At 45.2% G+C, this 286,827-nt stretch overlaps 2 protein-coding genes across 2 annotated transcripts; both read left to right on the plus strand.

The window, feature by feature from the left end:
- The first annotated feature begins 7,939 nt into the window (after positions 1–7,939).
- CARMIL1 (capping protein regulator and myosin 1 linker 1) lies at positions 7,940–198,518 on the plus strand. Its single transcript, XM_086469109.1, has 37 exons — positions 7,940–7,979; positions 11,928–12,025; positions 87,494–87,544; positions 91,926–91,985; positions 94,221–94,342; positions 95,999–96,096; positions 96,452–96,522; positions 96,652–96,725; positions 99,900–99,975; positions 102,542–102,630; positions 107,221–107,315; positions 111,478–111,564; positions 115,254–115,357; positions 117,302–117,379; positions 117,496–117,572; positions 118,517–118,621; positions 123,310–123,379; positions 127,731–127,812; positions 129,164–129,263; positions 129,351–129,405; positions 134,931–135,103; positions 137,436–137,504; positions 141,228–141,321; positions 143,525–143,623; positions 146,072–146,200; positions 146,456–146,587; positions 151,558–151,733; positions 153,706–153,793; positions 156,714–156,863; positions 175,041–175,107; positions 175,426–175,622; positions 179,691–179,797; positions 181,989–182,403; positions 182,491–182,500; positions 190,502–190,669; positions 193,335–193,469; positions 198,304–198,518. The coding sequence occupies exons 1-37, from the start codon at positions 7,940–7,942 to the stop codon at positions 198,438–198,440; spliced, it is 3,978 nt and encodes a 1,325-aa protein (XP_086325235.1). The 3' UTR covers positions 198,441–198,518.
- Positions 198,519–205,700: 7,182 nt separating this feature from the next.
- SCGN (secretagogin, EF-hand calcium binding protein) lies at positions 205,701–234,212 on the plus strand. Its single transcript, XM_086469367.1, has 11 exons — positions 205,701–205,773; positions 206,372–206,442; positions 217,557–217,649; positions 218,218–218,307; positions 219,238–219,294; positions 220,213–220,290; positions 229,987–230,042; positions 231,552–231,597; positions 231,716–231,775; positions 232,283–232,351; positions 234,084–234,212. The coding sequence occupies exons 1-11, from the start codon at positions 205,701–205,703 to the stop codon at positions 234,210–234,212; spliced, it is 822 nt and encodes a 273-aa protein (XP_086325493.1).
- The last annotated feature ends 52,615 nt before the right edge of the window (positions 234,213–286,827 follow it).

Here is a 286,827-nt window from a genome sequence, read left to right on the forward strand (position 1 = left end):
AGGAACACATGCATGTACGCTGATGAAAGGAGATTGTGTGTGTTGGTGACAATCCTATTGCACAGGATTTTTTTTTTTTTTTTTCATATTTGAAAAGTGATTATTCGAACCTGAAAAGCAGCGCTTTTAAAAATAATTTGCTCTGAATCATTGGTGACATATGTGCATCCAGAAAACCTGGTGTGACCTCAACTTCGCTGTGTTAGTCAGCCCTTATGTTAACATCCTGTTATGGCCAGCCCCGGAAACAGCAATCTCCTTTTGCCACTGAATTCCTGTTACACTGCAATATCGCATCTGATGCTGTTTTATACCAGGGACATGCAGCTAGGATGCTCTTGCTGTTTGCTTATGTTGCATTCTCCGCTGGCTAATTCCTCTAAATGTTATTCGTAAAACTTTCATAAGTTCTTCAGGGATGACCGATGTTCCTTAATTTATTTTGCAAAACATCTAGGATAACTCCAGATGCTATGGAAATGGCAAGGAGAACCTCTAGAAGGATCTCATCCTCACATGGCGCTCTCCTGAAGGCAGAGGCGACTGTGGATTTTGCAAGGTGGGTGCAGAAAAGTGAGTCCCCCAAAATGGTACTGAACCAAGCCGAACAGTACTCCAATCTACAAGAAAAAGACCAACACGTGGTTGATCTTGAACAGCATTTAGCCAAAGCTCTGCAAATGTTCAATCAACCTAAATGGCCGCAGGTTCTCTGACTGTATTACACAGGAGAAAGCTTATGCAGAGGGAGCAGAAGCACCATACAACGTACTACTGCCACAGATCCTATCAGAGTCCACAACTTCTGTGTGAAAGGAGGAGACTCCTGCAGTTGTACGTTCTAGCCATCCCAATCTGTTCCTAAAGGCGTCTGAAATTCAAAAGGCTGGTAGCTGAATAGAGCGAGAGAGCTATTCAATATTTAAAATTCACCTAAAATTAATTTACAATTGCTGCCTGTCTTCTCTCTGTTCACTTCTTCATCTTTTTCTGCTCCAAAGATAACTTTTCCTCCACACTTCTCATCCTTCTCTTCCCCGTCTTTCAGGCAATACTTCCAGCTCACCACCACGTTGTGAGCCGAAGGGTGATACGTCTCACCGTTTAAGCTAGCATACTCTCTTAAAGGTTTTTGTTGACACATCACATGGTCGATGACCTCTCCAGAATGTGCTGCTCCTGAGAAACCTTTTTGAGATCTAAAGAACATATTTTTTGCAGCAGAGGCTGCCAGGTTGAATGAAAGATACTGGTATTGATGGAAGGGCTGTTAGTAGTTTCTGGCGAGGAAGGAGTAAGAATAGCAGGGGCTGAGAGAAAAGCTCAAACTTTTAAAAAGGAGAGAGAGAATCATGTTCAGTTTGAAATTTAGGTCAGAACTACTCCAGATTCATTTTTGTACAGGTTCATTTCATCCGCTTTACAGGCTACAAAGAAAATTGGGTTTTCGGTCATTTCAGACAGTACAAATAACATCCATGGAGCACGTTTCACTACCTCGATTCCAGGGGACAGCCAGTCTCACGGGGCTGACAGAAACCCCATCAAGGCATGTTGTTTGATTAAGTTGGAGTCAATGGCAAGAGAAAGGCTTGCTGAGACACCAGACATGATGAAAGCCTCTAGTGGAGGAGAAATGGGATTTCACAGACCCGAAAAGTTGTGCATCTTGACTCAGTGACAGGTGAGCTGAGGAGCTGCAACACTCACATACCTGTTTTAAACGCTTTCAAACACTACGTTTCCATTCAGTACCTTGCTAACTGCAGTCCATGCGTCGCTAGTAACGCCTGGTAGAGAACAGAGAAACCCAGGGTGCCAGTTTAGGCTGCGTGTTTAGGAATCGTCTGCTTTGGCTCCATAGTTCCACATCTGGAGTCATGAAAATTGTAACAGCGTCTAACTAAATGTGATGGGATATGCAGAGGATTATGCTTCCACGTGAGAGCTAAGTAGCAGAAGCAGATGAGCTCTTAAGAAAGAATGATGCTGGTTTTATGCAAATATGCCTGTTAAAAACAAATGAGGGAAGAGGAATATGGAAATAGATGATATAATAATACAGTAGAGTAACCAGAATTATTCTGAATAGATTTCTCTTATTAACGTTTTCATGAGGCATCAGCTGCTCTTTGTAATTCTCTTCTTAGCACTACCATCAAAGTATGCCTTATCAAAATATACATCCTTGCTGCTGCATTTATATTCACCCTATTTAAAATCAAGACAAAATAAGGACTTTTTGTGTGCAGGGTACTAAAATAATCATAAGAGCGTACAGCAACCTGGAGTAAAGGGCTTGAAAAGACTCAGTCACAGATAACAACAGACTACTTACAAGTGAGACATTTCCTTCGCCTAGCTAGAGATTGATGGAGGACACACATTTTTTCCTGTAAATTTTGTCTCAACTGGTGAAATCCAAAGCAGGCATCCAACCATTCAGCAATATAAGACATATTTATTATCATGCAATTAGCTAGCTACTTGTCTTCTGCTCTTTTTCTAAGCAATGTTTCATGTTAAAACAACATCTCTAAGTGCAGGAACACCTACAGGTTTCTGAACAGATCAATGCGAGAGGCCCAAATACTGCATTTAATGGTGTCACCACACATACGAACGCAAAGGTATTTATTGGGTAAAAATTATAACAAACAAACCAAAAACTGGAGAGAGTCCCAGATTGGAAGTGTTACAAATTACTTTTAGACTGAGGGGAAATAGAGCTGCCATGGATGGGTAGACTTCATGAACTTCCGAGCTCAGGCGTAGTCCGAAGTGTGTGTCTTAGTTGTGCTTCATGTACTTCCACGGAGTGGCAGGTTAGCTGCCTCGTGGTCTTTAAAATACCCCTAATAATCGCAGTGATCGAAGAGTAACACTTAAACCACACTACTCTTGGAGACTCCTGCCTGGCTGGTGTTGTGGCGTATGAGACAATACGGCCCCATTCGATCTGCGTTCGACCAGGGCAGCAAACAGCATCTGCGGGGTTGCAAAGGCGTAGCTGGGGAAGAAGTCACCCCTTCGAATTTGTTCTTAGAAATGCAACGAGCAAGGCCGAGTGGTTTATATCTAGAGCTGTTTTCTGTCCTGTCTTTCACGAGATGTTCTGCGCTATTGCTGCACGCTGCGAGGCAGCTTTGCAGATCAGATTGGATCATCTGGTTCATCTGGGTCACCTGGATTGGATCGTCAGGTTCCTCCCACCACGATGCTGCTCTGCAGCACGATGACCTCGGGGTGCGACTTGACTGTCGGTCTGGCATCTTGTTGGCATCCAAGATCTTTCCCCTGGCTTCAGCAGGAGCGGGATCGCGCTGTTGATCACATCATAACATTGATGACATCATACTTTACTTCTCAGGAATAAAGACTGAGCTTCTTCAGTGCTAAAGCCACAATCCAAGTGGCAGAGAAGTTGGCAGGAAGGACACGCAGCAGCTGAGACTACAAATACCCTACCTTATGATAGTGTGCACGGCTTGGCACCAGCTCCCATTGACACCTGCCTTATCTGCAGGAGAAGACGGGACTTAGGCTGAGAAGGAGGAGAAGGGCAACAGACGGGCTGGAAAACAGGAATATGTTGTACCGTATGTCAACACAGGGTGTGAAGCGACGTGGTAACATAGACCTTGGAGAGGTGGAGTCAGAAGTTCCTCAAAAGTTACTTCATGCAATTAATGGTTAACCTGATGCAGGAAGGCTGCAGTTTTGAGGATATTCCCCCACCCACATCCCTTTCTGTGTCACTTATCTCCCTGATCAATGCCTTCTGAAGATCCTAGTTCCACCCCTGCTCTGCTACTGTCAGTTGAGCATGAGCTGTGGATGCTGCAATGCTCCCTGCAGCCATCTCGCTCACGCACCATCCAGCCCACTACTCTCATCAGCATTTCTGTCATGCCAGAAACTACAACAACTTGAGCAGTCTTTAGAGGAAAAATATCTCTAACAAAACCACATAGATCCCCATCCCTGTGGCAGGCAAATCGGTTACCCTTCGAATGACTTTTAAAATTGCTTCATCGATCTTCTGCTCTGGCAGAAGACAACGTAGCCTCTTTCCATTCTCCACGTGCCTGCTGCACGTGCGATACGCAACGCTGCGCTGCGCCTGGGGGGTGACCCTAGCCAGGACATCCAAGCTGTGATCATTCACTCCAACGGAGTTAACGTGAGATTAGGAGGCCCTCCTGACAGACACAGAGCAAGGACCGCTGCTCAGCAGCAGCTCAGGACATGAGCTGCACCTGAGAGTTACGGGAATGCCATTGAGATTAGGTGGGAAACCCAGCTGAGTCTGCCCCAGTTACCCCAGTTTGACTTGCGCACCTCTCCTCTCCCCTCAGCTGTGCCGATGCGCCTCTGTCAGTGGGTGAGGAGGGTTAAAAGACGACGAAAATTTAGTTACTGAAATGACAAAAATCCTCTTCCTGACCGCCCCCACTGATTCAGGTTACAACACAGCATCGTGATTTCTCACACTGGCACCACATGGAAAGTGGTAAACAGCCGCCAGCGGTTACGGATGACTTGCTGCAGGGGGGCTGAACTTCTTCGGGTGTCCTTGCTGTTGGGGAAGATGCCTGTGACAACTGCATCCCTGCTGAACTGACTAGAGGAGAGTAAGGGTCACCAGGAAAGGACGAATTTCACATCTTACAGAGCCAGCCAAGTGTCCCTGGTGCGGCTTTGCCTGTGAACTGCAGAGAAGTCTCCGTTCGGAAGGCTCTGGGAGTTGATCGTTTGGTTCCTGGGGAGGCGATCCAGTCCTCTCTGTGCTGGGAGGTGGACCCTTGGGATTGGAAACACCCTTCTTTTCTCAGGCCACACTGATGTTGTGGTGTATCTAGGCACTACTGTTGTTGGAGGAGCAGGAAGCAGCAGCCTGCCTGGGTAATAACGTTCTGCCTCCTGTCCAGGGAATAAGGAATGGGAAATGGTGCATTTTGCTGCTGGAACCTGGCCTTGGGAGCAGTAATCCACCTCAGTTTAGTCTGTACCCCCCCCTACCTTGAACCACGTCTAGTCTTCCAGGCACCAAAGCAGGAATTATGCAGTAGCCTTGGCAGTGCTACTTCATTAGCCTGTAGTGCTGGTAATTAAAAAAAAACTTAGCCAAAAAAAAAAAAAGCCCTTCCTGCTGCCATCATTCATCCTTCTTTTGTTTTTTTTTTTTTCCCTTTACACATCCTGGGCTCGCCATGCTGGCCAGCTCATGTGGTAGGAAGCCAGGAGAGAAGAGGTGCTAGCAGTACCCCAGCAGAACACTGCGGGCAGGCAGGCCTGGAAGGAACACATCATTTTTGCAGCTGATGCATGCTGAGAGGCCTGCGGTTGTCTGGCAGTGGCTTAGTGCAGCATGAGAAACTGTCATCCTTCATGTATAAGCGGTCATAGATCTAAAAATGTACATTTTTTACAGAGCAGGTGAATAGTGACGGAGGAGACGATGTCTTTCCGGAAGTTTTAGCTGGACACAGGGCTACACAATATGGAAGTAACCGCATGAAATTACACGGCCTTTCTTAGGCAGACTTAACAATCTGATTTTTCCCTCCTGGGTATTAGAAAAAAATGTGAACTTCTCAATTCTTTTTTGGTTCCTGCCAAAAGATGCCCGTTTTCCTCGGTGGAAGTAAGCTCGCGTGTACACGGCAAGCAAGAAACGCAGTTTTCTGCTGAGCTGTGAGGAAGAGATTGGCAGAAAGGAAAGGCAAAGGTCAGCAGGTATTTGGCATACATCAGAAAAGGATGCAGGTACAGCGAGGGAGAGAGCAGAGGAGCGACAATGGAACAGGAATACAGTGCATTCTGTACATATATATATATATATATATACATTCATATCCAGATCAGATTTGATTGACATTGCTATACCTTAAAAGCACGCAGCTTCTTTACTATATTCTTTTACTAACATATTCACTTTTTATTTTCTTTAAAGGATGTCCTTATTCTTCACATGTAAGAATTCACATTATTCTTCACACGTAACAAACTGGGAAGAAAGCAAATCGTAGCCATTTCTGGAGTAATCGTTATCTGTGTCGGTAAAATCATCACTGATGTTTATTTAGGGATCTGGTTGGTGCCGTGGGGAATCATCATAAAATCGTTCGTCAAGTCACACCAATTTCAAACCACTCGTCATGTTTCTTCTGAAGACCAGGGCATGCAGAAGCCTCCGAGACCCGGAGTGCAGCCGTGTGGTATTGCACCAGCGAAATAACTCTTCTTGGATTTACGCTGTTGCTCTCACCGAGCGCATTTTGTAATTAGACGTAAATGACTTTGATCTCCCAGACCCGCCACTCACTTGTAGAGTGCTTGAAATACGAGGTTTGTGCAGTAATCCACCCCTTTAGGATGGAGGGCGGCCAATCACAGCGCTGCTGCAGTGGAAATGATCCTTTCACTGAAACTAGGCATCGCTACCAGAAGCGAGCCGAAGATTTCCAGAGCTGCCGAGCCTCTTCCTTCACTCTCATCCAAAAAGCGTCTTTCTGTCCTTATTTTTATAGGCGTGATTAGGCAGCTCGTGTGCCGTGTTTCTGTAACGTGGCTGTTGGGCACGACAAAAATTCTCAACGGCGAAGCGCAACATGCAGAGCGCTGCAATTCGTGGATTTTTCTTTGGAAAGGAGGCACGTTCGGTTCCCTTCCGCCGAGCACAAGCTCGGGAGAGTTGCCTCTCCCCGCACCAGGAGTTCGCTCAGCGATCTCTAGCGAGGGCGTTATCTCAGAACAGGCGCTGAAGCGGCCGCCGTCCCTATGGAGATAAGGTGGGGGAGTGAGGGAGAGGCAGACGAGTTCTGGATCAAAGGTTACCCTCATCCAGGCCCTGAAGTGATCCAGCCTGGGCAACCCCTTTCCCAGGCGGCGGGGACCGACTGGGCGATGACAACCACCCCCTTACACCCCATGCACCTTTTTTTTTTTTTTTAACGTAATGACACGAAGCCAGAGGAGAATTCCCGCGCTGCACAGCCTGGAGGCGCATCTTGCGGGAGGCAGAGGGCCTGCTGAGGGCGGCCCCTGCTGCCACCACGGACCCCGGTGGCGTTCGGGGCCTGCGGCGGCGGGAGGGCTGGAGGGGGGGGTGGTGCCGGGCGGGTTGAGCCGCGCCACTCGCGGCCGCCGGCAGATGGCCCCCGCCGCCGCCCTCCCGGGCCCGCCGCAGCGCCGGGGGCTGATCGGGCGAAGGAGGGGGCTGGCCTCGCCGCGCTGAATTTCCCAGCCCGCTGCCTTCTTCCTCCTCCTCCTCCTCCTCCTCCCCCCTCTCCGCGGCGGGGCGGGCGCGATGGCTTCCTGAGGGCGATGCTGCCGGCCACCACCGCCACCTCCTCTCCCTCCTCCTCCTCCTCCTCCTCCTCCGCCGCGGGGTGCTGGGTGGGCGCGGGCGGGCGGCTCCCGGCGGCTCTCGCGAGGTGAGGAGGCCGGGCCGGGGTGAGGGCGCCAGCCCTCCCGGGGCGGGGGCAGCCGCCACCGCCACCGCCTCCTCCTCCTCCTCCTCCTTCTCCTCCTCCTCCCGCCCGCCCTTGAGCCGCCGGTGCCGGGCGGGGGGGAGCCGGGCGGCGCGGAGGGGGCCGAGCGTGTGAGCGGGAAGGAGGGAGCCGGCGCGGTGACCGCCGTGAGAGCCCGGCCCGCCGCGCCTGACGGCTGCCTGCGGGCCGTTCCTCCCCTGGAGATGCCCCTCTTGGCCGCACCGGCAGCCGGGGGCGTCATGTAGCGGGGAGGGAGCGGGCTCCGCGGAGCGGGAGAAGCCCCTTCCCTCCGTCCGCCCTCGCCGCACACCCGCACCACAGAGAAGCGCGCCGCCGGCCCTCCTCCCCCCCCGCCCCGCTGGGTGCATGCCCGCCTCGCCCGGCGGAGGGACGGCGCGCCGCTGAAGCAGCGCCACCGGGCAGCGCTACCGGGCAGCGCCACCATGGCCGAGGAGAGCTCCGACGTCCCTAAAGAGTTGATCGGTAAGGGACGGGGCATGACGGCGGGGATTGAGCGGGTGGTCCTGGGGGAAGGTGTTGCGGCTGGGAGGGGGGGGGGGGGCAAGTTTGGAGGCAGCCTTGCGCAACCCCTCGGGGGGGAGGGATGTGGAGGGGACCCGGGGGGACCGCGGCGATGGGGGTGTCTGTGGAGCCGGGGGGGGGGGGGGTGTCGGGGAGGGGGGGCTCTGAGGAGCCGGCTGGGGGGGGGGGGGGGCGGCGAGGCCGCGCCACCGGCGCTTGGCCCCGTTGCTGCGTGCGGGGAATGGGCGGGCGGGGGCTGCGGGCCCGCGGCGGGGAGCGGGGAGGTGGCCGCGGGCAAGGGCTGGACCCGTGTGTCACCGTCCCCCGGCACCGCGGGAGGCTCCCCCCCACGCAGTCCCCCGGCCCCGCGGCGGGCGGTGAAGGGCGGCCCCGGCGCCCGCTGTGCCCGTCCTCCGGAGGGGTCCCCCGGCGGGCAGGGCCGGGGGGCTTCGGGGGCCGGTGGGGAAGGGCAGAGGCGCGGCGGGACACCCGCACCCGCCGCCCGGCCGGGGCAGCTCCCCCGGGCACCTCAGCGGGGCGGCACGGGCTGAGGCTCCGGTCGTTATTTTTTTTTATTTTTCCCCTGGGCTTTGCGTAGTTTAAGACTCATTTTCCTGTGTGCGTACGAGGGAGGGAGGGTGTTTGTGATTCAAGTTTTATGGCCACATGCACGCAGCCCCCCCATGTTGCGTGCTGTGGGCTTAGGAAATCGTAGGTGCTGGTAAGGACCCTGAAAATGCTGTCATTGCTCTTGGGGAGCTTTCCATGGATGGATCGTTGGTAACCAGCCTTTTTTGGGGGTATCGTGTCTGATACTCTAGGCCTGGTCCTCAGCCAAACTTCCTTTGGTTTTAATTGCAGTTTTGCCTGTTGAAGAGAGATCGAAGGATCTCGCTAACGTTGGGCTAAAGTGTTACCTTACTGACAGATGGAAATGGGCATTTGTCAGGCAACAAGGTACAAGTTGCATTGAATACAGTCCTTCAGACCTTATCCAGTTCGTTTACGCTGTTACATTCCCTTCAGTTTCATCAGTCAGCGCCATTGGTGGCAACTGGTTTTAGCATTTATTCTTAAAAATCTGGATGGATGGTTGCAGCTGTCACAGGGTTTTTTTCTGTATAGACAAAATAGCTCTGTTTTGCAGTCCTTTAGTGTGCAAACCATGGTTTGCTTTAGGCTATAGCTTACTACTGAGAAGTGATGAGCTGTGAACCGTGCTAGGAGTAATTATGGTCAAAACCACAAACTTTTTTTAAGTGGCCAGGCATGTTTGAGGTGCTAATACATGGTACTTCTTGCTCACTGTGGATCTGCACTATACTGTAGGTCAGGTGCGGTGTGTATCATGGGGAAGAGCAAAGTGAGCATCTTCACACATGCCTTCCTCTGGTGGCTTTGGACGATTTTAAGAATTACCTTCCAGTGCCCTGCAGCTACCCAGCTGGCTTGGTCAAGGGCTCTTCTGGGGTGTGTGGATCTGTTTGTGTAGATTGGTTTGATTTCTAGTCATATTTTGGTGTCTGCATGTTAAAATTTAACCTTTAAAATGGAATTTTTGTAGTAACCCTGTGTTTTGAGAAGAGGATGAAAGGATTTGCCTTAACACTTAGTGATTACAGCGTGGAGATTAAGATGGGGGTAGAACTGTTTGAGCTGCAGTTTTTGTTGTTACTCACTTCCCGTGTGACCTTTGTCGGGTCTTATAGGTCATAGTCTTCAAAAAACCCTCTCTTACTGTTGGTTTACCTGGAGCCGCTCCTCCAAGGTGCGGGTGTCTGAAGTCTCCAGCATCAGAAATGGATGAGCACTTTAAAATACGAGCCTTAACGTTATGTTTCCATCTCTTGAGTCTGAAAAACTACTTTGCAAGTCCACTTCACACCCGATATGTAAGGAAGTGTCCTCAGTCACATGGGGAAGATCTATGAAACCTATATCTTAACTCTTTGAAGAAGTGTTTCTAGCCCTTTCTGGCAGATAGAGCCTTGGAGGGGGCTGACATCCCAAGGCTTTGCAGAGTCTCGGGTCCCAGGCCCTTTCTCTCCCCGTGGCTTGTTGAAGTAAGAACGCTGGAGTGGAGGGCTTGCAGTCTCGCTCCCACGGCTGCTGTGTGGGACAGCGAAGGGAAGCTGGTTTCCCCATGCCGATGCCTCGGGAGGAAGTTCCCTGCTAGGCACAGGCATTTGGAGCTGTTTGTGGGAGAGAAGAAACTGAAAGGCAGGGGCTGGGGGTGGAGGTAAAGTAGCAGAGACGGCAGCCATAGAAGGAAAGGTCTTTCTCCCAGTTGGTAGGGCTTTGTGAAAAGCGCTGTGTGGTCAGCTCGCTTCTGCGTTCCCAAGCTGGGTCAGAAAGACCAGAATTAGGCATTACCCGTGGGAGAAGCAGCCTAGGGAAAACAGTTCATGTCGGGAGGACGGGGCTGAACTTTCCCCCCGGGCTTTGCTTACCTGGCTGCTCAGGGAACTTGCAGCCTGGCTCCTGACCAAGCCGGCCGCGCTGGCTGTCTGCCATGGGGCTGCCGTGCGTGGCTTGGGACAGGCTTCTTGCCGGGCAAGCTGCTGCTACCGAGCAGCTTTTGGTTTCCTGATAGGAAAAATTAAAATTCCTGGGGACAACATGCCGATTCTGCAGAAAGGAGCTCTTTCTGGTGGAGAGTCGCTCCGACCAGGCGTGTTTCTGACTTGCGCAGCCTCCAGCCCTGCAGGCAGAAGGCTGTGGCCTGGGCAAAACGTCCAGGCTTAATAAACGGTGTGTTGTTTGTGCTAACGCGCTCTGACTGCTGGATGAAAATTGTGCAGCAAAGTGCTGTACAGAGCACTATAATTAAAAGCCTTAGGAAAACCCCATTATCTTCAATTTTAGCCTTTAAACTTCTGCATGCGTGAGGGCAAAGTGTGTGTGTCTGGGGAGGGTGGAGACTTGCCTGTTACAGATGCCAGCTGTAGTGCTGGAAATAGGTTAATGTGTTTAAAAGATTCCTTTCTTAGCCCTTTTCTGTGGGAGCTGGGGAGTGAAACTTATGGTGCCAAATTGGTGCCAAATTGGCTCTTCTACATGAACTCATCTTTTTTTTTATCTACCAATTACATCAGTGTCAGTAGTTGTATATACTTTCTGACGTGGTTCCCTGTGTATATGTTCCCTTCAGGCCAGGGTGCAAATGTTTAGGGGAAAAGCTGGTTTATTTGGTATTTGGCAGAGACCACATATACATGTGTATGCATATACGTATTAAAACGTTATGGCAATGAATGTAACTTTGGTATTGGTGCCAAGCGGTGGCCACATGGTGGTTGGGACTTGGATGGAGACCAGTGTTGCCTCCCATAGCTGCATGGCTGTCAGGTGTTAGCGGCTGGAAGCCCGCTGCGTTTGCTGCACAACTTAAGTGCTCGGAGTGCCAAACGTGCAAACGCTTGCTTTTCCACCCTCTGACCCATTTAGCCTCCCTGATAGTAACAACGACAGGCTAAAATTTTTGCAATGCAAGAAGCCGATTTGCTTGAGCAAGCTTTTCAGGTACAAATAATAGCAAGTGAGGAATTTGCTGTATTTTCCCAGAGTAAAGTTAAACAGTGCTGGGGCTTGTCTTGGGAATGCTTTTGATGTGTAAGTAGTGGCTGGAAAGGAATATCAAATTGTGTTTAGAATCCTGGCATGTGAAAACAATAACCCTATTGTAGTAGACATAAATTATTGTGTAGTAGCCATAAATTATTGTGTAGATGACATACTTAGGGAAGTTGTACTTGGGTTGTGTTTAGTGTCGGTGCATGAGACTCCCGTGAGTGCAAGCGGTTGAACACCACAGCTCTGAGTCTTCCTGAAAACTTGGGACAGTGGTGTCTGTTTCCTTCTCATGTGGACGCTGAAGGTATTTAATGAAGATATTTTCTTTTCTTTCAGAAAGTGTCAGGGATGTTATTGGGAGGAAAATCAAAATTTCAGTCAAGAAGAAAGTAAAGCTGGAAACCAAGGGAGATAAAGTGGATAACAGAATATTGGTAAGTACGACAGAGTGGCTGATTTACATAAGTGAAGGAGAAGCCAGTATCTTTTCAGAAGGCATTAATTCTTCTCTGGGAGGGTTCTTGGAACTTTGTGTGTGCCCTAAGATACAAATGTCGCTTGTTTCCCTGCTTTCTTGCTAGCCTGCACAGCGAGTTGGTGTGCAGGTGTGCATATGTACGCACGTGTTTATCACTGAGTTATTCTTCCGAGTTTAGGGCATTGTGCTGTGGACTGATGCTAAAACAAGCTATTGTTGGAACCTGCTCTGCAATAATTTGCAGCCTTTACTGGTTAGGTTTCCCCTTTACATCCACAGGAATTTTGAGTGGACAAGAAATGCAAAATAATCTTTTGAGAATCTTCTGAAGCTGTTTTGCAGTGAAGAGTAACAGTGAGACTGTTGTGCTTTTTGAACTCAAATGACTATTTGTACTTTTTAGTATACTCTGTTAAATCGTACATCTGCCTTTTAAAAGAAATGCTTAGTGTGTGGGATTCTCTGTTGTCATTCCTAAAACTGTAGTGGAGGAAAGTGTCAAATTAATCTCACTTAAGTATGCTTTCCTGTTTTCTCAAGAATAGTTTTGCTGGCCTAGCTTGATAAGAAGAAAGCTGGGGTAATGAGCTGGTGTGCTTGCATGCTATCCTGAATACTTGGATAAGCAAAAAGTGATGGAACTCTAGTTCTTCGTTCTTTTGATACCTCTCTATCAGGAGAACTAGAGCAACAAGCATGAATAAGTGCAATGTGCTAGAGTATTTTGCAAGACACGTGAGATTTGGTGCTTTGTGTCAGCAAAAATGCTATTGCATATTTGAAAGTTTCATTGCCAAAACTGTTGTTACAGATTTTAGGTACGTTCCCCATGCAGATACTCTGTTTTGTCTTTAAAAACTGTGACTTAGTAATCAGTTCTGAATTATCTTCATAAAGTACATGTTGCTCGTCCCTGGGCAGTAAGACTGTAATGGTCTACTTTTCAACGAGAGCAGCTACTTAAGGAATTTGAAATATTTTCTGCAAAATACCTACCCATGTTATATATAGTTCCTGGGTTTGCAGTTTCTGCTTCTGTGCTGGAAATAGGTTGAGTGTGTGAATGTTGATTGATCGTCTCTGTTTATTTGAAAGCCACGTTTATAGGGAAGGCTGACAGTTTCACTGAAGCGGTAACATTTGATTGACTTTTTGACTTGTACTGAATCATTGCTGTTATCAATAGTGAAATATATTGTGGAAAGACTTGAAATACTGTTCTGACCTGATGGGACCAAAAGAACATCGAGCTTTGAATTGTCAGTGAAGTTTCTGAGGGAGGTACTACTCAGCAGTAAAAGGTCTGAATGTGATGACTCAGATGTTTTTCCTCTCTTTAATCTCCTGAACTCTTAGGTGGGAGACTTTAACCTTTTATGACTGGAGAGGTACTGAAAGGGAGGGAACCTGTTTGAGGGGTCCACAAGTTGGCGAGCACTTCTTGTGTGCCTGCATGTTGTCCTCAGTGCACAGGATGAGTGTTCCAAGGGGATGAGTTGCTGTAGGAGGTGTTGTCTGGTAGAAACGTTGGTCCTTTGATGCAGAAATGCAGGGGATTTATATTGCAAAACAAAGATGATGTTTTCATGGTTAGAGAAATTGACTGCTGGGGTTGGATTTTGTGTTTTCTTCTGCCACAGAAGAAAACTGTCTTGTGTGAAGCTGTACAAATCACTAATGGCTTTTTTTTTCTTTTTCTTTAATGTTTCTCTTAATTGCAGGTGTGTTTCTTTATGTGGGTTGTTTTTTGGCAGAAGTGGTGAGTGTTGTCTGCTGTGGCAGGGGCCAGTGGAGACTGTGGTTCCTTTTGAGGACGCAGAGTTCTCTGAAATGCAGAGTGTGCCCTGAAAAAAATGAAACCAGTGACACCTTAAGTTGGGTGCCTCAAATTAGCGGAGACTTTTTGGCCTCACTGTCTCCACAGTCTTATTTCTTACCTGTGAAGTAGAGGAGATGTACCCTCCTCTCCTCAAAAGAGCAGTGCTGAAAATAAATAACCTCACTCCAGAAATATGCAGGTACTAAATACTAAACACCACAGGAGAGCCACCAACAAAATTAGGAATTTTTGTACTCCAAGCTGGAACTTAACAGTATTCAGTAAATAATGCAGGTGGCTGCATTCTGACCGGGGTGAGTAAAACCGAATACTGAATTGCTGTGCCTTGGGTGAGCGTGTCAAGCTGAATGCTGTATGAAGTGTTGGCAGCAAAGCAATTCAGTAATTAAAGACTATATCCTTAAATGTATGCACCAGAGGGCTCAAATGGGATTGCACGGGCAGCCGTCGTGCCAGCGCTCCTCGACTCCTGAGAGCTTAGTTTTGAAATGTGAATCTTCTGAGCGTGGTCTCTTGAGTGCACATGTGGCAATGAATTGGTTTGAGATTTTGGTTTAAATTTTATTAGTTGTTGTGTGTTTACAAGCAAATTGAGTAGCAGGCATTGGGTCAAACACTTAAGAAGGAGAAAATACCAGTTGCTGTCAGTCTAGCTAACCCCGAAGCCGTGGTAGAAAGTGCTCAAGGTTTTAGAGGAGCTTGATCGCAGAGGTTGGCACTGAGCCCTGGCACCCAAATTTGTGTTTTAATCAAATGATCTCTCGTTCTTCCTTCCTAGGAAAATCCAGCAAAATCAGTAGCACTTTGAGAAAGGGAGGTTATTTAAGAATGACTGCGCTTGGCAGGTAACTATAAAAACACTTGACCTCTGGTCCTGTTGTTCACAGCCTATTCAAGGTGCGGAATACTAGAATATGGATATCACCATCTACTAAAGTCACTCTGCTGTAGGAAATTCTGATAATTAAGATGGAAATTGGACTCTAAGACTAAAGAAAAAAAAAGAGTGTTGCTTGAAATAAGGTCCCAGTGTTAAACTGGTGAAATTGGTGGCTAAAGTCTGTGCTTGCCTTCAGGTACTTTAGGATCTCAGCTTTGGGTGCCAAAGTTTTGCTGAGGCTGGGGCCAAGTACTGGAGCTCTGGAACAGTATGGGGAGCCCTGGCCAAGGCTTCTCCCAGCTCTTTGGGTCACGTACCTGTGCCGTGTCGGGTGCAGGCAGCCAAATTCCGGCAGAGCCCTTGGGCAGGCCACCCTAGCTGGCTCCACGGGGCCCTTGGCCAGAGGCAGAGTGCTACTGCAGGAGCGGCCCCCGCCGTGTTTGGCTTCAATGTGGCTCTCGAAACAGGAGTCTTACTGGGTTAAACTAGATAAAGACGTCACTATTTTGTGATCTGTGGAGGATTGCTTTGGTTTTGTGGGATTGTTTTGTTTAAACCTGGTTTCTTATGAGGCCAAGGCTTAAGGCATCATGCCGAGTGGTTGCTGCGTGCTGACAGCTTCTGACCTTCTCTCTAGTTTCTGCTTAAGCCGATGGGTTTGTAGAGGTCTCGGTTGTGATGATAATAGAGTCGGGTTTGGGGGGACAGAGAGGCAGAAAAAGAAGAGAAACTTTACACCTACTCCCTCCCCTGAGGGCACCCGTCTTTTGGCAGAATGGTGTCCATGAGAGAGATTTCAGTGTTTTGTCTTGTTTTTTTTGCCCCAGAGGCCTCAGTGGTTGTTAGGTTGTCACCTACAGACAAACCCTGGGCTGCTTAGTTTCAGCGTTTGTGGTGCTGCTTTTTTCCCCTCAAACTAGCCAAGGTATCTGTGCAACATTTTGGTGAATATTTCCCATTGCAGTTTCTTCTGATCAGATTTACTGTAATTAGTAGCAATCATTGAGAAGTTGAAATTGTAAGATAAAGGCAATATGTTAAATACATCTGATTGGCTCCTTATGAAATACTGATGTTTTCAGGAATGGTTCATGACAGACCAGAATTCAGGCTTCCTCTTACTTTTTGTTTCTTTACTATTAGTATTTCTTTACTATTAATAAAAGAGGATACTCCTAGGCTAGTTGCCTTTGAGATTAGTTCTCCTTTCCAAAATAGTATTATTTTATTCATTAAGGATGAGGAAATATTGCAAATGACCATGCTCTTTATCAGGCTAGTCTGGTTTTTTTTTTTGGTTTTGTTTGTTTGTTTTTTCCAGGTATGATGCTGTTTTGTTTTTTAATGTTTTCCTAACCTTAGGCCACGGAATAGTGTGATGTGATGTAGTGACCAACAGCACTTTATCAGGAAATCCCACTGAGGAATCTCAGTAATGCTGCTGCCCCAGGTCATTTACGTTCTCTTTGTTGAAATATCACAGTGCTACTTCTGGAACTGGGAGGGTTGCTTTGGTGGGTGGCTCTCCTTAAAATGTGCTGTACATCCAGCATGGATTCACTGGCAGTAATTTGTATGTGCTTGGCACTTTCTTCCGGTCATACGTTTCCATGGGCTTTTCAAACAAAGTTTTTAGTCGACTCCTGTCGAATAGGTTTATATTTGTTCTGTGCCCATGCTCTGAGACTTCACGTTCTGCTTCTAAAGACTCACTTACAAAGACTGAAATTCTGTGTAAAAAGATCTATCTGTATTTGCTTTTAAAGGAGCATTATGTCCATCTTGTGTGTTGTCCTGCACAAGGCTTCTGAATACCGTTTGAACAACCTGGCTGACTACTGAAGCAGCTGAGAAAAGCTCGTATGAGCTGCTCTGCCTGTTCAGCTGTAAGGGTGGCAGTCTCTGGGTGGAGGCAGTAATATTTTGCACTGCCAAAACTATTTTGGGATTAAAAGCCCCGGCGCTTGTTTTCCATTGCTCATCTTTTGTCTTGATCCATCCATGATATTCTGTTGAAATAGAGATGAATTTATGTGTCTAGGTGCAAATGTCTTGCCTTAAGAAATATGCGCTTGTATTAAATCACTAAGAGCATGAAGCTCGCAGGGTTGTCTAAGGTTAGTTTTACATAAAATGTGTGCAATCTTGCACGTTGTATCATGACAGCTGGTGTGTGATAATGATGTTAAATATGGACGTTCTTTTAAAATAATGGTGTTTCCTCTTCCCTGTCCAGAACACTGAGTGTTATGACATACATCTTAAGCGTGTGTTTATGAAGATGAAAGGAAGTAGGTGTTGCTACATCCCTCATGTCAGGAAATCTAAATGAAGTGAGGTAGAGTAATCAAAAAATACTTCTATGTGAAAATGTATTGTAATACATTTACAAGGTGCCTCTTAGAAAGCAATTGAACTGTGGCCAGTAAGATTGCTACAGCAAACTGAAATAATAAGAGTACTGCAGTTAAGAGAACTTATTAATCCAGTCATGCAGTTATATGTAGTCTCAAAATAGGAACTGTTTAAAAAAAAATACTCATTTATATGCAAGTTTTACTGAAATCTATGTACACGTTATACACTGGTCTATAAGGTTACCTTTAACTGGTGGGAAGATTTACGAGCTTAGCATTCTGATGCTGTGGTAGCGCATGCAAATGTTGAAGTCCTCTTTGTTGGGATGTTTCCACTTCTAGGAGAAACTGGCTATCCATGGAGTTAACCAGGCTGAGAGGAATTCTTCCCTCGGCTTTGGGTTGGTGGGCTTGGGAATTACTTTTCTTTCCTCAATTTCCACTTCCAATTTCTGTGTCTTTTTCTCTTCCCCTTCCTTATTTCCCACATTCAAAGCATCAGTTGCAGACAGAACCTTGCGTTTAAATAGGTCTTGACAAGCTTTTTAGCATAATAATAATAATACAAATAAACTCTGAGGCTCCTTTCCCTCAGGTTTGTCTGCATTAAAGGTAAGATTTAATCTCCTTGCTTAATTAAATTGGCCTTTGACCAAATGGAAAGAGTCCTCTTTCTCTGGCTACCCAGGCTAAATGTCGACTTTCTACAGTCCTGGCACTTTTGTGTCCTTTTGAGTGCAGCTCTGCCCAGAGTTGTATGTTTTCCTTGACACATGGCTGAAGCATAGAGGATTTCTGGCACGTTGAGGGTATAGCATATTCTTTGCCCGCTTTGGGAGCGTAGTATAACCATTACAGCAGAAGAGCAGCTCGCTTGCTCTCCTTTTCTGTTGTTTTGGGCAGCTAGTGGAAGTATGGAAAGGTAAGAAAAGGTAACTCCTCTTTCTGTGTCCTGAAAGTACCTGCCTTTGTTCTGTCTCCTGTACTTTGCATGTGCACACCCACCTGCGGGTGTATATATCCTTATCTGGGTTCTGGAAGGAGGAAATGTAAACATTAGCTCACTCTTAGCTTCTGGTTTTCTGTTCACAGCTCTAACAGCTATCAGGAAAAAAGAAGTGGTGGGAGGCAAGAATCCGCTATGGCTCGGAATTGTTCATGGGATCTTTCCTTCTGTCAGTTTTTCATAACCCAATTAAAACCCACTTTTTTTTTAAATTTAAAACCGGCACGCTCTTTCTCCTTCTTTTGCTGAATATATAATATACCAAAGTGGTTTGCTAATGTACTTTTGTTTCTAGAGGGCCTGACTCCCTGCCACCGTTATTTGTGAAGTGGAGCTTTCCTAAGCAAGGATGTGCATTGAAATCTGTGCTTAAAAGTGGCAGAAGAGTGACTATTACATATTATTTCCCGAAAGCTGGAAATAAAAAAAAAAAAAAAAAAAGAAAATGAACATTCGGGTCAGCTTCTTTTCTCAGTCATTCTTCTCCGCTGATGGCTTTATTTTTTTTTTTTTTCCCCAAGAAAGAGAAGGCTTGGAAGGGAACAGAATATGGGGTGTTTATCCGACCGATATAAAGGCAAAAACCTTGTCCATGTTTGTTGTGGGTTTTTTTTCCCTTTTCTTTTTTTCTCTCTCAGCTTGTTTTGTCTGCCTGAAGATAATTATTCTAAGGAAAGACTTCTCATGCAGGGAATGTGGTTCGCTTCACTGTCAGTGGTGTGGAGGAGGACGCACGAAGCTTGAGAAAGGCCGCAAGGGCTGCTAATTGAAAAGTTAGTGCAGCGTACTGTGAAAAATGCTGCTTGTTGCTCAGAGCCCCTCTCTTCAACCAGTGCTGTGGTGGAAAATTGGTGAACGTCAATGATTTGTCTGATTATTAAAATACTTAATTCTGATCACCTACAATTCTGCTTCATTTTTTTTTCTCATGGTGGTGGTAATTTAATTCTGTGTAAAGTAATTACAGGCCCAGGATCTAAAATTATTCTTTTAATATAACTGCTGCTACCTGTGCTTCGTGCTGCTACCAGCGTCCCCAAGCGCATTTCTACCCTTGTTCCTTTCTAATCTCTCCCTGTTTCTGGAACACTCACTCTGTGGCAACTCGTGAGTGATATCTTCTTGTTAATGATAGCTTCCCTAATTTGATCATTTAAGATGACAAACTATTACGATGAAAATTTGACTCTAAGAGCCACAGTCTGATAACTCAACACTCCTGAAACGGACCTAACCAAATGAATTGGCCTGCTGGGTTGTTGGGGTTGCAGAGTAACGTCCAAATAGCTGCGGGACGTGCTTTTAACGTTAGCAAACCGAAACAAGTCTCTGCTGGTTGGTACAATGTTTGGAGAAGAAGTCACATCGCTGGTGGTGAGCGTGGGAGAGGTGGTTGCTTGACCCCATGGGGACCAGGGCAGTGGCTTCTGGGAGAGCGGTGGGTAGGTGGGTTTTTAGCCAAGGGGAAGGCTTCCCCCCTCAGCCGATCAGGATTTGCTCACTGTTCTATTACTGTCACTCGTCGGGGGGCTTTGCAAATGAATCCTGACAGCATTTGTCCCTCTGAACAAACCCAAATTAAAAAGGACCGTGTGTCCTGCAAGGCTAATGCAAAGGTGCCTACAGGATAGAAACGATGAGGAAAGCGAGGAGCAGCTCTTCCTTGGACAGGTTATGTTTCTGGATCTTCTTTGCAAAGTCACCTTTATTATAAAGAGAGGGGAAAAAAAAAAAAAAAGAATTGTGAGCTGGGCTTGTGGGTGCTGGACACTGTGCAGGTTCTTCCCTTGGCTGCCAAGTGGCATTTGTATCCCTGCGTGCAGTGGAAGGCCTGTGTGACAGCGGGACAGGCTTCAGAAGGGGGGGGTGTGGGGATGGAAGCTCTCGAATAGCCAGGGCTCGGGAGGCTGAGGTCTCTGGGAGCGAGCCTTTTCCATTTCGTGCTCCTGAGCGCTTGGAAGGTCCTTCCCGGGGGTGTGTCTTTATGGGATAAGCGCTTCAAGTGCATGGCTCTTTCTCGGAACACATCCTCGGTTCTCTGAACAGCAGTTCCTCCCCTTGGACCTAAAACTTTGACAAACCACTGCTTTTGTAGAGCTTTGTGAAGTTTTGAGGATTTGACTTGCCTGCTTATTGTTGGATGAAAACGAGGAGGTGATCGAGCTGCTGCAGAGCAGTTTCTCCTCAGATCTGATTAGGGGAAGTGAAGGGCTGTTGACCCTGATCTGAATTGGGAGACGGGGCACTGCTGTGTTTGTTTAGGGTTGACCTTTGACTGAAAGGGCTTCTCCCCCTCTGCCTTCAAGGCCATTAGCCAGACCGAAACTATTCACACAAGGCTATAGATAAAGGGAAGCCTTTCAGAGGCTCACCTCTTAACAAACGCTTGAGCCTGGTGCTTAAGAACGATACCGACTTGCAGCCGCGCACATGAGCTTCTACTCCGACGTAGAGCTCGAGGAGCAGCGAAGGTAGGTCAGTACAGATGTTTGGAATCTTAGTGCAGCCAGCTTTAGCTGACATCTGCTGGTGTTTACAGTGTGCTAGTAAATATTTGAAGAAGTGCTGGCTTTGTTAGGTACTGATGCATTGATCAGTAATAATTTCTGCTGTCTTGGTAAGTTTATTCATATCCCAAATCTAAAATATGTATTTTATATTATTATTATTATTATTATTTTTAAAAGTGTAACATGAAAAATGAGATTAGGTCCCTGGAAACTTTCCTGTTTAGTAGATTACTGTCAGGACTCGGGTTTGCTTTTTAGTCTACCCCTTCTCACACTAGTGTCCTCGTTTTCCTTGCAGTGTATTCACAGAATCACACAGAAGGTCAGGGGTTGGAAGGGACCTGGAAGGATCACCCAGTCCAACCCCCCTGCCAGAGCAGGACCACCCAGAGCAGGTCACACAGGAACGCGTCCAGGCGGGGTTTGAATGTCTCCAGAGAAGGAGACCCCACACCCTCTCTGGGCAGCCTGTGCCAGGGCTCTGTCACCCTCACAGGGAAAAAGTTTTTTCCTTACATTCATGTGGAACCTCCTGTGCTCCAGCTTGCACCCGTTGTCCCTTGTCCTGTCATGGGCCATCACTGAGAAGAGCCCGGCTCCATCCTCCTGACACTCACAACTGACTTCCCCCACTTCTGTTTCCTTTCCTTACAGAGATAATACCAACAGCTCCAAAGACCTCCGTATCCCCGCAGATACAGGGATGATGGACAGAACATAATGCTAAAAAATATTGATGGCTGCCATAAACTTGTTCTGTACACAGTTTTGTCTGATCTCGCTAGCTAAGCTCTCTGCTTCCTTGTTCTCCAGTTTCATCAAAATCTATGTTAGATCTATGTTATTTATGTCATGGAAGCAGTTGGGTTCATGCTGGGCGTTATGGAGCTGTTAGGATAATCTGGCTTTAGGTTTGTTCCACCTTTCCCAAAGCAGCTTGCTTTGGTTTAAAAAAAAGGCAAACAAACAACCAGCAACAAAGCCCAGAACAACTGCTAGCATCTCAACAGAGCGCTGTGCAAATTAAGCTTGTCTTGAGGGGAAGCAAGACAACACAATGGACACTATTTACTTGCATCGCTCTCCCCACCTCTCTAGGTAGATGAGCTGGAAAAAGGGAAAAGGTAGAAGCAAAACAATAAAGAACTGTAGTATAATGTGGCAATTTAAATGCAATTAGCTGATGTGGATAGTGCCAGAGCAGTCTAAAAGGTTGTAAAATAGCTCTAAAAGGGTTTGGGCTGTGTATACAGTGCTGTGTTACCCAGTTTTTACAGTTTTCTCTTTGCTTTGGGAAGACATCTTCTAAGAGATTTAACTCTGCCGATGAATTTAGCTCTGTCTTATGTCATCTGTGTTATTTCCCTCACAAATAGTTTCAAAGCCACTTCTCTGCCATTTGCTTGCTTACTACACCACGTAGGCAAACTGCAGGAGAAGCTGAATGCTGATTCTCTTAGGCTTCTCTGTAGGTATATCACCTGAAGCTTGGAAAAGCTGGTTATCTGGAGAAGAGTGCATTCAAGCTTTAGCCAAATGCCAAGAAAAGTCTTCAGGAGTGGCCTAATACATCAGGGAATATGTTCTGTTTCAGTTTAAACCGTTGCTGGGTTTTTTTGCCTGCACTGAATACTGCTGAAAATGGTAAGATGTGCAGGTCTCAACTCTTAGAAGTTGCATGTTCAAATTAGAAAGATTTCAGGTGGTTGCAGGGTTAGTGCCGGCACGGAAAACACATTGCCTTTTGCCCTCTCGTTGTTAAACTGTGATCTTTGTCAGCTGGCAAAGATTTCTTCAACTTAGTAAATGCTTATTGTAATCCTTGGAAATAGATTTTTTTTTTTTTTTTTTTTTCCCTGTAAAATATTTTGAAAACATTTAGCAAAAAATACAAAACCTACCAATGGGTTAGTTTCATGTGGTATTTCCAGTGTGATGCTAGCCTTTAAAAGTATTTCCTGTAATGCTTTTAGATGGATCTGCTGTTGTTTGTATGTGCGTGAAATTGTGTGAAATTAAAATCCTGCAGGTTTTTGTATGGTATTAATTTATTACAGTGTAGCCTTAATGCAATTTTAATAGGTCTTTGTTCAGCCTGAGTGGTTAAGTCCACCCAAAATACATTATTCTTCTATTTTTTTTCCATTTTTTTTGTTTGTTTCATTTTTCTATTTTTATCTTCCATTGTTTATTTTAGAATATTCCTTATGTTGTTTTTTCCTTTTGGAGGGTCTGCTTACTCTCACCATAAAGAAAACACTGCAGACAGTTGTTTGCAACCGGGACTGGCCTTGAGGACAGGTGCAGAGTTGAAGGAACCGCTGGCAAGTCATCTTCGCAGCCTCCCCTTTCACCCCTAACCGCTCCAGCCTCCCGCTGCCCTCTCGGACGGGATCCATATGGTGCTGCTGGAGCCTCTCCCTTCAGCTGGGAGCTTGCGTGGAAGGGGTTGGTGGGCTGAGCTTGACGTGGAGCGCTGGGGACCTCCTTTCCTCTGCCTTCCCAGGCGCTGCCTGCTCAGGAGTCGTGCTAACGCTCCCTGCCTCTGAGTGAATGCGGTGTAGTAGGGGGCTTAGATCCGAAGGAGAGGAGGGAGAGGTGTCACGCTTGCACCTCGAGGTGTGCTTGGCGGTGGAGTGGTTGCAAGTCCACGGCGTGGCCCTTCCTCGGTGGGTAACCGTGGTCGGGTGCCGGCGCCCCGGGGAGCTGGGAGAGGCTGGGCCGCGCTGGCGGAGGAGGAGGTGTCTCTGCTTGGACAATTTCTTCTGTGGTGCTGGACTTCTCTCTTGCAGGTGCGCAAAGTCTGCGTGGCGCTGCTCGACTTCAGAACGGGGTGGGAGGAAGGGGTTCGCCAGCCGTGCTGCCTCTGCCCGAGTGAGGGTAAGGGAGGGGTATCGGAGGGGCTGTTTGCTCTCACCAGCCGCTTCACCGTGCACGTTCTGTGAGGGGCCAGCCTTTTCCCAAGTCATCTTCACCCGCTAATTGTTTTAATTTTATTGATTATACCTATAAAGAACTTCAGCTTGTGCAAAAGGGGACACACAGCCTGACAGAACTGGCAAAAAGAAGAGGAATAACTTGCTCCACCTCCCTGTGTCACTGTTTCTGAAGTGGTAATAGCAGCTTTTCCTGGAATGTAGAGAGGAAGAGCTGGCAGAGACGTGAGACTCGCAGAAGCCTGGCAGGAATTAAGCAAGCCGCCTTAGTTGTTCTTGTGTTTTTGTGTTCTCTTGAAGTGTATTTTCCATGGACCAAGCGAAGGGACTCGTTAGAAACACTGCACCAATCTCATTGGGCTTTATTTCTCGGTAAAGTAAATGTGAGATTCTTTGGGAAAAGGTGTTATTTTCATACATTTATTTATTTGTGCCATTGCAGTTACCTTTGAAGGAAAAGTTGTTGTAGTATCGCAAATTGTGTAGGCTTTGTTTCTATAGGAATACTCTTGTGGTAAGTGCAGCAGATTGACAGAGGATTGCAGAAGTGGTTTAAAGCATGTGAGAGACTTGCTACAATACATGGATGTTGCTCCCCCCTCCCCCCAAAACCTTGAGGTCCAGTTTTCTGAGTTAAGATTTGATATATAAAATATGCTGAGAAAATCCTTGAACATGTAGGGCCACGTACATCTATGGAAGTCCGCCTGAGTTGTTTGGTACAGCGTGGTTCTTATCGCCTAGTATCTTGAAGGACGCTAAGTCAAGTGATCGACTTTACGTTCATGGATATCGGATGACCTCCCTTGGGGAGGAGAGAGGTTTTCATAATTGACCTGTGGATAATCTGATGGCATTGTCTAAGAGAACAAAGAAAAAAACACGTGGTCAGGTGGAATTTGTCTTGCCACATCATTTAAACTTGGATGGTGGAAATACGTTAAACACCAATCTGTTACGTTTTTAGGCTTTCTGAATAACCCATCTGTTCAGTTGTCTTGAACTGTATCTACTTAAGATGTGTCCAAGACCTGATTTTCTTAGCTGTAATCTCTCGTGATCTAAGTACAGAGCACTCCCAGGTGGCTTTTGGACCCCACACTGGTGGGGTGAAGAGCGGACTGGGTTGCCCTGTTCAGAGTTTCTTGCACAGCCTGAGGCTTAGTGGGTCTGCTGGTGCGTGGTGGAGCCAGGCCAGTTGGACTAGGCATTAGGTTAATGCTTAGGGCGTTGTGGATGCATTGACATGAGGAAATTTAGTATCTGGGTTACAGCAGCCTCCAGCAGTAGCACTGAGCTGCTACTGTAAGAAAAAGACTCCTTTTTTTTTAAAAAAAAATTCCTCTGTAATGGAAAATCTGTCCTGAGCTGATTTTAGCATTACGTGGAGGTAAAAATTCGTAGTGGTTTGCAGTTATCACTGTACCACTATGTGGTGAGGTTGCTTTGAAGCATCTACAATGGGGATATTGATGTTTTTCCGTTGCTGTAGGCAGAGTTCATGCGTAAAATGAATGTGGAGCTTTTAAGTGTGTTTAATAATCACCCCTCCCATGAGCGTATACCAATGCATATAACGTTGCACAAAGTGATGCTTTAGACAGGTCTGTGTCCTAGAGCCAGTTTGCCGTGTATTGCCTACTATATTACTCACAGATTATATACATTTCAATTATGTGATACTTTTAAGGTCAGTAGAGAAACTGAAACAAGAGGCAATAAAATCAAATCTGAGCCCAGCACACTGCCTCTTGCATCAAGATGATGTTCAGTTGCTAAATGTGTTTTTCCCCAGTGAGTGCATCTGCAGATTCCGCCATGCCCATTTGTTCCAGCCTGAGCATACTCCTGTGTCGACACTCGCTGCGAAATACCATAGCCTGCTTCACCTTCTGTGCTGCTGAGTTCCTGTAGCTTTATCTACTTGTTTATTTATTATTAAACACATACTTTCTGCTTGACAAGTGCTATAAAATCCCTTTTACTGTGGCTGAACCCAAGCACCTCCACTGAGAGTCTAGAAGGGTTATTAATTTTTTTTTAATGCAAATACTATGCATTTCTACTTTCCACTGGAGTGCTGTTCAGACCAGACTACTTAACAGGCTGGTCGATTCTCTTCGTCCTGTTCTTTAAGCCATGTAGTCATGTGAAAATGAAGTGCTAGATTTTTCCAGATTTCTACTGAGAACAGAAACAAGAATGTCTCATGTGTTTGAAAATGTTTCTAGGGGTCTGATAATAGATGAGGTCTACATAAAAATGAGTGTTCATACCGTGTGGTATGTGTGCTACTATCTGTACTTCTGCATTAATGTAGCTGGTGTGCAGTCCCTGTTAAAAACACACACACGCGCAGCGTAAAACGGAAAGATAGGCTTCTCTGGCATCAGCTACAAGGGTTCAAGCTTTTTGAGGTTTTAATTTTAAAGTAACTCAGTGTAGACATCCAGTGTTAAAGCTTTTTGATTTTTTTTATGCTTTATGATCATTTGAGAACAACAAACAAATCCAGGCTTTGAGTTTCCTTCCTAAGCTCTATCTTGTGTAAGCACTGGCTTATCTTTCAGTTCTTAAGCATGTTCTGACTTGTTTTTATTACATTATATTTTATTTATCCTTTCTCTAGATGAGCATTCCAGTATTTGGGAGCTATAAACATACCTGATACTAATCCAGGACACCAGCTTTTCCTCTAAAGGGAGAACAGCAGAGTTAACCACTAGATCTTGGTTTGATAAGAAGGTATCTTTCCAAATAGAGGCTTTTTGGCCCTGATTCTTAGAAAATAGAGCCATGGTAGATTTTTGGCTCAGTCTTCACCTGTGTGTATTTATTTGTTTGCTTTGAAAACAACTTATTTGGGACTGTAAGGTTGTTTTTCTGTAAGATTCCACTCTTGGATCAAGAGAGGTGGCCTCAGGACTTCTCACGCAGTTGCACATAACACCAGCAGTGACCTGGGACGGCAGGTTTGCTGTCAGGGTAGCTAATAGGGGAAGAGCTGACTCTTCCCCCTAGAAAAGAACAAAGCAGCAGATGGGAGGCTGTCTGAAGAAGATTTCAAAGAAAGGCCAGGGAGAGTGAGATCAAGGCCAGAGGAATTACTCAGACTGTTGAGTGAGCCTCCCTCTTGCTTTCTGTACTTGACAGGCTGCAGCTGTGAACCTTGTCCTCCTCCACACAGCAGAAGGCCTGGAAGGAAAGGCAATATTTTTTTTTTCTCAGAGCAGGGGTCACCTAGTCTTTCTCTAATTGGGTGAACAGAAGCTGAAAAGAAAGCGATGGAGCTCAAGTGGCTTTGGGGAACTTGATCGGTCTGCATGCTAAATGTTTTTATGGCCGTTATTAGTAAAGAAGCCCGTGGAATTGAGCCTGCCCATGCCTCAAACTGGTGGGTTTTATCTGGTCTCAACTGTGATCACGTTAGCCGTTCCACAGCTTCACTCTTACCTGGCCAGGGGGGCAGTTGTACCCCTGTCCCAAGTCCTGTAGCTGGTGAAATAGCTGTAGGGGAGCCGTGAGCACGGCAGGTGGTGGGCAGGTCTCAGAATGCTGTAAACCAAGCTGGGCACCAGAAACCAGTTTCTGCTGCCTGGTAGGCTCTTGGTTCCCCCACCCAGTGTTGAAATGGCAGGGTAATTCCTTCTGGGTCATAGTGTCTGCTCAGAGGAGAGATGCTGGGTTCCAGGATAGGTGTGCAGCTGAGGACCCTGGCCCTTGGTAGACGTGTAGTCGGTACCGGTGTGGCACGAAACGTTCCACTACCTCCTTCTGCTAAGGAACGCGGTTTCAGTGCTGTAGGTGTGATTATCAGGTGGAAGCTCTTCCTTTTCAGTGGCACTGGATGTGCTGAAACGCTTCGTTTCCAAGGCATAGGATCAAACTTTCCCTTTTGTTTTAGTGTCGCAAAGCACGTGGAAGTTGTGGGAGCACTAATTGGAACCAGTGTATCATTTGCAATGAATAAATATTTGGATAAATTTGTATCCTTACCTCCTCTGTCTGGTTGTGTCTTTACAACAGTGCCATGGTGTTTGTTTTCCAGGTGGATTTAACACCATTCCTTAGAAATCTCTGACAGATGTGTAGAGCTCACTGTTCAGAGTTGGTTTATTGGTTATTTGTTTGAATATGTTTTTTTTTTCCCCACATCCAAACTTGTGGATGCTGGAGGCATTTCTGGTGTGCACGTTAATGTTTGTCTCCTGTAAAGACTCCTGGGGTGAAGCCCCGGTATCATTTCTGTGGCTGCTTTTTCAGAGAACTTTGTTTCTCAAACATTTGTGGAAGGAGTGAGCGCTTGTGTGAGAACACTAGCCTACGGCTGTTGGTGCTTGCTGAGGACGGTGTGTTGTTGTTGGCTTAGCCTTGTTCTCCAAAAACCGTGCTTTACTGAGGTTTCTACTGCTTTTCTTCTGTTCTTTCTGTCTTTTGTTGTTTTTAGGGAATGATTCTGAACAAATCTAAACTTGAAAATAAAACCCTTTTTTTGGTTTTGGTTTTTTGGTTTTGGTGTTTCTGATGCCCGACCACAAAACGTTATATGAGAGTACAGGAGGATGGCATTCACTCTGAATTACACTGCGTTTTAGCTGTTGGGTTTGGGGGTGAACAGTTAGAAAGTTGGGACCTGTCACGCCAGCGTGTTTAAAGGCAGTTTCTAGTGACAGAAAGCCAGAAGGAAAAATCTGTTGCCTCAGGTCATATTGACAGTGGTGTCTGCTGTCACACTCATTTCTTTGCATTTAATGGTAATAAAAATGCCTGAACATAAGCTCTAAGCAGTATATTGATAACGGAGTGAATGATGAGTATGATTATTTAATAGTATGAAATACTTAGGTGCAGATGTATACAAACCCCTAGCCAGCAGCATCCAGTATTCAAGTGGGGTTGTCAGTTCACTGTAGCCATCTAATAAATCATCTTACACCCATTCATGCTGAGTGTGTAGCTTGGGTCTTCCTCCACATCCCCAAACCAAGACAAATCAAATCAATGGTGTTTTTTTTTTTTGGTCTCCCCCCCCCCTTCAAAAGGTGATTATTTGCATGGAGTGAGGGGAGTGATTTAATGAGAGGAGGATAAGATCTTGAATCCTGGAGTCATAAATGGTACTGGGAGCTTTCAGCAGCTGTCTGTTTTCATTAGAAGGCAGGCTCTTTTGGAAAGGCTCCACTTTGCAGCTGGGAAAACACATATCATGCAAAAATGTGGTTTGAGTTGGGTTTTACAAACCAACGGTTTCTGTTTGTGGTTCCTTTTTTTTTTTTTTTCCAATACATTTTTCTTCCAACATTATCTCTGTGCTTTGATAATGTGATTCCAGCGTAGTTTAGTGCTTCCCAGTTTGTGCTTTTTTATGAGATCCGTGTAATTTGCTTGCACATTGCAGCAGACTAAGTATATTGCAATGTATTTGTTATTAAAACGACAACCGTCCAGAAAGGAATTGTCTTGGAGCTTCTGACTCCCGGGAATATCACCTGTAACCAAGATTAAAAGCTCTTCCCTAAAGTGGAACTCTATGCAGGCAGATTTATTGTTAGTAAGTAGGGAAAAAACATACTGCAAGGCAACACGAGCATTTAACAGATTTTAATAAATGCACAGTATGCAAGGACGAGAAAAAAATATTTGTAGTATTACAGGTCTGCGGATTTTTCAAATGGCCTTGAAGATGCGCGAGTGCAGCTGTTCTTGTTAAATGAACATGAAAGGATGCTTCTTAGGAAGAACATGAGTCTGGTGGGAGCTGGGTCAGATTCCCAAGTAAAAATCTTGAAGATAGCGACTGGTGACATTAGCATCTAGTTTGTCTCAGTTGGAAAGCTCTACAGATTTGAGGCAGACTTCAGGAAGGTGTGCATTAGGCTTCGGGAACCATCCCTGAGTATTTATCTGGTTTTGACTGATCCAGACCGGGAAAGGGATATCCTCACCAAGAATCTGACTTGAAAGCAATGCTACAGCTTTTAAAGAAGAGCTGTTGCTCTTTTGTAGTTAAGTAGTGGATATGAGCTACTGAAGTCGCTGGAGAAACTGGAGGTTATCTAACTTCTTAGGCCCAGTTTGGTTTTGGGATTGATTCCTGACATACAAGACGTCTAAGACGGACACCACCAACTTAATTTGCGTCATTCAGTAGAAATAAAAGACAGTATTTACATGGCCAGGATGGCCTTTGCCGTGGGGTAAGAATGGAGAAGGGCTGTGTTGAGTGGTCTTCAAGTGTTTAATTTCTTTGCACTTCTCGGTAGTCCGTGCGCGTACTGAATAAACTGACTGGCCTTGGATCTTCATGATCTGGTAAGAAAAGGTTGTTTAGTTAGGACTTGTTGAGTGCTGGACAGGATTAAAGTTTGACTCAGTCTGGAAACTCTTCCCTTGTACAGAGGAATATGTAGTATAATCCTTTCTCTGGAAGTTAATTACGTTCCATTTAAAAGGTCATTAGTGTTTAAAAAAGTGTTTGGAAAGTTGTTTGCTACTAACTTTGAGAAGTCATACGCTGTCAGAATTTTTCTGCTGAGCTGCATGAGTGATTAAACTAAATTCCCTGGGCTCTGTGACAGTTTTATCTTTTCAGTGAAGAAGCCGCTTCGCTTGGTTTGTTCTCCTCTGTAGAGAAGTCCATTGATCCCTTGAAAACTTGGTACAACAGTCCTTATGTTTCCTTCTGTGAAGAACTATTCCCTTTCTGCTTTTCCTTCTCTGCGTGGGCTGTCCCTTCAAGCCAGGTATTGCACTCAGGTTTGTAATTCACAGGACGCTTTATCAAGGGAAAGATGATTGTGGAATCGGTGGTGGTGTGGATAGTTGTGAAGGAGCAACCTAATGTCAAAGCCACGCTTGGCTTTTGTGGCTTTTCTCTTACCTGTGTTAAAACACAAAAGTGCCAATTTCTTTGTAATCCCCCCGCCCTAATGAGAGAGTGACAGCAGCAACAACCTGTGGATGTTTGGAAAGAAGAAACCCACAGCAATAACTTTGAACACTCGCCCTACCCTGGAATTCCCTTTGTTATCTCTTACGCTAGCCATAGGTCAGACACCAAGCTCTTCGTGGTGGGTTTTCACGTTTCACTGAAGGCTGGAGGAGAGCAGGGGAGAAGGTTTTCCAGCTGGAGAGCACCTGCCCGTTCCTGTTGTCCGCCGTGTTATCCCGAGGGAGCTGCTGTGACGAGTAGAGTGACAGCCCGTGAGCGAGCTGAGCAGGCTCAGGTGGCTGCAGGGCAGTTTTACCTGCTGGTGTAGACCGCAGCCAGGTATCAAATCAAGGGCGCGGTGGAACAGCTCTCGTGAGCTGTAGCTAGCGGGCTTCACGGCGCCGAGAAGGAAAAAGCAGATGGAAACGTTCAAACGCATTTCCTCCCTCCCTTCCCCTGTCTCTTGGATCTTTTATTTCAGTCAGGAATGGAAATCTGTGCTCTGGGTTTTGAATGAATGGCTTACACTGCCGCGAGTGTTAAGTACTTAATGAGCCTCATTTCTCAAAGATCTTGCAGTCTGCCTCGGTTAACCCAGCTGCTTTTTTTAGGAGTGCTTGTTTTGGCAGAGGCTTTTCGATATGTATGAAGAATGCACAAATAAACCGTTGTGCAATTTGCAATTAAAAATGAGGTTCTAGGGAACGGGAGGTTTTTGAACGAGGAGATCAGGGGCTGCAGAGCCAAGTAAAACAATTGCTCAGCATCGCTTCGTAGACCCCTGTCTCAGCGAGACCTGTGGGTCTGCATTGCCTGCTGAAGGGAATGGAAATGCGAGTCCGTGCTGGGGGAGTCCTGCAGTGCTTGTCAGGATCAGGCCCTGGCAAAGGGGTGTGGAAGTAACCTGGAAGGGCCAGGAATTGAGTTGGAGTTTTGTTGTTTTCTTTATTTTATTTCTTTTTTCCTTTCCAAAGGGGTAATTGCAGTGTGGCAAAACGTGCAGTGGGTAGTGGTCAGGATTATTGTGGTTAAAATGAGTGAAACTAGCGACTCGGGAAGTGTGTACTTTCAAGGAGTGTTTGGAAGGACACAAATACATAAATCTAGAGCTCATCCACAGCTGTGGAGTTGTTCCAGTTCATAGACATCAGCAGTTCGCCGTAAGAGTCGCTGTGCTGAGGCTCATCCTTATGCTAAACTCGGATTTCTGCGCTGATTAGGTTAGCTTTAAGCAGGAGTAGTTGGGTCTGATGTAAATTTTATTTGGGATGGAAAGGGAGGAGGGCTGTTGCCTGGGTGATTGCATCACATCAGCAGTTCCAGGGACAGCTTGGGGTTGGCTGAAATTCCAATTATAAATGAGGTTTTAAAGATGGACTTGTGTTTTTTCGTCTTCCTTTTGTACAGGGGTCTTGAACAGCTGGCTCCTGCGTGCGCTGCTTTAAAAATCTTTTACCTTTTAGAAGTATGCGGATTGTCGAGGCAGGCATAACTACACAGGTTAAAAATGTCAGCTGTGGGTTACACAAACAATTGCCGGAATTGCTGAGGTTCAAATGTCTGGCATGTTTGCTACAGCTGGTGTTCACCTGCTGTAGCTCCGTGGGAAGTCCTGGGTACCTGCTGTGGTGCGGCGGTCAGCTTGCCACGAGTGCTGCCGTGCCGCTGAGATGTGCTTGGGAGTAAGCAGCGTGGTCTGCATCCAGCTTCTTGGGATGCTCTTTTAACCTTACGTTTCCACCTCACGTAAGAGACCACAGCTCGGTTCTTTGGTAGTTGTCTGGGCAAGATGGAACCTGCTGCACGTTTAGCTGGCTAAAAACAAAGGGTTTGTTATTTGAGCTAGTTAAATGAGGGAGAACAAACGGGTAGGGTGAATCACCCTCTGTGAGCAGAGAGGGACCAAAGGGGGCACCTAGACCTCAGCTTCGGCTAAACACCTCTCTTTTAGATGCTGAAGTTAAACAAAATGATTGTTCACCTTGCTTCTCTGTGCTTTGCTTTCGTGTTGGTGAAGTGGAAGAGTGGCTTGGTGCTGCCTCGCAGAAGAACCGTCCTTTTGCCTGAGTGCTGTATCCCATTGGCATACAGGGTGGGTTTACTGTGACGGGTTTCCACGAATGCACGGTACTCGGTCGTGCTGTTGATGTCTCCATTTGTCTTGCTGTGGCATGCCATAATTGTGGCTTCTGGTCTTCTGCTGAAGGCTGTAATGTGCGTGGGGATGCCTGCTGTGGGCTGCGGCAGTGCATATAGCAGGTAATTTGTGGAGTCTGCTAGACACCCTTGATGCCTCCTTGTGATCTCTAAAGTGTGTCCAGCGCTGCTTTCCTCTCTCTGTTGCTTACAGGCAAACAGGACTGGAACATGTTGGTCACACAGGAGTTAAAAGTGTTCAGGAGTGTAGTATAGTACTAGAATACTACTGTGCAGTGTCCCAGATAAAACTGATGATGACATACTGGTTGAGAGGAAAAGAAGCTGTTGGGAAGTATGTTTGGAGATGTTGTAGAGCAACCCCAAACCACCGTGGCTTTGATCAAGGACAGTTTGCTTGGATTGCAGCCGAGCAGGCTCTCCTTCAGGGTCTTGAGGGAGACCTTTGATACTATCCTGCCCTGGTATACGTGGGAAATGCAGCGGGTGCTTTGGCAGTCCCCTTCCTGTGGCTAGAGTTGGTGCCCCTTCTGTGGTCCAGGCATGGCTGGTGACTACCGAGGGCTGGAGGAGGGAGGTGTGCCTTTCCCTCTGAGACAAGCACCTCTCATCAGGTGTCTCCCAATGCCTTTGCTCGAACCGTGATACCAGAAATTGTCTCTTCACTTCTGAGAACAGATTTTTCCCAGAAAGCTAAAGACCAGAATTACTTTAAATGAAAGCAAATAATTTCGACGAGCTAGGCAAACACTCTTAAGTCAAAGACGAACAGAATAAAGTGTTGTCTAATCCATCACCAAAACCAGTTTAACTAGATAGCAGCAGTCTTGAGGGGACGGTCTCACAGGAGCAGTGAAGTCAGTTCAGGCAATAACGTAAGCTTGTCGTCTTCTCCTCATGCAGCAGTTTCTTGTTCCAGTGCTGTAACGGGCCTCTCAAAATGCAGCCTCTGAACTGGTGACTTGCATCACACTGATTTAATATTATCTTGGCAGTTTTTGAAAGTCCAGCTGCGAGTCTATTTTATTATATTAACCATGGGATCCTACTTTGTATTCACAGAATGTTTGCTTAAACGCAATATCCTGGGAAGGGTAATAATCCATTGTAAATGTGATATAGCCACCGAATGCCGTGTTTCATGGAGCTGCTAGTCCTTCTCCCTTCCCCCAAGAACTCTTAATTATTTTTCTAGGCTCTTTGTGCAGTTATTCTCTGTAAACATGTGGATTTATTTCTGTCTCGATTCCCTCCTTTCCTCCTGCTATTTGTTGCACTGTAATGTCCGGTCCTAAATGTTGGAAAGCTGGGGGAGGGGGGGGCGATGTCTGTCTTCAAGCAGGACAGTGGACTCTCAGTTCTGAAAGCATTTGTAGGTGCTGCTTGAGTGGAGATAGTAATGAAGTGTTTGTGGTTATATGTTTAGTTTGAGATATAAAAAAGAGAGAAGTTTAATGACTAGCTATTAAAAAGTCCCAACCTACACTTGCAAAACCTCAAAATGTCTGGAATCCAGAGCATTTTTTCTTGTATGCAACATTTTTGGCTTCTGTTTCATCAACACCAAAAAAATGGGCCTTGAGCTTTGCTGTCACCCGAGGCGGTTGGCAGATGTGACTGTCACAACCAGAATGTGACAGTCCTCTGGCGAACGGGGCAACTCTGGTTGTTCTGCGGATGGTCAGCGAGTCCAGGGGACCTGGGTGAGGGGATGCCTCTGCCAAGCTAAGCGAGCCAGGCTGTTACGGGTATGCACGGGGCCAGGATGCTTAGGGGATAGGGAAGAAATGGAGAGAATGTGGTGTCCAGGGTTCTGCATGCGGGGTGTGAGAGGCACCTGAACAAAGATGGTTCTTCCTGTGGATGAATGTGATCTGCAAGGATGCCACACACATAGGCCATTTATACAGCTGTTGATTGGCTCTTCCGAGTGCTTCAAATAGGGATCTGTGCCTATGGAAGTGCTAATGAATAGTTTGCAAAAGTTTTTTTTGTATATATGCCCCAGTCACGGGGAAAAAAATAGCACTGTACTAATTGGCTGCTAAGACTTTGGTTGCTTTTTTCTTTCCACCCAAGTGGCAGACATCTTGTTATCTATCTCAGCAATTTTACTTATGTCTCAAATAAGACATCTGAGCAAATGCCGTTCCAGTAGTTCATCTCGCTTCCCAGAGGATTTGGATTAGAATCAGCAGGTATCAACCCCCCCCCCCCCAAATCCTACCAAACCCCCTGAGCCCTGTCACACTTGCAGAAAAAAAGAGCACGGAGCAGTCTTGGCTGCTTCTGCCCTAACAGCTCTGCAGTCCAACGGAGAAGCTGTTGCTTGTTTGCCTGCCTTCCTTTTGGAGAGGGGCTTCCCAAGGGCAGGTTTGTAACGGCCCGTACGCTCCCGCTCTCGAAGGCGCCTGGGGTGAGCTTTAGATGCCATTCTTACTGCGAGAAAAAGGCATTTTTCTTCTTTCTCAGTATTTCTTCTCTGCCTTATATTGTTTTGAACAGCTACAAGCTGGAAGTGGTGCTTGATGCAGTTTAGTAGGAGTTGTAGCCGGTTCCAAAGTGAAATAATGACAAACCATTTTCATTCTCCAAGTATGGAGTGAAAACACCCCTGAGGTAATTAACTCCGTAGGAATGAGCCCTGAGGTCTGTCCCTGAGTGTACCTGCCTCTGCGTGGGGATGCCAGGTACGGTGATTTCTAACGCAGGGTTTGAGCTCCTGTTACATCTCAGCGTGGTCGAGCAAGTGCATGGGCACGGCAGGGAGAGAGACAGGGGCTTTTCTTTTAACCTCTTTGGTTCAGTGAATGACATTGTCCTGGTTTGGGCTAAAGCAGAACTAATTCTGTTTTAGTGCTTTAACTTTTCAGTGAAGTCTCCTCTAACTAACGGCGCTGTCTGAACCAGCAGCCTGTTTCTCCAGACAGTGACTGCTCCCAGCAGTGCCAACCCCTGGTGTTTACAGTCCGTACCAAGGGATGGGATGCAGAGAGGCCCTGGCTTGGACTGGTTCTTACAGCGACCAAGGTCACTGCTGAGTCTTGTGCTGCGTGTTGGGGTGCGGGAGTGAAAAGGGTCACAAGCACGAAAAAGGTTGCCCCTGCAGGGAGGAGCGAACCGGACAGGTGACCCAAACCTGATCCACAGAGTGTTCCATCCCATGGACGTCATGGTCAGTGTAAAGCTGAGGGATCACGAGGGTCTCTCTCTCTTCTTCGATGGCCGACATCTGAGGAGGACTCTGTCTGTCCTTCTGTCGTCGATCCCGACCCGTGCATCCCTGAATCCAGTGCCTGAGTCCAGCTCCTGCATCCCGTCCCTGTCTGCTGCCCAGTCCAGCCTGGGACTGCCCCAGTGCCAGCCCTGCGGTGTGGTGGGGACGTGTCGTCATCAGGGTGGGGGGAGCTGGGTTCAGTGTTGGTTTGGTATCTATTTGTACATATTGTATATATTTCATTATTTCCTTATTCTTATTATTATCTTTTCTTTTATTGTTATTGTTCCATTAAAGCTGCTTTAGTTTTCTTTTCCAAACCGTAAAGTCTCTCTCCCTTGTTCTCTCTCCCTTTCCCTTTTGGGAGGGGAGAGGGGTTAGTAGAGAGCGTCCGTCATTCGTTAGTAGCCGGCCCAGCCTCAAAGCGTGACAGACATGGAAGGTAAAAATGAAATCAGGAAACTTGCCCCTTCTGTCCTTGAGTCCTCCTGCGCGGCTGCTGCCTTCTGCTCCGCAGTGACGCTCTCCGAAGGGGCACGCTGGAGCTGCAGGGCTGCGTTCCCGGGGGAAGAGCTACCAGGGGAGTCGCAGCACACCAGCAGAACTGGAGTGAGCTTAACTGAGCCTGCTTCGTGCTGTCGCACGCCAGGACTGCAAATTGATGTGGGGGCAAGAAGCCAACCTGGCAGGCATGTGGGGAACAGAAGTCTTGGTCACCACAGCGAACGGGAACGACCACATGGGGGGTTGCTAAAAATTCCACCAGAAACGTTCAGTGTCCAGCGGCTGTGTTAGGCCTAAGCAAGCTGGGGTTTACTGGCACGGGAGTGGGATTGAGAACAAGGATTGAGGCTGTTGCACAATGCTAAGTTTAAAAAAAATAAAAAATAAAAAAAGTAGAGAGCGTGTATGCAGTGTTAGTGGGCTTGATGTCTGCTCTAGCGTGTGGCGCTATACAGTGCGACTAAAATTAGTGGCCACCTCTTGTTGGCTTCTGTGATGGAAAATCAAGGTTGTATACAAAGGTGCTGGGTTTGAACGTGAGTTAGAAACGTAGTACGCTTCTCCTATTTTGTTTTAAATCTGGAATATCTCAAGGAGGAAAGCTGGCAGGAAGAGAATGCATCAGTGTCCTCAAAAAGGCAGAGTTAGGAATGTATAATAGACAAATCATTTGATGCCCCATCTTCCGTTAATTTGCCAATATTCACCCCAAGGGAAGATCTTAAAAGTGTTTTCTTGTTTGTCACCTTACCTCTCTGAGTGCTGGCTAAATCCTACTTTTCTAATTTATTGACATACTATTTTCAGGAGATAGATATATCTGTGGACTAGATGACCTTTAAAGGTCTCTTCCCACCCAAACTATTCTATGATTCTATAGATTAGATTTACTGTATACCCTAGTGGGGCAAACAAAGAGGATCACTTTTCTGCAGAAGTGTTTCTTGTAGGAAACAAAGGGCCACTGACTAAGCAGTGATATTAACTAGGTGTGGCAACATGTGTGGATAGGACTTTGATTGCAGTTCCACATGTTTCTTGATGCTTTAATTATTTTTGAATATAAGGGTAGAGTTTTTGGGCTTCTAAAGCGAAGGGCATTCTGGACCTAACTTCTCTAGACCTTTTGAAAATGCATGGCTGCATTTATAAGCCTCTGAATACCTTTGAAAACATGCTCAATAGCTGGTGACTACTGGAAAAGTAGAGAAGAAATTCCATTAATTTGTATTCTTTGTGAGGATCAACAGAGTGAAAGATTTTAGGGGGCAAAGAGCATATTCTGAATAATTTTTTTACTATGGAGTATTATAGGGAAGTATCACAAAAGGATGTTTGTCGTGATGATTTTGTAACCAATACAGTGGAATCAAATCTTGCAAATCAACAGATTTTGTTACCAGTTAGTTGTTTATTGTTTCTTTGACTTCTAAGATATTTTAGAAATCTTGTACATCTTTCTGAAAATATTCATATGATAGTGGTAATCAAAAACCAGGAAAGAAAATGAATGTGTTTGTGATAGAAGGCTAGAGCAGGAGGGGTGAATGAAGCCACTTGGCTTTGGTTTGGTAAAGCTCCCCCTGTTGTCAGTGTAGAAATAGAGGGGCTTCTCCAGACGGTGATTGGGAGAATCCAGATTAAGCTCTTCTGAACCTCTTTGTGGAGACTGTTGATTATGATTTACTTCTGAATTCAGATATTTAGTTACTCAGCTGCACCTAAGCAATATGAGTATCCTCTGCTGCCATGAACCTGAAGAACATGATTTGGAAGGGGTGAGGTTGTTTGGGAGGGAGTGAAAAAGGGAGCGCTACTCTACTGCAACACAAGTTCAGAATTTCAATATACAGCAAGTGTGAGGAATAGGTGTAAAAAAATTTCTTACGGTGTCAAGTGCAGGGGCTTTAAACTTTCCTTGGAATGTTTTGCCTTGACAGTTCATTGGTTTTATTGCTCCAGTTTTGGCAGGAGCCCAGACATGGCACTGTTATGCCTGCATGGATAATGAAGACTCCATTTATTACTGTTGGACTAAAAGAGCTGTCAGTGTAATTTAAACAGGCTGTATTGGTAAGTGCAGTTCTCCATCTCTGAAACTGCTCAGTGGATCTATGGTAACCCGCCCATCAAGCCCTTCTAGAAGGGTGTCTTCTGCGTATCACTGGGTGGTGTTTTCAGAAGGTATCGGTCGTTCTAAATTTGTGCTACCGTATAGGTCCTCCATGGAAGATGTTGCGAGGGGCCACATGTTTTGGGTACTCCTTGCGCTCACAGTTGACGAAACGGTCGCTTGTTGGTATATTGGTGGGTGATCACATCGGAGAGGAATGCCGGGGGTGGGGGAAGGATGTTCATTAACCCGCAGTGGCTGAAGTGTGGGAATTTCAGAATTGAGGAGACATAAGCTGGTCCAATGTCCCCTTTTCATGTTTATTGTATTAAGAATTGAAGTACTAGTCCCCAGCACTGTAGAGTTACGAAATATCTTCCCAGCATATTAAATATCATTTATTCCTCCTCCTCCTTTCTTCTTCTTTTTTATTTTTTAACAGTTTATAATGGAAAAAAATAATAGCTAGATAGGCCCTTGTTTAGTATTCATAGTATGATAGTTTTCTAGGAAATGAGATTAAGCTGTTGAAGCATCCAAAGAGGCACTATGTTGGTTTTTTTTCTCCCTGGGACTTGTGCTTACATGTAATTATGAATTTTTATCCTTACTGCTAAGCATGGCGTGCATCTCTGGCCTCAAACTGTATCACATGCAAGATTAGTTATTATTTCATAGCTGATGAAATCAGCAGAGGCAGATTCTCTCTGGCTGTCGAAAACTGGTGATGCTCCCTGCCCTCTGTAAGCCAAAGAGACTGACCTGATGACCCATCAAGCAGCGTAATGATCAGGCGTTGTGTCTCCCAAAATCTGGAGTTGGCAGCTGGACTGGGTGACTCATGGGAGGCACTGCAGGGTTCCTCTTCTTTCCCAGGCTTTGCCCAGGAAAGCCTCAGGCCGAGTTGCCACAGTGGACGTGGCAGAGAAATGTTATCTTGCTTTGCAGCAGAGATGCTTGTTTTCCTTCAGGCATGGTAGGGACTGTTTACATCTGAGAGAGGCTGGCTGGAATTGAAGGCTTTGCAGCTTGTTGAGGTCGATGCTTCTAGTTACTTTTTCTTTCCACATTTAATTAGTTACAGGTAGGCTTTGAAGCAGTGCATGCTTCTAGAGTAGAAAGATGGGGAAAAAAACCTCCAACATAATAAAAGGGAACACAACACCAAAAAAAATTGGCTTTTAGAAGGTGGAGCAGGTTCTCCGTGATGGCTGGGAGACAGCAGTGGGTTACTGCCTGGTAGGCATGGTTGGAAATAGGAGGATTGATGGCAGTTATCCAGAAGGACAGAGTGTTTGCAGACCGCTCGGTAATCCTCTCATTTGGTTCCAGGGAGGGACAGCAGCGTGGTCGGAAGGGGACCAGATGTGCCAGGTGTAGAAACAGGGGAAACAGAGTTTTGCAGGAGAGCACCTTGTGCAGCTGTTTGATCTGCACAGGAAGAAGAAACATGGTGCTTGTTCAGATTTTTTTACCATTGAGATGTGTATTTTTTTCTGATTGGAGAAAGGTTGGCTAATGCTTTTCCAAAGGAATATGATGCAGCTGCCACTGGTTCCCAAGGCTTTGCCTTTTCTAGTTCACAGAGGTAGCGTTTAACCAGCCAGCTTCCTGGCAGACCTTCAGTTCTGTATCTCTTGCTTTTAACAGCACATTTCTCAAGTTTACTGTGGTGAAATAATAAAGATTTTTAAGGCCTTGTTTACCACAGGTTCGCAAAAAAAGTGTCACGATCCAAGGGCAATTTCTCCTCCTGATGATTAGCTATCAGGCGAAGCTATGCTATCCAGGAACTGTGTGGGTTTTCACTTGATTTCAAGGCCAGCACTGGTGGTGAATACCGGAGGCTTGCGCATGACTGCCATTCCACGGAACGGGAGTGTTTCATGTGACTCTTCTCTTATAAGATCGTGCCTGGCATTTTGTAGGGTTACTGCCTTGTGTTTTGGGGTGGGGGAGGATGTTTTTGCACTATATCGCTGCTCCAGAACTTCTGGTTAAAGATGTTTGTTCAAAAGTTCGCGTGAGCTGTGGTAGTACCCTGTGAGTTCGGGTCGCAGAGACCAGCTGGTGTCAGGAGCCTTGCGGTTGCAGGTATGCAAACATGTAATAGTGAGAGGAAAATAAATCCCCTGAAATCTGCTCTTGTTTTGTTCCACCTCTCCCAGCATCTGGGTGCAGAAATGCTGCCCACGCTGCGGCAGCGGGTGAGCGTCCAGGGAGTGACGTGCCCTGGTGATTAACACCAGGCGGCCAGAACAGGACGTTCGGATCGCGAAGGAACGTGAACTTTATTACTTTTTTGTTGTGGTTTTTTTTTTTTTTTCCTATGCTATTGTTTAAAACTGTTGATTTCTTAGCTGGTGTTATTTTTCTAGGTGAATTCTGTGATTGTAACTTGGCGGCAGAGAAACGAGTGGTTACAACAATTTCATAATGATGAGGAATCAAAACAAATATTTGTTGAGATGGGGAATTTTGCCCCAACAAGGGGGCAAAATGCGTCAGTAAGGTGGACAGTAATAATGCATTCACTGGCAGGTAACTGAGCTGAAAGCAAGTCCCTGTTTGTGCTTTGTTTTCGTATTGCTAAATTGGCTCCTGATTTTCTACCTTTCACTCATTAGCATGTTAAGCCAAGTGAGTATACCCTTTATTTGGCAGATAACTCCCCATTTTCCATCACTTTGAAATAATGCTTTTACAAGAAGCTCATTTCAAGGAAGGATTTCTCCATTCTTAATTAACCTTGTAGTGAAAAACACTACTTATTTGCAACTCCTGTTCCTCAGGAGGCACTACTTTCCTCTTAGAAAGGAATGCCTGTTTGTATGGTTTTCACTTTGTATCTTTGCAGGTGCCTGTTAAATGTTTCTGTTGGAATGCATGTAAAAACCAGCGAGTGAAAATAAACTTGTATGTGTTTTATAGTGACCTCTGGCTTCATGTTTCAAATGTGGCTCACACCAAGCAGTTAATTTTTACATCATTTCATCAGTAACAGGATCGTTTTTACATAACATTAATACAGCAGGACTAATGTGAAGCATCTAGTTCTGAGACATTGCAGTCATTTGGCAATAAATTTGTAAAGTGGAAGTCACGTGTTGAGGAACTTTGTAATTTCAGCTCTAAGTTGTGATTTAATGGCATTATGTAAAGTAGTGTGACCTACCCCTTTGGCGTAGGTAGCTTTGCGTGGTAGGTGATTTCCCTGCCCCCTTTTAGGTAGCAGGGGAATCTCACCAATGCAATGATACGGCTGCTGCTACTTCACTGTCAGATCAGTCAGTGTACCTGCTTGGTAGGCAGGCAGATACTGTTGGGAGGTAAAGAAAACTTGAAAGGAATGTGCTGTCAGGGGAGAGTTCAGGCATCAAGGCCAGGTCAACAGTAGGATCATAGAACATCTCAAGTTGGAAGGGATCCGTAAGAAGCATCGAGTACAACTCCCTGCTCCTCACGCGACTACCTAAATGATGTGACTAAGAGCATCATCCAGATGCTGCTTGAGATCTTGACAGGCCTGGTGCCATGACCACTTCCCTGGGGAGCCTGTTCCAGTGACTGACCACCCTCCCAGTGAAGGACCTTGTCCTGTTGTCCAACCTGAACTTCCCCTGACGCAGCTTCATTCCATTTCCTCGTGTGCTATCGCTGGTCGCCAGAGAGAGGAGATCAGCACCTCCCTCTCTGCTGCCCCCCGTGAGGAGGTTGTAGGCTGTGATGAGAAGAAGGTGGGACTGGATTGGTTGTGCCTTGGGACAGAATAAACCATGGTGAGATGAGGAAGGATGCATGTCTCTCCCAGAGGTGACACTTGTGGCACAGACTAAGGGACTTGTCTGGAGTTACAAAGGAGAAAGTCCGAGACAATTCCATACTTTGAACTCTACTGTCTTAGCCCCTGGTACCTGGGACTCCTGACCCGTATCCATAAAATAAGCAGTGTTTCACCGGTTTTGTTTGGTAAGGTGTTTCTACTCTCTTTTCCTCTGGTGGAATATTATTTTTTGGCAAGTGTGGCAGGCACAGAAACCAGTATCATAACTGCTTGTCAGCACTGGTGGTTGTTGCAGGAAGAGAGTTGTACTGGTAGTTATGGGAGGAAAGAGTATAGTAGCAACCAACGTCTGAAATGGGCTGACTGAAGGCTCTCCTGGCTCCGTGGATCTGACCAGCATGCCTTGCCAGAGCAAGGCACTCTCGAACGCTGACAGCCAGCATTACCCTGTCAGCTTTGGCGCTCTGGTGTTAATGAAGAGAGTCCCCTCTACACCGCTGTGCCCCTGCAGAGGAGGTGGCGGAGGCACCAGGGTCTCAGTTGCTGCTCCCCAACTGCCTCAAGTCACCGGCCTCTCCCTGTGGCAACCGCAGCCACCTGCCTGGGGAGTCTCCTGCCTCCTCTTAGCCCTGTGTTCTCCTGCGCTCCATCCTCAGCCAACACTCACCTTGCAGGAACTCTTTTGGGAAAGGCGTCCCAAGGAGGACAGCACTTTCTCATTATTAACATAATCGACTTGTATTTATTCAGCTGAGAGGCTGGGTTGTGATAAATGCTTGGAAGACTTCAGCAGAAATGCTGTCAACTCAAAAGCAATAGGAAGGGATGATTGCTTATGGGCAACAACTATCTATGGCATAAATTATTTACAGCGTGCTTAAATTGTCGGAGCTGTTGAAAGAGAGTGGGAAGTTAGTTGCGTCCTGTGGCAGGGCTGGCTTGCTCAGCCTTGCAGGGAGAGGGGTGAAGATGAACACAGCAAACACGGTTCGTTTGAACAAAATGAGCGTGGGTACTCACTTCTAATACTTAGGGAATTTCTGCTGTTGCACCCTGGCTCTTCATGGCCATCCCGACTTCTCAGGTGGGTTGGTAGTTTTTGCTGGAAATCTGTCACCTTTCCCTACCTTTTTGAGAACGTAACCTCTCCTGGATTAAATAATGAGACGCTTTCTTTGGAGGCCCATCCAGTAAAGGGTTTGAAGGTTTGATCCAGAGCACGGAAGGCTGTATACTACAGGAGCAGGGGCAGCGTCAAGGGATCCAGGGCTTTGATGGATTACGTGACTGGTAGTATCGCTCGCTGAAACTTTAATCTCCTGTTTTGAAGCTGGAATAAAGCAATGGAACAAAATGCTTACACTAATGACTTATTTTTAATTCTCTTTTTTTTTTTGGCATTGAGAGAGTGCTGTGCAAAAATATATGCAGCACTACAGTTTGGATGTTTTTGAACAGGAGAATACGTACAGCAAGGTTAAATAAAGCTTGCTATTGAAACAAGAGAGCGGTAGTATTACAGCTTTGGGGAAGGATTTGTGCTGTGACGAGCTGTGACAGAAATGGTTTTTGTTCCTTAGCTTAATCTTTGACTTGTGTGACAAAAGCGAACTTACTTCTTAAAATAATGAAGTCGCTTTCGCAGCAGTTACACCTCAGACAAGGCGAAAGGATGTAAAATATTGCTGCAGAAGGCAAGGATGTGAGAGGCAGCATCCCCAAAGTCAGGAAGAGTGGTTGTAGGACATAAGAGCTGTACGTGCTTAATACAAGCTACAACGTACGTTGGGGTAGTCTTCCCAGTTCCCTTCTTACGGTAACGAGGCCAGTGCCTCACTCTTGCTTCCTCTTTATCCACTGAGAGTCTAAAGATTGGCTGGAAGGAATGAGCACAGCCTAGGAGGCTAGCTCCAAGGAGCCTGGGCTAAGAAGGACGAAGGAGAGAAAAATTGAGCCCACGTGCTCCAGCTGGCTCGGGAGTTTCTACTGTCGGAGCTTGCGTCTTGTGCGCGGGGCAGTGCCGAGTCAGCAAACTGCCTGTGAAAGGCCACTCCGCTGCGGAGGTGTTGGGGCTGACCGTGAGCTTCGGCTCTTGCTGTCCCTCTGGAGCAGAAGTGACTGGACAGCACGTGCGGGTCTGCCAGTCTCGCTGCTGCTTCGTCCCTTGCCCCTTCCCTGCCGCCTGGGAGCTGGAGATTGCCTTTAACCCAGTTGAAACGCATTTATTCCCCTTCTGTTTAGCTAAGCTCTCCTGCATCATCCGAACAAACACCCTCCTGCAGCTCAGTGGGAAAGTCTGGCCTCCGAGGTGGCAATTAAGCATTTTACTGGCTTCAGCAAAGTCTTTGAATACCTCTGCGAACAAACCCAAGATAAGCATTCCCATAATAAAGGGAGCTGAAATTCACTTAGGTACCTCCTCCGCTTCTGTTTTCTGAAAGTGTAAAATAAACTTTGTAAAGGTGAGTAATGTAATAAACCCCAAACCCTTATTGCCTGTTATCTCTCCAGCAGTTTCTCTGTAATATTCGACGGTACATGCTGAAGGCCGAGAGCTGCACAGAAAGGAGCTTCTGGTGGTTTGCTGTCAGTGTTCCTCATTGTGAGGTTTACTGGTCACAGTTACTATTCATCATCTACTAACTCATCATTTAAAAACTGTTTGAAATAATTTTGTGCTTGGAGTTTTGTGCTCTGCTGACCTTTTCAGAGTTATTGCTACATTATTAGCCATTACTAGAAAGTCTTTTGAATAGCACATGAATGTTGTTTTCATAATAGAAAGCTTTTCTCAGAGTTTCAATGAATTTATGCCTTACAGAGGACGTGGAATGAGAATAGCAAACTTTGTAGAGCATTAGTGTAGCATATAAGATTTAAAGTTTTAATTGCAGTAAAGAATTAATCTCTGTGAACTGCAATTAAAGAATTTCTTAGAATTCAAATTGGGATTCTCATTAATTTGATAAAATAAAATAGACATGTCAACAATAAGAAAAAAAAGACTGTGATCAAGTGATTTGTCAGATACAAAACAAGATGTTATTCCAAGTGTGTCAACTACTCAGTGACTTTGAAAATCATCCTATAAAACGTTGATTGATATATTAAGGGGTCAACAAGTAATGCTGCATTAAATACTGGGGTTTTTTGGTTGTGGCTTTGTGGTTGCTTTTTGTTTGGTTGGTTTGGGTTTGTTTTGGTCGTTTGGTTTTATTTTGCTTTGTTTTTTTCTGAGATGAACTGAATATGTGCCATTTGCTGAGAAAGTAAAATGATTTTGTTGCTTAAGTTTGTCTGAGTCCATCCATGGCTTTTCTTGACAGGGAAGTTTTCTAGGAAGTGTCAGGCTTGTGCAGTGGTTGAAGTTCATCTGCATTAGGTAATTCCTGTCACTTGGCTGCAAAATGGTATTAATTCCTGCTCTGTGGCTGCCCTGGAGTCCTTTCTTCCTTTTGTAGTTGACTATACTGGTATTTTTTTCTCCAGCTCTTTGGGATTAAGGTCTAAACCTTTCTATTAATTTCCATGGTATGGGAAATTCCTCATAAACATCATTCGAACTTTTTTTTAATTCACTGCAAAGAAAGAATGTTTTGCAAATGGGCAAGATACTTTTTTTCTACAGCAAAGAACAAGACTTTTCTTAAACCCAGCGAGCTGGTCACAGTACCATCCAGCCTTCCTTGGCAAACAGTCTCTGTCACGGCCAGCAGGAGCAGGGAGGGGATCGTGCCCCTGTACTGGGCACTGGTGAGGCCGCCCCTCGAATGGTGGGGGCAGTTTTGGGCCCCTCACTGCAAGAAGGACATTGAGGTGCTGGAGCGTGTCCAGAGAAGGGCAACGGAGCTGGGGAAGGGTCTAGAGAACAGGTCTGTGAGGAGCGGCTGAGGGAACTGGGGGTGTTCAGTCTGGAGAAGAGGAGGCTGAGGGGAGACCTTGTCGCTCCCTACAACTACCTGAGAGGAGGTTGTGGTGAGGTGGGGGTCGGTCTCTTCTGCCAAGTAACAAGTGATGGGATGAGAGGAAATGGCCTCAAGTTGCGCCAGGGGAGGTTTAAAGTGGACATTAGGAAGAATTTCTTCACCAAAAGGGTTGTCAGGCCCTGGAACAGGCTGCCCAGGGCGGTGGTGGAGTCACCATCCCTGGAGGTGTTCAAAAGACATGTAGACGTGGTGCTTAGGGCCATGGTTTAGTGGTGGGCTTGGCAGTGTTAGGTTAATGGTTGGACTCGATGATCTTAAAGGTCTTTTCCAACCTGAACGATTCTATGATTCTAATGCTTAGTAATTAAATTAAATTAATTTAAATCAAATTAATTACCATCAGCACTTAAAAAGACAGAAAAGAATCCACAGTGATTCTGGATGTTCCCCCCTTCTTTGTAAATACAGCCTTCACGATGTAGCTCTGCTGAACGTATTTAATCTGCCAGAGAAGTTTCTCTGCAAAGTTGTCCGAGCCGTGCAGCTTCGAGGTGTCATCTGCAGCAGATCCCAGACTGGCGCTGCCCTCCAGCAGCTCGCCTTCCGCCTGAAGCTGATGTGTCAGCAGTGGTATGCTTGATTTCTGCATTAATTAGGCGTTCTGCTGCTGGGCTTGTGGGCTTAGTTGAATTCATGAATTAATAATTTTGTGATCTCTGTGGAGGAAGGAAGGTGATATGTTGGCTGTCCAGCAGGTTTTTTTTTGATTTTTATTTCTTGCAGGTTTAAGTTACTGACTGGGTGGCGATGAAAGAACTGTTGTCGTAATATAATTGTGATTATTTTCTGAATTAAATTGTTCCTTTTAGCTCTTTCCCCTTTCTATAGTAGTATTTATTTTAGAGAGAGGTTTTTGGCGGTGGTTTTAGTGGAGATTTGATTTACATGTTTTAATTCGGTTGGAAAAACTTCAATACTACTCTCTTCCTGTTGGTTTTTTAAATACTCTTTACAGCAACACCCGGTGTTCGCTTCTTGAAAGCTGCAAGAACAGGGTGAAACAAGGAGGGCTTAGGGCGTTTTCAGCCTGGCAGGCTTCAGGGTGGCAGGGGAGAGATGGAGAGGCGGCAGGGAAGGACTGGCTGTTGGGGCAGCAGGATTCTCGTTGCTGTGGCTTGTGAGTGTTGGACAGGGGAGGCTGGACGTGGCCATGGGCCTTCTACTCTGGGACCCTGTTTTCATGTTGTTTTCAGAAGGGAGAAACGGGTGTGGACGTAGGGTAATAAAGACTAAATCCTACTGCACACCTGAAGACCTGTTTGGTATATGTATGTACAGAATACATAGTACAAAGCCAAGGAAACTAGGGAGCAGCTGTGAAGTGCTGTGATGTACACTCGTTACAGTTTGTTTTGGAAAGTGTACATCTCTTGTGTGTTCCTGTACAGCCACCCCGGGCTCTTAAAGTAAGTTTTTCTTAACTGTTACACATGCCATATCATTTAGATCTTTAATTTTCACAACCAAGTGGCAAGAGTGCTGCAACAAACACACCAAATTTCAGTTAAATTCATGTCACTGTGAAGTTCTTCCATGATTCCTATTCCTAGCAGATTGCCCACTGTAAGAATAAGAGCAAATAACTTTCATTAGAATCCCACCAAGTAAAATCATCCCTTTCAAGTGCATCTAGATGGCAGCTGCATTTGCTGGGGACGGCTGTACATCCAGTAAGGCTGCATGTCGAATCCCGAAGAGTACATGATGATTGATCTTTATTTACTCAAGTTTGGATAAAGTATCTTTTTTCCTGCCACTCAGCTGACCTGGAGTGAACTGCCTGACTTTGTATGGACACATTTTGTGGAGAGACCGTAGTCTTCTAGATTGGACCTTTTCTACAGAGGTCTTACAGGGAGGAGTAAAACCAGGAGGAAACCCATGGGGATGCAGCAGAAGAGAAGGTGATCAAGAAGGAAGCTTCTGAAAGGTGGTGGTGAGTGGCAAGATGTGCATAATCTCCCTGGCTGGACAGGACCTGGGATGGAAATCACCTTGCCTGTCTCCCCCTGTTACAGTTTTGTACACTGAGGGGCAAGCTGTTAGAGCTTAGGAAGTAACCATGCCGGCAGGTTATAAATAATGAGGAAATATGTTACTAAAGACGTTGAGAGTTTATTGAAATAGAAATCATTTGTGAAATCAGCAATTCTTAAACTTGTTTTGCTGCTCTTCGGGTCCCCCTTTGAGGCAGGAGTCCTGCTTTTTCAGGCTCGGCATTCAAAGCAGAAGTCTAAACCACTGCGTTTCTGCCAAGGGTTGCGGCCTTTTCTTGGGAATAGTGTGACATTGGATCGAAGCGGTTTTTTCGTTGACTGACGGTACGTTTTCCCATATGGCCTAGGTTATCTTTTCATTTCTGTTTTTTAAGCGAGAGGTAAGGTTGAGGAATTATTTAGGGAAGCTTGAAAGCCAGGTGAACTGCCTGAATAGAAAATCGGACTGGACCTTTAAGGTATTTCTTTGATTTTCATGCCTGGTGCCTGTTATTGCCAGCAATGGTTAAATGGCCTTTAGTTGACCTCCTTCATTTCTTTGAAGGTTGTTTTTGACTTTTCTATACCGATATAAGAGGAAGTTTCTGAACAAGTTTACATGATTTACATTGTGCTGCATATCCCTCCTTGTTTCTTTTCATTAAACCTCTGACTAAAAGTACGTGACCTCGTGAGGTGCAGATCACTTGCAGACCTTGTAAATCAGTGGCAAGTTGAATGTATGCTAATCTTTCTTAAATAGATGCAGATATCTCTTCTAGGTGTTAACATAGCAGGCCTGGGCGTCTAATGAAGTACATGACTTTTATGACAGACGCTTTATATAATACAGTATAAAAATTCTCTAAGTTATCGGCACTATTTAGTTAGCACCTGCCGAAATCCAGCTATGCAAGTAGTACCTATACTTCAGCGTAGGGTTATGTGTTCGAGGGGCTTCTCGGTCAAGAGCTGAAGAATTTCTTATTTTTAATTGAAAATTATCTGTGTAATTAGAGACTTAGTTGTGCTGGATGAATTGTTTTAGGTTTATTCTTGGTCGCTTTCTAAGTAATGTTCGTTGGGGAAATTTTTTTTTTTTCCTGTGCAGCTATTATCTAAACATTACCAGTCTTAAGTTAATAATTGATATTTTGTCATTGAGCAAACTTTTTCCTGGGCAAGAGAGGAGGTTGGAAAGAAACCATATGTTCTCTGAAGTGACAGAAGCCGTTTGGCTCCTATCTGCTTAATTACTTCTGCATGGACAGGAAAGGTGTGGCGGGTAATCCTGCAGTGGGGTTCCTCCACGGATTACTTGACACTAGGAAACATCAAATGCCGCCTAAAGCCTGCTGAAGTTTGTTTCCCTCTACTCTGGGCCTTTGATGCTGATGAAAAACAGTATATAACCAGAGGTTTTCTTTCTGGCTCTGTATCAGAGGATATCGGTGGTTTTCAGAGCTGTGAATTTGCACAAAGCTGCTTTGTCTCAGCGAAACTGTTTCTGAGGCACAACATAAACCCAGAGAAAAGTGGGCATCCTGGGGTTTCCCCAGATAACTTCTAAAGAGATGAACTCCAGAGGATTTTGCCTGTTAGCGTTACAGTCTGGCAGGGGTCAGACAGCTCGGGGTGACTTGGCAAGCCTGGAAAAGAAACTCTCAGGAAGGGAAAAACTGTCCCAGCCTGGGGTATACTAATGGATGTTTTCTAGTCAAATGCTTTCTTTTGAACGTTTGTGTCTGGGGTGGTTTCACAGAGGCACTGAAGCCGTTCACAAACTTACAGCATCTGTGGCGTTTGTCCTTATCCCGTTTGCTGGATGTCTGCAACATGAGGCCTGATAGAGCCGTGTTGCACCCTGAATGCCTGCGTGTCACGGAGCCGCTTCGGTGGCGTCGAGTGCTTTCTGGTTTGCTGCACGTGCGTAGCCGTTGCCTTTGCACTAGTTTTTCCTGACGTGGTAATACCCCGTTGTGTAAACAGGCTGTGTGAAGAATGGAAGTTGTGCTCTGCTGTCAGAAACCTCGATGGGAGCTGCTGTCTTACGGAGATGCACGCAGCAGGAGTGCTGGTGATGGCTGCAGGGCAGGAGAGGTAAGGGTAGCTCCTAATGGCTTTATCCTGGCTACGACACCTGCTCTGCAGCACTGGGTCTTGCATCCTTCGGTAGAGCAACCATTCACGAGGTACGTGGCCTCATTCACCCAAATCTTAGCCAAGGATGAAGGCTGTTAACAGCTGTTTTATTAACCTCTTCACGTTCAAAACCAGTTGCCTTTGACTCCCAGTGAACTGGCTAAGATCTCTTGCACAGATGCATCTCCTGCGTGTGTCTTTTCCAGTGGCCAGGCCTTTTGAAGTGTTACGTGGATTCTGACAAGAAAAGTCGTAGGCCTTTCTGTTTGCAAGTATGTAAGGTACCAGGTATGGTTACAGTATTGTCCAGTTTCTTAACTGGGGAATTCTTTTCTGTACTGCTAGTTTTTCAGCAAACAGAAGACCTGCAGGATTTATTGAATAATCCTTAACAATGGTTAACGTCTGCAATTGTGTTTTGAGTGTTTCAGATTGAATTCTCAGCTCCGTACATGAAAGTACTTTTCCTACATGATAGGAGAGAATCTTGTCTTATAACCTGCTTGTTCAAAATTTCTCATTGAAACGATTTGTGTGAGAATATGAAGTAAATGACTGTTATAAGAAGAATGCAGAACGGTATCTAGATGAAAGCTGTATTGAGAATTTTCTGAGATAAAATTTTTGATGTTAACTTTGTCTTCAGGAAAAGTTTCATTTAAAGACGTTGGGGAAAAAACCTCTTTTTTGTAAGAAATTTAAATGGTAAATGCTTGTGGGAAGCCACACTGTTGCACCCCAAACATATCACAAAATGATCTAGTAACAGGTGAAGAGCTTTTAAGCTCTATCTGTGTCTTAGCAATGCTGAAGTTTCTAGGAGCATGGAGAAAAGCCATCAGAGGATAAAATGAATGATATCTGCCATGAGTAATAATTTTCATTTTGCTTCATCAAACAAGGCACTAATTAGGTACGTTCTAAAAAAGTCAGGCTTCTCTTATTCTCATGGTACCTTTTTGTTTCTTGTAACACCAACTATGTACTTGAGTTGATTACGGTAGAGCAAGAACAACTATGGTAATGCTAATCATATCTTATTACTTTTAAACCCAGTAGTATTCACGTGACAGAAATCCTGCATTTATTCAGTCTGCTTCCTGAAGATTTAATTCACATAACAATTTGTAATAAGTTTACCCAGTGAAGTATCACAACTTGAAAGATACAATTCCAAAATAAAATTATCCCCTTCCACTCTCCCAGTCTCTTTCTGGTTATTCTGTGCCTGTTTACTGATTCTCTATTACAGAATTTATTAGGAAAGAAATTGTTTCAAACAACCATCTTGCAAAATCTCACTGAATGGAGAAGTGGGCTGCTATAGGTTGTGTAAAGTTAATCACATCTGTACTCTGTGGATTTAGAAAGTCGTAGGGTCAAGACATTCTGGTAATGTAAATGAGATGGAAAAAATAATGTATGAAAACAAAAAGTGAAAGAGCAATTGGTTTATATTAAAAAACATGAGTAGAGAATACTCTTAACTTTATTCCTAGTTCTTAACTGCAGGAAGACTTGGCTGATGTATCCAGAGAAAATTAGTGACTGCGTTGTCCTAAGTAGAAGAAATTTTTCTCTGCTCTCTTGTCTTTCCAGAAAGTAAGCAATATTCTTAAAGTTGTGAAGTCATTGCTTTAGCAGGGCAAATGGAAGATTTAAAGTTTTAAAGTACAATAAAAGATGGAGATTTTGAAATGGGGAGAAGGGTGGGTTGACAGTTTTGAACTGTATCCTTTGACTGGGGGTTACTTTGATGTTTGAAGTTAGCAATAGCGTCTCCAGGATGAGCAGGCTGGTTTTAAAGCGATGAACGTCTGTGGCGAGTGCTAATATTGAAGATTGATTCTGTGCTGGATTTATGCATTTGTTGACGTCCTAATTCTGACAATTCTTAAACAAAACCACTAACTGACTAAAAGCCTTTTCAGCTTTATTTAAACTCTCAAAGACTTTGTGAAGTGGCTTTCTCAGAGAGTGGCTACACAACATGGAAAGGGAAAAACAGTGTGCTAAAGAAAGGAGATGTTTTTAATGCTAACAGAAGAGTCAAATAAAAAAAAAACCCGACAACCAACAAACCCAAACTACACAGCATTATTAAATTGTCCAAACAGAGGCCTGGCTGCCCACAGCCAAGCTTTAAATTCCTTAAGTTACAAAATGTTTCTGACAAGAGTGCTGATGTCCAACACGCTCAGCAGCTCTTCTCTAGTGAGTGATAGATGGCAAAGCCAACGCTATAGGGCTTTCTTTGAGACAGAGCTGAATTAGGCAAAAAAATATTCCCTGCCTCTTCTGCAGGACAAGGCTGCACAGATCCTGCCCTCTTAACGCGCTTCAAACTGTGCTATTTTAATTTCAGCACGCTTGCTGATATTCAGCTGGTTACAAGTGTCTAATTATTGTGATTATATGCATGCAGACATCATCACTTTTTTTTTTTTTTTTTTTTTTTTCCAAATTGAGCTGGCAGTGCAAGAGAAGCTTGGCATTTTATCTACTGTATAATTTGCTTGTTTTTACGCTTAGCGTAACAGCTTGCTGAACGAGTGCCGGAGTGAGAGGTAGATAAACAACAAGGGGAGGGTGGGCACCCAGGCACGTGGGTACCGAGTGGTCATTCCACATGTCTGAAAAGACCTAGGGAACAGCATTGGGAAGGCCAAAAAAGCGAGAGCAAATTCAGAAGTAACTTCTGCTGCTTGCTCACGTTCACCTGTTGACACCCTCGTCTGCAGTTTTTCCTTCCCAGGAGGTAATTTCCCTGCGGGTGAATGGCCTTTGTTGCTTGAAGACGGCCCTGTGGTGGCCGGGTGTGCACTCAGCTGCCCGTGTTCCTGGCCGTGGCTCCTCGGGATGTGCAGGGCTGGACATCCGTCACCGGAGCTCGCGTGCCCCATCGTTCCTGGGGTGGAGGCAGCCGAGGATGGTGGCATTACTCCATGAGCAGGACCTGGCCACTAGCCTGCCACCAGGCGTGTGTGCTTGGCCTGAGTTTCGCCTTTACTTCTTTGGGTAGCTGCACGTGGTTTATGGTTTACGTGGAGTCGTTTATTGGAGGCCACCACCATGTTCATTTTAGCAGCTTCCTTCCGCCACGGACATCAGACTGGTAAGCGCTGGGTGCCAAAGGCTCTGTTTTCAGTTCCCAGTCCCACAGACAGCTTGTGACCTGCCAGCACTGGTAGATGGAACCGTGCTAGAAGCAACTCAGGGCAGACCAGGTGTTCACCCCAGCCAGTGCCCCAAGTAGGTGTGAAGGCTCTCCATGGCCATGGGTGCTGCGGCCGCCCGTGCTCGCTTCTGGGAGCCTCCCCGCTGCTTCTCCGCTGATGGGGCTCCTCGTCCACCTTCCCCCCTGCTTGGCGTACACCACGGGTGATGCAGTGAGGTCTGGGTTGTCTCAAGACTTGGCCAAGTTGTTTCCAGCCTGAATCGTGTTAAGGAAGAATTCTGTGTGGATCTACTTCTGGAGAAGCCGGCTTAGTCGCCTGGCGTGGGGTCTGCAGCAGGCCAGGAGGCAACTTCTGGGACCTGTGCTAAATGCTCTTGTACACCGCTTGGGTGTTTCTGTCCATGACCACAGTCTAAAACAGCCTGCCAAGGGCTGTTACAATCGAGTGATGGTAGAGGACGTTATGGAGACGCTCTTTTCTCCCTTGGCATGTCCCTTGCCAGAGCAGATGGAGCTGTGCTAGGAGCCTTCTTTCTCTCACCAAAGAAAAGTAAAGATTTCAGACCTGTGCAGCAGGACCTTCTGAATTCTGTTTTGCCACTTGACCTTTTTCTGGGTTTTGAGTTGAAAAGTTTGTGATGTTTGTGGTTGTTCATAAAGCAGCGGCTTGGTTTTATTTGTGCTCTGATTTTGTAGCTTTTAGAGTGAACTTTGGTAGCATAGACAAGTTTTTCTTTGCAAGCCTTAGGTCCGTGCTCAGGTGGGTTTGGAGAATAAAATGGGCTCTGATACTACTCTGATATTGACATCAGGATGTGGGATTTACAACACCCACTAGATACTAGGAGACTTGGCAGTAAAATGGTGAAAGGCAGGATCCTTTCACATCCCTTCACAATTCTGCCTGAAATGAGCTCATGGAAATTCTCAGTTACCTCCAAAATGTCACTAGGTTGCAGTAGGAACTATTGGCTTGAGATATTATTGCGGTTTATTCCTACTTTGTTCTTTTGGAAATTCTAGCATTGCAACAGGAAACTAATGTTTTCTTATCTGAAACTGAAAAAACCCACACCAATATTTTGGGAATTAGTCTTAAAATGAGAATTCCGAAATACTGTTTCAGGGTGGGGGCCATTGAAATGTTGAATTTCAATAATGGTGTGGCAATCTTTTTTTTTAAAAAAAATTAATAACTTGAGGTACTAAATAGAACTAAGGCACATGCCAGCTCCTGTGAATAAAGAGATAGAGGGCAAAACAATGACATAGAAATGTCAATGTCATTTTAGTTTAAAATACCTGCATGTCTCTACATGTTTCCATGAAATGCTGAGCTCATGACAAAGTGTTTTGGTGTGGGTTTTTTTTTCTTTTTTTTCTTTTTTTTTTCTTTTTTGGCAGAGTATTCATTTGAAGTATTTTTAACAGTCAGTCTCTTTCTTTCTCCTGCCCCCTCCCCCTTTTATGTTTTTTCATCTGCCATATGCTGCATGTCTTCTTGCAAGATCACTGGGGCTAGATGATACCTAAATATACTTTTTCTCAGTTTTAGCACAATGTGACTCTGATCCTGGTTGGAACTTGAATGTTCTTCAGGATAAAAATGTTAAGGAATAGGATGCCGTTTGTGAAATGGACCCTTTATGAATATGGGAGGTGCTTTGAGCCTTCAGCAGAACCATCGTTTCTCTAAAATGTCCCAATATTTCAGCTCTCTTCTGTCCTGGTCTGAAATCACCCAAGATTTTTCAATATGATCTTTTCTTCTGTTAATTATAGTGGGGTCTAGAAATCCAAAAGCAATTATCCACAGTATTCAGTGTCATGGGTGGGGATTCTTGGGCAAGTCTAGCCCATGCTAGCTTGGCTACGAGAAGCTGTACAGTACAGAAAGGAGGAGGTGGTAGCAGCAAATAGTGGCTTCGTAGTGCCGTAGCTGGGCTGCTTCCTGAGCTGGTTCAGGTTTTTCTCTGTGCGGTGGTTCATGCCATCTGGTCATAACTACATATTGCCCAAGGCACTAGCCCTTTCAAAAGCTTTAAAATAGGCAAAGTAAGGAAAGATGATAAGAAAATACTCTGAAGTAAGGGGACTTGCTTGGGTTTACAGCCAAGGTCCTGAACAGACTGAGGTCTGGTGCGTCTCCAGCATGCTCCGATCTGTTAGGCAATACAGCCCCGTCGTAGCTTGTTCCCTAATCATTCAGCAGTTGAAGGACACGGGGGCAAATAAAGGAAGCAGAAAACTGTGAGTTTCCTGACAGTGGTGTGGGTAGCACTTTGGGGAATGGCAAGCAAGTTTCTTGGGTTTTGGGGTGTGCTGCAAAGCGCGGGCTGTGGAAAGGACAGCTTTCTCTGTGAGACCCCAAATGCAGCCAACAACGGTTTGACGTCTAGACTACAATTATTGCAGCAGGGTGGAGGGAAGTGCAGTATATACGAAGCCTTATGGCTGACTTTGTAGTATTTCTGTGTATGCAGAAGCACTTGTGTCTGGCAATGCTGTGCTGTTTGAGAATGCACAGTAACCTTTCTTTGGCGGGACTGATAAGAGATGGACTAATAAGAAAGAGAAATCTTGCACTTACTAGATGACCATGATTTTCCCCTTTACCATCTTGACTTTTTACTTTCTCTGTTAGTGAACGTGAACTATTTTGGATTTGTAGGTATTAATTTCATTATGTTACAGTTTCCTGGTGGCAGTTCTTTTCTGCAGCGGAGGAATCTAGAAGTGTAGCGGGGTTTTGGTTTAAATATTAGTAATGAATAAATAAATAAATAAAAATTATTCCATTCAAAATTATTTCTTTTAAAGTAGATATTATCTCAATGTAGAATTCTGGGCTTAGTATTTATATAAAGTAAACAATAACTTCCAGCTTGGGAATGTTATTGTTCATGCAACTGCAATTTACTGGAAGAAATAAGATTAGATTTACTGACTCATTTTAAGGCTATTTTGATTCTTTTTTCTAAGTTGAGTAACTGTTCTAGGTTGTTTTTGTTGTTGTTGATTATCTTCTATTACTGCTCGCATCACACTTGGCAGCTAATTCTGTGTCCCTTACATACCATGCTGTTCTGGATCCGTTGCTTGCGGGTGGGTGGTTTTTGCTAGCCATTTTTTCACGGCTCATATTAAATCTTTTTCCCATCGTTACATCTACCTTTCTCCATCTTCCCAACAAGATGTGTTAGTGGGAACACTCTTGTGTAACTGAATTGGGATTTAAAAGTTTGCTTTTTATATGTTTCTGGTATGAATTCTGTTGATTCAGGAGGTAGCCCGTGAGAACTGAATGCACTGGACCTACGTAGCTGGGGCTAGCTACACCTACCGACCTGTAGAGTCCCAGATGTCCAGTAGGATTAACAACCTAAATTCCACTGGGCTTCCTCTGGCTAGTTGTAAGAAAGACAGCCAGACAGCCATAGGAAGGGCCAGTTAGTTGGGAGTAAGAACTCTGGGCATGTAAGTAGAATTTAGGTGTCTGGGTTTTGTCTTGCAAGGAAATCCAGACCTTATAGTGTCATTATTCAAATTCACTTCTACTGATTCTTATTAAACCTCACTTTTTCGCAGTGGGGTCTGTGACTGTTGTGTTTCGGCTGTGTAACGTACTAACTGGACTAGGGCTACATGCCCTTTTTGCTCCGCCACTTTGAGGAGAAGGTGAGGTTCATTGAGTGCTGCTGTTGCAGGCACCCCCACATCATGTAATAGTGCTCCTGTATTATCCAAGTGCTGTCTGTAGGGTTCTTGCCTCTGCTGCAGACATCCGATGTCTGCTTTCCTGGTGGGGAGGACCCTTCCCATTGCTGACAAACATGTCAGAAGTTTAGCCACACTTGGTTCTTGTGCTAGTTAAAATCACTGTAAATTTCAGTAGTTCTTGGCTTCTTCAAGGTTTACTGAATCAATGGGTTTAAATTCATAAATAATGAATTTACTGGACAGTTACAGTCCCCTCAGAATGCAAAGACACCGAGCTCTTTCTGGTGCCCTGTCACACGAGCAGTTGTCTCTCTCCTTGACCATTTACTGGTGAGGCCTTTAGACTTAATGCTGGGGATTTTTGACTCAATGTCCTAGGTGAAATGACCTCATCAATGGTTATAAATACATAAAGGGCGAGTGTCAGGAGGATGGAGCTGGGCTCTTCTCAGTGATGGCCCATGACAGGACAAGGGGCAACGGGTGCCAGCTGGAGCACAGGAGGTTCCACATGAACATCAGGAAAAACCTCTTCACTGTGAGGGTGGCAGAGCCCTGGCACAGGCTGCCCAGAGAGGGCGTGGGGTCTCCTTCTCTGGAGACATTCAAACCCCGCCTGGACGCGTTCCTGTGTGACCTGCTCTGGGTGGTCCTGCCCTGGCAGGGGGGTTGGACTAGGTAATCCTTCCAGGTCCCTTCCAACCCCTGACCTTCTGTGTGATCCTGTGAAACATTGGCTTGTGTAGCAGTCTGGCCTTTGTATAACCTTTGTTTTGTCCCTTATAGCAAGTTTCCTACTCGCCTCAAAATTCTTAATTCCCACCTCCGGTGGCCTAAGCCACACTGGCACATGCTGTAGGTACTCAGCTGTGTTAGAGCTAACATATTTCCTTCATCTAGAAAATGAGGTACGATGTTGGGAAGGAATGTCATCTTGATCTGGTGTGATTTTGGTTTTTTTTTTTAATTTTGGTGCTGGCGAAGCGATGTTGTGTTTTATTCTGTTTTCCGATAGCCTCTTTCTTTAATTATGCCTCCCTTTACAATGTGTTCCAATGCCATATGTCTCTGCTGAGGTGATTTTTATGAGCAGTAGTTGCCTGGATGGCTTGTTTTTGTTTGCCACTTCCTCTGCAATTTTTTTTAATCTAGTTGCTGCGTTTGTTGAGTGTTTTCAGAACATATACCGCCCTATACTTAATAGTTTTATTAAAGTCCTAGCACCTAGCCCTGCAATTTCATTTGCCAGTTCTTTAAGAATCCACAGACGGCAATTAATGAGGTTTTTCTAGTTTTGAGTGGATTAAGCTCTGAGTTTTGCTGCTGTTTTCACGCTCTCTGCCTCGCAGGCATCTGGAATTTCCCAGTCTGTAAAGTAAGAAAGTTAATTCCATTTCGAGACTGTTGAAAGTTGCCTGTACGGCATGTTGATGTGGGATGCCTAAGTGAAATTTTTGTTTCATGGTTTAAAAGTAAGGATGGCGATGCCGTGGAAGAGTCTAAAACTGTGTCTTGGTATCTTTTTTTCACCCCAACAGAGTATTTCTCCTGCTCCTCCTCTGCACTGGTCTGTGTCCTTGTTCATGCTGAGCGGCAGCAGCAGTAATTCCTCTTCCCAGTGCTCTCCCCATCGTTCAGGGATGTACCATCCGACAGGCAGCCCTTCCAGGCACCTCGTTTTTTTTGACCAGGAGGAGGGTTGTCCTTGTGCTGCTGTTGTGCTGAACTCTGTCACTAGAAAAAAAAGCAATTTCTCTGCTGCTTCTAAGGACTAGCAAGGACAAAAGAGGCAGAAGCGCATGGCTTGGTGATGAAACGTGGTGTTTCTCAACAGATGACCCCAAAAGACGCTCTCTGAGTGGGTGTAGTAAAGCTAGGAGTGGGTTAGATGTGAATGGTGGGAAGAGCCAGACTGACTCACTTTGGTAAGTTTAAATGGTTTGTGCGGTTTCCAGTTCACGGCGTGATAAAGTCCGTTCGGGTTCATAAACAGCATTTCCCCAGCTAGTGAGGTGGGTGAACCCGGCTCGTCTCTGATTTCACTGGGGAACTACAGAGCAGGCAAGAACAGATAAGACGATAAAGCCACCACAAAAAAAAAAGTGTATTTGAGGAAGGGTTGTGACCTGTGTGGTGGTTCTTTCACTGATGACTTCTCTTAAACTAAAAACATTTTAAAAAAATTGAAGCTTGGCGGTTGGCAACATAATCTGTTGTTGAGACTGTAAAGACGGAGGCTGAGGGGAGTTCTGGAAGAACTTGACACATCCTGACAGAGGAGCGGTACTGTGCATCTCTCCTTTCCTCCCATCCCTCCTTGCCTTCCATCTGCCCTCCCCAAACCCTAGAGGGCAGATACAAACCCCGTTAAATTCAGGATGCTGTTTACAGAGGGAAGCTGGAGGGCTTCGAGTGAGTATGATTTTTGAAGCTCATGAAGCATCAACTCTAGCAACGGTGTTTTCCTCTCCCTTTTCCCTCCTGAATTCCTCTGGGGGGCTAGGACTGAATCTTAAACTTCACAATTCTAGAATTTAAGAGTTTAAAATGTAGAGTTTTAGAAGCGGCCGAAGTGAGGAGGCAAGGGCTGTCCTTCTGAACAAGAGGCTTTGTGCAGTGGGGATGATGCTATTGCTTAAGCAACCGCCTGCCCCGAGACCCTTCTGTTTGGATTGCTGTCGGAGAGGCTTGTTTGACTCTAATGGTTTTTGTCACTGCCAAGCCAGCTTCTTTTAGCCTTTCACGGAGCAGAAAAGGGGAAAGCCTTGCTCACATTTTGAGGAGCATTTGAAACCTACTGTTGCCTCAAGCTTTAGCTTCCTGTGCTGTGCAGTAGAGTGTCTGATAATGAAAGATGAAAGCTTTCTATTTTTGTCTTGTGAATGTAGCTCCTGTTTCATGGGCCAGATTGGTTGATTTTTGTGTGTTCCTTTTCAGTGCTGCCTTTATCTTGGGGAAGGGGGAAGGAGGGAATAGCGACTTCACTGAGATGCTAAATTTAGAGTGGGTAGAGAAAGTGAGGATGTGTATCCGGGGTCTTTCCAGCTTTTCAGACTCAAGGCACCTGAAGAGGCTGATATGTCACCAAGCATGGTCTTTCCAGCTTTTCAGACTCAAGGCACCTGAAGAGGCTGATGTGTCACCAAGCATGTCAAGTTGAAAGGACGGTGCCTGGACACCAGAAACCCCCTTGCCCTTCACCCCAGTGAATATCACGAGGGGCACATCTGTGCCCCCTATGACACGTAAAGACAACCTTTCTCTCTTTGTCATTTGAAGTATACGCTGCTGTCAGTGGTGTGTTCTGACCTAGACAAGCTTAAAATACACATTTTAAAAAGCTGTGATTGATTCTGGGTATGTTTTAATTCTGTGTGGTTAGTACACTAAAGAGCTTGACACAATAATTTTTATTTACATAAAAATATTGTCAAAGATGAGGGACAGCGGATTTGTGGGTTTTTTTCTAGCAATCAAAGTACAGAGATGATGTTAAATGGAAAGGGGAGAGTGCAAAAAGAGGACATAGAGGAGAGGCCGTGATATTCTGTGCTTGTTTTCTGCCTTAGATTTATTGGGGAAACTTGCTTGTCTGAACTGTAGTTATCCAAGTGCTTTTACTGTATTGAGTATGAAAGTACAGTATGATTTGTATTTTCTTTCTGCAAGACCCATAGCCTACCTTTGGAAGTAATATTTTTTCATTACAGTTGCGCGTATTGGGTCATTCTCCCACCTCACTTTGCTCTCAGGTGTTGCTATTTCCACATTCTTTTTTAGGATGATGGATACATTCATTAAAAACATGTCTGCACAAGTACTGCAGGATGAAATACCGTGTCTATTCACGGTACATTCCTGCTGTAGGAAGTTTTCTGCGGAGACAGAAACCTGCATACTGGTGTGTCCAATCCGAAGTGCTCCAGAGCAGATGCCACCCACGTGCTGCAGGACGATGCAGTGCTGTTTGCCAACCCCAGCCAAGAAGTTCTGTGGCTCAGCCTTCCCTCTCTTTCTCCCTCAGCTGCTCACTGCTATCCCTTTCCAACCTGCCAGCCTAACTCCTCCGCAAGCGTGATCCGCGGGTGAAAATAACTGCCCAGGCTGTTCTGGCAGAGCTCAGGTTAGGTGAATGCTGCTGGATTTCACCCCCTTCTGAACACTGGCCCACCCGGACAGCATTCCACCCCGAGGATGGCTAAGATCCCCTGCAAAATCATGCAGTTTTCATGACAAAATACTTAGCGTTGTTAACATTTATGGTAGGTGCTGCTTCTTGTGATGGTATGCCCAAACTACAGCTTCAGAGTCAGAACACCTAAGATGTTCTGTACCGTGCTGCCCTGTTTATTTATTATTAACTAGCCAGCTTTGTTAGCATATTTACAGTAGGTCCTACTTTTGTTTTGTAATGGCATTATCCAAACTACCGTCTGGTGGAACCAGGCGTCGCGTTTTCCTTTTTTAAGAATCACCTTGGCGCCGCTGACAGAAAGCAGCAGCTTCCAGGTAAATCTGCAGGGTTGCCGGCGTGTGTGAGAGCAGTTCAGCTTGCGTGTGCTTCCATACAGCATCTGCAGCTCCTCCTCAGGCCCTGCGTGCGTAGTGGCTCAGCTGCTTGGGCAGCCTTTCCTGCTGAGAGAGGTGGTGTTCTGTGGAAGAAGCCGTGTCTCGCATGAAAGCGTCTGGGAAGGCTTTATTCAGCTTCCAAAATGTACCTTATTTTCTAGAGAGCCAAGAGCCGCGCTAAGGCACATGCAGTTAACGGAGGTTTCCTTGCTTTGAGTAAGGGAGAAGATCCACAGTGGGGTTTTTTTGACTTTTTCTGTGACAAACTCCCAGACTAGGAAGATGAGAATAGAGTACGAATGATGAACAGTGAGACTTTGTACGAGGGCTAGCTTAATGTTTGTTCTGCAGTATGAGCTCAGGGCTTGGTTTTACCTGGTTAAGAAAACGTGAAGATTCTTACATTTTCCTATTTCATACTTAGAAGATAGCATAAAGGGCACCTTACAGGGTATCCTTTTGGCCCTGCTTGTTAAAGTACTGTATTCAGAAGCCATATAAAAATACATTTTAATCCAAATCAAAATGACAAAAAGGAGTATATGTTGGAGAGCTGCATTTGGAGGATACTTGAAATGAGTTGCTGCTTTGTTCTCCAAGCGCTCTGAGACAGAACGGGCTGCTGCTGTTACACAAGACCTTTGTACACCGATTCCTCACCTCTCCCCAGCAGTTTAGGAAGCTGGTAGACCCTGGTATGATACAGGCTTGAACTGGCATCTTGGTAGGCAAAACAGGTTACGTTGAAGTCGTTGACAGGAGCCAGAGAGGGAGCATCAAGCGCTCACTGTGGCTTGTGTGGAGGATACAAATAAGGAGGCCCCGTGCCCTGCTCTGGAGGGACTGTGTTCGCGAGTAACTGTGTGTGCCCAAGCGTACACACGTGCGTGTTCACGAGATGGTCTCTGTGAAAGGAATTGCAGAAAGCTGACTAGATGTCTGGCTAAACAGTTACTGAATCTGGTTAAGCTCTTGCAGGTGGATCATTCACAAAACCCATCGGTTGTTTTCACAAAGTCTGTTAATAGAATCCCAGAATCATAGAGTGGTTTGGGTTGGACGGGACATTTAAAGGCCATCCAGTCCAACCCCCTGCCAGTGAGCAGGGACACCTTCGGCTGCATCAGGTTGCTCAGAGCGCCGTCCAACCTGACCTTGAATGTCTCCAGGGATGGGGCAGCTACCCCCTCTCTGGGCAGCCTGTGCCAGTGTTTCACCACCTTCATTGTAAAAAATATCTTCCTTAGATCTAGTTTCTTCCTTATATCTAGTCTATATCTACCCTCTTTTAGTTTAAAACCATTACTCATTGTCCTACTGCAGCATGTCCTGTGAAAAAGATTGTCCCCCTCTTTCTCACAGGCCCCCGTTAAGTACTGAGAGGCCACAAGCGAGGTCTTCCTGGAGCCTTCTCTTCTCCAGGCTGAACAACCCCAATGTCTGTCCCGCTTGCTTAGCGTGAGATGCGGAGCTGTTTTGCAGAGCGTTGCAGGCTGGTTTCGTTCAGCTTCCTACCTGCAGCTGTTACTTTCCCATAAGTGCAAATTTTTTTCAAAATTGATGGAACTAAACGTTTTTCCTCTTAAATGAAATAAGTCCACAATTATAAAAAAGAAAATAAAATTCCTGGTGAGCCAGGTTCCTGGTGGCTACGGGCTTGCTGGAGCACGGCCAGTGGGGCTCACTGAGTGAAGATAGGAATTGGAAAGCGGCCGTGTGTAAGTCTAGAAATGGGAAGTGCTGGTCCTTGGCTACACGCAGCCAGAACTGCTTTGTGAGGAGAGTCTGGGCGCCGTAAAACAGGTGGTGACACGTCTCGGTTTGAAAGATGGTTTTGGCTTAAAATCCACAGCCGCGCTGCGTGAGTTACGGAGCAAACTTCAACTGATGCTTGCGTTTGGTTTGGTAGGTGGCTCTTTTAATGTTCCTCGGGATAATTTGTGCTCTTCCCTTTTTCCTGTCTTCCTTCCCTCTGACGGCTCGTGGTGCAGTTAGTTCTCTGCGGTCTTACTGCGTTCTGTCGGCTTTCTTCTCGTTCTCCTGCTTGCTGCTTAAGGCCATAGAGGAGGGGGGTCAGCTCCTCCACCTGTATGCTCCGTCCGTGACTGAAGCTGCCTCTTCAGAGCAGAGCAAGGAAGGGAAACACCGTAATGGTGTCTATAAACTCAAAAGTCAGCAAGTGTGACGTTTCCTTTGTTAAAGGGGGTTTCCTGGAGTGGGTAAGAGTGCTGTCAAGTGGGGTTTAGAAGCAAAAAGGACGGTGTAAAATCGCAGGCGAGTTCTCTTAGCAGTCAATACCTGTTTGTAATGGTTCCACCTTTATGACAAGTTAGATTTCTGGAGAGAGAAATTGCTACAGGAATCAACAGGGAATGACTTGAACTGGAAACACCCACAATCATTAATGAATTTTTCAGTGTTACCTCTTTATTAAAGAAAGCATCCTCTTTTTTTTATTATTTTTCCCCTAAGAGATAATACTAATGAGCAGCAGTACTTCGAATATTGGATAAGGAGTCTGAACGATGAAAAGCCTAAAAACCATATCCAGCAGTAAATTACTGATTTGTTTTTGATTTTGGGGGATTTTTTTTTTTTTAGTGACACCCCTGATGGTGTTTGGTCTTGCAAATCTCCATTGCTGTTTAAAAGTTTTCCCATGGAACTGAGAGAGAAATCATGACAGGTTCTCAAAAATGAATGCATGAAAAAATTGAAGCGTGTATTTAGTGTAAGACCGTTGGAAGCACATCCAGATGGAGAGATGGTGCTGCCTGGAGTAATGGTGCTCTCTTTGTAGGAAGGAGATTTTATTGCTGCCCTGTTGAGGAGTGAGTTTTTCCTGAAAGTTCTCAAGTTTTTGGGATAATTTTGCATTCTGTACTGCACAGAGGCAAAAAGCAAAGGGCTGAAACATTCCGATAATAACATTTTGTAGTTCATAGAGGCACTTTATTTAATATCCTTGCTTAGCAAATGTAATTGTTGCTGATGAGAATTGGGAAGTTAATACCTACATGACCCAAGGCAAACAACTTTGAAACAAGCCCATTCCTGAAGTTTTCGGTTTTAGCAGATGCCTCGTTTCAGAGAAAACTTCAAATACCCATGACTCATGGCCACCAACTAGAAGGGTTTTGTTCTTCCTAAGGGTACAAAGCAATTTCTTTTATGTTTTGGGCAGTGAGTCATGGCTGAAAAGCATGTCAGTAGTGCTTCTAAAGGTAAATTGGATACGGTGATTCTGTGTTCCTGCGCTGTTAGTTATTTGTGGGGATAGACTCCGGTTTGCTGTCGTGGATTTACTCTCACACGATGGCCAAGTGGTTCATAAGGTTTATTCTGCCGGTGCCTTTGACCTCCTCTGGAGTCACTGGTGGCGAAGAACTGTGAGCTTCCACAGTTTGGTTACAGACAGGTAAGACTGCTGCTGGTTATGATTTAATTAGAGATGAAGCATGGGGTTGTGCAGTGAGCGGATAGGGCCCGGCCTGATTCGGCACGCTCTCCTGTTGCGCAGGGATTTGCAAAACACGCGTGTTGCTTCCGCTTGGCTCCTCAGCCGGGTCGCTGGCACAGCCCTACCGTCTCGCGGCGTGTCCAGCCTCTCCCCCAGACCAGCTCAGCATCTGTGCCGTCAGCGTCCCTGTGGTTTCTGACTTCTCGTTGCATTTAAGGTACGGCGAAAGCGCCTTGCCTTCCCTGCGAGCGAACCCGAGAGCGGCGCAGCCTCATGAAATTACGGGTGTTTTAAGAAGAAAAAGACCTTTTTCCCTGGCAGTAAGGAAGGGAGTGTCAGCACCTAATCTAGCTCAGTAGCTATGGATGTGGGAGGGAAATGTTGTTCTCACCTGCACTTCCAGGTGAAGCACTTCTGCCTGGGTGTAGTTGGCAGCAGCAGTCATTGATTCGAGCTGCCTTGCCTGCCTGAAGTTGTTTCTTCCTGCCTTGGAGGGACTTCTGTGCTCTGGGACAAGTATTTTGGCCACACGTGTGCGACTGCCTCTCTGTACCACCCTCAAGACCAGAGGTGAGAGGGGCATTTCAGCTTCCCAAGCTGCCAGGCATGGGGTGTCTCTGGTTTTGGTGGCATCGAGACGCAAAGATGTGGGGATTTGCACAGCTGATTCCCAGTCAGGGGTAGAAGAGCGTAGCAGATAGGTGGTATATCTCTGTAACTTCTCCCTCCAGGGGCAGCTCTTCTTTGCTTAGGGCAGCAGGCATCAAACAAGCAAAAGGATGGAAGTTGCCTGGCCTCTGGAGTGCAGGTATTTCATGGTTCGTGGGGCAGCTGGGCAGATGACTAAGTGGCCTGGTGTCTCCTTCCTCAGAGGCATGGATTCCATACTGCGAAGGGTGTGGACTGCAGCTGACTTCCCCAGTGACTCCGCTTGTCTGCTGACAGTGTGGTAGATGGAAGATAAATTGCTCATCATTGCAGTCTGACAGCTGCCTAGAGAGCAGAGTAGGATTAATTCCTCAAGTTCTGCCTTAACTATTTCATTTGCCTGGGTGGATGTTCAGTGCTGAATTTCTAACTCCTTTGCAGGAACGAATAGTAATGTAATTACCTGTGGTGTTCATTTTGTGTATGCTTAGCATCCTAGATAACACAGCTATTATATTGTTACTTATCTCCCTTAGGAAAAAAAAATCTAGATTGTTAAAATAAGCTGGTAATGCAGACTTTACTCTGTTTGGTAGAGGCTGATGCCTTGGGCTGTGGCTTATCTCATTAGGCAGCCATGAAATCTGTGCAGTTTTCCATCTTTGCTCTTCATCAGGTATATTCCCATTTGTATCACGTACCTACAGTTTGTTCGGGGCGAATAGTGGGTAGGGTGTTTGTGTACGTCTGGTGTGTTTACGCAAGGCTGTGCTCTGGTGATTGTGGACTGTGGAGTTGGGTCTTTTAATGCATGTGGTGATGGACAGCTGCTCTGTCGTGAAGAAAATGCCCCATTCATTCGGCAGGAAGGTTTGCTTACCTTGTATTGTGCCATTCAGTTACCTATTGAGGTGTTACCCTGTGAATGTGCTGTAATAACAGCAGGCTGTTGGAAAAGAAGGTAGCAAAAGAATAGCCTGAAATAAAATACTTTCTGGAGGCGTCTCAAGGGTGGTTAATAGACAACTCCTGAGCTTTTAGCTGTTAAAAGTCTGCTCTGAGCTCCAGCCAGGTTACAAAACATGTTTTTTCTGGCAGTAGAATGGATGAGTGAGCCAAAGGCTTACGAACAGTTAAAAAAATCCTTTCTGACAGAGTTCAGGCCTTTGTTTTGGAAAAGCTGTTGAGAGAGTATGAAGGAGGTAGGGTTTCTCCTGGGTCTGCAGCACAGGAGTTTGATAGTCACTTAGGTAAGTGGGGTTTGCGGTATCTATTTATTAATAAAAACAGCCAGCTTTGCTGTTTTTATTAAAAATGTAAGTGATGCTTTATGAATGTATAAAAAAAAGAGACCCTGGTGAATGTTGTTTATTAAAATGGCTGGGTTTAGGTGGGAATTTATGAAGAGTATTTCTCTGAAGATGAGAGTCAGTTGGGTTTTTTTGAGTGTCCAGTTTGTTTGGATCCTTGAAAGTGAAAATTCTTTTAGAAAATGAAACTTTATTCTTGTGTACGGTTCCGGGACAGATGCTGTATGTTGTCATGTTGCTCTCATTGGAAAGCAAACATAAATATAGCTACATCAGTGTTAAATGCCATGACTAACCTAAGATACTCGATTACATACTGTTTAAGATTTTATGCAGCCAAGCGTGTTATCTTCCACCGAATGAACATTTGCTACAATTTTATTTTAGTAATCTGCAAGGGGTTGCTAAGTGTACATGACAAATGGATTGCTGCCTGCAGTCTTGTGAAGAATATTGTAAGAAAATCTTGATAATGTTTTCTGCTCCTTTAGTACCAAAGAAGTCCTGGGGAAAAATGTCAGCGTCTCTTTTTTGTTTATTTTCTCCCTCCACTGTATGCGTGTATCTCTACGGGGGGGGGGGGGGGAACGCCTGAAAAATATCTGTATTTTGTTTTTCTGTATTTAATTGCTGACTACTTCAGAAGTAAGAGGACTATCAGGTCTTACATTTTAATGTTTTTCCCTTTCTTGTTCCACCAGCTGAATAGCTAATCTGTACTTCTCTTTGTGTTAGATAGAGGGTTTTTTTCTTCTTTTACTCTAAGTAATGGCTTCTTCCGTGGTGCTGTGGAGGTTATTGTGTAGGTGACCTCTGCTTTTTAATTTGCAGCAAACCAAATTTTGTGTGAGCATAGTCAAGCATAAGTTGGGTTTTTTTCCTGATTATGGTTTATTTTTTTAAAAACCCAGCATGGACCTTTTAAAAAACTGCCTTAAGTATGAATGTACTTATCTTGGCTGACGTGATAGCTAAATGGAAGCTGAAAGGGCTCTTCGGAAACCACTCGTGTACCTGTGGATAGCAGGAGTGCCAGAATTACAGCCAGCTTGGCCAAACTGGCATGCTTTATATACGTTAGGGCATCTGAACAAAGCGTGCTACCAGGTTAATTTGCCCAAACTGGGAGCTGATTTTACAGTCAGCTCATTTCTTTGCTTCAGTCTTCTTGAATTTGCTTTTTAATTCTGTGAATTAGCATCAATACACGTGGGAAGACCTTTTCTTTGGATCCCGCACTAAATTATTCTAAACTCTGTAGAAGCCCTGACAGTGAGAGGAGTTGGATGTCTGTCTCCTCATCTATCCTGTTAATGGGCTTTGCACGGTGTATTTTTGCACCTATTTGGAGCAGTGATACTCGTCTTCCAGTTACCGTTCAACCTCTTTGACTGTGCCGATGAGCAGTTACACAACATGTCTGAGTTGCTTCCTTTTTCCCAAGAGCGGGCAAGGACCGACAGGAGAAGTTTTTGCGTCTACGTGCAAGTTAACTCTTGAACTGACTCAGAGCTCAGGCTGTGGATACTCTGAACAGGTCCCTGAGGAGGAGAGGCGGGTTGCTAGCCCCATTTCGGTCTGGTGCTTCTGAACCGAGTGCAAATTCGTGTAGCGTTTTCATCTTTAATCCACTGTAGAAAGTGGTGACTTTTTATTTATTTAAGGTTAGTCAGCTCAAATGGCACGAGTGTAGTGGTTAAACAGATACGTGAAGCCTCGTGTCTGGGCTTGTTACTGTGCTACTTGGTGCCCCAGTGATCTGCCCTACCAGCTTCCAGCATCTGTCTCTCCTTCAGGGACCTCCACCATGCCTGTGCTGCTGCCCTTTGAACACGGAGCAGCTCTGCCGAGTTCATCAGCAAAGGCATCTCCAAGTGAGGTGTCTGTGACTGGTAGGATGTTTGGGGGTGAACTGCCAGCTGGTAATTACTGGAGCAGAGGGCTGCCAGGGCTCGGTCTGTGTATACCTAAATCACAGCGTGACTCAAAGTTACCCGGCTGTGGTGCATCACTGCCTTGTTTAGATGCTTAGTTCCATTGCCCTCCATCTTCTGCTCTTTCCTACAACAGTAATACCCACCTTATGTCTGGTCCTTTCTAAAGTAAAGTTAGGCGAGGGTTCTCTTCTCTCTTTGAGGGTTTATTTTGTTGATGAAAACCAAAAGGGTGGCAGTTAAAATCGTGGAACTTGTCCAGCTCTGAGGGAAAGCCCTTTGTGCCGATACGAGATGGCCAGCGGGCTCTGGCTGAGCCAGCCCTGCCAATTCTAGGAAGTTTCCATTTCTGTTTGCCACCCTTTGGCAGAGGTCACCGCTCCCCCAGCTGGGTCGGTGGCACGGACGTGGCCACACACACGCTTGCGTTGGATGCTGGAGGACCAGTTTGATGTGCCTGCGTGTGTTAGGATGAGGGACCCGAGCAGAGCTGTGTGGCATCGCAAGTGCCATGGCAGCGTGATGGAATGGGGAGGAGAGTGAGCTCAGCCTCGTGGGGGATAAGCCCTGTGGTTACGCTGGATTAGCTGTAGTACGCAGCTGCATCCCAAGACCGCGTTTTGGCACGTGCACGGAGGCTTTGCACTCCTAATTGATTTCCCTCGCTTGCTTTCCTGCTTCGGGTAGGTGTGACCTAGAACATGGAGTGCTGAGGCTGATGCCTCTTGCGCTACAAGCAGTTTTATGTATTATTATAGGGTATAAATTTAGTTCTGGTTTGTTTGGTTTGGTTTTTTTTTTTAATTAGGTCATTTTTCATCTTGGGTTGAGTGGTTTAGATTTCCTGCTGCTTATCCATGGTTTAGTAGATGTAGTTGGATCTTGGAAGAGAGCAGTTCATACACATAAACAAGGAAGAAAGAGGAGGTGGATCCTGCTTCTAGTGCTGGAGGATCATCTTCAAATATTTCTGCGTGACCATGTGGTTAGAAAAAGGGCACCACATATTTATGTGACTGTTCGAAAGCTTGCTGTCTTTTTGTTTCGTGTCCCAAATTGTGTGTAGCTGTTGTGCTCCCCCTCGCATCTACTTTTACTTAATAACCAGGGTAAGACAGAGATGACTGTTCAACTCCAGACTTTTTTCCTGTGTGTGTGTTAGATAGATTTGCTGACTGTACTTTGATAACAAAATTGACAGCTGAAGGTATACCAGAAATGTACCAGTTCTATGGACTGGTGAGATGGCATTGACTTGTCTTTTTTGTTTATATGTTTTGTTTGGGTTTTTTTTAAAGATATTAGCTTTTAAGTCTTACCCTTTCCTTCATACTTTTCAGCGAGACTAATTTGCAGTTCCAAAAGATTTCTCTCCTCTCTAGGAATTGGCAAATTGAACACAAAAGAAGACAGTAGGGTTTTGTTGTTTCTTTAAAGTTGTATTTGTGGTCTCTCTGCATTTGTTTATTACAATGGAAGAGAAAATAATACTTGAATTAATGCTCCATTACAAAAGCGGTACTAAGTTAGGCATATAAATCCCAGGAGTATATGCATTGCAAGGGGTGGTATTTTGAACTAATAATCTGGTATAGACAACACCGTCTTGTTTAAAGGACTTGTGGTTCTGCGGCCATCTACACATGTGCTGCTGAAAAGAGGTATGTTTATAACATCAGCAGGGTGGATTTAGAGAATAAAAACGTGTTTCATGGTGAAAGTGACCTGTAAAGAAACATTTTCGTGCGGATTTATGTTGTCACTGATTTTCATTCATTACACACACGTCCCTGGCTGAGATGTTCTTTTGTCGCGTTCGTTGGTTTTAGAAGCTTCCTGGCATTTCTGTAAGAGTTATTTAGTGTCCCAGATCTGCCAATTATGAGCTTCTCAAGCTGTGGGCACAGGAGCAGAGGGGCGAACCTCCAGGCAGAAACCTGGTGCAAATAGCACTGAAGCAGCTGCAGACAAAAGGGCAGGCTGTGCATTTGAGAACGTAGGAATTGAGTGCACTGGGATTGAAATGTAGGCATATGAAAGGCGACAAATTTAGCCCAGGGTGAGCTTGCCTTTGGGAGAGAGCTGAGTCCCGGGTAAGTAAGTGTCTGGTGTTCACAGTTCTTAAATCAAGACAGCTTGACTTGGCACAGATTAACCCTTTTGTGAACCCCTATCCTGCATCCTTGCAACCCATATGCATTTGGGTTTCTCTGGCCATGTTATGCGTTTGCGCTTGGGGAAAAAACCCAAAAGTGAGTGAAATGTTGACGGTATGGTGCATTTCTCCTGAATTTCCACGCCTGTGGTGGTCCAGACGAAACCACGGCTCTGAAGAGGTTACTGGATATCTGGAGATCATGGCCACATCTCCTCTAGGTAGACATGAACTCAATAGCTGGAGTCAAACGTGGCTTACATGAGTTGCATGTCAGGAAGCGTAGCGTGTCTCAGGCATGTTTGCTTACCAAGCATGAGCAGCATTTGTAGGCAGTAGAGCAGGCCAGGCTTTCCAAAAGCATTCCACTTGCTATGTATAAATGCAATCTTTCTTGTTTCTACATAGAACAAGTCTCTCAGAGCCACAATTAAAGAGGTTGGTCAGCCTCAGCCTAATTTTTCTTCTTCCAAGTTCTTCAGTATCTGCACATTGCCAACAAGTAGCAACTTCAGACAGTATAAATAAAAACCACTGTCCTTACCGATGAAGGTTTGTGTGGGATGTTGTAGTCTTCGGACTGGTAATGCAGCCTTCTGGAAACAGGAACGTGGCAAAGACTTGAAATTGAGCGAAGAGGAAAAATTCAAGTTAGTCCTTGAAACTGGATTAACTTGATATTTGTAATTTCTGAAGTGTTTTTGCTTTGCATTAGAACCTCTTTCCAGTTTGATTGCAGGGAGGTATTAATTTAATGAACGTCATGAAGCTCAACAAGGCCAAGTGCAAGGTCCTACCCCTGGGTTGGGGCAATCCCAAGCACAGACAGAGGGTGGGCGATGAGGGGGTGGAGAGCAGCCCTGGGGAGAAGGACTTGGGGAGCTGGTGGGTGAAAAGCTGGACATGACCCAGCAACGTGCACTCACAGCCCAGAAAGCCAATGGCCTCCTGGGCTGCATCCAGAGCAGGGTGGGCAGCAGGTCGAGGGAGGGGATTCTGCCCCTCTGCTCCGCTCTGGTGAGACCCCCCCTGCAGGGCTGCGTCCAGCTCTGGGGGCACCAGCACAAGACACACATGGACCTGCTCGAGCGGGTCCAGAGGAGGCCACGAAGATGCTCATGGGACTGGAGCAGCTCCCCTGTGAGGACAGGCTGGGAGAGTTGGGGTTGTTCAGCCTGGAGAAGAGAAGGCTCCGGGGAGACCTTACAGTGGCCTTCAGTGCTGACAGGGGGCTGCAGGAGAGGTGGGGAGGGACTCTGGATCAGGGAGGGCAGTGATCGGACAAGGGGTGACGGTTTTGAACGGAAAGAGGGGGAGATTGAGATGAGATATTGGGAAGAAATTCTTCCCTGTGAGGGCGGTGAGGCCCTGGCACAGGCTGCCCAGAGGAGCTGTGGCTGCCCCCTCCCTGGCAGTGCTCAAGGCCAGGCTGGATGGGGCTGGGAGCGACCTGGTCTGGTGGGAGGTGTCCCTGCCCAGGGCAGGGGGTTGGACTAGATGGTCTTTGAGGTCCCTTTTGACCCAAACCAGTCTGTTCTGTGTTCTCCACCCCAGGAATGATACCCAGCTTACGAGAGCCGAGGCTTGGCCCTGTCTGGTTGTGTCTTACCTCACATCTCCATTTGGTGACCTCACTTTTTCAAGGTTGCTAAGCCTCTTCGTTTGTGGTGGCCCCGCCAGGCCGTTGCAGCACGGACCCTGTGCAGGGCTCCTGGCATCCTGCGGTCTGCAGGCTCTGACCCCTTCGGAGGGAGCGTTACTGAGAACCAGCGTTTCCAGACAGCTGTGATTCATTCAACATGTGTTTATAGTGACACAGTCATTACAACCAGGGTCAGATCATAAACTGTGACCCTTGAGGAGGAGGAGAAGGTTGTGTTTTCCTAGCTAATTTACTAGGCTTCAGAAACTTAGTGGAATTAATTGATTTGTGCCATGAATGGCTCAATAGTGTACTTTGAAAGCTCTTATGGATTTCCATGTGGCTCCAGGAAAAGTGAAACTGCCCCCCCGACCACTGTTGCATATTTGAAAGCAAAATTCTTCAGACTTTTTATTAGCAACCACAACAGACGCTCAGCTTCTGAAACTGCTCCGAGGTGTCAGACTGAGGAGCTGAAGTTCCAGGCCCTGTGCCGATATTGTTGGATGAAGTGCTGTGGTCCTTTGTCATGCAGAGTGGGCGTAAGGATGTATTAATATTAGTTTAAAACCCTGGTATTTGGCATCTTTTCTTGAAAGGGTAATACGTACTTGCTTCTGTCATTGCATTTTTAAATGAGGGCCTTAATCACATGTCTGTGTATGGTAATAGTTTCTAGGGTGGGAGTGGTCTCATTAAAAGTGTACTTTGTGATCACGATAGTGTGATTGTTTGAGGTGAAAAGCCAGTTTTTGTTTTTATTTTCTTTTAAATGCATTGGGTAGTGAGCACCCTTGCTTTTTTACCTTCAGCAGAGTAATGTCTGCTGGAGCCTCTTTACTCAGCCTGGAGTACAGCATCCTGTTGTTTCCATCTCCCTTTGACCACTGCTTTAGGAGAAGTACGTACCTGAGGACAGAAGATCTCTTAATTTCTCATCTAATTTTTGATGAAGGGGGAAGTAGTGGTCCTTTCAGAATCAATGGAGCTCTGCAATGCAAATGAATTTGAAAAGTCAGAATTCCACCACAGGCACATTGATGTGGATGCTTTCTTCTCCTTTTCTTCATTTCTGGGTACGCTTGCTGTGCGAGAAGTGCTGGGATTTTGGAAAGGGAAAAAGGAGACACCTGTATCCAGTCTGCAAGAAAAGAAAAAATGGTAGAGTAGACAAATTGAATGGTCATAGGACCCTGACACAGGAGAAATGGAAGATAAAACAAGGCTGGGGGGGTTGTTTCAGCGTTGCAATTGTGGTGGGAGGTTTTGAGTTTTCATGGCTGTGCTTTACTGGCATCATTAATGCTCTCATCTGAATAATGAAGTTAATAATCTGATAATATGAGTGTTTGTGTGTGGGCAGGGTTCAGATCTTCAATGTATCTGATGTTCTGTTGGGTGCAATTTTCTGCAGACGTGCTAACAAGGCCGCGATCATTCATTTATGGTGTGTTTGGGACCGTATCAAAAACTTTATGGTGTTTTTTTTTAAGTTCTAATTTTACTTGTACAAAACTTCTGTGTTGATGTAAGTACCAACGCTCAACGAAAGGAACAGAAAACATATTCAGAACTTTAAGCAACGAAAGATCTTGAGAGGACATGATAAACAAGAAGTGGGTTGGAAAGTCGTGATTACATGCGGTGATCAGCCATGTAGGCAGCACAACTGAATATTATAGTTTCCTTTCTGACTTGTGTGAGAAGACCAGCGAAATTGAGTTTATTTAAGTAGTTGGTGGATGATGTATAGCTCCAGCAATAGTTAATCGACGTTATTGTGAACTTCAGTAGGCTAAGGATGATAGTCACACTAGAAGCAAATTTAGCTAAACTGGTGCGTGTATATTAATACCGTACTTTATAGCTGGCATAAACTTAAAATTGCACTTGCAATTCTTGCTCTTACAAACTAAATTTAGATGGACTGTCCTTTAAGCAAGCTAAAGCTTCACTTGTGAGATCTTGCCATACATAGACTAAGTATTAAAATCCCCCCTGAAGTTAACAGATGACACAGAAAGGCAACAATAGCAACTGGATGGAGTCCACTCCAGAAACTGAACATTTGTAGTAAGTTTTTTGAAGGATAAGCACTTGTACATTGTTGTGAAATGTAGTTACCAACGTTTGGGTTTGGTTTTGCAGTTAAAAACAACCCCATTCACCAACATGAAGAATCAAAGAAACCACCACCACAACAACAAAAAAAAGGAAGTAACATCAATACTTCTTTGAGATGGTTCAAGATGATTTTAGCATGGATTTTGTCTTGCTTACATTGGCTTTGAAGCTGTGATGATAACAAGTTGGGGTTAAAGTTATGCTTAAGCGTGTCTCTGTGGTAGGCTGAAGGCCTTTGGGGTTTTGTGTTTTTTTTTCCTTAGGAACCGCCTGCCTTAAGAACATAATAAAGACACACAAAAAAAGTGTGTGTAAACGCCCTGTGTCAGAGTCAAAAAGATAAAGCATTAAAAAGATAGAGCATGAAAAATGTTGTTTATGATGTGTTGAATTTCAGCTGAAGGCTTCCCAGCTTTATTAAAAGCAGTACATCTCCAGGGGTAGGAGAGCGAGTGGGGTTTCAGCCATGCTATCGAATAGGCAGAGATAATAGGCATGTGGATCCTGTGCTTAAAGGCATCCTGGCTTCTTAAAGTTTTGTCTATATTAATTTTTCTCTCTGTTTTCATCACTAGTGGAGCTGTGTTGATGGCAAGAGCGCGGTGGTGCTGGGGAAGACGGAAACCCGAGAAAGTGCATGCTATAAACTCCATCCATGCTGCAGTCAGGATACCTTCTGACTTGCCTTATTCCAGGAAGCCTTAAATTTCCTTAAAACCAGGATAACGTGCAGTAGCTTGGAGCTCAGTCTAACCTGAACGACCTGCCCATGGAGGGGGGGATTGTGCCACCAGCTCCCAGGGGCTGCTCAGCCTGGCCGGCGCTGCTGCTCCTCACACTGCTCCATGAGCCCCCTGCGCCTCGTGTACCCCAACAAAAAACCGTGGGGAGCAGGTTGGCTTGGTCAGCAGAAGAGCTTAAGCAGTTCCAGACCACGCAGAGGAAAGGCTTGGCTAAGAGGAACCGGAGGCTTGGCTGGCTGGAGAACGGGGCAGAGAATTGCCTGCAAACCTCCCATCTAAACAGAGCAAGGGCTGCTCTCAGGTTTGCTTTGCTTTTCGGCAGACTCCGTAGTGAAAATTAACGAGAGTCTGCGAATTGAACGGCTTGTAAATCATGGTTCTATATAAAATGATAGAGCCCAGAGGGATCTAGTTAGCTTTATGCTTGGTGGCTTGCACTGACAAGCTGAGTCAGTTGTTCAAGTTCACAATAGCGAAGTAACCTTTTAAAAGCTCTCTTCTCTGGGGCTCATGTGCTCTGCAGTGAACAATGATTAAGCGGCATCAAGCGTGTCGCTCAGTGCTTAGAAAACCAAAGTTCACCCACAAAATTGTTCTGAGAAACAGTTTGACTTAGAAGACCTTCGCATCAGAACCTCGTGAAGGCTTTTTTTTGGGGAAGCAAGCTGAGGTTTCTCCAGTTTTTCAGAGGCAAAGGTAGTTCACAAACCACTGGAGTCTTCAGTGTACCTGGGAGCAGACTCTTCGCTGACTCTTGGCTGACAAGTGTAACAGTTGTTCTACTTAACTCCTGAGTTTGAAGAGCAGAATTATTTGTTGATTTTGCATTCAGTGGATTGTAATTTCCTTTTTTTTTTTTTTTAAGCATGGTTTCTGCCATTTTTTGGGAAGTTTAATTTCCATTTGGCTGTTAGAAATTGATGTTCTTCTCAGATAAATTGGGATATTTAGTTACTTAAATGCATTTTTTTAGTTTAATATACAGTACAAGAAGCTGTACAAGTAAAACACAGGCCATATTAGTGTGATACATTTAGATAAGAATCCTCACAAACCCAGAAAGTATTAAAATAGCTTTTATGTCAGACAGGAGCATATTCATTTTTAATAATGGCCAGCGTTAGCTAATTGACATCATGCGACTTTTCATCAGCACAAAGAAGAATAATCCTCCCTCAACGGTTGCGTGGTGGCTTTCGCCCAGTGCACGCAGCTTGTGCTCCTTAGGCAGGTAAGGCAGCGTGACTGCTGGGAGTGGGGTGAAACGGCAAGTCTCCTTCTGCAGGATGTCTGCCGGAATGTGGCAATTCCTGAATTTCCGTCTAAGGGGAAGCCAGCTGCCATCGGCTGTGTCACTGCCCAAAGCCTCCAGGTTTCCTGCCTGCAGCTCTCCCTGTGCTAGAAACAGAGCGGGAGCAAGGGGAAGGACGGCGAGCTGGGCTTTGTCACCTGGTGCAGAACTCGGTGAGAAAGAAACCCATCCAGCCTCACGCACCTGGGTGTCGGGGGAGTGGGGACGTCGGTCACACCTCGGTTATTTGGCTGCCCTGGCTGTAAGAGGGAAGTCCCTGACAGAGAAGCTTTGTGTGTTTTCCCCGGGAGATGCCAGCTACTAATCAGCTGAGCTGGTGGGTGGGTGGTTGGCACTGGGAAAGCCAACAGAGGATGCCTCAGCCATCTTCAGCTCCCGCCACTTAAATAATAAAGCGTGGGAGCTGTGGGAAGGCTCCACGCTGAAAGGGACCTCCCTTTCACTGGGAGGGCGATAGGCACTGGAAGGGAGGTTCCTTCCAGCCCTGTCTTCTTGTGCAGGAGCAGGGGAGGAGTTTGTTCTCCCCGTTTCTAGGAGGTGTTTTAAAGCTCTGAAAGAAAAGGTTTCTTGAGCAGGCGGGAATGCAACACACTGGAAATAAAATAGCTGTAAAAGGGCTTAGGAAACTTAAAACAGTGTAACAGAAAATCCCAGTTCGGGGGTTGGGGGTATAGTGATGGCTTTTAAGGTTTTTAAACAACCAGGTGGCAGGTTCCAGCACTTAAGCACTGTTCGTCTCTTGAAAGATTGACGATAGTCTTAAGATATCAAAATCTAAAAAGAGGAAGGCTTGCAGCGTACCCGAGGTGATTAAGGCTGGAGTGGCTGTCACAGTCACCTCGGTTCCAGAGGGTAGTTGGTATTTTACCCATGACGGAGATGGAAAAAGGGTTCTGTGGGGAAGCAGAAGGTGGAAACAGAACTCGGGATGCACTTCAGGGCTGCTCCTGAAGTGATAGAGAGGAGCAGATCTTGAGTAATCCCCTCTGGACCTAATGGGGAAGGGGGCTTGGTCTTGCACCTGTAGCTGTGGTTTCTTTGGGAAAGCGCTGCCTTGGCTTGGAGGTTTTCCTAACTCTCCACCCATTGATTTGGTTTTGTGTTTTAATTTGTATAAGCCATGGAGAGGACAAAAAAGACTTAATTCTACAGATTTATTAAGCTGACATTTTTCTCTGGCCCTTAGCTCTTGGTTCTGTCCAAGAGCTTGGTTCTGCCAATATTATTGAGGCTGTGGTTTATGGCACTGGGTATTAAGGAAAATTGTTTTACTGTGCTCATTTATTTTGTTTTAACAGTAAGCAGAGCTAAGTGCACTGCACTTTACTAATTGAATCTTCACTTAATTGTTGATAACTAAAAGCAAATACAAATGGTTGTAGAGGAGTTTCTTACAAAACGCTTGCACTATGGATCAAATTGCCTTTCCTCTGTCCCTGAAGTTTTTTGTTTTGTTTCCTGGTCTTTAAAATTCTGCATTATGGTTGCGTGTGACATACTTACAAAGAGAGCAACCCCGTCACCGAGGAACACTGCAAAATGTTTAATCTGGCATTTCTGAGTGATGAAATTAAAGAAGATAAGAATAAAAGCACTGCAACAGCAAAATCTATTTCCAGCTGCTTCTGCATAGAAACAGCATCACACGCAAAATGCTTCCTTCCAGTCTTACCTGCTGCCCGTAAACCCAGAAAGAGGCTCTGTGTCGGAAGAGGGAAGGTGTATGGATGCTTCTTAATATTAACCTGAGGGATAGGTAGTGGGAGGGTTTTTCTAAAGGGTGCCTGTATGCTCTTTTTATGATAGAAGTAATGCGGGAGCATAAAAATGGTTGCACAGCAAATGCTGGAGCCCAGGGTCTTTTGAATTAGAAGTCAACAGAATGTTTTCAACCTATTATTTAACCGAGTATTGGGGGTTAGAACATCATGAAAGGCAGGTACGTGGGGAAGGAATCCTGCCGTGGCACTTGGAACCTGAATCGAGGCAGTGAATCCGTGAAGTGGCTGTGTATGGAGGAGAGCGAAAGTGGAAAAAAATCTGAAATAAAGGTGTATTAGCACTGATGTGCTAGTGACCTATTTATGTGTGACGTAGGTACAGAGAAGGAAAAAACCCTTTGGGGTTATATGAAGCCGAGAAAACTCACTAACATCTAAGTGTTATTCAGCAGGGATTCTTTATCGCGGTGCCGGGCAGCACAGGGGATGGTGCTTCCATCCACGTGCGCCTAAACGTTAGGATTCTTGCCTTATATTTACAGCTTTCATGTTTATTCATTACATTTCTAAGAAAAGGTTGGGTTATTCTAATTATTTCCAGGAATTCATTAACATAAGTTCCTCCCATAGTCCCGCCTCAGTCCGCCCAAGTTACGCCCCCGTCAGGGGTCCTTGGTGGTCGTTGGGGATGAAGGTCCGAGTCTTCCTCAGGGTTGAACTTTTGAACTTGTCCTGTGGCGCCTGCCCTGCACCATCCTGGGGCTTTTCCAAACTGCAGGACCAGCTCTTGCTCGCTGCCCTCCCTATCTCTCCTGCTTAGACTTTTGTGTTCCTTGAGCCCCACAGTCTGACTGGAGGATTCCACCGGGTGTCCTTCGCTTGGCGGATTCTGCTTCATTCTTATCTTTAAAGTATTAGTTAGTCAGCAATGGTTCTTTGCATGAGGGTTGGTACAAATCAGCCTCCCTCCCTGTCTCTAAAGGCTGGTCAACACTTCTTTTCTAAAAGCCAGGTTTCTAAAAGCTAGTTAGCCATTCTTTATTACAGATTTGCCTCATTGATGAGTAATAAATGAATGTATGCGGTTGAGCTTGCATCCCTCCCACTCCCCTCCTCTACCCTGGGTGGGTCCAGTGCCACGGAGAGGACTTTGTATTGGTGAAATGCTGCGGCCGTTTCCTATTTTCGTGACTCAGAGCAGGCTTAAATCACACGGTAGTTGGGTCTTCTGGTCTTTAGTGCTTTACAGCAGCGTGGTTTGTTGTTGTTGGGAATTGCGCGGTGGCGAGAGGAGTTGTGCAGTCTGCAGGGGGTTGCCTCAGGTTGAGTGCTCGGTGTCGGACATCTCTCACAGCGCCGTGAAAGTCTGTGGTGTGACTGACTGGTTGGAACGACAAGGGAGCTCAGTGCACATACGCAATAGATGGTTGCCTCCCCGGCAAGCAGCTCCGTGGCTAATGGAAACGATAGGATGTGATAAAAAATTCTTGAGTGTGAAGTCTCTGGGATCAGAGGAGTCCCAGTCTGCACCACTGGTGACCACATCGCAGGCTACTTCAAGCGATGGGTTGGCAATCGGGGTGCCCGTGGCTCCAGTTGCTGCCGTCGGTGGTGTCTGGCCAAAGGTGAACTTCTGTCTCAGCGTGAAGTCCTCCCTTTGCTGGAATAGCTGGGTCATTGCCCATTGCAGACAGGACCGTAGCAAGTGTTTGTGTTTATTTGTGCTCCAGGAGCTAAAGCAGCACGGTTTGATTCATGCATCCTTTACAAATGGATCACAGGGCTGGGACACTGCCTGCAGGTGATAGTGGTAGTGCTGTTACAGCTGTTGGAGGAGCTAACAAACCAATTTGGTTTAGACAGGAGATTTTAGTTTAATTTGCTGATAAACCTCCAAGCTATGTTGTTTCCTCTCATATTCCAGAATTAGGAGCCATTTACTCCAAGGTTCTCTTTCAAGCTTCATCTTGCCTTTTTGTTTTAGGCAAATCTCTTGACGTGCCCGTGCCTCGTTTTTTGTCAATTTTAAAATGAAGATGCTTTTTTTTCTTAACTGTCTTCTGGGGGGTTACTTGTTTATTGTTGCCTCTGAAGTATAAACTGCTCTGCATATTGGAACAGCTCTCCAACAGCTAAATAAGCATTTCTGTTAAAAGGGTCCTCTCTAACTTAGACCTAAAGGGAAATTTGAATGAAGGACTCCGTTGTGCCATCTTGTGGTGTCCCCTGTCTTGTTTGGTAAATTAATTTGAAAGGTGCTTCTCTTTTCTTTAAACACAGCAGATTTATTACCAGCAAGTCTGGCATCTGACACCACTTTTTTGTAAAAACCCATTCAACTGAAAACAGTTCCCCATACCATCCTTTGCCATCCAGAACATAAGGAAATCGGTGGCCTGTAACAGATCAGGCTTGAGTTTGTAATGCGGTACGGCGGCAGTGAGGACCGGTGAAACCTGCCCAGCGTGCTGGTGGCAGGGCAGAGGGCAGGCAGTTTACTCTGTCTGTGGCTCCAGCGAGGAGGACCTTGTTGAGGAAGTTGTGGTTGACTTCAGCAATGATGACAGAGAAACATGCAGCAGCGAAGTCCTTCGTGGGGATGGCCGAGGTCTTGCCCCTGCCTTGGGCAGGAGGGCGTTGTACTGATGCGAATAGCAGCTTCTCTTACTGCTGAGGATCTGCTCTGGGGTGTGTTTTGTGTAGGTCTTTGGCCGGCTGCACAGGCACCGGTGACTTAGGCGAGCCTGGGAATGTGTTCAACTTGGCTAAGGTCAGCTCAGGGAGGGGGAAATCCTGGTTTTTGTTTGAATGCCAAGAGCTGAATTGCCCTAACTGTTTCCCAGAGGATCTTCCCCAGCTACAAAAGACTGCTTTAGTGTTGATGGATAAGTAAGTAGGCATTTGGAACAGGAGTGAATAAGGTTTGTCAATGGTTTTATCATCGATGACACTTTAAAAGTAGCCGAGATCCAATGACCAGAGTCAGATTCAACCTTGGGACAACTGAGAGGGCTGTGGGTGAAGGTGGTGGTGCTGCAAGCCCTGAGGTCGGGGCTGAACTGGGGCGCTTTGCTGGTGTCAGTGCTCTTCAGAGAAACCCACCATGTGCCAAGTTTAGGCTCAGCTGGCAGCTAAGCACCACACAGCCGCTTGCTCACTCCTCCCCGGTGAGATGGGGAGGAGAATCGGCAGAAAAAGGTAAAAACTCGTGGGTTGAGATAAGGACAGTTTAATAGGACCACACAAGGAGAGAAGAAATAATAATAACAGTAATACCAATAAAAGAACGTATAAAGCGAGTGATGCACGGTGCAATTGCTCACCACCCAGAACCCGATGCTCAGCCCGTTCCCAATCCTCCTCTCCCTCAGCCAGCTCCCCCAGTTTATGTACTGAATGTGGCATTATATGCTATCAAATGTCCCCTTGGCTAGTTGTGGTCAGCTATCCTGGCTGTGTCCCCTTCCCAGCTTCTTCTGAAAATTAACTGTATCCTTGCCGAAGCCAGGACACAAGTGATACCACCATTTCAGAAGCAGGATACGCGTTCGCGTTGTCCCTGAGCTAATTAGCCCTCCGAAAAGACCTCCAGGATGCCAGCGAGCCTCTTTGTGTAGGGAGGCTCAGTGTTTTTAACAGAAGCCAGCTCTAATACCTCTAACCTGGTGCTGAAAGGGGCCTTTTATCTGATCGAACTCAGGATGGAGCGTTTACAACACCAGGAGTGCAACCCGGGAAATGAATGGTCGATCCTGCAGGGACCGGGAGAGGCTGGATGCTCTAACGGGTATTGATTCATCTGTATTTTAACAAAACAAAACCCGATCACCGCTGCTGGTTTACGTCACTTTAGTATGTGTACATTAGCTGTTGAATCAGTAGTAGTAAAGGAAAGCTCATAATAGAAATCATAATGCAACTAATAAGTGTGGAAACTTAAAAAAATAATGATTTGGTATAATAATGGTAATGAATAATGATGAAAATAGGGATGGTATAACTAGGGTTTATTAAAAAAAAAAAAGGCGACTGCCTTCTCCCTTCAAGGATTATCAAAATGTTAGATGTCTAAATAGAAAAACCTGTCACAAATGCTTCTTTCCTCAAGGAAATTATAATGGAAGGAACCAAAGCAGTTTTGAGGCTGACAAAATGGCAAGTGTTGGGGGAAGAGAAACCACGGCAGAAGGGAAGGATCAGAGAGTGTATTTTAAGAAGTAAAACTGCAACAGTTTATAAAAAAAAGTACTAAGCTGCTTTTATTTTTTTTTTTTTCCAGTATCTGTCAATCAGTTTCTAGCAGGAGAAAAACATTTCATAGAATCATAGAATCATTCAGGTTGGAAAAGACCATCGAGACCATCAAGTCCAACCATCAACCCTACTCTACCCAGTACACCGCTAAAAGTGAATTTGAAACCGCTTTAAATATAGATAATGTGGCTTGAGTTGCTGTGGCCGATCTGGCAAAATAGATGCAATTAGCACAGAGCTGCATTACTCTAATGATCCTCCCAAGACTGACTGCCAGGGAGGGTGGCTGGGTTAACCCAGTGCGGCCCTGTTAATTTAACTGGCAGTGCTAAAATGGGCAGTAAGGCTAGGATTTGACAGCAAATCGCAAAATGCATCTGTATGTTTATGTTTTGCTGATGTACGCACCGAGGATCTGTGAAATTCAAACTATTTACAGGAACAAATTATTTTTTCTGGTAAATAGAAGATGACCTTGTAGGCCATGAGTCTTTGGAGAAATAACTCGCAGGGTGTGTTTTTGGTGAACATTTCCAAATTGCTTTCCAAATTTTAACTCGTTTCCTGTACATTGTGAGCAGTGTAGGGAGCGTTACGGAATTTGGAGTGATAAAAACATTAAGGAATCATCAACTCGGGTATCTGCGTGTGAGTAGGGGTCATTTAACATTCAAATGATAATCCTATTTTGTGCTTGAAAACAGGCAGGGTAGGAAGGCAGTCTGTAAACTAAATACAGTTCTCTTTTACTGTCCCTTCCATGGAGCAGCAGCCAGGTTATGTGCCCTGTGTAAGGTTTGCCTGGATGTCCTCGCTGCCTTCACATCAGCCACTTGCAAACCTCTTGGCTTACAGGTGCGTTAAAGCATGAATCCACTCCTGAGTCTCTTTCTGAGTCTCTTTCTTTACCCTGCATGTGTTTTATCTTTTGATGGGATCTTTTAACTTGATTAATGGTTGAATATTACTCGTGACCAAACAAAATGGTTATGGAGGAATGGGGCTGTGACTTGTTGAGCTCATCAAGGGATCATTTTCTTATCAGGAGATAAGGGAGGTTACACGCTGCGCCCAGCTGACGTTCCTGGTGGCTTGTGAGCGAGCGAGCGCTTTGCGCAGAGTTGTCCCTGGCGTAGGGATCTGCTCCTCCACATCTCTGGTTTTCCGAGTGACTTTGACCATGACGCTTCTTCTCCTGTACGCAAGGTTCCCTGGGCGCAAAAGAAGCGTAACGGTGGCAGACTCTTCTCCGTGAGGTGCTTGAGAGCTGCTGGAGAGTAGCTGGTGGCTGCGACTGCTTTTTAGTTTCTTTGTTAGGAAGAAATTAAAGACTCCAGGAAATCTAGAATCTGCCTGTTCATAAAACCCGGCACTCCTGGATACTTCTGAAAGCCCTAGACAATTGTGCCATTAAGCACACATACTCGTTATTCATGTCAGAGGAATGCAGAGAGACCTGGGACTTCCTTCACAAGAATAGCTCGCTGCTTAAAAGGGGACTTGAACTGTGGAAACCTCCGGTGCCTCTGCCTTTGGCGCCAGGGAAGGCATAGAGGGATACCTTGGTTTAAGTAGTCTGTAGTAGATGCTCTGTTGCCCTTGCAAGTGCTAACAACCATGTCGAATCCTACTGACAGTGAGCTGGTATCTTAATAGCCATTGTTGGTTCATGCACTGCACCCTTATCGAGGAGGAGGGGGTCGTGAAAACTGTCTTTCACAGCTTAGCCAAGAAGTCTCCAGCTAATTCGGGGTAGAGGCTACTGTGTTGCTAAACGTGAACAAAAATGGTGATGTTAAAATGCAGGTGTTGCATAAAATTTTGAAAAGGTGGAAAAAAATATATCAGAAAGCTGTAAACTAAAGCTGATCCTGTCAAAGGTCACAATGCATACCCATGGATTTTAGCAGCTAAACATTGTGATAAATGCCAAGCCTCCTCCTCTTGGCCAATTCTGCCATTGTGCAAAAAAATAATCTAGTCATGCTGTTGTCAAGATATGGGACATTAATTTTGCAGTAATAGTTGACCTTGTCTTGAATTGACTTTGTGAAAAAATCAGACTCTTACTTGTTTGTGACAGCCTCAATTGTGAAAACTATAGAAACCTCAGTGTTACTGGATTAGAGGGCTCAGGCTTCTTTGTACCGTCTTATTGCTCGAGAGCAGTTTCTTTACCGGCTGGGTGGGGAGTATCATTTTACAGCACTCCTCTCCTTTGTGTGTAAATCCGCCTTCTTAAGGTAAGTGGGTGCTTCAGCTTCGTTGGTTTTAGCGAGATGGCTTTGGGATCATTAGTACATCTGCCACGAGAGTGTACGCTGACATGTGCTCTGCTGGAACATCCTTTTCCAACATAATTGTGTTGCAGCCTTCTGGTTACCTGGTTTGCATTTAACTTTGTTATTTGGACTCCTCGTGTGTACTATACTCATGTTAAAGGGACCCGGTCAATGCTCATAAAGTAGCTCGAACCCATATATCCGGGCAAATGTTTTGTAACAGGACTGTGACATGATTTTCCTGTAACCAGCTGGCTCACTGTGGTGGCATGCACACACACGCTCATCTTTCTTAACGGTGTAGGCCACTACCTAGAAGGTAGAGATGGAAAGCAGCTCTTCAAAAGCTGCCTGTTCCCCTGGCTCTCTTCTGCACCTGAGATGTGGTGACCAGGAGAAGCTGTTGCCGCTGCTCTACCTACTGCTCTGGAGGCGTTTCGCTGGTGGTGCTGGTGCAGGGAGGGTGCCTGATCACCTCTTCCGAGCCAGGCAGCTTGTTTGTGGGTGCGATGGTGGGCGAGAGGAGCACTCTTCTTACTCACAGCAAAGCTTTTCTGGTGAGCACCCAGGGGTGCGACTGAGGCTGTGATCCTCCCCAGAAGCTCCCAGGAGGGATGTGGACCTACTGTGGGTGGCTGCCCTGAGGAGGTGGGTGAGGGAAGGGAAAGAACGAGGTTTTATTACTGTGAGAGAGCGCTGCTGTGGGGCTGGGGAAGCTGTGGCTGTGCATGGTGAAACCCCTCGGGCTGACCCTTCCCCTTTGCGTGCCAGATTGCAGAGGCGTACTCGTGGTGGCTTAGCTGGGAGGAGAGCAGGAGAGACTTATTTCTCCCCCGTGCATGGGTGCAAGAGGACGAGGTAGGTCTGTCTGACAGGGCCTGGACAATGGAGGCAGTGGTTCCTCTTCCACAGCGGTTTGACTCTACATCCGTGATAACCAGAGCACGGGGTCTGATCACATCAACGCTGGAACAGTCTGCTGATGTCCAACACAAGCACAACGTTCCTGCTCTTAGGTTTTAGCAAGGTGTGGTTCAGCTGAGATACCGAAGCTGAAATCCAATCTCCAAAGCCTTTGAATGGAGCTGTGTTGCCTCCTCAGGCTGGTTCTCCCTGTCCGAGTGAGGAACGTGTTTTGTGTCGACCTGCTCACCTACAGATGGACGCTTCGTGAGCAGAACTGGGTCCAGGAGGTTCTGGCTGTGTGAAAAGCTCTGCGTGTGCTGTAGGGTTTTGATCGAGAGGTTCGAATTAAGTTTGTTTCAGGTTTTTTTTTGTCTGGAAAAAGATGGAGCCAGCCGTAGCTAATTCTGTAGGCAGGTAAATCAAAAAGCAATACTCTAGTTCTGCCAAATGAGTCATCCCTTTTGCAAAGCGTAACATCTGTGAGTGGGATTGCTGCTGGAGATTGGAGTGATACTTGTATGTATCATTATACTTTGATTGGCAATGACTTCCGAAATATTTGTTTTGTTGTGTTTTCTCCCCAGAGTCGCTGGTCTCAGTAATCTAATTGGGTTTTTTTTTCCATTGTCCACTGGAGAAGAAATGCAAGTGGTGTCAATGAGAAATCTTTGCATTGCTACTCTAGAAATACACTGAGTGTGTCCAAAAGAAAATATTTGCTCATGGTCTCTTATATTACTAATAACATCATGTTTACCTTGCATATTGTAATTTAAGTGTATCATATGTTCCTGGCAGGACTTCTTATCCTTGCTTCTTTTTAAAATGTCACTAAGGTTGTGATTAGATGTTCTTGAGAGAGTGATTGAATACATTTCTTCAGTTCTATGCTGTACTAACTAGCTTATAGCTGATCGGATTGAAGCAGTCTCTTCACTGTCCTCCGCTGGATCTGAGCCCAGTTTTGCTTCCTTCAGTGTATGACAGCAAAGGGAATCGACAGTCACTCTACTAGAGGCTTTTTCTCTCTGGTTTCAGGATTTTCCTGAAGAAGAATCATTAATAATATTCCCAATAAATTAAGTATTTCTTACAAATTCTGATTTTTTTTTTTTTTTTTCCAATAGGTGTTGGCATCATGTCGGGCATTTCTTTTAACATCTCGGATTCCCACCAAGGTAAAGCCCTACTGTGTTTCTATAAATATTCTGGGGGTTTAGATACAAATGTAAGTTGCATAAACTAAGTTGCATAAACTTAACATATTTTATACTTGTGCATCTGTTTAAAAAGAAAAACGTTGAGGAATGGCACGTTGCATGGTGTGGAGTTAGAGTGGTGCTTCCATCAGTGTCTGTCTTAAATGGATTTGTCAATTTATATACTGTTTCAGAGGAATTTTAACTTCTAGAAATGGAGGTGGGTGAAGAATTATGTTGGAAACACCAACTTGAAGAACTGTGAGATGGACCTGTTGACCTTTGTAGTGGGACATTTTATGTCCAAACGAGCTGATGTCATTATTCCCTCTAGGGTTGATAGTGTCAAATAGGAATATATTTCATTTGGAGACAGAAATTATGCTGAGGTTTATTAAATTCAGCTGTTTTCTGATGATTTCTGTGGTTCATTTTCAAAAGCATCTTGCCAGCCTGCCTTGCCCATGCCGGTGAATTATTTTTTCTGTTCCTGTGACAATTCGCGATGATTGTTGTAGCAGAGAAAGATAATTTGCATATGAATGAAGATGACTGATGTGGAAGAACATCTCTTGTCCAGCTTGGAATCAGTGAATGGGAATTTGGTGTATGTTCTGGTTTGTGGTGTTTTAGCCATACATATGTGTGTGTGTATGCTTTATAGTAAAAACAGGATCAATAAATGGAACGGTCGATATCAGGGTTTCAGTTATGGTCACTGGTAAGTGTGACAGTCCCTTAGCTGTAATTTGAAGATGCTGACTGACAGGTAGGATGGCTAGTTTGGATTGCTGCCGACATATATTTCCCTCAGTTGATCACCCTGTCCCCGCAGCCCAGATACCTTTGGTTGGGTGTCTGTTGGTTTTTGGATCGCTGCAGTTCGCAGCCTGTTTTTACGACAGGGCTCGGTGGCTGCTTGCGTGGAAACAGAGCCGGTTGCTGAACAGCGCAGACTTGGGTGCAATGGCAGGATGGTGGCCAGGTGGTGATGGTGATCTTGTTAAATAACAGCAAAGCCATTGTAATTCATCAAAAAGCTCTGGAAGGCTAGGGCTCAGTGTGCTGAGAAGTAGCCCTACTTCTAGTTTAGCCTTACAGCCATTTCTCAAAACTCCCTTTATTAAATGGATATACTTAATTGAAAAACTTGATTCTGTTTTCATGGAAATCTGGAATACATATGCTGTACTAACAAAATTGTTATGTTACTGATAACAACTGGAAGGAAGGTGATCAGAATAACCTGCGTCTGCTCATGGTTTGTGTCAAAATGAAACTTCGTATATCTGAACAATGACTGGGATGGTTGAAAATGCATTTCTTTTCTAGCAGGATTAGTGAAACTTTCTGAATTTTCTAAAGTCTGTACTAATTTCAAAAGCTGCTCAGAAGCTTCCAGAGCCCCCGTGTAGCTGGCACGCAGTAACTGCTAGCAAGGCAGCTGAGAACATGCAGCAAAGACACTTCATTCCTCCAGGGACCTCTCACAAAATCGAGTATGCTGAGAGATGGCCAGTTCTGAGTGACTGTTATCGCAACATCTGATTCCAAGCTTCACTTTTCCTTAAACAATACTATTGAGATGTATCTGCTAAGCAAGGATCAAAGTGAAAAGGAGTGAGGGTTGGTTAACTATAATATCAACTCACGTGATTATCCTTGGAGCAAGGATATTACAATGGCCACCTACTGACTTTACACTCAGGTCAAATCAGTTCATTTCCACTAATCTAGGTGGACTGGAGGAAGGGAAGTGCAGCACTTAAAGCCTCCTAATTCTTGCTACAGTCTATACAAAACGTAGTTGCAAGTCAGTAAATGTCGGATGTGTCATCAGGCTCACAGATTAAGTGTATAAAATACTTGTGGGAGTGTAATTCAGGTTGGTGAACGTATTTCTAGTGCGAGCTTTCATTAAGTTTTGATTGAAAAAATTGGAAACTGTGACATTAGCTGTCTTGGTAACTGAAGGGTCCCTAAATGAAAGGCACTCATAGCCTTTTAAAAGGATTTTTAAAAAATATAATCTTAGGTAATAAATGAGATTATGCTTTTTAAAACCTTGTAAAAAATATTTCCTAGTGTGAGGTAGGTGATGTTTATTTTTGCTGCAAAGCAAGGACTGTAAATCCGTGTTTTATGTAGAAAAATGAACCAAAGATGAACCATAGAGATGTTGCCCCATTTCCTGGTGTGTATTTCCTCTAGTCAAGGGGACTTTTGCAGACTGAATTCTTCAGTCTGGATCTGTGTAAACTTCTCTCAGGAGTAGGAAAGTAGTTTTGATCGTGTGTACATATACATATGTTTGCACATACACATTATGTTAGCAGAAGCAGAACCTTCAATCTGGTAGGTAAATAACTTGCAAAATAGGAAGGATTTGAATCACAGGAACTTTTTGCTAAAATTTCATTGTGATTTGGGTAAACAAATGTTAGATAGTCTCGTATGTGTGTTTAATTTGACTAGCACTGGAGAAAAAGAGCCTTTCACTGGAGAAAAAGAGCCTTTCACTTCTCTACGCGCGGTCCAGCTCACTCCAACAAGAAGAGCTGCTATGGATTTATTTTTTTCTTTCTGGCCTGAATCAACTGCCCGGGGCCATGTCCTGTCATCACCAAAGTTTGCCAATCTTAGCTTAGAAATAAGGCACTGAAGAGGCCTGAAGAGAAGTGAACGTCTTGCCCTTGGAAAAACGTCAGGCGCTGGGAAGATCCTTGCGCTGGTCCCGCCTCTCCTGCCTCAGTTCCCTGCGTGACCTTGCTTCATGAAACTGCCTGTTTGCTCTGGCTGCTGCCCCTGCAGCAGAATCAGTGGAACGAAGCGCGTGAGGAACTTCTCAAAAACTTCAGAGTAAAGTTTGGTCTTTGGTGGAAGGTGAACTTTGTGCAGAAGTGGCTGAGGGGTGCTTGTATCTTCTGAGGCTGTCAAATCATGAGGGCAACTGAAGGGAAAAGGAGTCAGGAAATAGGAAATAAAGAACAAATAAACAGTAATAACATCTTCAGTCTCTGTGTCTTGAGTGGATAATGTAGCTAAGTGCTTAAAAAAGGTCTTCTGTTCTATTACCCCCCCCCTAAGTTTCAGTGCATTCTAAATAATAACTCTTTTAATTGGAATTTTTTGGGCAGCTTCATCCCGTGGTAACGCTGTTTGTGACTGCTTGTAGATTTGCCAGTGAGATCTTGGCATTTAGGAGCTCTCCCTACTATCTTGCTGCTTTCTGGAAAACTTTTGGCTGGTTCTTATGGTTGGAAACTGATACCTTCGTTCCCAGCTTCCCGATGTGCTGTTGGAGCTGTTGCAGAGAGGGAGTCTTGAGAGCTGCGCCCGGGTTCTGAGCACCCCAGGAGGTGTTCAGGATTGTCTTTTTAAAAAGATTGCCACAAATACAGAAATAGAGTAACGTGGTGTTTGCCAGTTAGCCTGGGAGCACCCTGGCTGTGAACTTAGGATAAAATAAAGTACAGGAAATGTTATAATGGCTTTAATGATAAATCAAAGGAAATGACCATGCTGATGTCTTGCCCTGTAGTTACGATTCAGTCCAAGGGTTTGTTTCTTTCTGCATATCTCAGCTGTCAAGATGTTTGTCTGCATAGTTGTGAATTCAGATCTTAGCACACTCCCTGTAGCCCTAGATTTCTCCTTGGAGAAGAGGTCTTTCCTGCCAGCTCCTGAGCTTCCTTTTGGGTACAGTATGTTCACCCTGCGTCCCTGCCGAGCCTGACTGCTGTCCAGATAACCCATGTAGGCAAAGCTAATGCATTATTTCCTCTCATACTTCTAGACATGCTAAACCAGTCTTGAGCATTTATATATCTATGCCTGTATCTATCTATATATGGTATTTTTATTTATATATGGTATTTTTATTTATATATGTATAAATAAAAAATTGCATGCGTGTCCCTTCAACTTCTGTGCAGTAAAATTTTTCACATCTATGATCAGTGTAACAACGAAAGAGCAATATGTGATGCTGTAAGTATTGTAATTATTCAGTCACAAGAGTACACATCAGTAGGGTATTGTATAAATGATGCTTTTTATAGTAAAATTTTGTCATAAGTTTAATTATAAGTTTATGTGCTTACGGCTTGCAGTTAAATTTCCAGTGTGGTCTTCCTGTAACCTCTAATAACCATTTGAACCTGTAACAAGCAAATGTAAGCGCCCTTTAAACGAAAAATGGGATCAGATAAGATATTAACAAATACTTAATGTCAATTATAGAAATTGATATAAAGTAACAGTAGCCTTGCTCAAGGTTTCCTTACCCTCGTTGAAATGCGTAAGTGCTCTTTAAAGTAAGATGTTTGCACTAATGCGGCATTTTCTTTTTTGACTACAGTTAGAACTAACTTTCAGCTACTTGGAAATCCAAGGAGTAACTTCCAGTAAACCAGGTCAGGTGAGTGTCTTCTAGATACGTGTTTACTCGTTGCTAAATCTGTTCCAGCCACGGAGGTAATGCTGTGACATGCAGGTGTCCCCATCCAGTGAGCACGCTGTACATTTACATTCTTACATTCATGCTGCTTTAAAGTCTTAACAATAACGATAAGAATTTAAGGACTCCGTTTTAGGAATGTGTTGTGCAGGTGGGATGGCAGTGAGAAAGACAATTTTTTCCTAATTCAATGCGGTACAAGTTTTCATTTGTCTTGTAAGAGAATATTTTCCTCAGAGATGATAGAGCAATGGCAACTGGTGTATAATCATCACCACACAAGCTTGAGTGGCTTCTATGGTGTATACCGTGATGGTGAAGTTAAAAGCTACGGCTTACATTGCAGGCAGAAGTGGTTTGCTGCCAACTCTTCTTGGTGCCACTACTATATACAACACAAGAAATACTTGACAGCCAGTTACGTGCCCAAAAAAGTGAATGTCAAAGAGAAGGTGCTGAAAAGGGTGCCTTTAATATGTTTTTCATTCATCAGATGAACGTGTTGACAAGATTTGACAGTTCAATTGTATCAGAGACTTCATGTGTTTCATGTGTGTTTGGTTTTTAAAGAGCTTTTTAAAAATAGGGGCGTCTGACACTTCATTTGAACTCTGAAAAGCTCTCATTGTGTTTAACATGCCATCTTTTTAACCCGGCTTTTGAAGCTTTCCTTAAAGGAGAAAAAACCCCAAAAGGTCCAGATGTTTACAATTTTAATGGGGAGACATTTAGTAAATTCTTTGTATGTTTTTGCAGCTTTATTTAAGGTACTGAAATGCCATGGTAGCTAATGCATATTATTCCTGGAAGCATAGACAGTCAGTGTTGTAGCAGGGTTTACAAGGGATTTTCAGCAGCCTCGCTTAGCACGCCATTTCCCTAAAATATTTTTTCAGGTTTTGCATGTTTACATTCATTTCTGTTTTAAACATGTAAGGCTTATAGCTGAAGGCAGGCAGAATCCTAGATTATTGCTTGCAGGGCAAATGGTATTGCAGTTTTCCTGCAAACAGCGTATTATGTCTGATACCTGAAGGACGTAGGTTTGTGGTAGGCATCTCGCAGAATGCCATGAAGAGCTTCCCGCGGTAAGAGAAGTCAACAAATGGACAGAGTAATGTAGGGAAATGATGTACTGGTGACGATTAAAAACACTAATAGCTTGCCCACTGCCTCGCTCATCTTCAGAGACAGCCACAGGTTCAGAAAGGAGTTGAACTGGTGGGAAAAGGTTGTGAGGATTCTTGGTGTGCTTTTGGGATAATAAAGCCTCTTCGAGGATTGTCCTGGTGATGACCCTAGACATGAACTGGGAACCAAGAGAGCCCCGGGAACCTGTTTCAATAAAAACCAATCTTCTGTAGCATACTACGTGCTGTCCCCTCTCACTCTGCCTATCTACACTTCTTATTTATTAACGTTAGCCACTTACTGTGTATGCCCAGCTCCTCATCTGAAAGAGTTCGTGACTTGGGCTGTGCTAAATACTCACGTGGAGAAGACAGAAACATTGCATTCCTTCCAGTGGTGCAGCTGAAAGCAGCAGCAGCCCTGATGTGTCAGTCATACCACAATCTGATTTGGTTCTGAACACTGAATATATAACAGAGGTGGGTTGCCAAAGGCTTTTATTTTCCCCCCTCCCAGAAGCACGTAACCCCCAGACAGCGGGACAGCTGTGTTAGCTGAGTTACTGCTTCATCTGCACCCACACAATAGATTACCGTAACGTTTTCTTGAACGGCATAGATCAAAGCATCAGAGCTTTTCCAGAGGATCACAGCCACTAAAGGCTTTCACTTTTTGCTGGAGGAAGCAGGCCCTGCTCGTTCAATAGTTTCCTGTCAGGCTGCACTCGCTTGTCCTGGTGTTCTGGGACGTGTTTCAAAAGAGGACAATGCCGTGAAAAGTTCTTGGTTTTCCAAGTGTCAGCTGAGGTCAAGATCCTTTGAAAATTTTATTCCCATGAGAAGCAGGGCACTGTTAGGAAAAGCAGAGTTTTGAGTATGGGGGTCTCGTACGTTCAGGAACAACTTCCAGAAGCTTTACCTGGAGCGTTGCTGTGTTGTGTCTTGAAGAATAACAGGTTCCTACCAGCACACAAAACATTCAGCTGGCATTCAAAATGCTCTCCTTTTTGACTGGACATGACTTATCTAATACCCAGTTCTTGCCCTCGTGCCCTCTTATCTATAGTTGATTATGGAAACTGAGAAATGCAGCATCTCCATGAAGATGGCGTCCTCGGAGGATGTGAACGAGGTGCTGGCGCACATCGGGACCTGCCTCAGGAAGATATTCCCTGGACTCTCGCCCGTGTAAGTGTCTTTTAGGGCACCTCGAGTGGGAACAGATGGTGAGGAAACAGTGGCCAGCCACCACTTCTTGTCTCCTCACCTGACTTGGGAGAGGAGGGAAAAGGCTGTGAAATGGTGCACATGATGGGGAGCCTTGTTCTTCAAAACAAAGAACTTCAAACTGGGCAGCCTTGTCATACACTTTCCATGGTTTAACTGGCTCCTTGGGTCACAGGTCTCCTTTTCTAGCTTTTTTTGCTCCGCTTCTTTCTGCGTTGCTCTTGCCTGTGGTTTTCTCTCGTGTCTGTGCCTCTGAATTTTATCATCTTGCAGCAATTCTCAGGAGTTTTTCTTCATGTTATTTTCTTTCTTCTCTCTGTCCTTGCCTCATCTTCATCACTCTCTACCAGATCATGCAGCTTTAATATTACTCTCTTCAGCTCCTGGTTTTCAGCAGTGTTAGAGAAAATGAACTGTGCAAAAGAGTTTTCCTGGACATGTTGATTTTTATAAGTGAACTGTTGTAACAGACATTAGATGTGAATGGTCAGGCTAAATTTACGTGTTTTATTTTGGGTGCATGTCTTTATTATTCACCTTTCCTGTAGGTGGAGTAGGAAATCAAGTTCATAAACTCTGGCTGGCAGTTTCTCTTTTTTTCTTACTTCCAGTTTTCCTCTGTGGCAGTGTTATTAACTGCCCTAATGGAGATCAAGCTCTTCCTTCACAAAGCATGCATACAAGTGAATACTTGTGAGCAGATTTGCCGTAAAACCTCAGTAAGGATGGGAGAAATGCAGGGTAAACGAGTAGAGTGCAGAGGGCTGCAAGGCCGTGCGTGTTTGATGGGTGTCTGTGAAGGCCTTGAGCTCTGTACATGGTTTTTGTGGGCTTTCTTGAGAACATTGCTGGAGCATTTTGGGGTAGCTGTATGGAGTGCCTGCTTCCCAGAAAAGAAATCAAATTTCTTGCTCTCCTCTCAGACGGCACAACTTTCCAAAATGAAGACATTGCGTTGTGCAGATGGTATAAGACCAGAAAGGGCAAGAAGGGGAAAAGATGTTTCTCCCATAAATCTCTCTTATTAATTCTCCCTGCTCTGTTTTATGGAATTCTGCAGTTTGAGGCACTCTTGTCATTCAGAAGAAGAAACAATTTCACTTCTTAAAAGGCGGGAAGGGATTGTGTTTCTGTCTAGGAGAAGAACACTACCAAATTACAAAAATTGGAGCTGGGTATCTAGAGTGAGCCTAGAAGCCCCCTGTCACTCCGTGGCTCTTGGCATCACAGTGTTTTTACTGCATAAAAGCAATGTATAAAACAGCAGTGGTTTCAGGGTAACCAATAATACCATGTCCCTCCACTATTTTGGGTACCTTGTGTTAGATGAGGGCCACAAGTCTCCTTAGCTTGTGTGATCCTGTCATAGAAAAGGGCTTAGTTGCTCCAGTAGTCACGGGGTTAATCATTAGAAAGAAAGAAGAGACAAATAAAGGTTACTCCTGCTGGGCTGCATCACGGTGGGTGTGACTTTTGGGTAGAGAAGTGAGTTGTAGTAAAGATGGTAATTCTTCCTATATACTCGTTTAAAATTGTGCTTGAAATAAAGAAGCTTTATGAGTTTAAAAGTACTTTCAAAGTCATGAATGATTTCCCCCACCCGCCTTTTACATCTAGGAGGATTCTGAAAAAAGTGACTATGGAGCCTTCAGAAAGACTGGCAAATCTCCAGGCCCTGTGGGACAGTCAGACAGTGGCGGAACTTGGACCTTGTGGTGAGAATAAATTTAAAGACTGAAATATAAAAAGACTGGAATTGCAGTGTCAGGAGGTTTAATCCTATTCCTGGCAGAAGCCTGTAAAGGTGTAATTAGTTTTAAGGTGTAATTAGTATGGAGCAGACTTCTGATTGGTAGGTGAAGGCACTATATTAAGCTTTCTTGCAACCTGCCGGGCAAAGATAGGATGGTCTCAGTTTCTTTCAGCAGCACAATGGAAACCCTTCTGAGAGAAAAAGAGAGGGACTTTTCAAAGACTGGATCTTTAAGCATTAAAGTCTCCTTTTAAATGTTTGTTTGTTTGTTTTCTTGGTTTCCTAGTATGTTAAATACTCTCTTGGGTTGTTTTTAGGAGGCTTTTCACAGATGTATGCCTGTGTGTGTGATTGGCTTGGATTTCCCTATCGAGAAGAAGTACAGTGGGTAAGTACACGTCTTGATCTGGAGCTCTTGGCAGCTAACTGTACAAATGATGAAAGAACAGGTAAATCATAGTACTTGGAAAAACCCAACAGTTCTGTAAAGATGTATTTGGTTATGTATTTTTAACAGGATGTCGATACAATTTATCTGACACAAGACACCAGAGAGTTGAATTTGCAAGATTTCAGCCACCTTGACCACAGGTAAACAACATGCATGAATAATGCTAATATTTTGCAAACTTCCCTTGTTCCCCCTTGCCGAAGCGGGATGGTTCCGTGGCTGTTACTTGAATCTGTAGACCTCTGAAATGACCATCTGTAGCATTTTTAGTTTTCAGCACAAAGCTGCTGTTTTTGCATGAAAGCCCCGTGGAGAGCACATTTCGTTGAGGAAATACATGTTTTCTTATTGGAAGCACTCCAAAAAGTGAGCAGATAGATGCTTTTCCTGTGATGGCGGATACAAGAGCTCAAATTCAGCAGAGAAAACATGCAACTGCATCTGGTGGGCAAAGCAAAAAAGGAAATTATGCAGTCTTTACTTATGCAGAATCTTTTTCTCATGGTGTACACAGTAAAGGGAATTATTTTTGTCTGCAAGTCAGTAGAAGGTTTAAGTTGTTCAACTGAATCCCAGCCAGTAGTTTCTCCACTTACAATACAAATGATATCAAAAATGTGTACTTCCAGAAAGGAACTAATTGAGGGTAATTTTACTATGAGATGTTGAAACTTAGCTAAGTGTTGGTTTTGGTTTACTGAATTTAGCTGGCTGAGAAAATTTGATTCTCAGAAAGTGGAATCTGAAGATATTTAAGTAGGAGGAAATGGGAGGGAGCCTTAACTAAAATCCATCATTATACAAGGAAAATGACAAATTGAAGAAACTGTAAATAAGATAGAGAAAGCATTTGTTTCTTTGGGAAAGCCCAGTGGAAGAATTAAGAATTTGTCAGAGGTACAATAAAATATTATAACAGGAAGTCTGAACTGGGAGGTAGATAAGTAAGAGTATTTTGCAACAGCATTCTTTGCAGCTTGAAGCTATGTAGTATGTGAACTCACAAAAAACCCCACTCAGATACTTACTCAGCTTCTGTGGTGGGTTTTCACAGTCTGCACTGAATCTCATGGCAGTTACTAAGCTGTACCTGTGTTGACTAATTCAGAGGTAAATCAAAGAAGACTACAGGGGTACAGCTAGTGCATTGACAGATGTAGCCAAAGACCCTTTGGTTGGTTAAGCCTTGCTGAGAGAAGATAAGGGAAGGAATACTATTCAGCACAAGCAAATATGGGACAAAAACCGTAAGAATGCTTTCAACATACTGTGAGGTGGAAGTGCTGAGAAGACCATGGGGCATTCTTGAGAAAATGACTTACAGATACCCAGCTTCAATAGAAATTAAATGTTTGAACAATTTATCGGGAGTGAAAAATATTGCTCATTAGGAAAGGATAGATAAAAGAAGTGTTTTAAGTATTTAGAAGATCTCAGCTGGTTCAAATGAGTTGGCTTTCAGAAAACAGAGTAATGGGTTTGTTGCTTCACAGAAGCTTTTCATGGAAGTATACCTCACAACGTTGACACCACTGAGGAAATACATTTGTGTTGTTAATAAAAGTCTTTATTAAAATGCCTCATGATCGTGTAAGTCCAATGATTCAAAACAATTTTGGAGCCATCTACATGCCGTGGAATCCATCTTGTGATGAGAGTTTCTACGTGTTGAGGACTGAACTGAGAAGGTTTTTGGGTTGAATTTTTAAGAAAACTAAATTTTTTAGGAAGCCGACGCCTTATGTTATTCATTAAAAAAATACAAGTTTGGATCTGAGATCCCAGTCAATTCAAGAATGTATGCGAGCGTTTTGTGATGTATTTAGCACAGTGAGAATTAATTAACAATATACCCACTGGCTTGGTGGTTGTTCCTCCCTCCCCCACCACTTTAGTCACTGCTTTACATGGAGATAAAGCGTGTGTGTAGGAACAAAAATACGGTGGACGGAAATAAATCCGTGCACTTCATGAAGCTGGGAAGGTTCTGCTGCGCCAGTGGAAATGAATTCACCACGAGACTCGATGTGCGCTGCGAACAAGATGGAAAACAGGCTTCGTCCTTGAAGGGCACCACGCGCTAGCGCCTCTGCAGGAGTGTGAAAAGGGTCCATTTGCATGAGCTTCGCTTTTGGTGGGCTCCGGTCTTCTGCTGCAAAATGCTGCACCTTCTTACCGTTACCTTAGTGATGGGCTTGTACTTCCAAATCTAGCAACTGCAGTTCCCAATATAGCTTGCTGAAGGCTTGTCCATATGATGTTGCCTCGTCTCCTGGCTTTCCTACGTGTTTTAACAACCGCCCTGAAGTGTCTGAATGTTCGTAGAGGAGAACTAAAGGAGAGGAAGAAGGAAAAGAAGATGGGAGAAGGGCGCTGCACGTTTAGATCTGTGCCTACCCGCCTGTGTCCTGAATGAAAAGCTGGGAGGGTGGGACTAGCTTATAAAAGCCAACGCTTTTAAATTTCTCCCTGCAAACACTGAGGCTTGGATGTCAGTATTTTGCTGGTCCATAAGTTCCCGTCTATTACACCTGTTTCATTATAAAGACATAGGCTTCTAAGTAGCAGTTAAGTCCCAGTGTAGGTGTCTATATGTATTTAATATGTTGCATCAAAATGGTCCAAGTGCTGTGCTGCTAAATGGTGTGCTTGATGAATGATTCTGCTGCGCTGTAGCGTGCAGACATGGCATTTATCAACGTCTGTTATTGGAGAAAATGAACAGAGGGCGAGGAGATCGCGTTAAGAGGCTTGGAATGAAGAAAATGGGAATAATTTAGAATTTCATTTGTGAAATCCCTTTGACAATTAAGGCGGGTTTGTGCTGAAAGTCGCTTTATCCTTTCGCAGGTCTCCTGCTTCCTGGGGGAATTTAACTATAGAGATGAGACAAGGAGGTGTTCTCTAGAAGCATTCAGTCATGGAATTATATTAAATCACCAGACTGCCAGAAAGCTTTTTAGCGTCATGCTAAATTATAATTAGAGGTGATTAAGAAGCTTAAATATGTCACAGGCTGGAGAAAAAGTAATGCTAAAAGTAGGAATGGCAGCCCAGACAAATGCCTGATTTAAAAATTTATGCTAGAATGGATGTCAGTTGGCCAGTCAAAAATTTGTATTAAAATATGAGAAAGACATACAGCTGCTGCTGCTGCTCATTTTTTTAGAATGCTTTCTGTAATGGGGGTGGTAGGCAATTAGCATTGCAAAAGCACGGGGAATTAGATGTGGAAGAACGCTTAAGAGATTGTTTCAAATGACCGAAGCTGGCAGTTATATCAAATGTGTGTAAAAGTGTTTTTCTTTTTCTAGAGACTTAATACCTATAGTTGCCGCTCTGGAGTATAATCAGTGGTTTACAAAGCTGTCCTCCAAGGATCTGAAATTAGTAAGTAATAAATTGAAACAGTGTACCTGCTTCTACTAGTCTGTGCTGTGTTTTAGAGGATGCTATTACGTTTTTCAAGGTGAACTTTTTAGGCAAGCATAGCTGGGCAATCTGTTGAAATGCGGGGGGTTTCTCCCTTAGTCATATCAGGAAAATTTAAACTGTTAGGTAGTTAATTCATGCCGTAGAAACACTGCTGAGAGTCAGGTCTTGTCAAAATGTCAAGTGAGTAAAGGTTGAAAACTTTGTTGGGCCGTAGCAGTAACCCACAAAACTGCTTCATTGGGCGTTGCCACCTCCCCCAAACAATACTGGGTGACTAAATAGGAAACGAGCTTTAAAGCAGCCAGAAATCTCAGTTGCTTTTTGGAGGTGGAAAGAAAATATCAGGATTCCATTTTTTTTCTTGCATATAAAGCAGGTTTTTCCCATAATTTTTATTGCAACGTGATGATTTTTCCTCCCAGTTGTCTGGAGCTAACCCTGTGTGGTAATAAGTATGTAGTGATGTGTGACGTTGATATTCTTCCACATATATATATTTTTTTATATATATATATATATATATATATAAAAAAAAAATTTCTTTCTGAAAAGCAAAAAGGGGACAAATCAAAACAAGTTGGACTACTGAAGAAAGGGCCAATAAAATCAGTAATTAGGTGACATTTTAAATATATCAATGCAGTTCTATTGATCTGCAAATATTCTCGGTGCATTCCTAAGCTATCCTTTTCCGTGAAAATTGAGTAGGCCCTAGCTCATGTGATTCTTGGCAGAAGAGTAGGCAAAACCTTTTCTTTCTTGCTGGGACATCTTACTCGAAATTATGCATGGAATGAAACTGGGGGTATTTTTAATCCTGTTGTAGTTGGCTGTTAAAATCAGCGTTGTTAAAAGGTACAATGCAATTAATCAGGTTCTGCTTCAGTGGAATGAGATAGTTTGCTTAGCTAGAAGACTGGCTGGTGTAGTTTGCTTAGAACAAGAACTGGCTGTATTATCTATCTGAGATATCGTTACGTGGAAGTTTTTTTGCATTCTTAGCAGCTTTTCTGTGGAAAACAAATAAACTTTGTCAATCTTGAAAATGCATCAATTCCTATAAAAAAAAAATTAAATAAATCTTTCTCTTCCACGCATTCCATTTTCAGTGAAAACCACCAGGAAAATGTAAATTGTTGGACAGTAAATCCGTGCCATAGGAACACTGCTGAGGGTCAGTATGAGGTCAGACATACCCGGAGGCCACTGAACGCATTGTGCTTCACGAGTCCCGCTCTGACATTGTGTTTGATAGACGGGATCCGTAGTGTTTATATAGGACATGCACGAAAGTTTCCACTTGCAGTCGCACTGCTGCAGAAGCATTGTGGTCGTATTCCGATTTCTTAAAATATGGAAGGCAAAGATAGAATTGGGAGGATGGCTGAGTTGACAGTCTTCCGAAAAAATGGTCACCTTTGCTGTTTAAAGGGTTAATAAGATTTTGTGTGTGTGGTAGAGCAGGGTTTTTTTTTTTTTCTTTTTAGGAGATTCAATTAGTTTAAAAGTAAAAAAAAAAACAAACCACAAACAAACAAACAAACCCCAAACCAAACTAGAATATGTCAGACTGTCATTAGAGAGACAGATGTCCCAGGTATGAATGTCACGTTGCTGTTTTTAAAGGCAGATAACAGAACAGTTTCAGCACTTCATGATCATGACTGAAATTCAGCTTTGGATGTCACATGAATGTTGGTTAGTGTGTGCTGTGGGGAAAAAAAAAAAAAAAAAAAAAGGCACATCCAGAAGCAAAATAAAAGATTGTAATAAAAGGTGGTGAGGTAGAGAGTTCACTGGATGGCTTTTGAATCATTAAGGTTTTCTCTCTCTGTTTGAATGAGCACAGCAAACACACTCTGTTGTTGTCCTGCTTCGCTCAGAGTCCTTGCAAATGTCCCTGCAAATTCTAGAAACCATCATCAGATGGGATTTACTTCTGTGTAGTTCGGGAGAATTCACACTGAAATACACTGGCCCTTAAGCACTGGTCCTCAGCAGTCTTTGCAGGACCTGTAGCTAGAGTGCTTTTGCTCTTGAGTTTTTTGGGGTTTGGGCTTGGTTTTTTTTTGTCATCTGTGTTACAATGTCTTTTTTTTCTGTTTAGTTGTCATTCCTGGTCAGGCTTTATCCTCCTTTGCGCTAGTTGCCACTTTATTCTGAAGGATTAGCATGCATATGAACAAGATTTCTTTAAATAAATAAATAGAGTGGTTTTTTCTGAATCACAGGGTTTGAGTTTTTTACTACCATGATGAAAATTCTGCCCCTTATGCTCAGGTGGCCTGATTCACAAATGACTTGCTTTTAGTCTGCCTCTTCCTTCTCTGAGTCTTTTCCAGAAGTCCTCTGTTGCCACCTGACCCTCTCTTGAATGTTTCTGGTATTTTTACTTACTAGTTATGTATGACGAGAAGACGGTCGTGGCCTGGATCCCGTTACAATGTACAGCTTATCACTCAGTAACTGTCTGTTCCATGTTTGTGGTCTTTAACATACTGCTCTGTCTCTTCTGTGGCAGTCCACTGATGTCTGTGAGCAGATCTTGCGAGTGGTGAGTAGGTCCAATCGCCTGGAAGAACTGGTGTTAGAGAATGCCGGGCTTAGAACGTAAGTAATTCCTTTGAGAAGTCGCATTAGTTACCCCTTACTGCCAGGCACGTGATGTGTGTTCACCAGAATAAGCATTAAAAAAAGCTTGTGCTCGATATCTGCCTTGTTCTGAGGAGCCTGGAGTTACAAGGTTTTTATCAGGTTTTCCAGAGGTTTCCTAATGTCCCAGAAATCCCTTTAAACTGACGTTTTTTTAAGATTCTGCCTGGAGAGTTGGGTTGGTTGGAGCAAAATGGATTGGGTCAGAGCATAAACCCTAAATCAGCTCACACTGTTCCTCTCCAAATATGGTTGCCAATAGAAGGACAAACACCTTTTTATCATTTAAAAAACAGTGTTTGAGATTTTGTTACAAAAGCTTATTATTTCATCTTGCATAATAGATTATTGTTTCATTCCCAAGAAAGCTGTGTTTATCTTAACTGTGGATTGCAGTCTGCTCAAATATTCTACCTTTTTAAAGAAGCAAGAAAGTAGATAATTAAGTTTAATGCCTTGCCATAGCCTTAAAAGAAAGGTACCTAGAGGTAAGCCATACCATAATATCCTTGCATCTGTTTTAAATACAGGGAGTTGTAGTTACTAGGTATTTGCTTTTTTCCCCCTTCACAGGAAATAGAAGCAAAATTCAAGTTACAGACTAGCCCAGTTGGAGGTCTTTGTAGCTTGTGGTAGCGTCCAAGACCATGCAGTCAAGATGAACTCTAGCGCTAATGAAGTTTTATGTTAATAAAAAGAGCAGGGGAAAGGTGGGAGAAGCAGAACACTGTACTCATTTACAAATAAAGAAGGGAAAGAAGCACAAGGAAAATACTCGGTGTGCTTTACATTGTTTCCTCTTCCATTGTTTGGGTCTTTTTCTCCTTTTAAAAATGCGTTTTGCATTGAAATACCTTTTACAAGAAAATTGCCTAAATGACACAAGAGAGTTGAGGTCGAGTTTGGAATTGCACCCAAACTTTCTGATCACTGCTGCGCTGCCTTTATTAGCTGTCATTCAAACATAAGCACTTGGTTTAATCACATTTTTCTTGCAGTGTGTGCCAGGAAATCCAGCGATAATCGTTAATATTAAAAGATGCATTGACTGCCTTCGCACGTTGCGTACCTTAACTTACCACGGTTGGATATAGTGGTTTCAGTTTTAACAGGACTTGACAGATAATCGACCTATGACTTTGGTTTTCACGGCTCCATCTACAGGCACGGGGTTTGGCGTTTTGCCTTGGTGTGTATCTGCTCTGATCAGCGTTGTCTGGTTTTGTCAAGGACGTGTTTGTCAGCTTTGCCGTTCCTCAGAGCTGCTTGCGAGGAGGAAACCCTGTGGCTCCTGGGTACCTTCCCTCGCATAGCTCACAGACCGGTCGTTTTTAATGAGCTGTGACAGAATGCCAAACCAGGGGTAAGAAAGAGCTACCAAGAGCAGTGCTTTGAGAAATGACCTGAGCCAGCTCCAAGAGCACAATTCGTCCTGCAGCAGAGTCGGTTTAAGATGATCCCGTTCTTTTCTACCTCCAGCCACTCATTTCTGTGATTTGGTTTGGGCCACGGGCCCGTAAACACTTGTCATCCTCCCAGCTGATGAGACAGCAAACTGCTGTGCAGTAGCAGTCGTAAGGACCCAGGACTAGGGAGAAGTGGGCTTGCTGTTGGGGAAAACGGGGTGTCAAGTGAAACCCCCAGTCTGATAAGATTTGTGCCAGTTTAGATGCTCTGGAAAATTTTATCCCCATTGCTATTTCTTTAACAGAGGTAAGGGTGCAGTCTAGATGACGCTGGATGGCTTTAATGCATACAGCAAGCACTAACGTGTTGGTAACTGTGTTAACTGAGGAAGGTGATATTCAGATTTCAGAGAAAGGAGAATCGTTCAGGACGACCTCAGCAAAGGAGCTTGGAAAGAGAGGTACATCCCTGAGGTGTTTTAGAGGAATGGGGCAATATGTGATAACCAGAATATTCATTTCCATGAAAGCACAAGACAGATCCTTCAGCCTGCAAAGGCCTGTTTGCAGTAGGTGGTGAAAATGATCTCTTTGAGTGCCTGAAAGCTGGCAGGCAGGATGTCCCGACCGCCTTCCTCAGCATCCTGGCCAGCTACGACAGCGGGGGATCGCAGAGGTGCCTGCTGCTGGTACCCAAAGGGCCTTTGACGGTGACGTTGCATCTCATCTTCCCTTGCTGGATGGGCTCTAGGTGTCCTTCGTTCTTCCCGTGCTCATCCTCTTGTTTTCTGTTACAGGGATGTTGTGTGGACAGATATTGAGGAATTGTTTTGTTTGTCTGAGATTTCCAGATCTGTAGTATTCTTACTCTTTTGAAATGTCCTTACTCTGCCATATGTATAGTTAAATTCTTTTTTGGGCTTTACCTCCAAGCCTGAATGTCCTCAGTTCATGGCTGTGCAATGCGTACAGAGCGAATTTGATGCTTTCTAGAAGGTGTCAGGCCTACCTTGCATGCTCTGTTCACGAAGTGTGCAGCCAAGAAAGTAATAAATTTTAGGACTTGAAACAAAGAGTGGACAAAGGAGGGGAAGGGATTTTGCCCAGTGAGCAGCGCCCAGGTTTATGGAAGGGGCTGCACAGGGAGTGGGGAAGTTGTATTAGTTTTTTGCAAAATGAGCCCCACGTGCCCTCTATAGGTAATCCAGTGCTTTCTGGTGGCTGCCCATTTACTGTGCCTTTGCTAAGTAGTTCACCCACACCCCAGTTGTCCAAAACATTCTGGTAATCCTGCCTATAGCGGTGGCAAAAGCTGGAGCAGAGTTTGTAACCAAGCCTGGAGGTGCAGGCAGAATACTATAATGACAAGGATCTGTTTGGGATAAAGGAAGAGGAGGAGACTCCCCTTGAAGAAAGGATTTCTTGTTTGGTTTTTAGCACAAAACCTCCTTTTTCTTGGCTGGACGTAACGAACTTGATTCAGTTGCCTAAGCACAAGCATCTAGGGCCATTTGAAATGCTCCACAGAGTGCTGGCAAACGTAACCGAGGACCTACAGGAGATACGTAGTCTTCTGCAGCAGCAGCTGGTAGCAAAGCAGGATACCCTGAGGCCTGTCAGGTGGCAGAGATTCAAGCCCAGAATTTCTTTTTGTTGAGTGTTTATATTCACATGCTGCTTGTGTTTTAGGAAAAGAATATGCTTTTCCTAAAGGCAGCCCAGCGTTTGCAGTGCTGGGACCTGTTCTAGCCCCAGGAGTCTGTTTAAGGGCATGGGGTTTCAAAGGAGAACTAAACTTCCCTGGAACAGGTCTGTACTCAAGGACACCTTGCAACAACAGATAACCAAAAGCTATTGAGGCTGTTGCTGTCCAGTCTCCCCTCTTTTTCCAGATACTGGAAGAGGATGCTACCTCCACTGCAGTTCTGAGCACACAGACTGATCTGGTTTTGTGGTAGGCAGGATCTGTCCCGAGGACAGAGGGCAGTGTTAATTGTCACTCTTCTAGCAATGTAGCTGGTAGTTCTCCACCTGGCCTACAGGAGATAAGGTAATGTATTTCCAGGCAGGGAGAGAAGGAAGCTCAAGGCCTATTTTTGATTTCTACCTCAGTGACTACCTTAGGTGAAGTAAGAAGATGGAAATTATAGTCTCAGTTCAGCAGAAGCACACAGTAGGGCTAGTCCCTTAATACATGAAAGCTTCTCAGAACGTGTAAGGACAGGTTTGAGGATTGGTCTTAGAGCTGATAACAGCCTTCTGACTTAGTGCAAGGAACGTGTCTCCACCAGAGTCAGACAGTGGGGTTGCGTAGGAAAACCCAAGCTAGCTTTGAACTTGGTGCTGTGGGTGGTGGTAGTCGGGCTGCAGCAAAGCGCTCTCAAACGGGGCAGCGTTCCCTTGCCTCTCACGTGGATTTGGAGCAGCTACCACAGCTACGTACCGTAGTTGGTCAAAGTTAGTTCAAAGCTGTCTGTGCTGCCTGGCCTGGCTGCTGTGAGCATCCTAGAACTGACACACCATCATCTCTCTCGGGATGTGTTAGCCAGTTATGTCCTTTGATGCTTCTCACTGTAAAAAAAAAAAAAAAAAGGCAAGCGAAGACCAGCTCATCAGTGTGCTGCTGTTCTTTGAGAGAGCTATTCCTGCTGTTTTACAAGGTCAGAAGTGCTCCTGGTTTCTTGACCTTCTGGATATGCTGCAAAGCCCATCTGTCCGAGTGACTGTTGGTAGAGAGGTGCTGCAAGGGAGGGGGTTGGTGGGTGAGCGAAGGAGGTAACGGTATGCACGTTGATGTATACATCCCCCTCATGGAGGAGATGGAAGATGTGCTTGAGTTTTCAGTTATTCTGTGTAACTCCTATTTTATATCCTCAGGTCTTTATCAAAAGCAGTTTGAGCTTTGATTCAGTGCCCTTCAGTCTCTTAGGTCACAGAATAAACAAATAATGAAGTAACCTGCTTTGAAAGGTAGCAAATTAGCCAGATAAGCATTGTTTAGAGCTGTGAAGAATCAGTGACTGCTCTGCAGTAGGTTCGGCCACTTCTGGCTAGTAATCCCTTGACCCTTTTAAGCCTCTGAATGTGCCGTCGATAAAGGAGGTAACAGGATTCTTTCTCCCACTCTTTTCTTTTCTTGCAGAGATTTTGCACAGAAACTAGCCAGTGCCCTAGCCCATAATCCCAACTCAGGACTCCACACGATCAACCTTGCTAGCAATCCACTTGAAGACAGAGGTACTGTAACGTTTACATTTTTCTCTTTTCTACAAATGTAATAGGAGGATTACTGCTGCTCCGTTTGGCTTTGCCTGAATAATAGGTTATTGTCCTCTGTGTAATGCTGTTGTAAATATCTGTTGTTCACAAATGACTGAGAATCGCTATTCTTTTTTGATTTGTACGTATCCGTTGGCTTGTTCAGAAATATTTAAATGTCTTCAACCAACCATGGATTTCATTAGATTTCATTACATTTTCACAAGAGGTTTTTTCCTAAAGGAAGCTAAAACACAGTGACTGTTTAGGACTAGAGAGTAAATAGTGGTGTGTGTTTTAAAAGGTGGTGTAATCGGTGGAAAGATGAAGCGTGAGGCAACTTTGCGTGGATTATATATTCCTGATGGTTTTGTGGTTTTATTTCAGCCATATTTCCGTATTTATTTTCAGTATTGAAACCATTCCTTTTTTCAGCTTTGTGCTAGTCCATCGTGTCGCCAGTACTTGGCGATGTTCAGTGATACTGGCTTAACTGGCATCCTTAGGGAGCAAAGTGCTGTTGACTCCACAGGGTGGAAAATCGAGCTGAACGGCTCAGCTTTTCTCAGACGAGGCACCACTAGGCATGATTTCAGTACGTATCGAGACATTCCCCGCCCTTGTTTACTCTCTTTTCACCCCAGAGGCATTTATTTTTAAAATAAGGTTACATTCTTTCAGTCTGGAGTTGACCCTTCAGCGCTGCCCATGTGAGATTCCCATTTGCTTCACTTAATGCATTCCAGGCACACAGTGTTCTGGGATCCGACCGTCTCCTGCTCCTGTTGGGCCAGAGGAAAAACAAGTATTTGATACAGTGAACATTTTCTTGGTTTATTTGGTTTGTTTGCAGGAAATTTTCCAGTCGCTTTGCTGTCATGATTCAAAGTAGAAAACCTGTTCATTTTGATTACAGCCTGACTGACTCAAAGTGTTGATAACAAAGAGTTTTGTAGGCGTTCTCCCCATTCTTGCTGGTTCAGTGAGGACAAAAAGATGGGAAGGGGTTTTTTCATTTCCTCTTTTGTGTATCTTTTCCTTTTGTCTAGAAACAACTATGAAAACATTTTTGGTTTTAACCTATTCAGAGTAGCTTTTTGTTCAAAATTGTTCATGTGAATTGCTTTAACTCTCCTGATTACCTCGTGCCTCCTGATTACTGCTTGCCCTCCTTAAGACTCCACATCACGTGAAAGCCAGTGTTTTGCTAAAGAACATTGTTATTACCATGTGCCGTAAGCCTGATGGCGTTGCACAAAAATTTCTGCTGTAAGTTGGAAAAAAGGCTGTTAGATTGTTGACACTGCTTTTGGAGAAGCGTGTTTAGATGGTGTTATATGAAAGGCTTTTTGAAGAGGAACTCATTTTTGTCTTGAAAGCAAAGTAGGTGACCAAACATTTGGTGGATGTTCTACAGTGCAGGGTTTTGTTTTAAAAACATAGCAGTGCGGGTACTTTCTTTGCAACAAACCTACAGGTTCAAACCATTCTGCAGTATCCACGTACAGGGCACGAATGAAACGCAAAAGCTACAATGTGGAGAAATGAGTAGGGTTTTTTCATTATCTCAGTCTCTCCTATCACATATGCAATTAAGATTTGACCTTTTCGTTAGAGAATTAGATAAGCCATATGAGTACTTTGCGAGAAATTAACTATAATTGCAGTGTGCAGATATTGCAGCTTTTCAGTTTAAGACAGATTTACGTGTCCCTGTGATCTGATACTGAGCGAGTGCAAGGTAGATTTGACTTTATTAAACTGAAGGGGGCAGCAAACGTTTCACAAGTAACAGCTGGCATAGTGGAGATTCATATGAAGGTGGATTTTGGAAAATACCTCTTGAAAAATCACCTGCAGGTGAAGTTCAGCCAGCTCATTTTGCAATTATAAGGGAAGTAACACAGAGTTGTGTGAATTACGAGGAAGAACACATCGTTGTGCCTTGTTTGAACAAAACCCCACCCTAAGATATTATATATTACTCAGTACCAATAAGTAAAACCAGTATGTTATTACATTAATGCAACTGTCTGTATTCCAGTAACATGGGAAGTGTATTTAGTTGAACTAAGGCATAGGACGTGGCTTCAGTTCAAATACAAAGCAGTGTTTGTATGAAGTGATTTACGCTGAGACCAGTCTCTTTAGTTTGTGATTGGCTTCCCTTTGTGGTACTGTCACTGTTTGTGAGACTAACACTTGGAATGTTTATCATCAGTCTTGCCTTTAAAATCTAGCCAGGCTAAAGCCATGGGAGTTTTGCTTTGGCTCTACTAGGATCAGAATTTAATCTCCTGTTTTGTTAAAAATAATGCAAAACAAACACCCTGAAGCCCAGAAGAACTCAAATTCAGCACTGTGTGCCTGGATGCAGATAACTCTGCTTCTGCCACGAGAGCTCTCATCTCTGTTACGAGGTTAGCAAAAGTGGGTGCCTTAAAGAGAGTAAGGTTCTGCAGTTGCTCAGCTTGGCTAGGGTGATGAGTGGTCTGCAGATTGTTAGCTAAACACAAAGATGGAGAGGTAAAATTATTTGGTCCATGTCTTACTCAAAATACTTTGCAACAAAAATTGCATTTGCGATATCCTTAATGATTCTGGTTTTACTCCTTTTTCTCCTCTTTTCCCAGCATAACTCTACCTTGATTTTGAAAGTATATATTGTGACTAAACCAGCTTAACGGAGGTGGACGGCCAGCTACAGAATAAATTCTGAGGCCAGCTTAAGATAGATTGAACCTCCTGCTTCAGAGAAGCTAAAAAGCTTTATTTTTTTTTTAAATAGTAGAGCTATGAAGGAAAGTCCTGTTAATATGACTTGATTCATTCTTGCTGAAAATTGGTGAGGATATCCAGTTACCATTGTGCTTTACAGTAAACAATGCCAAGGTATCATGGGTCTATTTTGGCAGTATAAATAAAATAGAGTATGTTGTTTTGAGCTGCATGGACGTTGTACCTATCACCAGCACACACACCCCATGCTTTTACAGAGAGTGTTAAAAACCCCCCTACAACAATATCTGCAAGGTAGCTGCTCTTTCATTGTCAATGATGGGTAAAACGTGATAAAAGCAGAGTAAACATATGTATATGACATACTAATGGACTGTTTCATGTCTGCATATGTGGAGAAGGGTATCAGCTTCTTCATTTACTGTGTTTTGGGTCAAGTAAAAGGCTTTACCTGTTTTCTCTTTGCCCTTTCCTCTCTGAGTTACTGTAGAGGACTATATTTAACACCTCAGGTTAAGCCTGGAGTTTCTGTGTTGATTTATTCCATGGATTGGTTCCAGTGTTCTTTAGGATGTGCCCTCTTAATCAAATTTCAATCTTTTGCTTAAATGGGGGGATAAATTTATGGAGTGTGGAACTTGGATACACTGAGAAAGGGCTTTAATGAAAAGTTCTGCTTTTTTTTTTTTTCTTTTATTGGATTTGTGCTGAGGTAGTCCAGTCTGTGTCAGCATCTTAATAGGTTTTTAGTGTTTGGGATCACAAGCAGTTGTAGCATTTCCAAGCCTGTGTCCTGGCTGGTAACCTGGAGGTTACTGGAAGGGAATTAAGTGGCCATTACGACTCGGTGGAGGTTTCAGGGTCTTAGGGTTTACCTCGGAAAAAGGGGGCAGTGTTAACTAACATGTCTGTCTCCCTTGCCTTGACAGCCTTTCCTTTTAAAAGAAAACAAAAATAGTTTAAGGTTTCACATGAAGTGCCATTGTTGGGTGTTATTTTGTGGTTAGTTTTTTTATGTTGGGTTTTTTTTTGGCTGAACCACAAAGCTTCCAGATTTCCCAAGTGCTGACTGTTTGACGTGTGGAAGATCTTCCCTTTGACTCCTCCTCAAAAGAGTGTGTGTATTATGTAGTTTTTAAACTAATTAAGGCGGCTCACTCATCATTAACAGCAAAATTCCCGATCTGTTCAGTGGTTAGCAAAGAGGGGATCTTGTCTGCATCAGCCATTTCAAAGATTCGTGGTCGTAAAAAGACAGTGTCATTTTGGGCCCAGCCCTACAGCGAGTGCAGTTCCTCCTGTACTTCCACCAGCGCAGTTCACCCTTGGTGTGACTGCTGGGAAAACCTGAGATCACACAGGTAACCTGAAAACATCCATTTTCTTTTTGCTCCCCCAACAGGTGTGTCGTCTTTGAGCATCCAGTTTGCCAAACTTCCAAAGGGACTGAAACATTTAAATTTATCTAAAACCTCCTTGTCACCTAAAGGTATGTTTTATAAGTGTACCTCTCTTTTTCTGTTCTGAAAGTCTCGGGCATCCACCCTAATAATACCTTTTGTTACCAGATGATAAAGTAATTAATTCTGGAAATGATTATTCTCAACAGCACAGCTGCTTTTTTGCAGTTCTGGGTTGCCAAACCATGGGCTGGGTTCTGTGTCGCCTTCAGCCCTTCGAAAAACTCTTAGTTGCTTCTGTAAGCTTTGGGGTTGAACCTGTATCTTAAAGAAAGATTGAATTTAGAATTGGCATAAATGATACGTTTCATATATGCTTCGAAAAGATGTCTGAAGCAAAAATGTGTAAGGAATTTTCCATGTTTTGCACGCAATTATTTTGTGAAACCAAGTGTTGTGCCAATGGCTGGTAAGTGGTTTGCTCTGAGTAAAGAATTCTTCATTTTAAAATTTACAAATTTCCAATTTGATATCGTAATTGAAATGTATGTCTATTTTAAAAGCCATAACAGCGCTGAAACACAAGTCAGAAGCTTTCAGGGTTCTTTGCATTGCTGTTTTACAAATAACAGATGCAGCGACCTCTTAAACAGACGGCACAAACCCAGGGTCTCCTGTAGAGAACATGAGTGTTAAAAATAGAAAAAATGCACTGAAATTATTGCAGCTTTTTCACAGATGCTGATGACCTGGAAAAGATGAGTGAATTACAGTGTATGAAGGACATTAGCTGATAACGGATAGGAGCCATGCTCTTTTATCCTTTTAATTATTGCTCCGTGAAGTGCAGATTCTGTGTTCTCCTAAGCTTTAAGGGTTGACCTGGGGGAATATGGGTGGGGGGAAAGGGGTTTTTTGGTTGGTTTTGTGAGTGTCTGTAGCTCTTGTTATGCTTAAGTAAATAGTATAAACCCTAAACTGAGTTTATTCAATCACAATTTTCATTTAAAAGTCTTTATTAAACTCTGGGGTTGTTTTCTTTCCACTGCTAACTCCGTTTTTGGTGACACACGATTGATTAAGAGTCTTGACTAACCTTGCATATGCTCTTGAAATCAGAAATTCATGCACCAGAAATTCTGGTATGTTCATTCATCCTGTGCTTTTGTTCATGTGATCTGAATGATTTCAGCAAGTGCTTGTGATCGTTGAGTCAAGAGAACACTCTAGCTATGCTTCCACCTTCGTAAGGAATAAATGCCAGCTCGATCCGCAAAACTTTTGTCAGTAAAAGTGAATTCTGAGGTTATGAAAAGAATTTGGAAGATTTTTAACACACTTTTTGAAGACGATCCTTTAACAAAGGCTGAAAATATTTTTCAGTATGTCTGATACTGACCTCATGTGAATCCTAGTCCAGACTGCATTGCGATAACTGCTCTCCAGAGAGTAACTTGTCACCATGAATATTGTCCCACGGCAGCTCCTCAGTATCCCTTAAGAAAGTATGTGTCTTAAAGTTGGTATTCTTATAACCCTCTGGACCTGAAGAAACACAGCTTCACCTCTTCTGTTGTCTGAAAGCTGTCTGTCTTAGCCAGTTTACCTTAAGAAGAGACTACTGAATTGGTTTTAACTTGGGAGGCTAATTTTGAACTTGTAGCATTTTCTGTGGGGAAAGTCTAAAGAAGACCTTGGGTCTTGGATTCAGTGGGCTCCAAGGTGCGTGGATTTTTTCCCCAGCCTTTCTTTTTCTTTTTTTTTATTTTATTTTGAGCTTTTCAGTTTCAGAAATTCTGTACAATCCCTCGCTGGTTTTGACCTTATTTAAAAAGCGCTTTGTATTTGAGATAAGTTTCTAAGATTGAGAAGTGAAGTTCAGGTGGTAACTTCCCAGCTGATCTTTCCTCAAATATTGTATCTCAAAGTTCCTGAGAGCTATTAACACTCTGAGCCTCCTGAGAGCGGTAAAAGAGCGTGAAAGATTGTCTGCGAATGAAAGTGAGATTACTGTTAGGGTATAGCATGAGGTGGGTGAAGTTCAAACAGAAATTTATTGATTTGAAGATTCTGATTAAATGGAAAAATTCTAGCATACTCATTCAAAGACAGGGCTTGCTTTTCTGAGCCCCAGCCAACGGCTAATTAAAAAAAAAATCTTTCATTCACATTGTTTGTCTTCACTGAAGTGGCTGCCTTCGAGCAGTTGGCCCTTTTTAAACAGGAAACAACCAGCAACGTTACGGCCTATTTGATAGCTTTTCTTCTCCCCCAGCCTCAGAACCTGCTCCTGGAGTCCCAGAATTGGTTCTTCATTGTATATGCTAAGTTGTCGTTGACAGTCCGTTACGTTCATTTCTGCTTCTTGTTGTGGCTTACAAGTGCTGTTGAGGAGGCTCACTGAAGTGAATCAGAGCTGTAAGCTCTAGTGGGTAAATAGAGCTTTTAGATCTTTTAAAGTTCCAAAAAAGTATTGGTTTGTAGTCTACCTTTATAGAGAGGGTGGGGAGTCAACAGTGCGATGTTAAGGTAAAAGAAAAATTACAGCAGACGGAAAAGTTTTGAGACTTGGCAAAGATGTCACCGTGCTTCGATCCCCTTCAGCACCAAAAGCCTCCTGAAGCCAGGCACCGCGCTGCTAACGTGGGAGGCTTTTGTAATATTTTGAATCTTGGAAAACTAGGGCGCTGACGTGGGGTTTTTTGTTGGTCTCCAGTGGCTTGCTTGCCGCTTCCTCCACATCCTCACCGGTAAATCCATTTCGTAATAGTTTTTAAGTGAAGAATGAGCGTGTTCCGTCCATGGAATGCCAGTCCATTTTCACTTTCAGTGCCTTTGAGGAATTGCCCGACATTGTGTCGTAGATCAAAACACCTGCCTGCTCCAGAGCTTTGGCCAGGCACTTACAGAAGAGCTGCTCTACTAAAGGGCACGGTGATGCTTTTGTATGAAGAAACACACGCATGTGGCGCTTGAAAGGCAGCAGTAGCCATCTACAATAAATTAAGAACTTGGTGATAAGCTACAGAGCCCTCAGATGAAAGTTAGATTTGAAGGAGTTAGAAGTAGCCACGTCCTAATTTGGTTTTGGAAAAGCTGAGGAATTTTGGAGGAAGAAAGCTCTGACTGGTTTGTTCCCAATGTGAGCTTTTTAAGTTTAATGTGAAAAATATGTATTTCTTCTGATCAGGAACTGAGAGTCTTTCTGCATCTCTTGATATTTTAATTAACTAACTATTCTTCTGAAATTACAGGCAAATACGTTAATTGAAATATTTTTATTTCCTAAGTCTCGTCAGTGCTTTTGAAGTTCTGGCAATTATAATTGCTAATGTACTTGGTCTTCCACAGATCCTTTCATCTACTTCCACAGATGCTTTTATCTAAATATGATTGTTTGCAGGAAAACACTGCCTTAACATTATGGAGTAAACGCTGTTTTAAAAATCCGTTTCCAAATGGGATTGCACTGTTAAAGCCACCGTAGGCTTGGCAAAAAGACTTCATCCTGCATCTGGGACCTGTAACACACCGTGGCTCCATCAGGGCGGCTGGTGGAGCAGCACGGTCCAGGCAAAACCAGGCATGCCGTGGCAGGGAAGGGTCTCCTGTCTGCCCGGTGATCCGTGGTCCTCTGCTGCGGTGCAGTGCTGGCAACAGGAGGTCACTGGACGTTTGTCTGTCTGTGTGTGTGTGTGTTCGCTGAAATCGTGCCCTTGCAGGGGTCTGGGTTTTGTCCAGAGTCCGCGTCAGTCGAGTACTGGCTTTCTTTTGGCAGGGGTGAACAGCCTTTCCCAGTCGCTGAGTGCCAACGCGCTGATCGCCAACACGCTCGTCTATCTCGACCTCTCAGGGAACGCGCTCCGCGGCGATGATCTCTCCGTAAGCGCCTCCTTCTCGTTTGGGGGGTGAATGAGTGGATGTTTTAGTTCGTTGTTAAGAGAAGAGCCGTTTCGTTTAGATCCTTTTTTGCCTTCATTTCGGTACGGTTCTAGTAGGGACAGAAAATAACATTTTGGTATCTCCTCTGCAATGTGTAGGCAGAGAGGTAAGTTGCCCCACGTGATTAAACAAATCCACATAATTTTAGGTCGTGTCCTTGTATATTTATATCTTGTCCTTGGTAAATGAGAAAGCCACAAGTGGACTTAACCAAGCTCCCCGAGTTCTTTTGAAAGTGACCAAAACATGCTTAAAAACCATCTTCTTTTTAGTTTTAAGTGTTTTACAGATTTTTCATTGGAAGAAAATTATTTCTTTGGGCTTGGAAAGACTTAATTTCTGCTTTTCAGTGGTTTTGTTTGCATAAATAAGTCTGTGCACCTCCTTGACACGCGCTGTTGAAGCTTGTAATTCTTTGAAGAAAGTAATTATTTTTTAAATTCCTTTGTTCAGTTTATCAGTTGCCATAGAGGTGCAGCTCGATTTTCTCCATAACAAAATCCACTTAGTTCTCAATTTGTATGTGCTCACTTTTTGACTGTTACATCCGTGTTTCTCTCTCACGTCAAAAGTCGTGTGCATGTAAGTGTCAGGTTTCAAATTCTTTAAGTATTGAGTATCTAAAATACGCAACAGCAGAGTCACCCAATCTGAATTTAAAGTGCAGTCAGACATGAATCTGACTTTTTCACAAATTTACTAATTTCAGATTCATCAGCACATTCAAAGAACCAGGCTTTTCAGACAGGTGAAAGTTTCAGTGGGACAAGAGGATTTTGGTAGCAGACATAGACATAGTTAAATGTAAATTAAGACACACAGTGAATTACTCTTTGAGAGAATAACATAGCAAATAATGTAAAAACAAAAAGTAAAATGAAAGGTACCACTTTGATAGGCAATGCTTAAAGAAATGTGATGTCTACTTACAGTATTTTAAGGGTCATAAATACAAAAAGTGGGGCTTTTCTTAGGCTGTCAGAGAGAGAGAGATGGTTCAAAGAAAAAGGTTATTAATACTGAGATCTCTTCATCTGTGGAACAGTTTTCCAACAGGAGTGAGGAAATCCTGTTATTTAGCCATTAAAATAAACCCTAGCAAAGCATAGGGATTTTTAAAGCTGGGACCTTTCTTGCCCTGTAGGTATCGGGGCTAAACGACCTAATTTTGAGAGAGATGGATCTATTTCAGAAATGTTGAACGTGCTCTGTTTGGCTGGATTTCATGTGGAGTTGAGCGTTCCACATTTCTATGAATTGGGTCATACTTTTATCTTTCTATGTTGTTCTCTGAGACTATAAAAAAGGCCCAAAATAAAATGGTGTATGGTAAGGAGCTTTACATACACTAACCTTTACGTGACATATCCTGTGCAGTAGTGACAGCAATATTAAAACCTTGTTACCTGTTTTGTCTTCTCCCTTAAAACTTTAATGCGCTGCCGATATTAAGAAATAACAATGGGCTTCAGGAAGCCAAGTAGTTGCTTCCCTCATGCTTAAAGGGGCTGGCTTAAACTGACAAACCAATTAGCCTTTCTCAAATTTAACAGCGATCTGAGTGATGTTCCAAAGTATTTCTAACTAAATTAATTATAATTTGCTGTGAAAGTGAACTGCAAGGTAACTGAAGACCTGTGCATTAAGAGTAATGTTGGGTCAGTGTAGTCTGAGCACCATTTTTCCCGTTATTTAAAAAAATGGTAGCCTTCAAAAGTAAAACGGGTGTATAGGTTAGGTGAAGCAAAGTTTCAGACACAGCTCTTGTAGTGCAATTTTATAATAAAAGCCTAAAATGTAATGAGAACTAGCAAACAGTAATTGGTGTCATAAATATCAAAATTAACATGGATAATTCTTCTTTTTTCTCTCCATTAATTGTAGAGCCTGTACAATTTTTTGGCCCAGCCAAATGCCCTTGTTCATCTGGATTTATCCAACACGGAGTGCGCGCTAGATATGGTAAAGATGGGTTTTTATGGAGATTCAAATGCCGAGGAAATATTCCCCGCCTTCTATCCCTAGGTACTTTTCTGGGTTAATACGAAGTAAAATCAATCTTCTTTGTTTTAAACCAGGTGTGTGGAGCCCTCCTTCGTGGATGTCTTCGGCATCTAGCTGTCCTTAGCCTCTCTAGGACTCTCTTTTCTCACAGGTACGGTTTAAATGTCATTACTCTCAACACCTGCAATACTTTTGTTTAGAATTTCTTGCTCTCGTGTTGCACTTTTTCTTTTTAAGAGGGAATCTAAGACTTTTATAACTTAGGAGTCTTAGTGCTCTGTGAAATAGGTATTATTTATTCCAAGCAAAATATTTTCTTTCCCTTTCCAATCTCTGCTAGATGACTGTAAAATAAGCTACCTTGTCTAATACGTTTTGTGTGATACTGATGCAGTGGAAAGTCTATATATATCTTTTGTCTCGAAGAGGCATGACATCAGGCTTTGAAGTCTGACTGACTTGATTCCTCTTTATTTGTTTTTTAAAGTTTGTATTTTTTAGGATTTGGTGATGGTTATAAATGCCTTTTTTTTTTTTTTTTTTTTTTCTTTTTTTGTCCTGTTCTGGGAGGAAGTGCCTTTGCAAGTCTTTGAGGCTGGACACTGACTTTGTAGGATACTCGCACTGTAGGAAATGTTAACGTTAGCTTCCATTCCCTCCCAATGAGTGTCTTGGGTCCGTATCGGAGATGATACCTAATTGGGGGTAAGCTCCTCCCAGCACTGAGTAATTATTTCTAGTGGTGAAAAGGCAATTTCAGGGTTTTTGTAATGTCCTGTTTCACCTCCTGCTCATAAGGTATAAGTACGTTCACTGTTAACGAGACCGAAGCGATCATTCCTTGTAGTTCACCAGGCAGAGGCTGGATAGTAACGTCTTCTGCGCAGCAGTGCAATGCTGAGGTTGGTTTGTTGGATCAACATTTTGATGACATTATATTTCTAAGCTAATTGAGAGCCACTGATTGCAGAGCTGTTGAAGGTAGAGCAAATTAAACATGTAAAAGAGCATTACGGTTCTGACGGCTTATGTACACTGTTTATTGGAATGAGGAGTGTCTAGATGCTACTTCTGAATAAATTTGTTTCCTTACAGAAAAGGAAAAGAAGTCCCTCCCTCCTTCAAACAGTTTTTCAGCAGCTCACTTGCTTTGATGCAGATTAATCTTTCGGGAACTAAACTCCCTCCTGAGCCTCTAAAGTAAGAATTTCATTTCATTTTCTCCTGTTGCCTAAAACCTACTTTGCATTGTTGCTATGCGAGTGCCTCATATTAAAAAGGAAGGGGAAGAGATTTTGCTTGTTCTTTTTCTTTTCATTGTACATTACTGATATTGCAAGAGTGAGTTTCATAGTGATCACACGTTCAAGAAATGTTGTTTCCATCTCACAGTTAAGGCTATTAATCGTATTTTGTTCTGTGGCAATGTCATAGCTGGTTTTAGCTTCCATCAACATTTTTTTTGTGATACATTTCTTACTTTGTGGCTTATGAACAAAACTGTTTGCTTCACACTAAGATGGGATTATGTACTTGTGTGAGTGCTGTTCCTTTGGGGCTGCGGTATTGCAGCAGCCATTACAAAACTGAACCTATTGCAACGCTTGGGAGGAGAGACCTATTGCACAGAGCTATGCCCTCCTTTTGGGGGGCGAGACGATGGCAGCAACGTCTAGGAACGTGAAGCGTAACGTGTCTCTTTGCTGTGTGTCACCCGCCCTGTGGCTAACAGGTTCTGGTGAGGTGGATTGGGTGCTGGGGAGAAACTCCTCTTCCAGCCTAACGCAGGCTGAGGGAGATCTGTGTCACCCTTCGTGTGACACGTGCAGTTTTGAGCTGTGGTGCATTTTCCACACAAAATGTAAAGGTGTGTTTTAAAGCCAAGATAGGTCTAGTCTAGATAGGTCATTCTGTGATTCTGGCAGAATCCTCATGTTTGTTGGGCTAAATTAAAGACAGTGTTCGTTCCAGCGTGGCAGCTTGCTGGCTAATAGGCATTAAAACATACATAACACTATCCCGAGTAGACAGCTAGACATGTTCACTAACCATTTCAGGGAACACGCCTCCAAAATCCTAATCTGGACACAGCTACAGATATGTATGTGTATGTATGTATGTATTCTTGTGTGGTTGGGAGCTGCCTCCTGAGGGAGGAGAGGGAAGGGAAGTGGGCGGTAGCTCAGCAAGGGAATACCTCGTGAAGAGGAGTCAGTGGCAAAAATCAGAGATGTGGACTATAAAGTTAGTGAGTACTGGATAGAAGGCTTTTGGTACAAGCTGGGGGAAGCTAAGGGAGAGAAAAGTGCCACGCAGGAAGGAGTAACGTCCATTGTTCTGGGATATTTTTTCTTAATGCAGTTGGACACTGGAGAGGGCAGAACAATAAGGTCCTTAAGTAAGATGCGCTGGATTGAAATCGATATTCAGCTGCAGGATTCTGTCATTTTAGCTCTGGCCTTTCACTCTGTTCTGTGGGATGCTCTTGGTTGCTGGCTTGCTTCGACTTTGCTAGGGTTAGGAAGGTATGGTACGGATGTGTTTTCAAACAGAAGGTGATGACTGAGAAACACATTGGTTGATTCCAATTAATTTAGGGCTATTGATTCTGTGGTGGAGGGCAGCAGAGCTATGTTTAATGCAGCAGGAAGAATGGAGGATGTCTGTGACTAATACACAAGACAATCTTATCAGTGCTACAGGAAAAAAAAAAATGCTGTGAGGTATTGAATAATTTCTTACACAGATTAGGAAAGGTGAGAAGCCCCAAACACTAAGGTTCATATTTAGCTCTTCTCCTTGGCATGTTGAGTGTCTCCTGGGGTGTGAGGAGTTTTGGCAGGTGAGTGCTCTACAGTTGTGCTCATGGAAGACGTTACTGTATTAATTTATCCCAAATACTTGTGACCCCTTGAGCTGCCAGTTGTGCAGCAAACGAGATCTTCCTCGTCCTTTTCAGCCAAAATGACCTGTTTTACCAAAAACCTACTCCGTGGACAACGTTTAAACTAATCTGGCTCAATGTAACTGGATTGGGTTAGAGGGAGTTACTCGCCTGACTGGTGTTGGTGGCAGTAAAGAGGCAGCGATGGGCAGCGTAGGACGAGCTGAGAGCAGAAACCTCCTTTGCCGGCACAGAGAGCTCCAGAAAGGAGCGGCTGCCCGAAGTCCGGCTGGACACGGGTGGTTGCGGAGTGTCCATGCCATTCTCAGCTGGCTGGCATTCTGGCATGGGCTTCTTTTGGTTTTCTTCGGGTGGCAGGGTTCACCTCTGCCGAGGAGGCAGAACAGAGCTCTTAGTATTTTTTGGTAGTTTCCTTGAGGTGCTTTTTCTCTGAGCTGAGTTTTTTTCTTTAGTCTGAGCTGAGTGTATTTCACAATTTTCTTTAGTCCGAGCTACGATCTGCAGTACCCTTGCCTTCCCTCTCAAACCCTCTGTGGCTTGGCTGATACACTTCAAAACCGTCCTGTGGAAGTTACTCTGGTGTTAAAAGGACTGAGGATGTGCCATATCCTGGGGCAGCTACTTAGCCTTTTGGGCTTAACTGTAAGAAATTACAAAACTTCTACAGAGCAATCAAGATCGTAGGATTTGTTAGACAGGAAGGTGGAAACAGCTTTTTTCAGCCAGTTTTATTTGTCATTGCCAAGATTGCAGTAGCACATGAGGGATGATTTCTAGAGGGAAAAATAAAAATCATATAGTGTAGGATAATAGTACTTCTCTGGCATCTTTCATCAGCACGTGCCAATAAGCTTTTGACAACGTGGGCCTTGGAATGGTCCTGTGACGAAGGAGGAGTCCCTGGTTTGTGTCCATGAACCAGGGGTCACTGAGTTGGAGGTGTGATTCAAGATCAAGCCTGCCTACAGAGAAAAATATAGATAAAATGCAGGAGGTGCCTGACACCCTGAGTCCCAAATTCTCCTGTTTAATTATTATTTGATTTCTTTCTTATCAACTTCCTTTAGACCAACAGTCGTGGTGTGTTTAGTCGCATTTGCTAACGCAGCGAGTTAAAGATACTGGTTAATCAGTGCAGTCAGCAAAGGAGATGAACTGGCTTGTACAGTGATGGACCTAAGAAGTCAAGTGTTTTAGGGAACAGGTTTGCTAATAAAGGTCTACTGTGAGGATGCTGCGTAGTGGGTGGGGAAAGGATGCTTTAGTCCTTGTACACAGTTAATATAGTTAATGTTCCATTGCAGCTCGCTCTTTTTTTTCTTCTTTTCTTAACTGAGCGAAGCAGTTTATACTCTTTTCCTTGTTTAAGTGCACGTTGGCGGTTTTGTTCATTTGCAGACATTGCCAAAAGTTGTATTTTGATCCGTCAGTGCTACAACAAGACAAGTTTCTGATATGCTGCTCATGCGAATGCTAATTACAAGGCCAATTCTTGCATTCTGCTGCTAGCGCCGTTGACAAGACCTTTCCACGTATTGCCATGTGTGTGATTCAAACATACTGGCTAAGGATAATTATAACATGTCTGCCTTCAGTGCCTTGGAATGCTGGTGATTTTTCACGACAAAAGAATTGAGAAATCATCAGATTTTCTTAGGATGAGTTTCTAGGAAAGGGGTTAGGAAGAAACCCAACCCTTTTTTCCTCTTGTGAAGAGAGTACATTTGAAGCGGCACTGTGTCTCTTTTTTAAGCTGCCTTTTTAATGGTTGCACTGTATTTTTTACCTTACCTCGAAATGTTTAGCAAGTTCTTTGCAAAGTTACCATCGGCCAGACTAACTTTGAATAAAGGCCCGTTTGGGAAGGAAGTATAGGCAAGGCCCATCTTAAAACTTGTAAAAACCGTTGCGGAGCTTTCACGTTTTTGTCAAAGTCTGTACATTAATAGCTTAAGAGGAAAGCAAGCACAAGATACTCGCCTTTGTTAACAGCAAAGGTCTGATTAACATTTATACCTGCAGGTTAGATATAAGTAGGTTTAAATGAAAAAACCCCCTCCTGTGCGGTGTTTACACGCCACGTGCGTAGCAAGTGTGTAGGCAAATGGCTCAGCAAAACGGGTTGGATTTTATCTCCATGCATCTGTAGTTTGGATGCTGTTAGCTTGCTTTTGGCTGCCATGCAGTTTGGGAAGGAAGTCCTTCTGTTTCTCTGTTCCACTACGGATTCGAAGCAGCATCTATTCTAAAGATGCTAGAAGGTATACACAGATTGTGTTTGCTCCTTCTGTAAGACACGTACTGTTGTGCTTTCTGGTTTGACAGCATTAATACAAATGTGATACTAACACTAACTTTTGTAAGTGGAAGCAAACTTCTGTAAGGCTTTAAAGGTGGATTTGTGAAAATCAGAATCAGTCGTTGCTACACTTGCCTGCTTTTCTGCCTAAAGACAAAGGGTGCCACTGTCTGGGAATATAATTTTGAGATTTGTAAATATTTATGGGGTTGCAGAAGTGGAGAACTGTGTGATAGTTGAACACGATCCAGTGTTTGAGTGTTACAGGCACTGTGCCTGGCTGAAAAGGCTGGCTGCACTGCATCTTGCATAGATTAAAACCCCAATTTTTTTGGTTTTGTACAACAGAACACTTCTGTAATCGTTTGATGCTCTTGGAAAGCAAACGTTGAAGAAAATTAATCTCTGATGGACGTTATTGGATGTCGATGGAGTAGCTTTATGGTTTCTTTATTAGCCTTGCGTGCCTGTGGTTTCTGAAGCTGCTGGAGTGCTCTAAGGGTGGCAGGTTTTTGCTGCCATTGTCATTTAAGAAATAACTGCTCAGCTGGTGTGATTCTGTTTTGAAATGGTTCTTTGCATTATAGGTGTGTTAACCTGTGATTGCTGAGATGCTGATGATGTAAAGCTGCCTTTTTCTTTTTTTTTTTTTTTTTAAATGGTTCTAAAATTGATCTTTTTCAGAGCGCTTTTATTAGGCCTGGCTTGCAATCACAATCTGAAGGAGGTGTCTTTAGATCTCAGTAGCTGTGAGGTAAGGAATATTTATCAGGATGTGTTCAACAGATACAATGACGTGGAATTAAGAGTTCCCCCGAAATCCACTGGGCGAGATATTCTTCTTCTGTAGTCAAAAGTTGTGGGAAAGGGAGAACTTGGAGAAGCAGTTATGGTAAAAATCAGCTGCTGTGTGTTACAGCATCCTAAATCGTGAGCACAGAGGTTCAAAGCACCTGCAGCACAGGATTGGGAAAACCCTCCTTGCAGCGTAGCTGTTCCAGATGCTGAGCCAGCTGTGCTCTTTGCTGCTTGGCAGCTTCTGCTCTCCGGTGCTGGGATTACACGGGACCCTGCAGCAGGGGTTTCCAAGGGGCCCAAATTTGAATGGGTCGAAGGAAGCGGCGTGCCCTGAAGGCGTGTCTGTGGTTTGATTGTCTTCCTTCAGAATCGGAGAGAGATGCTTCCTCTTCTGCAGGTTTGCTTTTTAACCTTGGGAGAAATTCTGCTTTCCTAAACAATTAATCAATTCAGGCCAATAGGGAGCTTTGGTAAAAGTTGATTGAAGCGTGCCATTAACTTAAGAGATGCTGTGCAAATGGCTTTAAATATCAAAAGACTGAATAAAACCAATTGTGGCAGCTTGATTTGCTTTACCTTGCCTCTTCTTGCTTCTCTGTGCTTTTCCTGTGCACTTTGTTTCTCAGGATTGTCCACACTCTTGCAGGGTGATGCCTGTGTGGCTGCAGCTTATGACAAAAGATCAGCCATGGCCCTGGGGAGCCAGTGAGGCAAAGTTACATAGAAAACCTTGTGGCCTCTTGCCAAAACCAACATGAATGAGCTTAGGCTCAGGCTTTCTCTAGCTGAGCAGCCACCTTTTCCTTTTTAAGCTGCAAAGAAAGCCTCTCACTGGTTAGGCAGAGCTTTCTGAGTCCATCACCAGAGTATTAACTGTTCTGGAAGTGCCTTTGAGATGCAATGGTTTCCCTTTAAGCAGAAGACATGCACTTTGATGAACATGTTGAGGTGCAGTAATCCTTGCCTTAGGTTTGTGGTCGATTGCTTTTGGAATTCTTATGAATAAACCCCCAAATCATCGTGAATGCATTTCATAGTTTGTTTTGGTATTTTATACTTTTTAAAAAATGGTATTACTTGGAAGTGCACTACATGTAAATTCCAAATAGAAAAGCTTTCAAGTCAAGTACGTGTGCTCCTGACTTCTGAGTAGAGAGATCAGGCGGGCGATTATTTTTCTTTCAGAGGGAGGAAGGAAAAGGGAGGAGCAATTAAAGTAACAACAATGAAGTCCTGTAATCATAACCTTAAAAGAAGAAATCAGTGAAATACAAACATAAGTAATGAGAGTATAAATTAGCATGTAAATCAGCGAGGGCTGGCAGGAGTGGAAGCGTTATCCTGCCATTAAATAACCCCCAGGATGGGATGAGGAGGAGCCCTTCGAGGGGCGATGAGCTGTGTGGGACACCAAAGCACGTGGGGCCGTGGCTGACTCCTGACAGAAAGGCCAGGGGATCACACCCAGCTCGCGGTGTTGCGTTCCCGTGGCTGGTCCCTCCAAACTGACAGCGCTTCCTTAGATCCTTCCCTTACCATTTTTTCACGTCGCTGAGCTTTATCCATTCTCACGTGCTTTGGGAAGAAGAAGTTATGCTTCCACCAGGAGGGGAGTTGGTGTGCCAGGAGCTGGGAGTACTCTCAGGGGGCCCAGCACCGCAGGGTCCTGCTCCTCCGCCTCCCCCTGACCCTCCGTGTGCTGGGGAGGCTCCGCTGCACCCAGAGACAGCCACGGGAAGCTCGGAGCCGGTGACCTGCTCTACTCCCAGTTCCTGCAAGTGCACGCTGTTGGGAGGCTAGAAAGCTTGAGGGTTCAGCTTTGCCCTCCTCTTTCCTGCATCAGGCAAGCCATACTCAACTACGGAAGGATAAATCTCTCTGTTCCTTCCTTCTCCCACCACTTTTCATTTGCTCCCATAATTTTCTGGTATATTAACTCCAAGCTTAATCATTTTATATCGCTTCTTTGGTTGGGGTTTTTTTTATTATTATTTTCACAATGAAAATTACATTTTTCTTTCTACCTGCTCAGCACTGATGTGTTTCACTCTTTTCCCTTCTGCTTCCCTTAGCTTGGTCACTGTGTAAGTACCCTCCATGCTTTACCTTAATTGTTCAATCAGTAAGCAGCTTTGTTTGCCCTTCCCATGTTGGTACCTCATAGCTTTGAACACGCTTGGCGTTTTTAATTGCTGAAGGGTTGTTCTTCCTTTTGTGAATAAGGGCTTGTATTTATAGCCTCAGAAGTATGTCGTATAGGAGATGTTGCAGAGGGTTGGGTTTGTTTTCAGTATCACAGTCCATGTTGACAAATAACCCTTCAATTAATCTCTGCTTTTTTTCAATGTATAGATATATGTTATTTTAATACAGTTGCAGTAAATTTTGATCCTAAAAGTCGTTTTCATCACCCTCAGATTAAATAGATATCACCATTTGTGCACATGAAATGTTTGTGTATTTAAGTTTTTGAATATAGAGTTATCAGAGTTATCAAGAGTGAAAGCTGCTCCTGAAAAATTCTCCTCTTCAACCCTCAAAGTGTTTATAGCATAAGCGCTTGGATTCGATTGTGAGTATAATTGTAGTGGATGGAAGTTTTACCATACCAACAACCAATCCAAGAACATGTGTAATCTGCCAGTTCCGTAGATTCTGCAATAATAGATGTGACACCCTGTGTCAAATGGTTCTCCTGTGGTGGGCCACGCTGGGAGAGCAGCACAGAGAGAAAGTGAATGATTTTGGCATTCGTACAGCAAATGCTACAAATGCTCTTACGAAACCAGAGTGGGGTTAAAATTGCACCACTTCTGGCCCCAAACCAGGCTTTAATCTGACCGTTTCTTGGGAGGGTAGGGCGAAGGGTAGGTAGGTTTTAGTTTATGTAGGACGGGAAAGGTGCCTTACATTTTGTATTTCATACACTTCCAGATGTGACTTACGATTCAGATGTTGTCTTTGACCACCACTGTTCTTTAAATGCTCGAGCCAAGTTGTTGAGCTGCTTGTTAACCAACCACGTATCTCAAACTTTCTAAAAAGTGCCAAATCGAGTCTTTATTGAGAAGTACTTCTGAAAGCATTTGTGGTTCCTTAACTATAGCGTGGGTAAAAGAGACTATTCACAGAAGTAGCAGCAGGTTGATTCAGGATATTTAGCCAAGTAAGTCGGCTAAGTAAAATATTACTCCTTTTTTACACGCAGGAGGTGAAAAGGCTGTTTCATCTTTGAAAAAGCTTTCTGGATTTTTGAAGCAAGGAGAGTGAAAATGGAAAATGCAAAAATAGAAATTCTGTAGAACTTTGCCCCTCTTTGGCTGAAGTCTTTTTCTAGGGGATGTTCATAAAGTGAAATGCACTTTTATATAGTTTGCGTAGCTGCAAGAAACAGGAAAGTGCTTTTGCTTCTTTGGAAACAAAATATGTTGTGTTGTTTAATTCAGTAGCATTAGTAAATAAGTGTGTAAGTTTTAATAACTTCGATTCTTAACGATGATGTTTTCCCCTGGGCCATTTCATTGTTTTTTCATTAAATCCTGGCATTCCTTTTATATTCATCTAATATTTCAGATTAATAGTGTCATAATTGATACTTTCGAGCAAGGCATTTTTGCTGTTGTTACTGTTTTTCTCTTTTATGCCTATTTTAAAATTAAGAATAAGGTAAATTTCTCTTGTTTATGGTCTTTTGTGGCCATTTTACAATTGGGTTATTTAAATTTTATTTTCAGCGACAGGGAAGCATAATTTCATTGATTTTTTTTTTTTTTCTTTTTTCTTTCTTTTCGTAAGTTGGTACTCATCTTTGGTCTGTGCACCTTAGCATTGTGCTAAGAGCTGAAAGACGACGCTCACTGTAAGCCTTGACTGTAGTGGAATTCGAGGGTGGCACTGTTGCATCCATATAGGGCTAAGGTTTTTGTATTTTTTTTTCCTCACTGGATGTTGGTAATGACCTGGCCCTTTCGTGTAGAGAACCCGCACCAAAGTCCTGCAGTCGCTGCCTGGCCCGAGCGCTACAGGATGCTGCACCATTTAAATCTTGCCCTGATTTAACTGCTGAGCAGTAGTTTTAAGAGAAAGAGAGGCCCTTTTTCTGATTTATATGCAAATAGTGAGAGGGGAGGATGAGGATAGCAGGAGTGTGTGCATAGGCTGTCATGTTGATGTCTGTAACTTCTTCTGTTGCTGTTGGTTTTGCTGCTGGTAGGGCCTTCTGTATTCACAAAGCTCCTACCACTGTTTTTCTGTGTGATCTTGAAACCGTAACGAGTTTGCAAAAACGGCTCATGTTTTGTCTCTAGTTGAGATCGGGAGGTGCACAAGTCTTGGAAGGATGCATAGCAGAAATACACAATATCACCAGCCTAGATATTTCAGACAATGGTAAGTACACAGAACAGGCGTGGAGGGTCATGCAAGTCTAGAATCTGAGAAACGCTTTTTTCTTTCAGCTCACCGTGTCATCAAGGACGGTCACTCTTGCGTTATGATTATTGGCCATATTGGTTATGGAAATGTCTCAGACCAAGAACCCTTATTGCTATACAGTATGTAAGAAATGTTCATAGATTAACTGTACCCTCAGAGGTTTGTGGTGTTTGAGATAAATGCAACACGGCGGAATGGCTTGACGGCAGCAAGCGTCAAATTAGGTCTAGAGGAAAGTGGGCTTAAGGACAAGAGGATGAGAAGCTAAATGAGAAATGAAAGTGTGGAGAAATTAAAGAGGGAAAGACCAGGTGCAGAATGAAGCTGAGGTCATGATGCTGGAGGAGCAAGAAAGGGAAATTTGGAGCAAATGGTCAACCAGCTTCAGGCCAGAGAAGGCCCGTTTGAATCTTTGGAAAAGTCTGGGACTGTTCCTGCTTTGGAGGCTCTGTGCGTCCTAGCTGGGAATACCAGCTGGCTTCTCATCTTGCAAACTCAAATTGTAGATGTGTGGAATGGAAGAATGGACCTCCTGTGTTTGCCCCTCTGACCGCCAGATGAGGAGGTATTTCAGAAAGAGGTTCCCAGTACAGCTGAATGCCGAGAAAGGTGGGATGGATTGGCAGGTGGAAAGCTCAGGGAGCTGCTGGCTCAGCCTGATTACGATTGGTTGTTATAAATAAATAAAGATATTTGACATCTAAATTACCCTGCAGACCTGGATCAGCAGTCATTGTGATCTAACTAGTGGACTCTTCAAATACACCACTAGTTTGCGGATACAATACGACAGCAAGTCATTTTTCTTACCCAGGAGAAGAGTAAAATTTGGCTTGTTTTTCAGGTCATTTTATTCATGTTACGTTACGTTAGCCTTTTTGTACTTGAAGGCTTCCAGACCTTGTTGGTACACAGCTCTACTAAGCCTAAAGAGCAATTAGAGTGGTCTCAAAATTCTTAAAGGAACTTTAAACTCTGCCTGACGGCACAAGGAACTGTGCTTGGATGGTGGGACGATGGATAAGGGTCGACGTTTCTCTGCTGTGTTTCTGAGAGGTGCCTTCAACGGCTGATTAAGATGGAGATTTAAAGGGCTCATTTTAAAGAAAGCATGTATTCTCATAGAAAAACAGAGGCAAAAAAGAGAAAAAGATTTAAAAGTAGAAGAACGGAAATCTTTCTAGAGCTCTTGGAAATTAGTACACAGATACAGTAATTTGAATGGATATAGTGTGAATAATTGGACCCTGCCTGGGTCTTTTGTGAAAACGTGTTTTAATTCTTAATCTAATCTGATTCTTTACAGGCCTAGAATCTGACCTCTCAACCCTTGTAGTCTGGCTTAGTAAAAACCGATCGATAAGACACTTGGCGTTAGGCAAAAACTTTAACAACATGAAATCCAAGTAAGGCTTTTCATTCTTTTAAAGAACAAGAGAATGGATGAGGAGAAGCTGCTGATTTCATCATCTTCCTAACTTTTTTTCCCTCAGAAATCTCACTCCAGTACTTGATAATTTAGTTCAGATGATTCAAGACGAGGATTCAGTGAGTATCCTTCTGCCTACTATCATCGTGTGTATATTTGTACCCTCATAGCCTATTTCTGATCGTTTTCTTCACTGTGTTAATTTGCTGCATAAGATTTGATCATGATCCTGCACAGACACATCCAACATTCTGGGGTTTGGTGGTTTTTTTTTTTTTTCAAATAGTAATTTGGATTATGTGTGGCCTGTAGGTAAACGTTTCTTAGGATCTGTGCTTGTTGAAAAATATTCATTCTAAATAGCTGTGTGTGCTTAACCTAGTCGCTTTAGGTTTAAATTAGACAGCCCTGCAGGCACAGGTTTTCAAAACTTTTGTGTCCTGGTAGGAGATAGCAATGGTAGTGTTCTCTGGGTGGTGATACTCCTTCGATAACAGCGTTTTTATTTTACTTTTTTTTTAATTAATAGAATTCACTGTTTCCTAATAGCTGTTCTTGGGTATTAACGTTATTTTTGCTTGACAAAATGCAAAGTGACTGCAATGATCTCCCAGAACTCCTTTCTCCTTCAAAGATGCAAATAAACTGTTCACTATGCTGTTCTAGTACATTAATCACAGGAGCAATTTCATAAAAGCCCTTTCCGAGCGCCTTGCTGGGATCCTTGCCCACTTTTTTCATTTTCACCCTCTTTCTTCGTTCTGAAAGCCATTTGTGGTTGGGTTTGTGTTCTCGCCTTACTTGGCATCCTAGTTTTGGCTATCAGGGAATCTTAAGATGCTCTGTTGCTCTCGTACTTGTCAGTCTTTATTCATCTGTTCTTAGTCCTTTCTTTCTCCTTCATTCCCCATACAAGTAACAGGCAAGCTCTGCTTTTCTCATTCCCCAGAAATAGCTGGCTGTAAGACTTCAGTTGTCTAAACACCTGCTATTCCTGTTGTCTTTATTGTCTCACCTCCAAGTTCATGGTCTCCACACTAACTGCTTTCTTATTTTCTCCTCCCATCTGTGTCTGCACCCTGCAGCTCAGTGGAGCAGTTTTTACCTGGGTTTCCAATGTCTCCTTCCATACAAGGTCATTAGACTCATATTTTGTGTTCATCTTTTCTTACTGCTTAGTTGTATTTGAAGTGATTTGTTAAACTAGTTCCCTCCCCTCTCTCTGTCCTTTTAATTGGGATGGGTGGTACTGGTTTTTCCTTGATCCTTTGCCTACCTCCTCACCTTCTCCTTTAAAACGTGGGATGGTCAGCGTGGCACAGCGAAGTGCTGCGCGTGGAGCTGATTGGATTGAGATAGCGCCTGTACTGAAAGCAGTAAGTCCTTGTTGGCACCAGTCAGATGGAGCATCGTGTATTGGTAGATCTCTGTGTTACTTCTGGTACCAAACTGGCCTTTTCATTCTGCGGTGTGTGACCACCTCCTCCTACTCTGTCTCTGAAGGGAACGGTGCAGGGCTGTCTTTCCCTTCTCCCCTTTTCCTCTCGATACCCTGCTGAGAGGGGTGGGATCATTTCATCAGGCAGCACTTCCTCCTTCTCTTTGCATATTTTTGTCTGTCCTGCCCTGTATCTCATGCTTAATCTTTCACAGCTGTCCTGAAGACCGGTATGTCAAACCAGATTAGTCACAAGCAGATGAACTTTAGTATGTTTTTTCTCAATTTCCTTCATCCCTTTGCTCTGTGGCACGTGAACATTTCTTCCCACTCAGGCCATATCCTAAAACACCTCTTCAACACCCTCTATGCATCCTTTCAGTGCCCACACTGTCTTCTCAAACCTGCTGTTGGGTTTTTTTTTCTATTTATATGACTATCCTGTTCATATTACCTATTCACGGGGATAAAAATTCCAACTTTCACCTTATTGTCTCTATGAAGTGTTACAACCTTCTGTTTATCTTCCCTGCCTTCTGTTTTCAAAGCTTCCAGGACAGAGAAAATGTAGCTGCTAAATTTTGGATGTATCATTCTCACAGCATTCCCTCCCTTGCATCATCAGCTTCAACTTCTTGTGCTCCTTTTCTTTTCAGCCCATAGGCAATGTCAGCTATTGTCCCACTTTCTGCCTTTGCCACAATCCAGTGGTCAGATTTGCTCCTGTAATTCTTAGACACCGTGTCTTTCCTGAGGGCACGCTCCCTAGTCTCATCCTGTTTTCAGTGTTACGATGAAATAATCCACTAAAAAGTTATTTTGTTTAGGAACTTAAAATGACTGTCGCTCCTTCATGTCATGCCTTAGCCTTTGGGATACTGTGTGTCATCCTGTTGATGTTAACTTGTCTCTTCTCTCCCCAATGTTCTTTTCTCTTGTTAATCCTCTTCAGTGAAGGAGCCTTGTTTGTTTCTGTTTCATCGGGTGCCAAAATCAACCTGAAGCATCTCCTAGCAGCTAAAGAGTTGGGGACGTAATCTCTGTAGCACCAGGGGAAAAGCGTGCGTTGCAGATAGCCGGGTGGTCCTCACTCTGCCTTGAGATAGTACAATGCTTAGAAAATTATTTGAAGTTCCGAGTTGTTTTGATTTGTTTTTTGAATCCTAAGTGGGGTGCTCCTTGTTCTGCCGTTACTGGGCATTTACTGCCACAGGACATTAAAAAGTAAGGGTAGAACTGGAGAGACCAGGGTATGACGTTCCCCAGAGCATACTGGTTGGTCGGTATTGCCTGCTGCTGGTGCAGTTTGGGGACTGTGCATTATCTGCGTGGAAAGCTGAAGCAAGAGGCTTTAATCTAAAATAGTCATCTGCCAAATGCCTCTTTGTGTATTTATACACGCTTTAAATAGATCCGTTGCTGTGTTAATATGAGTCATGAGTGAAATGATTCAAACAATCAACAGCTTGGGTTTATGACTGTGAAAATACAGCTAGGCACAAATGTAATTCTACACGATTTAAAGGCAGTGGTAGTAACCTAAACAGCAAAACTTCCCAAGTGTTTTAATATAGACAAGAATGTAATACTCAGTTTTGGGGTTTGGTTTGGTTTTTTTAAGTATGTGCTGTACTGTGCAGGCTATAATAATGTATTCTTATTAGTATTGCAGGAGGTGTCTGAAGACCTGTGCTATTTCTTTTCTTCTTGCAAAAATAGAAGTTACACCGCAGGTACAATGTACCATTAGTCAGAGCGGTAGTCAGGCCTGCATAGGTGCAGAAAATTACCACAGCGTTGAATATCTGTAGTTCTTAGTTCAGGGTTTGTTGCAGAATTGGCCTTTTGAGGGTTTTTTGTTCGTAGGAGAACAAAATTATCTGGATTTAATTCTTAAACGTTTTCCAGCAGGAATATGACAAAATCAATGAATAGTCATACACTTTCTAATTCTATTCCTTACTTTAAGAATTTCTCTTCCTTAATGAGATTGTGCTAAGACGTCTCCACTGTATTGGCAAAGCATCTCTTTTCTGTGGCAGGGACATTGAAGTGCTTCTCAGACTTCTGGTTTCTCAATATCCAGCTGAAACTATGAAGTCATTAAAAGAAGTAAATGTTTGTAGGCTGGGTAGGGTGTTGACCCTGTTTGTGGGGGCCTTGGCTTTGGTGGGGTTTTTCGTTGGTTGGTTTGTTATAATGTAATAGTCAGATAATTTGATGAAGATTTAGCAGCCTGTATGTTTGATCCTACAGAGTTACGGTCTGATTGTAGTTTGCATTCGGGGCACCTAGTGAGTCCAGAGGATTTTGCTTCTTGCTCGTTGAGTGAATGATAAAGGGTAGCTGAGCAAGAAAACTAGTTCATCATCCTCTGCAAAGAAACTGCTAATAGAGCAGGTGCTTTACTGTGCTATATATGTATTTTTAAGTGGTAGCAGTGCTGTATAGGTGTCAGTCCTTGCAGAACACAGCGCAGAAGCAATTTCAGCCTTAGGCTGCTTTGTCAGCGTACTGGCACGCCAGAGACGAGAAGTCCTTTCCGGGGAGGACGTTTGAGATTTAGAAAAACTGGTGTGTGGGAGGGAGCACTTCCAGCTGAGTTACTTGAGTGACCCTTTCTGAAGGGACGCCTGAGAAACAGAAGAAACTTCACTTTCTCAAGGCTCGTTGGTGCTTTCTTGTCCCGAGTGCTGCGCGGCGCTGCTTTTCCGCGGGCCCGTCGCAGGAGGTCTTCTCAAACTTGTGCCAAGAGCTCCAAATGCCATTCTAATGCGATGCTAATATTCTTTAGGGTACATAGTGTAATAAAACGGGGAAACACAGACAGATTAAGGGGATTAACATAGTAATTTAATAACTTCCATTTAAAATAAAACCAGCATGTGGCTTATGTTACTGTTAGACTTTTTAATTATAAACCTGCTGTGCCTCTGAATTTTTGTGCCTTTCCTCATTTATAAGTGCATTTCTTACTGTTGCAAGCTGTTTGGTTGTCACTGTAATCCAGTGGTGTCTGGAGGCTACAGTCCCAACGTATAGCAGGTACCGTGCAAGCGGCTTGGACCCTGGAAGGTGCGCCCAGTTCAGTTGGTTTAATTATATTAATCTGACATAGGAGCCATGGTTCATCCTTACAAGATGTTGATTTTCCCATACTGGCCGTTTGGAGATTTTAGGCTCCTAAAATTCATCCTCCAGGACATGCCTGAGTGGGTGTGTGGTGACAGTACACTCCTCTGAACTCACAGTTGAGCAAGGGAGATGTTTGGTGGAGTTCTCGTACATCAGCAAAGACAAAGTACAATTTGGCAGCTGTAATACCTCTGCAAGGCGTAGACTGTAGTTCTTGAGCTCCTGCTGCTGAGTGTTGAGACAGAGAAAGGAGGGAATACAGGCATTTTTAAAAGAGGTTTTGTTAAGGGTTAGAGTGTGACCTGCTGGAGCCCACTAAAGCAGTTTCAGCTTAACATAGTCTGTATAAAAAAAGGTTGCATAAAGGTATTGCAATCACACGTGTCAGAACACCGCTGTGACTAATATCCATTGACTTACTCAATTTAATAGACACTCTTCTTACTGGTTTTATTTTCAGACCTGCTACAGTTTTCCGTCTCTTTCCTCCCAAATGTCCATGCCCAACAGCTAGTTAGGGTTGGGGTCCTAACAAAATCGCTCCTAAAGTTGAAGTAACAATAATAAAACAGTTTTAAGAAATTGGTTTTGTTTTAACAATGTCTCAGATCCTAATTTGCCCTTGGATAAAGCTCTCAGTCTGAGGGAGAGGAGGGGAGCGCTAGGTATTTTTATTTCTCACTGACAGGGAAGCATGCTGGTCAAGCAAAACCCACTGGACACCAGAGGTTGTCTTGGGAAGCTGGTTCTTGCTGTCTTACCTCTTTTCGGAGGTGTTCTGTACTTAATAGGACATGGGAGGTTGGAGGCACTGTCACTTAAAAATGTTGGTTTTTTTCAGGGTGTTGCAACTTAATCAGTGTGTGTGTGTATGTGTTTGACACTTGTGCTGTAAGTCGTTGCCTCCCAGTTTATCACGTGCTGTGGGATCTGCAGCAAACACAGAAATCACTCTTTGATGCTTACTGCTGTCTCCAAGAGTTTGGGGAACTCGTAACTTCTTTTGGTTGATGTTTGAGGAACGAGCGCGTTGCCGGTTGCTGTTATCAGTGCCTTTTCTGTGCTCCACAGCCTCTGCAGTCATTGTCCCTCGCAGATTCCAAGCTGAAGACTGAGGTCACCATCATTATTAATGCCTTGGGCAGCAATACTTCTCTAACAAAAGTGGATATTAGTGGAAATGCCATGGGAGATATGGGAGCAAAGATGCTGGCAAAAGCCCTGCAGATAAACACCAAGCTCAGGTAAGGGAAACATGTTTGCAGTAAAATACAGAATGGCTTAATAATACTGAAGTTGTTGGCTTACTCTCAAGCTGTTTCTCTTCAGAACTCTTCCAGGTACAGCCACTTTATAGTGTCGCCATTTCAAAAGATTCTCATCCTTTTTTCTTAAAAACAAAACCGAACAAACAACAACAAACAAACAAAAAAAAAAAACAACAGAGAGAAGCAAATTGTCTCTGCAAAAACATTTCCATAGCTGAAACTGGAGAAAATTATATTTTCTAAATTAAACCAGAAGGACCTCTTGTTGGAACAAGAGCGCTCTAAATTTCCTAGAATCATAGAAAAAAAATGACCTTGTCATAGAGCTCTGCATGTCATCTAATCCAATGTCCTTCCCAAGCAGGGCCAACTTTAAAGCTGTGTGAGGTTGCTCAGGGCCTTGTCCAGGCAGGTTTTGAAGATCTCCAGGTACAGGGATTCCACAGTGTCTCTGGGAACGTGTCTCTGTTCCAGTGCTCAGCCGCTCTGTCTTTTCTACTGGAGGCCTTCCCAGCAGAGAAAGTTCTGATACTTGGGTGGGAAACTAAAGTAAATTCTTCTTTGTCTTCTGGAGTGTCAGTTTGTAGGAGAACTAAGAGCATGTGGAATTCGGAATGGGTGGCAGCGTGGACCATCCCTCCTTCCCCTCTCCCCTGCCTACAGTGCTGATGGCCCTTGGCATCTCTCCTCTTCAACTTCATCCTCCTGACAGCTTCACTGCTTTTTAGCACATGGCTGGCACCGATGGCGTGAGAGTATCGCTTTTTTTTCTATCCAGCATGTGATCAGCAAACAGTGAAACCTTCAATCAGCGTGAATCTGGATGGGGACCTCTAAATATGTCACCGTCATCAGGAAAGCTAATCCTCGCTCCTCTTGTCAGACGGTGCAGATGAGCCTTCCTCAGGGTATTGTCTGTGTGAAAAGACCACTTTGTGCTTGGTCTCCAAGCATTTGTTCCCTGGAAGAGAAGAAACTCCCCAGAACAGTCCTGGCTGAAGCAGGGATCCTGGTCTTTGTGTTGCTGTGCCCAAAATGAAAACGTCAAGAAAACGTTGGAGGGCTGGCTTAGGTTTATGGAATGTATTAACCTGGAATGACCGCAGTACCTGAAGAAATAAAGCCTTGACAGCTTTCAGGATGGCAAACGGCAATGTTTTCACAGTACACTGAATGGTAGAGTTGACATAATGTCACCACAGTCTGTGGTGTGATTACAAACTGAATAATGCAATGCTGACTGGCTCCGCTTAAATGTTAGAAAGTCACATCCGGATAGAAATACAAACACACTTTCCAATGACAAAAATATCCGAGATTTGACCCTAAGCATATCTTTGCAGAGTGGGTGTAGAATCTCTCTTCCTTCCCTCCGTCTTCCCATCTAAAAACCGAAGGGATAATTCCGCAACAGCAGAAGGGTGTCAGTACCTGTGAACCCCTGCCATCTATCTTTTTTTTTTTTTCCCCCCAACACCAGAAATCTTTGTGTTTGTGCCTTTTTTTTTTTAAGAACAGCTACAACTAGTGCTGTTGCACAAGCAAGATTTATCCGCTTGACTGTCTCTTCTGACTACTAATGAGATCTTTGAGCATGTGTTCGCGAATTGCCAGGCAGTCTGCTTGAGTGGTCTGCGCTGGGGGAGGAGGAGGAGGAAGGCTGGATCGCTCTTACCACTATTGCGTATTCAAAAGAGCTACAATTCCTGCACCTAACCTCATGGCTTGTGTTGGCAGCTAGTTGTGTTGCATGTGGAATCGTAGGAACCGTGTGATGAGCTGGTACAGCGTTGAATATACAATAGCCTGCAAATTTTGACCACCAATCAGCATGATGTTTTTAAATGCCTTTCTCTGTAACCGTAGGCATGTCGCCTGTGCAGAACAGAGATGGGTCGCTTACTGGAATTTTCTTGGTTTTCAGTGTGGCCTTGCAAAAAGCAGACATTTGAACTTTATTTTTGGTGCTCTTCCTGGAAAAAGCTGGAGTTTTATCTCCAAACCTTTCTTTTAACTGTATTTTAGAAAAGTTACGTTTTTACGTTAGTGATGGGAGTTAGTATGCGGCCCCCTTTGTAGAAAGGGAAACTGAATTTTGTAGTATCTTTGTCCCTGCTTCTGACATTTCAAGGTTTTAGCATATAACTAAAGTCAGGTTTATAAAACGTTGCCTCCCACTATATGATTTTGAACATCCAGCACTGCGTTATTTCACTGTGCAAAGTTTCAGTACAGATTTATTCAGTGGTTCTTGTTTAACTTTTTTTTTTTTTTTTTTTTTATCTTTCCTCTCCCTGCCTCCTCTCAGAACTGTAATATGGGACAAGAATAACATCACTGCACAGGGCTTCCAGGACATAGCTGTGGCACTGGAAAAGTAAGTTCTCAAGCAACTGAATGAGTGAGGAAGGGACCAAAGACTTAGATCCTGAATGATGCGAGCAGCTGCAGTTCTCACCGCAGTCTATATGGTCTGAAGATGCTGAGGGCTCTCAATTTTAAGCATCAGGGTGCTTAATCTAAAGGAAAATTTATGACTTCGCGTCCTTCAAAAGGATGGGAAAAGGCTCTGTGGCTCTTTTCATCCATACTCTGCTATCAGCATTAAGGCCATTGAGTTCTGCTGTTGGCATTAAAATTCTGAATTTGAGAATATTTTCCCTTATTCTCATGTGTTGATAGTGTGCAGAAATTCTCCTCTAGTCAGTGAATGAAGCTGTACATAATAACAGAAAATTACTGAAGCATGCCTTTGTGGTCTGACTTTCTTTTCATTCCCCTGGCAAGTTGAAACTAATAGTGATGATCTCGGGAACTGCAGTTGTTCATTGTAATAGCTGTGGTCTGGGTCATTTTGCTTCCCTGAGCTTACTCACAGTTGGCAGATGTTACCAGTGATAGATGCTAAATAACTTTCATCTCTCTCCATCTCCATCACACTTCTTCATATGTTATTATTACTTTTCTTAAGAGGGGAAAATTAGAGCTTTAAATTAAGCAGCAGTTGCAGTTGTTTCACGTCATTAAATCCCTCAGACAGAACAAAGGCTCTCTTTAGAAGGTGAAGGTAATGCCCAATTGCTAGTTTCTAGCCAAGATGCCTTGCAAAACTATGTACCTGCTTAGGGGAGCATCTTAACCCTTGGAGGGGTCATAAGGCTAGAGCTTATAAAGTTACTTGTTTTATGAAACTGTTGTACTTTATATACTTGGTTTCAAAATCAATACAGTTGCACTGATGGGAGAAATTATATAAATGATGTATAATTAAGCAAATCATCTTGGAGTGATTCCGTTGACAGTAGTGAATAATAATTTGCAAAGGTTATTTGTCAACTTGCAGAGATTTCTCTTTTAGGGAGCAATCGCATGAACATTTATGAGAAAGTCTGGTAGAAAATACAATACACTTATTTTCTGGATAGCATCAACTTGGCTTATCTGTTCTGAGCTTGGCTTATCTGTTCTGAAGTGCTTGGATAACTAAATAGACAGAAGGGGAAATCCTAAGGCAGAAGCAAGTCATCTAGGCAGAAAAAATAGAAATGCTACAGATAATGGTGTGACAGTGCACTTTGTTGAGGTGACATCTCATTTATTTAGCTTGGAAGCTGAGGTCATTTTATGTCTCCTTTAACGTTTTAAAATTGTTAAAACCATTAATAATATCACAAACTAAGCCACAAGAAACAATGGTTTAAACTTGCAGGAGAGGGACTGTCAGTACTGGCTGAAAACAATTAGCCTTTAAACAATCCGTCTCGAAGACGTATTGAGAACATCCTCCACCATATGTTTCCTAAAAATACATGAAACTGTCAATACTCTGTTGGAGAGAATTGTTGAATGAAATATACCGAAGATGCTTGGGGGTATGTGTGTTGTGTGTGTTGTTTTGATTTTGTTCTAAAGACAAAAAGTCATCTACGGAACCACAAAAAGAAGAAAGCTGGGCTTTCGTAGTATGAGGAGGAGGCTGAGGAGAATTGGGAGGGATTGTAGCAGGCTTTGAAACAGGCAGAAGTAATCTGAAGATGGTTAACGTCCTTTAAATATAGGTATTTTGCTGAGAGTATTAATGTGTTATGAAATTACTGGATTATTGAGTTGATGGAGAAATGTATTCCGTTACAAGAGACAAGTGGAGTGCTAATAAAAAGGAGAATGGAGGAGTGTTTTAGACTTCAAAGGAAACAGAGAAAAATGAAGTGTGAAGATAAATATTGCTCTGATGATCAAAGTTGAAAAGCGAGCTTTAAATTCTTGATTTTCTTGCCCCTAAGAGCTGGTTAGTTCGTAGATGAAAACAGAGTAGCATTCTGATACAATGCAGTCTGTCTGGAAGGCAACCAAGTACAGAGCCTTCCTTAGGGCAGCGGTCTTCTAAAGTTCAGCCTCTGACTGGGTGTCCGTGAAATCTCCTTGCCTTTCATTTCCCCCCCTTCCTCTGGGGGTGTGTCTGTGCGTGTGAGGGAGCGTGCCCTAAGCCCTTGACTAAATTGAATTTAGTATATAATTACTGGCATGAGAGCTGGCAATTAGAGATTTCCATGAACGGGGTGTATTAAATGTCAAACAGCTGCAGAGATCCTTGGAGATGTACCTTTGCTGCTTCTTAACTAAATAAATACCCCACCTGCCAGGTAGTAGTCAGGCAACCAGCAAGTTCTGTACTTACCATCTGTCTTTCAGCTCGCTGTCTTTAACATTTAAAAATCTTCCCCCCACGCTGGTGGGTAGCCAGGTATTCGCTGTTTAGCTTTACATGAGGACACGTAACGGGGTCTGTAGAGTTTGCGCAGTTCTTTTGAAGGACAAGACAGCTAGAAAGAAAAGTTAATTTTCTGGCTGTGATGCAGTTGGACACTGGGGAAGGACAGAGACCTTGCAGACTCCACGTGGGTAACTGCCTGCCACTGACAACTATACGTCGCCGTGTTTACATTGTGGAAGGAACAAGGCAGTCTTCCGTTCTCATTTAACGTAAAATATCGGGGAATCGGTGCGTTTGGCGGTTCAGAAGGCTGCTGTCCTTCACAGGGTGGCGTTTCATGCGGCTGAGCCACTGGTGGCAGTGCAAGAACCTCGGAGTTCCGCAACAGTCAAGGTGCTGCCGTTGGCGTTAGTGTGTTCAGTGGGTCCGTTGAAGTCGGTGGAGTTGACTCAGCTGAAATTGTCAGCTTTAAAGTGCTCAAAAACAGGTTTCCAACCGTGTTTATGTAGCTCTGGATGGAACAGGAGCAGACTGTTAGTGGGACGTTTGCAGCCAGCCAGAGGAGGAGGAGGAAGGGATGTTTGCAGGAAATTAAGGCTAATTGAAAATAAGAAGAATAATTTTCTTTCCAGGTTGTAAGAATTTCCTGCTCTTTTTGTTTTCCTTTATTCAGATCTGAAGGTGTGTGGGCATACTACTGCCTGCAGCGTTTTAGGTTTAACTGTGTCATGCTGGCCCATTTATTTTAAATACGATTTTGACTCGAGCCCAAAACCCTATCTTTATTCTCGTGTCGCAGCAGATGGACAAAGCTACAAACCAACAAGTAAAATGCAGGGAGCGATTGTTTGTGTGAAGCAAAGAGATGCTATGCTCGTTTTGTCAGCTTTTATTAAAAATTCAGCAAGTATCTCCAAATTGTTGTAAACACAAGAAGTGATTAAATAGTAAATTTTCAGAACTCAGTCTCTTAGTTGCTATCTGTCTGTTACTGAATATTTCCATTTAGACGTAGATCTGATAGTATTGCCAGCAGGCACTGACACTCCCTCTTCTGTTTGGATGTAGGGAAAAGTAACCCAGCCTCCTGCGCAGGGGTACAGGGGACAGCCAGGCCTTTAACTGACAGCTGCTGGGCACTGGCCACTTAACTGCATTTTGTGCTTTTCAAAACCTCCACCTCTGTCTGGTGGCAAAGAAGAATTAGCAGCGAAAAGGAGCGTGCCTGCCCCAGTTAGTCTGCTCACAAATGTGAAAAATACCTTCTTAGTACCTTCCACAGGCAAGCTAGCTGCATCTTATTTCTCCCTTCTAGTTTGTTCTGAGAGATACAGTCCTCGGGTTAACTTTTACTATTAAAAAATATTTTCTTTTCTTTTTCTTTAGGAATTATACTTTGAGGTTCATGCCTATACCGATGAATGATGCCTCCCAAGCACTCAAAACAAACCCTGAGAAAACAGAAGAGGCGCTGCAAAAGGTATTGCATATACCACCAACATAGAGCAATAAAACCCCTAAAAATAAAATAGTCATTTCGAGTGGCTGTGATTTCATGCTTGGCTGAGGAAGAATTCCAGGCTAGATTCATTGATTGTTTGGTTTGTGTGGACATATACGTGGTAATGAAGTCCTGCAAGAGCATGTAAGGCTTTTTATCCCAAAGAATGGTTGGGGTGAAGCCTGATGGAGCGCAGTGGTGTAGTGTCAAAGAGCCATAGCTAAAGAAGCGCCAGCTAGACCTCGTGTTGCTGTGTGCTGTGAAAGGGAGAGTTAGAAACTGGCCCGTTCCTTACATACGTGCTTGTGTGTGTTTCCCTGTGCGTGGAATAATTGGTAAATGGCATGAAAAGCGCAGTCGGCGCTGTACAAGACAAAGATGCTCCTAAATTTGGGGGAGGATAAAGACTATTTACTGCCTGTGTTTTACGTTGTACATATAAATTCAGACACTGTGTTGCCCTAAATAAATAACTGCACCAACATGTTCTTTTGGATGAAGAGGTGCTGACAGTATCCGTGGCTGTTCCAGTTGCATGAGTTATAAAACTCCCAGCTGAGTTTAATATAGTAAATCTTGTGAGCTCCAAATGAGCCTCCTGCTCAGTCAGAAAGTTCACATCTCTTTGATGAGTAGTTTTCCTTCAGCCAGGGTAAGGTCATAAAAACCTAATAAATAGTTCTTGCAGATAACTTGTGATTAAAAAGCAAATGTCTATGATCCTTATTAGTAAAGAAATTTTCAGTAAAGCGATTCTCACAGGGAAAAGTGCCGGTAGTTAGTGCCTTTTTCTTTGATGCGTGAAAAAGATCTAAATTCTGCTTATAAAAATCTGAATCGTGGGGGATGGACGTATTTCTTACATCTTGTTTAATATAATTGAAGATAGGTTCATATCTAGAATGATAGATGCATCTGAAAAAAATATTGTGAAGCTTCTGGCCCTGGGATTTAAATTCTTTGTGTTCATGAGGCATTATGTACAAAGAGCATTTTCTTTTATTCGTTTCAGTGTTGCTAAAACTGGCCCTGAGTTTGTTTTAACATGTGTGGTTCAGGCTTTCTTTACACAACACGAGGAAGTTCTTTCCAAAAAAAAAGGTACCAGTCTCGGGACCGCAGCTAATCCCGTGCACGTAGGAATGCCTGCCCGCGCGGGCTGAGCTGTCATGCCTGGTGCAGAGACACCTGGACTGACTGACAGACATCTCAGGAGGGTCCCTAAGCTTCAGCACACCACAGCTTGAGAGTGCTCCTGGCCCTGGTCCCGCACCAGATGGACGTAGTAGCTAAGTAACCTCCCGGGCTCCGGTATCTCTGCAGCACTGGGCAAACCGGACAAACCCTGCGTTACTGTGGGGCATGGTCGGACTTTCCAGTTCTTGCTGCTGATGCAGGTTTCGAGGTGACCCTCGGTCCCTGTCAGTCCCTGCCTCACAACCTGCTGGCCACTCCACCCGTCCTTTTCCCCTCTCTTCCTCTGAGACTGGTTCCATCACCTTTGATGAACCTTGAACTGTTCACTAGTAGGGGTTTTTGACTTGACTAGGTTTGATAGAGCCAGGTTCGGGGGCTCCTGTAGGTGCCATTAAGGTGGCCGATGGTAGGTGTCTGCTGCTGGTGACAGTTGTGGTGGGCTGTGACCAGCAGCTGTGCGTAGGAATCACTTGACTTATGTAGTGCTTAGCCTTAAGGAACTTTTGAACCGAGGCTCCTGCATCAATCAGGCACTTTCAGTTATTTTATCTCCTCTCCAGACCATACTGCTCTTTAAATCTGTGTCTTTGCAGCGGGCCGAATGCATCTAAAAGAAATGAATCGACTAATCTTGTGGCATTGTGGTCTCTACGGCCACACTTTACGGATAGAGTCCCTTCAAATATTTCTCAAACCCAGATCTACCCTTTTGTCAGCGTAACTCCCTAAATTGTTCGAAATAGAAGACTAATTCAGAAGACACTGGCAAAAGCACAACATTTAATGATGTTTCACTAGTCTGTGAGCAAATAGATGTTGGCCAATGTGATTATTAAGCATTGAGACACTCAGAATAAGGTTTGCAGGTAACAAATACTGAGGCAGTTTTTCCTGTCAGTCCCCATTTCCGATACAACAGCAAAATTGAAAGCGAATTGCAAGGTGGAGAGTCCAATCGGTTTCCTAATCTGGCTTTGTTTTTTAGATAGAAAACTACCTGCTTCGTAATCACGAGACCAGAAAGTACTTACAGGAGCAAGCGTACCGGCTGCAGCAAGGCATTGTCACCAGTACCACTCAGCAGGTGAGAACTTGTTCCTTACTGGTGCTTCTCGGTGTCTAAGATTGGCCTGGGGACAGAGTTCTCCCTCATTCTGTCAGAGCAGCTTAAAGCAAGATGTACCTTGTGGGCGACACTTAGTTTCCCGGGAAATAATGATTATCAGTGATAATATTTTTGGAAGGAAAAAAAGCATTTGTGTGAGGGAGGTGTTACGTAGAGTGGTACTGTGTGGAGAAAGACCCGAGCTGTTTCTGAGTGAACTACTGTTGGAGTCAGGAACAGTTCCGTTCATTCGTGCTCGGGGACGTGACTTTTCAGCAGTGTGACAAGCGTCCTCGTCAGGCTGTGCTAGTTCTGGGCTCTGGGTCCGTTCTGGTCTCTCTGCCTAGCCCTGAGCAACCATGTGAACATGCCTTAGGTACCACCAGAGCAACCAGCCTTGGAGGGTAAGTCAGCATCCGCCTCACACCGTCAGAACTGGGGGGGGATCGTGGGAAGCTTTGCTTAGAGGGAGGGAGGGGGCAAAGGAAGGTAGAAGTCTTCCGTGCTCGTTACAGTCTGGACAGTCAAAAGGGCTTCCTGCCTCACCTAGCCCAAAATACTGCTTGAAGCTGGGAAGATTTTGCCGTTTGTCAACCACTACCAGGTTTCCTAAATGCCACATGTTGTTCTGGTTTGGTTTTGGTTTTCTTTCCTTTCTCTTCAGAGGACTACAAGCGCGCTCTGTGGTCGCTTTCCATTCTCTCTGTCCTAGTGCAGTATCTTGCCAGTACCCCTCAGGGCTGGTTTTGGCTCCAGTACACCGCAGAGGCAGGGTGGTGTAAGCAGAATAAAACTTGTCCCGGCCTTTGGTTTGAATTTCCTTCCGTGTTTGTTTGCACCAGTTGTGTTCCCGTGCAAATGGGGGACTCCAGCAAACAGGAGGAGGAGTATCTGTTTTGCCCTTCAGCCAAGTCAATGAAATTTCTTTCTGTTCTCTGCATTTTATTTTTTTTTTGGTGAATCTTAATTCCAAGTGGCCTTTTTCTGTGCTATTAAAATTTAATGGGACAGAGTTTTGTTGCTAGAACCTGAAATTAAACTCTAACCTCTCGACAGAGAAAATGGTATGTGGCGATGTAGTGGTACTAAAACCTGCAAGAGCAGCATCACTTTATTTTATTTTAGTAATTTACCTGTTCCAATGCCACCTTTTTTCCCCAAGTTGATAATCTCCATATGAATTAAGCTCTTTTTATAGCTTGGTGGTTTTAGTTGTGCTTTTCTCCAACAACCACACACTCATCAGGTTTCAGTAAATGTAATTTATTGTTATTTTGAAAGTAGAGTAAAATTACTCCTTTTCTGTATTAAATTGTGTACAGTAAGGATGGGTTTTAAATAGAGTTTTGAGAGAGAGCCGGAAAAGATTCTGTAGTTAGTATGGTGGAACTGCATTATTATTCCCAGCATGTATTTTTATTTTTAAGTCCAGATGTCCCAGTGAGGCTTTCCGCTGTCTAATAATTAATTAGCTTTTTGTACATATACAAAAGAAACCACCCAAAACCCTTTGAAGAGGAAGAGTCATGTGGAGCAGAAAAGGAGCGTGCTGTGAAATTGTCTCAGTTCTCGTTGCTAATGATATAAGATGCTCGAACTCTAGGCTTGATGTGATGATGACACGTGCACTCAGATGTTACTTCGAAATGTCAAATAGCCCGTTCTAAGGAATGCTCTGTGGGCTGATAAAGACTTTTAACTGTCAGATCTCCCTGCCCCGCATATCTTAATCAAAACTTGACTACACGTCAGGCATTCTTAGTGGTCTGTCTTGTAAGGATACAGATCTACCACCTGCCCTGTGTTTGCAGCACGCTGAATGAGCTGCGTTGCAGATACAGATTAAGTTCAGGTTATCCCGCTGTGAAAGGTCTGATGGAAGCTTCTGCTTGGGTCCTTTTAGTTCCCTTGCAACGAGGAATATTTACGTTTTCAAAGAATTACCCCAGAAGCCTGCGCAGTTGTGTTTTGCTTTGACAGGAGAAATCTCTGTTGGTGTTTGTTGAATGGGTAGTGACAGAGCTTTCTTTTACTGTCTGAACTTCTTAACGATTCAGGGACCTTCAGCGATCAGCATTAGATACATCAACAACGCTTTCAGCATTAAACGTGCTCCAAAAACCAGAACAACACGTGGACTGGGTAACGTGTTGGTTATTTGCAGTTATCCTGGAGGTAACTGGGGGTGGAGAGGCAAAACATGCCAAGTTTTGTTTATTTTCCAGTGTTCAGGTCTGCCTTTCTAAGCTATAATGCTTTCCTTCAGTAGTAGCATTGATTATACTTCCAAGCTCGTGCATCTCCAGATTGTTACATCGCCTCTACAAATCTCATCTTGCAGCTATTGATTTGCTACCTGGACTGAATTCAGTTCGTGTTTGACCAACATTCTGATGTTTTATCTTTCTACTTCTCTTGTTCAAGTAGATGATTGACAGAATATGTGTAAAAGTGCAAGATCATCTCAACTCTTTAAGGAACTGTGGTGTGGATGCTGTACAGGAAGATGTCAAATCCGCAGAACGCCTTATGCGGGATGCTAAGAACTCCAAAACAGTAAGCCTTTCCCAGCATACTGCTAAAACAGAGAGCAGCTCAGTGCGTGCTTGCAGCTTTTCTGGTTTGGGGGAGTTAAAATAACACAAAAGAGTATTTTTTTCGGAGGATCAGCTGTAGGTAATGTTTAAAGTGACAAAATAATTCTAATTTATAAACACTTTGATTTAGCAGAGAGATTTCCTCCTGTTTGTCCGGATTGGAAGGCAGGTAGTGGTGAGCCTCCTTTCCGAAGATATTCTTTCTGTCTTACAGCTCTTACCAAATCTGTATCACCTCGGTGGAGCATCGTGGGCAGGAGCGAATGGTTCGCTCTCCAATCCAATCCAACAGACACTTGAATCCATGGCTGGAGAAGTCACGAGGGTTGTGGATGAGCAACTTAAGGTCCGTGGATGGGTGTGTTAGCATCTCTCACATGCAGAAAGAACTGAATCTGAGATCTTCTGTTGCTAAATGCAAATATGCCACACTCTTTTTTTCCTTTTTCTTTTTTATTACTTCTCAGTATATTTGTACATAGCCTGTCTTTTCATTATTAGTTTCTTATACCTTTGTGCCTTATTACCTGGGTACTTGGAATGAAAAAGAGTTTCTTTAGTGTTTGCAGTGGGCAGAAGGGGCATATACTGTTTATTGTCATCTTATTTTATCTTCTAGAAGGGGAAGACTTATCACTTGCTCCTTAGGCACTTAATGGGGGCATCTCTCAAGCACCCTAAAAAGTCTCATGCCCTGGAGAAAAGTCCTCGCTAGTTAAGGTATTCCCACTGCAGGGAAAGCTGCTTTTCTGTAGACTCCATTGCAGATTTTTTTTTTTCCCAGTGACCACTTTTGAACCTGATGCAGAATTTCCACTTGAACTGTTTGGTTTGGATAACTTGTATGTATTGAGGGTGCCCCAAGAACTAGTACAGGCAGCTTTACAGGCAGTCTTTCCCAAATTGCCTGTCAAACCTCAGTTCTTGAAATAGATGCCATTGGTCTGTAAATATTCTCACATTTGGGTTCAGCCAGCTCTTGCTCAGCAACTTCTGCCGTAGGTTATGTTAGATCTTACTGTATAATGGGCAAGGAAGGGTCATCCATACAGCATGTGCAAAGGTATCAGTCCAGGAAGAAGTCAAGGTGGGGAAACTTTAGCAGTTGTTGAGATCTGTGTGGAAGCTGATGAATTTCAGAATGTATTTCTGAGGCAATTCAGATCAACTTCGGTTTCTGACTAAGCTACCTTGCCTGTGTTTTGCTATATTTAAACTTATCAAAGAATCTGAAAGTGATGGTTGAACTTTCAGTTGAACCAACATGAAAATGCTTCAGTCAGTGGGAATATAATGAACAACAATAATACCACATTACTAATTACTTTTTTGAAATTAAAAAGTTAATGAGGAGGAAAATGGTGCTGAATTTTAAGTATCTTCCTCCCTTTCCCCATTATATGTAATAAGGTGAAGATCCTTTATCACTGTTTTAATTTCTGCAGACATGAAGGTGATTTATCACATACATTTATAACAAGATTCTTCCCAGTGGAGCTTCTAGGCTTCTTGGGACTGGAACAGTCAGGTCAGCCCTTTGCGCAGGGCTCATGCGCTTCAGTAAGTCCTGTGCGATTTGGAGAGTCTTGTAGAAGGGGGAAAAAAATAAAAAAAAAGGCTCTTCAGCATTTGGAATGTTATTTATAGTTCCTGGCGTAGGATTGAGGTAATGGGTCTTCCATTTACGCTTTTACATGTTTGCAGCAAAAGGCACTTCAGCTCAGCCATTCTAACTTTTACATTTACTTCTGATTTGTGTGGTGTTAAAGTTTAAGTGCCTTAGAAGGAACTGTAAAGTCACAATGCTCTTTGTATATTGTAACACTCATTTTTATTAATTTTTCACTCAGGGCTGAAAGGTTTTCTTTTAAATTCTGTGATGGTGTACTTTGTGTGGAGGAGAAAATGTTGAGCATGGATTAGTGTTTTATTTTTTTTTCCCCTCCAGTTATTTAGGTCAATTCAAAACATCATGTGCAGTTTGTTATTTGTGAAGATAGATAAGGGAGCTCACATAAGTACAGTTCTTGTAATTACTGGCAGAAAATCACCCTATGTGCTGTAAGTGGAGTTTTGATTTTTAGCTTCCATAGCAACCAGAGCTTGCTTCTGGAAAGAAGTGTTTGGAAATTGGGTAAAGTCAATGAACGCTCTTCAGGCAAATAAGGGATTTATTTTTTTTTTTTTAACATCAAAGAGGGGGAAGGAAGAAGTTAGAATAAGGAAGAGCAACATCTTGGAGTAAGTTGAGTTGTCCAAGAGAGAAATTATAGTAAGGCCCTTGCATTTCTCTTCTCCTGCCGGTGTCACTGCGGGCACACTGAACCTGGAGATACTTTATTCGGTCAGCAAAGGCCCAAGGGAGAATCATAGCCAAGAGAAATGGTGCTTAGGCAAGAGAAGATTGTTTTGTAAGGACAGGACTGCTTGAACTATTTCTCTTAAATTCCGTCCTAGTGCAAAGAAGACATCCAAACTCTATTTAACTTTTAAATTGCACATTCTCTGAGTATTTTGAGTAAAAATCCGTTTTGAAATTTTCAGGTAAGGTCTTTAGCCTTTCCTCCTGCTTCCCACCGAGACCTTCACGCAGCATTGCTTCACATGATCCATTTTGAAGGACCATGCTTAGACTTCAACGTAGCAAGTCTTTATGACTTTTATGATTGTGATCCATCGTTAGCTCTTGGGAGGCCGAGTGTCATTTATTTCAAGGTAGACTACACAGTTGCACCAGTGAATAAATGCCATGGGAAAAACTGAATGGGTCAGAAATTCTTATAGTAGCTTAACCTGGCTCAGTTCCCTCTACTGCTGAAGTTCTTCATCCTCCATGTGGATATGGCCACAGGGGCTTGAAAGGTCCATCATTAGTGTTATGGCCCCAGAATCTGCGTGGGGATTGAAGCAGAGAGTGTGGGAGGAGTCCTTAAAGTGCAGGGAGCTTGGGAACCCAGAAACAAGCTCCATGTGAGCTGTATGGCAATCGTCCCTTGTACCTGTAAGTCAAATGTAAAGATCAGTCTTCCTGTATGCTGTGGCTGGTTCGTGCTGCTGTGTTGTCCTCGTGAATCTACACTTGAAAGTCAAGTAATTAAGAGCTACAGACTGAAAGGTGCTGCTTTGAATCATTAAAATTGCTGTGCAGTAATGGTGGTTTTGTTTCTTACTCGGTATCTACATGTGAAAATTGCCAGTTATGGTGGGGCTGGGCAAAAAAAGCTCTGATAAGATGGAGTTTAGCCTGAGGTCACTTGCCTGTGGAGTGAGGTTGAGAAGAAAAAAGGAAATCGGTAGCGTTTTCAAGGGGTGCAGTTCGTTATTTTTGTACAATTTAGGAGCACCTAGGTTAGAGCTAGGCTTACCTAGTATACCATTCGAATGAAAATGTGATTTTGTTTCTTTTTTTTTTGTTTGTGAGTACCTTTTTCTGTTTGGCTATCAACCTTCAGTCTTACTGGAGATGACTTGGCCCATTTCAGCAGACTGAGCTCTGTCCCCTTCCTCTGTTCTTTGCACCGTCCTTTGGGTTTTAAAAACCTGCTCAAAAGCTGCGTGCCACGTGGCATATCTTGAAAAATCTGGCGTCTTCTAATAGCTGCTGCGTGTCCCGCTTGTTCGAAGGACTCAAAGTTGGGGGAAATGGGTCGTGCATGTACACTGAAGCGTGAACTCAGGGCAGTGTCTTTATTCCCCCTGCTGCTTGGGAAGCACTGTAGCCCGAGGAGACCCCACGGTCACTGGAGTGCAGCGGCGTGGCAGCTGCAGCTGCTGGGGAGAACCATCTCTCACTGGTCTTTTCTGAGTACCACCTCATGCTGGGAGTGGACATAGAGAGTTTGTTTTCAAATCCCATGCTGATGAGCCTTGACCTCGTGCAATCTCTGAAACAAGTTATTTGATGGGAAATTAATTGGTGTTTGAACAGCCTTTGAAGATACCGAAAATAGATTTCCTGAGTTGCTGGGACTGGAGATGGAGTAAGGTGGATACAGGAGAGAATTTGAACAGTAAAGGACAACTTCCAGTCTTGTCAGAAAACGCTGCTTAGTGTTTATAAATAAATCTGCTTTACTCTACACAGGGCACATATCAGCATGCAGATGAAACAGTATGAATTCAAAATTTAGTTTTCCATATGACCAGCTGGTTGTTTTGTACCTTCTGTGGTCCCACCGAACCTTTTTGGATATGAAAACTCAAAGCAATTAGAGGAAGGTTGTTTGAGTGATCCGGGGCGCTGGTAGCGTCTCTGTGTCACATCCTGATCCCTGGGTGCACGTTAGAGCTTTCCTGCACTTTTCGTGACACGGGTTCATACACGGATGGTGATGTGAGGGACTGTGAGCCCTCACCTGCACCGGTAGTGAGGGCTCTTTAGCCTTGTAGTCAGAGCTGGGGGTTGGTAAAGAAACCAGTAGGTGATAAAACAGGATTTGAACCAGAATTACCTTTTCTCACAGGCACATATAGGAGATGAATCTAATGCAATTGAAAGGGGCTTCATATCATAACTTCATCGCGTTGGGGTATACATGAAAGATTTTCCTAAGAGAAGGTCTCGAAGAGGGAAGAAGTTGGCTTTCGACCCTCATTAGGGGAGACCTTATTTTAAGAAAAAGAGTGTCGAGGGGTTACACGGGCCTGTTTCTGAAGGTTTTCTTCTATCCTGGTTTGGGGTTTTGATCAGTCACTAAAAAAGAATAAAAATTGTTGGCTGCACCTAAGGTTCACTGTGGACTTCCATGTATGTAGATGAGATCCATCCATTAAAGGTTTGTACGCCCACTGCAAATCATACTTGTAGCTGCTTCTTAATATCTGGCTAGTATATTCCAGCCCTGTACAGCGTGCCAAGTTCTCATGAGCCTCCTCTCTTCATGTCCTGATGCCTCTTACAAACTGGCAGCTCTGGAGCATGGATGAAAATTGCTGATTCAGGGGAGGCAGCTGCAGCAGAGCATCCACTGCTTCTGCAGCGTGCAGAGGCAGCAGTCATGGGCGCACAAGGGAAGCTAATTTATTGTTCTGACAGTTGAACGTGCAGAGATGTAAACATTTCGGGTTTGAAAAGGCAAACCAGTAACAGTTGTGGGTTATTTTCAAAGCAAGTATGTTGTTCCACCTTAGCTTTATTTTGTGAAATGCCTTTTATACTGCAGCTGGATTGCAAAAGGGGTTGGAAATTAGGAAGAAAAAAAGGCAAAAATTGCAAGTCTAAAAGTGTCCTAGTGCTGTGCACCAGAATAATGCTGTGATCTTCCAGCTAATGAAAATCTCGATGCCTGGTGTTGGCTTTTGCTTACTGTGCTGCAGACGCTCCTTGAGTCTATGGTGGATGCAGCGGAAAACCTTTGCCCAAATGTCATGAAGAAAGCTCGCATCCGTGAGGACCTGATTGAGGCTAGCACTGAGAAGATTTCCATCCCACGCACTTTTGTGAAAAATGTCCTCTTGGAGCAGTCTGGAATTGATATCCTCAATAAAATCAGGTACTTTTAAAGACTAATCTAACAAAGTCGGTTATAGAATTTGGACTTTGGGTTGCGTGCGTGTGTGTTTGTGCAGTAGAAGACTTTTGGAATGTTTTTGTGACTCGCTGAAACGATGTTAAGGCACTCAAAGAGCAGGAAATTGTCCTACAGGTCTGGTGAATTTAGTTCAGGAGCTTCAAATATTTGGAATCTCCAGGGATGTTAACTTGATCATTAATGCATGTGCTTCTGTTTATTTAGTAAGAGTTTTGGTTTATGGTAAATAAATAACATTTTCATGGCTGATACATTTTTTAAACCTATGTGTGTTCTCAGGTAACACTGAATTACTGTAATAGAAGGAAATTGCACTTACTTGCTTTGAGTGTTAACAGGGCTTTGTCTGTTGCTGCATTTGGCCTTGTCCTGTAGGTGTACAATCACTTTAAAACCTTTTGTTTGTGTAGGAGTTGTGCACAGCAGACAGACAGTCTTTAAAAATGGAAACTTGGGTCTTCAAACCACAAACCTGGAGCAGAAACAGTAACCCTAAACAGCTCTTAGTTCACTCTTTAAAGAAAAGGGGAGGGGAAAAAAGAAGCTTTTACCTGATCTTTCACTGCATCTTTTTTTTCATATTAAGTATATACCAGAGAATATATTTATGCAGTGCAGTGTGGTTAAACCTTTGCAGTAGCCATCATTTGGCTAAGGAATCCTTTCTGCTCGATGGAAGAGATGTTCATTTTGCATTGTGATGTTAATGTATTTGCAGAAGAAGAAAATGGGGAGAGTTACAAATTAGTTTTGCAGAGTGCAGCAAAATTGGCAGGAAAAGGTGTTAAAGACTTTAGCTTTGCCCTCAGAGTGTTTGAAATGGTTCAGGGAGTGGGTTTTCTTCCCTTCAGTCCTATCAAACAAATTTTGACTCTGAGAATAATAGTGGCCCTTCACCTGTAGAAGCAGCAGCTCTCAGTGGGGTGCAGGTGCCCCACTGTCACCCGTCCTGCCTTACGTTGTTTTACATTAATATGTAGGTAACTGAGGGAAATCCCTTCGCTCTCATTCTCTTCCCACCGTGGCTTGGCCACCATCCCGTCTCCCTCTGGATTGCACTGCCTTTCCGAGGAGTTTCTTACCTTTTTCCCCAGGCTTCCTGCGTCAGTAGTGCTAGCCCCAGGTAGAAGCACCTTTGTTAAGCCACTGCAACTCAGTCCATGCATAAAAACCTTAAACCAAAATCATATTACAAAAAACAGCTGAAGGAGTTGGCCTTGAAACTGTAGAGGCAGGAGAGATGGAGCTGAGCCTTTTGTACTGTGGCCAAGGACGGGACCCCAAGGGAGCGACTCAAGGTGCCCATTTCCTTGGTAGGAAGCTACCAGTGAAACCTCAGTTCAGTACACGGGGTGTGGGGGTGTTCCACATACGTCTGTGTCGTGGGAATGGCTGGTGAGAAGTTCTTGAGACAGAAAGTGGTTACCTGGAGGAAAAAGAGGAAGGAGAGTTGTGCTGGCAAGGACTGGAGAACCAGCGTGGTGCAGGTGTCCTTCAGCTGGCAGGCAAACTCAAAAAGAAGTTGAGGCAGTGAGTGGATTGTGGTCGTTCAGTGGGGTGGTGTTAAACAGGCAGCACTGTCCTAATCCCATTCATCTGAGATCCGTGTTTCTCAGACTTCAGTGGCGGAGTGTTCCTCGCAGCGTTTCACATGTGGTTTTTATTCAGCTCTCTTACCCAGATGTTTTCATTTCAGCGCTCAGAAAAACGTTAGAAGCAGGTTAAATATGGCACAGAGGCTCTTGTGTTTATTGTGTGATTCATGAGTTTATTTCTGAAACCTGCAGCCACGTATCCCGACACCCTCTGATGTTTTACTTCGCGTAAAGTGACAGCAATGTGGATAATCGTCGCGCCGTTGAACGGGTAATAAAGACAAGGTTCTCCTGCGTGAATTAACAATTTCTCTGTCTTGTTTTTAATCCTTACGCAGTGAAGTAAAGCTGACAGTGGCTTCTTTCCTGTCTGACCGCATTGTAGATGAAATCCTGGATGCACTTTCCCATTGCCATCACAAACTGGTGAGTATTTGCATGGTCGGTACCCGAATATGCCAGGTATCTTCACGATGCCATTTACATTCATAACTTGTTCGGTTTCTCCTTAGCACAGCTCTGTTTTGAAACGGGTTGTATTTTCGTTGGCATCACTGGCATCATTTGAACTATGATCGGGGGACTCTTGCCTCCTTGCTTTAAGGAAGGTACGAGCTTGGAAGAGGCTGCGTTATATATTTGGCACTGTTGTCAGATCTAAACCTAAAAGTGCCATCAGGGATCAGCACTGAGTCATTAAGAACAGTGCCAGTACTTGTCCTGGCGAGATGATAAGTGTTGGTTGCTTGTGAAATGAGAGGTAAAATTTCATTCTTTAGAGGAGGGACTGCTGAGACCTTGTTCCCTGAATAAGTACATCTTGAGGCTACCTCAGGAATGTAGGTATCGAGTTTGAAAAGAAAGAGTTGAAATGTAGGAAAGGAGCCACCGTTTGTTATTTGAAGGTGCTGAGCTGTCAGGAGGCAACGTTATTTATTATAAAGGTACTTGCTTCATCTACAAGAGTAGAAGGAATAAACAACTGTGTATCCACAGAAAAACATTTTTATTTCTAATGCTGTGGGCCTCTCTAAGGATTTTAAATAAGCCAAATAAGCCACTGAGTGGTCATTCTCCTGATTGAAATTGCTCTTCAGTTCTGATTGAAATTTCTCTGGCTTTGGCTTGCAGTCATGGATTTTTTCAGATGCTTTTCCCCACAAGTTAAGGGAACCATATATATATATTTCTTTTTATTTTCTCTGTATGAAAGTCCTCATATGCAGAAAACAAATCGCTCTTCCCCCTGCGCCCTGCTGGTTTGGGTGTTTTGGGTTTTTTTTTTCTTTTTAAATAAATTAAAAGACTGGGTTATTTGAGGGTGGCGTCTTCACGATGCAGAGCAGCGTTGTGTAAAGACAGAACCTCTGGGCTCAGGAGCTGTGCAGCAGCGTCAGCCTGCTGGGTGAGTGGCCCCATTAGCTCCAGTTGGTCCTGGAGCAGGCTCAGCTGGCACCAGCAGTGGGCTGTCTCTGTCCAGTGGTACTGCACAACTCGGACACACCCCAGCTCTTGCACAGTAAGTCATTTTCTCCGGCCTTTGAGTCACTTCAGTAACAATCCTCTGCACTTTCTCCAGCTGTTTTAAAAGCCTCTTTTAAAATTATGATCCCCAGAACCAGGCAGACTATTCCAATGTTTTAACCAACACCATGTGTAGGAGTGAAATCGTTTTTCTCCTGATGTTCTTTACTCCTTGTATTTACATAGCCAAGGAGATAAGAATTCCTTCCTTTTGTCACAGTTTCAGTGGTAGCTCATTTTCAGGACTAGATTTGCTGGATCTCCCTCCCAGTAACGGCTTCTGGACACTTGACACTTGCTGCTTTTCAGGATTGTGTCCGTAGCTCATCATTCCTAAGGAATGACTGCCTGTACGTTTGATTTGGTTTCCTTTGTGATCCATCTTGGCCTGCGTTAGTAACATGTCCCTTTCACTGTTTAACTCTCATAGCTGCAGATTATTTCAGATAGTATAGCCCTGATGAAAGCACTGAAGAGTAGGGATCTCAAAAATGCTGGTGGAGGAACTCTTGTCTAATTTGTCAGTGTTAATCTTCGTCTGACAGCAGGAACGTGAGAGCTGGCAGCTAGTTCTTAATACAGCAAACATAGAGTTCTGTGCCAGCTCCTTCAATCGGAGTGTCACATACTACTAATTCAGCCACCTACAAATATCTGTGTATGTTGCATTGACACAGCAGTGTTTGAGGCAAATTTGAGAAATAAACCTTGTTTGACAAGACCTGAGTTTGCCTAATGGGATGATGATTAGCATTAATTATTATTCTAGCCATTTTAGTTGATGAGAGGTAAATCCATAACAGCTCTCCAGTTGTTTTTCCTGAGCAGACACTAGGCTGAGTGAGCTGTGGTTGACTCAGGTCGTGTGTTTGCCCAAGTTTTTGGTGGTTAACAAGACTACAGTCTGCTGTTTGTCTGGAGTCGTGCTGATGTTAAGCAGTGGACTACAGCTCTCCCTGCCTGCCTCTTGGAAGGCTTCTGTGAATGACTGATTTGGGCCAGCTGATCTCCAAGTACTTGCTTTTAACAGATGTTTTTTAATATTCTCTTCAGTTACCAGCAGAACTAGAAAATATTTCATCATTTTCCTGATGACATGAACCCACTCCATTCCAAGTACAATCCAATATAACGTTCTCTGTGTTCTTAGTTTCTGCTAGGCAGGTCTAAAAGTGGATTTCATTACTGTCAGAGTTTTCCCTTTCTGATACTTAAAAAAAAAAAATCTTATCCCGTAGAACTATCAATGATTTTTGTTCTTTTTTATGGTAACCCTTAGCTATTTCTTCAGTGAAATAGAACTGAGGTATTTAACAAAGCTGTCCTGTTTTTTGAATAGCGGGTAATAATATTTTGACCATCTAATAATTATGAAAATGATATTAACCGGAATCGTACATGTCTTCGTGTTACTTAATTTTAAAAAAATCGGTCCAGGACAAAGCTCCTCTTGCACCCCTTTATTATCTTTATTATAAAGACAGGAGAAATGCTGAGGAAGCTCCATAATACTATTACAAGTCAAAAGTAGGATGGCTTTCCATCTGACCTTTCTCCTTTTCTTTTTTCCCATTAGATTTTCTCCCTTCTTAGAATGGGTGATGGAAGGGGTTTTCCATCCAAACAAAGAGAAAAAACCACCACCAACAAAACAAAACAGAACAAACCCCGTGTGAAGATTTAACACATACAACCGAGCTTTGCTTTTGTAATTGCTCTTCTAGGATCTGTGATGGCTTCAGTTGTCCGAGCTTTCTGGCTGGGGCTCTGTTTGCCTTTTTTTAACAGTTTGATGTGTTCCTGTCTTTGTCCTTCCTTCCAGGCTGACCATTTGACCAGGCGTGGCAAACCACTTCCGCAGCAGGAATCACTGGAAATTGAGTTAGCTGAAGAAAAACCAGCTAAGCGCTCTGTCATCACGGTGGAGGAGTTGACCGAGATAGAACGTTTGGAGGATCTGGATACTTGTATGGTAAGACACACTCCTCAGCCCATTTGGTTAATAACTGGAAAAAACCTGTTTCTCAACATAAATGTTAGCCTGTGAACACTTTGAGTTGCATATTGCTGTTCAGCAAAGGAAAAGCTTTTCCCTTTTCTTCACTCCTCCTTTCCTGGTACCTATTCAAGGGCCTTTCCCTTGCATGCATTCCTACATATGCTAGGATTCCTACATAGCTAATACAATGAACATCTCTTCCACTGGCCACAGTTTCACAGGGATTCAGTTGCAGTAATAAATCGGACCGTGCTTTGACAACATGCTGCTTCCTGCCTTTTGTCTTCATTCTACTTGATGTGGATTCCTCTGAGCCGTGACAAAAAACACTTCTGCCTGGAAGTTGTATTATTGACCATGAACAGAAGTTGATTTTTTTAAAACTAGCTTTTGAACGTATGGAAGAAGTCTTAAAACCTTGAGACTGGACTGCAAGTGATCCTAGAGGGCAAGCTTTTCAACAGTAATTGAGTTAGGAGCGTGAGATTCAGTAAAAATGCTGAACATAAATCGCCGAAGTGCCTTATAAAATCCCGTGGAATCGCTGAGGTTGGAAAAGACCTCTAAGATCCTCGAGTCCAACTGTCAACCCAACACCACCATGCCCACTAAACCATGTCCCAAAGTGCCACATCTGCATGTTTTTTGAACGTCTCCAGAGATGGTGACTCCACCACTTCCCTGGGCAGCCTGTTCCAATGTTCGACCACGTGTGGCTTTTATTATAAAGACGGCTCCATGCAGTATCATGATTCTTTATGAGATGTAAATCCATAGAAATACAAATAAATGGGTTGCTAACTGGTTACAACTTCAAATCCCCCTCCACTCCGCTTGGTCTGTTGAGGAACTCTACTGTGGACAGGAACTCCAGGCAGCACTTCTCTGTAATAGGTGGCCACTGCTGCAAGGGATGGGCATTCTCCTCTGCCCTCTTACCTGGCTCCTTGGCCATGTGCTTTCACAGGAAGCTAAACTGCCAGGAAAATTAATTGCATCTTTTTTGTAGAAGTTCTGTTGATTCAGCTCCCTGAATAGGCTTACAGCAGAGTCAGACGAGTGCGGCTCAAGAGGAGGAGCGGCAGGGTTGCTCCTTTCTGCAGCTGTCTGTTGGTCTTGCTTAGCTATAAAACAGAAGCACACCTTCATTGGAAGGGTCAGCTTAAGATAGTTCTCTCTCCCTCCCAAATCTCCTCCTTCACCAAGGTTTGATTTGATGCGATACTTGTCTGAACATCACAAATCCCCGTGAGGCCTGTGGCGTTGATGGCATCATCTGGCTCATCGCCGGTACTATCAAGTTCCAGAAGTTTTCTGTAGCCAACATTGAGTAATCATTTTGAGCCCTAAATCCTGTGGGAGAGAGACATCCCAGTAAAATATGTGGCATCTGAACGCTGTACCTGTAAGTTAGTTTTTGCATTCTGGCTTCATACATAGAAGAACAAGCTAAGTGCTCATTTAGACACCCCATCCTCCCCCTTTAAATTTATTCTCGCAGCCTGTTAAGAATAATAATACTGGAAATTTAAAAAATATCTCCTTTCTTTATCTCATATCACCATGGTTATATGAAAGGATCGTATCGCTGTGCTGTTATCTTTCACTTTGGTCATATTAAAATAATGGAAATGTGACGATGTTTACACTGTGTCAAAGATGCACTAGATGCTAACTGTACTTACCTGCAGAAGTGTTTCTGTCGCTCTTCGTTCACCCTCATCTTGCACAGAGATTCCAATACCTTTGTGACCCAGATTCTCATCAATACCTAATTTCCGAAGAGAATGAAGCATCCAGTAAACACGAGGCAGTAATCTGAGTCCGTGCTAAAGAATCCATTTATTAAAAGCTGGAATCCATTTTTAAGAGCTGCTTTTTGCATCCTGGGTGCAAGTGATATTAGTTGCTGTTGTAAAAATATATAGATATATAGAGAGCCCCAAGAGGCTGAGTAAGACGGGGATTTTTACTGAGCTAGTGTTCTCACTGAGTTTTTTGCAACTCAGAGCTTCTTGAGGATGGATTTCTTGCATTTTCTGGGTGGAGTTAGTAACTTCAAAGATAGCACTTTCCAAACGATGGAATATTTAGCTATGGGAAATTCCTGCATATTTCAGAAAATGTCTTGGAAGAATTATCCTGACTTGTGGCAGCTTTTAAGTGTCGTACAGATATTTGCATGGAAATGAGGAACATTCTGAAAGAGGCATCAGTGAATGCCTTGTGAGCTGGTCAGTGCAGCAAACAGATATGTTCCTGAAAGATTTTACTGGAAAGAGAGGCATATGGTTTTATGAACTATAATTAAGAACCCAATTTCCTGTGATTATTTTTAATCTTAAATGAGAAATAGCTATTTAGATCCCACTTCCAAAATGGCATTAGTCCAGAACACTGCCTTGTTTGGCCATTGGAAATCCCTAAGCGTGATGATAAAACAGATCTGAGCCTTGTGGGCAGGTGATGCACCTGACTGTGTATTCTGCAAACCTGAAACCTTGAATTGCAGCTCGGTGTTGTGCCTGTTTGGGAGCCCGGTCTCCTGTTGCCAAAAGAACATGGAACGTGGGATGAGGCTGATCACGTTGCTGGGATGGCAGGAAAGAACTTGCTTGTTCTACGCTCTATCAGTTTGCTCCAGCTCATTGTCAAGGTGTGTGGGGAAGAAGAGATTTTGGTCTTACAGGAGAGACACTGAGCTTGGACCGCTGGTTTAAGGGAGATGATTTTTTTTCCTTTTGTAAAACTGGATTCATTTTGAAAACCCATTGTCCTCAGTGAGCCTGTTCTCTTTGTTCCTTTTTCTTCAGCAAGCCCATCGAGGGTTGATATCCTGGCTGAGGCAATGTATACAACACCGTGTTGTTATTCACCAGCCTCCCTTGAAGCTGTTTTTGAACAATGCGGGGAAAAACTGGATCCAGGTTCAGTTTTGACTCGTTACAGGCAGCTTACATAGCACTGAAGCTAGGTGGGTGACTGTGAGTGAGGCACAGATGTGTGTGTAATAAAATGCTTATGAATTGTTTGTTCTTACATGCGGATTGAAAGTGGAAGACAGGAAGGGTTGTGTATAAATCTTGGACTGGCAGCATAGGGATCTGAACCCTCCAGTGAAGAAACAGGCACTGGTGTGTTTCCCAGCCTGCCCAGCTATTCTCAAGCAGGGTGGAGAGTGGCTGTGGCTGGGAGGATTTCCCTGCCAGAGCGGAGAGTTGCCATCCATCCATCCCCTTCAAAGTTTGGTGTGTGTAAACAACACAGACAAGACAGAATGAGATGCCACAAATGGGCCCATGAAATGCAGCACTGAAAAATAGACTTTGAAATGTTATTTCTAGTCTTTTTCGTTGTGGGAATTAGGACTTACTAAATACCCAACTGTGCAGTTCAAGCTTATTAGCTTCAACTTAGGATATGATTCTCATCCAACCTTTATCGGTGGCCTGAGAGCCCCTAATATGAAAGATCTGTCAGTCATACAAGATTTTGCCAGTCTGTTAAATGGCTTCTGAAGAACACTGGGAGTGATTGAGTGGTCCAGTGTAGGATGCAATAGCTGGAACATTATGGACCCGACAGTTTCTGATCTCCCTGAGCTGCAGTACAGTAAATTGATGCTTCCCTAATCTACAGCTGTCTTAGTTGTCTACATTTAATTAGAGCTGCGTTGACGGTAATAAGTCATTAGATGAAAGTCACGTGCAAGTAAGATGGAAAGAAAAATCTTCATGCAGAAAATTACTTCTCAGATTAAAGGGAGAACTATGGCCTGCTTTTCAGAGCTGAGACTCAATCATGAATTAACTTCATAAAACAGTACAGCTTCTCTAAGTTTTTCTGTGCGTCCATGACGAGAGGCACACCTTTTAAACTAATCCATGCATTTTAAAGCTAACTTTAAATAAAGCACACTGCTGAGATTGAATAACATGTATCTTGGTATGTGTAATTGTGTAGGTAGATACTGTTTTAATTTTGCCTAATGCTTCTAGTTGTACTTTATTCCTCCATAGCCATTAGTTCTTTGCAGAACTAGGAATAGTGCTCAATTCCCCACCAAAAGGTAGTGGACCGTCTTTATTAGAATGTGTTTAACAGGTAAGTTTGTAAGCTTTTTTTTTTTAGCTATTTGACTGTTAGTTTGGCTTCTAGAATACTAAAAGGAGATCAACAGAGTTAAGCCACTATTTAAAGAAAAGTTTTGAGAGAAATAGCTTTTTTACTAGGAATTCATGTACTCATCACCCATTTCAGCAATATAATTTTATTACTCTTAAGTAGTAACAAGCATACAGCCAGGATAAGTATTGTTTTCAGAGCAAAGCAGAGGTTTTTTGCGTTATGAAGCGGTATGGTATGGTTTGAAACATGTAAAGGAATTGTAGGTTGTAATACACAAGTCTGCTTATAAATCTTCTTTAAAGCATTTCAGTGAAAGATTGAAATGCTTGGATGGTAAATTATGTGTTTGCAAAAAATGCTTGTAGCTAATACAAAAGGACTGCCTGTGATAAATATTGAATCTTAGCCATTTCTCATCTATTTCCAACTTTAACCATAGAGATGGTTCTATGACTTTAATGGAGGGAAGTTTAAAAAAGAATAAATCCCATGAGCAATAATTAATGTTTTAGTCTTTATTGAGCAATAGATTTCACCCGTACAGTACAGAAGAAAAATTGCAGAAGTAGCAGAACACTTGTAGATTGGTGGTGTATGTTTTTTTTCCTGGGAATGTACTAACTAGCCATTGTCAAAGATGTAGCAGATGAGTCCAGTATCCAGGCTGGGATCTGAAAGACAAGGTGTGTATGGACCTCAGTGTTTTCAGAGAAAAGGGAGAAATTGCACTCACCACACCAGAATGAAATTTATTTTTAAAACAAAAGAAAACTCTCAAAGCTCTTCTCTCCCCACCCCGTCATCCAAAACACATTAGAGTTAAAACAGCAGAAACTCCTTCAGTTGTGTCACGGTTTGAGGCTGGGCCGGCCACTAACGAATGACAGACGCTCTCTACTAACCCCTCTCCCCTCCCAAAAGGGAAAAGGAAAGAGAACAAGGGAGGGACTTTACGGTTTGGAAAAGAAAACTAAAACAGCTTTAATGGAACAATAACAATAAAAGAAAAGATAAGAATAAGAAAAAAATGAAATATATACAATATGTACAAATATATACAAAACCAACACCGAACCCAGCTCCCCCCACCCTGATGACAAGACATCACCACCACACCGCAGGGCTGGCACTGGGGCAGTCCCAGGCTGGACTGGGCAGCAGACAGGGATGGAATGCAGGAGCTGGACTCAGGCACTGGATTCAGGGATGCACGGGTTGGGATTGACGACAGAAGAACAGACAGAGCCCTCCTCAGATGTCGCCATCGAAGAAGAGAGGAAGAGACGAAGAGAGCGAGACCCTCGTGATCCCTCAGCTTTACACTGACCATGACGTCCATGGGGTGGAACACTCTGTTGGTCAGGTTTGGGTCACCTGTCCAGTTCACTCCTCCCTGTAGGTGTGACCCTTTTCACTCCCGGCACCCCAACACGCAGCACAAGACTCAGCAGTGACCTTGGTCGCCGTAAGAACCAGTCCAAGCCAGGGCCTCTCTGCATCCCATCCCTTGGTACGGACTGTAAACACCAGGGGTTGGCACTGCTGGGAGCAGTCACTGTCTGGAGAAACAGGCTGCTGGTTCAGACAGCGCCGTTAGTTAGAGGAGACTGAACTGAAAAGTTAAAGCGCTAAAACAGAATTAGTTCTGATTTAGCCCAAACCAGGACAAGTTGCTTTCACTGGAGGAAGGAGAAAACCATGGTACAGGCTCATGTACATGTGCACTGATACTGTAGAAAGAAAAATGAAAGCAGAGATTCTCTGGTCTGCCCTGACGTACTACCGCATCTGATTCTTGTTGCTCTCTCTTTACCTGCAGCAGAATTGTCTCAGGTGTAGACAGTCAACTTTTTGGATGGAAGACTTAACACCTACTGCAATAAAACCCCAACTCCTCTTGGACTCTGTGTGTTCTCCTGCGCTATAAAGCTCTAGCTCTGCTTAATCCAGCAAAAATCATTGTTCCTGCTGCAAAGAGCGTTTCCACGTCCCCCTGCTCACAGCTCGCTCTGTCCTGCCCACACCTCACACTTGTACTGGTGTTCGCACAGCCCCACTACAAACCGGGTGCGGGAATTGATTCAGCTGAAAATGGAGCTTTTGGGGGAGGATGTCTTTCCCAGGTTAGTTTACAGACCGACGAGTCCTCTGGTTGAGTTCGCAAAACAAATCCCGAGTGGCAGGAACAAGCAGGCAGGGATGAGGGCAAAGGCAGCAGCCTGGATGAATGCCGGATTAAATGGATTGTGACACTTGAGTTTCTCTCTTGTCTGCATTAGCAGAAATGGGCTTTGATGTGTAGTAAATACAGCGCTCTGTGGGAAGCCAGGAGTTGGCATTATGGTACGTGAGAGTATTCTTGGCTTCTGAAAAGGCTCCATCACAGGCATGCGAGCAAATCGGCTTCAGTGGGAGTCCAGTAATATTTCTGACTCACCCTGAACTAGGGGAGTTTATGAAAACAGCACCAGGAGGGGCACAGCACAGTGCCAGCGTGCTCCGAAGCCCTTCCCTACACGTGCAGTGCTACAGCTCAGAAAGCAAGAGACAAAGGGAGTCGGTGTGATAGTTTTGCAGAACCTGTGAATATTTTGTTTATTTGCAAGTTGTGTGTTTATATGTTGGCCTCACCATTAGTATTAGGATTACATTAATTTTAATTGTGAATATTTGTTACCTATCTTTCCCTGGGTTCCTTTATATGTAGTTTTGCAGCGTCCTCACTGCCCATAGAAGTCCTTATCCCTGTTTATTCAGTGCCTGTTACGTGTATAGACTACAGACTGCAGTCTTTTTCAGGCTCATGGGGGGTTATGTGTTCCCAGCTGAAAGACTTTAAAAGAAACCTGGCTTTCAGTGTCTTTTTCTCGGTCTCTTGAGTGGAAGGAGGTGATGGATAATTGATATACAGTATGTTTTTCTTAAACCAGCTGAGATTTCTTAGTCAGAGTTCAAAGCTGTTTCTCATAATCTAGGGTACATTATAGGCACAATATGAAGGAAATGAAGAATGTGATAAACTGTTTCATAACAGCACTGCATGCTTGGGTAAGAAAAAAAAAAGTAATGTAAAGTTGGAGACTGTTTTCTGCTTAGGTTAAAACGAGAATGCTGAAGTGCAGCTGGTGGGTATTCTGTTTGCACCGTGACATCTCTGTATCAGGAGCTTGTCTTCCGATAATACTGATGCTTTGTTTTGCCTCAGCAGTCACAGATTTATATTGGGGGTGGAGGGGAGGGTGTGTAGGTACCTCCTTTATGGCAGTAGTAGTCTTACTGATACTGAGTTTCCATCGTTTTTATTTCATGTGTCGTGAAAAAGCCACGTTGAAAGAAGAGTTCAGTAACAAAGCACTCACTGAAACGCTGGTCTTGAGAGTTTAACTTCCCTACAGTGGTTTTAAGAGGGAGTTTACCACAAAGAAGTTAGTCTGTGGCAGACAGAAAGGTCTTGACCATGTAACTCTGCAGACTGTGAGTACAAGAACTTTGCCTGGGCTGCAGGCAGAGTCATCTCAGCAGGCAGCAGCTCGCTGTTGGAGGCCGTAGCCTGCTGATGGACACCCATCCACCCCTGGAGACAGACGTGGCTATCCCTGCCTGGGCTTGCTGGCCCAGCCAGCCAGCACTGGCCCGTACAGCCAGCAGCAGGGGTCACCCAAGCACTCACTTACCTGCTTTGGGCAAAGTGAACAGGTTATGAGGACAGAGCCCCTTTGCCTGGGCTGGCTCAGGGGACACTCGTGGGTTGCCTTTTGCCAGCAGAGCTGTGGAAGCCGTGGATGTTCAGTGCAAATGGATACAGAATTCAGCTTTCCACAGCCTCTAAGAACCTGCTCGTTACTTCCCTTGGCAGATTCACAAGAGCTCCTTTAGAGGAGTTCTTGCCAAAATCTAGTCGCTTTGGCAGAGGGACAGCAAGCAACAGCACGAGCATAACCTCTAGTAGTGCTGTTTCTGTCGTGCGCATCTGTCTGCAGCCACGATGCTTCTTGATTCAATTAATCTCTGGCAAGTTGAACTTCTCAAGTGGTTGAGGAGTTTTCTGTATAGGTTGCGTGGTCCTTCCTACTGCTTTTCGATTCTTTCAGCATCTCAAGTAAATAATTTGGCGTGAGTTACTTATCTGTGTTGTATGGGGGAGTCTTGTTTACTCTGAAATCTCCAGAGCCCACTGAAAATAGCACATGCACGAGTCTGTCTCACTAAGGGTGCTTCACGGTCCTCGCTTCACCGAGAACAACGGGAGGCTTGTGGTTTTTTGCTCTGCAAAATTGATAGCTCGTACTGCAGGGGTAAAGAATAGTTGTTTACAGGGAGAGGGGAGAGGAAGTTTGTGTTAGGGCAGGCAGTTACAGAGTACCGTTAGATTTTGCCAAGGAAAAGGAGGTTAGGATGAGCTGGGTAACTGGAACTTTTAAATAAATAAATAAAATCAAGAGTACATTGTGCCAAAATGCTAGAAGACAATTTTCAAGTCATCAAATCTCATCCCTGCTATCACTGGCAACTGCATCAGATGATCCTATTCATAAATTTAGCAGGCTTTGCCTCAAAACATCTCTCTCAGACTAGAGGCGAACTTAGGAGTAAATAGATTCTCTCTTCTGACGTTATTCAGGTCAGCTGAAGTCTCATTGCAAAGTGGTGGGTGTATCTCTGCAGTAAGATCTTACTTCATGTGAGTAAAGATCCAATTACTGTGAATTTTTGAGGTTGGTAGTGACAGGATTGGAATACTGATCTGAACCCAGAAGCGCTTAAACAGGTGAAAAAGACCTTCAAGTAAGCAGATGTTAAAGAAAAATAAAAGGAATGAGCAGGATAGAAAGACAAAGCAGTGCAAAAGTCAGAATAGTTTTATTCAAAGCTGATCAGAACCTCTTTTTATCGTGTACATTTTAGCTGTGGGTCATTTCCAATACCGTGGTATTTAGATACTCCAGGGCAAGTTTGTGTCCATACTCTGAGAACCCGTAGAATCTAGTGCCTCGTTGCCAGCCGGCACTTAATACCACGCTCGCAGGTGAGCAGTCCTGCTTTGCAGGGCAGGCATCTTCCTCGTCTTCCCTGCTGTTTCTCTCGTTCCTAGGCTCGTGTGCTGCTCCATGACTGTCTGACCAAGCGGCATTGTTTAAATCATACATCACACTTAGGTGATAGACCAGCCTTTGAGTTTTTCCATCCTCTCTTGGGTAATTATGATTGACCCTTTCTGTCGGTTTGTTTTAGAGAAGAAACTCAAGTACTCTGTTTCCGATAAAGGGTCTTAGAATATTTGGTAGTTGCCTATCGAGTTATCTCCTGTTTTTAATAGGGAGATATCTTGATATAGTAGTTCCTAACAGGACTTAAAATTCAGAAGGTTGGTGTTCATTTTTTTTAATGTTTAAGTTCATGAAGTATATCTCAAAGTGTCTGAGGGGTATAAAGGTTTACTGTGCGTGCTGGGAAGATGTCTGAAGCAAACTTCAATGAGAAGCAGCTCAAGTATGCCCGGGTTTCCAAGGGTAAAACTTCCCATCATAATTCTGAGCAGGGTGAACTGTATCTGATTCCCTGTGATGAGTCTCCCTGTAGCATTTCTCCTGTGGAATGTCGCTGGTTCAGTGCAAGCGATGCACCGTCTGCTCCCAAAGGGTCCAGCGGCGGTGGGGAGGGGAGTGGTGGGTTTTGCCTGGATGACTGCTTACCGTTTTGGTAGCTGTTCAGGTTGTCAGAAGGAAGGAGAGTCACAGAAGTTGTGTTGGTTCTCAGTCCTGGGAAGCTGTAGCGCAGGCAGATACAGCAGTTCCTGTTCATAAAATCGTAGAAAGGTTTGGGTTGGGAGGGACTTTTGAAGACCATCTAGTGCCAACCCCCCTTGGGCATGGGCAGGGACGCCTTCCACTAGATCAGGTTGCTCAAAGCCCTGTCCCACCTGCCTTTGAACACTTCCATTCAGGAGCACCTTGCCTCAAACTTGCTTTAATGATGTTGTTGCCCAGGGCACCTGATAAATATGGTCCCTGTCTTTAAAGAATTGCTTAAGGATATTGTGAACGGGTGTCCACCCTTCCATATTCGCTGAGTTTAAGAGCATTTTCTTCTTAAGCGTATGGAAGTTTAGGTCACGAACAAAGTAATTTTTACATCAACGTTTGCCAGCTGAAGGTAGTGAACAACCACAAGCAAGCAGGTTGTGGTGGCTTGAAGAGATGGTTTGTGCCACCTGACCTGCAGCACCTCTCTGTTCTACACTTAGTTTTTAACTGAAGTAATTTAGTTGGAACCGTCCTCTTTGTTCATCTTAAAGCCCAGCTGCTGTCGAAGATGCGGCTGGCCTCTTTGTGATCAAATAGAAGACAGAACCGATGACAGAGAGAATTGCTTTTTCTCTTGCAGGTGGTAGTTGCAGGCAGAGTTCCTTGCAGGAAACTCGTTCAGAGCATGAAGTAAAGAATTCAGTTTAATAGTTGTAGAAACTGCTCAGTTTAGTTCATGAATCTGTTTTTTTTTTTACTGCTCATAATAAAAGACTTGGATATTTATATGCAGGAATATTTATTAGCAGGAATTTTACATGACTTGAAAGATGCAAGTGCAGAATTACTAATTAAAAGAATATGTTGAAATACTTGGTGAAATACCACGGAGTACATGAGCCACCTCGCAGCAAGTAGAAAAGCAAAGGTTCCTTGGCTAGTAAAATGAAATGAGCTCAAGGGCGAATCTATTGAGCTTATATTACTGCAGTGCTACTCATTTTCTTTCAGAAAATGTTGCTGTACAGAGCAATTCTAAAGGTCAGGCTGGTTTAGATGAGACTAATTGAATTAATTCTGAACCACAGCTCGGTCTTTAGAAATTCAGCTCTTGAGGAAGGGGAGGAAATGAACAAACATACTCCTGGGCTATTTGTATGCCATATTTATTTATAATATCTGTATTTATATGTGATATTTCCATATAGAGGACAGAACTCTGAAATATAATGGCAGGACTAGATCCTCTGCTGGTGTAAAAATGGATAGCTGTTACGTTCAGGACAGCTATATCAACAAACAGCAGCCTATTGCAGCTTGGCCTTGGTTTCTGAACGACATGTTAGTGGCTTTGCTCTCCTGTCTCCTGTAAAATTCTCCATTAGCTGTCACGGATTTTATCATTGCATTTAACTTTCCAAGGACAACGGCACTCGAGGGGGAGATTCTGAGGACGGTGATTCAGGTTACTATTGCTGCTGGTGGGAAGTAAGTAGCTAAATTTCTGCAAGCCATGCTGAGGGTTTTACTCTGGAAATCATGGTACAAAATCTTCAGTAGCTGAAGTGAGCAATAGCAACTTTTCTAACTTCCTAAGGTTTTCTGTACAGGTTGCGACACACCTGCGTGTCCAGATTCATACGCAAAAAAGGCAAAGTTGGTCGATTTACTGCTCTGTTTTATAAAGAATATCTGAAGATGGGGGTTTTTGGGACAAGAGAGGTGTGTGACATGCCTGCCAAAGAGAGTTAGTAGACTAGAAGAAAACAGCAGGGCTTGTGATAAAATGCCTTGTTTTCTGATACCCCTTTCTTGAAAAGGCATACCCCACAAAATGCATAGAGCTGAAACCATTTAGCACTGGTTTAAAATGTTCTGGAAAAATCCTTGCAAATATTTTTTTCTGACAGCTCGTTCCCAGTTGGCACATTGTGATGATTCCCCGACCCAATTTCTGGTTGTGTTTGGGTTGAATTTGATTGGGATTTTTGGTTGTGGGTTTGGCTTTAGCAACGGCCCGCGTAGGCTGGGAGGCAGGCGGCTTTGTTTTGCAGTTATGCTGAGAGCAAGTGACGCCAAGGGTGGGGTGGCCTCATGGTCTGTAGCACTTCAGGGGTCTGAAAACTGGCGTTAGGCTCCCTGCAGAGCAGCCAGATTCCTTGGTGACTTCAGGCAAGCCCCTCAGTCTTCCCTTGGCTTAACGGTGCTTCCCTGTCTGACCTGTTGCCTGCTCTGTGCCTCCCTCTCCTCCTTCTCCCTCCTTACTCCCCACCCACAAGCTGTTTAGCACTCGCTAGTCACACTCACTTAGGTGGGATCACTCAAGTGGAAGGTTGGAGTTTCCGTAAGCCCTTGCTGGATCAGGAGCATAGACTGTAAACTTCCCCCAAATCCTGGGATTGATTCCTCTTATATATGCATTGCTTCACACTTTGGGCCTAATCACATTTCCAGCTGCTTGTATAATAGAAATAACTTTCCTGCCTATGCATTAAACACACCGAACATGCTGGCGTACTGCCACGAATGCTGTCTGAAAGAGAAACCGTGTTGTGATTTGATTTTTTTAAGTGTGCTGGAGATTTATTTTTAAGATGGCTTCAGTTTTTGAGATGTTTCTCAGTGGATTCTGCAGTCTCTCCAGCAGTCTCAGAGCAACCTTAGTGAGTGGTAGTATAGAAGATGGGCAAGAGAAGAGACAACATGGGTTCTGGCAGGGAAATGGAGTAAGTGTGTGTGTGGATAGCGTACGAAAATGAGAGTAATGAGGAGGTTTGCCTGAATCACCGTTAGCGGAGAACTCCTGCAGAAAGCCAAAGTTTCTGAAGGTAAAAAGAAAATAAAAATTAAAACCCAACCAAACAAAAACTCTGAGGACAGTAGGAAAATAAAGGAGTGGAGCTGTGTGCAAGAACACTGTTCTTGCTCTTCAAAGGCAGCCCATCGTCTCTTTTAAACTTTCAGCTACAGTTGAGCTGGGAAGTATAAACCATGACAAGTGAATCGTTATTGTTGCAAATGTCAAAGCATTGAAAAACTGACTTTAATATCCCTTCAGCAATTAAATGATGGGCTTCATGTTGTGTGCAGGCTGTTTTCACTGCTGGTAATTAAACGCCAGTGCAGTATCGTTTTAAAATGCAGCACTTTCTTGCCGAGACGTTTAATCCAGACCGTGACTGTTGACTTCTGCCACAAACACTCTGGTAATACCTAGTGTTGTTAGAGCAGCAGTTCCCATTCAACTTGAAGACAAACCCACACTTCTAATGATTGTTTTTTCTCAGTGTAAATTAAGGAGGAGCGTGATTGGTCATGGGCTGCACGAGAGATGGGATATGGCATTGCTTCGTTTCATATGGTGGCTGCACTGCTTCCTTCTTTTTCTTTTAGTCTTTTGAAGGGGAAAGGAAAGGTCGTGCTTTATTAGTGGAAGAGCATTCTTCTAATGTGCCAAGAGTGCTTGAAAGCCTGCGCCTCAAAACCTCCTTATGGGAAGGAGAAATACTGTTGCTTTGGATTAGGTTTATTTAAACCTCGGGAGAAGAGACTTGCATCCCTTTTTGTTCTTTCAAGAGAAGCTTTGTTTTGTTTTCCTTGCTCTCCTGCTTTCCACAACAAACAGCTGATTTTTAATTCAGAAGCTTCCTTCAGACTAGGAAATAGCAGAATGACAGTTTTTTTCTCGCTACTGGTGCCAGCAAAATGAAAAAACACAGTACACTGGGACAGCAGGTGGCAGGTTGGCACCATTGGTGAGTGCCATATATTGGAAACAAACGTCTGAAAACCTGAATTTGTCCCAACATAGATAAAACAAGAGAGATCGTGTCCTTCTCTGGTTATTCTCTGGAAACACAAAGTGTATAGCACCTCCAAATGCAGGGGATTTTTACCTCATTCTTGCATGTCACCTTTCCTGCTAAGACTTCAAAGTGTTTTTTGGCTTTAGTTTTCTTTATTTTGGTGACTTCTGGTTTTGCCTCCTTTCCTGAGAACTGCTATTGCTTTGTCTTCCCCATTCATATTCTTTTTTCTTTCTTTTTTGCTGCATGGAGACTCTCTGCTGTACAAGTGTAAGTATTTTTTTAGCTCTGCTGTTTCTGGCCTACTTGTTTACGTTTTTGTGCTCCATTTGCCTCTGTACTGCCTCGTGAGTCTCCCGGGAGACTGTAGTGCCATCCATCTGCACCTACAAACGAAACAGGCAGCGGTTCAGGGATGAGATTGGATTTTACAAAAAGGTTCAGCTAGCATAGCGTCTGAATTTAAAGCATCCCTTGGCTTTAAGACCAAGCCGAAGCAGAGTGCTCGTGTTGGAGGTATAAGCACAAAGAAAATCTATCGATTTGGTTTTATAGCCGAGTGTCATCCAGCTTAATGGAAGTACGGCGTAAAAAAGGGCGTATAAACTGGGGCTTTCTTGCCACTAGGCTGGAAGAGATGTCAGGGGTTATCTCCATTTGGTCCGTTGTGTCTTCTTTTATCTAGTTGAATCACCTTGAGCTTTTGCCTGCTGTTCTCACCTTTTTGTGCTGTCGCCTTTAATGCCTTGTCGAAGCTGAAAACCTTTACGTTGTTTTGCAGGAAGGAGGGTTGAAGGGAGACTGGATTTCAAGAGGGAGGGGGAAGTTGTTCATTAGTTTGTTGGAAATCTTTTGAAAGGGAAGTGACAGGAGGGTCACAGAGCATCCCTGTGTCTAATAGAATTGAATTTAAATTACATTGGAGGAGGAAAACACGGAAATAAGCACATCCCTCAGCACTGAGAGTATTTTCAGTTATCTGTATGATCAAGGAATGTCGAGTATCTGAGGCCCTGTTGCTAAAAGCATGTTGTTTTCTAGCCCTCAAAACAAAGTGATTTTAGTTGTTTTTAATTCCCAAGATATTAGCGGTCTTCTGCAGTTGGTAATGTAATTTATGAAAACTCAAGAGGGCTTGGGTGGTTTTGTGAGGAAGGGAGTCAGAAGGGAGGAATCTGGAAGAATGATCATGGGAAGAGATCCTGGGTGTTGAAAGTGAGCTTGGACACGTGAGAGTGTCTATAACTCTAAATAAGCCCTTACTTGGGAGCGTGGTGGAGCTTCGCTGGCTCTGACCTACTGCAGAGAAATACCTTTGTGGAGCCATCTCCAGAGAGCTCAGTGGCATAGGTGCGTGCAGACTTCCAAGAGGGCCTCCCAAGACCCAGAGACGCAGTTAATCTTTTTACCTGGTCTGCCAGGCAGCCTACGGTGTGCTCACGGAAAAGTAGGCAAAGGCAAAACAAAGAAGGAGTTCAGGAGGTGGTCTGCTAGCATGGCAAGTCCCTGGGAGATGTGGCAGAAGTGGAGGAGGGCAGGGCGATACTGGCAGCTTTTGCCTTCTGGAGGCCACGAGTGAAACGTAAGGCGGGAGAGCTGCGTTGTGCTTGCGTGGCCAGAGGTGGGGAAGGCAGAAGGTGCACGTGTGCCAAACCTGAACTGCTTCCATGAACTATGGGAAACGGGGCTCGGGCTGGGGAGAGGCAGAGATCTTTCCCTAGGAGTTCAGATATCTCCTCTGGTAGTGACATGTGCTCTGCTGCTGTAGCGTACTGCACGGTGGCTGAGATACTAAGCTGAGATTAAGTCTAGTATTTTGTAAAAAGAGCAGACTGGCCTATTTAAATTAATGCTTTGACCCATTTTGCTCTGTGTGCGATCTAGAAAGTTCACTTGGCAAGAAGCCTTTCATCTGTGCATTTCCTGAGCAGGCTAGAAAACAGAAGGTTTTTGTATAAAAGTGTATGTATAGCTGTTATTCACGCTGTTAAAGCAAACGGGAGGCGTCTCTATCCCTCTGCCTTTATCCCCAGCAGCCAAGCTGCTGATGCCTCAAGCCAAACTGACAGTGAGGTACAGCAGTGACCCAGAGACTGGCTTACAGTCAGCAGCACAAGCCCTTGCAGGGTCATCTGGGGGCGTTTGCTTGTCTGGGAAGGAAGATGAAATCATTCTGTTCCTGACTGTCGGGGATGTCTTGAAGCATTTAAGTCCAGGCACAGGAACCTCAAAACTCGCCCCGTGCTGTTTTACCTGGGTGCCCTGGGCCAGTGCAAGCTCTCAGTTGGCCTGTTCATCCAGGAGCGCTCTGAACACTGGCTGTGTTCAGCTGCTGAGTGATGGGAGGTTTTCTGGCCTCCTTTCTGATCTTCTTTAGCGCTTGAGTTGCTGCGTTATCCTACCAGGTGTGATTTCCAGTCGCACCACCAAAAAAAAAAATGGCAAGCAGACCAAAGGGCGTGCAAATAGACATTAACAAGAGAAACGGGCTGCGGCTGGAAATAAAACCAGGGGACTGTTGGTAGCAGCTGCTAATTGCTGTCCCCCAAACGCTGAGCTGCTTCAACTCTTCCTGACGTGCGGTCGCGGATGCCTTTGGTTGCTCCAGGTTTGCGTGACGGATCGGCCGGTGTGGAGGCGGGCAGTTCAGAGCCTACCCCTTGCACAAGCCGCTGCAATTTGGGCTGAAAAAGTTCAGCCTCTCTCCAGCCGCTTGCCGTCGAATCCGTTGCATTGAATTTATTGGGCAGCTCTGAAAGTAACGTCTGACCTTTTGAGGCAGTAACGCTTTGCCTGCTCATTCGTTTCGGGGTAGGTCTGCTCAGGTGGCAAGCTGTTGCCTGGCTGGTCTTGAAACTATCATGTCATTTACTGATGATAGTCAAATGTGGAAATGGAAACCTGCAACTGCTGAAGGTATCTTCTTTTTTTTTTTTTTTTTTCCCCCAGCGATGTGCATGGCAATAAAAACAGAGCTCTGTTGCCCAGACAATGCTATCACTGCCTGCTCTTTAGTCTGCAAGTCCTTTTCTGGTCTTAAGAAGATGGGTAATAACTTCCCTGTTATGAAAATCTGTCATAACCCTGAGCGTGTGAACAGTGGCATAATAATCCTCCTGGCTTACCTTGGATGGGAGTATGAATTCGGTACATGTGAGCCTGTGCACTGGACTTTCCATACATAGAAACTAGCAGATGTTTACCTTAAACAATTCGTGATTTGTCTGAAAGGTCAATGCCAACTGTTTCTTTTCTGGCTCATATGAAATTGTTACTACGAAACTTGATTAACAATTCTGGTAAGGCGTTGTGAGCCATAACAGCTTCCTGACTGACACTCCAGATTTGAAGCCACTAGGCTTCGAGGCTCGCAAGTAAATGGCAGCCTGTGGATGTCGCTGAAGCCAGCCTGTGCGACTCTGCCACGAAAGGAGCCCGTCTTTGCAGAAGCTGAGTCGTGTTAAATTAAGTCGTTAGAAAACCTGCAGGTCAAATTTTTGTTTGAAAGTGTGACAGCGCTGGGCTGTGTGAAGAGGTCTGGGATCGGTGATGCACGCATTTCCTATAGCAAAACAGTCTTTCTTGCCATGCAAACTTTGCAAAGAGTTCAGGCAAGAAAATAAGGGCAACTTTCTTCCAGAAATAACAAACTCGGGTCTTAAGTCTGGGTATTTGTGCTCTTAAGGCAACGTACTCCTTTTCTCTGGGAATGTGAAGATGAGAAGAATAATAGCGCATAACTTTCAGTAACTACGATGAATGTATGCCAAGGTAACTTTCCACCTACTCTCAGTGTATCTACAGTCCAGGGAAGTCGTGTTTGCTGGAGATGCTGCTAACTCTGACACAGTGGTTTTTGCTTTTTGAAGAAGGGCTGTATGCTCCAAGGCTGCATTTTCCTAGGGAAGTCTGGTGAGCAGTGTGGTGGTGTCCAGAGGTATAAATGCCTGAATTTTAATCAGTAGCGTGACATTAGCAAATGAACTGAGGAAGTGTATTTTCTATCAAAAATGAAAGCCAGAACAAAGGGGAGGCTGTCCCTGGTATTGTCATTAACTGTGCAGTACTGGCCACAGTAGTTAAGTGTTCTGTGCCTCACGATCTCAAATGCAGAGGTGAGATTTTAATAGTTCCCTTGCTTCACAGTTGGGGATCAATGAGTTAATGCTTGGACGACTCAAATAATCATCCTATGTACAGCCTGCGGTTTTAATGGGAAGAACAAACCCCCTCCCTGGTTCTGTTCAAAGTCAGTTGAGCAAAATGTCAATTTAGAAAAAATTCTGAATGTTTGAGAAGGGCAGGAAAGGGAAAAAAAAAAACCCAAACATTCTCTCCTGGTGTTAAATCCTATCAGATCTTGAAATGATACCTGGGCTTGAAGAGCTGCTTTGCGGGATAGAAAGGAAAAGGCGTACTTTGTCATTCCTTCTCTCCGCTAAAGTAACTTCTGTTTTGTTTTATGTTGGTAGATGACTCCTAAATCGAAAAGGAAAAGCATCCACAGTAGAATGCTCCGGCCGGTGTCCAGAGCTTTTGGTAAGTGAGAATTTCTTAAAACCTTTTTGCTCCTTTGCTTGCCTGAGATCCTTCTAGGTGGCTCTCGGCTGAAAAGCACGGGTGACTCTCCCTCCCTCTGCACAGCTTTTGAGGCCCACACTGGTTGCTTTGCTTTGTGACTCTGCCAGTGTGTTCGGTGGTAAATGTCTGCTCACGGTGCTCCGTCCGCTCACAAACCTGTTGTGGCTGAGCCCTCTGAACGTCTTTATAATTATTTACCACAAAAGAGAGGAATGGCATTGTCTTTTGTTTTAAGTAGCATGTTAAGTCTAATTAGAAAGTTTTGGTTTCTCTTAGAGATGGAGTTTGATCTAGATAAAGCACTGGAAGAAGTACCTATCCATATAGAAGACCCACCATTTCCTTCCAGCAGGCCGGACAAACGAACTTCTGGATTCATTTCAGAGCTGCCATCAGAAGAAGGGAGAAAACTGGAACACTTTACAAAATTAAGGCCCAAAAGGAACAAAAAGCAGCAGCCCAGCCAAGCAGCAGTGAGTCTACATTAAAATATTGCTGGTGATGTCATCTGCTGATTGCTTTTTGCCATGAGTCAGGTCTTTCTTGCAATGTAAAGCAGACAACTGTTAAAAAGCCTTAAAAAGCCATAAGCAAGTACTAAATTTTTCCTCTGGTATTCGCGTCTTGCAGTGCGCAATCCCTATTACAAGCTTTTTGTCTTGTTTGACACAGCCTAAAATCAGGATAAGTTTTATCCTTTTCTTAATTTGCTTTTGTTTTCTCATGGAAGCAGTTTTTGGAGGTACTTGGAGCTTTCACAGGAAACGCACAAAATATCATGAGACTTTTCAATTATATTGCGAGGGTTTGTTAAGTCTTAATCCTTTTTTCTGCCCGCGTTAAGACGTGGTAACTTGGCATGAATTCTTATTTCTATCAGGTCTCAGAGGAGCTGCTCTGTGACACCCAGCTTCCCACAGCTCCTTAACTAAAGATGGTGCTTGGGCCAGCAAATCTGCATAGTCACAGATCTGCTTTTCATGCTGGAGCCTGCCTTAGAAAACCAAAACAGAAGAGCACTGTCTGACTACGAAGGGCATTGGTGTGAACCCAAGTATACGTGTGGGGCGTTCCCACAGCTCCATTTCCTTGCCGTACCACATCGATAAAGATTTATTTCTGTGATGGTGTGTCCTCGGGGTCTGTGTGGAGGAGTCACAGAGCTATCTCATGGCTGATACGATAAGTAACCCTTATCGAGGGGCAGCCATCGCTTCTCTTGAGTTATGCTGCCTCGTAATGAATGCCTGTGGCCCCTTCTTCTCCCTGAGGATTGTCAGTGGAGAGGACCCTTGAAAATTTCCCCAACGCTGGGAAAGATCCTGTCAGGCAGAAGAATGCCTTTTGGCACCACTTGGACATGGAGAAGCCTTCAAGCAGAGGGGATATTCAAGCCAACTTCCCGTTCCCTTGCACCTTGTGGGGAAGGATAGAGGTAGCAGAAGGACGGACTCGTCTCCACGTTGCAGTGGAAACACATCTGTGTTTAATTCTTCCAGTTCTGCAGAATGGACGTGTTTTCCCAGTTGCTAAACTTGCCTCTCTCCCAAACTTCCCCAGCGCATCCTGTGCCATTTGCACAGGGGCGTGGAAGGGGGCAAGTGCTTCGCTGCCAGGCATGGAACTAGGACATACAGTATATCTTGCTCAACAGAAACAAAAAACTTACTTCTTGTAGAGGAGAGGGGTTACTCCCCATGATAGTGCAGTGTTGGGGGAGTGCTCATCCTTATTGAATTCATTAGGAAATCAGGGGTTGATTTAGTTGTGGAAGTTGAAAGGAACTTTTTTCCTTAAACTCATTTGTCTCTGTCTTGTGTTCATGGACCATCTCATACCTTACTAGTTCGGACCTTGTAACAAGTCTAAACAAATTTTTGGAAGACTTAAGAAGTTTGCTTTGACGCCTCTGAAAACAAAACGGCCAAATTTTGATGGCCCGAGTCATGAGTGGACTGTGGCATTGTTTGCAGGATCGATTTGCTGCGGGTTTTGCCACTTTGAGAATGCAGAAGGCAGCGGCTAGGAAAAGCGCTTGAAATGTGAGAGGCAAAATCTTGACCTTTTCTGTCGCTTAAGGCATGCCTGTTGGGTTGTTTGCTGTTCCCATTATTTCCATTTAGCAATTTAAGGGGTCCGAGATGATCGTAGCTGTACTTCTCTGGTTTTGCTGGAAAACAGATTTGTTCTTGGTAGGTTGAAAAAATGTAAGGAAAAAAGGGAAAAATGAAGAAAATGGGGAGAAATGTAAACTTTTAACTCGGGGTGGGTGGTCAAGCAGAGGAAAGATTTGTAGTTCCGTCAGATTTTTTACTGAAATGAGTGTTCAGAGGAAAAAAAAAAAAAAGAGGGGAAGAAAAAAGAGAACTTGAGCACCATCCACCCCCAAGTAGCTTTGAAGCAGTATGATAAAACAGTTGTGTATCATTCAGATTTTTGTGAGATCTTAACCTCACAAGTTCTTCCATCATGCGTGAAGATTTAATACAGCAAAGAGGTGAATCTCTAATGTATGGAAGATTGTGGTTCATCTTATTTATTTCTGCTTCCAAGCCAGTTTTTCCCTTAACAAAGGGACACAGAAGGCTCGCTTTTAAACTTAGGCTAAAAAAAAAAATGAAAAAATTGACAAATGAACTTTTTTTTTCTCTTTTCTGTTTTTTTGTTGGTTTTTTTTTAGCATTGGGAGTATGAAACACAAAATGAACCAGAGCTCAGGCTTTTACATTCACATTGCTCTCTAAAAGGCATTGCAGTCAACATCTATAAGAAAACCTTGTGCCTTGAGGACCTTATTAAGCCCTCGACATTTGTGTATAACTTCAGTGCAATTTTAGGAGAACTTACTGCTGTTTCAATGCAGACTGTTCTCTTTTTTGAGGTAGATTTTCTCATTTGCTGTAGATCATTGGATTCTTGCATTACTTCCCCTTCAGGAGATGCGCTGTCTGGAGGGCTCCAGTATCAGTATCGCGTGGTTTCTCGTTTCTGTTGAAATGCCTCAGCCACTTTTGGTTGACACATCTCGGTTGAAACATCGGGGTTGACTGGTTTTTGACTGAGAAGGTAAATACTGACATTGAGACAACCAGCACTGGTGTGACCAACCCAGATGTCTGTTCATGCATTGCTGCCTAGCGTCAGATGTTCCACCTAAGCAAGTTCTCTATAGGAAACCCCAAAGGTGGCAGAGTTGGAAGTCAGGGAAGTCACTGTACGTCTTAGAGTAAAGCTGTTTTGCACTGAAAATACGCAGTTTGACTGGCAACAAAGCAGTTGTTACTGGGCAGGCTCTTTTCAGGTCAGTATTACGTCACTACAGCAGGTATCAATAAAATCTTAACTATCATCTTTGATAACAAAGATAATACTAGGCTTCTAACAAGGTTCAGCCATGGAAAGTAAAAAGTTTCATGGATGTGTTGAAGCACTAGTTCCTATCCGATCCATTGTCCTGGCTTGATGAGACTGGGTTTGATATCAACAGCAGCTTTTAAGAGTATTTCTTTTTCTTTCATAGGCATATAAAACAGTGTGTATTCTGGCTGAAAAGCGAAGCTGGGATTACTCTGAGTTACGGTGGCAACTAGGAGATTCCTTGATTTAAATTGTTTCAAAGCACAAACGCTGCTATTTTGGAGCAGACGGAGCCTGGTTGGTAGTGCTACCAAGAATACAACTGGGTTGGGTCTCGTGGAGCCATCTGTAGTCACCTAAAAGGTTTCCATTTGGCATTCAAATTGAAGGAAGTCTCACTACTGGTAATAGAGCTTTTCCACATCAAAGCCATGTCCAGGAGCTAGACCACAGGAGAAATCCTGCCAGGAGACGGTGTGTTTCATCTTCAGGAGGCCGTAGAGTCACCAGCTAATCTTCACAGAGCCTTTGTGGCTGGAGGTGTTACAAAGTCAGCCTGGGTTAGATGCCACCAGTCACCCACGTTCAGAACGTGGGCGTTGCAGCCGAAGAAAGGGAGCCGGTTTTCCGTTTTCAGGGAAAATCTGTGTTCGGTTCCTCAAGTGAAACACCTGATTCTGTCTTTAGAGTCTCTGCTTTTGGAAGGGCTGGCTTGAATGAACTCTAAAAGGCTCTGTAAGCCTGCTGGAGCTCTGTTTCTAAATCTCTAAATCCAAAATCCAGAACATACGGTTTTCTCTGAGTAGGGAAACTACTAGCTGTTGAAAATACTTTCTCTTCAGGTCACCACCTGATCAGGCTTTAATTTTTCCCTAACTGCCTTTTTTTTTTTTTTTTTCTTTTCAAACTGAAGCAGTGCTCTGTTCTCACAAGCCCAAGGCATTTGGTTCCTGGGCTCCTGCATTGCGGTATCCAGTCTGTCACGGGTGGTTTGGGTTACTTTGCCTTTGATGGAATGCATCAACTGGCCTGACTAAAGCAGGAGTTACGGTGGTGATTCCGTTGTCTGCACTGAGGTTTGGTTGGCACACGCGATTTTTATAGTGTCTTAACTCTTAGTTATGATCAGTGAAACACGGATGCTTAGATTATTGTGTACCAGAGAGCGCTTTTTCTTCTGTCAGGTGTCTGCTGGAGTGCCTCCAGAAGGGGATCAGAATGGCCTTATGGGGAGAGTGGATGAAGGTGTGGATGAATTTTTCACTAAGAAAGTGACAAAAATGGACTCAAAGTAAGTTGGTTTTTTTAAGAAATAAATTAAAAATAAAATCCATCGTGACAGCTGGGCAAGTAGCACTTCTAAGTTGTACTTGACTTCTGTTCCCGTATCCAGGGTTGCTGTTATCGAAGTCAGAAAATAGTCAAGACATTGTGAATTCAATTACCCTCTCTTAAGAATGACTGCTTTGAAATAAATTGCTTTAATATACCGTATGGGGGGGGGGGTTATTGAGTAGTGTGTAATTTTATAATTCAGTTGACTTAATTTTACCCTTCAGTGGAGCTCATTAGAGCTGAAGCAGAGCTGTGTGTTGGTTGAGGATCTCCCCTCCAGTGCCAGTAGTGCACACGGGTGTCACTGTCTAGTAAGGACTGCTGTTGGGCACGGTGTTTTGATAGATGCCAGAAGATTTAAGTTGTTTTAGTAACACATTAAAGACACGTTTCACCCAATTTGTAGTATTCCAGATTTAGGCAATACATTCATCTGAAAAATACATCTCCTTCAGCTTTCTGTAAGGGTTTTGCAGCTTATACCATTGCATTGTAGCTGGCTGTATGTTTACAGAACGATGCATCCAGATGTTCTTGCATTCATGCATGTTTGTGCACAGACACACACAGAGATACACACACGCTCACAAATACTTGCATAACTAAGTGGGAAGGCTAGGGTGACTTCCAGGCGACTTGGAATGACCCCTTCTGTGCTGTATGTGACATCCATTAAGGAAAATGGTAGGTGTTAACTGGTAGATAGCTGTGGCAGGAAAAGCAAGTGTTTTAAAGTCACTGTGAGTTATAAATAGCTGCAGTGACATGTGAAGCCATGTGTAGTGGTAAAATTATGGTAGCTTTGAAAAATGGTTCAGCCAAGTTAAGTTCAGGGTGCTCACAGACCACTGCAGACTTCCCTTGGGTGCCTGCCAGCCGCTCGTTTCAGGTGTCCCTGTGGACTTGCCCTGTCCCTGTGTGCCTGTCCCTGGCCATGCCCATTGCTAAGGATCTTTGCTCCAGTTGCTGCACTGGTGGCTTTCTCTCCAGCTGGGGTGCTTTCATGCAGGCACGTTATGTGCCCAGCTTTCCCCTCAGGTGTGAATACTCCCCTCACAAGATGCCTGTCTTACTGGCAGGTGGGTTGTTTTGGGGTTGGGTTTTTTTCGGGGGGGGGGGGATGAGCATCTGCACTGTAAAGGTGACCCCTCTGTGTTCCTTAGAAGGTGGTTGTGCCAACTAGTTCCTATTTCAAGCAGGGCCCTTGAGGGACAAGATCCCCCCAAAAGCTGCGGGAATCATGTGCCTGGATCGGTTGTTCTCTTCTTGCTAATGGGAAGGTACAAACTGGAGGTGGTGCCCTCTGGAAACAGAGCAGAGAGAAACTGTACGTTGTGGTGGGTTGACCCTGGCTGGACACCAGGCGCCCACCAAAGCCGCTCTGTCACTGCCCTCCTCAGCTGGGCAGGGGAGAGAAAACATAACGAAAGGCTCGTGGGTCGAGATAAGGACAGGGAGAGATCACTCAGCAATTACTGTCATGGGCAAAACAGACTCGACTTGGGGAAAAATTAATTTTATTTGTTACCAATCAAATCAGAGTAGGATAATGAGAAATAAACCCAAACCTTAAAAACACCTTCCCCCCACTCCTCCCTTCTTCCTGGGCTTAACTTTGCTCCAAATTTCTCTGCCTCCTCCCCGCCAGGAGCACAAGAGATGAGGATGGAGGTTGCGGTCAGTTCATCACCCGCTGTCTCTGCCGCTCCTTCTACCTCAGGGCAGGACTCCTCACACTCTTCCCCTGCTCCTTGGGGTCCCTCCCGTGGGGTGCAGTCCTTCAGGGACAGACTGCTCCAGTGTTGGACCCCCACGGAGTCCCAAGTCCTGCCAACAGACCTGCTCCAGCCTCGGCTCCTCTCTGTCCATGGGGCCACAGGTCCTGCCAGGCTTCCCACGGGGTCACAGCCTCCTTGAGGCGTCCACCTGCTCCAGCGTGGGGTCCACCACGGGCTGTGGGTGGAGATCTGCTCCACCGTTAGTTAATTGTCCAGTTTTTAATTTGGAGACATCAGCTAATGTCTGGGCCTAGGGCAATGTGTGGATCATACAAAAGATTGGCTTTGCCCAGAAGTCACTTGGTGCTGTTTGAAAGAGAGGGAGGAGGGGAGTGGCGAAGAGTGTAAAATGTCTGTGTCTTTTGTTAGGAGACCATCAACTAAAAGTTCAGACAGCAGCGAGCCCAGTGAAGCGGGTGATGAGAAGAAGAAAAGGGACTCAAGGAAGAGTGGCTTCCTGAACTTAATCAAATCAAGAGGCTCCAAATCTGAACGTCCCCAGACGGTGTTGGTGGCAGAGGAGCCCTCCTCACCCAAGGTTGCTGCAAAAAGCCCGGCTGTGGACACAAGCAAGAAGGAGGTAAAGCCTGCAGAGCAAAACGGTGGTACGGAGCGATCCGAGGAATTAAAGACGCCAGACTCTTTGGAGGAGGTGCCGCCGGATGACGCGGCAAAAGCGGAGAGGGGTGACAGCAAAGGCAGCCCACAAGGAGGCCGGAGGTACGGCGTGCAGGTGATGGGCAGCGGGCTTCTCGCAGAAATGAAGGCCAAGCAGGAGAAGAGAGCAGCCTCTGCTCAGAAGGTGAAGGCGGTTTGATTTCTCTTGAGTTGCTGAAAAAAACGAGCAAGCGCTTGTGTGTCTTCAAGGGAGGTGGGCTTGGGTCTGCGAGGGTTGGGGGCTGGGGCTTGATGCATCCTGCTTTCCACCGGTGTGTTCCTGCGAGAGGAGTCCTCTCTGCTGTGGTGTGGCTGAACACAAATACCCTGGCCAAGGACTGGGCTGCGCCTGTGAAGCAGGAGAGGCACCCGTAAGCCTGCGCTTTCTCTCCTCTTGTGGAGGAGGCGACACCAGCTCTTGCGCTTGATGTCGGGCCGTCGCGAGCACCAAAGAGGACACTCAGTTGTTTGCCTGTATTACAGAGTAACTGGGGGGGCACTGGTAAGCACAGCTTGGATGTCTCCACTCCACGTGGTGTGTGGTTTGTTCCCGTGTAACGGCAGCGTGCGTTACAGGAGGTAAAGCTGGGACAGACTGCCTGCCGTGTGCCCCCTGCACCCCCGTACCTTGGTGTTTGGCAGGGTTAGCTACAGAGGTGGCTCTCTGTGCTCTTCTCTTTTGGAAGGTGATGTAGAAAGGTGGAGAGATGTACTGCATTTTAAATTATGTATTCCACGCAGAGACGTAAGTCTGGCTTCCAGACGCTGTTTACAACTATTCAACTTATACTTCTCTTGTGCACTTTTTAATCCTTGTGACCTTTCAGACCGCACCTGATTATTTTTATGCCTTTGATTTCTATATTTCAAATACTAACACTCAAAGAAAATAAGCATACTTTAAAAAAACCAATCTATTCCCAATTATCTGTCCGGATTCCCTTTGCTCTCTCTAATTTTCTCCTCTCTGAAGTGCTGATGCAGGACAGCAACGCTGCTTCGCTTCGCAAACAGGCGGAGTGGAATATCTTTGCGTTGCTCCAGAACGTTTTGTGCCGACCTGTTTTGCCCGATGCCCATTTCCCACTGAACTTCCCCATGATCATCCCCCTCCCAGTTGCAGTTGGCATGTTCTAAAATTACCAAAGGATCAGCCTTTTTTTTTTTGCTGCTCTCTCCTTCTTCAGCGTGCGGGGTGCTCGGATGCTATCCATTCCCCACCGTTATCCCCTGTCCTTTGGAAGGTGTTACCTTACGACACAGCTCGTCTGCAAGCCTTGCTGTCTTTTCCTTCCTTTAACACGTTGTGGAATTGTCTTGCTGTGGCCGAGCAAGGCACCCAAAGTTCAGTTTTACCTTTCCTCATAGTCTTACAGTGCTTGCCATGATGTCTGGAGCATTCCTGCAGACACTGGAGTCTTGTAATAAGCAGATTCAAATTAATACAGTACCCCGTGGCTCATTAAAGGGATCCTCAGCATAAAAACGACATTTCTAAAGAAATGACCAGTTCCCACCTTTCTCGTTGGTCCCGAGTAGCATCCGTGAATAGTCTCACTGATTTCTAAACCACCAAGTTTTCAAATAAAATGATTTTAAACAAGTGCTATGCTCTGCCTTATGAAATACCAAGCTACTCCAGATGATATACATTTTTACAACAGTTTAAATTGTGTGTGTGTGCTTTGTGCTCTTCAGGTTCTTGACCCTTGCTGCCTGAAGTCAGTCAGATCTGAAACGATGTGACTGGGGTCGAATATCAGCGTGTGTAAATTTTTTTTAAGTGGGGAGATTAAAAGTCCTCTTTGATTGATGAGCTTTCGTAGCATTGATGGAAAACTTGCATTTCATCTATCAAAAAGAAGAGTTGTTGCCTTTTCCCAGTATTTTTTTCCTACCCGTTACTTTTTTGCTGGTTGGAAAGGCTACCCCTCTTATTTCAGGCTTAATTTTCAAGAATATATTGTTATTGATCTTATTTTTTTGTTAGATTTTGCAAAAAATTGATATTTGTGGAATGCAAAAGTAGGTCTCTTTTTTTCTTAGAGAGTGACAAGAAAACTGAATTGATACAGGAATCTGTACGCAGCAGGGCACTGAGTTATCAATTCTTAATGTTGCCCAGACCACACAAAATTGAACTGCTGTTCGAAAGAATTTTTCACGTACTTCATCCTAGATCGCAGTATCGAATCATTTAGGTTTGCACTTTTATTCATGATATTCATGAAGGCTCAAATCACACAGTATCCTGATGGTTGTGCTACAGAAGACAGCATCCCACTGCTGTTACATTGTTTAGGATGGGTATGACATCAGCTTCCCTAACATCTTCAATTTTATCGGAATTCCAGGATGATAGAAAATTGTATTTTCCTTTAAGGTACAGATGGCTGCTTATATTCTGAGCTATTTCACGTGAAAACAAAGCCAGAAGGAATTTACTCGTTCATTCATACCCTGCCGCAGCCTTGTTACAGACACAAGTGATGAGCAGGTGCGCGGTAGATGGAAAGATGGTAAATGCTTTTTTTGTTGTCTTTTGCTTAGAATACAACGTGCGACTTGGCATTAATGGTAGAGAGGAGCATTTGCAGATCAGTGTTGCCTCTAGGCGTGCGTAAAAATCTTTTAGCTCCATCTAGTGCTCACAGGCTGAATTTTTAAATACCTCGAGCAAGACCTATGGGCAGACCAAGATCGTCTGTAACCTCTCTGTTCCCTCTCGATGGCACCCAACTCTGCGGTATTTCCCAACCTTGCATGAATTCCTAGTGAAAGCAGAGCCTGGTCTTTGTTTGTCTACATGAGAAATTCACCTGCATTTCTCTGACATGATGGACAGCTGCTCAGAGTAAATTCCTGCAGCGAGTGTTTGGTGTTGTCTGCGGACCCTCAGCAGTTTGTACTGTGTGTACAGTAGGTAGCCAAACAGCCAAAAGCCTAACTGCATTTTCAAGTACTACACTAATAGATGACGACAGCACTGGCCTTTGTACTTGTCTCTGTACGTGGTCCTGTTTCCCCAGTAGTCCCATAACTAGGGAGGGAGGAAGGAGTTATCGTGAAATTAGTTTTCATATTGTCATACAGCTCTCTTAAGTCATTTACTGTAGCTAAGTGTCATGCGTATATCTTCAATATTCGCATAGGAAAATGAGCATTTCCGTGAAAGTTAATAAGAATTCACATTCCGGGAAGAAATTGTTGGTAAATTCAGTTCTCAAAAGTTTTCTTTTCCAAGAAAAATCCGGGTGGTGGAGAGCGGGATTCCCTTCAAAAATATATAGCCAAGACAGTCGTACAAAGAAACCTGTGGCTGTAGGAGATGGAGAGGTGAGAATTTAGCCCAAATATCAATGTCAGTCAAGAAGCCGGAATAAAAACTGAGTTTTCACCCGGTGGTACAAAGCGTAATGTTCCTGCCAGCGTTGGAGGGGACTTTGTTTTGCCGGTATGGGCACCGTAGCTTCACACTGTGGCCCTGCAAGTCGTGGCATTTCTAGCGTGCCCACTGAATTGTTTGGCCTACACGTGGTTTTTAACGTACAGATGCTTTAATACTTAAAACCTGTAGAAATACGGTCCCTTAGAGTGGGTAGTTCTGTCTATCCCGGCGTAGTTTTACAGTGCAGGAGGTTTTAGTGACGATCTGATCGCATCCTCCTCCGCGCAGTGTGCTGCTCTAAGCGCGCTCCTGCCCTCAGCGCGGTGGTCGGGAGGCAGCCTCACCCTGCCAGGCTTGCACAGGAGTGGCAGGCGCTCAGCACCTCCGTCCTTCCCTGTGTGGTGTTGAGGAGAGGCTTCGCTTTAGGAGCTGAGACTCCATGAGCGATCAGTAAATCTCTACGGCCCGCCACGCTGTTTCCTGCATCGGTCCCCGAAATCTGCCTCTCTTGAAACGCCGGTGTGGAATTACCACTGTAGGGGACTGACGCATGGCTAGTGTGGCTATTTAGAGGTCGTTCCTTTATGTTTGTATTTCAACTACTAATTTCACTCTAAATCCCTCATTTTTTTCTACAGTTAGCATGTGCTTCTGCTGCTTGTAGCCAAACTCTTCCTTCCTACTCTTCCTGTCGCCGGGTTTCTCTCCCCGCGCTGTCCCTGGCGGTCCGTCCGACTGCCAGCGCCGCGGGGCAGCGGGCGTGTTTGGCGTGGCACGGGGTGGGGGTTCCTGAACGCCCCGGGACAGGCCGATCCCAGCACGAGGCACGCCGAGTTGGGGCTGGAGCCGTAGTGGCCGTGTCCTGAACGTGTCAACACGGCTTACACGTGTGGCTGTGTGACCAGATGCACCCATCGTATGATCCGAGTCGTTTGCCGCACTCGCTGTCTTGATACAGCAAATCGAGATGGGAGCTGCCTGCAAAAGCCTATCCCCACTTTCTTAGTTTAAAAAAAAAAAATCACTTTTTTGCCTAGTCTTATCTTTACAAAGCTTTCTGTCGTAGGAGATCCTGCACTCTTCTCTACACTTTTGTATCCTCTTCTTATAGTAATAAAAATTTGTAGTTTTATTATGGTAAAATAATCCTTTTGTTATCCCTCTGCTTAAGCTTTGGTAGCAGGTAGGACAGTAAAAGGAGGCTGGGTCTTTTACAAGCACGTTGGCTGCGTATCTAAGCTGCTCCCGGCGAATACACAGGTTTGAAGGTCCCTTAGGGTAAATCTGTGATACGACAGCAGTCTTCACACCTTTTCTTTTGAGGCCAGCATGTTAGGAAAGCTATTTTGGAGAACAGAAGACTTAGCCAGAATATCAGCAGGCAAACAAACCCTCTTTCTGTAGAGGTGCTGAGCATCCAGCAGTGCTTGTGGTGGGTAGCTTTAAACGCCTTCCAGTAAGTAAGGTCTGTTTGTTTTCAGAGGAATCCTGTAAATATGTGAGTGCTGCTACTTGTGGAGCTGCAGGTTTATCTAAAATCAGAAGTCATTCTTGCATGTGGGAGAGCGTAAGATCTGTTCAGCAGTCGTATTCAAAATCTAGATCTTTGGAAAAAGACTTTTTGTTTCAAACCTAACCAAGGAATTTTTAAATATGGAGCTGTCTTTGCAGAGAAGGCTGTTTCCAACGAGCACCTTCAGTTTGAACTCCAGTACGTTAGGGGACCTGTCACTTAGGAGCCACAATGTCATCGCAGCTTTGCTAGACCTGTGGCAGTATTAGGTGCAAATCAGCATCGTTTTCTTCCTTCTTAGATCTCTAAGACCTGAAAGAGAAACAAGGAGAGAGAATCCGCCATTTATTACTGTCACTGTCTTCTCTGCCTTATGGCTTCCGAATTAAAGCTTTTTTCCCCCCAAACAGAACCACTGAGTTGTATTAATTACAGACATATTATTAATACGAGAGCTTTTCTCACTCTTTCAGAAACTTGGGAATGACACAACTCCCAGAGAGTCTTTTGACACGGCGATGAGCTCAGAACGACTGGATGGAGGTGGTACAGGTACAGTCCGAGTTTCCTGCTGTAAACTCTTGGTACAAAACGCCTAACCTCAAAAATCTCACTTCCCTCCCCAGACTGTGTGCCTGCCGTTGCTTCAGCAAAATGCGAGCTTGCACTACGTGGAAAGGTTTCGAGACAAGCTCCCTTTTTGCGCTGCGTTGGGCAGCACTTCGCGTCAAGTCAGCTCTAGGGGCGAGCTGGCGGCTCAGCTTTGACTCTTGCGGTCCACGTTGCGCGGGAGGGGGAGTACTTTGGTGCACGTGCCTGCGGGGGATCAGCAAAGGTGAAGCCGAGCCCAGGAGCCAGCAAAAACCTCTTCACACGAAGAAGTGAAACTCCTGACTATATCTGATGACCTAAATTTGACCAACCCACAAGGTTTACAGTAGCCTGTGCCCATACCAGCCCGAGTAGTCCTGGCTTTCAGCTGTTGGAATAGACATCTCATAGCCAACGGCAGCGGGCTCTTCCCAGGGTTTACCCGGCCTGACCGAAGCCAGGGCTGTCTGCAAAGCTTTGGAGGCCCCTGGGCGCTGCACACAGGCACAAAACGACTCTCCCTCGTGTACAAAGTGGTGTCCAGCCTTGCGGTGCTTCCACCTGGTCCCGCTGTGGCCTTCTCAAGCTGCAGTCTTGGGCCCTGACGTGGCGGTGCCTACAGTTTCATCTCAGGATGAGATGAAATTCTGGTCTCTGGGCGTATTTTGGGACTGGGCAGGGAAGGGTTCAAAAGGGATTCGGCCCTGGTGGTTTGTGGGTACCGCATTCGCTGGACCGAAAGGAGCGGGCTGAACTGGGAAGAGCAGGTCTGGTTTCTCAGCAGCGGTGGTGGGTATCCTGCACGTAGGCTTGCCAAAACCTACAGAAGCAAGGCTGAAAAAAACAGGCTGGAGTCAAAATCCAAATATGGCCATCTTCGGTGAGCACTTCAGAAATAGATTTTGAAGTTTTGTACCTTTCTAAAGCTAGTTTTAAAAGAGCATCGCCAGAGCGTGCTGAACTCTTATCGATCAGCGCTTTGAAAACCTGCTTATCTTTTGAGGAGGGCCTTGTGTGCTACATGGGCCTCCTGAAATCATCAAACTGAAGTCAGAGGGGCAAGAATAGTCTGTGCTTGGGGCCTTAGAGTAGCTGGGGGTGTCTGACCCCAATTTTTCTCTGGTCCTTGTCTCTCTGTACGACACATTTCACCCCCACCTCACTACACTGTGCGTGCCCCTTCCTCCTTTTGGCCTCCAGCTGTCAGTTCTTTCTTTACTACTCTTGCTTGAGAGCTCCCCAAGGCTGCTCTTCGCTGTTGCAACTACAGTTTGTCTTTGTTTTGGGTTAATTTATTTTAACTTACTGGGTTCTAGTAATGTTAGCAGGCCTGAGGTTAGGAAGGCAAGAGACTGAATGGAAAATTGCTGGATGTTGCTACAGGAAAACTATCGGTAGTGACGCAGGAGGAGAATAAGGGGGCTTTTGCTCCTTGCTTCTCATGTCTGGATGTTGCCTGCTTTTTTGTGTGCCTGCACACAGAGGTGGAGAAGGTGTCCTGCTGTTCCACGTGCATGCGCGCAGACACCACCTCTCCGTTTGGTGGAGCTGAACTCCAGCTGGGCTGAAAAACAGCTACATAAGCTGGAAAAACTGATTGGAGATTGGCCTGCAACAAACTCTGTCAACACTCCCCTCCCTCCCACTGCCATCGAAACGTCTGTGCTCAGCACTTCTGTAACGAGTGGGATTTCTGGATGGGAATAGCAGGTAGGTAGGTCAAGTCAGCATCTGTGAGCACATACTTGGCTTGACCAAGGACCAAGGCTACCAGTCTGCGTGTCACTTAGTCTGTAATGCCCTTCGGAGAATAACGATGTGACAACGGTTGAAAGTCCCAAGCTACCATGCAAGTTCTGAGATTATCCTTATACTTGCTTGCATATAAGCCTTCAACCTTCTGGAGGCTGCAGAGTAGGAAAGTGGGGCAGGGATTTTTGCTTGTTTCCAACCTAGAGTCTGGCAGGCTTTCTACCAGCTTGCACAGCTAGATATTTTTTTTGCTTGGAAGTCAGTGTAGCTTTATCTGTAAATACCTTGGTCTTTGTTTGGGATAAGTAATAGGTTGATAAACTTGCTAATGTGTGGAAACTGTAATCCATACACAGCGTCACTAGATAAATCGAAATATTATATAAAGAATACTTTGCTCTCGGCTAAGTTTCAAAATCTCCTCTAGAGCTTGCTAAGAGCAACAAATAAAAAGCTGTAGCCTGCTGATCGCACATTTGGGATTTATTTTCTGGGCCAGGATTTCTCTGTTGATCTTGGATACCCAACCTTTTGTCTGCAGAGGCACAAAACAGCCAAAGGCTGCCTTTTCCACTGATCCATCGCTGCTTTCTCAGCAGGTAGGCTGTACCATCTGCTCCCAGAAATATGAAGGAAAAATAAGGTCCAGCCCGCCATCGACCCAAATACATTAAAAAGGGGGAGATGCCATCACCTCTGAGGCAATTGAATTAGGAAGCTTAGCATGTGTAAGAACTAGCGGGTTTAGATGCTTTTCTTGCAGTGATTTTTGAATGAAGTGCTAGGGGTCCTGACATTTCAGAGCAGTGCAGCAGTGATACATGAGCTAATGGTGGTGTTTTCCACACAAGCGTATCTGTGCATGGAGCCATCTGTGTTGCAGGAGACTTTATTTCTTGTGTCTCTTTATTTTAGTGCCTAAACTCCAGCAGACCCTTCCAGAGAGTCGATTTGCCTCGAATAAAGGCGACTCCGTCTCAGCGTCATCAGAAAAAAATTCAAAAGCTGAACCAAAGGCAGAAGCAGGTGCAAAGGCAAGAAGTTCTTCCAATACACCGACCAGCCCGAAACCTCCGCTGCAGTCGGCAAAGCCTAGCCTGGCAGGACGACCCACAGTGCCACAGAAACCACGCTCTGCCTCTCGTACTGGTGAGGAGCTCTTCTGGGCATCCGTTATCCTCAGCTGGGTGCTTCTGAGTGGTGTTTGTGTGGGCTGTGGAGGAGACACCCGTGGCCACATCCTGAACAGAAGTTAGATGTAGAGGGACAGGTTCTTCAGTCCCTTCTTCTTGACTCCCATCCTTCTTTTCCACCTCCTTCTGCCCTGATTCAAATAAAGTTATTAACATGGTTCAATCTGTGATCTGCCGTAGCAGCAGCAGCAGGTTTTGAGTTAGCCTGCTTTCACGGAAGAGGTGAGCATAGAAAGCTGCTTCAGCATCAAAGCCCTGTTGTAGCAGCACTGACATAAAACCCTGTATTTTCTCTAAACACCTGGCTCTAAATGCCAAAGTCCTGGGGGTTTTCTGGCAGGCTGCTCTTAGCCCCTTAAGCAAATGCCTGTTATTTTTCATAATGTGCACAAACTGACTCTCCCTCACTCTCTTTTTCCTTATTTTGCCTTTGTTTCTTTCCTTGTTGCTTTTGACTGGAAACAATTGTGCTTTTATAACCCTTCAGGACTGCCGGTTGAATGACTATTAACTTCTGCTCGGTCCTCACCTCCCGCCCAGATATTGCCTCGAGGTTTCCAATAGCGGGAAATATTTCAGCAGATCTCCCAGACGTTTCTCTGGCTGCTAGTTAATAGGGCAGTGTCACAACCCCCTCTTCCCAAAGCACAGCCACTGCGGTTGAGGGGAATTAAAGGCTAGTTACTGACTGCCCCAGTAGCTATGGCAAATTAATTAATAGCTTATTAATTGCTACTGACTGAAAAATGTGAGCATAGCCTCTGTAAGAGCTTGCAGACTTCTAGGCTTTTCCCATGCTCACTGTTGACCTTAGAAAGATGTCATTTCTGGTGAGGATGAGGAGGCAGAGGGATATTACAGCCTCCTCCCTGCCTTTGATGTGTAATTACTTAGTCTCTGCACTCCAGTGGGTACAGAATCACCTTCAGGTTTTAGATGGCTTTAAATTTCTTTTAATGGCCATTTTAGAAATGGTCGTAAAAGTGAGAGGTGTCGGGTAAGATGCTCACGAAGATGAATACAACAGGAAAGCGTGGCTTATTTGGTGATGCTTAATCTCTAAAGTAGGCAGTGTGTTATCTCAAAATCTTGCTTATCAGGAAGACCTGAGCTGTCTGTTTCTGCCAGCTCCTGTTTCATGCAGAGAGAGCATACTGTGGGTTTAACGCAGAGAGTAATTAGTATTTACTCGCCAGCTCCTCGGGTGACAGTAAAGGCAGCGCTGTCTGTTGCAGTCTAACTTCTATCCTAGTACTTGTAGGAACCTGCACACCCAGGCAACGTGGTGAAGCAGCCAAGCAATAATCCCACTTACCCTCTTGCTCCCGCCGTCGTTTCCAGTGGTGTGGCCAAAGTAACGGTAGCAAATTTTTGCTAAGTAATCTGAGGGCAAAGGAACGCAGCTTGGATGTCCACAAATCAGCAAAGACTGAAACTGGCTCCTCAATAAAGCACGGAACAGCTTTAGTTCAGAAATACATGGCTGTGTTTGCCAAGCACTGTGCTCATCCGTATGTTGGTACCGAGCTTCCCAAAGCAACTGGCCTCACAGGCACATCAAAAGCCTGGAGGAGGTCCAAGAACTGGTTTATCTGTTCAGATCAAGTTGCATTTGGAAGGTCATCGCTTTCTGCTGCTGGAAGTAGAAGGATTGACTCCTTTGAGGTGGCTCCTCAGTAGCGAGATAAATTCCTATTAATTTCCAGCACGCAGCTGAATTAACTCATTGTACAAATCTGCAGTACAGGTGACGCTCCGAGTTCCTCTCTCCTTCTGTCAGTACTGGTGTGTCTTCCTAGTTCCTCTGTTGTGTACATAGGCCGCTCTTTACTCCTTGGGGAGCAAACACACAAGCAGTTTAAGTGCTCTGTTGTAGCTGTTCTTCCCTGCTGCACAAACGCAGGCTGTCTAGTGCAAGACTGAAAAGGGTTCCCTGTGAGGACTGTAAAGGTGGTCGTCAGCTTGCTCCGTGTAACGCACATCCAGCCTCTTAGAGGAACAAGATACCCAGGTGGTTTAAACTGTGGGTTTGAATTGAAGTTCCAGATTTCCTCACAGTCTAGAAGACAAAGTGGGTTTTCTATTTGGAAAGTCTTCGCAGGTGCTATCGTATTGTATACCGGCAATTTATTCCTGGAAGCAGAGAGTTCTGTAGGCCATTTGTGAAATTTGTTTCCCTGGTTCACTTTCGTGCCTTACAGCTGGGAAACAGGACATCTCAGTCGACCGGTTCATTGTGTTGCAGGACAACAAAAACATAAATAGAACAAATATTTGCAAAAATACATCCAAAATGATTTTCAGCTGTTCGTTACAAATCGCATACTTGTGCCTTGCAGGAAATACAGTTGGTCCCAGCGGATTTCTGTTAGTGCTACAAGAGCAGTGCACATTAGAAGTGCTAAAATTAAGATCCTTGCTTCAGCTATTAAAATTCTTTCACCTGGACTGAGGGCCATCGTGCCTTCTCTTGACATAGCGGAGATCCCTGCTTCCCTCTTTCTCTGACACAGATTCAAGTTGTTTCTTGTTCGTGTGTTGTGTCGAGGTTTGGCCCATCGGCTTCGGTGAGCTACAGCACCAATGTAACTTCTCACCCTTTTGTTCATGGTACTCCACAGAGGATGCTCCGGAGTCTCCCTCCGGCCCCAGTTCCCCAAAAGTTGCCCTGCTTCCACCTGTGCTGAAGAAAGTTCCTTCTGATAAAGAAAAGGATGGTCAGAGCAGCCCCTCAGTCAGATCACTGTCTCAAGAAGGTAGGAGTGTTGTTCCAGCATGCTTGTCTCCCGCTAGAACTTGGGTCTGTCATTGTCCCCTGATTTGTTTTCATTTGGAAGGGAAGAGGGTTATTGATTTGGAGGAAAAAAAAGAGCGAGGGAAGTGTGCCTGGTCGCTCCTCATCACCTCCGCTCCTGGGTTGGTGCTCTGTGTTTTCTTCCTTCGATCAAACCAAGTGAAAGATGAATCCCTTGGTATTAATCACGTGGCTGAACAATTAAGGGACTCTCGTGCTGTGCGTGTTATGGTTTAGTTCGGTCTGAATCGAGGTGCCGGTTGGTATCGGTCCCACACAGCCACGGGAAGTGCAGCTCTCTGGATCAGCCCATTTCCAGGGGAGCAGCCACGACTTCGTTCCTTGCAGCCAGCCTGTCGCTCTCTTTGTGCTCCTCCTTTCCGTGGGCTCACTGCACGGGATTGAGTTCTCCTCCTCCTCGGGCAGTGAGTCTCTGTGCCAGGGCAGGGCTCGGTACCTTTTGCGCCCAGCAGTGGGCTGCTGCCGTGTCTTTGCTGCTCTGTGGGCGCTGATTTCTACTTTTGCTGATGCATTTCCTTGCCCGCAGTTGGCTCTCGGGTGAGCTAAGGCTTCCTCTGATGGCGTAGGACGTGTGGAGAAGTAGTCACAGCGGGGTGTTAGCTGGCCCAAATGACAGCGTTTGAAATCAGGGGGGGGAGACCTCTTCCTTCCCGGGGCTCTCCTCAAGAAAGGCACCCAAAGAAATTCCCGTCACTCAGGCTGTGAGGCAAAGGGGTTCCCTCTCACACTCTGCCAGCAGTTTTTCGTAGTGTAGGACGGGGGCAGACAAGTCAAGGGAGGTACGCAGCGCTGGGTTGTGAAGACGTGGTTAACCTCACCGTTGCTGGGCTACGTGCCCTCTCCATCTCCCGGTCATGGGAGGGGACAGATTGGAGAAGCAGGGAATGTGGGATCCTGACAACAACCCGTTGGCGTTACAGCAGCCCCGAACCCAGCAGAGGTTTGACAAGGTTGTGCAGTTTGTGTTGTCAAGTGAGAATAAACGCGAAAATAAACACATTTATTTTTAAAATGGGTTTGCTGTGTGCAAACCCTCACGCAAAAGGGGTCAGACACTGTCCTTTCCTCACTCGGTGCTCCCTTAAGCAGACCTCCACAGACAGCTTGGCCAAACACGGGGTCTTCTAGTTGCCACCGCGTTGCGCTGTACTAATTTATCAATAATAGTTTAGAACGGCCAAAATTGGGTTTCCAGGTCCCTAAAGAGCTGCTATGCTTTGCCTAAAACTTTTTGGGAAAGAGTAAATTCTGTTTCTTTTATTTTTTTATTCTTTTTCAGGTTTTCCTTTTTCTTTATTACTGTTCTGCTTCCTCACTCCGTCGTTCCTCTGTCCTTGCTTTCTGCCGCCTTTCAGGCTAGCTTGCTCAATTTATTTCTGCAACTGGTAAAGCACTGCAAATCTGCGCAAGTTCGTGAACAAAATAATATCTCCTGCTAAAGAAAGCTGCAAATTCGATGATACTTGATTATCAAATCGCTTTGTGTGGATGAGTTTAAGTGCACTTTGTGGGACAGTCTCAAAATACACCTTTTTCCACAGCGTACCTGTAAGATCGGGCTGCAGTTACCGACCTTTGCGAGTCCCTGGGCTAAATTTAAGCGTCTGGCATATTGATTACTGCTCTTTGAACAGTTGATTAAATGCGATGGATGAGTGAAATTATTTCTCTTTCCGTGCGTGGGCCTGCAGAACAGCTTAGGGGTATAAATGAATCCTTTTCCCTGCTAGAGCAAACAGGAGATTGTCAAAAAAGGGATGCAGCTCCTGACGGTGCCAAGCCATCTGGCAGCGTGAAAACCACTTCGGGGCAGTGTTCTACCAGTGCAGAAGAGGAAGCTAATGTGCTTGGGCAGAGGAAGGCGCAGCCGACGTCTGGTTAGAAGTTTTCATTTTTCCTTGAGACGGTGCTCGACAGCTGGCACTAACAATCGCTGAGGAGCGGCGATAGCGAGGAAACCACGGAAGGGCGTGGGTTTGTCGTGGGTTAGGAGAACCACAGAAATCTCACGGGATGCTGATCGGCTCTCTGTCCCCATGGGAAGCTACGTGGCGTGAAAGAATTTCCAGAGGAGAAACGTGTGTGTGGTGTTCCTTCGTGGCAGCACCAGTGACCTGTACCGTAGAGCAGCCCCTCTGCAGCAGAGGGCTCGCTGCCAGCCGTGGTGGCTCGTTGCAGTGACGCTGGCACGCTGCTGGGGCTGCTTGGGGTGCTTCCACACCCGTCCTTTTGAAGACGCGCACTGGAGCGGTTCAAAACACGTTCCAGCCTCAATGTTGTTAGTGCCAGTTTCAGCACTTCACTCGCAAAACCATTTGAGAACTGGGTCAGTCGTTATTTGGACATAGTGCTCTCATTTTCAGCTGCGCAAGCAAACGAAAACCCGCCAAAAGAACCCAAACCCAGCACTGTGCTGCACGCCTAAGCTGCGCTTCCTGAAGAGCAGCTTTGACTTGCAGTGAACACAGTCAGTAGGCTGTAAAAATTGGTTGATCTGTGTGGTTTTAAGATATAAAAGCTCCTGTTCTCGAATGGTGCATGTTTACATGCTTCCCTTTACCTCTTAACTGGTTTGTTTAAACAATGATTCCAAATTACTTTTATTTTTAAGTATTTTAACGACATATTGGACTTAGGCAATGACGTTCACCCACAGGTTTTCTGTTATAAGACATCACGTCTCCCTTCCGTAACACCCTCAGCCCAAAAAGTGTAAAACTAATTTCCTTTTCATATCGTAAAATCAAACTTAGCCCACCCAACCTTGGAACCTCTCCTCCCTGTCCTAACCAATCATTACCTCTTGGTTCATTCTAAGGTACCTCTCTCATAAAGTAAGTTTCAAAAGCTGAGGTGCTGCCGCAGAGCTACGCAGGTCGCCTGCGTATGGTTGCATCGGGGCAAGGGTAAGCTCTTTGGGCAGGAGCCTGCTTGTAGTATGTGGACTTAAACACCACATATATTTTTCAGGCATTTTTGGGGGGCAAACCGTCAGTCTTGATTTATCAGGCCGTAAACTGAAATGGCTGCTGCAGGGCGTCGTCTGGGTTTTGTGTGAAGAGCGGATGGAGGCCAAACAAGGGCCGTGTAATTGCTAGGAGGTACAAGAATGACTCAAGTATTTCCAGGCACCTGCTTCTTTGGAAAGCAGAGGTGTTTGGGAAGGTGGAAATGCCTAAATATGTTTTTACAGAATTCAGGTATCTTAATCCTCTCCAATTCCACTCAATAGCTTTAAAACCCTTTCTCAGAATCCTTTCCTTTTCTTTCCCAACTTGCAAAGCTCGTAGCGAGCACGTAGCTGCTGGCTCTCATTTCCTCTTGTATTTTGGCCAGCACCAGCCTGGAATACAGGTATTTTGGACTCAGGAGAACCATTTGGGTGGCAAACATGCCGTCTGTGCAGAGGTGGGTCTCCACAAGGCACACGCTGGACGTGTCCATTGTGCTTCCATCACGACAGAGGTCCAGGACTGGACGATGTCTGTGCCAAAGGAAAACAGGCCAGAGCTTTCTGTCCCCCCGTTCCACGGCCTGCTGGCATGCACCAGCGCTGCCTGGGGAGCCGTGCTGGCCCCCCAGGGGTGCAGGGAGCATCCCGGCTGAGGCTGCCTCAGCAGCATCGCCTCCCTCGGGGCTCCTGTCTGCATTTTCCACGTTCCTGGCAGACCCTAACACAGCCCGGCACGGTTCAGAATGGCTGGAGAAATGGGTCTGCTGCTTGTCTGGCCCCGCTCTGGCCAGAGCTGTGTGCCGGTGGCAGGGCGGTGAGGCTGATTTTGGGGGGGGGGGGTGAAGTGAGGTGACTTGCCACGAAGTCACCTTTAAGGGCCTTAAAGTGTTTAAAGGTTCATTTTAACGGGAAGTATGAGATTCCCACAGCTATCCGTCCTGGCGTAAGGTCACCCCCGTGGATGGGTGTAACAGCTCTGTCGTCACCATAGCACTTGCAGACCACCGATTAGATCAGAAATCTTAACGAGGTTTTACAACCTCCTTTCCAGTTCATTTCAAAGCTTATAGATTTGGGGAAAACCCTGGCCTTACTGGGGTTTTAGAGTGCTGGGCGAACAAAGCGGGTAGCGTTCGCGTTTAGATGATGGGAAGAGGGTATGTCGTGCTGCTTCCTCCGCTGCAGAGCCCGTGGGCGCAGCTGGAAGACGTGCAGGGTGGGCTCAAAGCCATGGATGTCCCCCCACCAGGGAGCAGGGAGGGTGTCAGCACCTGGCCGTGCTGGTGGGGCAGGGGGCAGCAGTTCAGGTAACTTGGATGCCAAGGTGACCGTCCCGATGGAGGCTGCTGAGTCAAAAGGGAGAATATAGACGCGTCCTGCCAGGGAGACGGGCCTGCCTGGGACATGCCCGGGTCTGGGGGCTGCCCCAGCGAGGAGATCCACCTGAGCGGTCGAGAGCGCATCGTCTGAGATCCAGCCCGGCTGCAAAAGCAAAATGCTGCTCTGGTTTGGAAGCGGTGAGATGAGAAGAAAGCCTCCAGGCCGTTTCTAACTGTAATGTCTGTCTGTGTCGCGGTGACGTGCTGAGTTTCATAGTTCAAGTTTGCCACCCAGCAGGGGAGTAAAGCCTGCTCAGACTCTCTCTCTCCTCTCTCAGCTTTTTCTGGAAGCTTTAACGGACCTACGCTGCTCCCACTTGTGCAGATGAATCCAGTGGGAGCAGGAGCAGGTCCTGTGTGCGTGAATGACTTCTTGTATTATCACTGTTTTTCTTCCTCGCTCTTCTACGATCATCAGTAAGACCTATTTCCATTTTATACAGCTGCAAAAAGAAGCCCTGGGCAGCAGTCCCACGAGTTCCAGGAACTGAAGCAGAGGTCCTTAAGTAAAGACGGCCATCAGGGAAGCAAGTCCAGTGACTCTGGCGAAGAAGCAGACAAAGATTTTATTTTCGTGTAGCGATCAGTACGAGTGCTTCGTTGGCGCAGGAGCTTTTTCTAACAATCAGGGTACAGCCATCAACAGCCCTTCCCGCCAGCTGCTCTCTCAGCACGGGTCCATTTCCATGCGGAAAACCCGATCTTCCAGTCGTGATTTCCAGCGCGCTCCCTTGGCATCGATCCGGTCCTTAACTTCTGTCCTGTACAACGCAGGCGCTCCTTCCCATGCCTTTGCTCGAGCCAGCGGTTCTGTCGTGCATCCTACTTGAATTTCTCTGAAGCAGCTACGAGGAGTGCCCTGCGTTGGGGCGTTTAGGCAGCGAAGCGACTTAACTGGACACTGTCTTACACTAATACACTGTACAGCAGGTAATGTGTTGTACTGCTGAATGTAAATGTGTCAGATCTGCACGTGACTTACCTATAAATATATTCTTGCGGTATGCAATTGCACATTGTAATTATATTCAGAGAGCACACTAATAAAATAATTTGTATAGATTATATATATTAAAATGCTTGGGTATGGTTTTTACATTCTCCCCTAGGGAGCTTCTTTCTTCCTGTTCTCGTACTGTACATAAAGCTCCAACGCTTCCATTTGTGTCCCGTCAGAAAGCACAACAGAGGAGGGTTTGGATGACGTATATAATCATGGTATGCTTCCACATTCGTATATTAATGTATATAGTTGATTGGAATGAGGGCAATTGAAATTTTATTAATATTGGTGTTTTCTAGAGGCCTTCCTCAGTTCTGTCTGCATATTAGCTTCCTTTCAACGTGGAAATGAAACGAGACAAATAGTCCGGCATCTGTAAAAACATTTCAGCTTTCGAAGGAGGGAGTGCAAATTTCACAGCTACCCACTTACGTTGCAGGTTGAAGGGATTTTATTCATATGTATATTTGTAACAATAAAAAACGATTTTACAACTGGAATACTGGTCTTTGTTTTTACGGCACCGTTCGTGGTCTGGCAGTGTCTGCTCTGTGAACGACGGCACTGTGTCAGGGAGACGAAGCCTGCGCTTAAGACAAAACCCACGTAATCTTCTTCTGCTCCGAGTAAAATGTTCCTGCTGAAAGGGACACGTGCACGTCGTCTTGTAAAACTGCTGAAAGAAGACCTCTTTGCTAGTCTCCTCCCTTGGGATCTTCAGCAAAGCCGCCCTCACGTGAGCCAGAAGCACCCGCTATCCAAATCCTCTGGTTTGATTCCCATTGTTTTGGTAACTCTCTTCCAAAATCAGTTTCCCCAGCCCTGCTGTGGCTTCCTGCCTGGGTAGAAATGCTCAGATACGTCAAATGACCTTCTGTCTGATCCCTGCTCCCGTACCTGCCGTTGCCACTTCTCCTACTGCAGCAGAAAGGGTTGCTAGGTGGGGGAACAGTAGCCTTTTACACCAGAACGTTTTGGGAGCACTTTGTAGAGGTTTTCCTCTCAAAAAAGTAGGCTACGGGGCTGTGGGAAGGAGGCCCTGAAGGCTGGGGGTTCATACCTGAGGTTGGCACTGTCTTGAAATCCTTCACTCGTCTAAAATCAGTAAGGGAAAGTTCTTTGTTTGCACATAAGTATATTCTGGATTTATTGGGCATCAGTGAGCTTGAAAGACAAATGGCGAAGGAAAACTTGAGATGCTTGTGTTAGAAAGGAGAAATAATCCAGTCATATATAAGCTGCCATCTTTATTCCCATAGGACCCGGAAAAGACAACTGTCTTGAGAAGTGTAAGGATCAAGAAGCGTTGCCTGATTTGTTGGTTTTGTGGATTTAAGAAAATTAACAGCAAGGTTTATGGTATTAATTAAAAAAAATAAAAGAAAAGGGACTTAACTTCCAACTGCTGAGAATTTCTCTTACTTGTTCTTGGCGTCCCCCTCACCAGCCATCTGAGGCACTGTGCTGGTCCCGCTGTGAGAAATCACAGCAACAGCGTGCGCCCGTCACCCTGGCATCGCTAAACCACACAGGGATGTCGGCGGTGCTGTAGAGAAACTGTGTTGGTGCTGATAAACGCAAGAAGAAAAAGCTGTAGTGCTGTAACAGCTGTCTGCTGGAGTACAAGGCTTTCACGAGGCAGCAGTGTTTTTCCGTACTGGTGACAGAAAGCCTTTCCAGTCTTTATTCTGGCCACCAGTGTGTGGTGGGCGGGCTGAGCAGCGCAGAAACGGCTTCAGGGGAGTGCTAGTGCTTTAATTGGGAGGTTTGGGGGGTCACGGCTCTGGGGGCCGGGGGAGATGCTGCCTCTCCACCAGCTGCTGGCCCTCTGAAGCCGACGCGTGGCTGGGGGAACCCTCCTCCTTTCTCTTGTTGCCTCCCTGCAGGTGCTCTGTGGTGGGTCCCCTGTGCTCCTTGCCTGGTCCGGGCAGAGCCCAGAAGCCACGTTCAGCTGCTTTGGTTGGATGCCAATGGCAGAGATTCCCTGGAGCTCCTGGGAGCCTGAACCAGCTCGTCTTACCACTGGAAAAAAAATGCTCCTACTTATTCTCCCAGGGCATCCATATCGTCCTTGGGCAGCACCGTTGCTCTGCGTTCCTCCCCGTCCCACACCAGGCACGGCCTGAGCGCCTCCAGCCCTGCTGGTGGGAGCAGAGGTTGGTATGGGAGGAGAGGTGGCTTGTGCCCGAGCACACTGCTGGCCACTTTCTTGCAGCCAAGGGCATCTCTGCAACACTGTGCCGCCTGGTCTGGCTGCTCGGAAAGGGCTCACAGGGTCCAGCTGGGGTCCTGGCCACCATGATGGTTGGGTCATGGCCACCATGATGGTTGGGTCCTGGCCACCATGATGGTTGGGTCATGGCCACCAGGATGGTTCGGTCCTGGGGCCGTGGCTGCTCTGGGGCAGCGGCGTGTGGCATTCGCTGTGTTCGGAGGTGATGGCGAGGGGGTGGCAGCATCTAGGGTGACGGCGAGGTCCTCTACATCCCTGCATGCACGCACGGCCAGGTACTGTACGACTAAATTGGAGCGAAGAACCCAGCTCACCCGGTTAGAAATGCTGCCCTGGAAGAGGCCACCAGCATCCCTGGTCAGAGCTGCGCCTACCTGGCCCAGCCTTGGGGGGAAAAAGGGATGGGAAGCTCTCTTGGAGGGAGCTGCCCTGCCCTTTTCTGCTCCTAAAGCTGGTTGCCAGGGTTTGCCGTTGAATTTTCACCCATGATGTACGTAGTGGGAGCACCTCCCTGTCTGAGACGTGCTTATTAATTGCTTAGTGTGGAGATGATTTCTCTCTCCTGATGCATAGAAAAAAAAAAGCTACTGAGAAACATTTTCTAAGAAAATACCCGAAAGCTCTGGCCCGGTTTGAAATGCTGCTTTCTGGTGGTCATGAGAGCACTGTGCTGCTTTCCCCGCACTCAGGGATGCTGATGCTGGGTGAGCTGTGCCCGAATCCCACCTCTGGAGGTTATACTGTGCTCTGGGGGGAGCTTTCAGGTAGCAACAGTGTCCTTGGCTTCTCCTGGAGCTGTGGCCCGAAGGGTCTCTAGCAAATACAGCAGCGGGTGAGTACCAGGGGTTATCATTTAATGCCAGGCTCATGCTGATCAGGCCTGGAAAGCAGAGATCATAGGAAAACCTGCAGGCACCTTCCCAGCTTCTCATCGCTGTGCCCATCGTCCCGCAGTCCCTCATCCCTCTTCCCAGCGTGAGCATCTCGCCAGTGCCACAGCAAGAAACTCTCCACCAGAGCCTCCACCAGTGTCCGACGTTTCCAACCCCATCGTTGGCTGGGGGGACTTCCCCGGGGGGGCAAGAGGGGGATGCTCATTTTTGGTCCTCGGGCCGCGACTGTGCCTCGCTTCAGCAGGCGCTGCCGACAGCTGGCGCCTTAAAACGCTTCTCTGGTCATTGCACGTGGAAATTTTCTCTTCCCTTTGTGAAACTGAGATTTCCCTGGTTCTGAAGGGCAGTTTTCCAGCCTTTGGGATTTGCCAGCAGCGTCGAGGCTTCAGTGGATTTGGCAGTGGGACTCCTGCCATCTCATGCTCCCCTCCCATGTGCCATCCTGATCCCTTGAGTCACAGAAATGGGGTTAAAACTGTCTGGAGCACCTCGGGTGAAGGCACTGGGACACAGGCTTGTCCTCACAGGCTGCTCCTCATCCTGGCACATGGCTGGGCTGTAACAAGGGCAGAAGGGCCGTGGGGTGTTGAAGGCAGTAATTCATCTCGGAGGCGGTGGTTTGTTTTAGTCGTTTACTTTGGCTATTTATTTATTTGGGGTTATTTTGAGAATTGCTGAAACGCTCCTGGGTTGTCCTTCGGAGGCTCTGAGAGGGGGAGCGAAGCGGTGCCAGCTTCGGCGGGGGCTCCTGGCAAAGGACGTGGAGCCACGTGCCATGTGCTGTTGGGAGCTCCCCGGCGGGGTTTGGGTGTTCGGGGACCCGGGAGCAGTGATGTGAACCAGGCGAAGAGACGCAGAAGTGAGGTCTCACGGCGAGCTGCAGGGGCAGGGAGACAGGTCAAGAGGTGTGAAAGCTGGTGGCAAGGCCCTAGAAAGCAGCCTGGGGTGGCAGCCGCATCCAAGCAGCCCTTGGGGACGCGAGACATGCCAGAGGCTCCGGGGTCACCCGTGGGGAGGGGGAATCCCAGCTGGTGAGGAGAGGCCAGTGCCGAGTGAGCGCAGAGCTCCTGCCTCTGGCGTGAGGCTTGGAGGAAGAGGATCAGCTTCAGCCTCTGCCAGCTGAAATGAAATCTCTTAAACACAAGTGACTCTGTGTTCAGGACAGAGCTGCCGGTTCTCCGTCAGCACGGAGCCGGGGACAAGCTGGTCCTTGGGATGAGGCGCTGGCCTGGGTGGGAACGGGGACCGTGGCCCTTGCCCTGTCCTGGGCAGCCTGTGGCCAGTCCCTTCGCCTCGCCACAGCTGGGCTTCAAAAAGAGAGATAGCGAACTGTGAGTCTCTGTGCATCAGATGAGGGGGGAAATGCATTTTTTTGGAAGGGTCTTTACAAGGGCTGTGCAGTCGCAAGACTCAATTTCTTATGCCGTATCCCGCAGCCAACTGAAGAGGCTCCTGCTGAGGTCAGAAGAGTCTCTCCCCGACATGAAAGCCACTCTGGCTTGGACACCCCTACGTCAGCTGTCCTGGGGCTTTATTAGATGCGGGTTTCGAGCGCCCACGTTTGAGAAGCCTTTGTGGGAGAGTGGAGATGCTGCCATGGTCCTTTCCAAGCCCTGTGGCTCAGTCTTCTCTCCATCACCACTGGGCTGGTGCCACTTTGGCAATTCCCAACGAGCTCTGCCAGCTGACCCCAGCCCCGACCCTTCAGAGCCTGTTTTTTTCTGCTTTTCCAGTAAGTTGAACTGAAGAGAAGAAAAGCTGCGTGGGAGAGCAAGCATTTTAATTAGATTGATACCAGCCAGAGAAGGCAGGAGAGGGGCTGCTAGCCTGGGAAATCCAATTTGGTTTCGCTGAATGGAGCAGTAAAGTTAACTCTCTAATCTCTGCTCAGCATCACTCCAGGGGTGCCTCCTTCCATTCCTGCTTGTGTAGGTGGGTAACACCCAACGGTGGGTAGAGGAGAGCCTGCGGAGGCTCTACAGCCCCCACTTTATTTGGACAACATTAAATTCTAGCAGAAAACTAGCCCCTGGTTGGCTAGCATCAAGCAGCATGTGGCTGGGGAAAACGTCGGCTTTTCCTTTGGGAAATCTCCTCTTAGATCTGATGGCTTGAGTCCTGGCCCCTCCTTTCCAGCACCATCCTGGTGGGAAGGGGTTGGCTGCTCCCTTGTAGCACTCAAGGGATTCCCCATTGCTGGTCCAAAACGGAGCAGAGGACAGAAGGCTGATGCCTCCCAGTTTGGAGCGTGGCAGGGGGAAGGCTGGAAAAATCTGATGTTGGTGGGAATCTGTGGATGGGAACATCTGTGGGATGGTTGTCCTCGTCATCATAGGATCATGGAATGGTTTGGGTTGGAAGGGACCTTAAAGACCATCTAGTCCCAACCCCCTGCCATGGGCAGGGACACCTCCCACCAGACCAGGTCGCTCCCAGCCCCATCCAGCCTGGCCTTGAGCACTGCCAGGGAGGGGGCAGCCACAGCTCCTCTGGGCAGCCTGTGCCAGGGCCTCACCGCCCTCACAGGGAAGAATTTCTTCCCAAGATCTCACCTCAATCTCCCCTCTTTCAGTGTGAAACCATCACCCCTCGTCCCATCACTGCCCTCCCTGATCAAGAGTCCCTCCCCACCTTTCCTGTAGCCCCCTTTCGGCACTGGAAGGCTGCTGTAAGCTCTCCCCAGAATACCAATATCAGCCATTATCAGCACTGAGACCTCCAACCCCCAGGTTTCTTCTCGTGATGAGCATTACAGGAGGGAGAGGGTGTAGATTTCCATCCGTCTTCTTTCTGTGGCCCTTCACTCCTGCCAGGGACCCCCTCCCGATGGCTGGTGGGGTCCCCGCCTGCCGCTGCTTTGTGTCGTAAACCGAGGATGAGTTGACAAGTTTTAGCAAACTACTTTTTTTCTCCTTCCCCCGCCGCAAACGCTACTACTTCTCTGAATTCCTGCGGTTCCCTCCAGCGCTTCTCCCATCGTTTGGGGACTTTTGGAACCTTAAGGGTTGGGGGCTGAGGGGTGCAGGGCTCCCCCGAAGCGCTGCCTGCGGGGGCGGCAGTGGCTCCAGCCCACCCGGGGGTGCTGAGGGCCGGCCTGCCGAAACCCCTGCCCGAGCGCACCCTCCTTTAGACCCGGGCCTTGCTCCCTGCCCCCTCGCCCCCCCCCCCCCCCCCCCCCCACCGGGCCGCCCCCGGGGCGGAGCCGCCGCCTTCAAAGCCGGGGCCGCCGGTGGGACGCGGGCACAGCCTGCGCGGGGCTGCGCGGGGGCTGAGAGGGGCTGAGAGGGGCTGCGCGGGGGCTGCGCGGGGGCTGAGAGGGGGCTGAGAGGGGCTGCGCGGGGGCTGCGCGGGGGCTGAGAGGGGCTGAGAGGGGCTGCGCGGGGGCTGCGCGGGGGCTGAGAGGGGGCTGAGAGGGGCTGCGCGGGGGCTGAGAGGGGGTTGAGAGGGGGCTGCGCGGGGGCTGCTCAGGGCTGCACGGGGGCTGCGCGGGGGCTGCGCGGGGCTTCGCGGAGGCTGCGCGGGGGCTGAAAGGGGTTGAGAGGGGCTGCGCGGGTGCTGCGCGGGGCTGCGCGGGGGCTGAGAGGAGCTGCGCGGGGGCTGCGCGGGGCTGCGCGGGGCTGCGCGGGGGCTGCGAGGAGCTGCGCGGGGCTGCGCGGAGACTACGCAGGGGCTGCGCGGGGGCTGCGCGGGGCAGGCGCCGGCGGCAGCACCATGGAGAGCGGCACCGCGGGTCGCCCGGACGCCGCCGCCTTCCTCGGCGCCTGGCGACGCTTCGACGCCGACGGCAAGTGGGGGACAAGGGGGACAAAGGGGAGGGGGACACGGGGACACGCGTGGGGAGGGGGGGTGGCCGCCTGGGTGGGTGCCGCTTCGAGGGTGCCCAGGAGGGTGGGTGCTGCGTGAGGGGGTGGGTGCCTGTCTGGGTGCGGGGTGGGGTGCCCGGGCTGTTGGGCGCGTGGGTGGGTGCCTGCACGAGTGGGTGCTTCAACCCACCACGGGGTCCTGCAGGTGGTCCAGAGCCCCCCCCCTTCCCCCTCCTCATGCCCTGATAGCGGGTCTGAAAATCCCCCTTTTCACAGTTTTTTTTGCCTCTTCATCACCTCCCCGTTCCCTCTTGTGGTCCCAGTTGGTGGGTTGGGGTTTTTTTCCTGAAAAGTTTTCTGGAAGGAAACCCCCCCCCAGGGAGCTCCGCAACGCTGCGCCCAGCACCCCCATAGGCGTGAACTAATCCAACCGAATAGAAAACCCCCCGAAGGGGCAGGCGAGGCCCCCAGCTGAGACCCCCACCACGCAGCCACGGGCTCCCTGCACGCAGCCCATGACATGGCTCCCCGAACTCAGGCAGTGCCCCCTGACCTTGGACATATTTGACTTTTATTTAGACAACGGTTACATAGAAGGGAAGGAGCTCGATGATTTTTTTCACCACCTCCTGGAGAAACTGGGGCCAGAAGTAAGTACTGTTCGTTGTGCATCGAGTCCGAGCTCCCTTAGCCATCCCCCAGGTAAAGAGCTGTTCTCTTGGTGGCCAGGTGGCATTTAAGCAGGTGTGACAACAAGTGTGATCACCTGGGAAGTCCGATCGGTGGTTTTCGGTCCAACAGCTGCTGTCACGGTGAGGCTGCCACCAGCACTGGCTGAAGGGGCTGGTGGCAGCGTGGAGAGAAAGTCATTTGCTGCCGTTGAGTAGAAACAAATGAAAAAGCAGCAGCACACGGTCTGGCAGGGCGAGGGGGAGGATGACAGGGTCAATTTATTCCAGTGAGTGCTGATTAGTTTTGTTAATATGGCCGGTTTCGTCCCAAGGTTGATTTTTTTAACCAATATGCTGTCATTACTTTTGAATGGTGCTTAGGAAGAAAACGTATGTCTTCTATTGTTGAAAATGGCTAGAAGCCAAACAGGAGTCAGTTCTGTTTCTCGTAGGGTCAAGATCTGGCTCTCGAGGGTCTCTGGGTTTCTCCCCTTGTTTCCTTCCCTATTTTTGGCAGCATGTCCCCTCTCTCACTCTCTGCATCTCAGTTCTACCACAAGTTGCACTACACTTTACAGGGGCTGGTTTCCTTAGCTCTGGGTCATACATTGCCTTTGACAGTCACCATCAGTGAAGGAGAGGCCCTGCCACTCAGAAGTACAGACAGAAATATTCTAATAACAGGCTTAATATTTTCACTATGCAGCGTGTGCCCAACTAGGAAGAGAAGAGGAGTAAGCCTCTTCCAAATGGAAGGAGAGAGCGTGCCAAAAACTAGAGATGTTTAAGCAAAAAGTCATTAACGAAGAGGGACAAGGTGGCTGATAAAAGGCATAAATTCATGAGTATCAAGTGTCAAATCAGAATTATACTTACCAGCCAATTGGATTCTTGGGTCTACAATAAAAAATAGAAGTTGTGAATAATTTTTCAAGCATGTTTTTGTTTAACTTGCAAGTAAATTTGGATTGAAATACTGGCAGCTTCTGCAGAAATGTCTTTCTAGAGCATGTGTGGTCAGACAAACGGATAGGCATATAAAAAGACTTTAAAGCAAATCGAAAAGTATTCAACAATAAGCGCTAAGCATCATTAAGGACACAGAAAAACTGATTTGAAAAGAAATGGAAGAGGCTATGATCGTTTACCCAGGAACAAAAGATGAAATTGGGAGCTGCCAGTCTAGGGGTATCGAAGCAGCAGCAAAGCTCACTCAAATGAACCCCGTGGTAGCAGACACGAGGTGTTGAAGGAGAAGCTTCAAATGAGGCTGCAGAGCTCAACGCTGCAGCAGGTCGCTGAGGCGAGGGACCTCCAAGCAGGGCTCTCTGGAGCGAGCTGTAGCTGCTGATAAACCCGGGGTTCAGCCAGGGGTCTCACGCTGCAGGCAGCTTCCTACCGGTGAGAGGCCGAGAGGAAACTTCCAGCCCTTAGCTGCCCATGCACATCCCTCACACAAGCTCTTGAAGATCTGGTGTGTTACAGCAGCTTTTGTGGCCTTGCTGGTACCCATGTGAACTCTCTTCTGCTGTGTCAGGGATGTGTGAAACGAGGGTGTTCTAGGAATGAGCTGTTCTGCTTCGAGAAATCACGAACAGTTTCAGTGATGGCTAAGAGCCGCTGCTCAGATGACTCCAGCTTAAACCAGCACCCTCGTCTAGGTTGCATCTCCTTTGCTTCTGCTGGCTAGGGTCTGCCATTAGAAGAAAAAGCTTAACACAAATTGAATGAAGAAAGAACCAGCTCCCTCTATGAAATAGAAGAGGCTAATTCTGGAAGGCAGGGCTCGCTGACTGCCAGGGTGCTCAAACAGGCTCCCAAGTGGTTTGTGTTTTCTCCCCTGGTTTTCTTGCCTATTTTTGGCAGTACTTCCGCTCAAATAGTATTACCCTGAGTGACAAGATGACACGTTGCCTTGTTCCCCTTTGCCAGCAGTCTGGTTTTGGTTCTCACAGCTGTGGAGGGACAAAAAGGTCTCCTCTCCAGCGGGCAGAGCAGTCTGCCCCGGTGGCAGAAAACCCCGGGGCAGCTCTGCCCTGGGAGGCTGAGAGCAGCCACCTGCCCTGCTCCCCGAGGGATGGACATCGCTGGGTTAAACAAAGGTGTCTGCTACCCTTGTACAGTGAGTTTGTCCAACTACATTGAGCCATTTTTCCCTTTTTCACATGATTTATGTTGTGCAGGCTCATGGTCGTAGTGGGTGGGGTAAAGGATGCCCTTTGCAGAGATCTCCACCGTCCTACAGAAGAAACGTGCCCTTCAGGATGCAAGCAGTGAGCTGGGACGGAGCATCTCCCTGCTTTAGAGCTCGCTTTGACCTTTACTTCTTGTTTGGGCTCTTAACGTCTCTGCTTCCTTGCACAGTAAAAGTGGGAGGAGGGCAGTAGTACACTGGCATAACTTCCAGATGTGTCACAAGGATTAATTAGTGACTGTGTCTGGAGTGCTGTGCAAGTGGTAAATAATGTTATCAGCACTGCAAGTTGTCTCCGCTTGAATAGCAAACAGCTTCATAATTACATTTTTTTCAGCCTGCACTCCCCAAGCTGTTATTTTTCTTAATGACCACTGTAGTCCTTCAGCTCTGTTTTCCTTCCCAGCTACTCTGCAGCATCCCCAGCTGACACTAAATGCCAGGGGATGGGAGCAGCTGGGAAAACAATGCAAAAGGGAGCCCATCAGGAAGCGGAGAGGCAGAGCTCCTCCTGATGGCTCTGAGTGAGGAAGGAAACTTGAAATAGCACCCAGCAAAGGAGGATAATTCATCACCTTCTATTGAACCATCAGGGACTTGGGGGCGGGTGGGGAAGGGGAAACTTTGCAAGAAAGGTGGACGTACGGCAAACCGACCCAAATCCCAGATCTGCTTTCTGTCTCTTCTCCTCCAGCAACAGCCGATGGCTGGAGGCATTTGGATGATGCCCTTAACAACATGCTTTAACTTTCAGTCAGCCCCGAAGTGGTCAGGCAGCTGGACTAGATGAAGGTCCCTTCCAACTGAAATCGTCCTGTTCTAGACTATTCTATTCTATTCCTAAGAAAACACCTTTGATTTCCAGGTGTGTGTTATGTATCCACAAGGCTACAGTGATTTATGACACTGAAGTTTATCTAAATTCTCCATCAGCTGGAGGAGTTTCCATGGTTTGGTTTGTTTGGGGGATCGAGGATAATTCAGCCACACACCAGCATGAGTTTGTGAACCGCTGGCATTATCCATCTGCTGCCGTTATTACTCCCACAACTTCTCTCTCTAACCATTTGAGCCTCCAGTTTCCAACCTGCTGCTGCACGGCTGCTGTGAGCTGCCTGTCCGCTCTTCTGCTCACCCATAAACCTCTTTCTTCTACATTAGGGACACCTTTCCAAGCATTTTCTACAAGTCTTTTTTTGCTGAGGTGAAAATTTAGTGAAAATGACAGCTTCTTTCAGCACTGAAGAAGTAATTTTGTTGGAACAGGAACTCCAGCCCCTGCCTTTCTCTCTGGTACTGCTGTACATCTTTCTTTCTCTATAGGCATCATTTAGGACCTTCCTTGCTTGCTCTTTGCTATAGTTTTAATGAAGCTGTATGTATAGTCTTGTAATAATTAGACAAGAAAACTTTTATAGATGAATGGCTATAAATTTGGGATTTGGATTACTGGAAGTTCGCATAAAACCAGTGACTTCTGGGCAGACACAGAGGGAGAAGCACGTTGCCATTATGCTTGCAGGGCTTCCACAGAAAGGAATTTCTCTTTGTTTAAATTACACTAAAATTAGACAGAAGACTTTCAGACAAAAGTCAGTTGCCCTTACCTAACTGTAAGTGTGTAGGAGACCACGTACAAGAATTTTTGAAGTGTAAAATCAATCAGGCAAACCAGGCTTTAGCCTTGTTATAAACCCCCTGCCCTCAAACCACCTGGATAGTTGTGGCTGGAAGGGACTGAAGTTAGTCTTCAAGAGCTCACCCTCAACAGCCATAAAGGATTTGTCTTTGCTTTTTACTTCCAAAGAAGATGAGCCGCCTCCAGCTCCTCTCGCACTTCATCCTTGCCTTGCACAATGTATTGTCCATCTAAATTAGGTGTTTCACATAGTACGGTCAGGAGTGCAGCAGCCAGTCATTCTCACAAAGTTTAATGGCCAAACTATCAGCCAGCCTCAAAGCCATCCACAGCAGACTTCCCCTGTGTTTTACCACCCCAAGAGACCCAGGATCACAGACCAGGTCTCTGGTGACCAGCAGGTCAACAGCAAGAAGACCCCTAGCAGAAAACATTCATCTTACATCCTCCTCCAGACTAATTTGGAAATCTAAACCCTGAGTCGATCCTGATTACTTAGATATATAAGGAAGAAATTCTTCCCTGTGAGGGCGGTGAGGCCCTGGCACAGGCTGCCCAGAGCAGCTGTGGCTGCCCCCTCCCTGGCAGTGCTCAAGGCCAGGCTGGATGGGACTGGGAGCGACCTGGTCTGGTGTGAGGTGTCCCTGCCCAGGGCAGGGGGTTGGAACTGGATCTTTAAGGTCCTTTCCAACCCAAACCGTTCTAGGATTCTAATTATTGCCAAATACAGTTATTTCTTTAGGTGTGGCTTTTGTCACCCTTGATTAGTCTGACCAGCTCCCGTTCCTGTTCCTGCACTGCAAGCGCCTGGAAGTGTCTCTAAATGCAAACTCAACAGGCCTATGGCAAAACCCAGACACGGTGTGTTTTCATTGCCCAAAGGCATGTAAAAAAACTTCCAGCCTAGCGGAAAGGGCAGAACAAAGAAACTGTCCAAAGCCCAACCACAAAGCCGTGATGGCACAGCGAAGGCTGTAACAGCCTTTGTTGGGTGCCGGTGTCTTCTACATGAAAAAGTATTTCCCACATATGTGCTGATGAGAGCTAAAAAAAGAACCAAATCACAACACAGGATGACAGGATAAGCGCTCGTCTATTGTAGCAGGCAGGATTACAGTAAATCCTAACCAAAATACAGGGCCAAATTCTCAAGTGATAGGACTGCAGTTAAGTAAGCCAGCTTGGCCCAAACGAGAAGCTGCCCAGCAGCTGCAGGGTGAAATCCCACGCTAGTGCAGGCAATCCAACGTACAACTGCACGGATGAAATGAAGTCATTCATGTGATTCATTTTTTTAATGCTACAGGATTTAAAGAAGAAATGTTTGGCCAAAAAAAAAAAAAAAAGGTTGTTCTTCTTCTAAGGTCAAAGTGTACGTTACTGATGTCTCATCTGGTCTTTGCTGGCCTCCTGTCTGTACTGTGTGGCTTTTGGCGTGGTGATAGCTGTGGAGTTCGTTTTCCAACTAGTCTTCTTGGCAGACAGAATTTATTTTCATAGATCTTGTAGGAACTTGATATCTCTGGGACCCTTTGCCCTTCTATCAAATTTGGCTGAAACGTTGTTAGGAGAAAGACGCGCTCAAGCCAGCGTTTTCAGATAAGCCTCTTTTTTTTTTTTTTCAAGAAACAGTCTATAATGTCACTTACATTTAGTTCCTTCTTGCTTTTTATACCCTTATCGATATAGTGGCTTGCTTCTGAGAATCATGCCAAGAAGGAAAAAAACCCCTCAATTTATGACAAGACTGTCTTGATCAGCAGGAATTAAATGAGATGTCCCCTTTCATTGAGTAGGAAAGGCTCCACAGTGCTCCATACATTTGCTTTTTTAGCCCCCCAAACAAATGACTCACTCATAGTTGTGTTTTCATCAAGGCAAGCTGCTGCCAAGCACATGGAACCCTTAAGGAGCAAAAATTTAGACAGCATGAGGCAAAGAGTGCAACAATATAAAAGGAATGGGTTAACAAAGAAGAGAGATCACAGCCAGGTTTCCAAAGAGCCATAACCAACCACGGCCAAGAAATTAAATGCTGTGGAGACAAAAAAAAATAAATATGCAAGCATGCCCTTTCCATCATTACAAACGGTATTAAAAACCAGATTACCTTTGTGATGCTAAATACTTCTAAAGGGTTTCTGCAAAAGGGAAGGCGAAAACTGTACGTGGAAAGGAGAAAGCAGAAAATGCATTCGTTATGGCAACTTGAAGGGTAGAAGCTTTTCTCTGCAAAACGGTGTGGAAGAGCATCCATAGTAAGAAAGTCACTCCTTAACCCTGAGAAATACACGAACAAAGCCGCAGCAGTATTTTAAACGGTGTGCTTTCATGAGGAGAAAAAAAAATGGCCTTCTGCTCGTGGTAAGGAGTTAGGATTTCTTCCTCGACTGGACAGTGAGAACATGCAGTGCTCTTGGAAACCACGCAGCATCCGACCTGTGAGAGAGCAGGGCAGCTGAAGATTTACAGCTCCTATGAAGCGACCTGAAAAGGGGTTAAAGCATCCCTCCATTCCCAGCTAGCTCCCATCATCATTATAGTCCAAGGAAGATGATATTTCATGGAAATCAGCAGAGGGTTAGTTTTTTTTTTTTTCTCTTAAATGAGCATCAGGAAGACATTGCCGGGGGTTTACTTCTGCTGCAGGACCCTTTCTTGCCAAGCACTTGCTCTCCCAGCAACCACACTCTTCCTCAGCCCAACCCTGAGCACAACTGGAGGCAGGTCCTAGTTCAGGTGTGTTTCCCAGGCTGTGGCAGGGAATCCTCTTCATTACAATGTTGACTGATGGGAAACGTGAGCATCTCTATAGCTGTTTCTGCCTTAAGTAGGCAGCAATGCAGGGGAAATTGTGCTCCTCTGTCAATTAGGGCTATTACCTCGTGATTAAATTCTTCTCCAGAAAGTCAGGGAGGGGCATGCAGCAGGGAAAAACGAGGAATGACTTAAATGTTCATAAAAGAGAAATTTTATCTAGCTGCTAACAGGTCTGCAGAATTTTAGTCCGAGCAATGAACACTTGAGAAAGCACTGCAAACCTCTGAAACTGGGGAGGGATCTGTAGTTGAACAGCGAGTTAATAATTAAAGGGAAGGAAGGAAAAACAAATTCCCAGGGAAGCTGGTGGCCGTAGCACTTGGCACAGCAGCTGCATTTCCCTGTAAATGCCATACATCCCTGCATATGCCTGCCTGGAGGTCTCCCCTTCTTGTTCTCCTTCTCCTGGTCTTTCTTCCTTTATCACAGGACTTGCCCTGAGCTGGGAAGCAAGGAAATATTTGCAAGAGCCCAAAGGCAGAGAATAAAAAATATCAGGTCTCTTGACCAGCAAGTGACTGAGATTTTACCTTTGGCCTCCCCTCAACAACCTCATTGCAGGGTGGTCCCTGTTCTTCCCCCCGCAGATAATACCAGGGACCACATGTTTGTCTAGTAAAGTCCTTCCTTGGCTCCATAAATATTGCATAGACAGTACTTTTACCCAAATACTTTTCTCCCTCTGTTTCTGGAGCAAGCTCTTGTCCAGGCATGAAGCTCCTGCTGAACCACTCACAAGCTTCCCCGTGCCTCTGCCTCGCTGTAGCAACGCCACAGCCCTGATTTGGAGGCAAAACCATCCACGAACAAAATCTAAACAAGCCAGAGAATTGAACTTGCTCCCTAAGCCTTCAGGGAGGGGTTGTGAAATCCAGGCATCTTCCCCTCTGTCCTGGCTCTGCCCTGCAGCCTGCTCGGGCTGCCCCACCATGGGCTGCAGACCTCCACCATCAGATTATAGAGTCAGCAAATTCAGCGGGAGTCTGCAGTTCATGTCCTCGCTCGGACAAAGGGGAACGAATCGTGTAGATTACGTGTGAAGTTTTTTCCAACCTTTTAAGTATTTTTGGAATGGAAAGGCAACCAGAGCAAGATACTGGTCTGCCCCACTACACCAGTACATCCATCTCAGAGACCAGGTCTCCCAACCTTGTTTTCTACTTGGTAGTGGAAGGGTTATTTGATCATCTTTTTTTTTTTTTTTTTATCTTCTGGGATTGGTTTTTTTTTTGATAAACATAAAGGTCACCTTTAAAACTTAATGGTCATAAACCAAGGTAATATACAAATAATTTTGCCTTGAGCACCCATCTTGGGAAAGCCAATTTGTCCAGTATCTTTCACTTTGCTTTTATGCTTTGGGAGTAAAGGTTGGGTTTTAGTAGATCCATCAGCACTTGTGTTTCCTAAGCAGAATATTTATCAACAGAGAGAGATCATTCGATTTGAGAAATCCACTGTAGTGTAACCCCTTGGACTAAAAGGTGTTGGAGCTATGTAAATACTGTAAGTATTTCGAGTATTTACTTGATGTATCCCATAGGCCAAATCAGTTAAAAATAAAAACAAAAGGAGGCAGTCCTTTTTTTTTTGTGCAGATAACAATGTTCCTGCCGCACAAAGCTCAAGGAAGCGGTGGTTAACAGCTGACACAAAGTTGAGCAATAAGCTTTCTTAACAAATGACTAGCCTGAGCTCCACCGCGCACTTGTCCAATATCAGCTATGATTATCATTTCAGAAATGACTTCTCCTGCTGGGCTTGGAGGAGGATAATTTCAGGCTATTTTGCAAGCCTATTGAAGTCAGCAACTGCTAGGCTTGCCTAACTCCTGGGAGGTGTCTCAAAGCATCAAGGTGCCGTCAGAAGGCAATTTAAATAGCACGAGGGCGAGTTCTCGTGCCAAGGGGTGTCGAGCGGCATGCTGCGCCCCCGATGCCCACGCCTGGAGGGGGGGCCAGCAGGGCTCACCACCCCAGGGCAGCGGGGTGGGCGCCCAGGCACGCAGCCCGCAGGGCTCGCTGGCCACCACTTTGGCGATGGAGGATCCCCCAGCCCTGCCCTGGGACCAGCTCAGGGCCAACGGCAGGCCCCGGGAGGGGGACCGCCACTACGGGTACATCCCCGTGGGGGTCACTGCTGGGTGTTTCGTGCCCTGTGTGGGAGATGGCAACCCTCGGCATCGTACCCCGAGGGTGCGCCCCCGGGGATGCACGTCACGTGCCCTACAGAGATCCATAGGGGTGCCCCTAGCCTCCCATTCCCGCTCCCAGATTCCCAAATTTTCCATCGTCTGGCACATCCTAGTCCCATATTATCCTAGATAGGAGAGGTGAAAGAGTTCCACTTGTTCTAAGCAGAGTTCCCTCTTGGTTATTTTGACTTGTCATTTATAAATCAAAGCAAATTAACTCTTTCTCTCCTGATTTCATGTAGGATTCCCTGCACTGACAGTGCTATTGAAGATTTCTCTATAAGCCTATAATGGCTTTCTGCAAGTAAGTGCTCGTGAGCTCCAAGTCTGCTCTGAAGTAAGGTGAAGGCAAATTAAATTACATCATAAATGATCATTCACACTATCTATCTGCCTGTCCATCCACCTACAGAGCTCTTTTTTCTGTTATTGCTAGCAGCAAATTAAGGCTTTTGTGAAATCTAAATATGTGGGGAAAAGTGATGACAAAGTGAGTGCGAAGGTAGACCTTAGCTTGGCGAGCCTAAGACGAAGATACCTCTTTTTCTTTTTGCTTACCTCATCTGTGACATCCTAGAGTGCCTCTACATGCGTGTCACTGGCTGTGGCAGCTGTTGCTGAGCAAAGGCTCTGCAGCAGCACCGCTCGAGAGCAGCTGGAAATCGCTGCCATCACCCAGCTACTCCTGAATGTGGGTATGGCCAGGGAAGTTTTGGGGTGTGAGGCATGTTCGGTCTCCAGTGTGGGGGTTGCAGATACCCATCCAAAGTGAGAACATGAGCTGCAGTTGCTGTGTGTGCAGCCCCGCTGTATTACTCCGCTCGGAGGTGACAAACCTTACAGAAAGATCTCCTTCTGCGCTGTGCAATGTTTTGCAGAGCAGCACTGTTGCTCCTCCAGTTCATGCTTTGCAGAATCGTGGCCTAAAAGAGCACATGAGGCAGTGAATTATCTGGACATGCTGCTTCCAGGGCATTATGCAGTTCACTCTGCCTGGACAGGGGCAACGGTGTCCTTCCCTAAGAGTGGGGTTTGTATTTGCTTAGCCTCTGAACAGCCAGGCAGGCTGCACTGAGCGATGCACTGAGTAAATTTGAGAAAGTCACTCATGGTCTTGTGTCACAGTATTAAGAAAGGGATTGTACAACCTGATGGGACTGCAATAGTAGCTAAAAGGATGAGAAACTGAGTTGGAAGACCCAGGAAGACACAGCTGTAGTCCTAAATCCACCTGGACATACAGATGATAAAAAAAACCTTTGAAGGGCTTTTCTTCAGAGATTGGGAATAACTTGATTTATTATCTTGTAAAAAGTGCTACGAAGGTGTGCCAAGAGCCACACTGGGTTATCCTTCTCCCTCCCTCTCCTCCCAGAGAGGGCCACCTCCCACGGGACTGGGAGAGGAGCCAGGACCTGCTCAGTGTGGGTGCGGGGGGTAACGCTGGACTTCATTAATTGCTTGGGCCAGATTTACCGGGTGAGCTTCCCAGCCCAGCCACAAAGCTCATCTGACCAGAAGCCTTTCCCCAGGGTGAGGAAATGGTCCTTTGTGTAGCCCAGTCAGACCAGAGACCCTGACGGTTACTGCTAAGAAAAAGAAATCATGCCTGATGAACCTAAGCGTTGTATTTCACCTGTCACAGCGATGCCTGCCAAAACATATAACCTGACAAGTCCTGAAAGCTCCTCACTGTGTATAAATTGATTACGGGGTTGAGCAGATGCAATTGCTTGAAATTCCATGCTATTAACCCAGAAACACCGACAGGGCTTGGTGCCAGGTCTTGACAGGCAACAATAAGCAACAACCTAGCTCCACCGACACCTTTCAAGGCCGATGATCTAATGAACTAGAGAGACGTAGTTCAAGGATAAGGACATCTTCCTGAAAAGCACAAGTTGCCAATGAGCAGCATGGAAACTGCTGTAACAAACACTCAAGCAAAACCAAATCCCAGTGATAGACTGGGAACAGTTGGCTAAAGAAGCAGGTGTCACTGAAATATTTTGGGGTCTCCAAACACTGGTCTGCCAACAGAAAGCTTAGTTGCTACAAAGCTATGCATCGGACTTATTTCCAAAGAAGTCTGCAGTGGTGTGTTTGTGGGCTTTTAGAGGCATTTTCTGCAGCTGTAAGGGTACAATGATCCCGGTTGTCACCTGTGAGTGAGGAGAGATTTCCTCCGGGAGACTCTTCTAGTGCCCTCAGCAATTTTCGTGTGTGTGTTGTTTTCCCCATGGCAGAACACCGTCACAGAAGAAAAAGTTCAGAGGATGAAGGAGCAATTCATGTCTGCCTACGATGTCACCACAGATGGACGCCTGAAAATCCAAGAGGTACCTGTCCCCAACCCCAGCCCAGGATTTCTGTTATAGAAGGATGGAGAATTAGGACAGACTTTTTAGTAGGGCTTGTAGCAGTAGGACAAGGAGTAATAGTTTTATACCAAAAGAGGGCAGATTTAGACTAGACATAAGGAAGAAAGTTTTTACAATAAGGGTGGTGAAACACTGGAACAGCTTGCCTGGGGAGGTGGTAGATGCATTCAAGGTCAGCAACCTGGTCTGGTTGGAGATGTCCCTACTCATTGCAGGGGGGGTTGGACTAGATGACCTTTAAAGGTCCCTTCCGACCCAAACCATTCTATAAGTCTATGATTAGGGCCTATAGCAGAATTGGGAGATATGGAAGGTATGTGGATAGAGCCTGGGTGGGGAGGAGGTGAGTCATGGAGTGCTACATTAGCCAGATCTCTTGGTCTGGGGTTTATTTCCAAGGAAACAACATGCCCAGCTTATACTTCCCGTAATGGGAACTCAAGTTCTTTCCTTTCTCTACTTGCATGGTTTAGGTTTACTTTGGGGGATTTTTCTAATGTGGGTTGTTTTGTTTTTTTTTTTCTAGCTTGCAAATATGATCTTGCCAGATGATGAGAACTTTCTGCTGCTTTTCCGACGGGAAACTCCCTTGGACAACAGTGTGGAGTTCATGCGGGTCTGTATCTCCGCGTTGCCTCTTCCCCTTGCACACCTACAGCTTCTTCAATAGATACACTTCCACCCTCCGTAGCACGTAGCGTGGGAAATACGTGGGTATTGTGGAAACAAAAGACGTTCTGACCTGTTCAGGTAGAGAAGGTTGTACACGATCCACACCAGCAAGGCAGAGATGTGGTAGCTGGGACTGGACCAAGGGCACATGGAGGGTTCATCAAACTTTGCAAACACTCTCAGCCACCTCAGTCATGCCATCGGAGACAAAACCTTACGGTACTACCTACCCACTGATAAATTCAGCCCTGTTGGGAGCTACAGCCAAAGCTGCAGCACCTCACCAAGAGGGCAGAGCGGGCATGTTTTAAGCACCGTTTTATCCTGAAGCATTAGCCTGGTGGGGCGTGCAATGGAATCTCTGGAAGTTGGGCCAACTGAGCAGTGCAAGCCCGTAAGCTTTCCTTAACCTTGCCCAATCTCCTTCCAGTCTCTGCCCCGAAGTATCCCAGCATAGAATTTCAATTTTTTCCAAGACTGCTTGCAGTTACTTTTATTTCACATCCAAACTGGGGACTTCTGCAGATCAATGCCCAGTTATGTACAGCCTTGCCTTTTACACAGGGCAGTACAAGAAGCTGCATGTACAAATTAGGTAAGAAGCGCTGAGCGGTTTCTTAGTCTTTTCTTCCTTTTATAGACAGCGTGTCTGCATTAAACATGTGATAACAGCGTGTCATATGTGCAGTATCCAAGTGAGAGTAGAAGCTATTGTGTGGAAAGTTTATTATATTTCATCTACAATTTGTTAAATACTGGATAATGCAACAGCTTGCTCGTGATGGAAGCCCTGCTTTGAGTCTTTATGATCTATCACCCGAGCAGATGATTAACTGCAATATTTATGTGCCCGTATCAATCTATCCCCGTTCAGATCTGGCGCAGTTACGATGCTGATAGCAGTGGATTTATTTCAGCTGGCGAGCTCAAAGTAAGTTCTTCTAACAAGTCTCTCTGGGCTTGATCTACAGCTCACTGATGTCTGCGGGAGCTTTTCCACTGGCTTTACCAATTTGCTGCCTTTTTGTGCAGTCAACAAACGGCATTTCTCCGTTGTTCACAGCGAGTTTAAGGACTGGGGACCCTCCAGCCTTCTGGCATGGCTGTGGGGACCCTGCTGGGAGGGAGGATGCTCTGCTGTTGCCCTCGCTGTCCTGCTTCCCCCTTGCCTCACCCCATGACCCCACTTGACTCAGTGACCCCCAAGCGCCCAAGGAGCCCCCCGAGCACTGCCTCACCTTGGCTTTGTGCCTGTGCCTCTCCCAGCTAAACAGAGCCAAAGGCATTGTGTCTTATTAATGGGGGATTTCTTCACTTCACAAGCTTTTCCTAAGCCTGCAGATATTCTGAACACTGATTTCTTTCTAAAGCTCAGGCTATTGAGGCAGAAGCCTGTACAGAAACCATGACTCAAACACATTGAGCCAGCTGGGCACAGAAGTCCATCCCTGGGCTGTAGACCCTGCACTGACATCTCAGATTGTTCCTCCAGCCTGTGCCCCAATGAAGACATAAGAGGGTGCTTAAGTGTTTTGCTGAATGGCAAATATTTTGATTTGAGCTCAGTTAGCAAATATTGCGGGCCTTATGTTAGCTTTTGCTTATTTTGTGAGTTAATTATGACTCATTCCAGTATGCCTGCTCCAGGGAAATGTGGTTATTTTCTAATTGGTTTGAAAAATATGTTTCAACTTAAAAAATGTGAACTTTACGTGAAACTGAAGACACTAGTACTAATCAGGAATGTGAAATTAGACTCATGTAATCCTGCTGAATTTGGATTGAATTTCTTACTGGTATTTCTTGATTTTACTCTAAAGACTAAAATTTATCTCTTTCCTTACTACAGGATTTCCTGCGAGATCTCTTTTTGCAGCATAACAAGCCAGTTGCTGAAGTAAAGCTGGAAGAATATACTGATACCATGGTAAGAAAAGAGACTGTTAATATTGTTTAAATTACAGTAATGCCAAAAAATCTCCTTCAGGGCCAGCGTCTATAGGACCATAAATATCCCCTTAAAAGGTGTATCTTCTCCAAGAGATCCCTGTGGACACTAACACGTGCTGCTGCTGCTCCTTTGCACTGCACTGGACATCAGCTGTGAACAGCATTTCAAATATTTTTGCTTTGCATTGAACAGTTTCCTGTGAGAAAACATCTTGACTTTATGCCAAAGCAAACTGAGCTCTAAATCCCTTTAAAAAATAGGTGAGGTGCACCCTTCTTCAGCCTCAGCCAGGTCTCCAGCTCCTTCCCTCCCTCCCTCCTAGCAAATCCTTTTGCTCCCAAGACACGCAGGTATCCGGCAATTCCGCTCTGCAAAGCCCAGCAAGCCTTGCTGGCTCCCCGCTGCTTCCCTGAAAGACTGGGAGGTTGAAAGCTTCAGCTCGTCCCCTGCCTTATCACAATATAGCTTTTGTACTGCAATCAGCAACGTATAATATTTGGTTTAAGTTTAGCATCAGTCACCTGGATTTCAGAGCAATGTATTATATCTAACCTTCTAAACACAAGAAAAGAAAAGAAAAAAAAGCTCGATTCTGGTGTCATTCTCAAGGGTATCATTTGAGTTCCACTAGCAGACAGCTACCATTGCAATTTGCTAAATGATTTTCAGAGGGGACTGCCTTGATTCTTGGCACAAAATCTGTGTTTGTACCTAAAAAAGAGCTTGTATGCAAGCAAACAAGGAGCTGCCCACGTATTTTGCAACACCATGTTATGTATGTGTGATGCGTCTGTGCCTGGAAATGTGACCCTTTAGACCAAAGTGAAAACCTGTACCAGTACAGAAGAGTGTCGATTTTTTTATATATATATTTGTAGGACAGTGAGGGGAGAGGAGTGCACGCTACAGAAATTATTCTCCAACTGGCAGAGCTTGAAAACAATAAAACCCCGGAAGCTACAGCTAGAATAAAAATCTTTCCGGTAGCGTTTGCAGGTAGCAAATAGCTTTTATGCTGCTCCATTAAGGTTTCCATCCCCAGTGGCTGATCTCTGATCAGGAATAGGCAGTCTGAAGCTTGTGGACATTGGGCGGTTCATTTCCTCCAACTCCTTTCCCTTTCCCATCATTTCCCAAGAAAGATCTGCGATCTCTGCCGCCCCAACGCCGCCAGATATCGACACAGCCCGGGGCTGAGAGCCAGGAGGTCTGGTTTCTGTTCCCACGGGGTTTTTATAGGTTGGCTTTGTATCTTTGGAGAAACAGTTTAGTCTCTACGTTACAGGATAGGATTTGGTCTGGGAAAAGGGATGGTTTTTATACCTGGGGAAACTTATGATCTGAAATGCAAATCTGGCTCGTGAGGACTAAAGTTTGCAAAGCCACAATGCGAAAAGAATCGGGGATGTTAATGGTGATCAGAAAATGAGGATACAGCAGGCAATTTTTTTAATTCCTTGTGATTCTTTGCTATAAACTGAAGGTCAAGGATGTTTACAAACACACCTGATCCCGAGAGTTAAGGCAGGGTTTGAAATGACAACACTCGTAATCTTACCCTGTGGTATCCCGTAGTGAAAGAGAGGATATAAATTCTATACCTCGCAGCAAAGTGCCCCCACGGACAGCAGCTCTACGGCAGCAGTTACGCTGCACGAAGCGGTTGCGTGGGAACTTACCTGAAGTAGGAGGGCAAAATTACGGGGAGGGAAGAAAGATTCAGTCTTACATTTGCAGCGCCGGATTAAAAAGGGAGAAGTGACCCGAGGAGCCAAGAGCAAAGCTATGATGCCAAGGCCCAGGGCAATGAGAGCTCTTTGCCTTCCCTCTCTGCTTTCCACGTGCAGTGGGGAGCTGCTGAAGTGCAGAGACCTGATGGGACTCTGCCACCATCACCGCTGTCTGGGAAAACAGGGGGAGAGTGGCCCTCATGTTTCATTCCAGAGGCTTTCACAGACTTTCTTTTGTATCTTTAGCAACCAATTCCTTTACTGCAGAATGGAAATATTTATATTTCTCTCTCCTATTACTTTGCTACCACCTTTTTATCTGTTTAGAGCATCAAGCCTTTGGGATAAGGACTTGCTGCACACAGCTACAAGGTGTCTCAGGGTGGCCCATCTATCCAGCTCGGGGCTTTCAAGTGCCACTGTAATAACAGTCAGTCGAAATAAGCTGTGTCCCAAGGAGCTGTAAACCCATCTGTCTCCACAGGACTTTACAGATCTCTGCCCTCTTTTCTGTACATCCACAGCCGGGCTGCACACATCTCAAGCAGCTACTGATGTACTGAGTGGACCCTAGAGCTTTCTGGAGATAGGGATAAAGGGGAAAAGACAGAAACGATAATTTTAAAGAAGTTAATCCAGGCATGAGAAAAAAAAAAAGTAATCAAAAAGGCAATTTATGTTTCTGTGCTGGGTATTTGCAGCTTTAGCTTGTGAGAGGTGTGAGCAGGTATCACACTGACCATGGCACACTGAATACTTGCCACTTACTAACGCTGCTATGAATGATCTTATACCACATTTAAAAAAGCTGGGAAGAGGGAGAAAGTATTTCTTTTGGGTGAGACAGCTTGTCTCCAGAAAGGAACATCACTTTATCAGGTTGCTTAGAAGCTGTTTCTTAAGAGTCCATTCTGTTTCCTTGTGACCTTGGCATCCTCTCTTCAGGGAACACTGATATAGATCAGGGATGTGATGAGCAAGTGGTGAACCCCTGGAAAGAAAACAGCTAGTGAATGCGTTGGCATTGCATGAGCCCTGTGGGTCTGCTAAATCAAATCTTAAAGAGCACTAAACCCCCTGGGGAAAGTCACGGAAGAACAACATTTGAATTCTCAAGACTCTTCATGGGGGAATTAAAGTAGCATCCCTGTGCTGAGGAAGCCCGTTTGCAGGCACAGTTCTCGTTAGTTTTCATGCCCACATATACAGATGTTTGTATTCATAGTCACTAAGTGTGTATTAACATTTATTTACATGCACCCACTTGCATGAGAAGATACATAGTCCTGTGCAGTTCTGAATCCTCACAGTCTGTAGGTTTGTCACCTTCCCACAGGCGTAGACTGGGAGCTGCTGGTGGGGAGCAGGTGCTCGGAGGCCAAAGCGAAGCTTGAATTGCTCTGAGTCTCTCCGGGCCGTGAGAAGATGTCCCAGGGGTCCTACAACGTGTGCTCCAGAAGACAGGGTGGGCATAGCCGAAAACAGAGATTTTTAAGAGTCTGGTGAGACTATCTTGCCTTCCTGAAGTAACACAAGTTGGAGAAATGAAAATTTGCCCCCTTGATGCTTCATGACGAGAAGGAGGCTGTGGAGGATGACAGTGGTACTAACAACCTTTCCCAAGTGCCCCCGACCTGCCCTCAGCCCCCAAAGTCAAGGTATTACTAGGCTTCTGGGTCCTGGTAAAGTTTCAGCCCATGAACACCCAGCTCACAAGTGCCTTTGACAACATTTTGTCATGAGCAACAGCCTCCATACCTGTGCATGCACCAGAATATTGTAAATGCCAGAATATGAACTAGATTTAAGACATAGTTTCTTGCAAAATGAAGTATTTGTCCTGTTTTCTTCTGTAAGAACAAAATTCTCAGCTTCTGCATTTTGGCGTATGTTGTCACCTTGTTCCTAGAACCACTGGTAGTTCATAGCTTCCCAGACAGCAGCATGCTACTTCTAGTTTGTAATCCCACCATCTACAAGCCACATGCAGGGCAAGCTCACTACTGAGGCAAACTTCAGCCAATTAAGTTATATATACTGCTGAAACTGTCGCATGTGCGACGTCGACATTCACTTTTTTCATTGCCTTACGTTGATAATGTCAGACTGAGCATAAAAAAAGTCCTTTAATTTGAGCATTATTATGTTTTAGCAAAATGTAAAGGATAACACCCCCCCCCCCCCCCAAGCCAGCACACCATCTTTGCCCTCACAAGCTGTAAATCTAGAGAGGCAATAACATAAGCGCAGTGACTAATAATTCAACAAGCATTGGTCATGAACTACAGCATTTGAAAGTCTGGAGACAGAGACAACTGAGGATGAAATCCTAGCCCTAGAGAAGTCAATACAGAAATCCTCCCAGCTGTAAGGATGCCAGGGTTTTGCCGTGCTTCTCCGCAAAGGTTCTCCTGGGGACTGAGCTACATACCCCAAACACCCGAGCTCCTCATCCTCTCAGTACAAAGGGGAACAGGTTGACTTCTCCCTGAGGATGGTCTGTGTCCATGAGCAGGCGTTGCGGACTATCCTTGTTGTACGTTGAGGGGATTTCTGGTGCTTTTGTGGCTGCTGCCTGTCCCCTCCTTGAGCACAACGCTAGAGGCTCAGCATGGTCACTTCTTTGGTTGTGAAATGCAGTCTGTGCGCAGTGCCAATGCCAGTGTACTTATGTAGGGAAATAAAAGTCAAAGCACAGAAAATCCAGGTGATTTAGCCTCTTAACAGCTTTCTGGCCAAGCTAGCTTATCTGTGTTAGTGAAGTCTCTTATGACCACCAAAGAAATGGTGTGATAATGGAAAGACAAATATTGCACTGACAAAAGCCTAAACAGAGTTTTTGTTTGTTAACACATTGAGCAAACTTCCCAAAGCTCTAGAAATACGACAGGAGTGGGGTATAGCTTAAAAATCTGGTTGCCTAAACGAGCAGTCTTTGCACATCCCTTCTCCTGGTAGTGGTCCATGCTGGCCTCCCTCCCAGTCAGCTCCATAAGGATGCCATGATCCCCAAGAGACTGCATCCCCAGGGATGCATTGGCACTGCAGCCATCACATCCCCCAACCCCAGCCACCACTATGGGAGCCCCCCCATCCCCAGAGACCTTCCTCCTGGCTTTGGGAGGGTGCAATTCCTCTTGTTGCTTTTGCTGTTCATGATAAAGAGAGGACCCACACAGCTGATGAAGACAATGGAGGGAAATCTGGCTCCTGTGCCCCTTCTAGACTTCGTCCCGGCGGTGCTGTCACCTCCAGTTTTGCGCCACACTTGCTGGAATAAGCCAGGGGCAGCAGAAAATCCCATTTAAGCTCAAACTTTGTTTCTAAAGATCAAAACCAGCAGAACTCAGGAGCCTGCAGGCTTTTAAAAACCCCAGCAGATAACAGCTTGGTCTTTTAGGAACCAGAACACTCTTAGAAATCCTGCACTAAACAACTCGTCGAGATTACACAGGCAATCCGGTCGGGCTGAGCACAGAGCTCCTGTCCTGAGGGTGACAGGACCCTCCTGTCACTCTGCAAAAGCTTTTGTACCCCTGTCCTTCCCTAAGGAAAAGCCATAGGCAGTCCTGCAGCTCAGGCACGGGTCTGTCTTTACACCCCCCCAGTAACTTTCGTACTCACTGGCCAATTCTAGTTACAGCTGTCAGGTACAGATGCCCCTGATGTGAGAGCAGGAGGTCAGGCAAGAGCCAACTCTTCCCGTGTCCCACCCGAGGGATAAAACAGTTCATCGCACACAGAGAGCCAGAACCAGAGAAGGTTTAAAAGCAGGTTTTAGTGACTCCACTGATAACAAAACTATTTATTTTGGTTGTTTACATCTTTCCTTATCTCCATCACAGAAAATAATTCAGATTTATAATCTTATATTGCTCTTCAAAGCACGTGTGTGTTTGCCATACTGTCGTGTTTCAGCGGCCTTCTTTACGACACTGGGGAAGAAGAGAGATTCCCTTTGTTGAATTCAAAGCCAATGGCATTTTTGATTTTGCACTTAACAAAAACGAGATGTAACAACTCTTATTTTTCAAACCCAGCTCTTACTTAGGCTCTGTCTGCCTCGGAGCGCGTAGACTACATTGGGACAAACAGAACTAAGGCTTCCGTGGTGCCCTGCCATTAGAATGTCAGCGAATTAATTCGTGCAAACACTTTAAAACATGGGGTCACTTGACAGTAAAATAGATGCATCATTTTATAAACATACTGCTAAGGGCAACAAAGCTTTTAGTAAAACAGAGTGCTATTTAAACATGCCAGACCTTATCCTTAACCACATTGAGATGTTTCATATCAGCCTGGCAGCATAAATACACCTTTCAAGAGTGTAAACTGAAAATCCATCAAGTTTAATCTATCACGACGGTGTGCAAAGGCCAAAGTTTAAATTAGAAGCAATCTCATAGTGATTTCAGGTACCTGTTTCTCCCATGCTGTACGCTTCGTCGCGTGGGGTGGGTACCTTCTGTCATTCTTTGTGTACTTACGTACACAATTAGCAGATCAGATCAAACACTGGCGTGCTTGAATTTTGAAAATTTAATTAATAAACATTTCCCCGGGCTTTTCCCGAGTAGTGCAGCCCAAGGTTGCCATGCAGTGGGTATGCATGAGCTCCAGTTGTCCATATAATAGGATTATGTCTATCTTATTAGCTCTGGTACCTGAACTAATTCAGCGAACACTAGTCCATCTTCCCTACAAGTTTTCCATCTTTCATGTGGAAGTCACTGGACAAGAATTTGCTCAGCCTAGCTCTTCCAGCCAGGCTTTTATTTTCTCTCTGTTCACTGGTATGGACAATCAAAATATTGCATATGTTTGAAAATTTTATTCAGGGTACGTGTTGTAGAAAAAGGCCAAACAATCTGAAAACACAAAGATTCTTTCCTGGTATTGCAATAGCAAAGCTGAGGGAAGGAGGTCGGAGAGGGGAGCTGGTGAGCAGACATGGTCAATCACTGAAAGTTTAATATTAAGCTCAAAGATAGGGTGCAAATGAAGCAAATTGGCTGGGGATGTTGCTTTTCGTTAAGTGTTCCACTAAGGAAAGTATTATTGCTGCAGTTAAATGTGTTTTAACGGGGTCTGCGCTACTGCTGGAATATTGTAAAGGCTTCAGAAATGGATAGAGCTGAAAACCACCGTCTCAGAAAATTGGTAATGAAGCAGAAAGTCTTTCACTTCTAAACCATCACATCTAATCTGGCCTGATGCATTAAGGGTGCACAAAGCTCTTCAGCCTCCTGGCTGTTTGTGACTTCCGAAACTGTGAGCACAGAAGCAGGGCAGGTAGGACACCCCAAGTCCCGAGACAAGAGCAGCTACGCTAGGGTGCTTATTTATTTATTCTGTGGGAAAGGAAATGAGGCTCGAGATGTTTCACTGACAAAGAGGCTCGTGGCTTGTCTCGGACAGGCCTACGTGAAATGAAAAATGGGGCCTAAGTCTGCCTCGGGATTGGGAATCACCAGGTCTGTCCTGGTCCCAGGAGCTGCCACCACAATCAGCATTTAAAGGTGTTTGTCAGCGAGCTTGTACGGAGGTCAGAAAAGACGAACGCCTTCAGCCAGAGCTGCCCTGCCCGGGGCAGCAGAGTCCCTGAGAGCTTCCCCCCGTGCTTCCCACCAAAGGCTGTCCTCGCCCACCACAACAGGCACTCTGCTTTATGGTCACTTCCTACAGACAGTGTGGGTAACTAAAGCTCCTCGGTGGCCTAAACGGAGGGATTTAGTGCCACATTTTCAAAAGGACTTGACTTACTGTAGAGCCTAGGGATGATGGTATTCCCACCACCCAAACGTTGGTACTTTCTCTAGCTGGCTAAGTAGGGGTTGTCTCCATAATCTTCCTTTACTGAGTGTTTTTCAGAGTGATAGCGTAAGCTGGATGTTGCAAAGCCACCTGCAGTGGAGACCCTGCAAAAGTGAACTAGAAGGGGTATCTCCCCCTGTCCTCACACAACAAACAAAACCAGGTTGGGCACTGATGTCCCATTTGGAGAGAGGATTTTAAAATCTTTTCTGGGATGATTTATTTCTGGAAGGAACGTGAACCATTTTCTATTGCCTGCAGAATAACTCCTTTATCGGCCGAGGACTGAAAGCTCAGTTTTGTCTCTGATGGCAGCGGGGAGGCTGTCGTTGCAAGGACATTTCTCCCCTCAGTGGCACCAGTGAAGGCAGCTCCCACTCCCATCCTGTCCTCCAGCCTTGCCCCAGTGTGGCCCCAGGAAAAGTCCCATTTTGCAGTGGGATAACTGATGGGGCAGCAGGCAGGATGGAAGAAGACAGATAAGCTGGAGAGGGACAACTTGGATTGACACAGCATGAGAAAAGTCCTCGGCAGCTTTATTCATCTCTCCAGCTGTAGGGCTAAGGAAGATTCAGAAGCCTTTCTTCTGTCATTTAGCGGCTCTGCACAGAGCACACACTCGACAGAGGACAGTGAAACAGGAAAGTGGCTTTTCTTGTGCCACTGAACACCTGCATGGCTCTCAGGATGTGATTTTTCCAAAGATCTCGGTATGAGCCTTCAATTGCTCATAGGAGTTCTACACTGTCTTCCGTGGGAGGAAAAGTGAGCCCATGCCGAGTGCTCTTCAAAAATCCCATCCAAACCTCAGTAGTGTAAGTCACGCAGAGCAATTAATGGAATGAAATCCTGTTGCAGAATCTTATCTAAACCCCGTTCAATAAAGGGTTACCATAGGCTCAGCATCCTCTGGATAGGTGCCTGCCCTCGAGCAAGGGGCAGGGAGGAGGCGGCCCACTGACAAAACAGGCATCGTGTTGGTGCAAGGGCTCCCCGAGAAACCGCAGCTCTCCAGATGATAGCTGTCGTCACGCACGTGTCAGGCTCTGCCCCAGTTTCACTGCTGGGAAGTGCTCGGGACGTGCTGCCGGCTCTCCCAGGAGCTCCTGCAGGGTCAAGCTGTGCCATAGGGGATGGTTCTCTCCCTCTAAGCCTCCTGAGATGGGGACTGGTATGGGCCTTCTCCAGCAGCTGTGCAATTAATTGCAGCAAAGATTTGTAGCAACCTGGTTACTTATAGCCATTAAATAAGCAAATGAGATTCATGAAGGTAAGATTAAAGCGTATTTCATTACTGAGTATCTGACAAAGAATGGCCACCCATCTTAGTAAAATATTAATCTTTCACCCCCGCTACAAGGTGGAATACATTTTTCCTAGAATTCTGAGCCATGAGTTATTCAGGTTTGCAACCCATTAAACGTGTCCCCCTCTTTCCCCGTAACGTTCTCTTTTTTGGGCCTTGCAGAGAAACACAGCGCCAAATACAATAAATAAATGAATACAGATTTCTGGTGGTGACTCATCGAAAAGATCGTATTAAGGAAAAGATAATATTAAGGAAAGGCTAACTTTCATATTCACGCAGATTAACCTTTCGACATTGGCAGCCTGAACCTTCTTCCCAGCCTTAGCGCTTTCCGACAGCAGGCTTTGAGCCAAGCAAAGCCCACTGGCTTTAGCGGCGTAAAACCCTGACCTGTGTGTCTATCAGAAGGTGACATTTGCTCCTCAGCCGCTTTGTAACCACAGCAACAGTCAAAGATAAGGATGGAGTTGGGCTGGAAGTGTTCAGAAGTTCTCCCCTTTTTCCAGCATTTTTTTCAGGTGCCATGGAAAGGCCAGTATTTATTTTCTTGAGGTGTTTGCTGGAGACCTGTCTTTACCCCCATGTAAGGCAGAAAGTGAGCAGTGCTGGTATCTGATTGCTTGGGTTTTCACTGTCAGAAAGCAGGAGGGGTTTGCTGTGCTCTTGTGCCACCCTTGCACTTGGTGCCTGGGGCTTGGGCAAGCAGCCTGAGCAAGCAGAGGTGAGAGCACATGGCAGAGCAAAATGTGCATTAGTGGTTTTTTTTTTTTTATGTGGGTTCTCCTCATGTTTTATCCATGTCTTCTTGATTTTCAGATGAAAATCTTTGACAAAAATAAAGATGGACGGCTGGACCTGAACGACTTGGCAAGGTAGGCTTTAATAATAGTGATGGGTTTGTTCAGCTCGCAATGGCAGATCTAGGCAAAGCGATGATCTCCCTCTGGGGACATGCATTTGAATACTACCTCCTTTCAAATCAAATCAGGTACTCAGATGTAGGTAACCCAAGTCTCTAATGCATGGTCCCTGTCGCAATAGTCCAAGAACCTGGAGCCGGTGACGGTGAGCAATGCCAGGAGCTGTTTGTGCATCACCAACGTGCTCTGGCGTGATCTGTGCCACCTCTGTGATGCTCCTCAGGAGGTGACGAAGGAGCCAGTGGCACCGTTTCTCCAAAAGAAGGGTGGCAATCCCCTTCAGCAGGGTCACAGATGCTCATTTATTTCACGTCATTGTGCACAGAGGGGATGGCAAAGAAATTCTGCTGCTTGTTTGAGGCATAAAAGTGCCACCACAAAAGAGTCTGACAATGGCAGTAAGAGAGAGGATTTGGAGAGACAAGGTGGAGGCACTTCTGAATGAAGCTGGGGACTCACTTGTGGGCCTCTGTCTCCTTTCTGTCCTCGAAACCTCAGCGGCTTTTACATGATTTTCACTGCATACAAATAGAGAGCATGCCTCTGCCTGTAAATGTGTGGGCAATGACTGGACGGGAGTTTAAATATGCAGGTACAATCTTAAAACAGCATTTTGGGGGATGAGAAGAGAGAGATGCAGGTTTGTCACTGTTACTTTCAGCTTGGGATCATGACAAATGCCAGCACAAATGACTGCAGTGCACATGGCAGTTCCCTTTGACCACTAAATATACGAAGAGAGAAAGAAATAGAGGCAGAATGGAGAATAAGGGGTTTTGCCCTTGTGTTTTCCTTTTAAATGCAGTTCCCTGCTGCCTCATTACCCGGGGCAATCGAGGCTCCTCTTGGGTCTGAGCACACTTCTCACATCCTAAACCCCGGCGTGTGTGGACATAGCTCAGCACGCCCTGTCTCGCAGGCTCTAAAACCCTTGGGGTTAGCAGAGCAGCTGGAGAGAGAAACGCTTTCCTCAGTGCTATGAGGGGCTTTGGGAGGGGAAAGCAGAGGAACTTGGCCAGTCTCGGTGCACAGGCCAGTATTACTTTGTGTATTATAGTATTATTTATTTACTTTTACAACCACCAATTCTCCCTCCAACAGAGAGCGATAGATTACTCTTTCTTTAACGCAGCACAGCAATCCAGTTAAAAGGAATGATAGTCTGGTAGCTCTCGGTTCAGTGGCTGACAGCCTCCACTGGGCTGGACACCAGGAATGCTCCGGGAGAAGCCATGGCGCTAAGAAACACGTTCGCAGCGAGCCAAAGGGCACCCGCCGTTCCCCATCAGACAGGGAGGGGGGCTCGTGGTCCTGTAACAGCCCTCCGTAAATAACCCCGCAGGCGATTTTCTTTTTTAAAGGCCTATAATCTAAAAATCTTTCTGCTTTACGAACCAGAAGAGAATAGTTTGTGTGCAGACGATAAAGCAGAAAGATCATAATTTAAATCTCTCCTTTCAGGATTCTGGCGCTCCAGGAAAATTTCCTTCTTCAATTTAAAATGGATGTAAGTAGCGTTATTTTTTTGATGCATCGATCTCATCTCTCTCAGCTAAAATAACCTGGGCCCAACCTTGAGTCTTTTTCTTTTTTCTTTTTCATTTGCTTGTCCTCTCCGCATGCAGGCTTGCAGCACAGAAGAAAGGAGGAGAGATTTTGAGAAGATCTTTGCGCACTATGACGTTGTGAGTCCCAGAGGCCGTTCCTTCGCTGTCTTTATTCGACATAGATTTAGCATAAGCTGCTCAGGCTTCTTCCTCCCTCTGGGTGCTGTGGGGGTCACTCAGGAGCTGCAGCTGCACCCCAGCTCATGGGCCAGAGTGGCCCAGGCACCATGCTTTGGCGTTTGGGACCTGCATCACCACCACTTTGAAAAATAAAACCCCTTCCAGTACGGAACCAAGCATTATTCAGGGACTCTGGTCCATCATGGACACGATCGCCTAACTGCCTGTTAGAAATCAGCAATTCAGTGCCACTTCTGGCAGCCACACAGCTTGCTCAGGGTGGTGACCAGCACGCCTCGCAAAATGGTGCGAGATGTTACTGCCATTTGAGGGGAAGAGATGGTTTTGGAAAAAGGAAGGGATTTTAGTGCTCTAGTGCTTGGTGACCAGGTGGACCTACTGACCAGTAAACGCTGTCGTGTTCGTGACTTACTGGAGTGTGTTGATGTTTATTCCGTCTTTCAGAGTAAAACAGGAGCGCTTGAAGGCCCAGAAGTGGATGGGTTTGTCAAAGACATGATGGAACTGGTCAAGGTACCTTCGTGGCTCTTTCTATTTAATAATACCTTCTATTTCTGAGAGAAAGGTGCTTGTTTTGGTAAAGTTATGTAGATAGGCTAGTGAGAACGTAGAGTCAAATATCACCTGGATCATCAGCAGAAATGAATGTCATGGTCTCAGCATAAACACTGTAGAGCATTTCACCATATCATAGAAATTCTGCCTGATGAATTAACACACCTTCACTCAGCAACTGTAGTTACGAAAGGTCCGTTCTAGCTCATACTATAAATTAAGCAGACGTTACAACAACACAAACTGTGTGGACATGGATCAGTCATCAGTGTTTTTGTCTGTTTTCACTGCGGATATGGCCCTCACCAGCATGACCTCATGGTTCATTAGCTCGTCACAGGGTGCACTTGAAAACTATCTGAGCCCTACCTCTAATCAAGAGCACTGTACCCAGTGTGTCACCAGTTTCTTACAGGCAGCAGAATCCATCTGCATCAGGTTACCTCAAGTTTCCAGATGCAGTCCAAGACAGAGCTTTTGATGCAAACACAGTCTGGTCTTTGGCTCCCTCTGAGCCTGAGTTGGTGCATTTCCACACGATGTGACCCGACGCACTCCCATGTTTGCTTCGCAGGGAGCGGAGCCTGCAGCTGTGTGCTGGTGGCTGCATGGATATGTACGTTATAGCCATGTGGTGTGTAAGGAAGAGGGTGAGGACAGGCAGGAGGCTGGATCTGTGCTCTGTGCGTGTGTGTCCGAAGGAGCAAAGGTTGTACTCACCTTTATCAGCATCATCCTTGGGCACTGCGAGCGCGAATTTGATCTCCTCCTGAGACAGTGGGAAGGAAAGGTACAGCATTACGAGCATACAGAGACTACATAGCCTGTAAAGTATGCCTTCAGCATCCATGTGGTCCACTAAAGGTATTTTTAAGTTGCTGGCTAGCCTGTGAAATAGTAGTCTGCTGACAAAAATGCCACATCACTCCTTGTGGAGCAGGTTTGAGAGAGGAAACCAGATGAAAGCACAGGTCAGGTAGTGCAGCTGTGCCTTATGAGGATCACCTGAGGGAACTGGGATTGTTCAGCCTAGAGAAGAGGAGGCTGAGAGGAGACCTTATTGCTCTCTACAACTGCCTAAAAGGAAGTTGTAGCGAGGCCAGCGTTGGCCTTTTCTCCCAACTAATGACAGGACAAGAGGTAATGGCCTCAAGTTGCACCAGGGGAGATTCAGATCGGCTATTAGGAAAAATCTCTTTACTGAAAGAGTGGTTAGGCATTGGAACAGGCTGCCCAGGGAGGTGGTGGAGTCACCATCCCTGGAGGCGTTCAAAAGACGTGTAGACGTGGTGCTTAGGGACATGGTTTAGTGGTGGGCTTGGCAGTGTTAGGATAATGGTTGGACTCGATGATCTTAAAGGTCTTCTCCAACCACAATGATTCTATGATTCTATGAACTTTCCACAGACTTTTGATACGGATCAGGTACTGATGTCTTTCACTAAGCACAAAAATCATGTTCCATTTCCATGCCATTTCACAGTCCCATAACCCTTCCATTTTTGCAGGGCACCCTTCCCCCCCTTCTCTGTTTCCTTCCCCACCACGTATGAGCTGATGTGGGGTCAGGCCATTTGGTCATCCTTCCTTGGGGGGATTTCCCAGCCGCTGCATGTCCTGCTGCTTTGCAGGGCTGGGGAAATCCAGAGCCATTTTCTCTCTCAGCGCCGTTTTTCTCTTTTGCCTGCAGCCCAGCATTAGTGGGGTGGACCTGGACAAGTTCCGCCAGATCCTGCTCAACCACTGCGATGTGAACAAGGACGGGAAAATTCAGAAATCCGAACTGGCTTTGTGTCTCGGGCTTAAAATGAACCCGTAGCCGCAAGAGGTCTTGTGGTCGCGTTTCCCTTGTGCGATTTGCTTGCTGCTCCTCGTAGATGTGTGTCCGTGCTGCCGTGCGAGCGGTGGGGAGCAGGGGCACCGCGCCGCCGGGCCGGAGAGCGGCTGCACGAAGACGCGGGGTTCGCACAGAGGACCTCCCCACCCTGCCAACCCCTTTGTGGTGCTGTGGGTCCCCTTAGCAGTGTCTCTGCCCACGAGCACACCAACCACTCAGAAAAGGGGTTGCTGTTCTTCTCCTGCCCCCCCCTGGAACCCTGCCCTGCCTGTCCCCTAAGGTAGGGACAAGCATCTCCTTAAAAATGCCGTGTGCTCTGAGCACAGCTACTGGGTGTTTCTGATGGTCACCTCGTGTGTGAAGTCATTATTTTGGTGAGCGTCGCGCTTTGTTTGTGCCTTTAAAATACCGGGTGGATGGCGGTGTGTTTGTGCAGAAATAAAAAAATGGCAATTACAGAAATTCAGTAAGTTCTGGCGTTTGAGTCTTATGTATGGAAAGCCATCTGCCGCAGACTGGCAGACCGTACATTGTAGCCGTTTTATGTAAAACACATTAAATGGCAAGAGGTTTTGTGATGCCTATCAGTCTTTCTTCCAACCCAAACTGAAATAATCTACAAGGTTTCTATAAACTGAAAAACTGGAAGGAGAGAAGCCTAATTAGAGCAAAGCTCTTAAGCACATGCTTATTTTTTTTAAATCCATAAAGATTAGTAAATACTTCTAACCTCAATTTAACTTAAAGCTTCCCATCACTCCTAGGTCATGTGTGATCCTGGAGCCTAATGGCAGCAGCATCATTTGTGTCACATAATTCCCTATTCCAAAGGCTTTGACTGGGTATTCAGAAGGTGCCATACCTACACTATCGTGCCCAAACAATCCTTTCTTCATTTCCAAAGAGAAACTGCAGAGGAGGGGTTGTTGGCAAAACTCTCCCCCATTTCAGCCTTTGTGTCTCCTACAGACGAGACACCCAGATTTGACGCTACAAGTGTCTTGCTGGTTATGTTCTGTGGACAAAGTGGTACAATGAAACACTCTCTTTATGTTCAGCTTTATAAAAATTAATCAGAAATTACCTTCAGTCAATACAAATAGAGATGGAGATGTGAGTCAATGAAGCACTTAAGAACACACACAACTTTATGGATGTGCTCATTTTCTGTTTCCACTGGTGATAAGATCACAGACAGAACAAGCGCTAAGTGCATCACCGACCATCTTTTCATCGTACCTCCAACAGGATGTGACTTAAAAGCCCAAATAATTATGCCTTTAAGAATATTCTTCTGCTTCTCTCTCTTCTTTCAGTCTTTATATAATTCTCATTGTTATTATTATTTTCTTAAACTACAGTTTCTGTTACTTTAGACATGGGAGCAATTTCTGTGTCATCGCCTACAATATATTTCCACTCCTAGATCTTTATGCAATTTGTGTTTTTCCATTATAACAGGTCCATTCTGTTTTACCCCTGTTTAATCCTATTGATATCAGTAGAAACTTTTCTCATTTATTAAAGTATAAATTCAAGAATACCCTGCCTTGCCTCACCAAAAATATAGCAACTTTTAACCTAAAATTAAAATAATCTTTTAAAGACTGTATACAACCACAGCTCTCATACCAAGAACTATACAACACTTCCTCTGTATTGGTACCTTATGCTTTTCACACCCTCTGCAGCCAATAGTTTTTATTCCACAGACACTGAGCAGTAATGAATTTGATATGTCAGTGTCAGAACATATCTTCCTTCTTTTGCACACATCTGGGATTTTTTTTTTTTAAATACTGATTTTGATGAAGCCTTCCCCTCTGCAAGTTCACGGAATTGGTGTTATTAGTTTTAAATGAGTGAGTGCACAGCTTTCAGGAGATGCAGCGGGATTTGAACGCATGTTACAAAGCTGAGCAAGACAACTATTAGTGAGCCACAGTCTTAAAACTGTCTAGCCTCTAAAAGTCAATGTTATGGCAGGAGGCAGGCATTTTGAGACTTCTTGTGGAGAAGACGTTTTCCTTGCTTGTAGACATTTGTAAATTTCTTTTAATTATTATTTTCACTTCAATAATGAATGATCTATAAGGCCTTTTGGTCTAAGACACTGGTGGTTTCATCCCTTTTAGCTGCTATACATATATAGCTAGGCAATACATTTTGATAAAACATCATTATTTGCCATTTTGCAAATCCAAAGGTACCTTAATGTGCAGTGTAGATTTTCTTATGTACCAAAACATGAGGCAGTATTTCACATTTGAATGGTTACGTGAAAATACCTGTTCTGTGTTGATTATATGAAAACATCCTGCCTACAAAACCAAAAACATTTACACACCACGATGCCTTGTGTGCTGTAAGTATATTGAAGATACGCAAGGAAGGTTTGGGGCTGTTTGATCAGCGCATCTTCTGCTGACAAAACTCTGCAGATATCACATTCTTTAGGAGACTGCACCTTGGCAACTAGAATTTGAATGCAGAAAGTGAATGAAAATGTTTGCCAAGCTCATTCTCATGTTTTTCTCTAGAAAACTGGGATTAAGGGATTCACAGTTTTCTATTTCTTCATAATATGCAAGCTACTGAAATCAATTTTAACTAACTGACTTATATCATCATATTTAACAGGCATGTTTCCAAAAGACATTGAGCTACCACAAGCGTAGCGGTCAATATGCACAATTGTCCCACATGTGTCATTTTACGGTTGGTTTTCTCCCTTTGCTTGTTTAATTGGCAAGCTGCTGGATCTGAAAATCAATGTGTGAATTTTCCCAAAGCAAAGCTGTTCCTTTGCCTCCCTTTTCGCTGTGAGTTATATGAGATCGTGCCCTGCACTCCCGTCATGCTCCCGTCTCGTCTTGGCCCTTCTCATTTTTGGCACTTGACATAGTTTTTTTCTGGATGACTTGTCATGATAACTTTGTTCAGGAGACGCTGCCTCTGACAGCTTCAGTTGACTGTGTAGAACCGATACCCATGAGAAATGAACATTTATAGGGCTTTTTAACTCAAATCCACCCCTCGTTTAACTTCATTGGTTTCACTGGAAATGATGCCGTAGAGACCCAATCTTTTCTCCCATCATTTTGAAACTCAGCAAGCTACTTGCTCAACCCAAGCCATCACCATGGAGATCTGCCACTGGAGACCCCCAGTTTCCTAAGCCAGCCTCACAATCCCAAATTGCTCACGTGCCAGTTGTCCCTTGGCCTGTGCAACTTTTTCCCCGGAATAATGAACCCACATATACACACTCACCTATTCCCCAGCCTGAACACACACCGGCAATCTCACATCACTGACACCCTAACTGGGACCAGATGGGATGTTTAGAAATTGTAACATTTAAGTTTTGTCAGTACTTTATCGTCAAATTTTCACTAAAATAAGTCTCTCCCTTTGTTCTCACCGTACTGCTTTAAAAAACATGGGTGAAGCTGCCTGCACATATTACAAAAACTGCTTTTTATTCCTACCGAAAGCTAAGAATCGAGCGTCAGACCAGAAGAAGGGCTCAGAGCATAGGAAACCAGCACAATATTTTGATTAATCTCCTTTTCTGTTTGTGTGGCAAGAAAATAGTGTCAATATTAATGAAAACAATTGTGACTAATGCAGCCAACAAGACTATCAGAGAATCATCTGCCGCATTATAATAGGAACCCATCATGAGAAACACCTTAATTACAGCTATTATCGCTTAAAAATGGCTGGGTAACTCTTACATTAATCTGATTTGAAATAGAAAGTTGCTGTTATGTAGCAAGATGTTAAATGGGGCTTTACTGTGTAATTACATGGGGTAAAGTAACTATGAAAGTAATTTTTGTATGAGGGCTACACTGACTGCTAATGAAAAGTTCTCATTTTCTTGCACCTGTATTTTCAGTAATTCCACAGAGAATTGCATCTCTTTTTAAGGAACATTTGCACGTGGGAAAAGGGGGAGAAAAGAGTGCCGGTTATGACCGTTATGAGAGAAAATAGGGGAACCAGTTCCCTAACACAGAGAGACATCTACGGGGAGCTCCCACTGAGTCCCAGAGGTAAAACCACTTCCCTGCCCTCTCTCACTTAGCTGGGAACCATCGATTTTCACCAGCTCATCCCACAGCGACGTGTCCTGCCACCCGCTTGCCACGGGCTCAGTCTTTACCCTGGCTTCAGGTGTTGCCTTTCCTCTTGGGTTTGTTCCTTCACATTTGCTGTTGTCCATAGAAAAAAAAAAACATCCTGCTGCTGTGCTGGCAGTTTTGCCTGGGCAGTGGGAGAACTGGAGAGGATGTCTCTGCCCAGGAGAAATGGTTGGTGTGACGGCATGCACAGTGCAGACAAGTGCTGGGGCTGCATCTCTGGCATCATCTGGCATCTCTTTAGACAAGCTGTTTCAGGAAAAAATGGATTTGATTGGATTTGATGGAGACACCACAGCCCACAAGAGCTATTATTATGATTAGGCAAAGTGGCTGGAGAAAGGGTGTCTGCTCCAGGCTTGGAGAGACTTGGTTTGGGGTCCTTGCTCTCCCTAGCATCGTGGCCGTGAAGCTCAAACGATTTCAGCCTGTTCAGTCTTACCAGGGGAAGGTTCCTGTTGTGGATGATGCAAGCACATAACCACATGGTGAAAATTAGCTATCTTGGTTTGGAAGTGTACTTTCAAGGGATACATTAACAATAATGGCCACCGTGTTCCCAAATAAAGGAGAGCTAAAGGTGCAGTGCCCATGGGCGGTGTGAGGGACTGCATGGGCTGCCCTTTATAGCAAACCTGGTCGCCCCTTTGAGATCCTCCTGCAGGTAACAAATCCCAGGGAAGGATCTCCAGGTGGAACACAGTGAATTTAAGCCCTAAACTGGTTTTAAATCCAGCCGTGGCCCGCATCCCTGTACAGTAACTTTTGTACCAACTCTCCGTGGTTCTGCTTTGTAAAGTAATCCACACCAGAGCGTAAAGAGAGAGAAATAGGTCACTGCTGATAGGGACCGAAGAAATCACCCTTCCTGCATTTCTCTGTGAGGTGGGAGATGGGTTTTAACTCTGCTGAGCAGAGAGAAGCTGTGCAGGGTAGCCAGGAGGCTGATCCCTCTTGCCCCCAAGCTGCTGTCAGCTGGCAGAGTCCCCTTGGCTCCAACAGAGCCAGGCCAGCTCAGGGCGGAGGGAGACGTGGCCACGGCTCTGTTCCCAGACGTATTTTAAAGCTTTTAAAGCTGGGGGCTTCTAAATTAGGTAGTACCAGTGCTAGCAAGTGGCAGCACCAAGGCTTGCTCAGATTGACACCAGGGTTGAATACCTCTAGCTCTGAGGGAGGCTGCTGTTAGGACTGTGTCTGCTTTGCACAAATAAAGGGCTGTAACCCAGTTGTCAAGGGGTTTCTTGCAGCCAGTAGAGCTAAGGAGAACATGTTCTCATTTTTTGATACCCTGCAAAGTCTCGTGTAAGATATCACTCCCAATACCTCGTAGACAGGAAAATGGAGAAGAGAGATGCGCTCAAATCCCGTTCGGGTGGCTGTTTGAACAGATTGCTGTCATCTGTCACTTTGGCTAGCGCGTCTCTAACTTTGATGGCGCAGCCAGACACGGTTTTTATTTACTGTTGTTAATCTTTAGGAAACGGTTTAATTTCTCCAGCACATAAAAACTAGGAGCCAGCAAACTGCCAGGGTTTTCCATGCCAGCAGGGGCGAGGATATGCCTGGAGAAATCTTGTTTTCAGACGAAGATCCAGGCAGGAGCTGGGCAGCAGAGCCTGGGGGAACGTAGCACCTATGTTTTGGGTGAGCCCTGCTTCAGCTGGCAGCCGGAGCCAGGGCAGCCGGTTGCTGCAGCTTCAGGGAAGAGCAGTGACTTCTTCAGACACGCTAACCCGATTGTTGGGAAACCCATGAACGCACAGGAGGTTCAGGCCAATCCATTCTTCCAGTTCTTCCTGCAAGCGGAGAGCACGCACGCGACGGGCTCAGATGGCACACGGTGCTTGCCAAGGCACCACAATAACTTGATTGTTTGCTTAAGACCTAATTAATGAGCTCATCAAAGGCAACTGTTTCCTCCTTCCTGATGCGTAAATGCGCACAGGAGCATGGTCATGAGTCCGGGACGTTTCCTGATCATTAAGCTGAGAGTGATCTGCTTGGGTTTGGGCTACGTAGAAGATCATAAATGAATCAATAGAAACTTCCGTTTTTATCAAAAGCCATAAAATGCTAATAAGTATGGCATATTACAAGGAGCTTAAGTGACTGATACAATGACAAGATGGCGTTTAGAGACTCGTTCTACAATTTCTTTAACCATTGCCACATAATACAGAACTGCTTTTTCAACAAGGATTCCTTTCTACACCTAAAGAATGGAAGACCCTATGGGTTTACCATTGATGACATTCAGACAGCTGTGCTTTAATTTTTAAGAGCTAGAAATTGCCTAATTTTAAAAGTGTCTTGTAGGCGTTGTTTCTAGTTTCCAGTAAATTATAGTGCATGTTCTTCCTCCTCCCTGCTGGCTGACTACGAAATTTAGCATGTGCTTTCCCTGGCCACCATTTCCACTCTCCTGCTGGTGGGATCCAGAAGTGCTACTGCCGACACTTGGCATGCAGTGGTTATGAATCAGGCCACACAAGATCAAGCTGCTGGCTTTATAACCTATGAAATCTCTGTTTTTTCCTTTTCCCCTTGCCTCCCTTTGCCTTGCTTTTCCTTTTTAAAGGAACCTGTGGGATTCTTTCTGTCATGCCTTCTGGGACTGAAGCCTCTTGGCCACCACATCTGCAAGCTTTATTCTTTCCTGATTCTCCCTGGGAGAGAGAGAAATCCTGGTGGGTGGAAAGAAGGAAGGAAAGGTAACACGAGTCCAAGGCAGCAGTATATGCCATGCCATCACCAAACACACATCCTTGCCTAAATTCACACCTTTAGGCACCTCCGTCCACTCTTCTGGCAGCACAGCTCTCCTTTCACTGGACTTGGGAGATGTCTCTTCTTAGAGCTGCTGAAGTGCTTGTTAAAATCTCACCAGGCTCCCTTGAGAGCTCAAGCTCAATGAAGCGGGGAGGCGTACAGCTTTTCTGTCCTCACAGAGAGGGGTGTGAGGGACAGCATCAAGCACGGCCCTGAGGGATGCCTAAGGCTTTCCCTTCAACTTCTTTCCATGCCTCTGAGGTTGCTGGTGCTGGGTGTGCCCTCTGCTGCAACCTTAAATATAGATTTTGTTGGCCACACTCCTGGTTTTTAAGAGTTCTCATGATCCTGCTGGGTTTTTGGAGGCAGGGATGGACACTGCTTGGGCTCGAGTAGGGGAAACCACACTGCTGAGGCTGTTCTTGACCACACAAGACCCCCAAAAGGTGTATGCGAGGGGCTGCAGCAGGAAATTCCTTGTACCTCTGGCATTGCAAAGCAACCCAGGGAAAGCACCCCCAGAGTGGTGAGGACACAGCCTCTCGGCTGGAGGGAATGGAATTTGGAAAGGAAGTTGCAAAACGCCTCTTCCCCCAGCACAGAGCCCCCCAGGGCTGCCTGGAGAGATGCTGTGGCCACAGCGGGAGCAGGTAGCTGAGGACCCAAAAGTCCCTGGCATCTGCCACACGGCTTTTCCCTAATCCATTTTTCTGTCAAGTACCTTACAGAAGAGTACCAGCAGTGCATGATGGATAGCTCAGCAAGAGACCCCTTCCAAGGGAGGGGGTGGCTCACACCAATGGGGGGGATTTTTACACTCTTATAAAATTCAAGTTTTTTCCTGCAATACATCTTTTCCTATAAAAAATGCAACAAAAATTAATTCACAATGGATCTATTTGTTGAGGCTGATTTTTGCCACGTCATCAGCTTTTCATCGGAAAAAAACACGTTAAAATTCAGCTCTAATGCCATAATAAACCACATAAATGTGTATCGCTTCAGCGTAGGACATTTATCAAATAGATAACAGCACTCTTCCTAAAGTGAGAAATTTGGGAAGCAGGGAGTAAGTGATACAAAGTCCCATGATCTTATAGAGAAGCTCTAGTGACTACAGGCAGTGATGAGGCAGCGTTGTGATATCATATCATCATATCATATCATATCATATCATATCATATCATATCATATCATATCATATCATAAGATGGTTTGGGTTGGAAGGGACCTTAAAGACCACCCAGTCCAACCCTCTGCCATGGGCAGGGACACCTCCCACCAGACCAGGTTGCTCCCAGCCCCATCCAGCCTGGCCTTGAGCACTGCCAGGGAGGGGGCAGCCACAGCTCCTCTGGGCAGCCTGTGCCAGTGCCTCACCGCCCTCACAGGGAAGGATTTCTTATATAGTCCCTCTCCCCAGATCTCCCCACTAGGGTGTTGGGACATCCCTTGGTCAGGGACACCTGGTAGGGCTGACACCTTGGCATCCAAGCAGTCACAAGCCCCAAAGTATTGCAGGTTAAGAGCTGCTCTGTTCTTGGGACTTGTTATCCCTTTACTGACCCTGTGCCTGTGTCTGGCAATGCCTCTGGTCACATCTCAGGTGTTGCTCTTTCTGCTCCAGCTATATGATGCCTTTCTTCAGCTTCGCAAATAGACTTTCCTCCACTTTTCTGATCTCTTGCTGCTCTGCTTGAGGAGTCTTAAATCACTCCGTGGCAACTACCATCTCCAGCGGATCTGGGGTTCAGCCATGGGTTACATGTGCTAACCACTGCTCATGCCAACCACACCTGGCCAACAGTGGCATCGCAGAAAATAGAGAATGCTTCAGGAAACAGCTTGGGAAGAGGACATCTTGCTGTTTCTAGAGATGCTGGGTCTGTAGAGGCTGTTTCACAAAGCAGGATATGCTGTACATATCTGCTCCATATGAACTGCCGTGGACAATCCCTGCCAGGCACAGCAGCTGTCGAGCAGGGGCTGTTCCCAGAAACATCTCAGGTTCATCTCTGGCCAACAGTGGCTGATTGACCCACACTTGCATTCACCCGTTCAGGCCGAACAGTCAGACACTTCCCAGGTCAAATCCTGTCCTCATATCAACCCATGCAAGCCCATTAATGTTAATTGAGGAGAAATCCAACCTCATGTATGTAAGGGGCACCAGAGTTCGGCTGAACTCGATGAACTTAGGGGTCTTTTCCAACTAAATGATTCTATGAAGGGATTCTACGATTCTAAATGCAATAGCCTGGGCTATAAACTCCCTTGCTGAGCTGTTTAAAGGCAGCCAGCAGCGTTGGTCTGTCTGGCTTTGAGGAGCTCAAAGCCTGTGCAAGGTGAAATCTCCAGTGGTCCCCACAGAAGCACTGAGGAGTGATGAGCTTCCTTCCCATTAACCAGCTGGGCACTGCTCTTCCTCAGCAGCAATGAATGGCTTGGCAAAAACATAGGAAAGCAGAAGTCCCCAAAACCATGTCGTGTGTGGGTAGAAATGGGCGTGAAAAGAGGAGTGGATTAGTCAGTGACAAAGATGTTTCATACCCTGCTGGAAGAATAATGAAAAGAAATGGCTTGTGTTAGCATCCCCTCTCTGTATTACCTTCTGCTCGATAATATCATATTAGTATGTTAAAACAGAGTATGCATTTGTCTTCTTCAGGAGATTGCCCATTTTTCCTTTTTTTAAAGGTCAGCTCGGTAAGGACCAGTTTCTTACCACATTGCTAATTTCTTTTGAGTTTTAATAGGGGAGGAACCACACAGTAGCTGTCAGCTCCAAACTTCAGCAGGCTCTTCCATCTCTGTATTTGAACCATCACCACAGCTAACTTGGTGTTCACAGGAAAAAAAGAAACTCAGCTTATTTTAACACACATAGATAGGCCTCTCAATCTCCCAGACGTAAAAGACTTCTCACAAATAATTGGTGGTGAATAATTGATGCAATTAAAATACCCACTTTTCCTATCCATGGGAGCAGATCATTCATTCTGATTGCTTCAGCACTTTCTGGGGGATCTTTGATCAGCTTTGTAAAGCATGCTGTACATTCCTATTTTCTGCTTCAGATAAGTTTTATCACTGGGCAAAGGGCTTAAAGAATTAATTTAGCCCATGAGTCTGTCAGGGTTAGATTTCAGTCTAGGAAGAAATGGAAATTTTTTTTAACTGTCAAAGCCTTCCCTTTAAGGGCCATCTAAGCCTGACATGGGTACACCCCCCTTGAAAAGTGAGTGTGCTATAAAGTGCAGTGCTTGGCCGCAGAGATAACAGAGCCCATCATGGGTGCAACTGCGCCATATAGCTGTTCTTGTCTAGTTTAATGGTCCTGTTCGAGACTTTTAGGCCCAGTCACTAAATAAGCAGGCATATGTACCTGCATTTTTATGAAGTGTTGTTACAGTAAAGGGACTTCTTTGAAAGAGAGAGAAACTAGTGCCTGGTTAGCTTAAATTGCTGCCCATTTCATTTAAGAGCTGTGTTAGGGGTACTCAGAGCATCCAGATCTCAATTCTGCTAACATTCCTGCAAACTGCAATACTACGTCCATATAAAATCATCGCAATATATAACATCAGCTTTGAAAAATCTAGTCTGGCTTCAAAAAATCCTCTTTGTCTGGCTTATTCAAGTCCCCAGTGCAATTTTCCAGTGTGGACTACTTCACAGTCTTAAAATTCACTTACCGTGAGCAAGTGTGAAAAGCAGACTTCAGCCGGTCATAAGTGCAGAAGAAAAGAAAGAACTGAGACCAGCGGCCAAAGCTTTTTTAAATTTCAGCCAGTACTCATGGAAGCGTTTTCACATCTTTGTTTCTACAGAAAATTGCACACGGGCCAACATTAAGATGAAATATAGCTCTGGGTAGGCTCTGTCTTGTGCGTGCTGGAGCCATTCCTTCTCGCCAGCACAGAATCTATAGGTCTTGTAGCTGTACATTAAGCAACGCAACCGGTGTCCGTCCTGCATAGCTCACCCTCCCCCTGCTCCTTTCCCAAGGGAGCAATTAGATGTGTAGCGTCATGGTGTGGTGGGATTTTCTAACCGATATAAAGGGTTGCCAGGAAAAGCAGCCAAAGGTCACAGGTTAAATCGGTCCTGTGGATCTCTGCAACAGATGTGAGCTAATTAAAATTAACATTGAATGAAATTAACTTCAAATGAACTACATTATACTTGAGAATTGACTCAAATTAAATGACTCCCCATTTCCTTCCCTTTATGCTTTCTGTTGGTAATGTCGCCACTTAAAGGTCACGCTATTTTTTTGAAGCCTTTTCGTGAGGTTTGTTATTTTGCCCGTGCTTTTTAAACCCTGCAGTTCACATGTGTAGCGGTCACTGCTTGCATGGTCGAGCCCCCTTGCCCGCAGACACGACTCCTCGTGCAAACAAGCAGTTGAAACTACAAATTAGAAAACTGGATGCAATGGCCCCATGGCACTCAAGAAAATGGCCATTTCATGCCCAAATTAGAGATATTGCAAAGGTGAACACACGGAGGAAGATGTGCTGAAAATACCACCTGCAGAACATGGGCCTAGGCCAGTGGGGACAGATTTTGGGACCTTTGCTCCTGGCTGGACTGTATCGCTGTACCTGCAGCTGGCTGCACAGCCATCCCTTTACGATCTGCAACTGCAGTTAAAGGCAGTGTGTTTAAATCACCATGTGCCACAGTCAAGCTTCTACACCGGCCTGTGGGGTTCATAGAGCTTTTCGTAGCTTTGCAAGAACTTCTGCTGGACTTTCTCTTTGAATACAGAAAAGCAGCGTTTTCACGCTGCATTGGGCCAGCTAGGGCTACATCCATCAGAACGCAGCGTTTTCCAAAGAGGATATGGCTGATAACACTTTTAAAGTATCATTTTAAGCTTGTTTTAGCCTTTATTTCACAAGCTGTGCACTTGTTGGCTAGCAGCAGCCTAGGAAGACATCTATCCAACACAGCAGAGCCAGGGGTGATGTTCGTATGACGTTGACCACAGCACAAGCTGCCACTTGCACCTCCACCCCAGGGCACGTGGCCTAGCTTATGCCAAGCCAGGCTCTTCCCTCGTGTCAGTCTAACACGCCAGTCTCCCAGCAGTGCAGGATTCCCCCCTGCCCATCCTCAGCTTCAATTTCCCAGGATGAGACTGGTCCCCTCGCAACCCTCTCTTTTTTTATTCTGCGCTTCTCTCCTTTAAGAATAGGCAATTTATTCCCTTTGTTTCCTATTTGTAAGTGATGCTGAAAGGATAATAAAGTTGCGTTTATGGCAGCTACGCTGAGCAGCCATAACAAGGAGCTGCTTTTTTCATAACTGGAGATGAAGGAGCAGTGAAAGCTGGGAGACTAGTTCAGGTAATTACAGGGGGTGAAGAACTGGCTCTTAATCAAGAGGCTTTCATTGCTCTCGCCCCACCTTGTACGAACACTGCGAGCTGGTGTTAAACCAACAGAAGAGCTTGTAAAGTAGCAAGGTTTACTATTTTCACCTGCTTTTGCCACTCTCCAGGGTGCTCCCAAACAACCCTTGCCCAGCAGGGAAGGGAGATGCACGGAGGCTCGCAGGGGTTGCAGGGAAGCAACCAGGCACGGCTGCGTCCCCAGCACAGAGGCTGCTCAGCCGCTGTTTGGTGCAACAGAAGTCAAAAACCTTTTTATCTCGCTGGCCAGAGATCACAGCTCAGTGGCATGAGCTTTAAGTTCTTTTCTGGCCTGGGGCTGGTGTGTTTGGTTAATGTACAAACACCATGTTAACACCTTCCAGCCGCTCACAACCGATCAAACTTGGAGTAAATGACAGAAGTAAAGTACAGAAAACACTTGAGCATCACTGTAAGCAGGCTCCTAATTTCTAGCCTAGGAGCATATGTGGAAAAATCAGGACAGGGTTTCTTAAAGGCTCTTAGCAGTAATGAGATATGCTTTACTCCTACCCTAACGTCAGAATAAATCATGTGCTGCAGAATTGTTCCTGGTTTCTTATCTACCTTATTTAGCCTGTTGTGCTAAAACAGATTAATACTTCTGCTTACGTCTGTATGAGGACAGAGCCACAACCTGCAGCTTTGCCAGACTTTCCTGGCTCAGTAACACTTTCCAGTGGGTGCAGTTTGGGCTGAGAGCACCTGGCTCTGTCTTTTGAAGCCCCGTGTATAGGAAGCATTAGTGCTGGTAACACCTGGGGTGTACGACAGGGCTTCACAGGCAGGAATCTAAAATTCAGTCGTAACTCAAACTAGATAACCCCAAATTTCGGTGGAGCAACTTACATTGGTCACACATTGCTATATATAGTGGCTGCATCTATGCAAATATATTAACACACATGCACAGATTAAGTGCCAGAATTTCTGTATAGTATCTAAGCATGTGCATATTTATTTTATTTTGAGGTTGCCTGTGCTCTTCAATAAAACAAAAACCACCGGGGATGTCTTACTGGGAGAACCACGATGGAAGCACGCAAAGTATGCCAGAGACACAGCAAAATTACCCTCTAAGCAATTCGAGTCTTCTGGAGGTTTGCCTTACACTGTAATTTAGCATTTCTGGCGTAATCAACTCAGTCAGACCGACATATAATTTTGATGGTTTGGAACCATAGAGCCACTGCGGAGCTGGGAATAGCTGGCTGCCACCAAGTCTGGTCCAGCCCGCCCCAGCAGCCATTTTCTGCTGTTGGCAGGGGATGAAGGCTCTGACATCCCTTCTCCCCAGCTGCCGGACTGGGCAGAACGCATCTGCCAGCCAGGAGACCAGGGAGCTCCACAGCACTGCCGGGTGGAGTCCTTGAGTAAACAGAGTGCCTGACATTAACAACACCTTTTGGATCAAATCTTTGTTAAAGCTATCCTACATAATTATTAGTGCACGAGCGGTAATTATTAGTAGCAAGTAATTATTAAACGAGGCTTGAAAACCTTGTTGTGCCAGCTCCTGAATCAATACACTTGAGGAAAGACAGCCCTGCCCCGAGTTCTTACAGCCTTGTTTGGTGACTGCGCCCAGGGTGTGGCCAGAAAAAACAAAAAATATGTTTCAGGCTTTATAGTTCAGGGGAAATTCTGTAATAAGCACTTACAAATCCCCTGTGCCCCTCAGCCGCTGGGTACCGTGACTCACAAAGGTGAGCTGGTGGAGGGGAAGTTTTCGGAAAGCCTTGAAAACAAATTTTGGGAAAGCATCCCACCTTATAACAGACTTAGAGCAACCCAGGTTTCCAAAAACCACCTGATAATGACAATTTCATCTCGGCTCTAGGCTCCAGCTTGCGTCCTGCAACCAGCAGATTGCTGAGCTGGCCTCCATCACTATCCCTGGAGAGGGATAAGCACGTCCAACGTTTCGAAAGGAAGCGTGCAAAGCATTAAATATCTGCAACATATAGGGATACTAGGAGTTGACACACAGATGAAAAGCATCCTTTCACTGCATTTGGCATGACTGGAATTGTTTCTGTGCAGTCGCAGGGTGGATTAAGGACTGGGTTTGGATTACATAGCACCGTGGTCCCAGGGGACTACTTGTTCAAAGTTATCTTCATATAATCATCGCAGTGTACAGTGTAAAACAAGAAAAGTGTTTCAATCTGTTTCTGTCTGGATACATTTCCTTATCACAGAAACCACCACTAAAATTTTTAAGTAAAAAAAGTAACCTGCCACCACTGGGATAGACAGCAGCTTTTTCTCGGGCTGTCATTAAACACTATTGACAGGCTAAGGGGGGATAAACCATCTTGCCTGATGGCTTAGCATGGCACACGTGAAGGCTCAGAAAGTCAGCCTGAGGGGGGGGTAACCCCAGGTAGGACTTTTTTGGGGAGGCTGGAGCGGCCCGCGCTCTGCTCGGGCTCCCGCACTGCTGGCCCTTTGCAGAGTGGGTGACCCTTTCCTTTTGGGGTCAGGATCTCCTTCTCTTCTGAGTCCTGCATCTCAAGGGAAGATCATAAAAAAGCAAATCCTCTTGAGGTGTGTGTTTGCCAGCCAGTTGTGAAAACCTACCTGAGCAGAAGCAAACCAGACACATGGGGTCCCAGTATGAATCCTGGAAAGACGTCACTGTGAGGTCATTTTGCAGGCCTGCTTGGTCACAAAATCCATTTACCCTCTGCTCTGAAGAAACACTCATGCCCAGCTTGTTCCCTTAAAGCTTTGCCTTAGTTTATGAAATCATTATGTTATTTTGCCTGGGACCATTTGGCCATTAAACATCAACATCGTCATTGTCGAAGTAACGGCATTTAAAAGGTATTACCCCAGGGATGCCAAGTTAGATTAGGGTCACTGCCAGGCCAGGCACTGTACGTGCACAGAGATAGATGCCTGGCTGGGAGGATTTCAGGCTCTTTTTCTCTTAACTTCTTCCTAGCAGACCCTCAGACTCTTGTTGAAGACCAATAACGACTGTGGTAGGCACTGTCAGGATCTTGCGGACCACAGCGTGGGGGAAAATGGCATCGAGCTGCGAGGAGGTAGAAAGCCCTCGCACATGGCTTTGAACATTCAGCCTCAGCCTGGCCAGAGCTACAGCCAGGAAGGTCAAGTGAACGTGTTTCAAGGGCACAACTAAAGCCCCATGGAGAGCCCTGTCTGCTGGGGTGAGAAGATGGTCCCAGAGTGAAGGACTTAAGCTGCGGCAGCACCGTGCGACAGCTTCAGCCACAGCACCTGGAATTCAATCTGTTAGGATGGAACTGCTCTTCAGAAAATATAAAGGGGAAATTCACTTGGCCAGTGGAAGTATCCTCTGTCCCACTAACCACAGAGCACTTTTCTCCCCGGAGGAAAAGCCTTTTTTTTACTCTTTTCTTCTTCTGCTCTCCTTCACACTGGCAAACACATTAATGCATTGAGGTCCTTTTTCACAGTGTTATGGAAGACTGTTATTCCTGAACTGGAAGAAGCGGTGCTGAGGACATAGGCAGGCATAATTTCTACAGCATCCACAGACCAGTCTATTATCTGTTACTGGTGAAAGGGCTGGTGGAAACAAGTTGACCTGCTTCCTTCACCTCATGCTGTGATGATCTTTCTCTGATGTACAGGCATACCCACTGCAGCACAAAAAGCCAAAATATGAAATCTCTCCCTCTTCATCTGAGCACTCTCTTTGCTGAGAGGTTTCCAAAGGCCACAGATTCACCACTGGCTTTGACTACCTTTTGTCTGCTATTAATCTTTCTAAGGCAATGGTGAGAGAACTCCTCACTGATCACACGGAGCTGTGAAGTTAAACCCCTGCAGAGGGTTGCCTGGGGAAGCAGCCACCACAATCCACCTCCTAGTGAGACCGTGCAGGGGAAGGAGAGACCTAGGCAGACGAAATTGTTCTACTTCAAAATAGTCCCCAAAGGATGCCCTGGGTCAAGGTTCTCCGTGGCAGGTGAGAAAATGGCCCTGAAGTGCTAAAGTTTAGTCGGCAAAATTTGTTTTATCTCTTCAAATAAGCTGCATTGAGCAGAAAGTTCAGAGGAGGAGCATGTGTCAAATGTAAACAGCAACCACCATTTTTCCAGCTAACAGTGTCCACTGGTCCTAAGCCAGACTTTTAGACAGTGTGAGCTAGACTCTTACAGTATTTGATAATATTAGTACCCCATCTTAAAGCCCAGGTTGTGGTAATGCTTTAAAATAATTTACTACTCATTTCCATTCTGTCACTCTCAAGTAATTTAGGGATTCACGAACATACCATTTTTACATTCTTAGAGGAGCTGAGGTGCTCTTGCTGCTGTGTGGTGCCAGCTGAGGACCCAGGATCATCTCAGGCTTCAGTTACTCACATCTCTGAGTTAATCTACACCGTAAAACCACCTTGCCATCAGTAACATATTTAGATGCACAAAAGTAGGAATGAAGGCATATGGAGAAATTCAGGCTCCTTGAAAGTCCTTGGCCATTGCCTTTCACACAAAGGGCTGTTCCAGTCCTGCTGCAAGAAGTGCCTCACCCCGATGTCCCAGCTCCGGCAACTAAAGCCGAGGCAGCGATGAGCTGTTCAGACCATCTGCTCCCAAACTGCCAGCCGAGGCTATCTACGGTGTTCACAGCAAAAAGCTGGTATCCTAATAAGATGAAGACCTGTCCTAGAAGGTCTCCATACTTGTCCATAGCTTCTCTCCTAGTTGCACGTGGACTTCTGTAGGGCAGGGCACCAATCCCCTGGCCCCGTACATTCGCTTAGCTGGGAATTCCCAGAAAAGGCTAACGAAGCCCAGCACTGCTTTTCTCACTATGAACTCCAGCTATTCCGGGAAAATATCGCTTAGCTGCAGTATCACGGACTTAACACGCTAGTTCACTTAGCTGAGGGCTCTCAAGACAGAGCAACGAGAATGGCATTTAAAGGACACAATTTGCCTTCAGAGCTATTTAGATGCTTGTCTGCTGGGTAACTGTCAAGACCAGCACACAAAACTCGCTAAGCAAACCAGGGAAGCTCATCACAGAAACCAAAGCAGATGCCTGTGAGACCTTTGCTTTCCCAGGGCCATTTGCCCTGGCACCTGAGCAGAAGCAAATGCATCCTTGCTGGTACACGTAGGCTTGCTGTATAACCTAGTTACTCTGCTCAGGTGCAGCGTGGCTTCAAGACAACTCCTGTCTCTGGTCTGTATGAGCTCTCTCTGGCAGCATTAACACACCTTGTAGGTAGATGACTGCAATATGCTCTTGGAAGTAATTATTTGCTTACTTTTAATGAGGCATACCGATAAAGAAGCAGATGATAACGTTGCTGTTAACATAACGCCGACGTGAACGTTTAACTAACTCACTTGAGTGTAATTAACTGGTTCAGCTGGGTGAAGAAACTTCCAGTATCCCTTTTAAAGACAAATATTTAAAACCAGATAGGAGCAGTGAGGGCAGTAACAATCTAGGCTTGCCCAACTGACTACTCCCAGTCATGGCCAGGACTGCTGCTCGGAAAGGCAGCCCGGTCTCGAGGCACTCCTGGGAGGGCGGGCAGCCTGGAGCGTGCCGCTTCCCAAGCAGAATAAACTCAGACTATAACAAAGGGCTAGCAGGAGCCATGCCCAGGGTCCTCTGCACCTGAGGGATAGGAGAAAGATCCATAAAGGGAAAAAACGGTTATAGATAAGAGCCTTTTCAACAAAAGCAAGGCTTCCACTGGCCTACAAGGGATGGAGTTCAAAATGGGTTAACTGGACAACATGGACCTCTCAAGGAGTTTGGAGATTAGCCATCAGAACCAGCCTGGGTGTAGCTGCTGAGGATTAAAGGCTGATGACCTCAAAGCAGCAGGAGGCCATCAGGTGTCCTCAGCTATATTGCACGAAAAATGTGGGCAGTGATAGCAGCCATCTTTGCTTGAAGGCTTGATTAGATGGCAAAGCTTGTGCGAATGCCCCTTCTGATTATCCTTTTGTACTTTTTGATTTACTGTCATCAGGAGAGCAACAATCCTCCTAGGTCACAGCAAAAGTGGCCCTGTTCTGCTGTCTCGTGAAAAAACTTCTCTGTCTTTACAACTCTCTCAAGGTTTGGTGAAGGCACTGAACAGCCTGAAGTTGTGTTGTCTGTCCCTCTGGGCGTTTTTGCAGAGCTACTCCATACTATCTGGTATAATCTCCTTAGTGTTACACGTGTTCACTGCAGGGCCGAGAAAAAGAATTTTGTTGCAGACCTTTATCCCTTTCCTTGGCTATGTATGTCCCTCGCTAACTCATCTCTCTTCCAGAAAACTAACCGGGGCCATCTAATTGAGTAAATAGTAGGTATTTGAAGGGAAGGGATATCACATATTACATACTTCTATCATCTTTTGCACTTCCTCTACACTGTGTAATAAGGTATTTTATGTAACCATTAGACCACAGCGCTAGAGCAGGAAAGTTCCTCGAAAAATTCAATTTGCAAATGGTTGTGGTAGCTTATACAGACTGTGTTGGCACCAAAGCCTGTGCCAACCTTCAAACTCCAAGGAAGTATCCCTATAGGAAGTGAATCTATTCATTTTTAAAGGGTTTTTTTGGTATATATGTTTCCCCATGGTCTTTCTTTACGGTGGTTTATATTGGAAAAGCATTTTTATCAACCAGTGCTGGTAGGAATTCTTTCTACCCTTATACGCTGTACCCCTTGCAGAGAAGCAGGCAGTGGAAGAGGAGAATCTGGAGGGCAAAATAAACCTAGATTAACTGAAAGGACTGACAGGACCCATGCACAGGGGCCTCTGCCTCTGAGGGACAGGAAAATGATCCAAAAGGGAAAGAATGGATCCCACTTCTTAGATGGAGAATATCTTCATTTTATCAATATTCTCCTGTTTGTGCGGACATCTTCACGCTAATTAACCTGCCAAAAGTCTTGCTGTGCGGGATGAGTAGAAATGTAGTCGATCCTGAGTCTAGAAAATCACTGCAATCTTTACCACTTTCCCAGTTAATTCTGTGCTGATAATGGCTTGTGTCTCACCACACAAAAGCTTTATCTTGTATTGAACCATTGCTCAATTCTGCCTGCCTTCCCCGAAAGACTAACACAAATAATTCCTTCTAGGAAGAACAACTCATTGCTTGCTTTAGGTCTAAGTCCTGAAAACATGTAAGCCTGTATTTAACTGTGCCCTGGTTTCCCATCCCATTGATGTCAGGAGAGCTGTTCGGACAAGGAAAATGAAGTATTTATGTGCACTGTAGCAATACAATGTTTTGCCCTTGCTTTTGCTATCAGGCCTTGCTCTCCAGAGTGCCTGCAAAGGCAAGAGACTGACCAAGCATAGATGAGCCATGAAATGAGCTCTGAACAATTAAGGGAAAATCCAACCCTGCATCCATGGCCTCTGCTTTCAAATGCTGCTTTTAACAGTGTAGATAGAGCTGTTTAAAAAAGCAGATATTTTCTTTGAAAGAGGGAGGATTTGTGTCAGAAAGATTAAATCACTCATGAAAGAGGCAGGGGCAAGCTTGGTTATGGGAGTTTTTCATTCCTCCTTTCCTCCTGGTGCACAACTGCTGCAGAGACAAACACTTTAATGCCAGCTGCTGATGGGAGAAGGTCAAAGCCTTTGGCTCCGGAGAAAAGGCTCCCAGGCACACTGCCTGCAGCGGAACAGGGAGGCAAAGGGCACTGAAGTGGTTGTTTCTGGCATGATTTATTCGATAGAACAGAAACTTAGCTGGAAAACACATGGCACAGTCATAGGCCATGTTAATGTGAGTGGGAGGAAAGAGAAAGATGCGGAGGCTGTCAACCGTCGAGGTATCGCTGTGCATGTCTGCAGGCAGATCATGGTGGAGGTGACTTTGCTTTGGACAGTTTCAGGCACATCAACAGACTGCCGGGGGGTGAGGTCTAGGGACAAATTTGGCATCAATTCCTCTAGAGAGGCTGGTATCCCTTCGTCTTCGGGGACCTCTTGTTCTTGTCTTATGCCAGCTGTTCTGCTAAATACAGTGTGATGGGCATGTCCTGAATAAACCTTTACATGCCAGGTGTGAGGATCCTTCATAAAGTGATACAGACCTCATCAACAAATTTAGACCCCAACATAACCTATCTTTGTAAATTTGTAGCCATTAAAAGAGAAGCTGGTCCATGGTCTTACTTTCTTAAAAATAAGTTATAGTAGCTTTTTTATAAAGACATTTACAAAAAAATTCTTTTGCTTAAAATATTCTACAGAAATGCAAGTTACTCACACACAGTTCTAGGTCACAAACAGTTTAGGAAGCTCTTTTTCCCCCCCCAGAGCAAAGACTGAATTGGCAGGTGGAGCGACAAGTTACTTTCTGCACTTTTGGGACAATATTGCCTGACAGAACCATTTGACAGAACATTTTTAACTTCATTGTTTGCTGGTCATTCGTGTCATTGTGAGAGAAGCAGTGTGTTACAAAACCAGACCCGGAATATCTTGTACTTAAACTGCATCGGTGGAAATGACCCTAAAGTGGACAAAATGGTAGAGAGCTGGACCTGTGAGTGCAAGAAAGAAGTCCTTGGCACAGCCCCTCTACTCCGTTCATCCTCTCCATGCAGAAACAATTACTCCAGCAGTTCAGCTCGATTTAATCCCTAATCCTTTCCTTTTCCTCAGAACAAAGTCCCTTTCATTTTTGATAGGGGCTGATGAGGAAGGGTGTCTTAATTACAAACACCCGCCCCAGAGGGACACAGATATTACCTCTCCAGCCCCACTTTGGCATGGAATGGCTGCGCTCCAACCACATCGATCCCTGCACAGGAGCCACGTTCAGCTGTATTGCCTTCTGTTTTCTGCTTGCCTTTTACACTGAAGAATACAGAGATACAGATGTCCATTTAAACAAACAAACAAACAAACAAACAAACAACTACAACACAACAAAACTGATCGTGTAAGTGTTACTGAAAAATCTATATTTGATGTTTTTTCCTGTGGCCATATCTTTTCTCTCATTTCCTTCAATACTCCGTTCAATTATTTACACACTGAGTATAAGTCTATCAATGAATATGGTACCTGCTGATGGATATGGATTATGTTTTAAACGGCTCATTCATAGTGGGTGCAGCTTGCTTGAAAAACAGTCCCTTTAATTTGCTTTTGGGCAGCAGATGACAAGACAGTACTCTGCAGTACTCAAGTTCAGGCTCAAGTATGCTGTGAGCAGGGGTACTGTCAAACCCTCAAAATCATATTTAGGAAGTTGAAGGCCTTCTAGGGCTTTTTTATACATGTTGTTGGGCAATTCAGTTCTTTACACTGACTGTGTGATGCAAGACACAGTGGAGCACTGTGGTACCTGAGCCTGGGATCTGCTTGGAAAGGCGGGAGGTGGAGGAGGGCTTGCAGGCATCGGACCCAGGTCTACTGCAGTGCCCTGCCTGTAACAGTTTAAAGTGCAATGAAGATGTCTTGTTTAGAGTTTAAAAAAAAACAAACCTGACCTAATAAGAAAATCCGGCTTTGTTTCAAAGTTAAATGAGCCCAAATATTCCGTGTACTAAATCAATCGGAAGGGAAATAAGGCTGTAAGTTTACCTTTGTGTTTATTATAAGACCACATACAAAGATGAGTGACAGGCAGTGGCCCCATGCTGTCGGTTCAATAAACCAAAGCTTTGTGTGTCTTATCACGTTTAATTAAGGCCTGAAAAACTTGTGGCCAGCAACACTTGTCATGGCTGTGTTCATTTGTAATTAGCATGTCAATCCTTTCTGCTTAACCAGCTGCCAGTCTGAAAGTCTACAGCAAGCCACCATCCAAAACACAGATTTTTGGATGCTGTTGGCTGTTAAGTCTTTTATGCCCCTGCTGAAAGAAGAGGTGCCCTCCGCAGCGTTCTTCATAAATATTCCTGACTCTTCTGGCCTCTGCTATTGTGTCTTGCTCAGGCAGGATTTGATTATTCATTTCTGAAGGCAATTTTTAAACATCTGGAAGCAATTACCTTGCTTTCAGGGTTATTTTTATACCTGATTTTTTTTTTTACACTTCAATCAATTTCATTCAGGCCCTGGGGACTCTGAAGATCCCTTTGCTGCGTATAGCCCAGCACGTGCAAAAATAAAACATCAGACTTTGCTTGCTGCCATAGGGCAGGTTTTATTTCAGCCTGAGCCTTAACTGACGTTCTTAGGCCAAATCCTGCCTCCCCAGTGGGCTCCTGTATGGGGAGCATGGGCCAGGGCAGGCTGTGAAAGCCTGGTGGGCCTCCATGCACTCATCCAACAAGACCCGTGGGTCCTGAACCAAAACCAATTGTATTAATTCACTGTTTTCTTCAGACCTCCTGACAAGTAAGAGGCTCTGGGGCTTCTGTGGGGACCTCTCCCACAGGTCTGCCCCCATTACAGCCCCCTGTCCCAGCGTGACATTTCCCATTGAATCAATAAGGGGGTCTTTTCAGCCGCATCTGTGCAGGTTCGCCCGTAACTTCTCTCCTGCTTTCCAGGAGCTGATGCTAATAACAGCCGAGGGGAAAAAATGCCACCAGCTGCTCATACCCTCAACTGGAGAACCAGTTACACTGAGCCGGTTGCCTGGGGCTCCTGGGTACCACCACAGTGTAGCCAGCACGAGGTCCCATGCTTCTTTTCCTGGCTGTAGCCACCCTCAGGAGTTTCAGATGAAAGTGAAGGACATGCCACCACACCCCATGTGAGGAAGTTTCTGAAGGCACTGAGTGCTTTGGGTTGTATCCTAATACAGGAGCACTTGTAGCCCTTCTCACACAGCTCCTTGTCCTTGGCTGCTTGATTCATCAAAGATCCTCCTGTGTGAGCCCAGCCTGGCCAACATATCCTGCCTGCAAAACCTCTGGTCCTGCATGGCTGCTCGTGCACCAGGGCCGGCATGGAAAGGTAACAGCACGTTGTGCTGGAGCCCCAAATGCTGTAGGAAGCATTTTTGGCACCTGTATGTGTCCTCAGCAACCATTCTCATTGTTCTCTTACGTTTCCTTTTTATTTTAACTGTTACTTAACACATCCAGTACAAATGATGAAATCACACAGGAGATTTACGTAAAATTGCTGTATTGCTGGAACACGTAATTTCTTCCTATTGAACAGACTGGGCTAAAGAAAGGGAAGAATATTTTCATTCAAAAGATTGCAAACACTTAAAACTTTCAACTGTATAAATGGCAGAAAAGGAATAATGTACAATACACAACTCATTCTCTGAAAGTCTCAGAATCACAGAACGGTTTGGGCTGGAAAGGACCTTAAAGACCACCTAGTCCAACCCACTGCCATGGGCAGGGATACCTCCCACCAGACCAGGTTGCTCCCAGCCCCATCCAGCCTGGCCTTGAGCACTGCCAGGGAGGGGGCAGCCACAGCTCCTCTGGGCAGCCTGTGCCAGGGCCTCATCACCCTCACAGGGGAGAATTCCTTCCTAATACCTCATCTCAAACTCCCCTCTTTCAGTGTGAAACCACTACCCCTCATCCCGTCACTGCCCTCCCTGATCCAGAGTCCCTCCCCACCTCTCCTGCAGCCCCCTGTCAGCACTGGAAGGTCACTATAAGGTCTCCCCGGAGCCTTCTCTTCTCCAGGCTGAACACCCCCAACTCTCCCAGCCTGTCCTCACAGGGGAGCTGCTCCAGCCCCATGACCCTCCTCTGGACCCACTCGAGCAGGTCCACGTCTATCTTGTGCTGTGGGCCCCAGAGCTGGACTTTATTTAGAAAAAATATCTGATGCTGTACAGTTTGGGATTCTTACTTAGTTTTTTTGTTCATCTAATTCAATGGGGCTTTTTTCCTCTTATTAAAAATTTTTGAAAGTTCTAAGATATACTCATTCTGACTTAGAAAAAAGGCATCTCAAAGCTTCATATCTTTACATATATGTGTATATGTACACACACTTATATACCAAATAAGTGCATATGTTACAACACACACGTGTATGTATGCATATGTTTCAATATACTTCTTGATGCAAAACGACATAGAAAAACCTCTTGTCTCCTTGCCAGCTCTTTGTGTCTTTGATAGATGTTTCTAATAAAGCAGAACCATGCAAAGGGTTAAACACCAGTTCTGTTGGAGTCAGTGTAGCTTCTGCCACTAATTTATTGTAAGGCCAGAACTGCACTCCAATCTCTGCCCAGACCGAATTAACAGAAACGTTAACATCGCAGGCTTTCCACGTGGGTTTGGATTCAGTGCTGTTACCAAATAAACCGTGTAACCCTCTCCTCCTGTTCCATGCTGAATACTGTTAACAACTTGAAAGGATCACCTCTAGTGTTATTAGAAAAAGACAAGATATTTGAACTAATAATGTAATTTGCCATTGCTTATGCCTTTGTCTTGTATTTTTTGCTGCTGTAATGTATAAAAAAAAGATATATTTCCTTATTTGCATACTACGTCAATTGAACACTTTCATACTAAATAAGAATCTCTAGCTTTATCTCTAGGAGACAGATCAAATATCCCCAGATTGAGGGTAACATAGGGCACGTTGCAAAGTGTCGGAATCCAGAAGTAATTTGGAAAAGCGCTGCTGTGTACCCAAGGGTGTAACAATCTCGCCGCCTGCTTTTTCCTCTCCTCCTTCAACAGGAGAAGTTTGGGGGTTTTATTAGAAACGTTTTTGCTACCCATCCTAGTTTCTGAAACAGCCCTGTGTTAAAGCTAAAAGGAGACAGAGGAGATGTTTCCCTCCTCATTGTTTTCAGAGCAGCCTCGGCGTCGGTTTTGCCTGTGGAATGCAGGGGTACATCTGCTCCACATCAAAGCTCATTCCACATTTCTCCGCCCTCTGTCATCCCGTATTTGCAGCACATTCCCCTCTTTTTGCTTAATTTTTCTTTCCTTTTCCTCATTCTTGGCAGGCTTCAAGGACACTGGAAAATTCACCATCAGATGTGTTATATAAAAGAATAATAAGTCTTTGTTATTTGAGGATCATCCGAACAGTTTCTGGTGAATTCTCAGCACCCTTACATGTGGCCTGCTTTGCTAATGCTGCTATTGATATAATTTCCAATATAAACTCTCTCCATCCACTGTTTATTTTATTAGGTTTTGGTGAGCTTTGCTGCAGATCTCCAGATGGATTGCAGTTTAGATTACAAAGGTACCTTTAACCCTGCAACAGCAAACTTTGCTCTGTAAAACACAAGTTTTTCTTTTGCTTACAGTGAAGAAGGTGCCAAAACCCACAAAAAAAGTGTGACAAATCTCGATAAAGGTTGACTCATCAGCATAGCACACGTTTACTAAAATGACATGCTGCTGAGCTCTCCGCTAGCATGGTGTGTTCCTCATAGAAGAAGCATATGGGTGGATCTCTGCAGTATTTTCCTCACAAGGATGGAGCCAAAGGATTTATTGACTCTGGCCTAACTAACCTATGAACCAGCAAGTGGTCAGAATACATTCAAAACGCCAGATAAATTTGTTGCCTGGTCTGCTGCTGGGTTGCAGTCCTTTAACCATCCACACTGCACGGGGGATGCTCAGCTCCAAGGGTCCTCTTTGGAACAAGCGCTCTGATTTCCTCTAGGACAATGTCTGGAGCTCATCTTCTAAAGGACTGAAGAGCTCACGTTCTAAAGAACAACACTAGGACTGCACTAGGTTTCTGTCCCACTCACCGCCACAGCACTTTGTATGCTCAGGCTGCTCCTCATGCCACGTGTTGAAGCATGCAATGTGTTAACTTCAGCATCCTGCTATCAAAACCCCGACTCTGGCTGCAAAACATCCATTTCAAATGAGCTGAAATGAAAAATAAAGGTATTTTTTGGGTGCCACGTTAGGCACAACAGAGCCAGGCCATGTATTTTGCAGAGCAAGCATCACCATGCTGCACTGGGGGCAGCTACCACGAGTGGCATGATGAGCCCTTCTCTGTGCCACTTCGTCTGGGCACTGGGGATCATGTCCTGCCATAGATGCCATTGTGGCTGCAGAGATGTGCCTGAAGACACCGAAAACTGCCCCACCAGTGATGCCAGGCACCACCATTCCTTCCTGTGGCGCAGTGAAATATGTGACAGCCCTGAGCATCAATTTTGCTGAGCTAAGAGTGAATTTGGCTTCTGTGGTGGGCACACAGGTAAATCAGAGAAGCTCTGAACGTCCTCCCTAACAGATTATGCCTGCTGACGGCTGCAGTGTGCTGAGTTGGTTTGTTCCCTGTATTTCCATGTGAGCCTTTCAGTGCCAGAACGCAGCACTGGTGGTCACAGCAGGCCAGTAATTAGGTCTGCTCGTAAAATGCTCTGAGAACATAAGATCTTTTTCTCCTCTTCACACAAACCAGCTTGCTCATCCATAACTAATTCCCAAATGACTTCACTGTTTGTCCCCAGCTACCTTACCCTTTCCACAGATTCTGCATGCCTAATTGGTGTGAATTTGAGATGGGAGAGGAAGACACAATTTTAGAATTATGCAAGCTCTTGGATTAGACTTTGGCACAGCAAGCTCAAGACGAAAGGCCCAGAAAGGTCAGCTGGGTCCTACTTCATCTTGCCCATCTTTTATCCTCTTCAGGCTTTTTAACAGCTAGCTCTCATAGAACAGACTTGAGCCCTGGTCCTTTTTCTTTACCTTCTGTTGCCTTTCTTCCTTCAGGAAAGCCACCCACCGGTGCAACACTTGATCAGCCTTCAACAGCTCAGCCAGTGTGACGAAGACCGTGGCAGCACTGGGGCCATTGTAAAGCTAGCATGGAAGAGAGTCTGTGGTTCTTCCAGGGTTCACTGGTGGTGTGCTTTTTTGTAATTCCCATCTGCATTACATTTTGTGCCTCATTTTCCAGTCTGCTTTTGTTTTCAAGTAAACATAAATGTTTTGTTCCATTACATTGTTTTTCTTGTCTATTGTTAGACAAGGGGTAACTGGTGAGAATCCATTGTGGGCATTCACCGAGTCTCCTCTGAGGTCCTCACTTCTCTGCCTTTGAATTTCGAGGAGAAAACCCGTCCCATTCCCTTGTGCCTGTGAAGAAACGTTTCAGTTCTAAACTTGCCTTTTAAGTTGTTCGGCTCTCCATCCCACTGCTGCTTTCACAGAACACAAATAGTTGGAATATGCCATCTATGGGCCTGAGGGAGGCTTGCAAGCTTTAATAACTGGTTATACAGGGCCATTCTGCTATTTAAAGAGGGAGACAAGCTGTATATCCCATTAAAGAAGTAATGGCAGTGTTTGGAGGCAACTCCCAGCCCTCATCTTAAACCACTCCCGTTCTAAATATAAACCTGCCTGGCCACGCAAGTGCTTCTTGTTCAGCAGCAAATATTGATTGTGTCCTATTCAATAGCACTTTACAGTGGGGATAGAAAGGAGGAACAGAGGAAACCAAACTCTCCTGAAGGTTAGGTTTTTTGTTTTTTGTTTTTGTTTTTTTTTTTTTGCTAAAGTACCAATGGGTTATTCATATGGATTAACGGCTGACTTCACACAGCTCCTACCAAAGTCCTGGCTGCTGAGCCGGCCGAAGCTTGCCTAAGACCAGAGTTGGACTTTCTGTCACTCCTCTCAAAGTCATGTTTGGGGATAAATGAGGCTCATTTGTCTGGCAGCACCTTTTTGAGCGAAACAGCTTCTTGTCTAATAAAAGGCTGCAAGGTGAAGACCTCAGATATACAGCCAACAGGGGTCTGTGCAAGTAAAGCTTTTCCTGAAAGTGCACAGCACGACGAATAGTGAGAAATCTCGGTAACTATATGTGACCAAACCTCAGCAGCAGTGAGAAGTATTTAAGAGGGGACAGACTAACATTCTTATTCATGCTGGATTCACTGCCTTTCACAACGGAGCTGCCCAAGGATCAGTAGAGCCAGAATCCAGCCTTGACTACAGCATGCCCTTCAGCGACAGACTGGAGGAGAAGAGAGGATTGCAGGCACACCAAATAGTCTGTGCTCCATTCGTGGTAATTACTGATGTGCATGATTTTAGCCCAAGGTAATTTGAGTTACCCCTCAATGAGAGATGGTTAGCTGATCAACTCAAATCACTCGAGCTGAGAGCATGCACAGGGACACTCACAAGGTACAGGCATGACCTGTGGTCAGCTCTTAACATCACCGGGCCTGCACTCCCCCACAGCACCCAGCAGCCCAAATTCTGCTCTCAGTTACATGTGCCTATAAAAACAGGCCCATCACGGACTGAGATCAGCGGAAAGTGGTTCATGTCCCAGTTCATGTCATGGCCACCATGAACAGATGCAGTGAGACATCAAGAATACCAGCCAGCCCTTTCAAATTTAGAGTCCTTGGTGCAGGCCCTGAGATCTATATTTAGCACCTTTTGACAAATGAAGGGATATTGTCCAGCACCTCTCAAGAGAAAGCAACTTACTTAGGTTTTTAAATATTCTAGGCATTCAAGTCAAAGAGGACAGCTGTTACTGTCTCCTCAGAGGTTGCCTACCAACAGTATGTCAAGCAAAGTCTTTCCTGGAATGAGCCTGTTGCTTTTTGGTTTAGAGTTTGCCTTAAGCCTGTGCAGTTTGTTCATCGATGCCAGCAAGGTTGTTCCCAGGACAAAACAAACAACATAAAAGTCCCCAGATCCTCATGGGGAACAATAACGCTCAGAATCCACTTCCTAAAAAAATATTACAAAGGCACACAGTAGAAAATGCAACCTGGTCAAGAGATAGCCACTAGCAGACACTTTACAGTGGACATGAGACACCAAGAATAAGCAAAGGAAGGGGCCCCGGACCAGAAGCACCCACCCTGCTCATGCCATAGGCATAAGCAATCTCGGCTTTAAACCTGCTGTCACCTTCTTGACTAAGGCTCGCTTTCACTGATGTGCTGGTGTGGCTCACTGGGTGCTCCCCCAGAGCAGAGGTGATGCAAAGCCCAGATGTCCTCCTCAGCCAGCATCCAAGTAGCTCTCAGTTATCCCTCCCAGTGATGCTATCTTGGGTTAGTGGCCTTGAGAAATACTGACCAAGTCAATTATACTCACTAAAGAGGCGGACAAGGCTGAAAGGAAAAGGATTTAAAGGTGTGTGAGAGGTTTCTATAAATACCGAGCTAATCTACAGGGGGCAGCTGCTCTGCAGCCTCATTTAATTGTTCCTGAATAAGCATGTTCCTCAGCAAAGTGTGATATCGATTCTCCCAAAGTCACCCTGGGTACCTGTTCCCTTGCTTGCCACAGACACCACCGCCTCTAGGTTTCTCTCATACACCTACAGCTTATCCGTCATTTTTGACCTGTTACTCTCTCCCTTCACATCCTCAGACGCCGACAGGGTCTAAATCATGCTGACTTTCTGCACAGCTTCTTACTCAGCTCATACACATATCCAAATATTCAGCTTTCTCTAATCACCTAAACTGCTGAAAGCTCTCCACCAGGCTCATATTACTTTCTTTGCACCCCTACCATGGCTCCCACTTCTCGACAGCATCAAATACATGCATTTTCAAAGCCCTTTCATAAGGATCTGATCTCCTTTTCTGGATACAGATAGGACTCTTGAAGATCTTCAGTGGTGGGCAGAGCTACTGAGAGGACTGTGGGTGTCCACTGCTTGTAAATTAAAAACCTGAGGGACTGAAGTGGTAGTTACTAGAGACATTAAAATGAGTGCTAGCACTTCTTCTCATCACATGCTGTGGGGAGACTCTCTGAGCAGCACAACCTGCATGTCTTCCCTCCCTCCTGTGTTTCCCCCGTAAGTGTAACTCATCAAAGAAGGAAAGCGAGCCCAAGGAGGATGTCAGGATCTGGCACAGCAGTTGCTAGTGCCTGTTCGGTGGATCTCAGACCTGCGTCTCGAGAGCTGTGCATTTGGCTCGAAGCAACATGGACACACCACCACCAGCACAGCCGTGAGAGACGAATGTCGTGCCGTCGTGGCATTACGAGATTTGTGCTCCAGCAAAGCACCAGCCTGTGCTCCTGCAGACGCCCAAAGTTAAAAGGGGAAAAGGATTCCCCATGTGTCAGCTCCAGCTTCCCCTTTGTTACTCACCATTTGTTAGATGGGGCAGGTAGTTTACCGTGGAGCTCTGCTTTTCAATTCCATATAGCAGTTGGAAGTGATGGTTACATTATTATGCCAGGTACAGAGGGGCAAACAGGAGGAAGAGCCTTTTCATCCAGAAATAAACACTTTTCTGGCACATGTGTTTGAAATTGCCGTCCCAGCATTTAGGTTTCCTTATGTTTAAATCCAGTATTTTTCCCATGGGTTTGTTTAGGAACACCGAGGTGAGAAGGTTTGTAATTTAGTAATTACTGTAACTTCTCCAGGGACAGAAATGAGGTATGATCATACATATGTGCTTTTAGGTGGGACACAGTGAGGCCAAAAAAAATCATAGAATGGGGAGAAGAGAAGAGAAGAGAAGAGAAGAGAAGAGAAGAGAAGAGAAGAGAAGAGAAGAGAAGAGAAGAGAAGAGAAGAGAAGAGAAGAGAAGAGAAGAGAAGAGAAGAGAAGAGAAGAGAAGAGAAGAGAAGAGAAGAGAAGAGAAGAGAAGAGAAGAGAAGAGAAGAGAAGAAAGAGAAGAGAAGCACAGGTTTGAGATACTGAAGATTTTTCCACAGTGGCCTACCTTTATCCACTATAAATGCATTCTTCCAGATGCATGCCCTGAGTCTGATATGCGTAAAACATAAATCTAAACCATATGCTGTGAACTGCTGGGCCTGACAGCCTAAAATATCCAAGAGACCACAGGATAGAAATCTCATTATGGCCTGATGGCTCTTGTGCAAACGCTTTAAGTTCATATTTTATTCTTACCCTAACTATCGCGGACGTCGGCTGGAGAGCAGAATGCTGACGTTACATCCACTTGGCAGGAGACAGCTGTATACCCCAGACCGTTCAGCACTTGCATGTTTTGCTGCTTGATTTGTGGCTGGCTTTCTTCTCCCGCTGCACTGGCGCGCACACCAGTGAAACCCAGGGTTTCCAGCCGGCTGAGTGGATGAAGCCACAGCTCATTAAAAGAGCAGCCCTCGGAAGCGTGAAGCAACTAACACCTTCGTGACGGTGATAGCAGGAGTAACGGTGGTGGGGACATGGAGGCTTCCCAAGGTCACAGCAGTGCCAGGGTGATGCTGGTGGTGGAGCCCACTGCTCTCCCCTCCAGGCACCTCCACCCCGGTTCGGCGCTGCATCCACTGACCAGAGCTCAGGGCAGGCACTGCCTTTTGGTGACACGGTCCACCCCAGTTCAGAAACAAGCACTTTGGGGTTTAATTCTGTTTTCTTTGACCGGTTCAGAGTCATAGAACCACAGAATCATCAGGTTGGAAGAGACCTCTGAGATCATCAAGTTCAATCATTGACCAAATACCACCACACCTGCTAAACCACGTCCCGAAGTGCCACATCTACACGTTTCTTGAACACCTCCTGGGATGGTGACTCCACCACTTCACTGAGTAGCCTGTTCCAAATGCGGTGGTACCAACCCACCAATACTGTAAATAAAAGGGAGATCTGAAATTGTGGGGGCTTTAGGGTGCTACCACAAATGATTACTTGTTTTCCTTTATTTTGTGGTCTCACTGGCATGATACTTGTCTTATTTTACAGTTAAGAACTGTGGACCTCCATCGCACGGTGCTTGTCACCTAAATCCAGGCAAGCTCTGACATCTCCTTTTGTTATTTCTAGGTGAATAAAACAGAAGAAACAGCCGATGTATACGAAGGAGTTACACACGTCTTGAGATTTCTGAAGAACTACATCTTCGTCTGGTCTTTATGGAGGAGTTTTGCTGTTTGGACATCTTCACTTTGAGGCTCAGTGGATCCAAGCGACACTCAGTGCCTCCGTGCACCTCTGTGCTGGGCTCCCTGTCTGGTCAGTAAGATTTCCCAGTGCCAGAAACTTGGAAATTGTAATTTGTGCTGACTCATGAGAACGAGCAGCACCTGCAACAAGAGCACCTCCTCCTGAGCAAGAAACTTTGCACTTTGCAAGGTGATCAGTCCTTCCCATCCTTTCTTCCTGCACAGTGGTGCCTGATTTGGAGTTGCCCCAGGAAGCCTGGTTTAAAAGCTTGCATTGTGCTTGGTGATGGACCACCCTGAGGCCTTCAACACATCGGTACAAGCCCAGCCACAGGGAAAGGATTAAGGCTTGTGCTTCAGGTGTGCAATTATGCTCAGCAGAGGCTGTAAATCCCAGCAAAGTCAAGGAGAGGTGTGCTAAAAACTAGTTAGGTGCTTCCTGACATTATGGAGCGGAACACTAGTCTTCACTGGCATGTAACAAAGTGCAGCAAGTGCTTCATGGACATAACTTGGGGATTGGTGTGGATAGAAAGTACTGGAGCAGGCAAAACAGGGTAATGTCACTCTCGGAGAACAAATCCTAAGGAAGAGGGAGTAGAATAACACTAGGTTGGTTTTTTTAAATCGTTATTTACCAGATAGGCCACACGTCTATTTGAAATTAACAGCATTGCTGGTCAAAAAAACCTCCTTAAATCCACCGAAGTCAGCAGAAAAGAGGGTCTGGCATTAAAACGTCTGCCAGATCAGATTTCATGTCTGAACAGCATTTGGGCTGCCCTGTTAAAATACAGAATTATTTTCTCCTCCCTGTTCCCACTCTTGCAAAGCATTGGTAGGTGGGGTAACTGGTGTATGGCTCTTGCCTTCCTTGGATGCCTCCGGTGCTGGCTGGAGACACCGCAGCGCTCCTCAGAGCTGGCAAAGGCAGGAGGAATTCCTTTCGTAACATCTGCCTGCGTGAGGGTCCTGGAATTTGCATCTTCCCCAAGCCTGCTTTAGCTCACCTCCCTGCCTTCTCGGCATTCCCTTCTTGTCCAGCAGATAAGAGCACATTTCCAGAACCAGTTTTGCAATTACCCATCTTCTCATTTTCTTTCCTGACCTTTAAAGGGGATGCAGTGAATAAATGCCCTTGTATGAGAGCCAGACTTTCTGCTGGGTGGCTATTTCAAAGGAGCAAATATCATCTTTTCATAAATACCATGTCAGGCCCATGTAACTCACCGTTTATTTATAACAGTCCTAATGCACACCGTGGAAGCCGGTGCTAGTGTTGCACAAGAACATTCATCTAAAGCATTTCAGAACTGCAAAACAAGGTAGACAGCTACATTTTTGAGCAAGCTGCTTAGCAGTTGTTGAGTTTAGCTTTTACTTGAGTTTCATGAGGCATTTTAAACTATTCAGAGTTCAGAAGAAAATGATGAAAATACCGCAGCCTGTGGATTATTTGTTAAGCATCTGGTCTTGGCATTCAAAACCCACACTGGTCTCAAAGGTACGAGGACAGAAAACACTTCTGTGATGTTGAGTGTATCAGTTTGTCCCCATTGACCAAATATTTCAAGTCTCCTTCAAAGCCTTTCGGGGTTCACACATTTCCCACAGGGCTCGCCTGAACAGGACAGAAGACAGCTTTAATGAAAAGCTTATCCAGCTTTCCCATTCTTTGCTGATTGTCACGATACCCACAGGAGGAAAAATTGGCCCCTTTCCTTTCTTTGGTGTGATTGACTCCACGCTGATGTCACCAAACTTGGGCAGTGGGAGGCCAAAAGAAGCCCCTTGTTTTACTGAGCAGCTCGGCGTGGACCTGGGGTGCCCTTACCTAGGTGGCAGTCAATAAGTCGCATTTGTTGGGAAGCATGGGAAGGTCACAAGCATCATTGCTTCGGTTAACCCCCTCATTATGGGAAGATTTTGCCCAGTGTGGAAGAGCCACAAATTCAGAGCATCACGCCCCATAGCTGGCTTCCTTGCTATACACACGTAGCATAAATAGCTAAATCTTCCCCTGCTCCTCTGTCTCCCTCTGGCACACACACACATGGTAGATCGTGAACCTCAAAGAGGTGCTGGGTCCCTGTGCTTTGATGCGGTTGTGTTCAATTTTTTTACTCACAGTTTCTGCAATGAAAACTTAGCGTGTCGCTCTAGCAGATTAGGGCCAAACGTTTTATACGTAGTAGAAGAAAAGAACCCAGCCCAGCCTTTATTTTTTTTTTTTTAGCCCCATTCAGTGTCCCTTGGCATTTCTACAGGGCTGGATGCTTCTTAAAAAAGGGTGGCCCTAAGACCTCTCGTGGAAGCAATAGAGATTCCTGCTATTTGTCCTTAGGATGCGAAAATGATCAAGGTCCTTTTCTGTCTGCTGCCATCCCATGCAAAATCAATAGCGTTTGCTGCATCCTGAGACAAGGGCTGGCATACCGATACCAAATGTATGAGGAAGAAATAGTTAATGAGCAAACTGCATAGCCCTCGCTTCGCTCTGTGTTTTATGGATAAAAACACATAGATGGATCTTAGTCTAAAAAACACTGCCGAGGCTGAAAACACTTGTGCACTCTTCATCTCACACGGCCTGGTTTTGTTTATTGAGACCCAGTAGGTGCTGGTGCTCAATGGTTAGCTTTCTCCTTCAAATCTGACTTTCATAGCTAGTGGCCAGCCTCCCTCCATTATTTTGGTTTGATTTAAACAGCAATTCTTTCTGGTGGTGGAAGTGTTTTAAAAGCACAACCTCTTCCAAGAGGTTTCGGCAGGGCTAGAAAGCCAGCTTGCTTGAGAGCAAGTGCAATAAAATTGTGAATAACTGCTTTTTTCCTGCAATTTTCAGAACGGCAGAATAAATCAGAACCACAAAAGGGATGTTACAGAGTCAGCAGCGCCAAAGCCATTTAGAGTTTGGCCTTCATTGAGCCGTTCCTTCTTTACTCTGGCAAGAGAAAGTATTTTGTGGCTCTGTATCGGCCCTCCCACAAATAATCCAGAAAGTTATACCGTCTGCTGAGCCCGGGGGTAATTTCATTAGTACTCACCACATCTTATTGGAATTACACATACAGTTGGGTGTTTAAATTACAGGAAGACTTTGTGTTTAAGAGTTTCCGTATCATGCTGAGGCTTGGGAAAAAAAAGCCAGGTTTGACACATAATGGGGATTGATGTGCTACTTCAAATGCTGGTGTTACTGGAAAGGAAGGAACTTCCACAGGAAGAGCAAGGGAAATTATACAGGAATCAATAAAGGATGCTAAGAATAGTGTTTGACTTATCTTCCATGTGAGGCAAAATGCCCTACTCGAGGAATGCACATGCTACGTCTTGGCTGGTATATCGAGACTGATCTCACTGGTCTACAGGCTGTCAGGATTTCCTCACAAGTCAATGGAGAGAGGCAAGCGTCTCTAGAGGACAGTTCATCCCACCTACCTAAGGAATTGCCAGCAAAAAACAGAGAGTGCTGTAAAGCCTGCCCTTTTCCTAATTGCCATCAGCTTCACATGCTTAAAGTCAAGCATGTGTTTAATTACTTTCCCGGAGAGAGCTTGGAGGGTTGAGTGCCTGGCAGGACTGAACTGCTAGCTTGGAGGAAAACAAAGAAAGGAGCAAATCTTCTGGATGAACCTGAAGAACAAAACCAGGAAACGAGGCGAGCTTGCCTGCAAGGATGACTAAGTTGCAGGCTCAGAAGCGTAATAGGTCCCAGGAGAGAAACTATGATTAGTCAGGTAATTTACAGGTAATATGCTTTCATCATTTTCTACTTAGCATTAATTTTCTAAAACGTCAGGCAGGAGTTTGTTCAGAGGGGAGAAGGGAGGCAGTGGCTGGGGCTGGGGCAGCATGGCATGGCATGGCTCTGGAGGCTGCAGAGCTGTGGTCCCTGAGCCCCATCACCCCCAGCTTCGTGCTTTTGCTGGAAAGAAGCTTTCTGAGGTGCCCACCCTCTTCCCATCCGTGAGGCCCCTCTGTCTGCACCAGCACGGGACGGTCACGCTTGTGACATTTGTGATGAGGGCAAGGGGAACCACCGCAGCTGCAGCCCTTTGCCCACGCAGAGACTCGATTCGACGCAGGAGCTTCAGCTCAGAAGTTCACAGGGATGTTGGCTGAGCAAAGCGGAGGTGAAGCTGAGCAACGCGAGTTCGGAGATGCCGCTGTTAACCAAGGCACTAGCAAACAGTGGAGCATGTGGCAGGGAAAACGACGGGTGTATGGCTAATTTTGGGGGGAAGGAAGGGTGTCACCTGGCTTTCTTCACATTTGGGATGTTCTTAACGTTTCTGTGCCGTAGTTGCTCTCATATCTGATTAGTCAACTGATCAGATCTATTAATTAGATCTGGTTTAAGTCCATATTTACACGAGCACTCTTAAAGAACAACAGATTATATGATTGCAAAATACATTAGTACCCGAAGTTCTCTGCAAAATGTGAGAAAAGATGGTTTGGGCACAATTAAGGAGATTTTTGTTTCTTAGACACTATTAAAGCTTATTACACAAACTCCTCAGGGCTTTCTACGCTCTTTAATGGGGATTGTGTGACTAGACTGAGAGCAGTACAAGGCCCTAAATTTGAAGATTATATCCTGTAACAAGTCGCAGAAAGTTTTTAACATCACCCCTGTTAATCAGGACCAGGCAAACATGTGCAAGAAATAATACCCTCCCTGCATGCCCCCCACCTCCAACCTCCCCATCTTGCAAACAAAAAAACTACGAGAGCCAACAGATCTGTTCTGGCTTGTTTTATTGCACTTTGTGTTTATTAAAATGCCGTGTTTGCAGTTTATATTTCTTGGCACACTGTTATTTCAACAACATTTAAACAAGAACAGCATAAGCAATAGGCAGACTGAGAGAGTAGCTTGTTTAATTCTGTGTTTTGGAAGGCTCCTATGTAGTCTCATAATCATCAATTACGTTATCTGGGCTATTTATTTGCTTTTGATTTACTTACTTCAGAGGGTGAACACAAGCTCAGCTGTTTCCCTTTGTTTTCTACTCGTTTCCGCTTTCAGTTTCTCAAGTACCAGCACGACAAATAAGGCAACAACCAAGTTCATCTACCAGAAGCAAATGTTTACAGCCCAAAAGAATTGTCTGTGTGGATGTTATAACTCAACAGGAAAAAAAATAAAAAAATCTTTACTTTAAAAAAAAGGTTTGTAATGTGCGATTTCACTTCCTTCTCCTCTACAAAGCCAGCACTTGGTATCCAAATCCCCTGGCAAGGAGCGAGGGGTGGCTGGCCATCCACCGACTGATAGCCGCTTGCTTATTCATGTGAGTTTTGACAGGGCAGCAGCGAAGAGTGCCTGCAGCCCTTCACGGGCATCCAAAGCATTGCTGCAGGCTTTTGTTTTGGCTGGGTAAAGCCCCTTTTTGAAATCATCGCCTGTTCCCAGATAGATAGGTCGTCCAGGAGCACTCAAATCAAGCTCTGTTGCCTCCTCCTCTCTACAAGTTGTAGCTACGTCTGGATGAGTAAATTCATTGTGTCCAGCCTCGCTCCCCGGCTCTAAGTCCCCACGACCATACATTTAGCCTCTCCTACCCACCGAAGAGCGTGCCTGTACCCAAGCTGCCTTCTGCAAACTGTCGCTGAGCCAGGAGATCTTTGGGAGATGCTCTTCGGCGGGAGCTATGCCAACCATTTAACAACACTTTGCCATTGTTCAACGAGCTGAACCAAATTGTTTAACGACAGACCAAGCAAGTTCTGGCTCCCGGGAATGGTCCCGGGCATGTGCAGGGTGGTGCGCCTAGGCCAGCAAACCCGTGTCCGCATGTGACTCCTCTTCCTGCTGCTTGCTGAAGTTTGGCTGGCGAGTCCCACCCTCGTGTTCTTTGCTCCCAGCACTGGATGTCTGTAGCCAGGCAGCACAAACTTGGTGTCAACCACAAACTGCATAAGTGTCACCTCTTTTCTCTGTCTTTCGATCGATCAGCCCCTCATGGGACTCTACTTCGAATGTCCTCAATAAAGGAGCTCTTTTTATGAAGTACCGAGCGCACACAATGCCCAGGCAGCCCATAAAACTTTCTCCTGAACTCAGGAACCAAAGTTAAGTGACTTCAATGGTACACAGCTAGCATCACAGCTCTGTGGATGCTCTGCCTCCCTGGATACACATGTGCCTTCGCACAGCCAGGGTTCAGGCTCCAGTTGGAAAACATCAGTTTTAAGATAAGCAAATTCACCTTCTGTGAGCTGTGCAAGGCAGCTTTAGCTCTGCCTATCTGCTGAAACCAAGCTGAGAGGAGAAGGCAATATGCTTCCTTTCCCATAGCCCAGCAATGATAACATTTTTCATATCAGGTTCTTTTAGGAAAAAATATACCATGCCTGTGTATTTTATTTGGATGGGAAACAAGTTTTTCTGACTACTTCATCTCCATGATTTCTTCCCTCCCCTTGACAGCTGCTTTTTTTTTCCACAAAAATTTGAGAAGTAAGGAGTTCATCCCTCTTCGTCACTGGAAATAAACAGCTATTCCACGTGAGCTTCTGCTTCAGGAAGCAAAGCTGAATCTACTATTCCCCTACACACTGAATATTGAATGTTGGGTCTCTTGGGTGTAAGGGTGCTTTCTCTGCCCAGCCAAGGGCAGGATCAATGGTGAAAAGTCTGACAAAGGCCAGTGAAAAATTTCATCCTGTTATATATAAACCCCGGCATAATTACAGGGAAGGCTTCACTGTCTACCAAGAGCTCTCTCATCCTCCCTGGGAGCCGTGGATGTCTTTCCTGTTCTCTGCTGGGAAATACAGGCTAGCCATCTTCTAATGGTTAGGGAAGCTGGAGTGACAGTTCATCACTCCGTGGTGGGCCTAATGTAGGTTAGTGTAAAAAGTGTTAAAATAAGGCAACACATTAACTGCAGAAATGCTTCACCTTCCTCTCAAAAACAGAGTTGGGAATGCTTTGTACCAAATTGCCCAAATAGGTAGGGAAATGGGAAAAATGGTCAGAAATTATTAGGACTTGGTGAAATGAACACAAGTCATTTGGACAGTAAGTGGTCTATGGTCTGAAGTAAAGAAAATCTTGTATCAGGCAATGACAAGATGGTGCGTAAATGCAGATGGAGAAGGGATGATGAAGATTGGGGTTCTCAAAGGCCAGAGGAAAATCTTATCATGGCATGGGGCCTGGTATCAAAGGCTCAGTCTGAAATGTGAGGAGATGAATACAGTCCAGTCTGATGTCCTACCACTGATGCTGAGGAAGACATGGAAGAGCTGAACAACAGGTTGCCGTCACCCACGACATGCCAATACAGACATGCTCCTAATAACAGAAAAGCTCAGTCCTAAACCGGCAGTTGGATACTAGTAACCCGAAAGTTGCTAACATACTTCACTGAAAAGGGGAAAAAAGTTCCCTATGGCTTTCTTTTCTAGGAGGAAGCATCCTCATATCACAAAGTCCCTGGGTTATCCTCAGCTGGGGAAACAAGGAGGCGAATTGAAGTTGCCCAGGCTGCCATGCAGAGAAGAAAGACAGTAGGGAACAACGAGGCAAAAGCGAGGAGCCGCGCCGTGCCATGCCAGACCGTGCCCAGCCGTGGTGGTCACTTCAGTGCCATCAGCAACCTCACAACAAAGCAGAAGAGCCAGAACATGGGGGATCCAAAAGGTGCAGTTGTATAAAGCTACCCATTTCCATCAGCAACATATTTGAGGTCCTTTATTCAAAGGTGGAATGATACGGGATGGAATCTGAAGGCGTCAAACAACAGTGTACTAAGCAGCCTCAGACAAATTCCTACAGGAAAAAATAAATAAACAAGAAGGGCTCCTGGCCTGGATTTGATGTTCTTTCATTCATACAGCTGAAATTGTCCTGCAGGCAGTGCAGGCTCTTCTTCCTCACACTGTTTTTTCAGCTTCTCTGACAGGAGATAATGACTTGCCAATTGTTTTAGGCTCATTAGCAGCATAATTTCACATGTTTTAACGTTCCTACTACTGCGTCTGAGGCTCAAATCCTGGCGTTCCGGTCCCTGTGAACTAACTCTTCCTGTTGTAAGAAAACCCTTGGCAGTGTATTAAAGGGAAAAGATAGCTTTGGAGATTGTTTTTTCTCTCTCTTTTTTTTTTTTTTTTTCCAGGAACATTCTTCACTCATCCACCTTGAACATGATTTAAGCTGGGAGACCTGCTCCTGCAATCTGGCAGCTGGCTTAGAAACTAACAGGTTGTAAGGTACTGCTTATCTTCTCAGGAGTATTCAAATCACACATGACAAGCTCAATGACACAAGGTTCACTATTCTTGTTTTATACTTATGCCTGTCACCTACTCTTTCAGTTAATCTATTTCCAAAAACACCTACAACTGGTAGCACATTTTCAAAACATAGTTTAAAATAGGAAAACCAGACATTTCCCACGAGAATCTCCAGGAATAAAAATGTAGGTTTTATCAGTATTAATTCTTAGCTGGCACTTCTTCCCGAGAATTATTGTTCCCCTAAGAAGTGGTATTGAGGCAACTTTACGACATAACTCAAAACATGCTGCACATTACTCCAATCTCATACTTTTTATGAAAAGAGAAGACTAGCATCCAGCCAAAGCATACTTTGTACTTTTCTTGCTTATGGCTCTTTTATAGGCTGTAACCTTTCTAAGGAAGCACAGCCCACCAAACCTAACTGGAAAGGACTAGTGTTCCAAGCAGTTACTCACGGTAGCTGAAAACAAACAGTAAAAATTGATCCCTGATGTAGCTCTGCTGGTGCTGTGTTAATGAACATCCAGCCCAGAGAACCTCATCTCGGCCACGTTGCTCTCCCAGTTGCCTCAAATGATAGATGGTGCAATTCCACGGTCGGTGCACTGTAAGTAGAACAACCACCATACGTGTAATGCCACTCAGCCTGCGGTCCCTGAAAAAGGTTAGGAATGAATAGAAAAGGAACAAAAAAAATCATGAAGGACCAGGACCAGCATGCAGTGCTGCTCCTCTTGGAGTGCTCTTCTGGCTTCTAGCAGCTGGCAGCACAGAGGTTTCTAGAGTCAATGGATGTATCTGCAGCTTCGTGTTCATCAGCCTTTTTTTCCACGAGTTTAAGTGCTTTTGAAGTGATTTAATCTTTTAGCCTTCACAGCATCCTGTGGCATCCCACTGTTTAATGATGTGATATGGGAGAAAAATGCTTTCTCTTCTTTGCTTTAAACCTGCTATCTGACAACTCCATCTGAAGCTTCCTACTACTTGTGTTACGATAAAGTGTTAATAATTACTCCTTATTCACCTTCTTCATTCACTTAATGATTTTATAACCTCTCCGGTTTCTCCTCTCAGTCCTCTTTTCTTCCAGACTGTGGAGCTTTAGTTCGTCTTCTGTAGTAGAGCAGCTGTATGACACCTCCAGCCAGCTTTGTTGGCCCTTTCTGCACCTTGTCAAATTCTGCTATGCCATCGTTGAAAGATGGGAGTAGAACCACATGACAGATATTCAAGAGAGATGCTTACTGTGGGTTTATATAATGGCATTGCTGAAGCTTTGCCCTTCTCCTCCCAATAAACCCAAGAGTCAATTTGTCTTTTCAACTGCTACTGAATCAATGTCCCAGGAGGCTGTTGTTTTAGAAGCCGGGTATCAAGTCTCTACACAACGGTTTACCAAATGGCCTCACACAGTGGTTACTGCTTCACATACTTCATCCTGCTTTGCGTTAAGAAAAATAAAAGTCACTGGAGCTGCTTCGCAGGTGCAAGCCTGCCAGCAGGAATTCATAACAGAAACTACCTGCCATACACAGATGACGCACCCAAAACGGGGTGCCGAGTGTCCATGCCAACGACAGTGGGCAAGACGGGCAAGCCCACCCCAGGTCCAGGTTGCCTGGTGTTTCCTGGCACGAGATCCTGCCTTTGCTGTCTTACGGCACTGCCAAAAGTGAGCGAGCTGAAATCTTCCCCGGGTGCCTACCTCAGGCTAGTTTTGTCTTGTTGGGAGTTGATTTTCAGTTTGGGATTTTTGTGGTTTGGAGGGGGTTGTTTGGGATTATTTTGTATTGTTTCTTTCAGGCAAAACAGCTCCACCATTGCCAAGGAAGAAGCTAGGGAACGTACTCCTTATCTGTATTTCAAAGAAATAAATTGTGTGATCTTTCATTTGGGAATTACTAACGTTAGCAGGATTTGAGAAAAAGATTGTATTCACGCAGATGATATTTGCTCAGCATTTTGTTGAGTAGGAGACTTTTGGCATCGCCACCCTTAGCCTGTGAGGAGTCCTCGTTTGTATGACCTTCAGAGTGCTGAATGGCTGAATTTACAGAAAAGCCTCCCCAGGTTAGTGATGCTCAGCTCCCACAGGACATGCTGGGCCTGGACACCCAGATGGGGTAGGAGGCCCATCGCTCCTGTCAGCAGCGGGAACCCCAGGCTTGGTGGGAAACAGCTCCAGGTTGTACCAGAAGAAACAAATGTCAGGCTGAGGAGGAGGAATGCAGCGAAGCAAAGGAGGCAGAGGAACTTCAGGGAAGCAGCAAGGGAAGAGCAGGAGAACCAGGATTCTCCTTGATGCAAAGGACCAACCTGCTTTGGGGAGGAAAGAGAGTAGTGAAGGAAGTTGTTATTTATAGGATCCTGGTTTACTTCTGTCCTTCAGCTTGACTCCAGCCCAGTGCGCTTCCAGCCCTTACCTGCAGTACCTTCTTTGGCTCCCTCCTGTCCGTGTGTGTCACCACCTCCAGCACCTCAAATGCCAACCAGCTGGATCCCTGCTCTGCAGGCAGGCATTTTCCTAACAAGTTGTAAGTTTGAAATACAGAGCAGGGCAAAACGAAATACCATCACTCCCCCCCGCAGACAAAAAACTAACCAGGACCCGTCAGCGTTTTGCTGCCTCCTCCCGATCACCCGCTCTCCAGAGATGACTTTCTCCTGGCACCCAGCAGAATAACGTCAGATCCCAGCCAGTCGCATGGCGCCAGCGCAAAGGGAACAAAAGCCAAGGCAGCTGTGGGAAAAAGGCCATTGTTCCAAAAAATTTCAGTGATGTCACTCTCCTGCTTAACGGCGTCAATGAAACATCCTCTTCAACGGCAAGTGCCTCTCTCTGCTGTTGCCTGCAGTGAGGGTAGAAGGCACGGAATGGATTAGCCTGTTTTTTAGAGGCTAAATGTTTATCATAAACCACCATATTTCAGCATAGACTCCCTTCCCCACTGGACTCGGAGCCGAGGGGCACCGTGGTGTAGGGCCAGGTCCCTCGCAGGGACCTCACCCGACATGAGGGCGTGTGGACAGCAGCATCGACTTGAGCCTGCCGGTTCTCAGAGGGAGGAGAGCCCCTCGTGCTCCTCATCCCTGCACTCCCACTTACTAGTGGTTGCCATTTGCATTGTGACAGCTGCTAGAAATCTTAATCGTGGGTTGTGGCCCCAGTGGAGTAGGCCTGAACAGATGTAAGGGTTACGTCTCTAATTATCTTAACACCTTTCTGGCAGGGTGTCATAAACACAAGTTAATTAAGCCTCGTGCTAACCTTGTGATGCAAGAGATACAGCTATTTTTTCTTCATTCTGATTTACAAGTGAAGAAGCTGAGGGACCAGCTTATACCTGCTGCTCAGCCCTGAAGCCCAAGCCCTCCCCTGGCCTCTCCAGCTTAGCCACTGGGTCCCATCCCACCTGCTCCCATCAACATGTTTTGACCTGTTGCTGATAAAAACAGATCATGTCCTTTGCCCCTGCAAAATCCTAAGAAAGTTTTCTTACAAAGATGAAAATCATGAGGAATTTCAACGTTCATCACCTCTCCCTACCCTGGTGCCCTGGAAGCACCTCCAGCCTGGGCTGTCCCCTTTTGAATACCCAAGGGCCAGCCATGGTCTCACCACGGACATACTCCTGAAGGCACCTCTACCCATATGAGTCATTAGTCAGGTGAGGGATGACTCTTAATTGACCATGAGTTGTATCTCTCTGTCATCTCCCAGCACATGTCCTTCGTGACGCTTGCAGCTATGGATGAACCCAGGGAGTGAAAGTCAGACCTGTCTCCCTTGCACCCTACAGGTCACCCATGCTGAACCGCCTGCGTTGTGACGGATCCCAGCCAGCATGAAAATCCAGGCAATGGATGACAGCTGTAATACCTACGCCTTGTGAGAAACATCCTGGGAGACCAGGATGCTGACACCCTCCAGTGACGCATCCCAGGGCTATGTGGTTAGGAGGTCTACAGGAAAGAGCTGGCATGGCTGCAGAGCCGTGCCGGGGCAACCAGAGGTGTTCAGGTGGACTTTGGGCAGGAAAGGGTGGAATAAGGCTTGCTAGATATCCTGCCTTCCCTCCAAACCTTCACAGGAAAGGAGAAAACAGCTTCAGTCCCTGGCTTGGAAGACATCTCCCTTCCAGCCCTCTTGCCACTACCCATGAGCTGGGTCCTTTCAGAGCCACACGAATATTCCCTGGCTTCTCTAGCCATGGGGAAGGGGCTGGAAACAGGGAGGCTGGGGCAAACTAGGTTTGGTGGGTATCACTCCCTGCCCACAGGCAAAGCATGCACATCGGCAAGGCTGATGTCCCAGCGGAACAATGATCTCGCTCCACCGGCAAGCATCCCTTGAAATTGCGTTTTATTTTTTCAGATCAGTTTCTGAAAGGAAAAGCACAAACAGAGCTGTCAGGGGAATCTCAAACAGTCAGATGAAGAGATCGTTAAAAGGACTTTAAGGTGACTCAAAGCAGACGCTTAGAAATTGAGATATGCAGAATTAAGCAACTATAAAACCCTTACCTAGAGTTTCCAGAAGCCCTTCATTGTACTTGCTAAGCAAAACTTGATGATGTTCATGGTGATGATAAAAATCCCAAGCACCAGCCCTCAGTTAGAGGAATCTCAGAAATTAAATTCTATCTCTTTTATTTAATAATCTTTTTATTGCAGAATCACTCTGGTAAACTGGCCTAAACCTACAGTGCTGCATTCAAGCAAATGATGTTCAAAACTCTTCGAGCTGTCAGGGGAAAAAATAAGGAAGTCTATTTCAACCCAATTTTAATCCATCAATTTTGAGGTTAATGGTTTTATTATTTATTCATTTATTGTGGATTTAGAGGAATTGGCAAAACTGATCTCAGAGAAGGCTTAATTTAGGCGTGATTGCCGTAGCACTGTATTACTCTGCAGTGGCCTTACCAGTCAAAACAGTATTTAAGAGAACGTGCAAACTATTAAGAAGCCCTTTTTAACGGTGTCTTGTATTTTGAAGAAAACCTTATCATTGAAAACTGAGGCTCCTTTGTTGGACTGCTTACTCTGGTGAGCGACAGGCAGAACCGTACTTAGCGGGAATGCTGTCAAACAGATGGGATCGCTGTTTTGCACATGATTCTGGAATGCAATAAAATTGTTTGGTTCTGGGAAACAGCTTTTCCTCCCATGACACTATCAAAATGGCCAAAAAGGCCTGATTCTGATATCCATACTCCCACGAGTAATCCTCATTCACGCTTTTACAAAGACACAAGTAATGAAGAGAAAGAAAAAACAGTATAGGAACATCACCCTTGCACAGAAATATTCTCATTTCCTGATATTAAGAGGGGGCAAAAAGGAACTTGCTTTGGGAGGAAACAGATATAAAGAACCTGTGTACATTGCTAGCAGCAGAAACACGAGAAGGATAATATGTAAACGCACCACAACCAAAAACTTGGGATAAGTTCAGCAAAATGGGCTGGAGAAGCAGTGTCAGGAATCTTCTAAGAGACTTCTCTTTTCAGCACCTCGAGTCAGCAACCCTGAACGCTTCCCATCCCTTCACACCTCACGGGGTACGTCAGTGCGGGATGGAGGTTAGACCAGAGATTACCAAACCGGGCCCTTCAGCAGCAGAGGTCAGAAGAAACCACTTGGCTGAAATGCTTGAGGCCAGATTCTTGGCTCGTATAAATCATCGTGGCCCCCAAAAAAGTCACACTGAGGCTCTGCCGCTTTACACCCACTGAACATCTGGCCCTCAGCCTGTGGGAAGAGGACATAAAGTGCCTCATGCTTCATGCATTTCTAAACAGCTGCTTTGAAGGACTCCTTCAAGCCTCACATGAGACTATTCGCCCTCGCTGAAAGCTCTGGAAAGGATTGATTTGGCACAAACTACTTAAAACTTCAGTGTTTGCAGGGCACAAAGGCATGCTGAAAGACATCTCTAATGGAGTAAGCCGCTTCTTGGCAAATCTCTCTGCAAATCAGGTGGGTAAGGAAGAGATTATGTCCGGTCCCAGACAATTAAGAGCTTCACAGTGCCTTTCCATGCAGCAGTTTGCTTCAGTAGTTCTGACAGGATCAGGTGATTCCAGCCTGGTACAGCTATGTGCAACGGTTTGGCAAACATCAGATGGATTTTGCTGTGTGAATATATGTGACCTTTCCTTCTAACCTATTTTTTATTATTATTATTATTATTTAATCAGGAACTACATCTTTGAATCTATCTTTATCTTAACACTGCCACCGGCCTAGCAGATCTGCCAAAAAAATCTTGCGAAGAACAGACTTAAAAAGTCATCTGACATTTTGTATTTTTTTTACTAAGAAGCTTTCAGCTGCAGCGTGTTACATTTTTTAGGGATTCAAGACAGTAAGTGAACAGTCAAGATTTGTATGTTGTATAACTCACATGGCTAAGACAGTTTCTTATTATTTTCCCTTATTAGCAGGTGAGACCTCTAACCACCACTTCTGAGGGGGCTTAACTTAATAGCTAGACACAGTACCTTACAAATTGCTTAAAGCTGAAATTCAGGAACATGTAGGTCGTTTATTTATAAAGTGACCTTCAGTCACTTCCCAAATGGCAGGTCTCAATAAATTACACTTTCACGAAGATCCTGGTTGCTCCTTCCCATTAATTGCACCCCATGCCAGGCTAAAAACCTCTGCGTGGTTTCGGTGAGGGACTGAGTGAGGTTGGGCCAAAGTTGCGCTCTCCTACCTTGTTACCAAACCCCTCGCTTCAGCCGCCAGGGCTGGTAGATGGCATTCAAAACAGCTGAATGGTTACCTGAAAGAGATTAAACCCAGTTTGTGATCGAGAAGAACTGCAGAGGGGTGCCACAGGCAGGCTTCTCTGTTCTCTAAGCAAGTTGGATAAACCCTTGGACCATAAGCAGAAGGCAGGCATGGTCAGCATCGTGATGGCAGCCTTCTCACATAGACATTAACTTTGGAAATGAACAGTAGTACTACTTTTCTTCCCATTTTATTAATTTAAGGAAGATCTGGTGAGTTTAACTCCATCAGAAAACTGGTAACTACTGCAGAAAAATTACTCCAGTGTCATAGCTTGTGTTTCAATAGCCCATTGACAGTTTCACACAGCAGAGGTGCTTGGGAAGATAAAGATGACACCGACTGCATAAATTATTTGATAGCACTGGACTAATTCGAAGATGTATCCTGCACTTGCTAACTTACAATTATGCTTCAATTTATTGTAGAAGTAGGGACAAAGTGAAGCACAGCTTTCTCTTGGGGGAAGAGAACCAGGCAGACGCTCCCACACTCCAGGCCTGTGATCAGCAGTGCTGCCTTTACACCAATTATATTTTAAAAGTATTTGTAGCCATCATTCTAACATTGTAAGCAGCTGCTATCTGCACAGCAGCTTCCATCTAGAGACTTAAAGAGCTTTCTAAAAATTAATTCAGTGCTTCTTGAACAGCCATTGAACGTCCCAAAGCCATACTGCCAACCAGCGAAATCACCTTCTTTTCCAGAACCCCTGCTTTCTCCTTTTTTTCTTCCCTTTTTTTTCTAATTAGTCTTTGTTGCACCTATTATCAAGCCATAAAAGCACGCCACAAACACAGGAACTGTGTTCTGTGCTATGTGATTTGTATGAGCTATGGCACGTAAAGTTTGTGTTGATTTCAATGTTCCACAGCAAGAAAACACGTTGTAAACAACATTTTTACCCCATGTCGAAGGAAAAGGACCTACTTCTGGACAACTTGGGGAGGATAAGATCTGTTCTTCTGCTGAAATGAATGACATCTGGAATATGTTATTGCTTTTTCATATTTTTTCTTTAGTTAAGAAAGGAAAATCAAGAATCAAAGCAATTGAAAGGGAGGAAAAAAATCATCAAATTCGGCAAATACATGGGCAGAACAAGTATAGTTTGAATATTTCAATATTTTGTGGGTAATAACTTATCCTGGCAATCCATACAGCCAGAGCACACTTTGGGGGCAGAATAAGGAGCACAATCCTCTCTCCTCCCTCTTCTCACCCCCAAACTCACCTCTGCCAATCAAACTCACATTTGCCATCCTTGTAAAGCACCGATGCTTTTTAACCCCAATTTAGGTGTACTTTGGGAAGAGGACAATGGATCTGATAACCCACCCTACTCCCTGTCTGGTGATGCCCAGAGTTTGGCCGCTGGGATTGTAGTATCCCATCAGTTTTGGTTCCCGGATTATTTGCACGCCGATACGTGGCGATACATCACCAGATATATAATATCCGCCCGTTAAGCCAACGGAGCGAATTTTTGGCAAGAAGACAAGAGCATATTGATCTGATCCGCTGATGCTGGGACACCTGCGTGCAGACGGGCTGGGGACCTCCACCCGCTGCCCCCAGCACGTCGGCAGCACTCGTGCTGCGGCGTTGTTTCAAAACAGGAGAAAACCAAGCCCTAAACCACAGTGCTCCTGGCACCCTTCAGTGGCCAAGGACTCCCCCCCAGGGCTTCGTCTGGCCTTTTTGAGCACGCACGCCTGTTCGGAGGGGGAAGGCGAGCGTGGCTGCCCCCCCTGGTTTTGGGCAGAGCTGCCACGCGCGCCATCTGAGCCCTCTTGGGGCACGGCTGGCCACCAAGCAGCAACAGCAAAGCCCAGCGGTGGGGTGGGGCGTGGAATCCTGGAGAAACAAAACAGGGAAAGGAGGCCGGTAGGGCGGAGCGGTTCCCTGGAGAAATCCTGGGTGCTGTAACAGCACACGGCCGTCTCCGTGCTTGCTTGTGAGCTCTGCAGTGCAGCGCAGCAGGTGCCGTTCTCTCAGCTACAGCTCTGGCCTCTCCTCCTGGAGTATTTTGTAGTAAAGTCATGCAAGAGGTTTCCTCGATGCTTCATCATACTGGTAGAAAAGAAGCATTGGGTTTCCCCACCCCTCGAGAGCGAACAACTGTCTCTCTTCGCTCTTTTTCCTATTAAATGCACATACATCTCTTGAAGGCCTGAAGGCAAAAGCTCTTAAAAGGAAAGAAAAAGAAGACATTTCACCACCACCATGAGGGATGGGACAATGGAAAACCGCTGAAGCAGCTGGTCTCCTGTCCTGGAGCATCCATTACTGCCGAGGCTGGTGGCATTATTCTTCCTGCTCCCCTCTAGGTAGGCTCCTGCACTGGGGCAACTGATGTTCCCTGGCATTGTCCTCTGTGCTTGATGAAGTAGAAACCATCCTCGCTGTGGCAGGAACACCTCTTGCCACAAGCAAAGCAACAGTTGTCACCCCCGCTCCTTCCCTCCCTCGTGCTATACTTGATTTTGGTTTACATTTAAAGAAACCCAAACCAGCCTGTCACCGTGGCAGCTCCCCCAAGCCCTTAGCACTTGCTATTTGTAACTCTTGCAAATTCAGCGCGGGGATGCAGGGGGAAGAAAAATAAATCCTTGGATGTGAGTCTGGGGTATTTTTTCACCTCTCACAGCATGTAGACAGCTTGTTAATACCAACGAGGCATGCAGCTAGTCGGAGGGAAGCCCCTTGCACGCTGAAAAACAGCATTGCAGGAGTGTAAGTCAGGCACATGTTGCAGCCCCTCTCGTTGGTCTGGTGAACAAGAAGCTTTGGAAACAGGAATATCTGAATATTTTTGAAATGGCCTGTTAGGATCGCTGGACTGTGGCATCCCTGCCTGGTTTAGGGCAAGAAACAAGGGTATTTGGTGCAGTGCTGCACGCAGGAAAGGGTGAGAGCAACCGTGCCCTCGCCTTCTGGATGCATCCAGGGACAAGGCTGCAAGGAAGGGCTGAGAGGCGGGCACTCGGGAAGAAACGGTGATTTAAAAGCTCTGCAGGTTCAGAAACAGAGTAAACTAACTATGGATTACTAAAACAGATGAAGATTTGTAGAAATTGTCAAAAGAATGCGCTGCCCTTGGCAAGCGATGAGAAAAAAACCCCAAAACAACTCTGAAAGGTGCCGGAGCAAAAGCAGTTAAATTAAAACCATCTTTGCGACTGAGTTTGAGGAGGAAAACAGCTGGTAGGGGCTGCAGTGCGACCTGGGGCCGGGGCAGCCGGGGAGCACAGGCAGTAATTTGGGATACGGAGCTGAAGTCGCTGCTGGTTACAGCACGGCACGGCCGTGAAGAGAAAAAGGAGTTTTCTCAAGCTGTCTTAATTGTGCCTCAGCTCTGCTCTGGAGGAAAGGGATTAAACCTGGAAGTAATTTGGAAACGGAAAAAAAAAAAAGAAGTGTATCTGAGGAAATTTACAAAAACGAACTGAACTGGATTTCAGCGAAGCTTCATTGAGAAGCATTCACTTTGAATGAATTCTTATAGAATATTAATAAACAATATTAATAAATAATATTGACAAATAATATAATATTTATATAGTTATGTATTATTTCATAACATTTTACGTATGTACTGGAATTTTTTACTAACTAAAGTATACAGCCAGTTTTTCATACTGTGACCCTCTACCCACGCGTGCGCCTATTTTAGCCTAATCAATGATCTATCCAGAAGCCGATCACTCCCCGGATCAGAGTGGGTAAAAATTGTTTGTCTTAATTTACAAAAGCATGGATATTTAACTCAAACTGGGTTTCCTTTAAGTAGAGCGCTTGTATTTTAAAAGTATGTTCATCATCACATCCAAAGTCATGACAACATATAGTAAAACCTGAACCAAAAAAACTGAAATCAAAATATCTTTTTCAGGTTGACCAGTGGAATTTTTCAAACAGATCAACTTGTGGGAAAAAGCAGCAGAAACCAAATTTTGTTGAAGGAGTTTGAAGAACCTTTGCTAGGAATAGCCTCTTCGGAGGTATAAAGAGCATGTATCCTCATATTAGTGTATTCACCTCGTTCGCTGCGATTAGTGTTTAATGCAAGGTTGAGAAAGTGGGCAGGAATGGAAGAGCAGAAAAGCAGCTCCTCTTATGGATGAATAAAAAAATAAAAAAAGGAGAGGCAGTGATCTACCACTTCTAAATTCTTGTAGGATAAGGAAAATAGAAACAACATTAGCTCCACTCCTCAAATACAGTAATTTGCATCCTCAATACACCTGTTTTAGCTTCAAAGACAGGGCGGATGAGAAGAGGAGGATTGTGTGTTTCTGTGGTGGTGGAAAGATGAACAGGATCTTCAACGGCTGGTGCTGCTGACAGGGAAGGTCCCTCAGCCCCGCTGGTAAATCAATCCAGGTCTCACGCATTGAAAAATGTACCTTTATTTGTTGTGAATCCAGCACGGCTTACCAGCTTTTCTCTCACCCAAAAAGATGAATTTTTTTTGCTCATTTTCATTGAATTCCCATTCTGATTACAGACAGCTTGGCAGGCATTATTAGTTTGAAGTGTCTTTATTAATATAAAAGAGATGGTAATGAAGCATACGCGTTCCCTGAAGGAAGCATAAAATAAATGAAAAAAAAAAAAAAAGACAAATTAGTTTAATCTGTACTTCTCAAATGAACAAATACAAGAAGTACCAAATTTAAAGGTAAGACTGAAATTAAATTGCTTATTGACCGCCAACTGTTGAGAACATACTTTTTCTTAGAAAAAAACAAAGAAAGTAAAAATTTGAAAAAAAAAATATTCATACAGATCTTTCCTCCTCTGTGGTTGTGATTCTGAATTCAAGCCCATCACCAAGTGCCTGAAATGTGTCCGAGCACTCCCGGGGCTCTCTCCTGACCCAGGAGGCAGCGCAAACAGCAGGGTCCCTTCCCGAGGGTCAGCTGCAGGACGGGTGGGCCAGAGTAACACCCCCCTCCTGAAGTCCCTGCTCGTGCTCCCAGCGATGCAAGTCACACCAGTACTTCCCCAGTTGGGAGGTACATGACTGGACCTTCAGCTACTGATTCACTTCCCTCCAGTGAACTGGCCTTGCTGCTCCAGATGTTGAACCACTAAACCATATGGATCCAGCTGTTGGATTTCAAGGCCCATCTTTAAACAGAAACATCCCAAAAGGGACGTTCAGCCCCTCAGCACCCCGGGGACGCTGCGTCTCCACAGCTCGGCCTTGGCCATCGCAGCAGGAAAGCGAAGCCGCTGCATTGCTCACGCTAAGATAAAAAGAGAGAAAGACCAAGTTCATACAAACATTTCCTTTCTCAGCTCTCGAGACTTTATTTTTCCAGTTTAACTTACGACGAGCCTTCCAAGCACAGCGCAAGCCCAGAACGCTCGGTAAATGTTTATTTCAGATCCATTTTCCAATAATCTGGACGTGGT

This window comes from Leptosomus discolor, chromosome 8, assembly GCF_034619465.1.
Source record: "Leptosomus discolor isolate bLepDis1 chromosome 8, bLepDis1.hap2, whole genome shotgun sequence".
Taxonomy (NCBI): domain Eukaryota; kingdom Metazoa; phylum Chordata; class Aves; order Leptosomiformes; family Leptosomidae; genus Leptosomus; species Leptosomus discolor.

Coding starts and splice junctions, on each gene's coding strand:
- CARMIL1 (XM_086469109.1), top strand. CDS start 7,940: ATGGCCGAGGAGAGCTCCGACGTCCCTAAAGAGTTGATCG. Junction 123,380..127,730: donor TAGATCTCAGTAGCTGTGAG/GTAAGGAATATT, acceptor TTTTGTCTCTAG/TTGAGATCGGGAGGTGCACA. Junction 156,864..175,040: donor AGGATCTGGATACTTGTATG/GTAAGACACACT, acceptor TTATGTTGGTAG/ATGACTCCTAAATCGAAAAG.
- SCGN (XM_086469367.1), top strand. CDS start 205,701: ATGGAGAGCGGCACCGCGGGTCGCCCGGACGCCGCCGCCTTCCTCGGC. Junction 231,776..232,282: donor TCTTTGCGCACTATGACGTT/GTGAGTCCCAGA, acceptor TCCGTCTTTCAG/AGTAAAACAGGAGCGCTTGA. Junction 232,352..234,083: donor ACATGATGGAACTGGTCAAG/GTACCTTCGTGG, acceptor TTTTGCCTGCAG/CCCAGCATTAGTGGGGTGGA.